The 243,793-nt window shown below is 40.0% G+C and overlaps 4 protein-coding genes across 12 annotated transcripts; 2 read left to right on the forward strand and 2 right to left on the reverse strand.

Annotated features, from left to right (window-relative positions):
- Window positions 1-4,217: 4,217 nt before the first annotated feature.
- PLAC9 (placenta associated 9) lies at window positions 4,218-19,484 on the forward strand. 2 transcript variants are annotated; one of them, XM_067299862.1, is made up of 4 exons: window positions 4,218-4,628; window positions 16,311-16,411; window positions 17,678-17,798; window positions 18,576-18,666. In XM_067299862.1, exons 1-4 carry the CDS (start codon window positions 4,571-4,573, stop codon window positions 18,611-18,613), a joined length of 318 nt encoding a protein of 105 aa, XP_067155963.1. In that variant the 5' UTR covers window positions 4,218-4,570; the 3' UTR covers window positions 18,614-18,666. The 2 variants fall into 2 exon arrangements, with proteins under 2 accessions (XP_067155963.1, XP_013815741.1); XM_013960287.2 differs by lacking the exon at window positions 18,576-18,666 and adding an exon at window positions 19,297-19,484 and having other exon boundaries at window positions 4,225-4,628.
- Window positions 19,485-20,745: 1,261 nt separating this feature from the next.
- Window positions 20,746-93,266, reverse strand: ANXA11 (annexin A11). Of its 7 annotated transcripts, XM_067299857.1 has the most exons (18): window positions 92,982-93,266; window positions 86,541-86,700; window positions 84,301-84,385; window positions 82,662-82,745; window positions 35,769-35,829; window positions 34,482-34,594; window positions 32,584-32,985; window positions 31,993-32,080; window positions 31,529-31,623; window positions 30,358-30,471; window positions 29,123-29,213; window positions 28,922-29,001; window positions 28,745-28,801; window positions 27,739-27,832; window positions 26,889-26,984; window positions 24,423-24,481; window positions 23,628-23,750; window positions 20,746-21,497 (listed from the first exon to the last, which is right to left on the reverse strand). In XM_067299857.1, exons 5-18 carry the CDS (start codon window positions 35,818-35,820, stop codon window positions 21,438-21,440), a joined length of 1,524 nt encoding a protein of 507 aa, XP_067155958.1. In that variant the 5' UTR covers window positions 35,821-35,829; window positions 82,662-82,745; window positions 84,301-84,385; window positions 86,541-86,700; window positions 92,982-93,266; the 3' UTR covers window positions 20,746-21,437. The 7 variants fall into 7 exon arrangements, with proteins under 7 accessions (XP_067155958.1, XP_067155959.1, XP_067155955.1 ...); XM_067299858.1 differs by lacking the exon at window positions 82,662-82,745; XM_067299854.1 differs by lacking the exons at window positions 82,662-82,745; window positions 84,301-84,385; window positions 86,541-86,700; window positions 92,982-93,266 and adding exons at window positions 54,365-54,479; window positions 55,728-55,837.
- Window positions 92,270-225,838, forward strand: ZCCHC24 (zinc finger CCHC-type containing 24). Of its 2 annotated transcripts, none has more exons than XM_067299861.1 (4): window positions 92,270-92,769; window positions 113,004-113,204; window positions 198,651-198,815; window positions 225,225-225,838. In XM_067299861.1, exons 1-4 carry the CDS (start codon window positions 92,530-92,532, stop codon window positions 225,324-225,326), a joined length of 708 nt encoding a protein of 235 aa, XP_067155962.1. In that variant the 5' UTR covers window positions 92,270-92,529; the 3' UTR covers window positions 225,327-225,838. The 2 variants fall into 2 exon arrangements, with proteins under 2 accessions (XP_067155962.1, XP_013815696.1); XM_013960242.2 differs by lacking the exon at window positions 225,225-225,838 and adding an exon at window positions 209,931-211,280.
- Window positions 225,839-234,266: 8,428 nt separating this feature from the next.
- PPIF (peptidylprolyl isomerase F) lies at window positions 234,267-242,470 on the reverse strand. The gene is made up of 6 exons (XM_067299512.1): window positions 242,291-242,470; window positions 241,178-241,208; window positions 240,205-240,293; window positions 237,561-237,657; window positions 236,729-236,804; window positions 234,267-235,861 (listed from the first exon to the last, which is right to left on the reverse strand). Exons 1-6 carry the CDS (start codon window positions 242,468-242,470, stop codon window positions 235,726-235,728), a joined length of 609 nt encoding a protein of 202 aa, XP_067155613.1. The 3' UTR covers window positions 234,267-235,725.
- Between the last annotated feature and the right edge of the window lie 1,323 nt (window positions 242,471-243,793).

Consider the following 243,793-nt stretch of genomic DNA (forward strand, 5'->3'; position numbering starts at 1 on the left):
AGGGCACAAGTTTCATCCCTGCTTTTTGGATACCGGCCTCTCTAGGCAACAAATTATTCTGCTTCCGCAGCTATTCAATTACTGCCTCAACCCAGCTGCCAGAAACCAAGTAAGTTAAGAAGTTAATCACCTCTCCTGAATGGATCACAAATGAAGCCTCATTTTAGGTAAGCAATTCAACAGTCTCCAGCTAGTGAGAACTTCTGGTCATAGGCATTTACCAGGCTTGTGACCAGAGCCTGAAGAACCTCTGCAGTCCCTAATGGACACAAAGCTCCTCTTGGGCAGACTGGCAGAATGCAGACCTCGCACTGATCTCATCACCCCCCCAGTGTCAAATTCAGGATAAAGCTCATTCTCTTTCATTTTCTTCTCTTCAGTGTAAGGTGCTTTCCTTCCCCTGCAAGGATGGGTTTTCTACCATATTTCTGTTTCCAGAAATAATCTCCCTTTAATTTTCTCTGTCTCACTGAAAGTCCTGAGGGACTACAGTGCAATGTTCTCCAGTCCTTGCCAAGTGTATGCTCAGCTATATCCTCTGTCCACTCATGCTGCAGGAGTTCAGACCCAGGAATAAGATGATCTTCCTTCCCATGGCACAAATGTCCTCTGCCGACACATGCCCTTTATTTTGTTCCTCCTCCCTACAAACTCAACACTATCACTGTGCACTTATTTACTGCTTTTGCCAAGCATTTGACTAGTCCAAGAAAGAGACACAAAAAGACTGTACAAAAACCCACTCCCAAAATAGACTTAATCCTTGTGTTTGCTCTCCCTTTCACCAGACTGCCTGCTGGCAAAAATTCACGTCCCTGTTCACTGGTATGCTTTCTTTGGCTGCTGGTGTCTTGGGAACATCTCAACAGCTGGATTTTGTGCAAACCTATATTCATATGATCTCATTATGTTCTCATACATAGTCATTTCCAAGATGAATGTGCTGAAGAATGCTTTCTCTGATGGCAATCAGTTACTGACTAAATTTTCCAGAAGATGACAAATAAGTTTGTATGTGTCATTCTCTTTCTGCTGCTCCCAAACCTTCTGGCATGCACTGAAAAATCTACTTTGCAGTTTAATGATTTTTGTCACATATACTGTATTTTTCATATTTCATGTTGCCAGTTAAGAGCTCTTTGACTGCAGCTTCATTCTGAGTGTTTATGAATAATGAAAGTCATCTTAGGCAGTCACCCAAGGCTGACAAAAGTCCTTTGGACAGGTAGTCCCACTGAAAACCACAATCTTACTTGGCACAAGTATTCTTTCTGGCTGCGTTTCCCTGCAAGAGAAAGAACTTCTCTCTCACTACAGGAACAACCCCTCGAGTATGATACTAGAGAAACCTCATTCCTTTGACTTGTTTACTTCTCCATGCCTGTCAGACCAGCACCTTACTATGGTCAAACAAAGAGTTCTTTGTAAAAATAAGAAGCAATTGCCTTGGAAGAACTGAACTGTCCCAGGAGCCTGAGAACAATTCAGGAGGAACCTCAAGAAAGGGCACTGTAAAAGGGGTGAGGGACCTCAACAGAGGTGGTCTGGAACAGTAATATCACTATTTTTATAGCATGTTGAGGGGAAAACTGAGTCAATGAACGTTCATTACTTTTTAATAGTATGGTGTAGAGTATGGCAGAAAGTATATAGAAAAGCATCCAGGAACTCTGAAGAGGCTCCATTTGCAATACAGAGAAGGCAACATGGGATTCCGTTTAAGAAAGGTACTTATTGCAAGGACAAAGTTAAAGGACAAACACATTCAGAAAACAGCAACCAAGTATTCACAAAGAGTCTCCTCCTGTCCCTGAGTCTCCTGTCTGCAAAGTGGTACAGGACTCTTGGTCCAGCAGGTAAACATCCCAAATGTAAAGAAATCACCAGTATAGCATTTGTGTCCCTTCTGTTTGCTTTACTTTTATTCCTCTGGTAGCCTTGGAACAAACACTGTCACAGACCATGTACAGATCATCTCCGATTTCGAAAAATCTCAGTCTACCACAGAAGTGACTCATATTCAAACACGAAGCAAAACAGAGATTGGATTCTCTGTTATTTATTCCAGTTCCTCTCTAAAGACCAATTCATAAGAAAATTAAAACTAATGTAATTTTTCAGCAGCAATGATTAGATTGACTCTCAAAACAAAATTTGTAAAAATTGCAATAGTCCTACCTGATGATTTAAGGCAAAACACCCAGAAATACATTACAGCTCTAATTGTCATCGAGTCAATTTTATTTTATTCATAAAAATGCTAGCTTACTAGCACCAAACCTGAGGTGAAAATACACAAATAGGCTGTTCTAGGCACTGTTTTGCCCAATGCCTCAAAGAAGTTATCAGCTAAAGTTCAATCACAGAATCTTTATTACTGATATTTTGCGTTGTAATTTAGCAAGTCAGAATTGGAAGTCACTGGGGATGACTACATTTTGAACTCTGTGGAAGGAAATACCTGCCTACCTTTCTTCTAAAGCCCAGAGGTAGACTTGACACCAACTGATCACCCCCTGTGAGGCCTGTGTTTCTTTGGATGCTGTCAGTTCTTGCTGGCACTTTCTGGGAAACTCCTCCAAGTCAGGATCACCACCCACATATACAAAGTTATTATTTTCCTTTAATTCAAAGTTTAACCTTAGAATTGGACCATTCAGACTTGAATGGGAGCAAGTACAAGGTATTTGATGCTTTACCAGCTATGCCACTATTTCCTCTGAGACTCTGAGCACTCCTTTTGATGCCACCTTACCACTACTATCTGGTTTTCTCTGGGTTTTCACTTCATAATCTGTACAGGGAGTAACCCAGTGTAAATGCATAGAGAAATACACAAAGTTTGAGAGTACATTTCCTAGGATTATGTATCATCTTCTACTATTAGCTATAGCCCAATTTTGTGACAGACCCCACCACTATCGGACCAGCTAGCTAGCTGCTGAAGAAGCTGCCAGGAAGCAAGACTTCCCTGCTTCCCATTAACATTTCAAACTGAAGCATTCCTGGAGTGTCTTTGTTACACCAGCTAAGCATTTTTGCCATAAAAAAAAAAAAAAAAAAATCCCTTCTGTTGAATTTCATCCCCCTAATGTTTTTAATCAACCCCGAATAACACATATTCTGAGTCTGCTCAAGTCTTTGCATCTATAAGACAGTGAACAAAGTTCAGAAAAACCTGTACATTCCCTGTCCGGGGAGTGCATAACCAAAGGAGATCAGAGAAACTCCAGTACGTTGTAACAACAGGCAAGTCTAGATATGGCATCACGCAATTTTGCCTGGAAGGAGCCTGGATTAATCAGACAGTGCCTGGTACTAGATGTCATGTTCCTACATATTTCAAAGGCAGCATTAGGAATCCAATAGATCTTTCGGAACATTTCTGCTAAGGTCAAAGATCCCTAGAAGTCATCCATAGACATCCAAGAAAAATATTAATTTTTCAGGCTCAGTCAGACAGCAGGATTTCCACAGGCTCCCTCCTGTATATGGAGTCCTTTGTTGTATATAAGTTTTGAAATTTATTCCTAACTCACTCTGTGATAATTTTCCTTTACTAAATCATAAGAATTTGCATGGAAATATGTCTTTTGCTCAACCACCACAAAACACTAGACAGCCATTAACTTTTTTTTTTCAGATGAGGTAAAGGATTATTAATTTTCCTTTAAAAGTAGAAGCTAGAGACCTGCAAACTGAGAGGGACCTGACCATGGCATTACAAGGAGTCTGTGGCAGACTCGGGATCGGAGCCCATCTCCACGCAACTCCTGTTGTCAAACACTGTCACTGATCCAGTCAGTACTCATGAACCCATGAGACAAAAATATAATATTTAACTAAGATCTTACTAAAAATCAAACACGTTGTCAGAATAACATTAGCGCTACTATTTTTTGCACACAAAGTTACCACAACTAACCTATTTCAAATACCTTCTGAACTGAAGAGAGCTCGGAAGGCCCCGCTACGTTACTTTCCAAAGACGAGGCATCACAGTTATCCCCTCCCACAACGTAGCCTCACCTAGTCCAGCAGAATTTTCACCTGCCAAAAAGCAAATTTGCTGTGGTTTTAAAAGTGAATAAATAATTTAAAAACCCCTGTAAGATCACGGCCCTAAAGCTACTGTGTTTTCCAGTGTTCTTGCTTTCCCCGCCCTAGATGAAATCCTACAGGGATTTCAGAAACACCCAGCACCCCCTTCCTCCTCTCTTGCTTCCTTTTCTTGCCCCACTTGCTGTATTCACAGGACTCAAAACTCTTCAGCACATTCCATTTGCACTCAGTATAAATAAATACAAGGGTAAAAACTTTGGGGAGCTTGGACTGCAGCCAGCTTGCCTGGGTAACTGGACTTTTTGTGGAGCTCGAAGGGTGTTTTTTAAAAGGAAGAAAGAAAAAGAGAACAGCTTAAGAATCTTGGCTCAGCCTGGGAATATTTCCTCCTAACTCTCTGGCTAAACCTCAGCACAAACGACTGGACTGCGGAGTCTATGTAAAGCCGAGGAGGCAGTCTGCAGTACTCTCCACCAGGACTACGGCAGAGCTTGGAGAGTTTGAAACCATGCTTTTCATTTGGACACTGGCTTTTACTTTAGTCCTGCAGGAGCAAGATCTTCTAGGTAAGTGATTCCAAGCCTGTAAAGTAGAAACCGTAGCATATGTGATCTTCTGGTGAAAGCCTTTGCATGGGATGGGAGGGGGAGGTAAAGAACAGCTTATTTGATAGATTTGATCTGAAGATGACACAGGTATGCTTTGAAATTCTGTGGGAATATTGTTTTTTAATAGGAAAAACTCCCTTTTTGTGCTATTGAAGTCCATCCCAGAGGCATACTGCTTGCTTAGAGATTTTTCACTACTCATGGAAGACACTATCACTGTGTTTGCAAAAATTTAGAACCACATTCATACACTGCATTCAGTGTCCTGCATTTCCACAGTACTGTTACTGGCAGATGCACACTAATGCACTCAGAACTGAGAACAATATTCAAGGTGAATAAAGAGAGGTTTTCCCATATTCAAACCCTTCTTTTGAAATTTGCTGTTAACAGCACTATATATTTTTCTTTTCTGCTTTTGGATTACTTATTCCTGAGATTTTCAGGAACATAACTCTTTATTCCAGTTCCTTGGCGGCAAGCAGTATAAACACACAATATCTGATAAGCTGGTACCTGAATTTTACTCCTATTAACAAAGGATCTAGTGCTAGACTAACCTCTGATTGTATTGTTGCTGATGGTGTGATTGAAATCTATTTTCAGTTTGACTAGTTCAAGGGTTTATAGTCCCCGTGTAATCACAAACCTGGTTTCACAGCCTGTTTGCATTATGCATTTTTTACTAGCTGAGGCTAAGCATTATTTTCCCTCTGCTCTTACTTCTGCACAACACGTAATGTTTGTATTTCATGGCAGAGTGGCAAATTTCCATTATAACCAAAACATTTCCTGAAAAACTACTAGTTCTTTCCGTTTCCCAGGTTCCAGTCACTCTTCCTCTCTCCATCTCTGTCTCACACAACTGACTTTATAACGCTTATCAGTGATGAACTGAAATAGCAATCCTAGCACCAGCACTGTAACTTGTTTTCACTCTACAAACTATCTGCCTGTGAATTTTGTGATGTACAAAAAAGGCTGGAAGAACGTTTTTGTTATTATTCCCCAGAAGTATGATTTTGTTTAAGTTGAAAGCATTAGTAAATTCAGGTGAAATCTAACCAAATAAAACACTATTTGAATAGCAACTTAGAGTAGGGACCAGTACCCAGTATTATGCCAGGTGGTAGCTACTCAGTTACAGAATCATATTCACTGTCCCACTGGAGTATTTGATAAAAGTTGGGAAGATTCAAAGGAGGTAAAGAAATGAGCCCCAACCTCCCAAACACTCCCTGCCTCAATGAGGGGGGCATTTCCTTGGAAGGTGGGAATCCATGGTCCTTATCCTTTCTTTAAGTCAGGCAGAGGGAGGATCTGAGCTTGCTTCTGCCTCAGCCAGCTATATATTGTGGCTGGTTGGCATAGGCATCCCCCCTTGCTCTTTGCTACTTTGAGGGGGGGAATCTAACTTTTGATTTTATTACAGATCCTCCCACCCCCACTCCCTCAGTGACTCATTCACTGTCTCTTCCTGTTTTTCTATTTGGCAACAGTTTCTCTTGAATAAAAATGTTTTGGGGTTGGCCAAAGCAGAATTTATGTCTTCAGTCAGCCATTAATATGAACAATCATATTCACAGAGTTCAACCTTCAGACAGCTCAGTAAGGGCGAGATGCTGGAATGGGAGCCCTTTGGGATGCAGTCACATCCTCCTGCCTAATGGCTGCACTTTTTTCTTGTTTGTTCTTGTTGTTGGGTTAGTTTGTTTGGCGCTGCTGCTGCAAAAATGTAGTGTGAAATGTAGTGTAAAATGTAGCGTAAAATGTAGCCTGGGGTACTGGAGCATTCAAAACCTGCCCCATTTAAACAGCTTTCCATTCTTACCAACTGCTCCAGGCCAATTTGTCCCAAGGGCGCTGGCCCCAACAGCAGAGTTTGCGTTGCATGTTTTTGCACGGCACGGAGGTGTGAGCAGGAGTCCTGGCAACCTCCGTCTGGGCCCCTCCGACACGCTCCCCTTAGATGAGCGAACCAAATGCTGAGTGGGGAGAGAGCAACAGCAGAGCTCAAATGGATGTTTTGCTGCTCAGGACTGCCTTTAAAAGAGTGTGATTTGTTTTTAAACAGCAGAAGTTTCATTTGGTTTCAATTATAAGGAAAAGTAAACCAAGTGTAAGTTAATGTTTTTGCTTCGTCCGGCTAACACATTACGCCTGTTCAAAATATTCTGGATCCTCTGATATTCACATGCAATGTTCAAAGCTGGGTAGCTCCGTACAGCTTTGGAGTGAAAGGGGCTCTTATAAAGGACATGGTCATCCGTCAGAGTTAGACGATTGTCTAGAAATTGGAGAGAAAAAAAGTCCCTTCAGAACAGCCTGTTTCTGCCTGAAGTTGACTGCAGGCATCTTGCATTCTCATAGGACAGTGTTTTGTCTCCAGGAGATTAAACTACTGCACTGTGGAATTAAATCTGCAGTAAAAATTATGAGAGAAGAATTTTCAATCAGATTTTGACCTATATTTCTCTCCTAATAAATCAATAGTGGCCTATGTCTACACCCTATGTCATAGGTATTTCCTGTCCTTATGGAAGCCTACAGGCACTGTTGTCTCTGGGGCAAGGATCTTTGCAAACACTTATCTGTGAGCTTTTATCTCCGATAAGGCTGAAAATCTGTCACAATAAAGTGCACCCTGATGTAGATGTGTTTCTTAAGAATGTGAGGCCTCTAAGGAGAGGTTCTGTGCAGAAGTGAGCCCTTCTACAGATTGTATGTATCTGCAAAACCCCATGTTCCATTATACTTAGTTAAAGGGAATTTAGTTATTAAGTTCTGTGGACTTTAAAACCTCCACATGCAAAGCAAAGGTTAATATCAAACTTTCAAAAAGTCAGGGGTCTAGAAATTATAAGACTCCTGCTGTTCATCTGCACCAGCTGTATTTATAAATCCAAATGATCTGTTCTGGTTGAAGCAGTTGGGAGACTTGGCCATGAATGCAGGGATCTAGTATATATCACTATTTTACTTCCTGAGCAGTTGCAGTACACGTGAACCGTCTGTCAGAGGAAAATATACCTTAAAGCAAGTTCTTAGAATTGTTTAAGTACTAGGACAATACTACAAGGATCTTCTTTCATTGTGTTGTCATATTTCTTCCTATTGTCATAACTTATACACAGAAACTACACAGACCACAGAGCTGACTAACCAGGCACAGACTCACCTCACAGAAAAAAAAACAAAACAAAACACAGTGATTGTCACTCCTGTCACCAAACACAGGCCAAAAGACATATCCTCATAAAATTGAAGAACTCTTTATCCCAGATACCAGTTGCCATCTTAGCATTTATGGTGACATCAGTCATTCAGGTAATCTCAACGCCTCCATTCTCAAATCAGCCTCATTCTACGTAACTTAACATTCTTGACATACACCACTACATGCCTCTCCTCCCTAAAATGGGTCATACCCATTGAAAATGGTGTGACCAATTGAAAGGTTTTAATGCCTGATTAGGGATTCAAGTTTTTGAAGCGGTCACACCACTTGAATATGATATCCATATTCAAGTATCTCCTGTACAGCTACTAGTTATAATCCACATTAACACTTTACCTTAGTTTCCAAAACAAATAGGTATTTATATGGAAATAAGTACATAACAAAGGAAAGCAGTCCAAAGCATCAGGGCATCTCTATTACAAGTTACAGAAAGAATTGGAGTAACCTATCCACAAAACTACCTAGTTCACTTCTCTTACCAGTCTGATTTCCTGCAGTCATCTTTCACTGCAGCAGCTAGCACAAGCGGATATTCCCTGGCAGCTTGTTCATAAGATCAGCATCTCAGAAACATATTCAAAACCAATACCTCCCTCTCAGGAACATTTGTTAGCCTCCTTCCTTTAAATGACAATATACAAAATTTAAGTGCTTCTTATGATCGTGAACATGATAACGGAGCAGAAGAGAAAAAGCAATTTTTCAAGTTGTAATATCACTTTGGGCAAACAGTCACAGCAGGGTCACCTGTTTTTGCTATGCCTGAAAAAAAGAAAGAGCCCACTGGCAGCACAAACTAGCTCTGGCCTTGTACACTCTGTATTGGTCTCCACTGCTGCGTGAGAGCTGAAGCTCCACTATGAAATGAGAATGACATGGATCATGATAGCAAAATCTTCATCCAAAGGAAATGGTTTTATACAGAAATACATGACAGCCATCTCCTAATCAGGTATAATTTCTGTCAACTCCCATTTCTGATTTTGCGTATTTCACCAGCAGAAGGGAGGCACATCAGGACCAGAACACTTCACAACATGGCATCTCACAAATAAGTTGATGGAACAGACAAGTTAGAAAGAAAAATGAGAACTGATATGCTGATACCCTGACCATCTTCACCAATACAGTATCTGTAACCACAATACCCTTGTATAGGGTATGTAGCATTACCTGTGATATCGTGCATCCATAATGCATGAGATATGCTCTTTGGGTCCTCCTCTTCCAGGGGAAAAAGGATGAAAATAAGTTCCGTCTTAACCGCCCTAGGATCTGAAATGGTAGCATATTCTATGTATCGATAAACAGAGTATAAACCAGGAGAGCAGGTTTGGAATGTGACTTTCTGATACGGTTATTCAGCTTCTAAAATCAATATTAAAGATAATTACTTTCATGGAAGAAACTTATTTTGGGATGTTTCCATTATTATCAGAGGCTCATGAATCATACCTCTGATAAAAGAAAATCCAAAGGATTCTCGTATGTTTGGAATCTTTCAAAGAGTTGCCATTCAGGTAGCAGCTGAAATTCATGGTCAATGTATAGGTTAAAGTTTAATCCCTAATCAGGCATTAAAACCTTTCAATTTACCTTGTTGAAATGATTCCTAAAAAACGTTCTAGCAGAGTTTTCTACATTCAATGAGTAAATTCCCTCCGCATTATGCAATACATACCTTCCATCTTCTACTTTGGATATTTCATATTTGCCCTGTAGTCCTGTCATAAAAGTTGGAGCACAATAAATGTGTGTACATATGTATTTCTACAAACAAACAATCCCTGAAGTTGCATTCAGTGTGAAGCATAGAAACCTTTAACAGTATGTAAGAAATTAGAGAATTATTTTTACATATTTATTACAGTTTCTGCAGTCTTTATTGTCTAGCAATCACTAAAGGCAAGATTCGCTTTCCTTTTAAGCAACTAGCTTAAATTCTAGAATGGGGTTCATAGGTGCCTAAATCACAGCTAAGCATTAGGTAACATTTTAAGGATCACAATCTCAGAAGTCTTCTATATCCAGTTAAAAATTTGCTCCAGAACATTTAAGAGCTTGAAGACAATCTGTGCATTAGATAGCATTTCCAATATAACACGCACCATCAAAACCAATTTATCATTGACATCCTAACTATATATAACCTAATACAGATTAAGTTATATATAATGTAAAATGAATTTTGGCACACTGGTGATAAGGAAACCAGTAAGTGGGCAGTCTGCCTGAGGTGACCCTGCTTGAGCAAGGGGGTTGGACTAGATGGTCTCTAAAGGTCCCTTCCAGTCTCAACCATTCAGTGATTCTGTGAAGTGGTACAAAAAGTCAATCCGGTATTTCCATATGGAAGGATGCCAATGCAAGTAAGAGTTGACATAACTGGAAACTAAGTTTGATGCCTTTAGGCACAGCCCCCCCAAATTAAATACAACTAATAGTTTCAGCATAACATGGACCTAGGTCTGAGAGCCCTAATACTGAGAGACATCTGCATTTGAACCTGTTCTGTCCTCAGGTACAAGTTAGTCAACCTCACAAATCACTTTTGTAAACTGTGTAATTTCTTGAGCTAACACTTTGAAGTTATATACACGCTCTAAAGTGAAGTCCAGCACTATATTTAGCTAAGGAATAATTTAAGCAAGGATCACCTTTAAAGATCCCTTGCTTTCTTCCGAAACCGGTTAGGTGATTCTTCAAAAGTACTCAAGTTCATGAATTTTTTCCCATTGGAACATAAATCCATTACTACCTCCTTCATTTTCTCATTAAAAGCAATCTTTCTACCTTATGCTATATGCTACAGGAATAGAAGGATACTTCTAAATCTATGGTAGTACGAACAAGAACACACACCATAGTACGTTTTCTTCAACTGTTATACATGTCCTTCTTTATTCCCCTTCATTTATCACGTTTTCAGATTTCTTTATTTGACATCTGGTTCCTGTTTCAGTCTCACTTGTCTCTCATTTGGCTTGTGGTCTGGTTTGTTTTTACCTCTCCCTCCCTACTGAGCGCAACATGAACTCTCAGTTAACTTTCAAAACCACACTGGTCAGGGAATGATGCAAAACGGATTTTATAGACTTCAAGACCAATAGGGAACACTACGATCGTTTAGCTCGACCTTCTCCATAACACAGTCCAAAGAACCCAACCCAGTAATTTCTGCATCAAGCCTGTAACCTCAGTATGACCTGCATCGCATCTTTAGGAAGGACACTTGTAAAGAGGACAAGGAATGCAGAGGCCGCATCAGTTACTAACTTGCTCCATTGACTAACTTAAAAATTTGCACCTTAGTCTAAATTGTCCTTTCCAGCTTTCAATCGTTTTATACTTTTCTCTCCCCCAGCACCCCATCAGGTATCTTTGTGACACACAGATATGTTGACATGAGTTTGCTTATACATAGCGCTAATGGCCTGGGATTGGATAGAGGGGAGCACAAGAGCTGTCATGTAACAACTTATTATTAGCAAAGTAAAAGTTAGCAATAGCTCTCTGAATTTTGATACTAACTTCAACCAGAGATTTTGAAGGACTCTGTGTGTATGTTTACATATGTTTGTATATAATGTATACATACCAACATAAACACATAGATACACATACATTTGTTTATATATTTTAATATAAATAAATGACAGCATCTGAATAGACAGGATCTTGATGGAACTAGAAAGGAACTTCTTAAAAAAGTATGAAGAAGCAACAAATGGAAGGTGAGAAAAATACACCAAATGTACACGAGAAAGGAGCTCAGCCGAGATAGGTTATTAAGGTTATAAAACTAAGGTCTTTGTTCTTAACCTGTTTGCTCAGGTTGTATTAATTCTCAATTCATTGCTCTTTCCATCCCCTATTATAAGATGAAGTTTTGTGCAGTCAGGCTGACCATGATACATAGATCTTTATTCTTCACCATACTGCCTCTTTCATACACTTCTATTAAATGGATTCTTGTTAGAAACTGCCTCAGAAATTCTGTTTTTCTGCTCCATCTACTGGTGTCTAGCTGTATCACAGCAGAGAGCAGTTAGAGCTACTCAGCTTTTACAGACACCAACAATATAGCTTAGAGGATTTTAATCACAGAAAAAAAAAGAGGCATAATGCACAGAACAAGTCTAAGTTTCTGAGTGATTGGTAGCATACATAAATGTTTTATCCTCTTATAAATGTATGGGTAATTTTGTCTTCTTGAACAAATGACTTCCTTATTCTTAACAGAGAATAACCACCTATATATTAAATAGCATGGACTTTAAGAATCTAACTTTCATGTGCAAGTAGTATCAGGTGGGGATTTACAAATGGGAATGTGATGTAAAGGTAATGTTTTCTCCACCATATTGAAACGTTACAGCCAATATATGCCTGAACTAATCCATTACATTTCAAAAGAGATACTTAAGACATTGAAGTATGTGTCCTAGAAAACAGCCTGAAATCCTAAATTCATTCTATAAACATACACACTTGCTTGAAGTTGCAAACACACACTATAATTTTAAACACATCTTATATGATATACAAAGAACAGTTCACCTTTAAAAGTTAGTTTTAAAATTGACTGTCAACATTTTGCTGCATTTATGCACAACACAATCACAGAGTCACAGAACGGTTGAGGTTGGAAGGGACCACTGGAGATCAAGATGCTTTGATACAGAGGCAAGGAAAATTCTAATTTATATGTTATTAAATGTTTCTTCAGCAACTAAGAACAAGTACATAGAAGTATTCTGAAAGGTCACTAGTATTTTGCTTATGTAGCTTGCAACCTTCCTTTCTTCGCTCCCTTTATACAGTGTCTGTTATTATCATGTGATACAGAGATGCTGCTGGAGAAGGTCAGGTGCAAAGTCAAATTGTGCCATTTTCTTTCAACAATTGCAATACAGAGAAGGGCAACACTCATAAGCAATGCGTGATTCTCTTCAAGCACATGGAAATTATTGCTTCAGTGAATTGTCTGACCATAGTGACCTAGATACATGTCATATTTACAAGGGACCGGATGTGTCCTGTGAACAGCCCAGCCCAGTGATAAAGGCTGTGGATTAACAGCTAAAGCCAGAAACCAAAATAATAATCAGGTTTAGGAAGCCAAAGCCTGAAGCCAACGCTCAGAAAACGGAGGAGAAGTAGGAACTACACTGCCCAAAGTACTGGCTGCCCAGCCAACAGCAGCAACAGCCCCCTGAAGTATCCTGTTCTGGTGTGTGTGTGTGGGGGGAGTGAAGCGGCAATCACAAGGGGCAAAAGCACTTCTGCTCAAGTGTGCAAGTTGCTAATCAGACATAGACATGCAAGTCCCGGTTGAGAAGGTTTCTTCTGGGCCAGCCCTCAGAGAATGCCATACTTTGAGGTCTGGGAACTATCTCCCTTTGACTTCAAAATCAACTTTCTGCTAACTCTCATCACTCACAAGCAACAGCTATCAGGTGTTTCCTGAGATGCTTAGGCTTGGACCATTTGTCAAATTTTGTAGTCACTGCACTGGTCCTAATGATCTGGGTAAGATCTTATAATCCTATCAGACTACCACGAGACACTTCCTCCTCTTTCAGTAAGTCCATTACCGCTTATAAAGCAGCAACATGCTCTCAAAATCCAGCAACGTGAGAAAGCGCTCTCTTTCTCTGTCAGAGGAGAAAGAACAACCCCTGCAAAGAACCAAGTGTTACTGAAGCCTGCGTTTCACAGCAACCTTTCTACCTAGATCTCTAGAGGTGCACATTTGCACAAAGCTGTACAGTCTTTTGCTAACCTCACAGTGAAATGCAACAACCTTACAATGTCTTTCTATACCTATCATAGAATACCCTGCTCTGAACAAATGGCTGGGTCATCCATGATGTCTAACCTCTCTCTCCATCTGTGTATACCTGCTTAGGGCAGCAGTCAGGCTCAGCAGGATGCTGAGGGTTGTGCAGAACAGAATCTTCTTTCACACAAAAGCAATGATTAAAGTGTTGTTTTGGGTAAGGGCCTATATCATTTCTGCTTCAAACAGTCACTTTGGCATAATATTTTGCAGCTCTGGTGAGGCTTTAAGGCTGTGAATCAGGACAAAGATGAAAGCAGCCCCCACATAGTGCTGACATGCTAGCAGGAATGTACCCTATGCCATCAGACAGTTTGGAAAGGTCAGAGGATCTCTGGGTCAGAGTCTGAGTCTGGCAGGACAAACAGTTACTTCTGCTTTTCTTATAACAGAGCTCTGTTTTCTTTAATGGACCAGCATGATATATGAAGCATGATCAGAGAAAGAACTGGCCAACACTAACTTGAACTAGCTAACATTAACTCGCTCGCATTTTCCATTTCTAGGGAACAGAAAAAACTAAACAAGCCTGGCATGTAACTTATAGCTGGCCAAAAGCTCCTTTACTAAATGCATATAACTGTGCTGGCCCTCACCCAAACTTCCCATTCAACTTTGTGATCCAGCCACCTACAGTTGGATTAATACAGTGAAAAATAATCCCTTGTGGGATTCTTAAATTCTTACATTTGCTCTTAGTTCATCTAAAGAGTTCTGTTGCCTCATTTTCACAGTTCATTTGTAGTTAGATCTCACCAACATGCATTCTGCTTGCCTGAGGTCCTCTCCCAGACATGACGGGCAGCACTTCAGCATCCTAGTCAATCAGATCATCAGGTTTAGAGCTGCAAATATTGGAAAGGAGGAAATTCTATTAGTCTCTGACAGGAAAATAGAGCTCACCTTATTATTATCCTATTACTAAGGAAGACAAGGTTTGTAGGGAAAGACTGGCCATTGCTTTGTAACCTCCATTTCTGACACAAAACTTCAATTGTTCCAGCCATGACTGAATAAACATCTTAACATGCAAAATTTTCAAGAAGTAACACGGTTCACTTGACCAGCAACTGAGGACAAAATATTAACGCTCCCAGAACACCAAAAGCAGCAACTAAGAAAAAAAAATAAGTGCAACTGCAGAGTAGCTAGCATTTAAGTACACATTCTGACAGACTTGTATAAATATTAAACAGGGAGATTAATTCACTGGGATTCAGTCCTAATAGCACCACCTCCTGGTAAATGCACCAAAAAAATTAAAATCTGCTACAAATAAACAACCAAAAATACTTTCTTCTTAAACTCCGCCAAACCAATTTTTAAGCAATGACACTCCTAGTACATCAGATCACATTTTAATCCTACCTTCTCCATCCCTCCCAATTTCAAGGATGCCATTCCAACTCTCAGTACACACATTCAAACTGCAATGGCTACAAGCCTTACTGGCCTATGCTTGCCATCATCTGATACCTACAGCTACAAAAATCTTGGCACAGACTTGCGGTGATATATTGCACCAGTTCACTGCTTGCACACAACAGAACTGAAGACAGTACTATTTGCCCTTCTTATGCTTCTAAATGTTCATTATAAAGCGTGCTAGCAGTTTCCTCTGTTTGTCTTCATTACAATCAAATGAGAATGAAATGAGTTATTGCTACTTTCTAATCATTATAGCATCCTCACGCCTCAATCAAGATCAAGACCTACCTTTATGAACATGGAGCAAGACATAGTGTCATTCCAGTGGGTTTTAAAATACTCTGCTACTGTTCTATACAAATATATTAAAATTCAAAAGTTACCAAATGCTGCAAAAAAGTTAGGAAAAGGAAACTGGTTCCATTAAAGCATGGACACTGACAGGTATCCACTGCCCTTTCAAGGAGTATGGCCAACAGAATCAAACATTCAAAGAAAGCAAGAGCTCATGAGTACTCCATGAGAGGTCTCCACAGATAAACTGACTGAGCGGGGTGACTTTGTAAACAGCACCATACACAAGTGACATGGTCAGCAAATGGCATCAACAGCACATGCTTTTATTGTTTCCCTTCCCATTGAAAAAAAACAGACTGTTATGGACAAGTTTCTGGCATGACAGAATCACCAGCTTGCATCCCTTTAGGGCATAAGTGGACAAACTTAGCTGCTCTTCACAGCAGTTACTTCTGTGGAAAGTCTAAGAGAAACTGATGCATCTTCATAATGCTTAGGTTTTACACTGGCAGAGACAGAGTTATGTTAAAATCTATAAACTCACCCTACAAGCCAGGAGAAAAACAGACTGTGTAAAAAACAAGCCCAAAAAACCCCAACCCAACGGCAAGCTTGTTCCAAACAACCTTGACACTGTGTACAATGCAATGAGAGAGTCACAGCGGTGGGGTAAGAATGCAATTATTGGGAGAGGTTCAATTCCTACCTGGGACTCCTACATCTGTGTTTTGTAAACAAGGTTGTTTAGCACGCCAAATACCACTTCCGTACTCAGAAAGGCAAGGACTGCTTTCAAAACAGCCTCCTGTTAATTAACGATGACTTTTTCCAGCTGCTGCAGACCCTGTCAGTGTGTTACCTGAAGGTTTGGAAAGAGCAGGCTGGTGTAATGAACAGGATACTATCCACGAACGCTTGGATATTATTGAAGAGGTAAGAGCTATTGCATTAACTCCCGGACCAAACTAGAACTCTGCCCCAACCTTTTGGCCAAAGAAAAGTAAGAAGAATCACATTTTTAGCCACTGTTCCTTTTTGATCCTATCAGAAAAAATTCAGGGACTATTTTTCATATATAATGTTTTGTAACTATCCATGAAACCATTATTAGTAAAAATGTATCATCTTGATGGATTCCAAACAATTGCTTAGCCAGTCATTGAGCTATTATTTATTAGCCTTTTCTAAAGTGTTTCTAACAGTATCTTTAATATAACAACCTCAGAACTGGTACCTGTAAAGTTAAACGAAGCCCACAGACTTGCTACATTCGTCAAAAATTCCAGCATTTCAATAAAAGGCCAGTAGAAAAGACACGAGTATTGTATCACATCCAAAAGGCTAACAAACCCATTACACATTTCCAGCAGCTAGGCTGAGCTGGAAAGAAGCGCATGAGTGAGTGCAGGGAAAGATAAGATATCTTCAACTGTTATAACAGATTCTTAGGGTACCTAGGAGCAGCGATACTTAATTACTACTGGAATGGTTCTACTCCTGGATACAGTGCAAAGCTTTCACAGCTGCTCATGGTTAAATGTGAATTCTGCAGGCGACTCAAAGAAAGAAGGAGTTTCCGCTCCTTGGGACGCTCAAGAGCTAAATGCACTCTGCGACTGGGATTCTAGGGAAGTTGTAATGTTTTAATATTTTTTCCCTGGAGTCTTAAGCACCCACAAGATTTGTGTTCAGAGCTAACTATTCCAAGTTGGGTAGCTGCCAAGCTGTGTTCTGTTGGTTCTCAAATGCTAATGTTATCTCTCTTGCTTCAGTCCTAACCATCTTCATTCCCTCCCCTGCCCACCCCAATCAGTTTGTCTTATCTTTTCTGGTAGATTGTTTCTCTTGAATGCGATGGTGGCTCAGAAATAGAAGAGAATTATTAAAAAAACAAAAAAAACCACACAACAAAAACACACCATACAAAGCTTCCTCTAAAAAGTCAACATTACAGGTGGTTCTTTATACAGAGGTGCTATAATTTGTGTGTGGCAAAATGAAATTTTAATTCTTCAGGGCCACTAGATGCCAGTATAACATAAGAAATATGCAAGTCTCTGCAAAGAGCAGTATAAATTAAATTAGCTATTAGTATTATGGGCCCTTAGATTTGCCTTTCTGCTAATATATTTGGTACAATTCCTTCTACTTGACCCTTTTACCACCCCTTTCTCCAGCTGTCTCTCTTGTTTTCATTAGAAGGTAATAAAAACAGTGGAGCATCTAGAATCAGAAGTAAAGTCACTACTCAACATCATCGGTGAGACAGCATGGAACATCCCCATGACTCCAGGAACCCCACTTATAGATGTTTTTGATGGTAAGTATCTAGTGGTCTGTAACTAAAAGTTGACAACAGTATTGCATACGTTACTACCAAATGCGATCTTTTACCCCTCAGATTTGAAGTAATCATTCAATTCAGTGCAGCTAAGGCCTCAGCTGAAATACTAGGTCCAGTTTTGATTACATTTCAACAACCACTGAAAACAGGGGGAAAAAAAAGGTCAAAGAACTAGATACATGACTTACAAAGAAAGGCTGATGAGTTGGGGATGTTTAGAGAATATTGAAGGAGACCACCAGGACGAGTAAGGCTATTGCAAAGATAAAAGCAGTATTTTCTTTCCCACTGCAAAAGTGAATAAAGCAAGAAATAATGCAACAAGGAAGATTCAAGCAAAACACAACATAAAACTTTCTTACAAGGACAGTGAACTTCCAGAATGACATAACTGTAGTCTCCCCAACACTGGAAATGTTAAACAAGTATCTGTGAGGGATGAGATACATACTTTATCATGCCTTAGAACAGCAGTATGGATGAACTAAGCAATCTCAAGATTTCTTCCAGTTTTATGATCCCCATGATTTTTTAGTCTCATGTGTGACTTAAAATAAAAGGGTAACAAAACCCCAAAATAATTACTGGAAACATTACAATTTTGGCAATTTAAATCCAGTTTTGACATGCAAGCCACTCATGCAGAACGTACTCCTAGATAAGTGTTTCTTGGAATATATTACCTGAGAAGGGAAGTGATTTGGGTGAGACCACCTGTTCTACACAGTTTCTATAATATTCTGTCCTCTTCAGCCTCTGACCACAAATCAACAGTGCATTCAGCAAGGTGAGAGATGTTCCCAATGGATAGTAAACCTCATGTTGAAAGATACGAACTTCACACAGACATCTGCTTATGAAGTTAGTTTTGTTTTTTTATGTATCTGTGTGTAGGTACATACACAGAAACACATAAACATACTATAATGCATTAATTTGAAATAAGGTGGGCTCGAAGTAGGCAGCAGTAGGATTTATGTTGGTTCATAGTTCCTCTTGCAGTTCAATGTACAGATCTGGTCACCATGACCGTTACAGAAACCGGAATCAAGATCTATGTCCTCATCCACCTTCTTATTCATTGTGTTGCCTAAGCTTCTGTGAGAAGTAGTTAATGGCTAAGAGTTAATGTACTCCTCTGCAATAATCACTATTTCAAAGGGGAAAAATATCCCAGTGAAGTGTTGCAGTTAATTTAAAATGGAAATCCTAAGTCAACCAACCACACACCACTACTGCATACGTGCAGCACAACTAGAGTAAATATTACTCAGATGGAGGTTGCAGTAACTGTTAAAGGGGTCAAGAATTGCTGAGTTCAAGGATCTTTCTTCTGTGATTTGATGAATCAGCAAAGTGAGAAAAATCCATTACTTTGAAGTAACAGGCTTCATGTTTTAAGTGATATGTTTACCAGAAAGATTGATCCTGATCTTATAACCAAAAATAACTGCACCAATTCTTCTCTATACAGATGCCAGCTGAGCACTGGGAAGATGGAAAAGATCTGAATCAAACAGTATGGTTGTCATATATAGTTACACTTTTGTTCATTTAATAAGCTTCTTTGTATTTCCACAATTTGAGCTGGGACGAACAATCCTGAGCAGTAGTTTGCCTTCTGAGTTCCTGTGCTTTTTAATAAAAAATTTTTTGCTTTTATATACCCTTTCAGAGCTTTATATTTTAAATCTTTCAGTAGCCATACTTAAGACTGTATGTCAAGTACTGTATTCTCAGCAAGAAAACAAGATCACATGGGGTCTTGCACTAAAGCACAGCTAACAAAACATCCCTTACTTCAAAAAGATATTCCTTCCCTGGCAAAGAACTGAATCCTTGCTATTGGCATGAACCAATGAAGACGCACTTTCAACTGTAGCTTCCTCTCCAGATAGGCTTAGATTGTCTGATAAAAAACAGAACATGGAGTGGTCTGGCTTTGGATGTAGTCACATTGCTGCCATTGACTGAAATGGCAGTGATATGTGTACATCTTAGCCAGAATCTGGACCAAGATTTGTAGTTTGGAAGCAGAATCACCTTATTCCGATAGCTTTGCACTCCTCAACTGACAATGCAACCCAGAATTAATTCCAACATCCACCCCTTCCCCACTTTAAGAGGGAAAAACAAACAAACAAATTAAAAAGAACAAACCCTGAGGAATTAAAGTAATATTCTACCCTTCAAGTATGCAGAATCTTCATTAAAAACTGGAACATACAAAAAGGGGATATTGGTATGGGGGCTCGAAAATTTCAGAAAGAAAAAGTGTATATTTGCTTTTTAAAGAAAAAGGTTTCAAGTCCCTTCCCATCTATTTGCCCATCTCAGATAAGCTCTCCTTCCCACTAAACAATGCAACTCTTTTAGTCATGTATTGTTTTAAACTTGCATTTTGAAGGTCTGAATTCTCCCATGACAAACAGCAACGCAATATATTCTGGAAAAAGGACCTGCCTGACCTTTAGAGAGTAGGTGGGGAGAAATGAAATAAGGGAAGGAGTTTGTGCATTCTTGATTAACAAGCAGTCTCTTCTCACTGACCTAGTTCCACGTCTCTCCCTCCTTGTACTTTTGGACACATTTCTACTTTGAGAATGACAAGCTGAACAGATGTCATTCATGCTAGCAGAGAATGAAAATTTAAGAGTTCCAAGAGCCAGAGAAGAGACATTACAACACACAAATCAAAAATACTGAGAAATAACTACAGATTATATAAATCGCGTACAAAAAATGGCCCACCAACAGCATGCAAATCCTGAACTTTGGCCAACACAATTCAATTTCTGAAAACTTCTCTGAATTCAAGCAGAGAACTTCTATGGAAAAACTAAATAAGACTAAGTAAGAAGACTGAGTCATCACTCACGTGTAGGCCAACACAAACAACAAAAACGGAGAGTCTGCAAAAGGGTTAGAAGATAGACAACTTTAATTTTGTAATCTTTTAGATACATATATTTAAGGCACAATCCAAAACCTTAAAACATTAACTAGAGAATCTTTACTATTGTCAGCGACAACTGCCTTATGACAGCCACCCTAGTTAGAATGAAATGTAGAATACATCTTCCTTAAAAATAGACAAACTTGACAAAATTTCTTGAAAACAGTCTTAACTAGACCCAAAACAAACTTGAGGCTGTTCTCTCCACCTATCAGGGAGTAGGTTACCATGAAACCACCACTGTGTACAATATATATATAACTGGCATTAAAATGGCACATAATGTTTATACAAAATAAAACCTTAAATCATACAACTATGATTTTTGCTCCAGAAAATGTATTATTTCAGCACAATATCATAAGCAGAAAGAATGACCTGTCATTCATTGATTAGCGAAAGTGCCTAACCCCCCCCCCCCCCCCCGAACAGATGGTACATAAGCTTAGGTTTTTTTCTTTGGCATTTATTACATAATATTTTTGAGTGGAAGGGAAGAGAAGTGGAAAACAAACTTTAGAAGTGTAATAGCTTTAGGAAAAATAGTTCTTTATATGTTTACTTTTTTGGGGGAAAAGGATACTTTAAAGCAAAAACATGAAAATAGCAGCTTTAAAAACAAACAAACAAAAAAACCCAAAAAACCCTCAATGCTCCATTTAGTCATTTCCACCACACAACTTGAGTAGGATTTTCCGGTAGTCTCCTGAAGTATCACCCTGGAAACAAATCCAGAAGAAAAAAAGTTGAGGACTTTTTAAATTTTCTTGAAGGATTAAAGGGAGAAAGATGAAATGTAAGCACCTTAAACATTGTGAAAAATAACATCCTAAAAATAACCAAAAGACAGAAAGCTAAGGGAAAAGAGAGCAGGCATTAACCTCCATTATTAAAAATTCCTGCTAATTAGAAATTACCCTAATACATATACACAGTAAGTCCAGAACTGGAACAGAAAATGCCTTAGAGAATATATTTCTTTAGCAAATGGAATATGGCATACAGGTTCAACTACTTTTCCAGGAATAGTTCAATAAAAATCCCTCACTGAGCTGTCTTCCTGCAACAGGTATAGAAATGTGATGGAAACAGGAATACAGAGTCCCAAAGCTCTCCTCCTCGTATTCAACATGGATATTTTTCCAGGAGCAGAGAGAGAAAATTTACTCTTTATTATGTCCAAAGATTAAAAAGAATGCTCTGGCATCGAGAGTTCTCTTTCCCCTTTCTCCCCCACTTCAATTACAGAACATCTTCATGCTGTGGGCAGTGAAAGCCAATATGGATGTACACACAAACACGCATTGAAAAAAAATAAATATTTCAGGAACAGCAGCAACTAATCACAAAAGGCCCTGTTAGCTGAGTTTTGCCTGGTGCTCTTATGACTAATGAATGTTCCATGGTAAATAACTATTTTTGGTTGATGAGACTTGCCAAGCCTTTTCACAGAACAGTTTCAACTGGCATGTTTATTCCACCCTTCACTTTCAGGTATGACTGAGAACTGTTTCGTTCAGATCAAAATTATTACAATAGGTACAGAGAGATGCTGCAAAGATCAGGATAAATTCTGTGTGTTAGGTGTAAAGCACAGACAACCTGCAAAACATAAAATGTTTCCCTTTATACATCTCCTGAAAGGAGAGAACTGTTGTACTTTTACAAAAAAAGAGACAAGAATTGAAGAACTTTCTTTCCAAGGATATTTCAGCTCTGCTTCTGTGGAAGAACGATGTGGGGTTTAGATGCACATAACCACACACATGCATGTTCCACATTTACCAAAACCATGTTTTGAATAACTTCAGCCCAGTAAATGGGAACTACCTGTTCCTACCTCTGAACTGTAAAATTATTTTATATTGGTTATCACTAATAATGACAATTAAAAAAAATGCAAACATTAAACTTTTCCATTGATGTCTCACTTCTGCTTTTTCATTACACGTTGGTGGTTACAAGGCACCTAACTGCTGCGCAAGAAGCACATCTTTACCCCAGAGACACAGGCTTGTAGAAAGCTTCTGCTAGTACATCCTCTGTGTCCCATAGGCAGAGCGACCATGTAGTTACCAGTAGAAGACCCACATCAAGACTTTTTGGCACACAGGATATCCTTCACTATCTTTCCAGGGTTTCTGCCAGTCACCACTGAGTTGCATCCCTTTGATCAGTGCCAAGAGCAGAAGGATTAAGTAGGGGTTGGACAGATTTGGCACCTTCATTACAAAGTGAATGAAAGCAACACCACAGCACCACTCACTCTCCTCCAGCTCTAACGCCTTGCTGGTCAGGCATCCTCTTGACTGTTGCTACAGCTCTTAATAGCTGTAAAGAGTGAAGCAACTTTACATCTTGTCTACAGGAAGGGGGATGCTAAATAATCTAAGATTTAGTCTCTTTCCAAAATTTCCTCCTTCCAAGGAAGAGGACACAGCTTTTTAAAAGCATATAAGAAGCATTAAACTCTTTCAACATACACGAGTTAGAGCAGCACCATTTATTCAAAATGAACTAAGGAGTTGGAGGACTAAGTGATTTCTACAAGGTCATATATGGAGACTGGGACAGAGACCAGACTAAGTTCAGGTCTCTGAAATCTCTCTGGACCAATTACCGTTCTCTTCCTGTCTGTTGGCTTCTTTCCCATCTCCAGCTCATCCAACCCCACACAAAAGCCAGTGCTGTCTGTTCCACAGCTCTTCCACCTCTACTCTCCTGACAAAGGAGCAAACCAAACACAGTCAGCTACGCTGAGTGCAATAATAGGTACTCAATGTAAGGATCCATGTTCTACTAGCAGAAGAGAAGCGATGGGAGGGAAAACAAGAACTCTGAAGTCTTACAGTGATATCTGCGTAGAGGGATTTCCCGTACATCCGCTTGTATTCTGTGCGTATGTCCAGCAGGTCAACTTCACTGCGTGACACCATGATTCGAATCAGAGTTCTGTCTTTTGTTCCTGCTCCCTGAAACAAACAAAATACAACAATATAATGCATTAATAATGCATGGAAATTCTGTATGATACAGCACTACTGTAAAACATACACCAATCTCCCCCCGCCAAAACAATGCCCCCACCACCCCCCCAAAAAAGCAAAAAGCACCGAAAAGACACACCCACAGAAGACCAATTTTTTACTAGCATAACCCCATTCAATTCAATGAGCTTGAACAGAATTTGGCCTCTCAAGCTTTAATGAATTAAATATTTACTGTCAGGACACTAACAGTTATTTCTCTGCACAAGCACAGTTTAAAAAGGGGTAAGACAACAGGCAAGGAGCAAGGAAAGTCTGGTGAGTTTAATGGCCTATTTACTTATTTTGGCTAGACGCCTCTACTTAAAAGATACCAATTTTAATGAGACTTTAAGCACTTTATGAAGTGAAGACTTTCTTTTTCTAACATATGGTTGTATGTATCACTTCAATATAAGCTAGATCTTTCCAGCCTGTCATAATAATGACTGCATCTTATTAGCCTTCTGCTCACTGGAAAATTTAAATATCTTCAGCTCATTAGTGATGATATTTTTTTTATTATTTCCAAGGTAGCTGTACAATTCATTCCAATGAGCTGTACATGCCTATTAAAAAAAACACACTAAGTTAATGCATGTTGTCACAAGCACCTACCTTCATAGCGTTCTGCAATCTTTCTGCAAAAAAAGCTGGTGTGTTCTTGAGACACTTAACTGCAAAAAGAAACAGCATTACAGAAATTAGACACTCCTACTCAATTAAAACTCATGGTCATTTTTTGAGCTTACCCTAGATAGACAAGTGCTTTAATTTTACATAAACAAACATTTGATATTACGCAGCTTCCACTCCTTCGATTAGCCACTGAAATGAGTTTTAATCCAAAGGGTAGTTGTAAAACAGTTAAAGAACCTACCACACTTGGTAGCTCATAGCAAACTTTTTAAATGCCAGAAACTCTCTAGCGTGAAGCAGCCATGATGACTCTTTTAAGTCTCATGATCAGATTATTTCTGAAATGGAGTGAGGGATTGAGGGAGAGGGGCAGAAGGCCTGAGGGAGAACACAGGCACTACTAGCTTTTTCTTAAATTAAGCAATTCTAGGCCACATATCTGCAAGGCATGACTTGAATTCAAGTTGTGTCCAACACAAGTAGAGCAGCTACCTATGATAGAAACCTCACCTTTATTTTATTAGCCAAAGTTCATCAGGACTTCTGAAAAATTCTTGACATGCTTATTTTTAATGACTGAATTCTAAATTTAGTTAGCACTGTTTATCAGACATCTGGAAGAGCAAAATCTAAATAAAATTACTGCTATATTAATCAGAATAATAAGAGAATCCTTCATTAATCATCAGAATTAAAATCTATATGTTGATCCTATGTTGGGTACAAGTAAACAGTCATGCAAACTAAGTCAAATTACACAGAAAACAAACCACACTTGTCTCTCATATTTTAAGGCACAAAAAGGTGTGAAAAGCAATCACATAAGATCAAGATAGAACAAAAGGAGAAAACCTAAATACGTATTTCACAGCAATGCACATTCTATATAGAAAAAGTATTTTTCTCACTAGGAAAATGTAGATGGGAAATAGCAGTTCAACACATACACAGTTGTCAATGATATGTATAAACCAATTCAAAACAAGCAACAACACACATGAAATGCCCATTTCTTGATCACTGTATTCATTTAAAGTAACACACTTGCACTTTAATATGTTTGGAAATGTTATTGTAAATTACCATTTGTACAGTCCAGAAGGCTTTAAAGAAAGCAAAATCAAATATTTTTAATTAGAAAAACCTTTTTCATAAAAATAAGGTGCACAGAACAAATCATACTGAAGTCATCAACTGATATATGTAATTAAAATTAAGAAGTTATTTGGTGAAAATTAATACCAATTCTTCCTAAAAAGGGCTATTGTTTTGTTTGCATGTTACAGTCCCAGTTCTGCACCTGTACCCACTTGGAATGTCACGTGTTGCAAAGCTCTGCTGAAGTCAAAGGCCACCGTGTAGGGGAAAGGGTTTGCCACATAGGATAGTTGTTAGCCTCAAGACTCTTGACAGTTTCTTTACCGAAGGGATCTTTTTCTAAAAACATGGGACACTTTCTGTTCTACAACTTTGGTTTTCTAACACCGATATTTGATTGATGTGACAAATTCTGAATCCCAGAAAAGGTAAGACAATATATCACACCAATGGAGCTGGACCAATTTGGAGCATTAAAAGACCTCTTTAGTGGCAGCCTGGCCAAGCAGGAAAAAGTAAGAAAAACAATTACACAGTTTACATAGACAAAAGATAGGAGTGAAAACTGAGGTTTTTAAAATTGATGCCCATTTTGCAAGATTTTGCTAAAAACTTCCATGAAAAAGAACCCGTGGCTTCGTCACAGACAGACCCAGAGAGAGAAAGACAAGCAAGCAGACATACAGACAGACTGACCAACTGATCTAGAGAGAGAGAGATCCACAATTTTATGTATAATAAACTATTTCAAATAAAACTGCTGCACAAGGACTCAGGGCCTCGTCTAAATCCCACAGAAACCAGTGACTACCTTTCAAGGGACAACAGTAGACCTGAGGCAAGTCTTTGCTCTTCAGAATTACTGGAGGCATTTATGAAGAAAGATCTAACAAAGCTGTAAGCCAGGGGAAATAACAGCCTCTCTGAAGCCGAATTTAAATTTTCTGTCTGCTAAAAATAAGAGGTTAATGCCTATATTTTGCTCGATTTCCAAAGCTGTCACATACATCCCATCCTCATCGACTCGGTGATCGGTACAAGTTCTCACTTTTGAAAACAATGCCAAGTACAGTTATTAATTCTCTCTCCCCGGTTTAACATTCAAAATTGAACATGTGAAATTTAAATTCAACCACTGCCTGAAGCAAAAGACTCATCTGTCATTCTGAGGTGATTTAAGTGCTTTGTTTTATTAACCATAGGCAAGTTCACATGAAAGCTCAATAGGAAAAGCACAAAACTGGAATTATCACCACGAACAACAGCCTCAGCTGGTGTCATGGATACAATCATCACAGCCAATCCTAGTACTGACACCAGGAACAGAATTGCTAAGATGGCACGTACCTACTGCCAGCATGCCCTTTTCCAGGTCTCCAGACATTTCACGACATATGCTTTTCTCAATGTCCCGGTTACACATCCTCTGGTATTCACTGAAAACTGTTAAGGGAAGAAAAAGTTTTCATGAGTTGGTCTCATAAAAGCAATGGCACGGGTGCATGCCAGATGCTTTATTTCATTCACACTTCTCAACTTTCTCTGATGCCATAGTATGCTCACACAAGTTTTAAAATCTCCAAGATTAATACTACTGTATCAACCACATTATTTCATTTAAATGTTATCATGCTCTTTCTACCTTGTCTAGTTCCTTGCTTATTTTTAAAGAGCTAGTCCAAGGCACTGCAGTAAGGGAAATAGTGAAATTCTCCTAGGAAAGTTTTGGTTGTCAATAAAATTGAGATAACAACATTCAGATTTTCCCCTACCTCCACCTTTCCCCTCCACATGTTCGTGGAGGTGGAGTTACTAAAGCATTTCCACCACTATGGACTGATGTAACATGCTATCACTAGCAATAAAAAGAGGGGATAAGTGGGGCATCATTGCAGGCGTGCTTGTATACATACAAGCATGCAAAATTACACCAATTCTAATTTCGCAATTCTTTTATCAGAGAAACATTTGAACAAATATGACCTCTACCAGCTCTGATCTTTAAGAAAAACGATCATAATGTACAGCTCCTGTGTAGCCCTTTCCATCAGCAGAGTTCACCCTGCTTTACATTGAGGTATTGTTACACCCATTTTACAGATGGCAGAACTCAGGCACAGAACTGTGTTACGCGTTTTTAATCATTACAAACAACTGAATAAAGCTGATGTTTACAGAGAGGTCTGGACACCATTACCTGCTCTGAGGTGGGCCCTGCTTCTTGCACACAGAATGGCATTGAATTTGGACTCATCGGTCCCTAGACGGTTCTCTCCAGCTGCATATAACTCCTAAACACAGAGAAGAATTCACACTTCGTTACTTATGCAGTCAGGCTGGAAAGCTGAGTTACAGATTCATTTTCTTACAGCCCCTCCTCCTTTTATACTTATCACTTGGCCTAAATACTGCTGGAAAACAGGAAGCAAGCAGTAAGTAGCAACTAGTTCTAACCTTCATACAACACACTAGGAGTCTTATTTGCAGTCATCTTAGCTTATTGATCAATTAAGTGCCAAACACAAGAGCTCCAGACTACTCCAGGGGGAAAAAAGTTTAGTTAAGAAGCCAAAAACTATTTTTTCTAACAGAGTTTGTGTCTAGTCTCTTTTCCACACTTCTATATATGTTCTGAGATGCTCATATCTTTCCTCTCATCTTTGGGCTAAGGCATACTACGCAGAAAGCTAATTGCATTACTATTCATATGACAGTCATGTCCTGAAATGATCCAGTGCTTTCTCCTTGCTGCACAGTGAATCAGACCCCACTGAAAAAGTAATGTACAAGTTACTAGATCCAAGTGCCCTACTTGCTGCCCAAATCTAGAGTTCCTTAGATTTCAGGCAAAGGGTGTGGAATAGATTAAGTTTTCCTCCGCACGCACATCAATCCAAATCTCACTTTAGAGTTGTGACTTAGTTGTTGTGCCCTAGTAAGTAGCACAGAGTCACCCAACAGAATCTGGAAAAGCAAGCGAGCTGATGGAATGAGAGTAAAAACTTATTCCCAAAATTTTCATCTCTGCGATGGAGCTGCATGGCTCTGTTAGGGCTTATGTCCCTTCCATCTACTGAAATATAAGCCCTACACCAGGAAAAGTCACACTCTGTCCAAAAGGAAGACTAAGTAGGAATTACACACTCAAATTTCAATGTATTGAATTGATTATACTTGAAAATTATGATGAACTTCCTACTGACCTGCACATCTCTTTGGACGAGAGACATGTCAACAGTTGTACTTTCATCTCTGTTTCCCTGAAAGAGTTTAGAGATACAAAGGTTGTGCTAGTGGGCTTCACAAAAAACGAGAACAAAAAACTCCATAAAACAAAAAAAATAAGAAACCCAAACTCAAAAAACCCTGCATGCAAGTACCTGAGAAAGTGAAATTAAAAGCCTCTGAAAGTGTCCAGATGTGTCACTTTTGATTGCTTCCTCCAGAGTCTTCTTAAATTCTGGAAGAGAGCCACAATCATGAACCATCATACTCTCCTGCTCATTTCCTAAATTCTTATCATTAGTCAGTGATTAAGAAAAAGAGGAAGAAAAGTCTGATGGGACAGTGACAAATCTAACCTGCTTTATAGACCCTGCTGAGTTCCTGAATATGCTCGTTACTGCGAGAAGCTAGGATTTCAATGAGACAATTCTCATCTGTGCCAACACCCTAAAACAAAGCATATGGAAAAACATACACTCCTCAGACACTCATCTTATTTTTACAACCTAGTATGACAGAAATGTAATAAAGCTGTAGAACCAAACACAATTTGAATAGCAACTTGTTGTAAGAGGAGTCAAAAAGAGTAGTTTAAATGTTACTTATAACAGAAGCTTCCAAGCATAGATGTGTATTAAAGATATTATTTTAATGAACTGTTTTTTCTAATCAATATAAAATTTCATTTTAAAATGTCATCCCCCATACCAGATTTTAGGATTTACAAGAAGCAATTGTTTCTACCTATTGAAGGATTTTTTGATTTTAATAGGCATCTTTCACTATCTATTAAGTAACAACAGTTGCAATCACAATGCAGCTAATAATACTTCATCCTCCTAGCTTTTTTAAAAGAGCAGCCAAAGAACATTTAAATATGTGTAGTGACTCAGTAATGGAAACGTTTAGATTAATTTAAGCATCTTCTCCAAAAAAAAAGTTTGATCTGTTTTTATTAAGAAAAAAATAAATTTTCATAAATTCATCTTATTGCTGTAAAGAGGAACAGTACCCAATACTTCCACAATACCTTAGAAAATGCTCAGCAAGAAAATACACTTTACAGGCCAGGAAAACTGAGAAAGAAGGTACATCCCACCCAAAGTATTTATGAACCTAGTTTTCAGAGGTACTTTTGAGCAGGGAGTGCAAAGGCACTGGAAACTAAGTGGAGCTCTTTGATAATCAGAGCCATCACAGCTCAAAGCAAAAACCCAGAAACGAAGGTGCCCACAGACTATCCAGCTTGGAAGAGAGCTGCCTCAGTGGCTTGCTCAAGACTATGCAATGAATGAATTGCACAGACTGTGTTAGAACTTAGATTCTGACTTTTTTTTTTTGTATTTATAAATATATTTTTGTTACAACACAAACCATAAACTAGTCCTTACCTTTAGATAAATAACCTATCAGAATAATATTTCTCAGTTTTACTATTATATATCTCCAAGAAATGGGGTACAGATCAGTCATATAGTGGGTTGAACATCTGCAAGGAGTGGAGGGAATTTAAGTTCAAAATTCTACATGACTACCAAAAATTGTTTCAAATATTGCCACCATCTTATAAATTTAAGTCTCATACACGAACCTTTATAGCTTCCTTGATTTCATAAGCATCAAACATGACAGGTGTCTTCATCATTGCTAAGATTGTCCTCTCAAAGTTACCTGATAGCTCAGACTTGAGATCCTTGATCAAATCCTAATGAGAAGTAAAAACAAGGGGAAAAAAAAAAGTGCATAAAGACTACAATTGACAAATATGATGACCAAAACTGTGGAGTTTAAGTAGAAGTCTTTATGTGTAAGCATCAATAATACTTCCACAAAGTAAAGCTATTTCATTTAACGATGCCAAATGATGAGCAAGTAAAGAGTTAACAGGACTGAAGAAATTTGCCAACTGATACAACGTGCAAGGCCGTGGGATAGAAACTGCATGGACTTCAGGGAGGGAGGAAGCGATACGAAGGTATTGCAGTCTTGCCTCGCTAGCACAGACTTTTCAAGCAGAAAAAGAAGAAACAGTCCCATGATTGTGCGACTCACAGAGGTCAGCAAAAGCAGCGTTTGCCCCGAGCCCCAGCTGTATAAAAAGAAACTTGGAAGCTAAGACAGTTTGAGCAGGGGACGGAACATGACCTGACCATCCTCTCCAGCTGGACCATGAGTATTCCCCCCCCCTGCCTTTTCCTGGGATGCTGGGTTAAGGTAACTCCTCGAGGTTGAGAGTCCTCTCACTAAGAGAGTGAACAAGCTAGCTTTCAAGTCAGGATAAGCAGTGTTTCCAATTAACAGCGCAGTAGCCAACAGTTTTGGGTTATCCTTTCTAAATTAGTAATCGCATTATTTTAATGGGTGTTACTAATCTGAGAGCTTGCATGAGGAAATAAACATATTTTTTATTACGTTACTGTCTCAGTTGTTACTATCAAACCTTCATAGCGTGACAGTAAAAGGAGCAAAAATTACCAAACATATTTAGATAATTAAGTTTGAATTAAATAGATTGCACAGACCAAAGGGTCAAAGCAACTTTAGCAGAGAAACAGCTTTATATATTTCATCTGAAAAACTGCATGGATGTCAAGAGTAGGTAAAATCATAACCCTAAACAGGCTATAACTTGTGAACCAACTTCCCCGCAGGTAACTTTTTTTTTTTTTTTTTTTTTTTAAATCAGACACCAACTCTTCCAACTTCTCTTAAAGGAGTGTAGGCCCTATTTCTTCTTCCCTCTGTGCTTGTAATACGCTTACCTTTCCATAAGCTGTTTTGAAGGACAAGATGATCTTCTGTCGTTGTTTGTTTGAACGACTTCCAAGACAATCTATAATCGCCTGCTCATCAGTTCCTGTATAGGTACACAGTCACAGAATGAGCATGTGCATGTCACGTGACGACTCAGCTTTCTATTACAATTTGATCCTACCTCTGCTAAACCCAGCTGAAGCAAACGTGTGCCTTTAATGCACCTACTGCATCTCCTTCTTGTGTATGACCACAGAACTGCAGATCTACTCTCAACCACAAACACAATGAGAATAGAAACAAAAACATATCAAACTTATAATGCTGTTTATGCCTAAATTCAATTCCAATAATTCTTTGGATAACCACGAGTGAACTATTCCAGTACATACGTAACAATGAAGAAAAACAGTGCTGAATTCAAGTTGCAATTCTACTTTTAACTTGAAATGTAAATCCACAGACTGCTCACCAAACCCCTTCATTGCCTTCCTCAAGACTTCCGCATCCTTCAGAGGGTCAAATCCCGGAGCATCAGTGATTGTGCCTCGGTTTCCATACTAAAGCATACAAAGTAGAGTAGCATATTAATATTAACCAGAAAAAGATTGTATTTTACTACTTAGGAAAGATAACCACTATTACCAATTTTCTTTTTTGTTAGAGAGGTAACAAAGAAAACTCAACAGAACTTTAAGAGTTTGTTCATTTCTATACTCAAATTATGAGAAAGTACAAAGTCAAACAACTTCACTGATATTAAGTCTGCTGTCTTATTATTTAAGGTCTAATGAAACTGTATGTACAAATGGAAATACTTAATTTTAGGGAAGGCAAATGAAATTCAAATTCACTTCAAAATCTTCTTCTTGGGTTAATGCAGCAAAACAGCATTTATTTTAATCCATGTGAGCCTATATTGCTGGAAAAGATCCATCTCTCTCCAGTCAAACTTCTTCTCATGCCCGTGTTTTCAATTTCAGGCTTGGGTTACTCTTATACACACAAAGACAATGTACAAAAACACACACAGTCACATTTTAAAAACACTGAATGCTCTTACTGCTCCAGGAGTGACTGTAGGTACTGCAGAGCCTGAGTAAGAGGGAACAGATGGATTCACGGCTGGGCCTGCTGGATAACTTGGCATTGGCTGCTGTCCAGGCGATGGCATGGGCTGCTGCCCTGGGTAAGTCGCTGGCAGTTGCCCTGGATAGCTCACAGGCTGCTGACCCGGAGGGGGCATGGGCTGGCCTGGCACAGGACCAGCCGGGTATCCTGGGTAAGCCGGCATTCCTGACGGTGGATTTCCTCCAGGTGGAGGGTACACTCCATAAGAGGGCTGCTGTCCTGATGGAGGTTGCCCAAAGCCACCTGGAGGGATTGGGGGATAACCCCCAGGTGTTGAAGGATATACGCCTTGTGGTACGTTTGTCCCTCCAAAGGTCCCGGCCATATTGGAAGCCTGCAATGACAGGCAATAAAGCAAGAGACAGCAAGGCATAAAAAGGGTTGAGTTTCAATAACATGCTTAACACAGCGCACACATAAAAAAAACCTCACCACACGCACCACAGATAGGTTGCTCTGCATCTGCAAAATCACTTTGCAATAAAGAGATTTTACCAGCAAGAAAGATCAAGAAGACTATATTCAGTTGACTCTTGCTTTACTGTAATCATAGGCTGTCATACATCAAGAAGCAGAATCCAGAGTCGCATACATAGCCACTGCATCCAGCACTACATTCCACTCACCCAGAAAACCACCAATAGCCACACACCTCTTGTTCTAAAAAAGATCACATCAATTAATCCTAGCAACACAAAACTATGCTTGTTCCTTCTCTGTCCATGGCTGCCTTATGCTAATCAGAGCATCATTCGAGTACAGGGATTTATTCTGAGCAACTCCTGGCTGTTTTATATGGGAGATGCATGCATTAATGGTTTACAAACAGCAGGACCCCTTGGACTATATTTGGAAAGGCATCTGCAGAAACCGCAAAGCAGATATTCCATTCCACACGCAATATCATCTTCCCACATTTTTACACTCTGACCCTCTTCTACAGAAGATCCAGAAGAATCAACACTTGATGACTGCAGTATTCTCACAAAATAATTGCTGTGGATATTTTTATGTGCACCCTAGGTAATTCATTGCTCATTTCAGTTGCTGGCTGCCAAATCACTGCACTTAATAAATCCTCAGAAAGGCATCTGTGATGCAAGTGTCTTTTTATAGACTGTATATTCCTTATATAATATAATAGATTTTTAAAGACTGAATTGTTAGAAATGTCACTCGCTTCTACTCCAAGCAAAAAAAAAAAAAAAAAAAAAAAAAAGCCAAACAATCAAACAAAATCACACTGGCAATGTCTTCAATCAGCATAAAAGGTTTTAACCTCCATCTGCTAAACATTAGTGGTTATAAAGGACAGCCTAGTCCTGTATTCTTTCTAGGTATGAGTCACTGTTACATCGACCTCAACAGCCTGGTTCCTTATTCAGACTGACCAAAAGCCAGGTAAGAAGCAAAACCTGGACTACGTTTGCTAACGTGAATATTTTAACAATGGATACTCAGTGTTAGTGGTTCATTCCCCTATTCCTCTGCACAGCAAAAACAAAGTTATGTTACTTTTATATCCATGGCTTTTGAAGCTAAGCTCTTAAAAAAAAAAAAAAAAAAAAAAAAATCAAATCAACATTTAACTAGTGGTTTGCTTTCCTAAAATAAGGAATAGCTGTGGTACCTATTTCCTTCAATAGATGACATTGAATTCTCAGCACTGGACATAAGGGCCTGGCTTTATACAGTCATTTCTTTTTTTCAAGTCTGCACGTTCCTATGCAGAATACAAACTACATCTGTAATAAACTACTATATTGCAGTGACAGAAACACATCCTTGCAGTTGAGTCAGAGTAAAATATATTAAATGAAATTGACTCACCATCCCGGCCATGTAGCTTGGATTGAATTGATTAGCATAGCCAGCCACATTTTCTAGACCAATCGGAGGTGGATTTGAAGGTGGATAAGCAGCACCACCCCAAGGATTGCTACCTGAAATCAAAAACAGTTGTACTGAAACAAGAAATTACATATTTTTAAATCTATTTCTTACTACTTACATTTATAATGCAAAGTCTGTTAAACATTGGCAGTTTGGAAGGAGAAAAATTAAAGAGGTGCATAGCTGCAGTCCAATTGTGATATAAAGAGAGGCCTCATTGGATATTCCTAATCATGGTAGCGATCATGGAATCTACAAATTTTTTTTTTTTTTTAAATAACTAAACGTATTTGAAGGAAATTCACACTCACAAGTTAATACTGTAAACACCATATTTTGTTTAGAGAAAAGTTTGTCTTAAACCACATAAAATTATCTGAGTGTTCCAACAGAAAGGATACTATTAGCTCGTTTCAGGCTGGTAGTTTAGTACAGAGCACAACACAGTACACTTACACATGCCCAAGTAACAAAATAACTTGGCTGGGCACAGCTGTACAGCCTTGTCAGCATAGCAGTCTACTTGAGCTAGAATACCCTGCTGAGAAATAGGATTTATTATCCCAGGCTGCTCTGGCTACATTGTTCCCATTTCTGAGTTAGCTTCCGTAACTCCACACTTTGCCAAATACATGCAACTCCAGTCCTTTTGTTCTGTGCTTTCATTATCAACAACTAAAAAGTTCACTCATATACCAAACGGTAGTTACATATTTCACTAATGTTATATTATCATAACCAACATCCTCTTTAACAGCCATGTCCTTTCCATATACAGCTGTCTGCTTAAGAACAGTGAATTAGGGATAATGTCATAAATAAAAGCCCTGATTTTTTGTGGGATATAGGTCTTAAATTGTGCAACTGATTTCTCCCCTTCAATATACTCATCTTCCTCACCAGCTGCTTTCATGACTCAGCACTACTGACAGGACACTTCCTTGACATTTATTGATCTTGGCCAAAATGATGACCATCTCCCAGTTTTAAGTGCTTAACTTGAGATGGATGGACCTTACACGGACACAGGGTGGAGCACCCATCTTACATAAATAAGGCTACCAAGAATCCCTGGCCAAGATAAAATGGGACTTAAAAGAGAGTACAGAAAGTTTCAATGAGTCAAGAAAACCCTCCAGAGTCCTGTTCTTACATTCATTCCACCTTTCCATTCCCCAAAAAACACCACTGTAATTTAACATTTACTTCATCCAAACAGCTTACCTGGGGCTGGTGGCGGATATCCACCCGCTGGAGGATAACCAGGGTAACTCATTGCAAAGATCTGAAAAAGACGTGTGATACAATTATTTTCTGTAATGCTTCACTAACTGTATCATATAAAATTAACAGGGAATATTTTTGCAGTAGCCTGTCAGCAAACTTTAGACATCTCTGCCCAACATAAACTGTGCGAGTGGTGGAGGCTTTTCCCTGGAAACCTCTTCCCATTTCCTTTTGCTGGATCGATAAACATGCCCAAATTATCTAAATAGCTGTAGAGTGATTCATCAGACTATCCCTTTCTTATTCATTTCGGTTACTAGTTACCAATCACTTTGTCTATCACATTGTTAAGGATGCATCACTTGAACACGCTTTATTGCTCTAGTAAGGTATTAACCAGTTTGCAACCTATACAGAACAGCCAGTCTTATTAATCAAGAGCAGAAAGTTAGCTGAAAAACAAGCCATGTCTTCAAATGAGTAATTTTATGAGAAGTGCTAGATGGCATTTAAATGCAAATGTCTGCACAACTGCAAGGTCAGACCAAGAAGCTGAAAGGATATATTTTATGCTTACAGCACTGCTATAAAATGCAAAGGGTCTACAGAAAGGTAAGAGCACTAGAACAAATTGGATCTCTCAAAGTTGATAGTGCATCTGTCAGCACGGAAGTGCAGAGTCATTTGTTTGTCAAAATAAGAGTGGAGTGTCAAATGGGAAGGACAGCTATATACCATTCTAAAATGATCTTCCAGACTGCAGAAAGGTTTATTTTAAACAGAATAAATATCAGAAAGAATGGTGAAAGTAACCCAAGGAGCTTGTTCCAAATTATGAAAGCATCCAATGAATCTTTACTTCAACTTTTTCAAGGTTATTTTTAGTGACAACCCCCAGTCTATTTTTAACACTACTGTGCAAACAGTATCCTTTTCTCTTCTGTCCCCTGAAGCACTGAATGCGTTGGACCACTCAGACCACTAACTGGGAGATGGTTTGTCTCTCACCACAGCTGCTTACACTGTCATCTATTAGGAAAGTTGAGAGACTCAGCAAAGCTTTATTGGGAGTAAGAAACAGAAAACCACTTTAGATACTTGGTTACAAGTTACATTCACAGTGATCTATACTCCAAACTATGTACCTTAATTTAATTCCAACAGCTGCCCACACTCCCATCTTCATCTGCCTCCCTTAAACCATCACTAACTGCAAGGAAAAATACCCCAAAACCAAAACCTTTTGCTTTTGAATTCTACTTCCTTCCACTATCGAGAAGCAAGAAGCCTCTCAACAAACTAACTGCAAAGGTATTGCTTTGTTTCTCAGGGTATTCACTGCCTTTTGCATGTGGCTTATTTTGCTGTGTTTTGGAATTTAGTGTGTTTGGGGGAGGGGTTGGCTGTTTTTGTATAATCATTTTAACTTCCTTTTCTGGCTCGCAAGGCTCTTTTGCATAACAGTGGAATGGGAAAACATTTTTTAAAAAAGGAAAATATGATTATGAAATACTCAACCCATTAAAAAAAAAGAAGTGAACTAAGAGAAGTGACAAATGAACAGAGAGTAAAAGTTATAACCATGTTTTACCTCTACTCCAGTGGAAAAACATCTTGCTAAATATGTGCACACACTTCTCAGCACTAGGAAAAAACTTCTTTACCATGAATCTAGAAGGGAACTCTTTAATGGACTAAAAAATGATTTTTACACATGCAAACTTAAGTACTGTCCTTTCATGCATGCCATTTCCCAAGCCTCCATCTCCCATACAACCAGAAGCGCGGGGTGGGGATCACCAGGGGGGCAACCATTACCCCACCTCCAGTGGGCTCTAGTGCTTCCCTTCGTTCGATGGGTGTGGTTGGTTAACAGTTCACCAGGCTCCCAAGAGCAGACCAAGCAGGATGCAAGGCTAGGGAACTTGCCGACATTTTTGTAGAATCAGGCTTTAAATCCATGAACTGTCAATCACAAACAGCCACATTTAAACCTCAAAAAAGCTCCAGGAAAGTCAAAGCCATCCACAAATGTCATAGCCTAGCTCCTCATATCTAATTGAGAGAACAGACTCCTGTATAGGTTAGCCAACATTACACTGTTCATAACTGGATATCTAAAGCAAAAAGGCTCACAGAAAATTCTTTATATTGTATCAGATACTCATAGAGTATTCTACATAAAATGGTAAACATTTTGCTCATTCTCTTCAGCCTTGGTTTCCAATGAGATCTTTTACTGTAGTGCTACCTAGGTGTCCTGGAACAATTTAAATATCAAAGCTGTTGCTGGGATTTATTTTACCACCAACACACAGAGCAAATGATGTTCTTACAGGGCCATGTTAAGACCTACCTACATTAACAAGATTAATCTTGTAGACATCCTAAAGACACCAAATTATCCCTAGGCTATTTTAATAACTCCTTGAACTAGTCACAGGCCAGATAAATAATAAGAACTGCCATCTCTAAAATTCTGCATCTCACACTGACCTTGACAGTACCCCTGTGGAAACATTAGATCCTACCACCAAGTCAACCTTGCAAAATAAAACTGAACAAGATCTGAATTTTGCGGCTAAGCGTTATTTCTACTTTGTATAAGTTTTTTTATTACAACAGAAACATGAAAATCAATATATGGAAATCAATCACACCAAATTAATTTTAAACTGATCACTGCCATGTTTGTAAGCTGCTGCAAAACATCATATTACATCCTTACTCATTTCATAACAATTTTCTCTGCATTCTTTCTCTACTTGCAAGGGCTTATAGGTTAGGGAACAGTTGTGTCAACATGCGCACATAAAACCTGGCTCTAAGTGTGATAACACTCATAAGGCTGAGGCACCACACTAGTTGCTACTCAGCTACAGAGCCCTAGCCCGGCCTGCAGGAGGCAGCCACCGCAGTGCAGGCAAGCTCCCTTCCCTTCTGCCACTCTTGCAAGGCTTGAAACAAAACAACACAGATCACTTCACAGGTGTTTGGATCTGGCAAGGAAAAATAAGGGCTTTACATTGTGGAATTTAAAGAATTTGCAGATATGCACATAATTCTACCATCAGGCTCCACGGGACAAATAGCACAAACTTAAGAGCACTCATCCACTACAGATTTAGGAGAATGAGATTTTTCCCTGCCGAGTCACTGGTCTGAGTCCAGTCCAGGGTCTAGTAGTAACTAATGTTTTGACAGTAGAAGTTAAACATCCTTTGCAAGTCAGCTATGGGTTACTTTTGCAGGGTAGCCATCACATTTGCTGGTATGTCTACTGCTACCGAACACCTGACCACAGCTGCAGAGAAAGGTAAATGCAGCTGGCAGAAATCTGAACCAAGGAAGACCAAACACTGTCATTACCTTCAGGACACCAGTAATGGCCTTCAAAGCACACAGCTCTGTCCCAATCCCTGGTAGGACATAGCAAGAGATGAAAGGGACAGGGGAAAACAACACACATGGTCCTCATCCACCGAATGCAACATGGAAATTACACAAGATTTAAATTCAAATCCCACACCGAGAACAAATCTAGTTCTGACCAGCTGGCAGGATTTGAGGGAAACTTCATGAGTCAAAGTTGTCAAGTTTCCTGCCCTTTATCCAGTATAAAATCCCACCTAATCTAAATTTTGATTAAGAAATGACACAACAATGTAATATATTTAATAGCAAAGGACACAGAGAAAGCATTTTTTTTCCAAATTTTCTACTGTTTTCCACCTTATAGCAGACCTTAAAAAACTCAATCCCCCCCACCCCAAACCAAAAAACAGTTTGCTTTGTTTCCCTTAATAATACTCCTGAATGGCTAATATATCCTAAGGAAAAAAAAATACAGATGTCAAAGCATTCCTAACAATATGAAATAATACCTCAGTACAGAAAGCAAAAGAGAATTATCACTTTTGTGCCAATGTTACTGTAATTATCCTTTTTGCAATGTTTAAGCAGGTTCTAGAGTGGACTCTTAAAAATTCAAAACAATAGCACTATCTGTAAAAGAACCACTCTTCTACTTAAAAGAGCGAAGAGTTTATTGTGAAAAGTAGTACCCTTTATTAGGCCAAGAAGCTTTGGTTATATAAGCCCTTCTCTAAGTGTCTAAACTCTATTTCATTTTAGTGCACAAAACCTACAGCATTAGGTCTGCAATACAAGACGTAATTATTGTGCAACGCACACAAGGGAGCTCAAACCCTACACAGAGACGTCATCAGGCAGGCGCAACTGATTTTTCTGGGAGTGCCTGATGCACATCCTATGTTAAGATTTGGTTCTTACTTATGTCCATTTGTAATGCTAGAAGCTAAATCTTGGGAAAAAAAATCCACATCCTTTCTGTTCAGCAAAATAATGGATTTCATTTGTAAATATTCACTGATGCAAAATACAAACATAAAGTGCACAAAGATATGGTAGCAGCTACCTGAGATCTTTTTCAATGCTCTAAAGAGGCAATGTTCCAGCCTAGAGATCTTTGAAAAGCCACTGCATTTCACAGCAACTTTACAGAACATGACAAAGCTGAACACTTTAATAAGGTAGACTCAAATTCAGGCCATATAACTCATCCAAATACCACTTGCAAAATATTCTTATCCCAAGGCAATAATAATTGCTGAAGGCAATGCCAGTTGTTACTGATATATGTTACACACAAGCACACACATATATATTCATATATGAACTGTTAAGACCCCAACTCATGAGGCCTAGAAGCAAAATGTTATTTAACATTTCTGATTAAAGCTGAAGGCAAAACCCAAGTTCTCCTCCTGTACTGGACAAAGCGCAGACAGCGTCTTTCTCTCCCCTTGGCAATTCTGCATGCTCCTAAGGGCCGATCCCGGGCATGCCCGACTGCGGCAGGGATTGTGCCAGGCCCCAGCCTGCTGCCCGGCTGGAGGATCGGATCAGCCAGCTGGCACAGGCAGCCCCGCACCGCCCCTCCGGGAAGGGGCAACAAATGGGGGGGCACTGACCACAGCCTGCCCAGCCCCTTCCCGCCGGCTGGCACACGCAGAGAACGCCCGCCTGCCACTGCTAAAGCCACCACAGCAAGGTCTGCTTAAGAGTACGATGCAGCTAAGAGTACATGGAAGGGGCAAGAGGCCACCTACAAATCCAGAAAGGAAGAGAAAACAGCGGGGCGGTTTAGATCCTCGCTGCATATTAACTTGCTTTGCATAATAAAGCCTGACATATTCCAGGGCTTTAACAGACTCAGATACTCTGTTGTCTTCTTCTCCCAGCACTTCACTCCTGAAAGTGAGGCGAACCAGACAGATAACCATAAGAAAATTTCTCTGGCTACTGTTATCTTTTGAAATACGTGAACAGGAGAAAACACAACAGATTCTGGTTCTGATACTTTGACGTCTTCTTTAGCAAAAGCTATCTACTTTTACCATCTAGTACCATGCAGTTTTGCTACTTACAAAGTGACATAACCCTTGCATATATAATGTGAAAAAAAATTTAGAGTGTAAACACAGTCGTGGTACTTCTGGCAAAGTTAAAAAAAGAACAATTATTGCTCAGACAGTCAAAACCAAACAAATAAAAACATGATTCAGTCAGATTCCTAGCATGCATGATGCTCCTGCTTAAATTAGTCCCAAAGTGTACATTTCTGATAGTCCAATTATTACAGCATCAGAATGATTTTTTTTTTTTTTTACTTCATGTGTAAACATAACAATGAACAGGACACTCTGAAAAATGACAAGATGCTTTTTCAATAAGCCAAAACTAGATTACATGCATTTATTACCAACATGTCCTCCTATTCAAGCTTTCACCTGAATCATTTAAAAATTAAGGCGAACAAGTTTGGGATATTTGGGGGGGAGGGGGGAGAGCAGGGAAGAGTGGGATGGGAGCTTTTTCTTAGGGGGTTTGTTTGTTTGCTTTTAATCCCATGTGGAACACTCATTTCTGATTCCAAAGAAATTAAAGGAACCTTTAGCAATTAAAACTGAGATTGCTAATGAAGTTAGCCATTATCCCTCAATTTGGAAAAAAAAAAAAATTACTATACGTAGAAATGTTCTACTCTCTTCTTTTGAATACTATAGTTATCCAAGTGTTTTCAAGTGGAATTTTTCCCACATCAGTTTGACTCCAAGGAAACTAGATCCACAAAAACACGAATTTCTCACCTTCAAAAACCTGTGATCACCACCTTTTCTGTACTTCAGCAAGTCTCTGTAGGCCATTTCCCTACCTTACCAAACACTTACCTCTAAGTTAACTTTCCCAACCATTCCCACAACCTTGTCTCCATTCCACCTTCTGTACCCACCTGCCCGACTTTTCTTCCTCTGCCATCCATGACATCTTACTAAAACTGAGTGATGAGTGACAGTCGCCTGCTGACGATAAAGTGATGAAGCAGGCTAGGGGAAATAGGATTCAGAAGTCCACCCTGTTACACAAACACTGGGTGTGGGAGGATACACAAACAGCAAGGTCTTTGTTTGCTCAGCCATTAAAGTAGCAATGCCTAAGAGGGAAAAAAAAGGCAGAAAGAGGGAGTGCCTTGAAAAAAACTACAGAAAACATGCTCAAGCTTCTCTCCCCTTTCTCAGTGTTAACCCTTGAGGTACACCTTAAAACTAAATAAACATCTGAGGTTTTACTACCACAGCGGACATCACTGTCTGACTTCATGCTGCACGATGAAACCCCTAAGGCACTTGAGCGCTTTCCTGCTTGTTTTGCAAAGGTAGGAGGTTTGTTTAGAAGAGATGAAATCTGTAATGTACTTTCAACAGGAATCTTGAAAATAAGATCCTGTAAGGCACAGCAGAAAAGGACTGCAGTTGAATGTATTTATACCAAAAATACAAATTATATAATGGTGGCAGAAGTAAAGAATAAAATTGTAAGGCCACCAGAAAACTTCTGTTTCAAGGTGCCATTAGAAATAAGCTCAGCAAGTACATTCATGTCAATTCTTGAAATTTATTTAATGGCTGCTTTTCAGTGTTTAGTCTCCAGAAATGCCAAGTTCCAATAATCTGAGGGCAAAAAGGATGAAAAGATAATGACCAATATTTATTCAAAATCATTTGTTTAATTATTCCACAGAGCACTGAGTAAAATTAAAACCCTGGCCTTTACTCTTATTCCAGGTTAATTACCAGGATCTAGCACTGAAGGCTGCCTAAAGCTACAAATTACAGAGCTCCTCTGTACAGAAAGCAGAACCTGCCCTGACACTGGTCGCCGATTACGAAATCGGCACAACCGAACGTATCACCTCACAGTGTACTGTGCGGATTCACCGCAGATAAGCTGGGGCATCCACCACACTGGACTTTCGTAAGATAAGGACAAGCCACACTCAGCACTACTAGCTAACTGCTATTTAACCCCAGCCTGAGCAGAATCTATTTTTGTCTTGCTTATGCACTGACTGCAGCATGGAATTTGTATACCAGGTGTAATATTCTTCATCTTGTCAGGCAAGAAGTCCTGTGGTACAGTTTTCCCTAAAGTTTTCTGTGTATATGATTCCCTGGCTAGCTTCCTCTGTAGGAAAAAAACTGTAGGAAAAAATAATCTAACAGAACGTGCTTCCATTCCAACGAGGCTTAACGTACTTCAGTTCACGTCAGTCAAACTCAGAAAACATCTCCCGCACAGAACATAGCTTTCAGAGTTTCTCTTTAGGAACCTTTTTTGGTCTTCATCCAAAATGCATATTTAAAAAGTACTAACACACCATTCATTCCCTACAAAAAGATGTTAAAAAGCTATGATCTGATGGCAAAGCAGAAAAAAACTCAAAAATGGAGGGAAGAAGGGTGTTTAAGCTAGGATTTGAACTGCCTATTGGTATTGTGGATAAGAAGCATTGCCATTGCTGATGGTATTACTAATTTGATAAGATTATTATATTACTACTTTCTTGGAAGACAATCTAGCACTTTTTTTTTACCTGCTTGGGCAGGCAGAGTGGGGGGGGGGAACAGAAAGGAGAAAGGTAGCACCGGCAAACCTTGGTCAAAAAAAGGCAGAGCAGAAAAGCAACACTATGTCCAAAAAAGAGCAGCTGAGTGGGTAGATTTTCAACAGATAGATCCATAAGCCACAACTGAGCTGTACAAATATTAATTAAGAAAATGTGTGACTGATAATGTTTAGTGACAGAAGCACAAACCATGACACTACAGCCTTACTAGCCTGTTTCAAGTATTTTATACTGTTAAGCATTACTTGAAGAGTCATTTGAACCACCTTGGATACACTTCTCTATACAACAGAGAAATGCACAAAAATACATGTCCAAAACAAGAGTCTCCAAGGTAGTGGAACAATTGCTTTGAGGGTATCTGCAGCCAGCAAAACAAACAAAAAAAATCTGTATTTCATAGAATCATAGAATAATTTAGGTTGGAAGTGACTTCTGGAGGTCATCTAGTCCTCAAGGAATTTCACAGATGACTCACTCTTCTGACTTACAACCTGTGCCTTTTATTGCTGCCTTTTATTGGCTGGGGGGGGGGGGAGGGGAATTGGTTTGGAGGAGACCTCAGGAGCCTACCAGCGTTAACAAAGGCTACTTTTGGTGTAACATCATGACAAAATTCTTTAAAGACCAGCAGAAATCCCACGATAGCTGGCATCTGTTATGCCATCCTCAGGATCCACATTCTTCACAGAGGGCCAGAACTCAAATGGGAAGCAAACCAAACTCATATTCTAGCTGCCTGTAGAACCAAGACTGCCAGAAATGGCAATGTAATGCCATTCACCAACACTGAATCACAGAAAAAGCAGACAGTAAAACAGAATGAAACATACTTATGTGCTTATTTTTACAGGCTTTTGTCTTTGCAGTCCAAATAACAGACAATGTGAGAGAGAGAAAAAGGTGGTATGTGCCTATCAATCAGCAGTAGCTTTTCATTACTGTGTAGATCCTGTTTATGTGGCTGAACATTTATTTTCCTGGCATACTGTTCCACACTCCCCTGGGAAGACCGCAAACCTCTTGAGTTTACTTATCAGTCTCCAGATATATACGCTCAAGACAATAAACCTTAAAGAACTTAAATGAGCTGCACAGGCTCTTGATGTTCATATGCAATGATAACACAGGAGTGAATTAGCTCGTTTTGGCCTCCTCCTCGGCCTCCACCAAGTGTTACCTTTTGTAGCATCCTCTTTCAAAGTTATTTGGAATATTTACAATACAGTCAGTCAAAATATATATGACAACATGGACATCAGACGCTTTCCTTACACCACAACAAGCAAGAAACATCAAAATAGGTTTATGAGATGTTTAATAATAGAATGAGGTAGTCATGATGTCATATAAAATAATTTGTAGCATAAACAATCATGCTACAAATATTATTTTCTCAGCTGACTAATGCCTCAAGGGTTTATACGATTCTATTTTAAGTTCTGCCGTATTAAGAACAAATTTTTACATCTTCAGTTTTTAAGTCAAAATAGGTAAATACTAATGGTATTTCACAAAGTAGCTTGTTTGCGGGAAATATTAGAGAATTAAAGCAAAAGTTTAATGTTCAATACTCTAAAGCAGTTATCAGGAAAAAAAAAACAAAAACTAAGCGTTCATTTCATGCCACCACTTTGTGTTTTTGCTGCTGTGCCGAGACTGAAGTTCACGGCAGGGAGTGGCCCCGCTACAGAAGCGTGGGGCTCTGGTATTCCTCAGTCCTGGGAGACAACAGAAACAAAAGGAAGATGGAAGTTTTCCACTATGTCCCCTGCCAATACTTCTTGCATTTACACTGTTCAGGCTGCAAGAGAAGCAAAATAATAATACCTAGCTCTTAAAGAGAGCTCTGTGAAGAAAGGCACGCTTAGGAGAGCTGCAAGAGACCACTGTTAAAAGCTGTACGCGTAAAGCCTCCACCACATAAGAACGCCTGTGCTCTGTACCAGGTTGATAGTCTTGGAAGTGCCCAGCTGAAAATTGGGTAAATGTGAGTTGGCAAATAAGTTGATCTTTTCTTAAAGGTGACTGGTTTTATGCTTTCTAGACATTGAACTTCCTACACACTTAACTGCCCAGGAATCTTAAGAAGGTTATTATTCATTGGTGAGAGTAAAGGAACGTGCTTTGTTCACTTCTTACTGTAAAGAGCTGATTTTCAGTAGATCACCGAATTGTTTACAGGAATTGACTTGTTCAGGAAAGATCCAATTCAGTGTATTAAACCAGAGAGCTGGGCATTTCACAATAACCGTAAACAAGCAGTTAAAAGAAAGCAGTTAGGAGTTAACAGAAACCAAGACAGTGGCCTCCAAATCATACTCATCTGTGTGGAATCAACCAACTTTAGAACTTAAAGCTTATTACTGAAAAAGAAATAAAATAAAATAAAAATTTTTCCTAATCCCTAATGTTTGTAAGATACATTCATTCTACTAGCTAATGAAAAAACAAGTATTTTCCAAACACTGTCAAATGCAGCCAAAAACCAGTTATTTGAGCTATAGATAGGCACAATGTTTACAGAACGAGTGCGAATTTTTCTAACTTTAAATTGTTCTCTTTAGTAACAATAAAAAGGGATTCACAATATCTACTTTACCCAACTTAAGCAACTAATTTAGAGGCAACTTGCTAGGTCAAAGTTAGAAATCTAACATTCCTATTCAATTGAGAGAGATGCCAGATGTCTTCAGGAATGTGAATTAGATGCCTAAATTAACCACAGCAAATATCATTCCTTGTACATATTGACTGACTGGATATTCTAAGGTTTAGCACAAACAGAGGCCTCGTGAAGATTTAAAACTCATATTTGGATTTTTAATACAGAATTAATTTGGTTAAAAGTGGTTAAGCCTGTTGGGATCTGCGATCCATCTCTCCTGACGACAGAACAAATACTTCAAGGAAGGAAGGAAGGACACGTTAAAGTCCAGTGCTTCTTCAGGACAAAAGCAGAGGTAAAGCTAGAACAGAGGGACCTATTGGTAACATTTTTCCAATACCCTCAAAAGAAAACCATGTTCTGCAGCGAAGGAACAAAATATGCTTCGCACACTTTAAGAGAACAATTTCCTGTATAAAATCTGTGTGGTTCTAGCAGTGCCACAACACCAAGTTTGTGAATGAAGAAGACGGTGCTCCTCACATCCTCACAAAACCATTCCTCTTATCACAGTGGGTTCTTCATAAGCCTATTCTGGGTTTGAATACTCTCTGCTCAAAGGTCCACCTCATCTGAGAGGATGAGCTCTTCTGCTGTTTACAAGGGCTCTTAAAATAGAGAGCCTCCTTAACCAAAAAAAGCTTTTAACCTTACCTATTATCAAATAAGCCAGTATCTTCTCTCTCAAACAGACAGTGTATGAGTTAAAAAAAAAAAAAAAAAAAAAAAAAGACTGGGAGAGACCTTTTTCCATTTCTCTGTGCATCTGTTCTTAGAAAAAGAGAGGATATTGCAGTTACTGCTACTGATCACACAGCACAGTGGCATTATCCATCTGAACAAGAGATAGTCTCAGGTGGTGGGATTTTATTTTGTGTTTTTTTTTTTTTTTAAATCACCAGATAATAAAACCTATTCAGTCTAAATTCATATGAAATAACGATTAGCACTGGTGCAGAATCAGCATCTGTAACAGCTGAGTAGTATGGATACAATCTCACACAAACACAGAAAAATCCCAGCTGCTTAGTTTAGTCAAGATCCATTGCCTGGTCATCACAAGCACTTAATGAAATTGCCTTTTAGAAAGGTAACAGTAAGTCCCCACTCCAACCATAAAGGATTCTGAGCCTGCACCACCCATGACCTAACTTCCTCTAAAATTTTTACATTAAATTCTGATAAAATCTGGAACAAATACAAAGCATAAACAGGAGAAGTACACTGCAAATATTTACTGCTGCCCTTTGGCTTATCTACACCTTGACGTACTGCATTCTTCCCAGCCTGGTTTACTGCTGGAAGGAAATTCAGCATTTACATAATATGCAAAGATACAGTAAAACTTGTGTTGGTCAGGCTGAGGACAAAACACTCACCCATGCTGCCAGAGATAAAAGTTACAATCACAATAGTGAGGTTCATCCTAATTAAAAAAAAAAAGAGAGAGAGAGAGACACCGAGAGACCTTCTTCCAGGAACTGTTCAAAATGAGAGGTGTGTGAAGGCATTCATACATTTTCTGGATGAACTATTGATTAAAACCTGTGTGTTTTAGTTCAAGGCAGCTCACATTTTTCTCCAGTTCTCTTTAGGCTAACTCCAGGTTATTCAAGTCTAGCACCAAATATCAGCATGATGTTTTAGACTGAGCAATCCACTGGCTGAGCTTCTGAAAGATTGCTGTTTCAGGGACTGGATGATATGGTAAAGACAGATTAAGAAGTTTCTGCCTTACTGGCTTGTTTCCGTCTACATGCCAGTGCACTCTCCTCCCAGTTGTGAGACTGTGCTGTAAGCAAGAATCATTCCTGGGCACCAGGTTAGTCCCACTCACTGTACAGCAGCATTGTCTGAGCTGAAGGAGAGGCACGCTGCGTCACAGGAATCGGAAGCGAGGACTGGAGCTCCCTCAGCCTCCGCTGCTGTCAAAGCTAGCATGAAACCAGAGCTGCAGAAACAGCTGTAAACCAGAGGATTTTCAGGCCACTAAGTTTGACAATGGACTGTGCCTCTTCCCATTCTAAATTTCAGAGTTTTAAAAGTACTCTTGATAGTACAGATAAACCTGCTTCCAAACAGCTGGCAACAGTAATTGAAAGGGAACCACTTACACTTCAGTGCATAAAAACTGAAACATTATGATAACAATTCAAGTTCAGTTCAAGATTCTCTCCAATACTACAGTCTTTACAATGTTTTTTCCTTTATATACTGTATTAAGTATATAATACATGAACACCTCCCTAAAATATCTCCATCCCAATATGGTTTCATTATCTTCCAGTAACTTCTGACATTTCACAGAATTTCCAGGCTGATAATTCAAAAATTCTGGAGACTACACAGTACAAGCTAAGGAAGTGATGTAGCATGTGAGTGAGTGGAATGACTGCTTTAGAAATTTTAAGCCTAGATTCACAAACGTATTTTCACTCCTGACCTCATACTGAGGTCAAACAAAGAGAAAGGTACATAAGTATCATTGTAGTCATGGACATAACCTCAGTAGGCCCTTTAAAATCTTGCTGAATCTCTGCAGGTCCTGTATTATATACAGCACTTTTTTTTAAGTGGTGGAGGGAAAGAGTCATAAAAGTAGATATAGAAACAGTTTCAGGAAGGGGAAAACCAACAAAACTACCAAGGGGACTAGGCCACAGGTGAAACTGGAAGCAAGTGCCCAGCACAAGCTATCTGCTACAAGAGTGGGAGGAGAGTGGTCCATATGACTCTTACAACAGCTCTAGAGACAGGAAGTTATAGAAATAGCTCTTGGGAAATTCACATGCTCAACTCTATAGCAACAATCTGCTAAGACTGTTTTTTGCGCCATGGTTTCTCTGAAGTTATCACATGTGCTCCAGCAGATAACTGATTCATCCAACAGGAAATACTACATGCTGGGGGTGAGAGGGTTAGGGAATGAACCCCATAATCTGCTGCTGCAGTCAGCCTTTTAGACAAGTGCAAAAAAACCTGCAAAACCCCAAATCAACCCAAAACCCACAGTAATCAGCTCTTTCATTAAAATACATTGTACCAGCATCTTTCCCTACTGTCAATTTCTTTTAACACCTTCACCTCAGTCTTTCTAAATCAATGCAGCTGTCTTCCTTTTTTTGGCAGAACTGCTTTCAGTTCTCCATTCAGTACCAGATTTGTTCCTTAACTGTTCATCTTTATCAGGAGAAGACTTCAAGGAACTTCCAATTAATCTGGTAGTGGGGAAAAAACTACCCCAAGATAAAACATTCACTATTGCCCAGCCTTTCTTCTCCAGAAACAAGATGGGAACAGGTAAGAACCCTTCTTTCTTATCAAAATTTTATACTATTTTTTAAATAGTTAAGATAAAATTATAGTTTAAGAGTTTAATAACAGTTTAAGAATATATAATGTAAGAAAATGTAAAGTACATTATAAGCAGTTTGCAGAAAGGGATGTTCAGTATCAAAAAGCACAGTATAATGGTTCTGATAAAACTGCCATCTTATGGTTCATTCTTGCCATACATGTCAAAACTGAAATTTCAAAACAAACTGAGGATACCTGCAAAATACTTAATTGCAACTGCAAGAGCAAAAAAGAACATTTTCCCGTCAAACCACCTCCATTGCCTAAGATTCACCACCAGCCTTCTAAAAGCCTCTGGAAGCACCACAAAAGCAGCCACGCAGGCTCTCACAGTTTACCCCTCCGGACGTCTCGGGCTCTCGCCTGCGCCGCGACTCGGCGACACCTCAGCGCCCCCCGCTCCCGCCCAGCTCCACGCACGCCCCAGGGCAGCCTCCACCCCACGCTCAACGACGCTGCTGCCGCCCCTGTCAGCGGCACGAACTTCCGCCGCCAGCCCCAGCCGCAGGCGCGGAGCAGCCGCCACCCAGCGGTCCCGGGGGGGCCGCCCGCGCCGCGCCGCGCCGCACGCACCGCACCACGCCACGCCACGCCGCCGGGTGCCGCTCAGCGCAGGCCCCGGCCCCGGCCAGCACAGCGGCGCTGCGCGGCCCGGCCGCCCCCGCCGCGCGAGCCCCGCGCCCGGGAGGACCGCTGCCCCCGCCCCACCGCGCCGCGCCGCCCTACCGCCGGTGCGCGGAGCTGCCGTCTCTCCGCACGGGACGAGCGCTGCGAGGCGGCGGCGGCGGCAGCAGGACGGGAAGGAGGAAGAGCCGCTGCGGCCGCGGCTCCTCCCGCCCCGCCGCCGGCTGCAGCGCCCGGGGGCGGGGAAACGGCCGCCCTGGAAGGCGCCACGGCGGGGCCGAGGCGCCCCGCCCGCCCGCCCGCCGCTGCGGCCCCCCGGCGGGGCGAGGCCGCGCCCCGGTGCTCCCGGCGCTGGGCGCGCCCGGGCGCACCGCACCGCGGGCAGCAAACAGCCGGGGGGGGGGGGGTTAAACTGGGTGGTGATAAAAGCCTTCAGCTGTGCACTGGAAACCCGCATTGCTCAGTCTTTCACTTAACGGCTGCTGCTCGAGCACTTCCTCACCGACCAAGGCAGGCAGCTAAGGCCACGGAGCGTTTTAACACGCCTTGCAAATTTTAAAAGGTTTTTATTTTAAAACACCAGCGTGGTATTTACTACATGAAACTCTCCTTGGAGCCTCAGCACAGGCTGAGGCTGGTGAGTTCCACAAAACAGGTCTGACAAAAGGGCAATTTCCAAAGAAAGTCTGTTTCACTAGAAAGCAAACCCCGGCTAAGGCCACCGGTGGCGCAGCCACCCGAGGCTTCCCTCTAGTCACGTCACCTCCTGCAGGGCTGTCTGTGTGATACCAAGGCTGCAAAATGGAGATCGAGGAAGCTACGCTCCAAGTCAGCTCTACGGCTTTAAGTGTTGAGTATAACATCTGATCTGGAACCAAAACCTGACTTCTTTAATCAGGAATTGTTAAGAAATTTCAGAAAACATAAGCAGCATGTCTGTCTCCAGCATTCTCAGAATACACTATAACATTAAGTTCACCTGTTTCTTCATTCTTTAAACACAACCAGTATCAATCCTCCTAAAAAATGGTAAAAGATACTTTAAGATGAATTACATCATTTGAAATTTCACTAGCTATTTCAGTAAACTATTTACCTGTACATTAGCTGAATATCTGAAACACCACGAAGTTTAAAAACATCTGAAAACCTTCCCGGATCCCTTTGCGCTACGAAAACCTTCACCTACCTCCCATCACAAGTACACGCCATGGTTTCCCAGCTGACCTAGGACAGTGACTTACTGACTTCTATATTGCACTGGAAGCTAGACTGTTGTGGTTTTTCTTATCCTAGGGAACACTAACAAAGTAATCCTACTAATTTTAGTCTACAAGAATTTTAGAGAATGGAGATTTTTCACATTAACCTTTTCTAGCACAAGCAGTTACTTCTAGATTAGTGCTTCAATAGACATCTTTTTTCTACATGCATTCTTTAAAGATGAGTGAGATGGCTCACATGGAAGCATTTAGAGAGACAAACCAAAATAATAAAGATGAAAAATAAAAAGGACTAGCATTTTCCAGTTACATTTCTTTTGCCAAGACACTCATCTAAATAACATTGCTCACTGAAACACAGTGTTATACAACTTGGCGGGGGGGGAAGGGGGAGAATGAACTCTTCTTTGCCTCTGGGACTTTTAGGAACAGTCTCAGAACCTCCTTTTCAACACTTAGTTCCCTTATATGTATGTGCTATAACAGGCTACTTCTTTTAGAGCAAAACTAATTTTGATGCATGTGGTCATAGTTCTTAAAGCACATGTTCTGGTTGTGTGGGTGGGAGCTACAGGCAAAGCATTTACATAGCAGAACTTCCCTCTTGGGCTATAAAGCTGATAAAAAAAGAAGGAAATTGGATCAGAAGGACTGCAGAATCCACTCTTACATGACATTTTGCCACAGATTCTTAAGTAGTAGGATTGTGACAGCCCCTTTCCTCCAGCCTATAAACTAGGATGCCAGCCACAGCAGTGCTGCATTGCAGCTCTGTGCTCTTGTCCCTGTTCATCCACCAACACTTTTCAGCAGAGGGGCTGGGTTTTTGTCCTCCATACAGCTTCAACATAGCATCATGTCCAGTCATTGAAATACAAAAGCTGGGATGGAACTAAAGAAAAAGAAGAACATTTTTTTCCTCATCAAAATTCGAACTGGCACCCTGACTGAGACCTGAGTGCTCACAGAGGTCAAGGCTGTGCCTGTGGGTGAAAGCTAAATTTAAATTAGTTCAAAAGCAGATGTACATGTATTAAAGCAATTTAAGAGTGGCTTATTGGCGTTTAGCCTAAATTCATTCCCAACTGAGCTTAAGCTTAACTGGTAAAGACACACATGATTATTACGCAAAACTAAACATCAGGGCAAGTTTTGAGGCACAGAGTTGTAGCGTGACATTCACTATGCAGACAGATGGGCAAATTAAGGTGACCACAGGGTAGCTCACATTCAAAGAAGGCCAGGAATCATCGTACTCTCCATATGCTAGCAGAGCTACTCTTGGGAGTTACTCTCCTAACTTGTGCTAGCCAAAAGGGGCCACATTAGCTTAAATAGGAGATTTTTGTTAATCAGCATCATTTTGACTGAAGCAGGTTAGAAGCCATTCAGAGGAGCAGCCACTCCAACAGATGAGGACACAGTGACCTCTACAAAGGGTCATTTTTTCATTCGGGATTTGGAAAAAATATATATTTCTGTAACTTCAGTACTGTTACTTTCTTATGTAGAAAAGCCTTTTGAATATCACACCCAGGCTGACAGCACTGAGGTATGTTGAAACGGGTGTATGAGGAAGCTTGTACCACTGCAAGCAGCCGTGTATTTATTCCAGGCCTGGTTGTGTTCACTTTGAAGTCAACTGCAATGTTCCTAACATTCAGGTTTGGCTCACTTCTATGAATCCCTCTATTTATCCACCTGTCAGTCACACACCTTTGACACTGCATTCATAAACAGAAAACTGGGGTAGCTATGGCAGCATATGGAATATTTTTCTGACAAGGAAACCATTGTATGGAAACCTCACTAGCTGCCATTTTCAGACAGTTAGGGAGTGAGGCATTTGCTTAAGATATTTCATTTCTGGAAATTTTTCCACAGGAATGATAGCCTGAGTCCAGGCTCCTTGGGAGCTCTAGCTGATGCAAATCCCTCTTCCTGTAAAAGCTATTATAGGCAGCAAATATTCTTCTCAGCAAAATAAAAGGATATAATGCAGTAGCTCTGGCAGCATATTATATCAGTAAAAAATAATCAAGTTGCATCATAACACCATTAAGGGATAATTTTCTGTAAAAAAGTTTATAATTGGATGAAACACATCAGAACTTTTTTTCTATATTTGAAACAATTTGTAAACTGTTACAGTGAGTTTCTTTCATTGTCAGTAAAATAAGGAGAATTATTATGAGAGCCACATGAAACATGGATTCAGGCCTGCGCCCAGTGAAGTCTCTCAGTTGACTTCAGTGGGTTTTGATACAAGGTAAAAATTTGCAGGATTATCTGTGAAAATACTTACAATTTTGTTAGAGCTCAGTAGAGTTTTGGAGACTGAATACCTTAAAACAGAAGAAGAGATTCTGCTGAAACTGGGGCAGGAAGAAATCAAAACCTTTACTTGCCAGTGCATGTGCCTCTAAAGGATTCACACTATTACATCAAAATCTCAGTTTACATTTAGTTTTTCTGGTTATGAAAACAGACAAATAAAAACCCTCAAAAAGTGATCCAAGTGTAAGTAATGTAGTCCAATCCGCTTAGGTATCTAGGCATCCCAAAATAATAGCTCTATCTTCCATAGGTATCTTAACGGAGTCTTAATTCCAAAACTGCCTCTAAGGCAACAAAGAACCACAATGGGGAAAATTTTGTTAACAATAGGAAAACATGAGTAAGGCTTCACTATTCACTCAACCACATACTCTCTGGCTGCCGGGGTTCTTACCTGCTCTGCTTCTCTCACATCTCCAGAGGGGAAAGGGATCCCTGATATTCTCTGAGAGAGGAGCACCCATGTCTCCATTCTTGAGCAAGAAAATAGACGACAGCAATGTCCTTGCCTTTTTGGGGAAGAGGGACAGAACTAGTGAGCCTTGGTCCCTGCTTTGTTCAAATTGACAAAAATAATTAAAACCACTGAGTTTCACACATTCCTGGGCAAAAATCCAAGACAGTGAGAATAATGAGAACAAATACATGAAGAAATGATAATGGTTTCATGTGGATCATATATTTTAGATGCACACATGAAGGAATTACATGGCATAAATATAAGTTTCTGAAATATTAAACAGGATGCCCACGTGTTGTGATACACATTGGTCATGCTTTTGATAGGTTCATCATAAAGAAGCGGAGCATGAAAATAATGTAACAGAGATCAACTGTTTTGGTATATTATTGTGTTACTTTTCCTATGGATAAATACAAGTATATAGTCATAATTCACTCAAGTGAACATTTGGGACATAAAATGGCTTAAAAAAAATACTACTATGTCATCCTCTTGTGTTTTATGCAAGGATGAAGATCTGGCTCTGGCAACCTGTTTCTGTAATTCCATAACCTACTATTTCTTTCCTTAAATTCCATTTAGTACCTTATAGGTGGTCTGTTCAAACAAGTGACAAATTGTAATCTGAAAAGTGTCAATTTTTGTTCACTCCAAATATATAAAAATATACAATTACATAAAGTATGGAAACCATTTTCAAAAGGAGGGCATGCAAATTACTAAGCCACAGAACAGGAAGTAACTTGCACATGAAATTATTGCTTCCCTTAGAGTTTATTAAAATAAAAAGAGATGTTAACAGGAACTCTGCGTAAGGCCCACTTCTGATCCCTTTCAGCAGCATTGTATCTGAAACTCTCACAGAGACATTCACCATATAGCTGTTGCCAAAAAGGGACAGGGCCACTCTCTCCATTCCAGCCTTTGCTTCCAGCTATGCTTTCCCTGATCCCTGTTAGATCAGCTTAGCTGTATTAAGAATCCTTGTCATGAGGGTAAATCTAAGAGTCTCTAGAGTTCTGACTGGAAGTCTCTTCAGTATCTTTGTAACACATTTCATCACAAAAGGACATTAAAACAACTAACTGGTGAAGTAAGTATTATGTCACAACTTAACTACAGCTGTAGAGCAGAATGCAACTGACAGCAATTTTCCCTGAGAGCTTACAAGACGAAGAAAAGAATGCTAGAACATGCAGTATATCAGGTTGATATAGATGTAATTTATATATATATTTTTATATATACACGTTTGCTTTTATAAAGACTTATTTTGGTTCTTTTAGCACCGTACCTTTTAAAACTGACTCTCAACAAGCTCAGTAAGAAACCTAAAACCAGTCTGGAAGTGGAAGCACTGCAGCACACAGTTCCTAAGCTAGCCACAGAAGCCATGCTGTGCAGCTGAAACAGAGAAGAAAATTCAAGTATATTTTCTCTAGTTAAAATTACAGGTAGGCTACTAACAAGTGGGTTGTAATACCTAGACTGGTATTTAGCAAGAATAGAACCCCCAAACCTCCTCTGCCCATGTACTTTGAACAGATGTTTACTCTTACTCATTGAAAATTGTGAATGTTAACAACAGTCATTCTGCATTAGCATTTCATACCAAATGTGTACAGACAATGATACCACAGTCAGGGTAAGACAGTAGCAAATCAGGCCTAGAATCCTTGGTATCAGGATATGTGAGAGTCTTTGTATCATCTCAAGCATGGTCGTATTGCTTTCTGACATTGTGCTGGTATTGATTCAATACCAGTTCAAAGACATTTTAACCCACAAAACCACAGAAGCATTTCCTGCAAGCACTGCATTTTCCTACTGCCTGTTACAGTCTTTAGTTCCAGCCTCATACCTTTCCACTGTGACTTCATGCTGTAACAGTATACAACCCAGGACTGAGTGATGGAAACTAATATGTTAATCTAATAGCTGTACAGTATCCACACCCCTGATTTCACAGGTGCTGTTTTCTTCCTTTTCTTCCTTTTTCCATTTCCATTTTTCAGTATTTTATTTCCATTACTACAAGATTCCATTGGTGAAAACACAAAGATAAACTACTTGAGAGTTTACTCGCTGAAAGCAAACAGAAACTACAACAAAAGAAATTTGTAAGTTTTAAAACTCTGTCTTTCAGGCAACCCAGGATCCTAGAGTACTAGCCAGCTCATGGTACAATTTATGTTATTAGGAGCACTAGCCTGGAACTTGAGAGATCCAGGTACCCTCACAGGCTCCCTGTGTGGTCTTGATCAGGACTGGATCCTCCAAATCCACAGGATGCATCCAGCCTACATTGATTTTGACTCCTTAGGAGCTAAAATCCATCATTTTCCAACTCTCCCTTATAAGAGAGAGGGTTCTTTCATAGGTATTCTTGGTTATAGTTCACTTCTTTACACGTTAATTGATAGAGACTTGGAAAGCCAGCCTCCCAAATGCTCTACACTCTGTTTTAGCCAGCAAAAGGAACACATAGACCTGAACAAAATAATAAGCACCTGCACTCATTTTCCTTCCTCAGTTTTGTTACTGCTCCTGAGCATTCTTTAGGTTTTAGACTAACTTTCTTGTACATCATTTCCAAATTACACAGTTCAAGTTTTTGTCTCTCTCTTATTTCTGCCACTATTTTCCTTCCTTCTTAACTGGTCCTTTGATTACACCAGATCCCTACCACACAATATAATGCACTTGTTTTCTTCTCTCCTGCTTGTTCCGCTGCAAGTCTTTTGTAACCCAAGTGTGTCTGGTTTGATGATGTTTGAGAGTTAATGTTACCTCTGATCTCTATGTTACACTCCTGAGAAAATTGTGTTGTTTAAAATCCATTTCTTGGAGACAAACTTGGCTGAACTAATTTCTGCAGTCCAGGCTGAAAGGCAGACAGCAATGTTTAATGACTCTTCCTTGTTCCTGCTATGGAATACAGGTGATACAGTTTAACAGCATATGGTTTGACTTGACATATGTGGAGGAATTCAACAATACAGCCTTTTCATAAACTCAACCAGTATTTGTGATGGACTGTACAGACTCCCTGCTACCAGAGGGGCATCCACCTTAGCTCTGTATGATTCTTAGTGCATGGAATTTTTGCTGAAAAAATTTTCTTGCACACATTTTGCATTTTCTGTTAAATAATCATGCCCAGAGCTTTGATCTCTGGGGATGTCAATCTGACACCTTCCACTCTCACTAAATTCATTCAAATTAGGATAAATGGGCTATATAAGTTACAGAGTGTTGAGTGTGCATATCTAAACTATCATCCTTCACACAAAGCAGAATGAAAAAAAAAAAAGGTCTTGAAATAAGCAGTTTCATCAAGGAGTAACTGACAGAAGTGCTTTAGTTTCTATTTCGTATCAATACAAACATCTCATTAAACCGTGAAAGTGTTACAGTTTTATAGCTTTGTGTTTTACTGCCCTAGGACATAACCTTTCTTGTTTTGCTGGGGTGACGCCTTGCAACGTACACTCGTAGAACTCAATAGTTTAGCCCTTTGCATTTTGGATTTTTCTACAATTTCGCTCAGACATGGCTGCCAGTTAACTTCCTCTGTGACTGCTTCTTATGCAATTTGTTTAGATCTGCTCAGGGTTGTGGCTTTTACAAAATTGAATTCTGAACTCCAGTTAATATCTAATTCCAAATGGCTCCAGGTAATAGAGTTTGGCAATGGAAAAGGAGCTCACAGATATCAACTGAGCTAGGCCTGGCCGGTACACCCTACCTACACCTGGAGAGTTTAAGTTCCCAGTATGGGAAAATACATACATATTTGCTAGTACTTTTGAAGGTAATTCAATTGGGTGATCTCTGAATGGGTTTCCACAGAACTACCTTGTTTGGAAATTGATAAGAACTTCATCATTAGTCAGTGATACATAGAATCTTTCCTAAAATTCCAAATAGTACTATATGGCAATTATGTAAAAGCTTTCATTTCAAAATAAATTCTAATCTCAGGGACATCCTGAGAGGTGTAAATGTGAAAAGCTTAACAGATTTTACAATAATTTGCAAGTAGTCAGGAGTTAAAAATATCTTACAGTTTTCGGGTTCTGATTTATCTTTCCTTAGTGCTTACAAATGGCAAACTGAATGGAGAAGAAACCGTTAGTACTAAAGGACTATCTACTTCTGCTGTTTATCCCTATGTGTCAAGTCTGTGGCAATTAAGGAATCATTTTGAACTCTTCACTTCGCAGCCCCACAAGATTTCTGGGCAGAGCTTAATAAAACATAAACACAGATACACACCTCTTTTTTTTTTTTGTCTTCAGGAAATGGAAAGTGCAGCAACTCAGAGGCAATCTGACCCAGCAATATCATAGAGAGCTCAAATCAGTTTAGCAGTTGAGCAGAGATTTCCTCCTCTTGGTAGGAAAAAAAGCAAAGTTCTCCGATAAAATGCACAGGAAGTTGGAGAGACTTACCCAACTATTATACTATATTTCAACATCACATTTCAAAACATTAGCTTTGTATTTTCAATTGAAGGATATTTTGTTGGCAGCAGATTTCCCAAGAAGATATAGACCAAATAAGAGGGAAGCTAGTTTTTCTAGCACTTCCTGTACTCCATTATAATTTGCACAAGGCAAGATGTTTGTACTAAGCTGACAGTGGTTAGCTCCAGTAATTATAACAGCTGCATTTCCCTATAAGCTATAGTAGACTCATGCCACCTACTACTGGTCTTTCGGTTATTTTCAATAGCAAGGTATTGCATTGCTGTTCCTATTACTTAAGCACTACAGTTTCTTTGTTGGGGATTTTTCATACTAGAAATTAAGATTAAAATATTAGAGAAAAAGACCTTCATTATAACTTGTATTTAGACTGATAAACCATCTTAACCATCTTTCTTAATGGTGGCAGAACCACCAGACTGATGAACTATTATTACAAGCACCTACTCCTGTGGCATCAAACACTTGACAATTCTTATGTTTACAGACATGATACTCATATTCTAAAGATTTAGAAGGATGTGCTGACCTTCTGTGAAAAGTCTTGAAAGCGACATTTTGTACTCTTAACTGACCCTTATTTCCTTACAGTTTGGGAAACAATTCAGAAAGCAAATTATCTCAACTCTTGTATCTCTTTACCTCCTATCCAACTCTTCTATACTCTGTCTACAGCAATGTTTCTATGATTATCTCCTCCTTATTTTCTAATCACTTTGCTCCCTCCCATAGGAAGGGAAGACTGGATTTGGAATTACCTCACTCACAAAGCTTTATTTAGCCTTGATTCTTGCTCTGACACCTCTCTGTCTGACACCTCCAACAGTTCCTCCTGTCAGTGCATTCATCCACAGTTTTCTTTCAGTCTTTTGAGTTTCACCTTTACTGTTTGCTATTCACTGGACCTGAACACACTTCTATGTCTTCTGCTCTTCTCACTTCACCTTTAAAACCTATGTTAGTACACCATCTTGAGCAATACTACTTCTATTTCCTCAACTACTGTATGACCTCTTTCTTATCCATGTGGTAATTTTGTGGGGAAAGGATATATAGCTTATCAGTATTTTAAGTATGCCACAACAATTATGGAGATATAGATATATGACTATTCAATGAACAGCAAGATCTGGGAAATTTTGGCTCACTGTAGGCCTAGAGGTGACTTTAGTCTGTCTGCACTTCAGATTTCCTTCCCCCTAAATGGAAATAAATATCACTTCTTTTTCTGCTGGGTGAGGATAAAAACATGAGGAGCCATAAGGACTACATGAAGATAGGTATCCTATACATGCAATTCTTCTTTGTAATTACTAGGGAAAATTGAAAGGCTTGAAAAATTTCCCAGAGTACCAAAATACAAAGTTCAAAACGTAATTTAAAATAATCATTCTGTAACTTGTCAGACCTTCTGATCATTGAATCTGATACTTGTGGGGGTCGTCTACATGCAGCAAGTTTTGGGGGGCTCCTTTACCTCCGTAACGATAGGGGTCAGCACCTTGTCAAACTGCGCCTCTGGCTGCAGCAGCCTCCAGCTGTAGCAAAGCACTTCTTGGGACATCACACTTGGAACATAAACTATGTCTCATATGCAGAAGTAGCATAATCTTCCCATGACTCAGCCCTGACTCACTCAGGAGCCTTTCCCACATTTAGGGAAAACCACCTAATTCAAAGCATCTTTCACCCAAGATTGCTCAAAATGTTCTGCCACCATTAAGAAAAGAAAGCACTGAAAGGCTGCCTTTCATAGGTCTGCCAGCCTCTGTGGTAAGCACCCTAACCACAGATTAGGGACCAGATCCTCAAAGAGCTTTCTTACAAAATATTTAACTAGAGTTGAATAAAATCAGTTTTACGTTCTCAGTATTGACAGTAACGGGGCAGTAGTTGTATAAAGATAAGAAGGTAAATTCAGATCTAAAGTTATAGAGAGTTTTTCTAACAAACATTGCCTAATTGGCTACATTTAATCAGTAAATACTGATTTCCTTGCTTTTAAATTGCAGAGAGCGAGAGTCGCCTGGTGGTGAGCGAGTAGCATAGCCATTGGGTATTGCACAATTCTGGTAGGCATGCTTTCCCCAGGATCCATAGGTAGTGTCCTTTCACTGGGGCTCTGCACATGGACCAGGGGAGAATCTACAGAACAAAGGCTCAGACGTGATGGCAGCTGACCCTTGCTGAAGAATTCATCTCTCTCTTTCCTTCTCTCTCAAATTCAGCCAGTCCTAGATGGTTAGAATTGGCCTCAAATGCCTTTTTTTTTTTTGGTTCTGTACTCCTCATCCTTACTTTAAGCCCTACAAGCCTCCTTTGATTAGGATTGTAAGGGAGGGAGCCCATTATATCCTGACACAGAACTAGACCTGCATTTTCTTATTTAGGAGCAATATCCCCCCCAAAAAACTGGTGACTTTTATGAAGCAGCTAATATCAGCAAAAGCTATTATCTGAGATGGCTCAGAGCATAAAGTACCAGGAGATTCATGATAGCAGTTAAGATCAGACCCCCAATCTATTAAGATGCATGACATGGTGAGTCAGAGCCCTCCATCTTCCGGAAAGAGGGAAAGGCATTTTGTCTTTTCTTTAAATAGTTGTGTTGCTACCCCTCCCCAAATATTTAACATTCAAACATATGAGCCACTGACATTCCAGCTTCCTTCAATTTTAATTTAATTCCACAGCAGGGAATGAAAAAAAAGGTGTTAAAGAGAAGGTAGTGTATTTGTCACTCAGATGTAAATAGACCAGAATTATGGAGATGTCAAAGTTTACAGTTCAGTTGCAGATTTTGTTTAGTTTTTTTAAAAATCTCAGTCGAACTTCTGAGATTTCACAAGATCCTAGTAGCACAGGAAGATATATGCATGTGGTATTTCTTCTTCTATCTTATATTTACACATGGATTTGCCAATAGAGGGAGTCCTTTTACTATCTACCAGAACTTTATAAAGTGAATTTTCACAGTTTTAAAATAATGACTATGCCCCTGCTGTGCAACTATCATTGCATTAATAGCAAAAATGAAAAAGGTTTGCAAAATAAAGCCACCTCAGGGTATTTAGCAACTCAAAACATGGGGTAATATCAGCTATCCAATCACTAGAAGTGCACTGGAGAATTCAAGTGGCCATTTATGTAATTACAGCAATTATATCTATGGGCACAGCTATGAAATATCTATGAGAATAATTACATTTAAACATATTTAAAAGAATTATGTCAAATAACTATAAGTTCCTCTCTTGGACAATCTATGTTTAACTAAAACCCATCTGAGTTTGTTCCTGATGCTGGATTTAGAGCTTGTCAAACAGCAGCTATTCAGTTAACCCCTTCTGTGGTTTGAGAAACCAACTTTTTCTACATGGTCATTTCATTAAAATTTTGTGTAACTTTTAATCACAACTGAACTAAATTTCATACAATAAGGCCTTCCTGACAGTTCACTTGTCCTTTCATCATAACATGAACCAAGCCTTCTTTTGAACTATGAAAACGTTAATTTAATATTTTGGAGCTACTGTTTGAATTCTGTTGCTGTTTCTGCTGCTGAACCTCTACATAAAGTTGCCAATTGCCCTCTGAACTGACTAGAAGATTTCAGCAGCTGATCTGATGATGCTATGAATCATGTTACATGTCCATGCTTGGACTCAGCATCTTAGTGCATTGAAGGCAGACAAAAAATAAGCAGAATAACATTTCTACTTACTACACCAAAATAAGCCCTTTACAAATACAATATATGTCAGGTGTAGCAAAGTTCTGTTGAAACATTAAGTAACCAACCACAAAATTAAGAACAATCATGTTTACTTACATGTGTGGTGACTCACTAGCAGTATCATAATAAAGAAGGACAACATATAAGGTACAGTCACATCTGTGTGACAGTAGCTCCTCCCTTCTTATGGAAATTGCCATTTTCATAGCAGTTACAGCTTAATTGCTCATGAAGCAACTCCTAAACTTTTTTCAGCTTGACATTTACAAAAGCAATATTAACTGCATCAATCCCTTTCCCTCCTTTCAGTGGGACCTGGGTTTATACTGAGATTCCAGGGACAATCTTAATCCCAACCACTTCTGTTTGGAAATCAGTTCACAACAGGCAAACTCATTCCAAGGAAACTCCAAAATGAAACAGAACTGAACCTAATCATTGATGAGAGCTAGAGAAGAGTCTTTTGTCTTCCTTTTCAAATGAGTAAGCCTCTTCATTTTCTAATCCCCGTTAAGATTGCAAACAGAGATCAGTTTTGTAAGTTTTGGAAGCCTGGACATCTTGGATAAACATTCCAACCTTTTAAATGTTTACAGACCAAATTGCAGAGCTAAACATTTATGTTCCACTAAATAACTTCAGCATTGTGTTTAACTGAAAGGCTCCTAAAGTAATATTGTTTCTACCAGTAGGTGAAGACACACTCTACAGCAACAAGCAAAATTTTAAAGGAAGAAATTAATACAAGTCTGCGAATATTTAGCAGATCTCTACGTAGTAGGCTTTATAGTTGGAATATACAAAACTTCCAAAGTTTAAGTGGTTTCTTAGAATATATTCCCAAGCCTTTTGAAAACAATTAAAAATAACTATTAGCTTATATGAAAACTAAAACTTAGCTTTTGGAATTTCAAGTGGTGTATTCCTCCTCTAATTCTAATTTAATCAGGGATAAAACCTTGTCCTTGTACCTTAAGGAATGTTGCCTGAGTTATCACTAGGAACAGGATTTGCACCCTCCTGTTATACCTATGCAGGACAAGAGTGAAATGTTGCTTGTTTTTAAGAATGCCTTATATTCATTCTGACAGAGGCAAAATGGCATTGGGTTGTTTGCCTCCAAAGGGGAACTAGTCTGGTCCAGAAGAGATCACTTCTGGAGCAAAATCTCTGTTCTCAATCACAATCTCTACTCAGTTCTAAGTGATGATCTAACTTTTACTTGCTCAAGTTAATCTGAACCATGTCTCTACCTCCTTGGTATTTACATTTTTTAGACTCTTTGCGGACAACAACAGTATCTCCCAGTGTGCAAAGCTAAAAGAGAAATGAGAATGTCATTCACTGCGAAATACCGCTTTGCTCACAAAATGAAAGCAACCTAGCATATGATACTGCTTCTAAGAAGAAGAAAAACAACACAAAGACAGTTCCATGGTAGCATTGGCTTGCAGGCTGTGTGATTACTTATTCTGCTTTTCATGTAAAAACTTTTTATGTTAAAGCAATACAATGCAGGCAAGGATATTTCTCAACTTCTGTGGTTAACTTGTATGTTTTCATTTCACTGTGAGGTTCAGATGGATGTTTTCCAAGAGGTCAGAAGAGTTTGCCCTGGACTTGCTCCTCTGGGGTTCATACCATTACACATTTCCTGTTTTGCACATGACAACACAGTGAGCTTTTTCAAAGACACAAGCTGTATGTATGAGCCTTCTGACCTGATTTACTACTGTACTATTGCAACAGAGTCAGACAGTATAAAACCAAAGGAAAGCACTCCTGACTGAAGCCTTCATCATCTTTCTAACAAGTCTTTAAGAACCTGGACTTGGGCCCACAGCTGAAATAAGCTGAATTCAAAGAGTGGCCACCTCCAGATTTAGCCTGGGTTTTCAAATCCCTAAATGTAAAGCAATCAGATAAAGCATTTTAGTTTTATCTTTTGTCCATTACTTAGTCAAAGCGATTTCCACTGTATCAGAGTAGTTTCACTGGCACCTGTTGAGTGTGGTAATATGAAATCACCAGGGACTCAATACAGACATATAATCTCTAATGAATCCAGAGGTATGCAGGAGGTAGTTCCTGAACCAGCTATTAAAATTGGCACCAGTATTCATTTTCCGCAAACTGTTTCACCTATGCTCAAAATGGCAGGCTGCTCCTCAGAGCCCAGATCTGGACATAACTGCCTCTGTCAGTCTCTCGCCTCCAGCTACTTCTCTGCCCTCACCCTAGAACTGACTAGTAGCTTGTTCACTCACCCCAGCTTAGCAGACAGGATCCTGACCTGGATTTCAGGAGATTTCATTTTTAGTCCAGTTTTCCTGTGTCATTCAACAATTACTGTCATCTATTCTTTATATATTTACAGGGTATATTCCTGCAAGCAGGTACACCCTCCTACTACAGATCAGCCCTGTTCAGGATCTAGCACCTTTAGCTCATAAATCTATGAACTATGAACACCTTCACTATATAAATAATAACAACAATCCAGTCATTTACACCAGTCTTAGAATTAGGATATTCTCATGAATGATGCGAGCAACATACTGGTTGCCAGAAGGCTGGAAATGCAAAATCCATGGTTTTCATAAAACAAAAATACACAACACATTTTATAGCACCAAGCTGTAGGACTTCTTACTATTGGTTGTATTCTTCCCCTAGTTATTTCCTAGGAAGGGATTTCAGCATGGTAGCAGTTTAAATTAACAGGAAAATTTGCCAGAGTTCATATCCTATTTATTAAGAGGAAGAAAAACCCAACAACCCTCTTTTTGCCCACAGGAAAAATTCTGATTTACCATTTTCTTATTTGAAATGATTCTAAATGATAGCCTATTTAGCATTAGTCAGATTTTATACAGAACTATTTAAAAAAGCAATATCACATCAGGGAGGAAATTACTTAATTTCCCTGGTTAGCTATGTCCTTTCATTTGTTTAGGAAGATCCTATAGGTCAATTTTCTGAAAGGTCTGGATTATTTGGAGCTTGAAAATGCCCAGTGATTTACCATCAGTCTATTTCTGCACTGTACTGTGGAAAAAAGTGTCTTCAAATGAACTGACTTCTGAAAACTCTTATCTTAATATGATGTTTTATAATAGGATCTTTTAAAAGAGAGGGCAACACAAAAGCATGAATATTACAAAGAGAAATGTAAAGGAAACAACCAGGGAGAAACACATACACTTTTTCTTATCTTTTCAAGTTGATTTAGAAATCTGTCTGAAAGGCCTGAAGTTAATCTATGAAACAAGTGCAAAGGAGAGGGCTAGATTTTCAGCTTGCTGAAACATCATTGAAATCACACCAGTTTACATCATCTGAAGACTTTGCATAGGGCTCACTTTTTCCAAGACTGCACATGCTGGAATTAGTTCAAACAGGGAGGCTTGGTCCCTTGTACACCTTTCTATTGCTCTCTGATCAGAGAACATCTTTGGAGCATCTTAGAGATGACAAAGAAATTGTCTGAAATTGTCAGTTTGTCACTTTGGGGGTCAGGACCTTGAAACATAGCTGTTCTCCAGACATGAAACCGAGTTACAAAGAAGGACTGGGATTTCATAAGCCCAAACTGATAGAGTCTGATAGTCCCCAGAATTGACATCCTTACCCTTGTGAACTTTTTCATGAGAAAATTTCTGCAGTACACATGACAGAACGCGAAGGGGCCAAGAAGACAGCCCTCATTCGTGGGGGCTGCAACCCTGGCGGGCTGGTGGGCAAGCCGGGAATCCCAGCTGCACGGGCACAGGCAACGGCACAGGCACAGAGGCTGCTCTCTCCTCCCTGTGCTTTGCTGCGTTATTATTGCCCCAGATGAAACTCTGCTCTGGAAGAGCCAGGCTTGCGTGCTCCTACAACAGGGAAAGGAGGATGTAGACAAAGCTGAGCAGGAGCAATGCACAGTTCTGCAGGATAATACTCTCCAAACTCTACATTTGGGAATTTAATGCAAATTTAGAAACCTTATCATTTCTTTCTGGCATCTGCAAGCAGCCTGGCAACAGATGGAGTATTTCATCAGTAGGCCACTAGTCTGTATCCACCTTCAAGATGGACCATCTCCCTTCCCATAATGAAAAACAGCTACGGGGAACAACCCGGTGTCTGCTTACATCCCTCAGTGAGCTCTGAGCAGACAGATCCATAAATAGGACTCCACATGGGTGCAGGGGCTGCTTGCATGAAATTCGGTACAGGACTGAAGCTGAATTCTCTGTGTTTCTGACAGCTGTTTGGTGGTGTGCAAGACCCTAGCTAGCGAGCTCAGATCAATCCTCAACAGACATATGCTCACCTCTTAAAATAGTACATTCTGGCAATAGATTGCAAAGAGACAACAGATATACGTGCTATGAAACCTAATTACCATCTCAGCCCACGTCACGGCCTGTCATTGCCTGTGATGCACAGCAGAAGAAGGTTTTACTCTTCAGGCTCAGACAGCTCAGTATAGTGACTTTCCATCGCTGCAGTACACTAAGGAAATACCTCAGAGTAGGGATTTTTTTCTCTATTTTTCTATAATGTCATATTTTCACAGGAGTGATATCACAGATGCTAGAAATGGAAAAAAAATCATTCCGATTCATCTCATTATAGTCTGTGCCAAAACAAGACTGATCCCTATTGTGCATTTGCTTGTGCTCTGGCCAAACCAATGATGTATCCTAAAAGGTAGTTCTGCTGCCTCCGTGCTTGCAGTCTAATAGAGTTCACCATCAGCACACTATAAAGGCTTCCTTTCTTGACTACAACCTGTTGGTCTCTATTATACCACTATCTAATTACTCCCTTCACTCACCAATGTTTGTATACCTCAAGTATTTGTAGACTTTTACCTTGAACTCTGCAATTCATTTATTGCTGAGCCAAAACAGAGAGAGTTTTTTTCAGGGGTTGAAACAAGTAATTCCCCATTCTTTCCTCTGCTAACGTGCTCTGCTAACTGGGCCCTTAATCTTTCCTCTGCATATATTTTCTGCATACCTCTAGTCTGTCCATGTTGTCCTAATACAGTAACTGGGTGCTGAAAATCAGTCTAGTGACCAGCTTTGATCACCACTATCCTCTACACACACAACCCAAGCTTGCATCACACATATTTCATTGCCAAAACACTGAATAAACTTATATCTAAGCTATGACATTAGCTTGGATAGTCATTAGCAAGATGACATTATTGCCATCCTCCTGCATTTTTTAGTTTCTAACTATCCTTCCATAACAGAATGATGGCATATAAGCACCAATGACGGAGGGCAAATCAATTTGTTCATTCCTTACTCAAGCATCTTATTTTAGTAGTTATTTCTCAGCCCATTCTAACATTTACAGTTTCCTCTGAATATGGTATTATCTGCATATTTTACTAACATTCTGCTTCCTTTCTGCTTTACAGGAGGTCAATGATATACTTATTTTCAATTCATGTTTGTAAAATCAGAAGCTTATCTATGTACAAAAGCTTAAAAAAACAGCATAAACATTTGTTCAATGTTATCTGCCACTGTACCTTGGATTTGCAATCTATCACTTCTAATCCTGAGTACAACTCTACAGTTATTATATTCTGGGCTTTTTAAAGTTGTTTGAGGCTTATCATTTGAAACCCAGCAGTTCTAGTAGTGGCAATCTAAGAAACAATTTACTTACCATCTGTGTCAGATTAGACTCTGACTTCTAACTGTAGGATCAGAAATAGGAGAATTCAGCAACTTCATTTTTAAAGACTTTTTTACAAGATCTATGGGGAAAAGCAAAAAGGCTGTGGCAGTGCAGTCATGTTACTAGATACAAGTTATTAATAGGAATGACTTACCATCTTTATTGATCTTGTGTATGAGGGGAAAGACACTATTTTTAAATTATTTTTAAATCTAAATTATTTATTTTTAATAGTTTAAATTAAATTTAAATTATTTATTTTTAATAGTTTTAGTAGTGGCTTAACCTGTCTAAATCACATAAGAATCAAGCTAAACTTCAACTGAGTTATGTGAGTAAGAGGACTTGCTTCAGAATATTCTGGAAAACAACAACTGATTTTTTTTAAAGAAAGTTTATATTCAAAACCTACTTGGATTTCTAGTCAGAAAAGGCCCAGTAAAGTAGAAAACATCTCCCCTCAAGATAACCCTTTTACAGCTCTCACTTGGAAACTGGATATGTTGAGGGCTAGGAACAGTGCAGTAGGGAATGCATACTTAGAACAAAAGAAGATAGCAGCCGCTACTATAAATGCAATGCATTTCTGCTCATTAGACACAGGTTGAAAGTTGCAAGGGAGCAGTAAGCACTTGTAACTTAAAGAAAAAAAACTAATACAGTATGTGCAATTTTAACCATTACTGAATGACAAACTGGGCGTAATGAAGCAAGGACAAGCTAAAGAAAAGTAACAGGAGATTTGGTGGCATTTTGAGCAGGATTTTAACTCCATTCCCACCAAAGTCAAATGAACTCTTACTGATCTTATTCTTAATAAATTACCATTTAAATTGACATTAGTACTGAATCCTATTACCCATTAGGTACAAAAGTCACTTTATATGTCTGATAATTTCACAAGTATTGAGGTTTTCATTGAATGGGCCATCTTACATCTGCACAATAAGACTGGGGCACAGCACTTTTGGCAGCAAAAAATCTCAACAGTCCGCAGTGTAATTCTAGTTAATTGATAATTAATTGCTTAATATGATGTGTAATGAAAGGTTGAAGGTAACGTGAAAGAGATGATTTTCATCTCTGCTACAGTTTGATAGCAGGGAGACTCCTTTGGATCCTACAGATTTACATAGGCTGGTGATTGAAAAGACTACATTGTGCGGATTTCTATGAGGCTTGTGTGCGAGGCAACAAAAGTTGTCCTTTCTGAGAGATGTACCCAGAAAAGAATATCTTCTACTGGACAGCTTAGACAAAGAACTGAAACTGCCAAAAGCTAAGGAAAGCTGCCAAAGGAGAGGGAAGAAAATTAAGCAACAAAAAAGTGTAAACATTTTATCAACAAAATTCTTAGGGTAGGGAAAGTCAAACTTATGGATACTTACAATCACAGTACATTAAATGCTCTGAGACAGGAAAGAACCAGAGATTTCAGCTAGGGAGCATGGTAAAAGATTTTTAACATTACCATCTTTCGAAATGTATGATTTTCAGAGAGGTCCCAGATAGACAATTAAAAAAAAAGTTACAATCCTATAGCTCCTTTTAATACTATGAATGATTAAAAATGTAACATACAAACTGGAGTTAAGATGCTCCACAGTGTAACCTGCAAGTAACCTTATGGATTACAGCCTGTAAACTGCAGGAAATAGAGTCTCTGACTTCACTAGGTGATGTGCACACATACAAGATTACAGACATTGTTATTTAGCATTTCTCTGTCAGTCACCAAAATTTGGGTTTTGTTTTGTTCAATTATTGATGGATTAGAACTAAATTTTGTTCAACTGTTGCATGAATAGAACAAGACTAAGGTATTAAAACTTCTCTACAGAATTAAAATTATGCAGCCACTCAGTTGTAAGACTATGACTTCACAACAAAAAAACAAATTTCTTTCTGCATAACCAAGATAGGCAGGAAAACTCAGAAAACCAATTCCAGTGTATTCCAGAATCACACTTCCAGAAAATCCAACGAATGACATTTTAAGTTCTGTCCTCAAATAAACTGACATTTCTCTTCAATCCATGCAAGCATTTCCACATGCAGTTTTAAATGATTTTGGGAAGGAATTTCAAAGAAATATCTTCAGTTTGTTTCTATTTTCATGTAATCAAGGCTGACTTTAACAAGAAGTTACACCTGACTGTGCAAACTGAGCTGGTGCATTACTGTCACAGAGAGATTAGATACTACTAAAATTAAGAACATGGAGCCACATGTCATGCTTTGCAGCATAGTTAGTTCTCTCATTACAATCTTCAGCATATGTTTCTTCAGTAGAGTGCAATTCAGTATAGTTACAAGAATTACGCATCTATGCATTTGTACATGCATATATATTCTGTATTTCAAATAACTGTGGCAATTATCATATATACCTGCTATTGGAGTTTTTATTTAGGTCCTTAGGTGCACATGACTTTAATGGTTTTATTGGTTGGAATGTGCATGTAAGAGAATTTTAAAAACGAAGTTCAATTATTTGCATGATTAGTAAAAATGATCCTGTGTAAGGATCTTTTGATTGCCATAAACTATATGGATGATTATAAAAAATGTACAGTAGCTGGCACTGAACTCTATGTGGCAGTAATGTACCAGCTCAGTTTGTACAGCCAAGGCTTAAAATAGGTAGGGAATTAAATGATGCAGGTGTAGATAGGGAGGTATTAAGACTGGGCCCCAAGAACTATCAGGAAAACAAACAAAGAAACATTGAAACAAAACTAAAGAATCTATGATTTACTGTAATTTAAGGAAAGCATCTCCCTATCTCCCTCCTGCATTGTGACTGGCACAAATTGCCCTTCATTTTTTCTGATAATGTATTCATGCTTGGCAGCAATGGTACAGTCTTAAAATCTACTTATATTTTGAGGTCATCCTGTCTGACTTTATAGGATCTTTTGGAACAGAGCTCTGCAATTTTCCATCCTAAGACATCTGATAGCTACACTAAAAATAGTCCTGTGGCAGTTCCTCTGTTTAAGATACACCTACTAGTATGTGTCATGCTGATCATAGTTTAGAATCCTCTTGGACCCTCAGACTACTGCTTGTGCTCTAAAGACTGTAACAGAACGAGTCTCAGTGTGTTCTTTAAACTATCATTAATGAATTATGCTCCTAATAATCCACATTAGAACTGTATCTGTTTCTGCACATCGAGTGTATGCAATTTACAGCATTCTCTGACCACATGGAAGGGGATGCAAATCAATATGAGGGGAGGGCATGAACAACAACTTAGCATTGTTTGCACAGCTGTGGTGTCATTTTTCCCCTTGCATTACATTTTCCAGTATTCCTGTCCCAACCAGTTAAATAGCCAACAAGATTAACAAATGACCTCCAATGATTTATTAAGTGCCAATACTTAGAAGAGCTAGACAAAATCCTGGTTCTGTGAATATCCATACAGATAATTTAGAGAAATTTGGAGAACTAGACTCCCACTAAGGCCTTCCACAGAAAATATCTTACTAGTAGGGCTACTAGGATGTATGATAGTAATTCATACCCTAGTACCTCAGGGCAGAGGTTAGTGACCCTATAGCACTTAGCAGCAATGAAGGCTGTTTGCAACAGGAATGTTTCCAGACAGGCTTTGTTTTACATTTTTCTTAAGATGCATCAAATAGTTGCATTCTGTGTGTAAGAAGAATCAAAGATTATATCAAAAAGAATCAAAATGCTTGAAAAAGATTAAATGCAGCTTGATAACACACCTTAATTTTCAGCACTGCAATATCAGCCACCATTTTCTAGTTTGTTAATTGTTTGAAAAGATTTTCCAGCTTTATCAGCTGATAAAATGAAGTTTCTGGAGTCAGTAATCTAATTTTTAAAAATCACTTCACCTTCTGTAGCCTGCAGATATCAAGACAAAATACCCAGATTTGCCACTTGATGTCCCCAGTCTTGCTTTTCTTTCCATGCATGGTTTTTAGCAATGTAATTGTTGCATAAATAAACTTCCCAGATGGGACCTACAGACAAAAATGCACTGAGGTTCCAACTTGGAAAAGTCTAGCCTATTTCCTTCTTTCAAACATACAATTGTAAGAACCTTCTTACTGGGGAAGCATGAAACCTAGTTACCTCAAATTATGAGCAAGAGCCAAGCTAATCATATTAATCATAAGTTAAATCAACATGAAATGTAATATGCACCAATTGTGAAGGGAGGAATGGAGTAGGTATGGTGAGGGGGAGGCATCTGGAAAAGTGAGAGCAGGTCATTAATAAACAGACTCGTGTTTGATAGCATCTTCCCCTAAGGTGTAGAATGTCACTCCTCCACCTTGCGAACCTTCCTTTATTGCTTTCCAACTGTTGGCTTCAACCAGAGGTGGGGAAAAGTCACCAGTGCATATGCTAATTTGATCAATTTTTTCTTTAAGTGTTTCCTTGATTCAGCATAAACATAACCAAGACAAAGTTAACAACATTTAAGTACATCATTCATCTTCCCATTTTTCCATGCATTTCTTGCAAGCGTGATATGTAACAGCTAATATTACCTGGCTTTAAACTGGCATTACTGAGAAGATCTATCAGATTTGAGACTAGGGATATGGAGAGACAGAAAAGAGAAGAATGCAGAAGTGGTTAAAACATTAAAATTAAGGTAGAAACTTTCTTTAACTTCAAATTTTACTTTATGATGTCTTTTGAAATGCCAGATGATAAAATCCCCTGTCTCTCTGTACCCACTGAATTACCTGTAAAAGAGTTCCTTCTGCAAATCCCAGAAAGCTTAGATATCTAGAAACAAGGAATGCAGCTGGACTGACAAAAAGGACTCTGTCCTGGAAAGCCTATGAAAAGGAATCTGAAACCAACATGATCCTTCCATGCACTTGAAGCAATCCAATTTCTTGGATAAATAAACAAGAATAGGTGTACCGATTTGTATTGGGGAAGTGATTTATCTCTATATATGGTATTGGTGAGGTGAAATGGAATATTGTGTACAGCTGAAATCCATATTTTAATGAGATCAGCTGAAGTTTGGGGAGTTGGGTAGCAGGAGAGAAACTCTGAAGAAATGAAAATAGAAGAGAGCTTTTGAATTAATTTTTACTTAGTATCAAAGACCTACAATTATTTAGTCTAGCAAAATGAACAGGCAATGTGATTACAGTATAAAAGAATCTCCATAGAGAAAGTACTGTGTACTAAAAAAAGCTTTATACTTGTGAAGAAACAAAAATACCCCATGAACAGGTAGTTAGTGGCTGAGGCTACTTTTAGTGAAGAGGGTGATTAACCACTGGAACCAACTACAAAGGAAAGGCGGATGCCTTATCTGCTGCAGAGTTTGGGGGTTTTTTTCTTCATCAAGAAGATCTTTTTAGCCAAAGATATTGCAAAGATTATACAACACTTAGCAAAATTCAGTAGCCTGTGTACTAGTGCTGGTCAGAATAAACATTTTCATAGTCTTTTCCGGCTTTAAATTCTGTGAAGAGTTATATCTTCCCTTCCTCACAGCATTTTGAAGTGAAGGTTTTGATCCACACTTCTATGCAAAATCCCATTATCCACAGAGGTATCTAGTATCATGAAGTATATTTTTAATAAGGTTTCTACTTCACAGCAGTAGAAGGGAAGAAATATGAGCACGCACAATGAAACAGTTAAACACAGTGCTAAAACGCAAGCCTGAAGGAACTGAACCATATGTCAGCCATATCTGCAGGGATGACTGGTCAACTAATTAGGTAAGCCTTTTTGTAGACAACTGACACATATAACAAGGATTTTTTTTATTCCTTCCCAAGAAAAATACTGAATACAGTGAGAGCAAATAAGCCCACACATCAATAAAATATACTAGAAAACACTCACCAGAAAACACAGCATCTAATCTTTGACCAATAGGTCTTCTACGCCAGCGCAAAGCTACATACTACTGCAGACATCGGGCAAAAATGTGTATTTGAGCTTGGAAATACTCAGGATCCCATCATGAAATCTCTTTATATGCTTAAAAGTTCCTCTCAAAGCAATTTAAGAGCCAAATGAGTGGCAAGAAAGAGATATGTGTGAAGCCAAACTCTTGAATGCATAAATTTGGCTACCGAAAGGCAAAATCTCTTTGTTTTCTGGGCACAATAACTAGCATTCCCTACTTCTTCTGATCATTGTATTTTTCCAGTTGGTCATTTCTAACCTTGATTCCTCTATTTGTTTCAGAAAGATCAGCCAGGGCAAACCCTGACACATTCCAGGTCAGATGCAAATCTATACTTTGTGCTTTTGATCCTTTGAAAACAGGACCAAGAACTGATCGCTTCAGGGCTTTTTGTTTGTTTGCTTGCTTTTTTGCAATGAGCACCTTTTACTTTTTTATACCCTTCACCATAGGCTGTGTTTTCTAAACACTGTGGAAGTACTTCAGCAAAAGTTGTCAAACCAGGTAATTCATATGACTGAAAACATTTAAGAGACCAATTCATTTTTTCCCCTCCTATTCCTCTGCATTACAAGCAACATAGCAATGAGGGGAAACATTACCCTGTTTTTGCATCACACTTTTCTCCAAATTGTGATACTGCTGGGAAATATCTGCTCTATGTACTGCAGATGAGAAGACTCCTCAATTACATTGGCTCCTTTTCAAAAGAATTATTTGCAGCATTTTTGTAACCACATCTTCCACTCGCATGAAAACTGACTTCTAGTGTCATCTCCAAATTCCTATCTTCTCTAGCTGCTGTTCCTTTTCAGCAGCTACTACACAATCCATATAGCATAGCAAGAGCTCATTAACAACAACCCTGAGCTGAATGAGACTGCCACAAAGCCACCCCAATTTACCCCAGTCCTGTCCAATCAGACTGTTATTAATGTACCCAGTAATGCATAACAGCATTTTGCATATGCTACAGAGCATAGCTCTCAGATGACTTTTAGTCACAAGATATGAAATTGATTCAAAACTTGGGCCCTCTTTGTGAAAAGTTTTATCCTTAGTCTTCCCAAACATTTAATCTTATTTGGACCCTCCTGTGTTCATCCTCAAGGTGAGGAGAAAAACTGAACTATAAAGGCACTTAATATCCTTATTCTCTGTCAAAAGCAGGCGTTGCAAGGGAGTTAAATAACTACAGTTCAAGGTGAAAAGGAGAATGGATCCCTCATACATCCCATCAACATCAAGCTACACAATATAATCATTTCCGATCTTAGCAACTGACTTATAGGACAACAATAATAGATATAATAGATGGATCGACATAGATATAAAGGATCCAGTGGACTATAAAGCTGGGCCCTGTTGTGCTGAGCATTGGTAAAGCACAGAACAAAAGATAGTCCCTGATACAAAGATCAAATGATCCAGCTAGAAAAGGGAGACAAAGGAAATGAAGAGCAACAGAAGTGAAGGGACTTTCCTAAGTCCTTTTCCTAAGTCTACTTCCCTAGAGTAGTTCTGTTGCTGAAAGAAGACTAAGAATACAGCTCTTCCCAACTCCCATCTATTGCCATAACCACAAGATGCATACCAGCACTTATTCTTCAAGATCCTGACTTTACTGTGTATTGATTCATTATTTAGAAGCAGAAAAACAGACAAACAGTTCAGAAGTGTAGTAAGAAATCAATAGATCACTGTTAATTTCCTTCCCAGTATCCGTTGTTCTTTATGAGATGCTTCAACACAGTATTTATGGGAGCTCTCTAAGCAACAATGCAGCCCTTCTTAATCCAAGCGGTAACATGCTTTTCAAAGTTTCATTTCCAGGAAGATACTTCAGCAGTTGAAATGCTTAAAAATTCTTAGTTTATTGAGCTCTTTTGGAAAAATGAAAAGATTGGCAGGTGCAACAGTGAAAACAAATTCCCCAAGCAAGGGGAGAAGTTAGGGCACCGAGTAGAGAATGGAAATATAGCCAAAACAAGAGTTCTGAAAACTCAAACTTCTAGAGGGTGTTCCTATAAGATCTCACGTTTCCTCACAGAAAGTAATACATTTAGAATTCTAACAGCCATCTGAGGTAGGTGAAGGCAGTCCTTTCCCATCAGATTAATTATCCAAGGTGCAAAGAAGATAAATAATATTACCAAATCCTGACCTTTGCTGCAAAGCTATCTAATAAAATCAGGTCAAACATTTTCTGGTGTTGATATGAAACTCATTTAAAATAGCAGACTTTACAAACACACAATGATTTAAACATCTTGCAGAGCAGCAGCAACATAGAAACGGCATCAATCATTCATCAAAGGTCCATTGTACATGGTGCTGACACCAAAAGTCAGTTCTCCACATCATATAGCTACTGATCTGTGATCACACTGGTTTTGGTTTTTGTTTATAAATGTAAGTAATTTGTATTTCTACAGCAAAATAAAAGGAAACAAGAAATTTCTGCCTTCCTAGAGAAAGGACACATCAGCAAATGCCAATAGGCAATTATGTAAGGATTGCACTACATTAGCAAATATTTTACAGTGCATGTTTAATGGATTTGTAGAAATAGATGCAGTATTTTTGGTCCAAATATTCAAATACAGGTATTCACTGTAGCCATTTGCTACTGTGGCTAAAGTTCAAATTGATATCTTAAGAAAACTGAGTGGTCAGAAAGTTTGTCAGAGTATATAGATATAGTCTATTCAAAGATTTATAGCATACACTACTTGAAAAAATCTAGTTAACTGCAATCTATAATAAATCATTCCTTTATAATAATCTTAAATATTTTAGGGGAAAACTAGTGGAAAGTTATTAAGGACAGCATAGTCCAACACTGCGGTAAAAAGAGTCAACTGCTCAAAGCAATATTTTTTTTTAAAGAAAATCTGCTCCTTCCTTCAACTATTTGAATATGCTATTAAGTTAATAGAACAGGCAGCAACAGAATTTATGTGCTTTTCAAAAGGCATTTTGACGAGTTCTCTTAAAAAGATTAATAAGGAAAATAAATAGCTGTGAGCACACACTTGTATGTAACCAGAGACATATATGTATATTCCTGTCATGGGAAAAATAACATAAAAAGAAGATGTATTCTTCCACAGATGAAGAAAAACAAATCTAATCTACATCTGTGAATTTTATTGATACACTTATTAAAGATTTGAAAACAGCACAACAGAGCCATGAAATAAAGCAGTCTTGGAGAAATAAATTTCCAAAGTAAAACCAGGTAAGTTATTTCAATCTAAATTTTTTGTTAAGTTTTGTCATAACTTTTTCAGATGTATTAATTTTTCAAAAATTATTTGCCAAGTCATTTCTTCAAATAATTTTTGTTCTGTAGATCATATGGAAGCAGTATATTACAAGGATTAGCCATTCATTACATACCACTGTTTTCATTGGCAGTGTAAATCACTGGGCATTTTTCTAAATACATAGATGAATAGGAGTTCATATGAATATGCAGAATATAACAAAAGATGTGTTTCAGTTCTGTTCTTTCCCAAGGCTTCTCAGCAGAAACTTCATGCAAATAATGGCTTATATCCAGCTGACAGAAAAATATGAAGTATTCTGAAAAGCCAGTCCAGGCAGACTGCTCCATGCTGCACAAATGCCTCACATGATCAGGTCTACATGAGTTAAAGTATGCTAAGCAGGCCAAAAGATTCCCACATTGATAAAGTTGCTGATCACAACATAGCAGACAATAGTTAAATGAATCAGAGCAAATATGAAAATTAAACAAACTCAGCATTTTAGTGAAACAGCATATGAGCAATGACTTACTACATTTTATGTTTAGTTTTGGTCTGTACCATTTAAAAGAATGCATAATGGGCCTAACATCTTCTGAACTCATGAGCCAGATTATTGATTCATATCTAGCCTGTAACTGGTGGTAACTATATATTAGGTTCTCAGAGTTATGTGTTATTTTTTTGAGAAAAAAATTTTGAGACAAAGTCCCTAAAACCATTTCCCACACTTGGATGCCTGGCCTTCTCAGAAGTATAATTAAGGTGCACCAAAAGTAACGAGGATGAGCGAGATGAGATACAGACGAGAACAGCCTAGTTAGCATGGATCCCTTTAGGACCAAAGAGAGACACTGCTGTACTTTCTTTAGACACACAGAAGTATTCCAGCTGTGGAGGCAATAAATCTGATACCTTTAGTAATTTATAAATTCATATTTTTCAAACTCCTGGTTTTAGACAAAAACTGGCAGTTTTGCTCTGCCATAAAATTATAACAAGCTTTTCTACTACATAGCAGTTTTAGCTTGGGATTTCAAAGTTGCCATTGTTCTCAAAAAATCACTTGCAAATACAAATCTGGAAATACTTACACCAAATCTGTCATAGTAAATAAATTAAAGCAACTTTCATCTAAAGAGAAGTGGAAGACTAAGGGGGATCAAGAGAAAAAAATACGTTCTGTGCTGTCTTGTATTGAAATACACTATAAATACTTAAAACATTATAACACAAAAAAACAAAGCTTAGGGTTATTAAAGAAGTACTTTATCAAGCTTGTAAAACATAATTTCTTAACCAAAATGTTAATAGGAATCAAGTGTAGAGTTAAAAACAAATAACTGTTTCATATACTAGTAAGCACTGAAAGGCTTGAACTCTCCTACAGGTATATTTGAGAAAGTAAATCTCTAGTAGTTTTAACAACCAAAGCTATGCACTGTGGTTTGCAGAGCAGACACTGGATTCGTTCCAGGGGATGGAAGCACTCCAGGTAAAGTCAGGATGCTAGGAGCAATTACGGCAAACCCAGAGCCTTCCTCTTGTTAGAAGAAAGGGTAGCTTATTAGTCCTGGAAATCTGTTACAAACAGCCAGTGGAAAAAAGGGAGCTGGAGATATTCCAGGTAAGATGCAGCAAAACGGTTTGCAAACAAAGCACTCGCCATAAGCTAGGATTTTTTTTTTTATCTAAACAAAATCTCACAGAAAAAACAATATTCACTTCAAATCTAGCCTATACTTACCTTGCAGCAAGAGGAGAAGTTGGACAGTAACAGTAGAGCTTTAAATGAAAAAATGTTTAAAGTGTAAAGCTTGTAATGAATTATTAGCTTACACTTGGAACTTTAGGGCCTGGGCAGACACTTAAAAACTACAAACATACACATAGCCAAACAAACCCAAATTACTGCAGAGATCCAAAGCCGCTGTCGAAAGTTTTGGTTTTCATTACCTTCACTCAGTGATCAGTTTAGCTTGAAAGGGCATCAACTTTAGATTAAATTGTTTAATTAACTGACTGTAACAAACATAGCTGGTCCTAAGAAGAATAGGAAATGCATTATTTTTGTTTTCCATAAGTATTCCACAGACAAACACTGAGTGGGCTTAAGGTTTTAAACATATCACAACCAAAATGACAAGGTGCCAAAAGGCAGCCAGGTTCTTTAAAGTCACTGCTCTGCAGTGTTGCTGTTTCTCACTCTCAACAGGAGTGCAACTTTACAATGCTGTCTAAATAGTGTGAAAAGAAAGGAATAACTTAAATCAAGGCTTTTACAGTTCTCCAGTAGTGTGTGTCACTCAAACCACAGCCACTCTTAATCCCAGTTCCAATAAACAGTGAAACTATTCCCCTAAAGTCCATGTTGCAAAGCAGGGTAAAGGAAATGGTTCAAGAGACTGTCTTTCTCGGAGGCCCTGGGGAATGCCAGCATCTTTAGCAGCCAAGTTGGCTCATTAGAAAAAGGCAGAAACTAGCTCAAAGGTAAACACTACCATGGAATAAAGGAGAATTATTCTTAATGTGTCCAGATTTTAGTCAGCCCTCTAAAGAGGAGGAAATTCAATGGGACAAATAAATTTCAGAAGTGGACTAGCTGTCTAGGATTTATTTATTTTTTTTTACAGAAAATTGTTCTTTTTTCAGAGCAAAAGACGAGATATGTCTTTGCATCCCAAATGCAGAACATTTTTTTCAACCAGGAGAATGTATTTCCAGAGTACCCATTGTTAAAGCACATTCATCAAATTATTGCTATGTGGTTTAGTGATTGGAGTAAGAAATTCTAGGTCACAGCTTTGGCTAGCTCTGCCTGCCATGGGTTCACTTTTATCCACGGTCAAGTTTTTTAGTTGCTCTGAATGTATATACCCCCAGAGTTGGTTTAATTACATCTTTCAAATAGGTGTGAACTCACCCTTATTTAATATCAGTAAAATACTTAGTATTTCTAGAGCAACTTTCAGCTGAGGGTCATTAAAGAAAAACATGATTTCTATAACCTGAAGAGATGATGATGATTCAGGCACATTTTCTTCTTCTCTTGCTGGTTGAAACTTGGCCCACACCACAAATAAAATCCTGACATGATGGCTGTTTGGTACCTCCTATCAAATAACACATAGTCTTGATTCCATTCCAAGCAAATAAGTAATTATCAAAACTAAATCAGGTCACTATTCATGAATCCTTCTGGATGCCACACAAAAAGGATAAATAGGCTACATAATGGAAGAGACATAAAACAGAAGTATGAGTGATGACAAACTATACAGGGTATCGCAACATGAAAATGTTTTGTGATTGTTGAAATGCCAATATGACAAGCATTCATACAACATTCTGTGCCCTGCAGAAACACAGGAGTTTTATCATTTTGGAACTCTTACTAATGCTCAGTTGAGAGCTTTCTTTCACACCTCCATAGAGGAGAAACAGAACATAAAAAAGATACATAACTGGAAAAACACACACACACACACACACACACACACATACAAAAGAGGGAGAACAGCTATAATCCATCCTAGATGGATGGAGGAAGAAAAGGCGGGAATTTGCCTTCAGTCCCAGGACCAGCACAGAAAAAGTAGTAGTACACTTCATTTTCTCTCAAGAGCAAGGAGAAAAACCAGAGTAACAATCAACTTCATGTTCTGCACTCAGCTGGGAACACCTAGAGCACATCTATATCACCATTTTAGCCCAGACCAGGAATAGTCTCCTTTCATAAATCTTGTGACTGTTCTCCCTTGCCCTGTTTTTGTTCACATCTCAGAACACGCACATGCTCTAAACACAGTTCTGTGCTAAAATGTGCTCTCACTGCTAAGGGGCAGTCAGTTTAGGTGGCAAGACGAGATCCTGTCATAAGGAGAAAAACACTGGACTGTGCAGAGTGCGGGTGCCAGGTCCCTTGTTTTTCCTTTACAAATTCACTGCTATCAGGCCATGGGACTTGCTAATGTAGATATAACCCTATAGACTGTCCACCACTTGGGTTGGACCCCAAAAAGACTTTCAAAACAAAGCACCCAAATTGTTATAGGCCAAGAGAGGGAACGAGAGTTTACTGATAAGGAAGAATTCAGTAAGGGAAAGTGGGTGATTAAAGAAGCAGGTCGAAAAAAGTGAGGCCTTTTCCCCCAATCTCTGGGAATTGCTACAAGCCAAGAAAATAAAGTTCAAGAAACCCAAGCAGGATATATGACTCTTTCAATTTCTACTGAATTATAAATTGAATGGTTTTCAAGCTTTCAATGGAATATGCAGGTACCACGGAGCCATAATAGTCAGATTAAAAATGCATTATGGATTCCAAGGAGACTAAGCTATATCTCTGGGTGACTCAGTGGAATTTATTAGTCCTTGCAGACTGGCTGCTATTATTATCAAAAGCAATTATTCATTTTAAAAGTGTGACTGTCAATTTAAAAATGTCCCAATGTAACCTAAGCCCCCTGCTAGCCTACAGACTTCAAGCTATCCAGAAAACAGATCTTTAGGGGTTACATCATGAATTATTTATTTCTTGGCTTTCTAGAGCCATTCTTTATGAAAGAATTACAATCAGGTAACTATGATGCTGGAAAGAACAAGAGAATCTTTGAAGTGCAGAAACACTATGAGATATAGGTTTTTTAAAATAGAGTGCTGAACCAAACCTGAACCCAGTTCAAGCTGTCCAACTAGAAGTGAAAATGAATCATTATTTTGGAAGTATTTCTGCAAACTGCACCTCCAGCTGACACTGCAGTCACAGCTAACCACAAATCAAAACCAAACCACTGCATTTTACTGAGGATACTAATTGTCATTGTCAGTTCTTGTCAAAAGATTCCTGAGTATTATAATTACAGCAATATTTGCAGCAAAGTCTTATTTACAGATCATCCCCTCTGCAAAAAATTTTAAAAGAAGTTAAACTGAAGATATTACTTCTAATATGTTGTTATATTCTTTAAGAAATATACGTAAGTTTAAGCCAAATGAAACTTCTCAGTAGCATTCAGTTTGCCAAGAGACAGGTAATTTTTTTTTGCTTATACACAAAAAACACAATATAGATAAGAGGATTCATGCAGCTAGAGAAGGCTTATCTCACCTTAAGACATCCGGCAAGAGAGGAAAATAGATGCAGGATACTGACATCTTCATTCAAGTCACTGATGACCTAGAAAGAATCTGACTGAAAAACATGACCCCTTCTTGTGCTGTGCCTCAGTGTGGAAGTTACCATTTGTTTTCTGCACTTTGCTATATTTTGATATAAATATATTCAAAGTACACATGTTCACACTGGATGCAAAATGAATGGCATGTTACACCAGCAATTAGCCAGAACATTGGAACTTTTTCCACAGAAGCTGCGATTGTTCAAAACCCCTCTGGCTCTCACCCACAAAGGACAACCCCCACACCTCTACTTTCTCACTAGAAAAACAGAAGTTGCATCTGTTTCTTTGGAAGTAATCTGTGCTGGACAGTGTTCTAATTCTGAAAAGAGTGGATAATAACATATTTTTAACAATGTTTTTAAGTATTTTTTAGTTAATTCTCCTTTCCTCTGAATCCAAGAAAAGAGAAATGAATAGAGACAATTTAAAAGCAGTTGAGTGCTCACTCTCCACCATATCTTTGATTCAAAATACATTAGTGACTAAATAGAAACAAACTACAAATACAGAGAAAAGCTTCAATAATTACTTTATACTCTTGTGTATACCCGAACTAGTAGTAAACAAACTTCAAATTCCACAGCATTTTTTTTGGCATGTAACAAAGTTTTTCCCTTTTTGGAGAACCATTCATTCATTCAATTCTTTGCTGAGGGATAGGAAAAATATTTTTGGTGCACAAAATACATAACTTTGCCATTGCTGGAATTTGGCAATGGTAGGGACATGCAGTATCTTTGACATCATCAGTATGGCATTAGTACTGGTGAGCTAGAGCCACTTTCCTGAAAGATGTTTGATCTAGAGGCATAAAAGGTAACCCGTGTAGAGGAAAGCCACTATAAAAAGATGTAAAATGTAATTTTCTACACCTATCCTTTATGTTTTTACAGTGTAAAAAAATGTAAGACCTTTTGCTATGTTCTGAAAAGTTAATATTAGAATTATACTGGGATATCCATTCAGTATCCCAACGTCCTTATTTACTGGGATATCCATCAGTATCCCAATGTCCTTATTTACTGTAGCAATTCAGTTTTGACAAGCTTTTAAGCAATATCTCTGAAAGCATAAATGGGAATGAGTGTTTTTTCCTCAGAGGCTTACACTGTCAGAGATACTGTGGCAGAAATGGTGAGGTGGACATATGTTGGCTGGAGAATGTATTTCTTCAGCTACACAGTCATGTACATGCTCTGTAGCTGACCCCGGCTTACATTTTTGTCTAAGACAAATGGGGGAAAAGATACAGTGCAATTAATATTAAAAGCAACTTTTCTACTAGTTTGTCGAGAAATACATTGTCTGTTCATCGGCTCTTCACATTTCCTAGCAAATATGACATTCCATAAGGCAGAAACACATGAAAGTTAATTTTGGAGTAATTACACTTTTGCAGACTCTCTCAGCTTTCATTTTTGCTTTTCCTTCAACAAGTTATTAGTGTTAATGATATGCTTGGCTAATCCCATCCTCACAGGACCAGGTGGTGCATTGCACAGCTATGTTTAAGCTAGAGACGCTAGCAGGCTTGCTTAGACCTTTATACCAGATGAAGTTACTTACCTAACTAAATGGGAAAGGGTCAGGTCACTACTTGTGGACTGGTACCAGTCTTAGCAGGTGCATTGCAAGGGTTTTGCAGTAATGTCTAGGTCAACAGAGAGAGTAAAAACAAAGGTGCAGGTTAATAGGGATGAAAAAATCTCCAGAAGAATATTGTTCAAAACATTCAAGTTTTACACAAAAAGAGCAAGGTATATTTTTCCTTAAAGACTGAGTACCTATACCATTCTGGTTCCTTTACTTACTGTAATCCCCACTATGACTCCACCTTTCTTATTAAGGGTTGTATTGAAGAAATAACAAAAACATGTCTTGCTAGAAGTTCATCTTTTGCCTTTAGTTGAATTAAGCAGGACTGATGTGAATGTGAATTTCTTCATGTACAAGAAACTGTAGACTGAGAACTCTGTTTTTACACAAGCTTTGGAATAGCACTTTTTTCCTTGTGAATCTTTTCTTTTTTCCTGGTGAGTGATTGCTCTGTAGTGCTTTTATTAACAATACATGTACATGAGAAAAAGAATGACATTCAGCAATTGTATTACTTTAACCAAAAAAACAGCCTGGCTTAAAAATTAAGATGACAGAGTTTAACAAATTTAAGTAGCAGTTTTATTGTTCCATTAGCATAGCTAACTTATGTAGTATCACATAAGTAATACTTATGTATCTATTACTCATGTAGTACTACCATGATTTTTATCCATAACTGATAAATGTACATATATTAAAGGTTTTATACTGGAGTAACTTAGTCCATTTTTATGCATGCACCAGCATAACCGTTCTCATAATATCACACACCAGAACTGTCATAGTAAATCTGATCCAACAACTGTAAACCAGATATCTGTTATAAAAGCTGATGACTTTTATATCCTTGATGAGATGGTACTAGGTGGCAGCTTCTGCCTGTCCAGAGCTGTAAACGGAACAGTATTTACTGGTCACCACATTGGCTGCATCAGGCAGCTGAAAACCAGATGATACATAAGACAAGGCCCAGATGATCCCTGAGATTTTCACAAGCATATGAGGTGTGCTGACTGAGGCAAAAAGTGAGACCTCATGTGAGACAAAGGTCCAAATTTAGGGACATGAAAACAATATCTTCAGGCATCTGGGTTTATTCCTGTCATGTAAATAATTGCCTAAAACCTCTTTGAGAGTTTCCAGTTCCTATATAAACAATATGTCAACTAGAGGTAACCAGGAAACAAACTTTTCTGAAACACAGTTTACACTAAATAAGAGAAATGCCCACTCTGGAATCAGCATAGCCTTGTAACTCCAAATGAATAAGAAACATATATTCCAGTGAACAAATGAAATGCCAATTCTGTCATCCAAACTAATGGAAAGCTGGGATAATGCAGACAAAGTGAAACCATAGATAATCCTGGGCATGTAAAGAAGGCATTAAGAAGAAAGTCAGTGAGAGTGCAATTTTGAAGCAGGAGGGCTCTGTGACAACTGTGGAGCAAGCATGTTCACATACCATGGATAAAGTGCTACTTCCAGACCTGAGCTGACTTAAGAGCAACCAGTACTTCCACAAAAAGCAGCTTTCAATCCCATCCTCATCCACTCTTTTCACAGGTCCCACTAGTCTCCAGTAGCTCTCCTCATCTCTTATTATCCACTGTTGACCTGTGCCATCCACTAATTAACCTTTTCCACTAATTAACCTTTCTTTTATCTTAATCTCTGTCAGTCTCTTCTCCCTTCCACCATTGTTCTACTTCATTTTCTTGAAGCCTCACTCTACATAAGCATGCAAACACAGCGAGCTTGTACCTATTGGCAAAAAAATCTGGTTGCCCTCCCATGAGGGCATAGAGAAGTGGCAAACAACGAGGCTCCGTATCTGGCTCCTGGAGCTTGCTGTAGAATGGATTTAATGGCACCCCAGTTAAACAGAGAAAAGTGGATGAGCAGAGATGCCATATACAGTAAAGGCACACCCCCAAAAGTACAAAAACAACCCTCCACACATTTCAAAATCAAATAAAGAGTCATCCCTTCCCTCCTCAGGCAGCTATTTGAGCATTTTTATTGCATGCTTTAACACCGATATATCTAAGGGGCTCCAAAGGCAGCACAGACCTTCTTCATTTGGTAGCCATTTACAAAGCACTGAGGACATTTAAGAAATGCCCTTAGTGAATGAGCTCATACAGCATAAGGCAGGTTAGAGGAACTGCCAAGTGGCAGTAACTCACAGGGCTCTCCCCACTCACCTGCTGTTTCTGTGGCTAGTGATGCCACCATGAGCAGCAGTTCCAAGGCAGACACTTCCAGAGGGGTAAGGCTGCATCTGCTCCTGATCCTCCTCTCCCTAAGCTCTGCTGCTCTGCTTCTTTGCTCTGTCCTCTTCCTTCTCCACCCTCTCTCAGATTCCTGGGTCAAACAAGAGAAAGGATAGGGAAAGGAAGGGCTAAGATGCCTCAGTTACTGTTTTGGCCACGGACGCTGAACTGTTAAATCAGTACTAGAGACAAGAATACACTACCTTTTAAAAAGGAATAAATAAAACACTTTAAAAGCCAGTGCCACAGCTAAAAAGTCTACATGAAGGTTTACAAAATGATGCAAATCCAAAGCAGTCTGTCTCATAGAACTACTTGTATCCATTGTGGTTTTCATTCAATTATTAAGGAATGCACTGACATCTTAACATCAAGCAAATGGGGAGGCCCCAGCACCTAAAACCATAAACTGACCTCTCAGACTGTCAGATACCAGGTGCAAAACCCCTGTGCTCCAAGAGGTTCTATTATGCCAATTCCCTACTTTGCAGTTTGAGACTTAGTCTTATGGACACTGTGCTCTGCCCACTACCCACAGCAAATCGTTAGTGCATACAGGATATATTTACTAAAATTCTACATATGAATGAGTTAGAAATGAAGACAAAACCAATTGCTGTAAAGCATATCACCCACTGTCTCAGCTGCTTCTGCTGGAGTGGATATCTGCTGCTGTCTAATAATCATTAGTATAGTACACTGAGTTTGACTGTATGACAGTTACATTGACCAGTAAGTACCTAAAGGGAAAGAGTATTCTGCTACAGTGCAGGATGTTTCATCTCTTCACACGCAGACAGCTCATGGTGGTAGTGGTGATCACTGTGGCATGGAAAGGAGAACTGAGACCACAATGTGAACAGTGTACAAGAAAAGTCACCTGTGAGTCCCTGAGATTAGAAACCAGGTTGTTTTGCTGTCCATGTGGTACTTTAGAAATATACACTGCATCGTGTAGTTAAATAGAGTAATGCATGTTTAAAAATGGTTTCAGAGCGAAAGTCAAGACACCAGCTAGAGGGGATAGAAACAACATTTCTAGAAGGTTTCACAGACAGTACAGTGGAACAGATGGGCCTATACTGATAATGTATTTGAATGTATCAGGTTACTTTTGAGAATTTCTAAAGCCAGAACTAGAGAAGGATATTTCAGGTTTATACTCCTTAGGCATTGTTGGTCCAATAAAGAATGGCAGAATTCAAGCAAGCTCACAGGATGTCACTGTCATGCTGTCTCTCCCAGCATGTGAGACTAAACTAGGGAGTTTTCCTTTACACTTGGTCCCTTTAGTAAATCTCTCTCTGTGACAAATTAGCAATCCACCTAACTCCTCTTCTCAAAGGAGAAAAGAGAGTTCTGTGGCAGCTGACCTTCATTCCTCAATCTATTCACCCATTTCTAGAACTTTTCATGTCAAAGGTATAGGAGGAAGAGTAGTTATAAGTCATTTCTGCTTAGAAGAAGAAAACAGGAATTTTGACTCTTGTACTTGAACACTAGGTTGCAAATGAGCCCTTAGATACCTGCAAAAATACACAATGTGATATACATACATGTGTGTGTTTCCTAGCCTCACTTCCACAAACTTTGGTTTATGTTGTGTTTCATTTATGCCAGTAGAGCTGTTGTATCTACACAGTAAGTCTATAACTATAATGTCCAGAACTCAGAAATGCTACATATAGATGTAGTTTTACAATTTACAGCTCTCATGGAAATGCCTTCTCATAATTTGAATAGTGTTTACATGCCATTTCCATAGCATAGCTAAATTATTTCATAATAAGATAAGAACCTCTGCTGCAGTATATGAAAACCACTTGCTTGGAATATTCTGGCTGCATTGCAGCAGAACGGCCCACTACATTATGTTTATCCAGACTACCTAAACCTGAGAATCCAGCAGTGGGTTCAAGTTACTTGGTTTCTCTAGTCTCTTTGGTAGTTTTGTGTATTCCTGCTATCTCATTTTGGAACTCCATCTAATGTAGAGGTAGACCAAGAAGACAGCAATTCAGACCAAGAACTCTTTGAAAGTATGAGAATCCTGACAACATAATATTTTCTATTACAGCACATTCATTTTTAAAGTATGGAGTACCAAAAAAAATCAAACATGGAGGACAGTGCAGTTCAAAGGTTGACACCATCTAAAGGTCTGAACACTGAAAGCAAGAACATGACTACATTAGATTATCAAAAGGACAAGTCCTGGCAGGAACTGAAAATGATGCTATATTGTTCCTCGCTCTTGCAAAAATTCCCTGGGAAGAGAGCAGCCACAAGAGGTCCCGCTCACTAAAGTGACAGGCTGTGTGAGCAGTTGGAAAGTCATTTTGAATAAATCAGATGGTTACCTGCTATTTAGGGAATAGGACTGAAATGAAGACCTTCAGTCCTATCTCTGTTTTTGCCATTGACTTGTTTCAAAACTTCTATTTTTCAAGTCATTTAAGCCATTCAGATAATTTAAAATTTCATGTTACAATTGCAGTTGTTTTTTGACTTCATTGTCCCTACTCATGAGTAAGACCAGGAAGATAAATAATTAACTGTTTCAGCACTGTAGGGCTGATGAATAATCCATATAGCTGATGTTGCTTTTACTCCACCCAGACATCGTCAATAGGAACTGTGCACATACACTGAAGACATTATGTTAGACTGTCTCATTGGATGGCTTTGTCTCAAAGATTTCAGAGGACAACAGACTCAACTGACCTGATAACTTTTTTCTCTACTACAATTTATCTGCTAAACTGACCATTTGAAGCAATCACCTCCTCACTAATCTATGACTTCTAGAGGAGAAGAAAAAGGGGCCATATGATGAAAAAAATCCCTATCTTGAACATAATCGGACAGATGAAAACATGCCAGCAGCATTTTGCTAAGCTAAGAGCAGTATTAAAGTCAGAAAGAGAGGAAAACTGCCTTGAAACTATTTTCCAGAAGAAAATGCAGCAAAAGACCAGGATGACAATAGGATCTCCAAAAGAGGGAGTGCTCTTTGGTTAAGTTATTCATACCTGAGGCATATACAGTCTTTCCCTTTCTTGCTATGCTAAGTAAAGAATCTATTCAACTTACTCATTTCTTTCTATGGTTACTAGGGCTACCAGATAGTGGCCAGCATGGCTGCTATCAAGGGGAAATCACAATGGAAGAAACTTCAATGTTCGAATCCATCTGGTGGAATGAATGGGATCCCTAATACCTCAGAGGGTTGGTGCACCTCTCACTATAGCTGCTGTAATAAATATTCTCCAATTTTCCCTTCCCTTGAGCCATTGCAATCTGTACAGTGTTGTGGAACTAAAGCAATCAAACCTACCAACCAACTAGCACCAGAGCAATATTCAGTTTGGAAAAAAAGTATCAAAACATACCAAAACCACTTCTTCTGAAACACTGTATCACTTCAGTCACTCTATACTTGACATATATTACTGCAAAAGCCATATTATCTTATCTGCATGTTCAGAACTCCCATTCACTTCACAGTATCTTTCCAAGCAGAATGAACAGTAGAGCTGTTAATAAACAAAAACCTGACCTTTTTCAAAAATTATCAAGTAAAAGAGGGAAGTGATAAAAATGGCAATTGTCTTTAAGGAAGGAATTAGCATGTCCACAAAAACAGAGTCCACAACAACAAAACAAGCAGTTTCAGCTTAGCTCCTCCTCCTGGACTTTCTACCATATCCTGACCTTACCATCACCATCTGCCAGAAAGACAAGCTCCTGAGATGCGGTCTGTATTTTTTGATCTTTTCCATTTACTGCCAGACTCCAGAAAAATCCTCATCCATAATGTACTAAGAAGTCACTATGCCTAGTTCCCATTTTTGTCTGTTTAATACCTCATATAACTGTATCAGTTTGGGGTGCAATTTGATTTATTTTTTCTGTTAGCATGATCTGTGCTGAGAACAGCTACAGCAGCACTGTCCACTGGTGTAGTTTGTTCCTTCTCATGTTGATATGCATATATTTAGCTGTGCTCAAAGTGCTTTTAAACCAAGAGAGCTTATAAATGAGCAAAATGCATTCACACTGCAAGGATTTTTCTCATTTTAAAGATATTAGCACTATTACAGGAGTTCAATTTGCTCTCAGTTGTTCCAAACTCTTCCTTGCTCTAAAGTTCTGGAAGTTGACAGTCTTCATTTTCACTTGAATTCTTGTAAGCAGATTACTACTACTGCAGTCAACTACCTTCTCTCTAAAGTGAAATGAATCTTTTGTGTTTGAAGCTGACAACATAATAGTGTTTTCTACTGTGCATACACCGACCTGCATTTTCTATTGCTTGTAATGGTGCCTTTTCAGAACAGTGATTTTTCTTCAGTCTTAGCAGTGTATGTATGGCTCATAATGGTAAACCTAGATACCAACTTTGATGTTTCAAAGGTCAGATGTTTTTTAGTTTTCTATGTAAGGAAGGCATTTTTTAAAAGATCTTACTGGAAAGACATATGAATTTTTAGCCTCCTGTAACTCACAAAACAGCAACTGAAGTTTTGCTCAGGTTTTTAATAGTTACCTCCTATGAGTTCCTTTGGCTTTAAAAAGAAAACTCCTAGTTTCATTGTTATAGTGTTTGTACCAAATGGCTACCCTACCACAGTCTTAGCACAGGGAAGGCAGCAGGGGAGAGTTTATGAACTGTAATTACCAGCTTTCCCACTCAGGCTCTTTCCTAAAAGAAGAATCATTCATCATCCTCTTTTGTGCTACCGACTCCTTAAAAGGCCTACTCGGCTATCACTCCAGTGTATCCCACTGCAGCAAGGCTCCCCAAGAGCCTGAGCCCAGGCTACCTAGATGGATTTCAAAGGGAACATCGCACGGCTTGCCTGCCTTATTTGGGAAACCCGAACTCTGCAAGGCTTGGCACAACCTCTGTAACCAAACAAGCTTTCATAAACCTGGAGCTCTGACAGAGATATAATGAGAAGAGACCTCATATTATGAATTCCTCGTGCTGACAAGTAAAGGGAGGGAGGATGAGACACCAAGTAAAACTTGTACAGTTAAAAACAACCTGAAACAGACTGGCAAGAAGCCCTCGAAAAGGCTTAGCGCGTGTTTTGTATGAAATCTTCTTCAGGAAAAAGGAAAAGGAAGCCCTAGGAGCGAGCAAGCGAGCCAGCCAGCATAAAACACACACACACACGCAGAGTGGCCGGGGGACACCCCCGTCCCCCGCCAGCGGCCCGAGGACAGACTCACACTCACCCCGCCGGCGACAGTGCGCTGTACGCACACAGCCAGTGGCCCGCCCACGCACATACACGAACGCACACGAAGTACACGAACACACACACACACACACGCACACAGAGCCAATGGCCTGTCCGCATCCCCGGGACGGGGCTCGGAGCCGCGGAGGCGCCTCCCCATTGGCTGGAAGGCTCATGCATATTCAAATACAGCCCAGGGGCGCGCGGCGGCCGCCCCGCTGCCCGCCCCTCGGCCCCCACGCGGGCGGGCGGGCGGCCTATGGCGGCGCGGAGCTGCTGCCGGAGAGGCCGCGGGCCCCGCCCCGCCGGTGCCTGCGGGAGTGAGAATAAAGACAGATAGCGGGGCAGGCACCGGCCGGGAGGGGAGGAAAAGCGCAAAAAGTTTCCTGCGAAGTTCGCGGGCGGCGGCGGCAGCGATGCCTGTGCTGCGCGGTGCGCTGGGGCTGGGCGGGCTCCGCTCGCCTTAGGGAGGGGAGGCGAGAGCCGAGTGGGGGCTGCGCGGGCGGCGGGGAGTCCCGAGCCCGGCAGCGAGCCCGTCCTCTCCGCGGCAGGGCCCGGCGGCGAGGAGAAAACACCCCAGGCAGAGACGGAAAAGCGCAGCTGGCCGGAGCGGAGGGAGGGGGAGCAGGCACCGCGGAGACACCCACTGCCGGCAGAGTTTGGGGGGAAAGATGAGCTTGCTGTCAGCCATAGACACCAGCGCTGCTTCTGTCTACCAGCCCGCCCAGCTCCTCAACTGGGTCTATCTGTCGCTGCAAGACACGCACCAGGCCAGCGCCTTCGATGCCTTCCGACCCGAGCCCTCTTCGTCCCAGCACCCCGACCTCAACTACAGCAAGAGCACCCCGGAGCTGGGCTCCTCGCTCAGCTCCAGCTATCTCAACAGCTTCTTCCAGCTCCAGCGGAGCGAGGTGAGTGCGCGGCGCCGCGGCCCCCGCGGGGCGCCCGGCCCGCGGCCCCGCACCGCCGCCCGCTCGCCCCAACCGAGCCCCAACCGCCATGATGCTTTAGGAGCTTCCCCGGGCCCCCCGCAGCTGCGGCGCTCCGCCGAGCACGGGCGGGACGGGGCCCCTCCGCGCCCCGCGGCGCTCTCGCCCTCCCCGCCGGTGCGTGGCGAGCTTACGCTGAGCCGAGAGATTTCCCGTCTGTGGAAAAAGTCCCCGCTGAGCGCAGGGCCCTGCGCCGATCCTGTGCCTCTTCCTCCTCGGAGCCTTCCGCCTCGCGGGGAAACGCGGATCCGCTGCCCCGCGGCCGGGAGCGCGGCCTCCGCGCGGCCGTTAGGGCCGTTGGTGGCGGCAGCGCCGTTCCGTTAGGGGCGCCGCGCGCCGCCGCCAGGGCCGGGGCGAGGCGCCGCCGCGGGACCGGCATTGGCGAAGCCGCCCTCGTCCCCCCTCCTCCTCCTCCTCCTCCTCCTGCGAGCGAGGGGCGCCTCTGTTGACAATCTGGTAAATGGTTTACACTGATTTTACTAGCGCGGCCGTCCCGGGACGCGGGCGGGGGGCGGCAGCGGGACCGTGAGGCGGGAGACCCGGGCAGCGCTACCTTCGTAATAAAAAAAAAAAAAAACAAAGCGAAACAAAACCACCGCAGACAGGCGTGTTAGATGTTAAGCGATATTAAAAAAAAAAAAAAAAAAAAAAAGCTAGATATAAAAGATAATAATAGTAGAAAAGACATTTTAGTATTTTTCAAGCGGAAGGGCTAAAAGGCACTATGCTGCTTAACGAGAAGAGATCAAAGGCTGGCGTTGTTTAAAAAGGAGAGGTAACAGAAGGAACACGACAAAAATATTGACTGAAAATTTTTGCACACGTTTCATAACGCAAGAACGAGACTAAATGAAACCAAAAGGAAGGAAACTCCGAACTATAGAGTATGCAAAGCCAATTCACTGTGGAACTCCCTGTCACAGGAAGTTGTTGAGGTCGAGCACTTCTGCCTTGGGGGGACTCTACGGGCGCAGAAATCCTGCGGGGCGGCACACCTCTCGCTTCCCACTCCGGCCGCTCAGGAAAAGATCCCACAACATCATTTCTCCCTACTGTGGAGCTCTAGCTTCTTGTCCTATGCATTTGATGGGGGCTACGTTTGGAGAGGGGCTACCGGGTTAGATGCACTATGCATCTGACCTGCGGTGGCAGTTCCCGCAGAATGACATTTCAGATTCCTCCCAGTGCCATTTAACTTGAAACATGCGTTTTAAAGGTATTCACAGTCAAAATACATATTTTTCTTCTATCAGCAATGCTACAGAATTGTTAATTAAAAACAAATTGGTTTACCTAACATTTATGGTACTAGAACTGTTAATAATGAAGAGCCACCAGTTTTAAATATATATGCATTCTTTTTTCTTGATAGGAAATTTTCTTTCATAAGACTTTTGCAAAACAAGTTTAGTCTCAGAACATCCACTGTTTTTGAAAGTGTATAATTCAAAATCCATTCAGTCTGATCTACCCAGCCTTATCAAACATAACAAGCACATAGATTTTGCTAAAAGGCCAACAGGCAGTGAAATTCAAACCTCCAGCTACCTACCTGTTGATTCCAAATTGTGATTTTGCCACTCTGGACTTGGCTTGTAAGCTTTGTGGTTTCCAGATAGCCATAAGAATCCAGGATTTTGGCCTACATGGACTCTTTCCAGATTGAGACTAGATTGCTCTGTTCAGGTCTGAGTTTGGTAAAGTTGGAATACATTCCACTCAGCGTGGGTCCTTTTTCTTCTTGGGAGAAAAGAAAAAACAAGTAAATAGAGGATGTATCCAGGAGGCCTTTGACATAGTCTCTGAGAAACAATTTTTTTTCCCCTTAAAGTTTCTTTTGAGTTCACTTGCTGCTTCTACAATACCACTTGCAAGCAGGGGCTAATCTTTTGTCACACACTCTCTCCCTTTCCACTTGGCTCACATTTCTTTCTAATTTTTCCTTGTGCTCCCAAACTATTTTCTCCTTCTTTCTTCTGGAAAATTATTTCCCTTGGTATGCTAGGCCTTCACCAGACTGCTGCTTTAACTAAATATTCAACCTCTGAGTCGTCAGCCCATTCTCAGCCACCCCGCTCAAGGTGCTTGTTTCTGATGGGATCAGTTACCTTAGCTGCATTTCTGTGTAGATTCCTATCATCTTATGAGGTATATGGGTGCAACTTTATACTGCTCTTACTAACTTTGTTACAATTTCCTGAAGGATATTTGTCACAACAAACAGGAATGCCAGTGCTATAGAAAGTCCAAAGCATTCACTGTTCAAGAGGAACTAGAGAGTCATTTGATTCTGTACAGATATTTTAATATTTCTTAAAGATCAAGCTTGTTAGCAATTTGTTCAAGTTCATTTTCCAGTCTGTGACAACAGTAGCAGTGAGTATGTGGCCGGTCAGAGGCACCTTTCTACATTTCCAAACTTTCTATGTATTACATATTAACTAAGAGTTTGCACTTATGAAGGGTAATCTGAAAAGAAGAAAGGGGGCTCTGCCATCTCATATGACGTGAGAATGCATTTGCCCCACTGATTATACTCTGAGGAAAGTAGGGAGCCATTTAGTTCCCCTGGCTTACTCTGCCTGCCCAAACAGAAAATTTCATTCAAGGGTTTAGAAGGTGTTAGAGATACTGCTGCTCAGAAAAAGTTCTGTCAATATATTAGATGCTCTGTTCTTTCCAGAAACTAGGAACTAGACTGCTTTTTGGCAGGAGTCACCCAAGAGAGTTTCCTGCAATGTCATGCTCTTAATTCTTGAAATTCTAACATCTGTTTATTTGCAGATGCCATGCAGTATACACTAAATATTTGGACTGTGCAAAATAATTTTGGGGAGCAATAGTGCTGCATGCTGCTTTTGCATCCAGTGGGTTTGTGCTATCTTTGGAACACACATAGCTTTCCACAGTTAAACTGTTGACTGTTTTCTACACAGTGCTTGCTTTGGTTGGCATTTTTTCCTCCCAGTTTTGTCCTGGGTTGGCTTAGCTTAGAGCTGAGCTGTGACAATGATTGACACATAGCTGTACACAATATTTGGAAAGTGACCTAATGAGAGGCCAAAATAGCAACAGATTGAGAAATGATAGGATCATAGGGTGTAAAATAATCATGCATCCTGAATGTTGCTTTGCAATTGAAAATTTCTGGAGGAGATTGCTTGGAACAGGAGACAGCACTTGTGAAAAGTTGCTATTATTCAGGGTTTGCTAGTCTGCATGGTAGTGCCTGTGTATGTGACTTGCATGCTGACCAAAGGAACTGGGCAGAAAAAAAATACCAGCACCCACAAATAGTCTTGCACTTAACCAAGATTTTTGTCCTCCAGACTTTTTCCACTACAATGGACGCCTTCTAAATAAACATGATGAACACAGCTGTTTGGTGCATAAAAGCCCATTGTACCAGGAAAAAAAAAAAAGCAATCATAAAGGTTTAAAGAGTACAGCAACAATGAATGTTTTGTTCCATATGCAAGACCCATTTTGCAGAATGGACCTGTTTTAAATAAAACTTTACTGCTGCATTTATTATCCTAGATATGAAACGAAAGCATGTTAGAACATTAAGATGCATTAAATTGGCTATTGAACTGAACTCCACCCTCATTATAACACCATCCTTCAGAGCCAAGTATTTGAGGTTTTGTTGTGGGGCTGGTTACATGGGATTTAATGTATTTGAGACACAGCCAGGTAACTGTGGGCTTTGTGTCATTGAGTAGTATAATTGAGAAACCTAGAATAAACCTAGAATAGCATAGTAGATTCATACAGTATTTTTCTATACTCATAATAGGCTTCCTACCAGAACAATGCTGACTTTGGTCAAGAAGAGACAGCCACCAATAAATAGAAATTACCATATAATATGTATCAAAATTGTTGCTTTGAATGTAGAGTCCTAATGCCCACACAGGGCAATATTTACAAATGAGAAGGAGCCCGTGCTTAATGAATTCTTTGCCAGTGTGCAATAGTCTGCATGTCATTCCGAGAGGGGAATTCCTTCCAGAAATCTCTACAGTAGCCACTTTCTGGATCTAAAACAGGTCTTATTTGAGCACAGATAACTACATGTGCTACTGATTAGAAAATAACAACCATTTTTGAAGATTATCTACTGTATTTGACTCAGGGACTTCTAGATCCATTCCATATAGGCAAGTGAGGAACTAACTGGGAAAGTGAGAACATGAGCTAGTTGAGTTTGCCACAGAAAGGCGCAAATTCAGAGAGGAAAATTTGGGGAGTTAAAAGATTTAAAGAGTATACTGTCACAAATAATGCTCAAACTCTAGTGGAGCAAAAGCACATCTCCTGCACTGGGGTCACTACTGCCTATCAGGCAGCTTCCCAGAGAAGAAGAGTTAGTATGACAGTGACACTCACATATTAACAAATCAAAAAACAAAACAAAACAAAAACTGAATTCTTGCAAGAACAGCAAAAAAGTATGGAGGACTTATACAGAAATAGCACTTATATAGAAAATACATCAAACTTGTTTTCCCTCTGTCCTTCATAGAATTTTAGGAATATACACTAGCTGGATACTTTATGAAGAATAATCTGCTTTTAGCCTAGATTAACTAATTTGGAAGGTGATGGCAAGATAAAAAAAAATTAAATTTCACCATTCTCTTAGTACCTGAAGTATATAGGGTTTGCAATTGGCCCACCAAATTAACTGTTATATCTCTGAGAACAGCCACAAATAAAAGGTTCATAAGAGAGAACAAAACACTCTGTAACAGGCTGCTCATGACCAGTCTGGTTCTAGGGCAAATACAACAGAGATGAGCATTAGCAGAAATTGCCGTATGCTCTAAAATATTTCTGATTCCCCTCATTTTCTGGTCTATATTCATTATTAGTTATTCTAACACAGAACATGCTTGTGATCCACACAGTGTTTAATATGCTAAGTGCTTTAGTAAGGACTTCTTTCTTCTCCATTGCAGACAAAACAATCACAGTTATTATCTCCTCCTATTTAAGAGTAGTTATTGACAGCCAGATTAGTGCAGCATACAGGTTGCCTCTAGTACATGAAGACATGTTAAAATAATTTAAAAAATATTTTAGTTTCTATAGTTACTTATTCTTCAAAAAAATGCAAGATTAGCCTTTAGCGCAGCCATACTGTGGCTAGGACTATGAAGCATCAGATATGCTTCACAGGGTTGCTCCTGCAATAAGATTCACTTACTGGACAAAAGCAACAGCAAGGTAGTCTGGCTCCTGGCTTCACTTGTCATTCACTGCTCTTTTCCAAAGAGTCTTTGGATCTTAATTAAGAACATATAAGCATTTGTCAAGGTGAAACAATTAGCTCATATATATAAATGGGGAAGTTAAAGTTATTAGAACACTTAAAAGGACAAGTTTGCAAACAGGATCTAGCAACTTATTTGGACCTTCTCTTTCATCATTCAGGCTTTCTAAAAAATTTAGGGTAGTGTGCAAGTAATTTTGGTAAACATATTATGCTAGGAATTTCACATATATAGAAAGAAGAACATAGTCTGTATGTTGTGAAATAATTAAGCATTTCATCAAGACAACTAGCTATAAATTACTCTTTTAATACATCCTTTAATAATAGCAATTATTTGATTAATTTCCTCCTCATCATTTTTCTCATTGTTCATAGAAGTACTAACATTTTAGAGCCCTGACCCTACTACAATTTTATTGGAAAGGCAGTAGTTCAACAGTTTGTTTGAGAAACTTCTGTACTCTGGACTCATTTAAGAACAAGTTTGGATGATCGGACTTGTTCATTACACGTATTTTGTGGCTGTTTAAAGTGACAGTAAACACATTTCAAATTGCTTTTCAAGGAGTTAAATATCAGTTCAGGTATATTCTCCCTTCTGCCTCCTCCCCAGGTGTGAATGTTTTCCTGGGGTTCTACAAATAATATTTAAAAGAAAGAAGAACAACATATGCTTCCTCCTTTTTTCTTGTCACAGGAATGTGGAAACTGACTACCCAGGTGAAAGAAAGAAACTAGCACAATGCTGCTAAACACATAAAGCAATCAAGCCAAAAAAGTAATTTTGTTTTTTTAATCATTGTCAGTTCTAAGAAACCTACCTGCTACTACTAACAGTAATAGCTGTAGGTAAAAAAAGATTCAAGAGAGAAGCATGTTTAATGTTGAGAGGTTCCCTGTAAGTCTTCGCTGTTAGTATGCCTAGAAAAGCTGACTCTAGCCTTCAAAACTTGATCCTATCTGCACTAACCACAATGTACTTTGGTACTCGCATTATTTGTATACATTTCTTGTGGTAGACCTCATAAGGGATTCCAACAGACTGAATCTGTTAATCTGGAGACAATGTACTTTTGGGGGTCTTAGGAGTACCAACGCAACTGTTCTCCTACCTAGCAAGCTCTAGAGCCATTTTGAAGATAGTACCTCAGCATGGGAAGTATGGCTTCCACAGCCTAGTCAGTATTCTGGACTCAGAAGGTCCCAGATCCTATTACAGTTGTTTGAGCTAACAACTATTCTATTTTCCAATTCCATGTGCTTTAAGATGCAAAATTTAGATGAATATTAATAGGGGTTTTAAGTCTAGAACCGTTCTTTTTTAGCCCTATTCTTATTTCTGCAGCTGTGTCCTCCTGTTTTGCTGCTTCTGTCTCTGGAAAAACACCCTCTTTTGCTGGAAAAAGAAAAGCATCCATGAAAGTGCCATATGAACTGGAGACTGAGAATAAGATCTACATTTTATCTAAGAACTGGGAAACTCAAGTGATCAAACAACAAGTTGCACTACTCCGTTTGTATTCCCAAAGCACTGCTTTAGAGTTTTTTTTACTCTCCAGGATTAAAACCTTTTAAAAAGTGCACTGTACCACATACAGTAGATATCCTCATTCCTCACACTGAGGCTGGATTAACTAAGAGGAATTCGATCACAGAAGACAATATGCGAGAGCCAAGTTTTGGTTCTCCTACTCAAGGAAATACTCTAACTAAAAACAATTGAATTGCTTTTATTCAGGATTACTTACCTGAGTAAGAACAGCAGAAATCTCCCAAAGCTAAACTCTTACTGATGATGTATTGAAATTTCTCCAATTGCCAGGGCCTTTCTTCTGTTACTTCCTTCCCCTCCCCACACCTGAAACAAATACTGCTGCAGATCTGTAGCACACCTGCTTTATGTCTAACTTCAACTAGTTCAAACATTATTTACAGTTGGGCTTTTACAGCATAACACCAAAAGAATTTTCCACATAGTCTTCCATAGCCACTTAGAATCACATCAAAGGCTCAACCATGTTTGAAAAAGTTGGGAGAAAGCTAAAATATTGTTAAACCTATTTCAGGTTTTCTGGAAGAAAGAAATGGGCCTACTGCTTTACCACTGGTGTCTTTTTAATGGTTAAAAAAGGCTAGCAATAGAAAATAGGCCAGTTATATCTTATTGGACCTAATTGGTCCAAAATTACTGCCAACTCCTACAAATCACTTGAGATCTTGTATTTATGCAAACTCCTAATTGAGAAGAGCACTGGCATTCACTTTCTTTCTCACAAATACACCAGAGTTTTGAAAAGCTTGCCAGGCAATACTTAGAAAATTGTAATCAGAGGCAAAACCATGTTGAACTCTTACTACAATTCTATTTTATACATACAGTTTTCAGTTATGGTTATCTTATACACTTACAGTGTCTTCCATTCCAAGACACCCAAACAAAGGAATGATGTAACCATGTGTTGGGCAATGGTTTTTCATCCCCTCCTCCTTTGCTCTGTAGACACAGACTCAGTTGTTCAGAGCAGAGAAGGAACGTCCTTCTCCAATGAACTGCACAAACCATCAGACAGGCAAGTCTGACTTCAGTCAAGATATTCATTCATGGAATATATGAAATGAATAGGTGTATTAAACTATGGTCTTATCCAAAAGCCAAGAAAACTTCTCCCACATTTTTTTTTTTTAATTTGATTTGGGTTATTTTGGGAGTTGTATGGGCTAGATATCAGACTTTTAGCAATGGTCCTGTTCCTTACGTAACAGAAGTTTAAAAGAAAAGATCTCACCATTGACAGTCACTAGATGAGAAATAATACAAAGAAAAGTTTTCTAGTTTGGAGTTTAAGTGGGCAATAAAATGTGTCTGACACCTGATTTAAGTGATATTTAGATCTAAGACCAGAGGATATTTTCATGCTACTTTAAGAAGCATAAAAAACAACTGTGAAGCACAGTTGCAAAAAGATCCAGGTACAGATATTACAAAGCCAGTAATACAATGCTAATAAGATGTATTTGCTTAGAAGCAAATGCAAATATGTTCTGTTATCAAAATTAAATTTATACATTTAGACATTGCCTAAAAAGCGTTACTAGATATTACCTTAAAGCTTCTGAATAGTTTTGTGAAATGTAACAGTTAATATTTGTACCTCTCCTCAGTTTCCTCTTCCTAGGAAAATTGCCAGCAACCTGATGCCCATTTTGCCCCTCTCTGGAATCACCCTTTTAGAAAGCCACAATGAAATGATTAAATTAAATGGAAAGAATATAAGTCTTTGCTTCATTGCAGTTTCCCTTAGTTACTTTCTGAACAGATCAAAGAAACAGAATAAGTTTTGCAAAACTATTCAAATCTTACAGTAATTCTAGCATAATTCAAATAGACAGTATTTCATAAGTAAGTGTCACAACTTAGATCAGTTCTTTTCTGCTGGAGGTCAATTTTTATTCTCAGAAACATTACAATCAGTGATCTACTATTAGTAGAATGTAAAATTATGGAAAGATTCACCTGGGGAAAGTAGAAAAAAATATAGGTTTATGAGTTGGGTTTGGGGTGGGTTTTTTTGCTATGTCCCTTATTATCAAGGCTGAGAAAGAGGTATTTTCTACACTTGAAGAAAATATTCAGCTTTCCCAGGCCAGCACAGTTATTTTGAGATTTGGTGGCTTATAAATTATCAAATTTTACCATCACAAGCCTAGCCTGTTACTTTTTTGGCATGGACTTTGCTCTAAGCAAATACTAACACATCTAATGCTTTGAACAAGTGGAGTTTTAAAAAGTGCTGTACACCCATTTTGCTTACTAGTTTACTACCCACTGTAAACTGCTGTTGGTAGGAGAACTGTTGCATGGTCTTCTAAAACCTGTATCTTAGGAAACATGTCTTTTTTTGTTGTTTCTAGAGATTTAGTTTGAAGATAAGCAAATACCCTCGTGACCCACAGAAATTCTTTCAGGTTGGTGGCTCTCACTGCCATATCCAAAGTGGAAATATGTTGCTGCTGTATTAAATGACCACCCACACCTGCTCTCTGTACATAGCAAGATTCAGTGTCTCTTTTGAATGAACACAAGACCAATACTCTGGAACGAGCTCAGGAGTCTGGAAATCTGTATTTGCCTCTTATCCAGCTAACATCCAACCAGCAAAGGGATCACTTTGCTCTCAGAGGTCTCTTTTGCCAACTTAGGATTCCTGGGTTTCTAAACTCATTTGAGATTGTAGAAGGAAAGTACAAAATGTTTGGAAGGAGGCACCTATATTTCTTCACACTAAGCCGGCCTGCTAGGCAACTGTATATATGTATTCATTAGGGCTGTGGGTACTTATGGAATCCTAATGGAAAGCATTTCCTAATGGAAAGCAAAGGAAATATTCTATAGTCATTGCATCTTGAAGAAGGGGAAATTAGTAAGAGCTTTTAAGAGAGCGGAGTTTGAACTTCAGAGGTCCTTGAAATAGGGGTGTTCTTATATCCACCTCTCTCCAATATACATTGCAGTTTAAATTAATAGAATAATAGGTTAATTCCTCTAACAGACCCAAGCTGAAAAAAATTCTTTAGTCTACTTGGAAAGCAGATTACTCCTTACTAAATTGTTATCTTCTAATTTATCTGAAGTAGATTGTGAAGTATTAGGCTTACTTGCTTAGATCACACTTTGGAGCTATTCTATTTGATTAAGAGGGTGGCTATAGATGCAGATAAACCTATCTAAAACTCTTACGGAGTCACAAGATAAAACTCCAGCCTATTAATACATGGAAACATTTTATTTTCTTCACTATATTCAATTTAATAGAAGTTTTTGTCTTCACATGAGTGCAGGAACTGAGGCCCTAAGCACATTGTGAGGGGCCCATTCTGGGCAGATGATATATTGTTTCTGCCTCTGACAGTGACCTTAGCTCTGTCTCCTTTAAACTTTGGCAGCCATTGTAGAGGTTTCTGTGCCAAGAAGGTATTACTGAATGTAAATGATATAAACAAAACTGTCTCAGACATAAAATTCTGTTTAACCCAAAATGAACATTTCTTAGCAAAACCTTTTATCATAAGAGAGCTGCACAGGAGGTAAATGCTTTTTTAAGTGTGTCTTAAACAGGCACATATCTATTTCCGGGTGTTATTTTTCTTATGTTTGGAGTGTCAAAAGACCTACCAAATGAAAGGAAACCTGACTCTTGTTTTTCAAACTGTAGGTCAGATTGAGACAAGATTTCCTGCAGGAAACAGAGACGTTAACAGAATGTGGCTGTGGGTATTAAAGTGCAGGGGTCAAAATATGTCCATTCATTTCTCCCCTCACCTTATGTTATATAAACTTCATAACCTGCTATCTATCTCCTATCTATTCAAGCACCTTGACTTGACACCCACAAAACATGATGTTTGTTTTTCAACAACATTAGGAGGGACTTGGATTAAGCTGTCTAGTAGAGGTCTTCCCCACCCCCCAACCTGAGCTCTTTCTTAAGAAGGTCAGGGAGGTTAGTGGTCTGCAGCTCTGGGGAGATTCAGCTGCAGGCAGTCCAGGGACAGAGAAATGAAAGCTCCTGTGGGGATGTGTTAAAGTAATTTGCAATGTGAATGGTCTCCCTTGTCCCTAATATAGTGCTCATGTGTTAGAGCTTCTCTTTAGCATAAGTGGGCAGTTGTTTAGCATTCAGCAGATGAAAAGGATCCCTGCAGAGCTTGGTATAAGATTTAGAAAGTTCCTCCAACACTGCACACCTTTGACCAGATGAAATCTCTATCCCCTCCTTTCCCACCTTCTTTCTTCATCCACCACTAAAGGCTTTTTTTGTGAAATCCTTGTACATTGTGTAAAATAAGTGCTCCCACTGAAACACTGAAGTTTGCTTTGAAAACTTTTGATCAAAATTTTAAAGATCAGCAGATTTGAAGTGAGGTCAGGTGGTAGCAAGCATTGTTCCTGCACCTTTCCATGAATTGTATGTACATAAATCATACAGAGAACTGCTGCACCCACTCACTGCTCCACAGCGCCTCAGTGATGATAAGCAAATTACAATCTGAAAAGCCACAGCCAGTCAAGTTGATAGATCTAGAATTGGTAGATTAGATAGATCTATTCAACAGAATAGAAGGTTCATTGCCCTGCTACTGACTTGCTTCACAGCTACAGACAAGTCACTCCACATTCATAAAGTCTCCTTAAGATGCCTTTTCTTTGAATGGAGAGTTGCAGTGTCTTTTATCTGAAAATACTTAGGAGTAGGCATTCAGGTAAGCACATATTTATCTAAAACCCCATTGAGAAGAATGAATCAAGGTATACTTGGCTAATCTAACTAGCCAAGAATGTATGAATGAATCTATATTTACCTGCATTTTTAAGTGAGGCACTTAAGTAATTCATGGTTTTTTGAAGTCAGCCTAACGAACAAGTTTTTTTGACAATCAGCTTAAACATTGACTTCAGAAGAAAACAGAAATCCATGTCTTTTTTTTTTTTCTCCAGGCAAGAGTTTCCCTCACTGATTGATGAGCTTTGCCTGTGCTTGTGCAATGGTAAAATTTCACCAAGTAATCTTTTAAACTAATTGTTTTCTGTAAAAGTATCTATAATTTATCAGAAGAGTTAAAACAGATATACACCATACAGGAGCAGATTTTGAGGTTTTTCAGTTTGGCTTTGGTCACTGAAGTTCTCTATTTCTAGCTCATTCAAACTAATACAACTGATTTACGTCAGCATTTTCATTTAATCCCTCTATTTTCAGAAGACTTTTGAGTTGGCCATAAACATTGATTCTGCATTGGAAGTTTTCTTGGGAAAAAGAAAAGAATTGTTTTGTCCATTTATAAAGAAATGGAATACAAAAAGGTCACAGATTTGAAATGCTGTGCTCCAAACGTGGTTATCTTCAGGTACAACTATTCTGTTTCATACATGTAGCATGGCCCCACAGATAAACCCCATGTTAGAAACAAGTGCCAGGGGACTATCAAGAAAGAGGATGCAGGTCCTGGGGGTAAATTTTGTATAATAGCATGTACAAGACACTGAATCACTGTTTTGATAGTTTCTGATTCCCTCTGCCGTGCCCCTTCACTGCCTTGACATGAAAATAGTAGTGGAAACTGGGTGAGGGCAATGACTTGTCTATCTTGCCATTTCATTCATGATGTGGCACAGCCATGCACTCAGTTCTTATCTGCATGAGAATCCAAGCCGATAAACAACTTCAACATCTTTTGATATTTCAGTACAGGGCTAATAATTAGCATGGGTAGTGTGGTTACCATCATATGCACATCACAGACTTGAGAATGTTTATAACTTACAGAATATGAAAAACTTACTTCTTCACACTGCTGACAGGGGAACCCAACTCCTTTATCTAGCAAACTTCAAATAGCCAGGATGCCTGCTAACGTAAACCTAACTCTGGAAGTTAAGACTGTGCATTATTTTTGTTTGCTTTATTTTGTTGGCAACATACTAAAGCAAAAGTAACTCATCAAAAATTCTTTGCTCATTGCTTTCCAATTACAACCTGCTTCATGTAGTGGAAGAACTGATGGCTGGACTATATTATAGCAATATTGAAGTGCTACAGGACCTCACTTCAGTATATGCAATTAAATCAAACATGGAGAGAACCACCAGCACAAGTCATACTAACTTACAGCTTGAGCAGATTCTTTTCCAAAGCTTTGGGGATGCTTGTAAACAGCTGTAAATGGGGAAGGTTTTTCTAGTAGTGGATGTTCTTTCCTTTTCTTTTTTAAATGTTAGTCCACTGGATTTCAAGTGGAAGAGTCACAATAATGATACCACATCCAATGGGAATTATCCTGCTAACCTGGAGTAGTCACCTTTGCTGACTTTAATGTTAAATCTTTAACTAACAGGAACAATTAAGAAACAGACATCTGTGACAAGGGATACTATGCACAGAATCCAACACTATGAGAGAATTTTATGGCCACTTCTGTCCAGTTTTAGTTATTAAATTTGGGGTTAAAGAGCAGTTGACTTCAGATAAGGCAAAAAGTTGTATTTTCTTCATGCTCATTGGCCCAGTATGGACATAGTTAAGTCTACCCAGGTTTGGAGGATCTTCATTACTCACTTTTATCTCCTCAAGAATGAAATTAAGAGTCAGGTACCTCTCACCCCTCTTCCTCCAGCACTGCACACTCAGGCTCTGACACCAGGTAAAAAAAGAGGTGTTTCTGCCTGTGCTACTGAGACGGTAGTGATACTTCTTGGCTGCCAAATGAAGGTACCAGGGTTTTCGGTGAGGTTAACATTCCCAGCCTGAAGACAGGACTTTATCCTGGCAGCAGTGCAGTGGAGCTTCCATAGTCTGGTGTCCAGTTTTCAGTTCCCTTTGCACAGCCAAACCATTGCTTCATAGCAACTTTATCTCTACTGCTGCAATATAACTTACTCGGAGTCCCCTTTCCCCTAGTTCATTCATTTTCAAAGGTCATCTTCTGTCCCTGCTACCTTGGCTGTCAGGACAGCTCTGATGATCATTTAGCAATGTCAATTACAAAAGAGATTTTCATCACACTGGGTTTACTTACAATATGAAAAATAGGCAAAGTTGTTTAGTAGTCCAAGTGCAGTTGCCCGTAAACAACTGTCCATATGACAAAAGCCACCATCCCACTGACACTAATTGATCCTCTTGTTAACAGTCTCATCTGAGTCCAGCATTGATTAAGCATAAAGGCTAAACTGAAACATCTCTAGAAGTGACTCTCTAGGCCAGATTTGAGAGCTATTAGAAAAAAGGGGTAGAAAGCAAACTCATTCTTTAGAGAGGATTTACAAAAAAGAAATCCCTATTGCCAGTAGTCTAGGACCTTTTCACATTTGGCTGGGGGAAGAGGGGAACATTACTGTTAATAGATATCTTTTAACTCAATACTACTACAAAAAAACTTGGTACTGGGATCTGATCAAAGAAAATAAGTACTTTTTTTTAGCTTAGCTGCATTTGTTGTTCATCATTCCATGAGTTGTGTAAACAAACAGCATGGTTGCCAACCTCCTGTTTCATTTCATTTTATTCAACTAAGGACATTCATTGAAAGCCAGAAGTTTCCAAATTTAAGCCACTTCTGTGGATATTTTGAAGTTATTTTAGAAAAATACTTATTAGTATCATTGTTGACAACAATAATGTATTTGGAATAAGAGATCTAAACAATTTACATTCTGTCTTTGGCACTGGGTCACCTATTATAAAAATCAGAACAGCTAAATGTTCTCTTACATTTGCTAGACCCATTAAGTGCTGTATCCTTGTAAATGAATCAGAGTAGGTTGGGAAGTCTAAGATTAACATTATACATAAGCAAAGAATGGAATCCTTTTAAGATATATGATCAGTCTTCTAAGAAGTCTATGAATAGTTCTTCTCATTAAGGGTTGTTCTTGAATTTTATCCTCCTGAAGTATACTTCATGATGAGTACTTCAGCATGAGATGACTTCTGCAGACAGATACTATAGAGGTAGTAACTGCGAAAGCATCCTCTTTGTTCTTTTGACTCAATCCTGAGGCAAGAAATGTAGTTAACTCAGTCCATGCAGTCTTTAACCTCTTTCAGCAAGGCTTCAGAAAAGCAGAAACTGGAAAAAGACTTGGTCTCTGAGAACTATCCTGCATGATATCAACTGAATCTGCTGTTTTCTTTCTTCTTGATACATAGTATTACAATGTTGAATTGTACAAGACAGACTGGAAATCCTGGAAAGTTCTTTTTCACCTCAGTTTTAACTGGTGAGATACTGTTTGTGGGTACCAATATGTAGTTTCTTTTTTGGAGGGGGGGGGAGGGGAGTGGGGAATGTCTTCAAAGTTTACTTCTAAGATAACGATAAACCAAAGAACCCCAGGAATACCAAACAAATGCACTGCTCCCACACAGCCTATCAGCAACCACTTCAAACAGCACAGATCATTCCAGCTTCAAGTAACTAGTGGAACCCCGACCATTACTTTAAGGGTGTAGCGGACACTAACTGAACTTAATTCAGAGACAGAATTAACTAGGCAATCCTCTGTTTCCAGTCCCATGCCTAAAAGATTTGCTTCTCAACTCCTATAAATCTTAATAACAACGTGCCATTCCCACATAAGCAGGATGTTATCACTGCTATTAATAGCAGTTTTAAACCAGAGTCCTGGAAAACAGGTAATGCTGCCCATCACCTTTGGGCAGATTTAAATGTTGACATAATAGAGATGCTATTATGCTATCTGTGCTTTCTTCTCTCTATTAAAAATACCTTTAGTGCTAAAGCAATAGCAATGCCAGTTCCCACTGGTTTTGGAAAGGAAGACTTATCACCCATTTATTAAAGTATTTGGTTGCATCATCATATTTCTAATAGTAGCCTGGTCTTTATTTTTAAAATTATCCTATCACTTAAAAAAAAAAAAAAAAAAAAAAAAAAAAAGCTGAAGAGATCAATTCAGTTTCAGTGTTTCCTTATCCTCCACTTGGCATGTCAATCCCAAAAGCTGTCTCTGAAAGGCATGGACCAGCCAGGGAATCAAGGGCATTTGCCAGATCATTCACATAACTAGGAATTTCTTAGCTATGAATTAGACACTGGAACTCAAGTCACTCACATATGTTACCTGACTGGTAATCAGAGTAATGAAGCTATACAAGACAATAGCTGCCTCTTTCACAAAAGACCATACTGTAACCTTACTGATTACATACCCTTAAACTGGAAACACTTAGCAAACAAATAACAAGGGAAGCCTTGCTTCCCAACACTACCAACAGGTACATTTTAAAGACCTACTGAGTAGAGAGGTTACCTTTTAAAAATACATAACAGATTTTCAGTTTGGTTACCATGCAACTATATGCATTTCACAGAGAGAAAAGAAACACAAACTTACATATTAACTAAAACTTCCCACCAAGCCAGTTTCTAAGTTTTACTACTAGCTCCCCCATCCTACTAGTAAAGCAAGATAAGGAAATCCTGAAATCATTGCAGCTGGCCCTATGAGCCTTGTAATTAGGACCTATAGTGTGGTCTTACTGCTCCTTGAGAGGAATAACCCTTTCACTGCCAACTTCTTTCGATCCTGGCATACCAAAGGGAGGTATTTTTTGTGGTGGTTGAAGAGTGTTACGTTCTTTCTAAAGGAATAGGTTGGTTTGCACACTGTGAACGTGGAGTCTTTCCTTTGGGTGAAATTCCTCAGAGGAGCAGTCTCCCTGACATCTCACAGATGTTTACCAATAAGCTGCAGTGAATGAAGTGAAGAATGAGTCAGAATGCAGTTCCCTTTTCTTGTTTTCCTTTCTACTGTCATCTTTATAAGACCATCCACATTCTCCCTGTCACTGTGATCACTGCTTAGACATCTCCTTTGAGTGTGAAGCTGATTCAGAGTTTTTGTTCAAAACCCTCCTTAAAACTCCCCTTTACAGCTGTGCAAAAATTCAACAAAGGTTAAGTTGCTGGTCTGCTCAAACAAGTGCCCCAGTCAAACAATACTGTTTTATGTGTCTTGGCAATATTCATTCATTCCTTGTCTTCTGCAAGGCATGGGGAGATGAAAAGTGACTAAACCACCACTTGCTTTCACCATATTCATTGCCTCTTCCTGGGCTTTTGCCAGTTGATTCCAGGGGCCAGGAAGAATTTTACTACCACCACTTCTATTACATAACTTGGCTTTTTGGAACGGCTTTTTTCCTCACCTCTCTCTAAAGAATTGGAGATTTCCACTGCTAGAGACAGGATGTAACACAGTTTGCACTGGTGCTCTTAATAGTATCTTTCAAGTGCCAGATTAATGTGTTTTTCACATTGACTCAGAGTTAAACTGATTTAAGATCATTTTTCAGGTCAGATTGGCAGGAACTGCTGAAGCAGTTTGCCTGACTCTATGCAGGGAGGAATGGGCTACATCTTGGAATTGTCTGGGACTTTTCCTTAATAAGTTCATTGTTCTTTGAAGCATCTGTGTTAATAGACATGTAACATCCATGTTCTCTTCTACTTTCTCCTTCTGGGATGTTATACTTGTGATTTTTCCTCTTTTAATGTTGGACTTTAAGCTGATTATAGGAAAGTGTTTCATGGTGGCATATACTTGCTGTTTTGGTGTGTCCAACTTTGGCACACTTACCTGCCCTGCCAGTTGAACCAGGGGACCACTTTCAGACCCATGTCTTATGCTTAGGCTGTATAGCCTTTGCTGGCAGCCAAGACTATGATTTTGTGTTAGTACAGCATATAATCTGCTGGGATCCTGCTTGTGATAAGACTTTTGGTTGCCATGCTTCAAACAAACAAAAGTTTGTGAAGAAGTTTTGCTGAGAGAGTGGCCAAACTGTGGTCTTTACAGCCCTTAAATTTCCCTGTTGACCTGGAACATGCCAAGAAGGGTCGCTGTAGGAGTGAATTATGTAATATCCAGTCATGGTGCCTAATTGCTCCCTTATAAGAAGGTAATAGCTCAGTCTAAAGGATATTAAGAGGAAAATGGTCACCACTGCAAACCATAAGTCCAATGCAAAGCCCACAGCAGACAACAGACAGATATTTGTTTTGTTTTGTTTTCCTCTGACTGGTCAATGGGTTGGGCATGTGGACAGAAATGGCTTGCAGGCTATGGTGGGGAGTTGCATATTCTACATCCCCAGGGAATGTTGCAGATTTCTGCAAATGGTTAAGAATTTGGATTTCACATGTTCTGTTAAAATGGGGTAATAATAGGGAATTTGCAATGTTACTGAAGGGTTTAATGCATGTGAAGTACTTTAAGAATCTCCTCACAAAAGATGCTCTTAAAAAGCAAAATTTTGTATTATTGCAAGTATATATAAGAGAGAGTGGCTCATAGGGAGAGAAGAACTTCTTGAAGACCCTTAATTAATACTATTTTGGCATCTATAGCACTTCCCCTTCCTTTTAACAATCTGGTGCCAAGAATTTCTCATTCCAATAGCAACCAATAAATCCTAGAAAATAAATTCCTGTGACTGTTGGAGGTATCTTCAGTGACTTGATGGCTAAAGCAGATAAAACCTTTTAGTCAGTTTTTGCAATAGCTTTTACTTTTAAGATGTAGGGAGTTAACACCTGAAACAAAGAGATTGGTTCTCCTCTCAGCAGCTATAACATCCTGAACCAGCACAGATCTGTATCTGCACTATGCTGGAGTATAATGATGGGAATTTCAGTGGCAGAATGCATGTGAAGTTCCGACTGAGGTCACACTCACTCTGCTCAGCATCTTGTAAATGGAGAACATGATCTATTCTGTTTCCCAAAGGGGATGGAGAGACTTGTAATGACTTTTTTGGGTCAGACAGCAGGTCAGCAGGAAAGTCAGACTAGGGTTTGGGACTCCTGGCTACCACTCTGTGGCCCTTAGAATTGATCCTAGTGTCGTGTACCAGCCTCAGCTTTGTAAGGGGGATCAGTGGAGCTCAACATGTTGTGTTTAACTGTAGTGTGGGTGAGTGAGGAGTATTATCTGTATGGCAGTGGCCTGCCACTTAGACTAAATTTTTATTTAAAGTTTATACCATCCACATCAGGATAGGATTCAGCAACAGTTAGGAATCATCCAGGCAGTTGTGCCTAGGGCTGTCATATGATACTTTCTGTATGTGACTGTTACCCAAAAACACATTCACTGTACAGACATCCTGCATATTTGAGATCTCTGAGGTAAACATAATTCCATTTCAAATTTATTTCACAAACTCTCTAAATCAATTTCTATACCTATCTTCAGTATATCTGTATAACTTATATAAAGATCCCAATGAAATATTTGGATTTAATAGCATTGAAAAACAAGTTCTCCATATAGGCACAGATTAGACCTCTTCTAACCTCACTTTCCTGTAAATGAGCAGTAACTCTCTGATGTCGGTGGACTTACATGAGTATAGCATTATTGTCAGAGGTGAATCAAACCTAACATAGAAACAGTTCCTGGTGAAATGTGTCCCATCATTTGAGGGTGGAAAGAACTGTCTATGGCTGGATTCATTTCTACAGCAATTCATTACCATGTTAAAAGAAGGAAAGAAAGATGCTATTTACTTTTTAAAATCCTGCTGCACTGTTTCTGTTCAGCCTAAAGACATTAAAGAGAATGACTACTTGTTATCTCCATTAAGATGATTAGCTATGTAGGTGATTATGGGTTTCCTGCTGTTCTAAAACTTCAGAATGGCAAATTAGGCGCTACTGATTTTGATTTGCAGTTTGAGGGAGTGAAGATCCTATAGCGGTGAGGTAAAACTACGTATTTACCATTTATCAGGAAACGTTTAAATCACAGCAGGTTTCCCCCTAGAAAATCCAAGACAGATGTAGATCTGAATGTTTCTTGTTACTGTTTGAACTCTATGTTGACTGTCTCACTAACCAGATTGGAAATTAAAAATTACTTTACATTTTTCTTGGTGTTCTTTTCCTTTCCCTGACTTCAGTATTGTTCTTTAAAATAGCTTTGGACACAAAAATGTTCCTTTTTGTGGCTTGGTCTTTCAGCTTTTTGCCTGCACGTTCTAACCACACCATGACTGTGGTATGAGCAAACAGAAGAAAGCAATTGTTGCTTAGTGGAGGGCTGGGCTAAATGAACTGTAGTAAGCTCAGTAGTTACCCCAGCAATGGGATGACCAGCTCCATCACACTGCCTTCAAGAAGCCTCTATATTAATGACCTGTATATTGCTCTCCCAAAATATGCAGCTGTGATCTTAATGAAAAGATTCCTAAGTTGTTCCTGCTATTTTTATCTGTTCTCTACTCAGATCAGTCTCAGAACAATCTTTATACAGTACTATGTTTCATTTAACCTTTTTTCTTTTCTTTTGCAGGCTCTGAGCAGCAGTCTGTATAAGAGTGCATCTCCTTATGGCTCTCTTAATAACATAGTGGATGGGTTAAGCTCCCTCACTGAGCATTTTTCTGACCTATCCCTTTCTTCAGAAGCCAGAAAACCCAGCAAGAGGCCACCTCCTAATTACCTGTGCCATCTCTGCTTTAACAAGGGACACTACATCAAAGACTGCCCACAGGTAAGGAATATATAGTATTCTGGAAAAATCTTCATGAAGATCTTGATTTAGTAACATAAAATTTGGCTCAAATATTTCTTTAGAGTAGCACTGAAGAAATATCTTGACAAAGTGCCAAGCTAGCCATGCATTCTTGTAATCTGTTCTTTATCACAATGCTGACATAAAAAATCTGCTATTTCATTCACCTATTAAGCATTACAGAAAATATTCATCCAGGCACATGAATAAGTAAATTTTGGAAACTAAAAATGGCTACTATGTAATTTTCCATCACAGAGATTGTGTAGAATACATTTTCAAGCAGCACACTGTATAGTCAGTTTTGGCAATGGCCCTTGATAAAAAATATAACAAGTTACATATGCTAAGGGAGAATAAATTGCTACACTGGACGAGAGCTTTGAATTAGTGTTGCAATAAGACAAGCTGCAAGCATATCTGAAGCAAAATGTCCCTTGTCTCATAGAAGAGGTTTGCTATATTTGTCAAGATGCGATCATCTTGGACTCCTAGAACTTTTTTTGTAGCGGCAAAGCTGGCAATATTTGTTTCCTTAGAAAAGAGGTATAAAACAGTGTGCACTAACACCACTTACCAATTTGCAATTTTTTTTCTGAAGTTCCAAGGCACAATGTGCAAGGTTTCTCCATCCTCTCAAGTTTCAGCAGGATGCAGTTGTGCTGCTGGCTTAAACTTTTGCAGCTCCAACTGTATTCTGTATAGAGTCCCAGGGAAAAGAAAGTGCCACTAGTATTCTAGAAATACAAATGTGCACACTACTTCAGTATCATTTTAACCTCCTACCCTCTTAATGTGTGATTTTCAGCAAAAAAAATCTGCATAGAATTAACTAGAGTTTGTGACAGTTGAGGATGTCAGACATATAAAAACCAAAACACAGGCAGCAGAGAATTTGCCAGCTGAGCAAGATCAGCATGAAATCAAGTCTAACGTCAGATGAGTTTTAACTGAGTGCACTCCTACTGCTGTTAAGCATCGACTAAGCTTTTTTCTTCATGGAGTTTAGCTGTATATCTTTTATTATTTTTAATGGAAGCTGTGGAACATAAGTATATTTTGCAGACTTGAGTGTGGCACTTGAAAATATTTTTACTTTTCATTATATTGAATAAATCAGTTTTCCGTTTGGAAAAAAATACAAAGTTCTCCTTACTAGAAGAATAAAAATTCACTGGTTTGCATACTTCGGTTTTTGATGCACTTTGTTTAGCATGTTAGAGCAAAACATAAAGATAGGACTATGTAATAGCATACATTACTTAACAAGGGGATTAGAACTACAACCACTAAATATGCTTCACAGTGAAATACAGTGCTGAAATGTGTAAGATGACAGTGCAATGCTGTGTAAAAATCAAATGAATGCAACAGGTCCCCAAATGATCAATACATACTGAGATGTAGCTTGCACAGATGGTCCCAAGGGAATGCATCAACAGTGCTGAAGCAGATATGCTTTATTTCGCAGGTACTTTTACAGTTTAAGGCACTGGACATTAAAGAACAATTAATGAAAATTAGAAAATCTAAAAATCTAAAAAAAAACCCTACAGTTCACAAAGGAAGATTAATTTACTTCCACATCGCACATCCTATGTAATTTTTACACACAAGTTATGATTTCACCAGTAAAGTCTTCAGTTTCCTTGAGAACCAGGAAATAAAAATAGTATACCTACAGAGCATACTTTATGGCTGGCTTATAAGCTCGTTAACTAATCTGCAAAGAAATACAGGACTGGAAGGCATCTGCTTGTTCACTGCACCCAGTCCTCTACAGTTACAGGCGGCTATATCAGACAGTCCCTTTCATGAACTGATGAAGTTCTAGTTGAAAAGCATTTCAGTATTTTGCCTTTGCTGCTGTTATGGAAAGCTCTTTCCAGAACTTAAGTCCCCTGATAATTAGAAATATTCCAATTTCCAGGATAAATGTAACTCATGGCTACTTTATATCCATTTGTTCTCATGCCAACATTGTCCTTCACTGGAATAGCTCATCTCCCTCCATGGTGTTTATCTCAGGATGTATTTATAGAGTGCAATCATATCCTCTCTCAGCGTTCATTCTGTAGGACTAATTGAGTCAGGTTTTCTTAGTCTCCTCGTGAAAGGTAGACTCTCAGTTTTCCTGTTCATTCTCATGTGCTTTTCATCTTCTTGAACATGCATGACAACAAGTATATAGGGCATCCCAGATTAGATCTCACTTGTGCTTTTTACTGTATGCATGCATACCTGTTCCTGTGGGTCAAAGTTTATTTTCATATCATATATAAGGAGGAGGTGGTTTGAAATTAGTTACGCTTTAGTGATGATTTCTAACACAAGCAAGTGGTAGTCAAAGTGTTTTATTGTCCTGTTAGATCTAGCCAGCATTTAAGTGTTTTCTTGAATAAAGGCACACTTAAGCTTTCACAGAAACATAAGCACTTCCCTTATTTACTCTAAATTTGGGATCAGATATGCAGGGGATGATTCTGTGTGCATGAATTACCTTCATAGCTTGGAAAGCACGTGCAGCAGAAGAGAGTTCCAACTGCCGGGTCAGGTGTTTGTTACAAAGACCTGTATCATTACCGGTCCTTCTGGCCATAACTGATTTCTTAATTTGAATATTATATACGCTATATAAAAGTTTAGGTTTTGATATTTAATTCTTCTAGTGCTGTCAAAAATGAAAGTTCTTTTACAAAAAGAACATTGAAAAAAGAGATGTAGCTTAGTATTTTTGAAGTATTTAAATTTGGATAGAGAAAATAAATAATCTAATCTGATTTGGACAAAATGTGTATCAGTAAATAATACAGTATTTTTTTTTCATTTTATGTAATTGCCTAATAAGAAACAGATTTTGAAATAGTGCAATTTATGCAATTTTATGCAATTTTTCCTACATAACAAAGAAATTGCATAATAACTGTGAGACTTTTTATTCTCCCTTATTCTGCTTGTTATAAACACTATAAAGGCATACGTTCTTTTCCTGTTGCTGTAGAAGTTGATGGCATACCATACTGATGAAATGATATGAATCTATTTAGATTTATACCTTAAGTGAGCATCATATTTTAGAAAGTCAAATTAAAAATAAAAAATACGAGCTTTAGTATTGCAATACTTCAAGTATCTGCAGTTTGTTTGATGTTCTATCCAAAATGGTCTGTTTGGAAACTGAAAGGGGATTTTGCAAGCTTCTATTTTTTAGAGTGTAGGAATTAATTAGTCTTTAAATAGTTTGTGTGCTCTGTAGTGGTAGTCAGTGTGGTTTCTGTTTTAGAAACTACCACAAATGATAGCAATGTTATGACTAGAGCTCATCACTTCAGACTTGCATACATTTGCAGAAACTGTACCCCAGGTTTCTTCATGTTGTAATTATTATGCATATAAAAACACAGCACCTTTTGCCTTTAGTATCATCTTTATAGCATATCTGCATTTTCTCTGAACTAATTTTTGAGTTTCAGTAGTTTAGGTGTTACCATCTTTCTCTTCTCATGTCTCTAGTGTTATTTCACATGCAAAACTCTCATTGACTTGAATGAACTGAAGAATGATTAGAGGATTAAGATCAAAATCAGTGCTCTTAAACTTAATACTCTCTCTTAAATTGTCATTGACAATGCCATCACATATATGATTTTTTTCTTTTTAAATAACAAGTAATAAGAGTATTTTTATTATCTCATTGTTTACAGATGGTTAGGTGCATGACATATAAACATACACACATAAAGATTTGTCAAAACTTTGTGTGCTTTGTGTACTTCAAGGTGCTGTGCCAGTCTACATCTTACATTTGCATTATAACTACAGGTTTCCCTCCCTGGGCCAAGACAAATAATGATGAACTCTGGGCAAGTAGTAGTTATGATATATGATTCTTTATGACATTTATTTATCTAGCAGATGTAGGAATTCATACATGACCTTTCTAAAAAAAGTTATACTCTCTCTTTTAACCCATTGTTATCACTGCACCCTGTATTTTTAAAACCTACAAAGTATGAACGTTGGGTTCTTTTGTATTACATATGGCCTATACAAAATGAATGTTGCTGTTTTACCATATAAAAATGTTATTGACATTGCAACTCTTCCATGATGTTGCCACCCAAAATGCAGACCTGGAATCCATATTATATGACACTATCATATAGATACAATATGCACAAAGTGCCTGATATTTGGGTGTGTTGTGTTAGGTAAGTATATATTAGGTAAGTATATGTGTTGTGTTAGGTAAAGTGTATGTGGACATTTGTGGATAAAACACCTAGTTCTAGTTTTGAGAAGCTGGTAAGCGATTGAACCATTTGCATGGTTCTAAATCCCCACTGGAAAAGAAATATGTGGACACAGATCCTAGACAGTGTTTATTACATATGTCCTTCCTCTTGTTGTTTTAGGCAGTAATGGATTCAAGGCAAAGGCAGCAACAAAGTTCGTACTGGTAGAGTGCAAGCTCAGAGCTCCAGCAAAGCATCTCTGTATTCAAAATTTCTAGTCAAACTGCTGTGCCTGGTATTTCTGCCAAGCACCAGCTCCATCTACTTGTCTCTCTGTCCTAATCTTATCCAAGGGCTTGTGAGTCCTTTTGTAACACTATGTGCAGGGCTAGTCACTCCCAAAAGCCATGGCTCCAGCTATGTTGTTCTGCATGCTGGACAAGGAGACCATTCCGATCCCTGCATCAGTGCCAAGATCTCAGAAAAAATCTTGCTGACAATTCGTGTAAATTTCTACACAGGCAAGGAACTCTCACATCAGGAGACACTGTGAAACAAAATATCACAGTTATGCTGTCAGAGCCCTGATGCACTACAACTATTTAGTGCAGCCCCTGGGAGATATAAAACTGTTACTTAATATATTTCCCAATTTTACATTATACTCTTAGAGGAACACACATATGCATGCTCATAGAAATATATACATACTACCACAGATACAAATGTAATAGGAAATTATATTACCCTCACTTTGCATAGTATTTTTAGACCTGTGAATGAAATAATATGAGCATGATCCATATTACTTAGGCCAACAATGGGAGTCTACATTGCTGGCAGTGATCTTTGAATCAGATCCTGTAAAAGTAGCTTGAGAACACATATTCAAGTCAATGAGAGTAGCAGGTAATTGCTGTAGCTGCTTGTGTTTGGATAGATTTGCTTTTGTGGCTTTATACAGGATGTGGAAGAAATCAGTGTCAAGCAGAGTTTAGTCCTTTGTTCTTAGTTCACAGCTTGGTCTGCCTGATCACACTGCCCTGGAGCTGTCCCTCCCTGTGGTCAGATATAGCGACTCTTCGGCAACAGAGCTGGTTCAACAGGCAGCTAGCTGGCTAGCAGATTGCAGTGGCTCTCATGCCTGAAGCAGTAATTTGATTTTTCTTGTGCCTTATGACTGCGAAGAGCACAAGGGATCTCAAATGTCCTCAAAATTCAAGGGATCTGCAGCTGTGCTTTCTCCAGATACCAAAGGCTGGCTAAGATGGCAATGATGAGAATCTGTCACCTTTACAAAGATAATGGAAAGATTTTAACTTGCTGGTTTGTGGTTCAGAGATATTAATTTAAAAAAAAAACAAAACAAACACAAACCTCTTGAAATGTATTTTTCTTTTTAAGTGAAAGATGATATTTCAGAGAGCTCTGAAATTACAGGAGATCACACACTTTGCAAAATCTTAAATGGACTCTGAAAATAGTAATTTCTGACAGTTGCTACATATAACAGTAGTCTTTTGAAAGATTGGTGATGGCTTCCAAATAAACACAACTTTTTTCCAGTGAACTGAGCGAAGTATCAGTATTCTTATTCAGTGATAGGATGAGGGGTCAGCTATACACTCTCTTAGAATTCTGAAACTCTATATGGTGCAATTTTGCAGGTTTCACCATAGCTTTTGATAGGAGTGTACTTGTGGGCATTCGATGTGGTGCTGTACAGGTCTGGATTGTTTATACTTCAGTTCCATTAGCTCAGAGGGTTAGAAAATAATAGAATCCAGACAGTGCAATGCCTGCTATGAATAGAATGGTATTTGAGTCACCAAAATTAGTATTACACATATAATGGTAATATGGGCTATATAACAAAAGATAACAGCAGCTAAATTCATCTCTGGTACAGTACCACTGATTCGAATAAGACCATTAATGACAAGGACCCGTATGCCCCTATTACAAGGCAGAAAAAACTATTAATCTGCACTACATGCACTTGTTTTCAAACTATATGAGGTATTACAGAAAACAAATACATGTATCTCTAGCCCCTCAGTTCTGTATCTTTAAAATATGGTTTGAAACATTAACCCCTTTAATAGAGCACACATTTCTTTACCTACATATATCTCTATAAGAAGTTATAATGCTCAGGTGTTGATTTTGTAAACACCTATACACATATAAAACTGCCACATTATGACATACTGAAGCAATTTGAGGCTCTCAATGTTCCTGTTTATACACAACGTATTACTATCATTTATTCATATTTTTCCACTCTGAACCGACATAATATTATTGTAGATGATTTGGACTTGGCTAAGATTTTTTTAAGAAGTGTTTACCACAGGCAGTCACTTTGAAACTTTATGTTTTCAAATATACCTCAAAATTTATTGCAGATTACTTTTGCTTTTTCTCATATGCTTGAGCTTAATCCTGCCAAGTTTCTCAGAGTTTGTGAGGTTAACTGGATGCATTTTCTCAGATCATCTCCGGTACAGTACCACTGATTTGAATAAGGCTGTTACTGACAGGGACCCGTATGCCTCTATTTCAAGGCAGAAAAACCTGTTAATCTGCACTATATGCAATTGTTGTACAAGACTTGCAGTAGTCTTGTAACAAAAGTATGATGGGCTGTAATTTTGTAACATTCATTTTACCTCTGGTAATTCAAGCTGTTTAAGTCTGAAACATCAAAAAACACCCACTGCTCTCTGTTTTGGAAATTCTGAATAACCTGTGCATGTCATTCCTTTAAACCATTTATCAAAACAACAAGTAACTTGGACAGTTGTATGCGAGCAGAGGGGATCCAAGCAGCCCTGCTTTGAGAGCATGCTCCCAAAGTACCAGTTTTAGTACTGTGGCTATAATATGTAGCATTTACATCCAGTTGTCTGATAATCTCTGGGTGTTTGGAAAGAAGATATTGAACCCTAACATACCAGAATAAAAGAAATTAGAAAATGAAAAAGGAAACAGAAATATCTAGTGAACTGTTGCTGTCCCTTTCCTGTCTAGGACACTTACATTACATATGGTTTCCCAAAAGTTCAGAAGACCAGCCAAAACCAAACTCTTCCTTATGTACCATCACTAAGCCATTATAGCTGTGGTACGGTCCTTATTACTGATACAGGTTCAAACTATTTTGCTGTGGGAAATGGGATGTATATCTGCATGTTAATAATACAACTAATTATCTTAGACATATGTAATTTATATTTTAAAACTGTGCACAGCAGACCAGATCCAAATCCTATGTAGGCCACTGGGAGACTTTTATCAGCTTCCTTGAAGTAGACTGAACATAGCTATTGCACTGGTCTAAATCTGAGCACTATTTATGAACAGTTTGGTGTTTGCTGTTTGCAGTAAAACTCCTGATAAACCATAATTAAGTGCTTAGCTTGGAAACCAATGCTGCAAGCATTCCCCTCAAGAGGGAAAGTGATGTCTGCTTTCCAGCTCTCCCACAAGCTGATTTATAGATAAGGTGGAGAAAGAGCTACCAGGTCAAAACCACTTTAGTTTATAAATTCCTCATTTGCCCTGATAACAAAGTAGTAATAGCAAGATGAAGTGAATCATGTTTTCTCACTTCAGCAGAGTATTTTGGTTTAGCATGAAATATAGGTTGTGGAATCTCCATCCATGCTTGGAAGTTTTCAAGATCTGACTGGACAAAGCCCTAAGAGACCTGGTCTGAATTCAGTGTTGACTGCTTTGAGCAGGAGGTTGGGCTAGATGACCTCCCAAGCTTTTAAATAAAATATTCCTGCAGAATACAATAATGCTAAAACATAGAAGTTGAAGAAAACATAGGCATTTATTACAACACATGTGAAAAAAACCCTAGACCTTGGAAATAACATTGGTCAAAATGTTCATGCACAAATACTTCCCATAAAAATATGTTTTCATTTAATCTGTATTTAGAAAGTCAATCAAATCACTTTTTTCAGAAGGAATTTTCCCTAGGAAAAATGTGTTTTAACAAAATGTTTCACCAAAAAGCAGAAACAAGAATTGTAAGTGGACATCTACAGCAGAAGAAACATTCTTTGTTTAGCAATGTTTCATAAGTTTCATTTGCTCAAACGAGCATTTCTATTTTGGCATTTCCATTTGAAATTCTGAAATTATTCACATCTACTAAATATATCAATATTTCAACTTTCGTTCCTTGCTTTAAGAGAATCCCATTTCCCAATTTCTCATAAATGAAAATTCCATTTTCTGATAATCCTCATGCATAATTAAAGAAGGCCAACAAGGTCTGAGCAGAAGCTGGGATGATGTCAGGTAAATGGGATGTCCTCTGGTTGTTGTGGAGAAAGTGATTGTCAGGGGAGTGAACTGACTTGTCTCTCCCTCCCTTTTCCTTTTAATGTACTGTACAGAGGAGGAAGCTGGCACATAGAGCAGTGAAGAGTGAGAGCAAAGCACCAAGGGCAGAGCAACAATTTCTATTGGCAATAGCTAGCAGCTGGAGTTAACTTTTCCTTACTTTTCTGATTGTCCCTGGACAGTCTGTAGATTGCGAGGACACAAATCCACTCCAGGAGTGCCCTTCTCCTGTTGTGAAGATGTACCAATCAGTCCTGCCTTTCCCTCCTGTTACTTCACCTCCCTCAAGAAATTAAGATAGGAAAGGTAGATTAAGCCTCTTCCATTTCCCTTTTGATGTCTAACCACAGGCATTGGTACGATACTACTGTATCTGGCTTATGTCAGTAAAGGCAAAAGGAGCCTATATATTTAAGTATGGCCCATTTTATAGCTATAAAACAGGTCTACTACCAGGTGTGAACAGAGTTGCTCAGGTACCTAATGCCCATCTATGCCTTGTAGGATTTTACATATCTTTCAAGAGAGAGGACTGGCTGAACGAGTTTGGTCAGAAGCGGGAGAGAAGAGAACATTGCATAGATCAGGAGCACAAGTCTTCACTCTGTACTCATGCATGAATGTCAGCTTCATATATGTCAAGATCAGGAGGCATCATGCAATCTGATGAAATTATCTGGGTGATGCTTTTTGGAATAGCAGTGGAATACCTACATAGTGTTTTATATGAGCTGAGTTCACTGACAATCCGCAATCCCATGCTTACAGAGGGAGACTTGGGGATTAAAATTGTTTTAGAAGTCATTGAACATATTGGAGAATAAAACATTTAGTCTTGGCAGCGATGCTAAGATTCAAGGACTTGTTTAGTATTCAGTTTGTAATCCTAAAGAGGCCCTCCCTATACACTTAAAGTAGTTCCCACTTAAAGTAGCTCCCCAATCACTACTGCTTCCCAGAAGGAGCATGTTTTGATACAGCTGCCATTTGCTGCTCACACAGTAAAAGTCACATGTTTTAGCCTTAAATTAATGGTATTCTAGAGCAGATGGCATAAAAACTGACTGCAGGTTCCTTGATGCAGCAGCACCACTCAGTGCATACCTGGGAAAGGACAGTGTCTATTAAGTTTTCTGAAACAGCAAACTTGAAAACTTTGAAGACCTGTTGGCTTCAAAGCTAACTGAAGTTACAGGTCATGCTAATTTTCTTGCAAATTAAAGTGAGAGCAACAACTGTATTTATTTTGATTTTGATTTTTGACATAAGTGCCATTCCTAATGCTTTCAATATCAAAAAAAGCTGATTCCTGAAAATTAATACCATTAAGCAATCACTTGTGCAATATTTTTTTTCTGTTTATATTCTGGAAGTGTTAGCTCTGACTCCACACAGAAATTCAATATATTTAGGTTGTAAAGATGTATAATGTGAGTCACAGAAATGTAATAACTTCCTCAGTTGTCAAACTGAAAGAGCTGACAATAGATAACTTCAGTCCAGAGACACAAGTGCTGTCATTAATAGAATACTCTAATTTAAAGGGACAATTTCAAAATTTTAGAAGCTTGTCTTTTATTCCTTAAAGAATTGGCTTTTTCTTGCAAATTTTCTCCACAAGGCAGAAAAGCTAAAATGTTCATATGGTAATTAGAGGAAAAAAAAGAAAAAAACTTTCATGTCAGGCCGTAGTAAGTGCCAAATTATTAGCTCAGGTGATAAAACCCTGAGATAGGCACTTAACTTGAAACATTTGGGGGGTTTTAGCAGTAACAGCAGACATTTTGGAGGTGACGCAATCATCTTGCTTACTAGTTTATCCTCAGATTTGAGACTGATTTTTCACAAGATACTCCATACTCTTCATTTCTAACTCATTCTCTGCCTGCACATAAATGTGCGTAGGAGTACAGCAGAACCTTTTGAGAACTTCTATGCTCCTGAATCCAATAAACAACTCCTTTCTCATTCTGCAAAGAAAGAGCACGGTTTGACTAGATTTAGACTTAGTCTCAAGCTATAATTTTGGACATGAGTTCAGAGTAAACCTGAAAATTTCCCAGGTTCAAGGCTTTCATATACAAACTACTGGTTTCAAGTCTGTTTCTAATTTTAACCCATGTTGCAGGTGTACAACTATAGAAAAAACTCTGCTACAGTCCAGACAAAATCAGTACTTCCGCCTGAGCAAGTGTAACTACACCATCTGGCAGCAAAGAACACCCAGTCCAAGTGTAGACTCAGCTACCCACCCTCCCAAACATTGCAGTACAGGTGTTTCATCACTACACTTTACATAGGTGGAAAGCTGACCCTTGGAAGAATTCATGAGAGGAGAGATGATTTTTGAAATGGTTTTATGTAACAGTTGTGTTATTCTTACTCCTAAATGCCTTATTACACAGTCGAGAAAAATGACAGAAAGGAAAGCAAAAATGTAGGGGAGAGAAAGGCTCCTTTCAAAGAACTTGTGCACCAGAAGTCTTCTCCAGGAGATTCATCAACAGAGGAAAAAGAAGACATTGGTTTAAATAGTTTAAAAAAAAATAAAAGCTTTTAAAAATAGTCACTGCAGGCCTGCACTTTGTATTCTCAAATTGAAATACAAGCCCACGACTTCCTTAAGAAAGAATTCTTTAAGTTTTGGTTAAGATTAGAGCTAAATGGCAAAAGGCTTAAAACTGGGGTGTTGTCTTCATTATTTTTACCAAGAATCATGCTCTCACCAAAATTCCTCCTATAATTTCAGGTGTGTCTGGGCCTGATTCTCTGTGACCCATTACATGAGGACAAAACACTACCGTTCTGATTGCACTGGATTTTATGCTCCACTTGCCACTTCAAAGTGTTTACACAAAGCTTGGGAAAATGGAGGATCAGGCCCAGTGTTTTTCAGGTTCCCTTGAAAATGGTTATTCATCATGTAACATTGCTACTTCGTTCCTGTCCTCTGGTGGTTATATGCCCGCAACAGGTGAAATGCATATAACTACTTTGATTTTAGAATGTGCCAGTAACTTTTGCAGTGGTGTCTGAAAGTTTGTATCAATTTCCTGCTAATATGAGAATGCTGTGCAGTTGTATCCTATGTGATGTAATGTAGACAATTCTCCTACCTAAATATAGCAGTTATACCTGCACACTAAATGTGTATGCTGAAGATTTGAGGAGAGGACAAAGGCCTGTTTTAATGTTGTATGAAGGTTTCCTCAAGAGAATTGCAGGGGAGTGCATAAGCCTGAGCTTTTCTCCTGCATGTGTAAAACTTTTGCCCTCTTAGCTTTTTGCTATTTTATAATTTTGTTTGATTCATTACCCTGCACCCATGTGATCTTCTAAAACATGAATGAAAGCTTCTTGTTTCTTCCTCTGTGTGATCCAGTCGCAAATACTACTTCAGTCTCCTCATCTCCATTTATTGCCTTTGCTATGGTGCCTTTAGGAAACAGGGCTCTCTAACTAGGCAGTGTGGCACTGGTGGCATGAGAGCCAGAGGTCAGTGTGTGTTGGAGGGAGCGAGGATGAATAGGAAAGGTTGTAAAGATGAATGTTGCATACTTGCAACCATTAGGCTTAGCAAAAAGATAAGATCTAACAATCATGCAAAGGGGTTGGGTTGTTAGCATAGCACCACATATAGGACTGACAGACAAGTACTGCTTATATTAATAATTCTATTATTCAGTAATGAAAGCTATGGTAATTAACAACAATATGACTGTTACAACACCACTAATACTATCGCTCCTGCTGCTGCCTGTTAAACTTTTACAAAATTCCTCCTATTGCCGATATCAATAAGAGCAGTCTCCTGAGAAGCAGGTCTTAAAAGTAATTTTATGGTTGGTTTGTGATAAGTTATTTTCTTTCATACTATACTGAATCTATTTAAACAGGAGACAGAAGACTCCTACTGTAAACCTGAAAAGTGGTGGTGTTAATGTTGAAACTGTTGGAAAGGGTTTTTTTGATAATGTTGACATATGTAAGTAAATAATACAATGGCCTCCTCAGTAGCTGCTTGAGGCGCAACATGCAACATTGGTGTAAGTTGGTACAGCTAATAAAGGCTGTATTGCTTATGCTGAGCTAAATGTGACTCATATTTTGTGTTTGTTTGCAAACTTGGAGGGGAGAATGGGGCATTTTTTTAGAAGTAACATAATTTTAACTCTCATCTGCTTTCTCCTGAGCTCCCATTCCTGATTCAGCACGCATGAGTCTGCTAATGAAATCCAGATGTCAGACGAAAAAACAATAAGCTCTCCCACCCATCTGGTGGATCAGGTTTCTTGGAGATTGGAAAAAAAAGAGTCAGGAGAGATTCCTAGAATGGCTGAAACTTTAGATTTCAGTATGTTTTCAGAGAGCAGAGGGTGGCAGGGGGATGGGATAGAGGTAATGTTGATAGCAAGTCAAGAATCCTAGTGGAAAAGTGAGAAGAAATTGAGTGGTTATGTTATCAGTTGGTCTGAGCTTTAAACAGACCTAGTATATCCCAAATTCAGTACTGTTTATGAATTTCCTTTTGGAAAAGAATGCTGGGATGCAATGCAGGTTATAGAAGATGCCAGCACCCTGGAAAATTACACAGAGCATCACAAATGGCAATTCTGAGTCAGAAGTAAAAGAGCAATGTGAAGTGAATTAGGAAATTGGCAGCTTAGTTTTTTTGTCCTTGGCTTTCCTGTTTCAGGGTCCCAATCCACCCAGAAACTCAATAAACCTGGGAGGAGAGTTCTGACATCAGCCCTTAGTTTACTTTGGAGGATTATTTGCAGTCCTCCCAAAACTAGCTCTGGGCTTTCTCTCTCTCTTTCTCAACCCTCAAACCTAACCCTAACCCTAGGTTAAACTGTACACAAGGCACCCAAGCCAGTTCCAAGACTAAGAATTCCTAATGGGAGAATTACTTTTGCAGCCCTCAGTTTCTTTGGCAGCCCCTTTCCAGCCCAGATCCAACAGTAGCTCTAGGCTTTCTTTTTCCTCTCAACCCTTACTCTAACCATAAACCTGTGCTAAGTTTTAGACTAAAGCGGTCCAGTCCTTCCCCAGACTAAGAATTCCTCAAGGGAATTTTATTTTGCAGCCCTCATTTTCCTTTGGCAGCTCCTTTCCAGTCACCAGCAGCCATAGTTCAGGGCTGTCTTTTTTTCTCAACACTAACCCTAACCCTTGACTGAGCCATAGTCCAGGAACCCCACTACATACAGAGACTCAATAAGCCTGAAGGGTAAATTCTACCATTAGTCTGTTGTTACCTTGGAAGATCCTTCATAGCCCCCTGCAACTGTAGCTTTGAGTTTTCTTTCTACTGTTTTTCATTTCTGGAATGTATCATAATTTTGAAATTTAGCACATCTTAGGCCTGAGAAGAAGAGCCAGAAATTTCTGTACCAAAAGTCTTGAGCTGAGTAGCAGATTGGAAAAGGAGAAAATTGCTTCATTTTTTAGGGGAAATACTTAACAAAAATCAATTTTACTTGAGCATTTTATGCAACTACCACAAAATAATATTCCATTTCAGACAAGTGAATAATTGAAATAAAAGTGGTATTTTCTCTACTTCCAATAACATTAGGATGCATCAGGGTATGCTTTGACTCTGAGAGGTGTGTTTCCATAGGTACAGGCTGTGAGGCATAGCAGGCTTTCCTCATTTTATCTCTGTTTGATTTTTGACATAAAAGCCACAAGTTGCTTTTATGCTACTTTTGCATCCCATATACTGAAGAGTCAGCGGAGGTGATTTCTACCATGGAATTATTTATAATCCATAGATTCCCCCAAGGGCTTATTTGGCAACACAGAGCAGCAAAGATCCATGTGCATCTCTTTCCACAGTCACACTCCTCTAGATTGTCAAGATAGGGAAAAAAGTTTACTATGGGTTGCTCTGCCAACTCTATTGCTACAGCAGACTTCTCTTACACTCAGGTACTTCCCAGATCTGTGGATGGTGGATTTATGGCCCCCACAGTGAAGGAAAGCTTTCTCTCAGTCACTCTCCTCTACTCTGTTCGGTTCTGCACCTGTTTCATATAATTTAGAATCTGAGCATTCTCAAGACATACATTTGTGGTTTGCACTCTCCTTCTCTTCCCAGGGTTGGTCTTGTAAAGCAGTGTTTCTGTTTAGCAACTGTTTTCCTTAAATGTCAGAGAAATCAGGTCAGATACAGGTACTTTGCACTTGAAATGGGAGGAAGTTTCTAGTGAGGTTTAATCCCTGCCAGGAGCCTGTGACATTGTCTCGACTCAGCTCATAACCCAGGAAAGCTCTGTTTTGCCTACTTACAAACCATGCTCTTCTGGTAGAAAGTTCCATTGTGCCAGAAAGCAGAGTGGTTAGCTGCTCACCTTCTCTCAGCAGTTTTGGATCTTCCAGAAGATGCTCAATAACAGTGCTTGCAGACTTAGGCAAATTCTGCCTGTCCTCTGAGCCAGCTAGCCCAAGCCAGTTCTAATCCAAAAGTCCTGCAGCAATGTTTGTTGAGGAGTTGTGCTGCAGGGTTCTGTAGATTTGAGGTTTTGAAATGTGGTAGCATCTCATCTGTGAATGTTGTACTGTTTTCCTTGGAGGATGGCAGCAAAGGCAGTTAATGCCCATGGTTATACCTATTATGTTGGAGCTGAGTCTTCTGACCATCAGGAGGTGATAGAATTACTTGTGGATGCTGCTAAGTGGTAGTTTAGAATCAGCAAAGAATCCAGGAGCTCTCTGCTGTTAGACTGAACGGAGCTACTGAACATACATGCCTCCTACGAAAGGCACTGCACAGTAGCTACAGGCACACCAAAATATTTGTTCACTACCATGTATTCTGCCCAGGTCATCCAGGTGTTCATCATTCATGAGCTGGTTTTAGCTGAATGCTGGTTCTCATTAGTGATTATCTGTGATGAGGGATGGTTAGAACTATGTGCAGCCTGCGCAGTTCGCATTAGAGCCTGTGCTGTTTTACCTGTTCGTCTGGTGGTTGTACCCAGAGATAGGATCAGAGTGCAGAGAATCTAGACTGGGGTTTAGGGGCAGAGCTGTAATCATTCAGTGCTCTTGGGGAGGGTAGATGGAGTGTTTCTTTTCATGAAGGATACAAACATCTCAGCGCAATCCGTTGGACCTTGCCCATCTTCCTCAGGAGCTAGAGTAATATCTCATGGAAGCATCTCTCTCCATAAACATTTCTTATCATGTCTTTTCTCTCTACCCCATAGTGTTCTTTCTGACAAGCCCCTAATACATTTGGTGACTGATAAGAGCCAAAAGCAGAAGCTGGTAGAGATAAGACCAGGGAAGTGTGAAAAGTGAGAAGACAGCTGTTGCCTGAAGCCTGCCAGCTGTTGAAAAATAACTAGAGTGGGCAGTGTATAGCATCACCCTAAGGTTACTTCACTAAGAACCTAATTTAACTCCCATTTGTGTCTGTGGGAAAGACCTACTTGTTTCAGTAGGAGCTGGAAACAAGCATAAGCAAGTTTGGATGGTCAGCCTTCAGAGATGGGCTGTTGTCTTGCTCCAGGAGAATTACTGGAACACACAGAGGTTCTGACCCTGCTGACCCCACGCTCTGCATCCTGTCATACCTTCTCTCTATCTCACTTCCATTCTTGAGATTCTTGCCCAATCAATTCCCCTTCTTATCCAGCTGCTACAGTTAAAGCCCTCATTCCTTTTCTGGAATATCTAAGCTCAGGAGTTTCACCCATTCTGCCTCCTTTCCAAGTTCCCTTTCATTGATGTAGAAGAATTAAAGCTGAAGAATGGATATTTGGCACACTGAAACTGTCATAGCAGGGAATGGAAAGCACAGAGCTTCAAAAGTGCAGCTCTCATATTCCTTGTATTTGGTTTCCTGAGACACAAGCCTTCTCTATTTTTTTCAAACTCAACCTTTTTTCCTTATATTTTTCTATTTTTAATGTTCAGTGTCTGTCATTTCATTCATTACTGTCAAGCCACTGTCTCTATAGAACTTATTGCATAGCTGCTTAGCACATCTTGCATGATAAGACATAGTGGTTTCATCTGTGGACATTTATAGCACACTTTGGATGGTTATGTTATAATAAGGAACAAGGCCAAAGTGCAGTGAGCCCCAAGAGTTAAAACATATAGGCCTTGAAAAGGAACTTGAAGTTCTTGAAAAAACTCATAGTAGCTTTTAATAGGACTCCATAAGTCAGACTGTCAACCAGCAGTGGGATATCCAGCAGTAAATGTTCACTGTCTTCTTGTAAAATTGATGTATTCCATACTGCTTCCTAGCAGCCCATGATTGCTGATTCCTTCTCCCTTGAGACAGTTCTATCTGGGATGAATAAGTGAATTTGGACACAGTAAAAAGTACCCTATTGTACATCTCCAGAAGACAAAGCTTCTTGGCGCTGATTTTTCTTTTAACCCCTCCTTGACTTTTCTGTTGGAGTGAATTACATGGACTAACCAGATAAACATCACACAGAGTACAGAACTGGTACTCCACTACACATAGTTGAGCCTTGTTTGTTAATATAGTTTGGTCTCATACAGGTAGAACTAGACAGCTATCTTACAGAACACAGTATATGAAATCATATTTTTTTTCATTTCATCTATGATCAGTTTGGGGAGGGGTTGTTTGTTACTTGAATTTGAACAGTCTGACCTAGTTTTGCAGCTAGATTACCAGTATTCTAACATTCAGGTTTGTTGCTTAATTATGACTGGTTACCAATGTCACGTGATATTGTTCCTTACAATGAAAATAGATATTTGTTTTCCATGAATATTGAGCCAGGAAATGTGTTTGCTCAAATTTTTGTGGAAAATGAAGAAGGCTGAAGTCAATTCACTTTAAAAAGAATCAGTAGTTCTTTAAACAATATGATTTATTGTTCATCCACAGTCCTGTCCAACATCTAGTCTTGTGTACTTCTGCTGTTATAAATAAATCAGAAGATGGAGTCTTCATCACATCCATATAAAAAAATATTTTAAAGTTGAAAAATCCCTGGTGTTTGCAAATACTTCCTCCCTATCTAGTTTAAATAGCACTTTTATTCTCCTCATTACTCTTCAAAATGCATATACATACATGAAACCTTCCACATGACTGTGGAATGTTAAATTATAGAATCACAGAGTCACTGAGGTTGGAAGGGACCTCTGGAGATTGTCTAGTCCAAGCCCCCTGCTCAAAGCAGGGTCACTTTCAGCAGGTTGCTCAGGACCGTGTCCAGTCGGGTTTTGAATACTCCAAGGATGGAGACTCCACAACCTCTCTGGGCAACCTGTGCCAGTGTTTGACAACCCTCACAGTAAAAAAGTTTTTCCTCGTGTTTAAATGGAATTTCTTGTATTTTGATTTGTGCCCATTGCCTCTTGCCCTGTTACTGAGCGCCACTGAGAAGAGTCTAGCTCTGTCTTCTTTTCTCCTTCCCATGTTACATACTAGCTACTATTTTGACTACATAAAGCAGAATTTGGGGTGACTTTTGAATTAAGTATTAGTCATAATTAACAGTTTTATGGAGTGTGGAAAGCCATGATGGCTATGTGGCACCTTTTTGCTACCTGTGATCCACAGTCTGACAGGGCTGATCTTATTCTTATCATGTTAGAAATCACCTGGACCTAACTCAGTGACTGGACTTAAAACAGTTATACCTTACACAACATAGTGCATTGACACATAGAGAATTTTACATAGCAGCATGCTGTTTCCAGTTCTGCAAGTAGCTACTTCAAAGATACCATAATACAAACATACACAAATTATGTCCTGAGAAATAGAAAATAAGGTGTATAATCATGACACAAATTAACAGATGGAAGATAGCTTTTTCTCCCAAATATGGGATACTCTCTGGGGAAGGAGTCCACAGGTCAACTCAATAAATTGGTAGAATTGAACCCACCTAAAACAGTTGATGTAGAAGCTTCTCTTGAGGCAAACAGTAGATTTTAGCTGTTGGGAGGAGGGGTGGCGGGGGGGTGGGGGCTCTTAATTCTTTGGGTTAAAACATGAAGATATAATGTAGGGAAGTAATGACCCAAGGAAAAGCCTAATCACCTCAAATTCGACTTTCTCTGTCCCAGCTGAATGGGAGAAAGGGAAACTAAAATCAGAACTCCATTTTAACTTTTAAGTCTTAATATCTGCACTTCCTTTAGCGTTTTAGTCATCTTCCTGACAGAAAATGTGCTTTGCACTGCAGTTTTTACATTGCAGGCAGACAGTTTGCAATTAGTTCTCCATTTTAAACAGAATCACAGGATTAGGGTTTGCAAAATCTTTACTCCCTCTTCTTTATCCCTGTTTGTTTGTACCTTATAACCTCTCCTGAATTTTCAGCAGTGTTTTCTGTTAGACCTTAAAGTTGAAGGCAAGCAAGCCTAACAGGGTCAGTGCTCATGAATATGTGAGTGTAGTTCTGTTTAAGTCTGTGGGGATGCATTTGTTTGTAATACTGCATGATCTGACCCACAATAACTGTTGGCATGATAAACAGGAAAAGCCAGGTAATACTATTAGCTGAGAATTGTAGCTAGTGTGGCATTCTGACTTTACTGAGCTGTGGTGTTTATGTGATGGAAAGAACTCCAAATTGTGCTATGGATATGTTAATCTTGAGGCAGTAGTGGCAAGGCAATTCCCTAAAGCATTTATTGTACCTTGTAATTTTCCACACATTTCCACATAAAACAAACATTTCAGATTCTAAACTATGCCCTTGCATTAGAAAGCGATCTGCTCCTTTCTGAGTTAAGGCTGAAAATACAAGTTTTGACAACCTGCATCTCAGCTGACACTAAGAGCCTCGAGTCAGATGTACCTACGGTGTTACAGAACAGGGCTGTGACGGATGCTCTATCTTTTCCCAGCAGTTCCCTGCCCGCTTAGGTCCTTGGAAGTAGTAAGCTCACTGCTTGGGCTCTCCACAGCTGACCAAATTGCTAAGAGAACTGAACTAGAGTGTATTTTTTACAAATGGCCAATCTTGATTAAAAACAAAACAAAACAAAACCACTGTGTTGTAGTATGCAAGATCATCAGCAATGAAGAAAATCTTTAGTTAATTTTTTTCAGTGCCACACTGGAAACTCATATTTAGACTATTAACAGCAATAGCCCAAGGTCATTTTCAGACTCACTCTTTGTCATGAGAATGATGCCCCATCCTGTACTTACGGTAACAATTTATGTCCCTCTAATTCTACATTTGGCCATGCTAAAACACAGTCATATGCAGTTTATCAGAAGATTCAGTTCACTCTGTATAAGTTACCTGACCTCTTCATTATTTAGCACACCCCAAACACTCTGCCCTTTGTAGACTTTGTTAGTATCTATTTTATCTTTGTTCCTTTTTTTGACTATAGCTCAATGTAATATTGCCACACTGAAACGAAAGAAAGGAGTTGCTTCAACATCCACATGTTTTAGAAATGGTGAATTCATGTTTTCACATTCAACTCAACCCCAAACTGCTCTTGACAGTGTGAAAAGCACCACGTTACAACCAGTTCAGTTATGGGGATGATTCAGGGAAGGGTGAATTTGGGAGGCTAAATGACTCATACTGACAAATATTAGGTACTAAAACTTGTCTGTTACTAGTCATCATTATGAGTAAGAGTCAAAGCTGTTCTCGTATTTTTCAAAATATAAAGCCTTTATATTTTCTGAATCTTTAGCTCTGCCCTGTAGAAAAACATAGTATTGAAATTGCATCTGTAAACCTCTTTGCATTAGTGTAGTTAAACTTCTGCTTACAGGCCCTTGTCACTTAACAATATTACATAATTAATAAGCAGTTAATATAATATCTTAAATGTTTAACTATGAGGACTAATAAATAAAAATCCTAGGCAATCTCTGCAGAAAAGGTTTTAGATGAAAGAAACATTTTAAAGTTGTATTTAACAAAAAAAATACAATTTTTAAGACTTGATGATAATAGCAAAGACTAAAAAGTTTATTTCATTTAGAGTCGAAATAAATATTATTTTCTGAACAGATCTTTTATTCAAGTAATTTTGAAGAAAAATTATTTCACTGGCTTTTATGATCAATCAATGTTTGAACTTTGTGATGGTAGTCATTTTGATATTCTGGTATAGAAGCTTTTCTGAAATTCTTTTTTCTCCTTCCTCATTTGCTTCTTACACTTTCTGTCAAACTTTGTGGACTTATGTTAAGGCCAAGATCTCATTTTAAGTCCTACAAATCAATCCTGAACACCCTTATACAGTCATAAATATTTATTATAACTCAAACTAATGGCTTCTAAATGCCAACAAAAGTTGTTGTCACTTTTATAATTTATCTGTTTTTTCCATTATTATTAACTCACCTATAATTTTCCTTTCAGTTTTGTATGTTTAAGACCTGTGGGTTAAGGCCAGTCGAGAGATAGAGAGATATGGGAACTAGGGACAAGGAAGGATTAAGAAGCAGATATACTAATCATCTGTATTTTTGTCATGTATCCTTTTGGTGACAAAGTTGTATCATATTGGTGATTCCTCCTATGAGGCCTTTATGAGAAAATTTTTGTCTTTCTCTTATCTTCACTTTTAGCTAATGTTTTTTCACTCTGGAGAAGGCTACTACAGAGAGAAAGATAAACATATAGAAGATACACCAGTGTTCTGCCAAAGTTTGCAGAAAAGCAAATAGCTTAAGTCATTGTAGGGCTGGAACAAAACTATTACAGGCTGACAGGTGCAGGTGCATTTGAACAGCGGTCTGAATAAATGCTGCTTTTTTGTGCCTTTCTGTTGCTGGAATTTTCTGATTTCTCATTCAAGGCAACCTCACAACCTTGCTTCAGTCCACAAGGAATTTTGGTTTTTTTACATATATTTTACTATGAGTTAGATTCTCACAATCTTTCCTCTTTAGAAGACTCTCTCCACCACCCTAATCATCAGCAGTGAGGGAATGCTTCAACAGAAGAGTTCAGCATGCATCTGTGAATTATTTTTCTCTACAGAGTGTCACTGAAGGTAAAAGTCTCAAGACGGAAGTCCACTCATGGAAAACTCCTGTCCAGAGACGCTAGTCAGTGGCAAAGTATGTTTTCCCCATCCACCTGTTCCAGATAATCATTCACCTCTTGAATCTCTTATTACAAGATCACAATCTTTCTATCTGTTTCAACAAAAGGACAGACATTAATGTCCTTCTGCCCAGCAGGCTAGGTGGGTTCATTCTTTCTTTCTGGAAAGTAAGTGGTAACATTTGACTGAGCACACGATAATCCATTTTTCTGTACTGCATCTTAGTTATACAAAATGACCTTAGCAACTTCACACAGAGGATGCTGGCTGAAGAAGAATGAACAAAGAGGGCATTTGTTGCAATGAAGCAGTATTTTCATTTTCTTTAAAATTCTTTTCTCATCATAAGCTGGACCTCCTACATTTTACTCTACTGCAAGAGCATTTGTCAGATACTTCATGCAAATGCATTGATGCAATAGACATCTACCTCTTGTATAATTCCTACCCAAGTTCCTCCTGTCCTCAAGGAGATATCATGAAAGTAGTATTTTTTCCTTAGCTCTTTTCCTGAGAGCAGATTGATCAGGGAGTGCTCAATTTGTGGAGCACAGATTGCAGTACAACCTCATGTAAACATGAGTGATTGACAGATGTTTTGCTTCCTGGAAGGAGGAACCATGGTAGTACTCCACAGTGAACAAGAAGATGGAGGAGAGGGAAAGCCAGCAGCAAGAAAAATCAAAAACAAGTAGCTTCCCTGCGTGGAGGAAAAAACCCTGTATATCTCTATCAAAACTCTGTCGCAAATACCTCAATAGTTTGCTAATGATTATGTGGAAGTAGGTTCTGTTGTACTCCTCTGCTAGTGAAACTTTTAAAAGCTGTACTGACAATTTTCCCTTTTGGTGCTAAGTATCTTTACCAGCCACCTTTATAAAACAGTCTCCTTGTTGTATTTCTCCTAGTGAACTATCCTCTCTGTACAATCTGCCTGATGTCTTGTTTTGATTTGCTGTGAATGGAACCAGAGCTCTAAGTCTTTTGGATTTATCAGTGTATCAGTGGAGTTTAAAAATAGCCACTGGTCCTCTTATATCATTGCAGTGATCCCTACATGCCTGTTCTCAGTCCTTGTACTCATAAATTCTCCCAGAGCTCTGATACATGCAACAAGGAACTACAGCTCTGGAGGTAGGAATTGAGTATCACCAATTGCACTAGTGATGTTTTTCTCCTTTCAGTCTTTGGTACTAGGCACAGCATCGCAGTACAGAGCATTTGGCAGACTTGGAGCTCAAGTCCAACTGTAATTTCTGTTTAATCAATATTGTGCTTATATTGCCATAAGAAAACAAAATAAAAGTGAAGATCATATCGTGGTTACCTGCCTTGAGTTACATATTACATGTTTAGTTACTTGGAAACAGAAAAAAAAAATATTCTTCCCTTAAAGTACATAACTGCCCTAGGAAAATATAATTGTTTCCTTAGCACAAATCTCCATAAATCTTGCACGATTTTGACTGGAAGGATTAGGATCTGTCATAGTTTAAGTAAACAAAAACTTTAGCAGCTGTGTGATATCAGATTTTCAGCTCCAACTGCGCTGTCTTACAACCCAGATCTGTTTATATTTCTATTGACAGGCTGAAGTGGTTAAAAACTAAATTAAGAAAACAGACGACACCCAAAGAAAGACCATGTGTGTATGTGTATGCACATATATGTGTGTGGCTGGCTGTGAGGGGCTAGGGAGCGATAAGGGAAGAGTTGGAGAGAAAGCACATTCACTAAACTTTCTTAAGAAGGAAATCAAAAGTTAAGAACAAGAGAGAGGTTTCCTGCCAGCTGTGCTGAGTTATGGAGAGGGTTGTAGTCTTCCTTGTAGTTTGCCAGCCTAACAGGAACTTCCCTTTGCTGTCACTCATCAGCCAAAAATGAACTCCATGAAGATTTTGCCCCTCTTACCAGCAAATACTAACACACAACATTCAAAATCTTGGTGGACATGAAAAGTCTTTATAAAGTTATTGTTTGGTTTTGAAACAAGGTCACTAGCATCCAAGTACTTTCTCAGATAGCATGTGGTATATATGCAGATCCTACCAGTCCATTTATTTGTGGAGAGGCGTCCATAACATAAAGGTGGTTGTAATGGCTGTGGCACCATTATTCACAACATCAGTAGAAGGGCCAAGAAAGGAAACAAAGCTGCCCCCCAGCACTTTTAAAGATGCTCTCTGCACAAAATGGATGTGATATGCCCACTGATATAGTCTCAAAGTAGCTCTAGCTCAGCAAAGATGTTGCTTTCAGATTTGTTGCATTTCCTTGTATTGTTGCAAGAATGATGCAAAAAAGCCTTGCCTTTAAAAAACTTCATCATTTACAGTGTTAAAAAGATGGCTTTGGGGGCCTTTACTCTGGAACCTTAAAGCTATATATTATAACAGCTATTTACAAAATACAACCTACTGTATGTGTTTTTGTACATATCCAAACAAACCAGTTTTGTAAGATACCTGACTTAATTTTATTGTGATATAGACAATCTCAGCCAAGTCGATCCAGCTAAGTACTTTCACTTGATTCCTACATGTGCCTGTCCCTCCTGGTTATTACACAGCAAGTTGAAATGTAAGGTGGATGCTGTCCCATATTTCTAAGAGGTCTATCTGAAACTCCCCATCTTTTATTGAAATGCAGTAATATTAGACCTAGTGACAGTCCTGCCCATTAGGGGACTGATTAAATTCTCTGGGATGGTAGTAACTGTTCAAACAGTAATTTCTTTTCTGATCAGGTAGTTTCAGCTGATGGTGCATTTCTGGAAAAAAAAACAGCACAGTTCTCAGATAATAGCATGATGGGTCTATGGAAAATATCCTTCAATCAGGACCTTGCTAGTTCAGAAAATATGTGCCTAAAGCAATTGGGGCTGGTTAAACTGTGAGAAGACAGATTCTGGAAGAAAATTGTTTGATATTTTGCCATCAAAGTTAGATCTTATTTGGAGGAGAGTTGTCGTTTTGGGGAACTTGTTGAAATAAAGAACTTGATACACTGAGGAACGCATTGGTCAACAACAACAATTTATATCACAATTTTTTTTTGTCAAGTTGCAGCCAATCTCCTATTTAATCTAGAGGTTGAGCAAGAGCAGACTGTTAGTATTTTATATTATGATCACTTGTCTTTTATTCATTCTGCTAGGCACTGCTCTTCTACATAGTAACAAAGATTCCTCATCCCACAGGGATGGGAAAGGTGAACAGTGGAAGAGATAACTATGTTGTACAAAAGAAATAAGGCAAATAAAAATTAGAAACCTTCCTAAAATACTTCAGGTTTTCAGTAACAGGCTCTGGTCTTTCTCATGCATCCCACACACAAGATCCTTAAATGATGCTTTGCCTGACTGCATCACTGTGGAGTAGTGCATCACAGAATCTTCAAGCCAAATTGTGGGCTACTTTTAAACATTTTTGGCCCAGGAGCTGCTCTTCGAAAATGCCTTACATATTAGAGCCTAGACAGTTGGATTCTACTCAGTAAATTATGAAAATATTATAAGCCTAAAGAAAGATAATCCCATTTGCTGTTCAGCGAGGATTGCTCCATCTGCTATTGTCTTTTGCAGTGCCACATATTGGCCACAGAAATACAACAGAGATATTGTGTGGAGACCTCCCCAGTTTAGCTGCAGTGTGCAGTATGCTAAGGAATTTTGGTCACAAAGAACATCCTTTTTTACAAGAAGGCGGTAATGTGCCCTTAGAATCCATTCGCATCACGTAAAACAGAGCTGTATTTGTTCTGCCTAATGGACTTTGCATGGGGCATCTTTCTAGCACAGTCAGAAATATATTCCTTGGCTCTACCAGTTTGCCCTGAGGCACTGCAGTACCCCACACATTCTCCCCAGGGAATCCGTGCTTTACAAAATCATAGCCAGGTCCTCCTTGATAAATATGTGTGTCCCTGGAACTTCAGTCTAGCATGTTGCTACTGGCTACATGTCCTAACTATAAAATATATTCTGGAAACAGCATGGGAGTTTTGTATTATCTCTAATATAAAGAGTGACTGGATGATGTAGTTCATTGAAGGCAATCATCTTTGCTTATTGTATTGAGGAAGGGGGGGTCATTTAATGGGAATCACATTACTACTTCAATTAGATTATAGCAGCTAAAAATAGTGAGCTCTAAAATGAGCAAAATAACATGACTTTAATTGACACTGAAATCATGGAGAAATTCCTGCAGAACTTGACTTCCATGGAGGCTTGCTGAGTCAGCAAGCTGTTCCAGCTTTCGTCCCTTTCTTTGGCAGTTCCAGGGCAAAACTTTGCAGGGATGAATTCTTGAAAATGTAATACATCTTCTCCTGCAGGTCACCATTAGTTTTAGCAGTTGCAGAACCCAGGAGTTAGGCTTTTGTCTTCTAGTAAGCACCAATATTGTACATAGTGACTTTAAAATCAGTTCTGCTTACTGCCTACCATAGACACAACAACAGAACATGCAAGCTTATGTGGTTGGAGTGAGTTAGGCCACATGTGAACTCACAGAGCTGACAGACTGAATCCCAGCCACTTTCCTACACAACAGGATTTTCAGATATTTTTGTTTGCATTTAGACTTGTAATGTGTAGCACATTCATTTGGATGTGAGAGAATGGTCTTGTGGTTAAAGCCCTGGACTGGGATTCAAAAAATCTAGATTAAATACTGACTAGTTGTATTCTCCTGGCTTAGTGATAGTGTTTTTCTTTATTCACATTTTATGCATGAGGAACTGTGACAAAATCTCTCCTCTTATCTATTAGAGTCTAAGCTTTTGTGGCCGAGGTGTTTTTCTGTTATTTTGTACAGCTACAACTGCAAGAGACTCTGGACCTCTGCTTGCTAAATTATACTTTATACTATTATACTATATTACTAAATTATAACCAATTTTCAGGCAAGGGTTGAAAATCACTTCATTGCTTCTGGCCTGCACAGGTCTGGGGCTAAGTGCAACAAGTAAGTACAGCTGACATACCACAGATGTACAGAATACTAAATATTTATAAAAGAGATGGGAAACCAAAGAAAAATTCAGATGTGGTTCAAAACTTCCAAGTGAAACCTGGTATAGCCTCTTGGGCCTGCCAAGCAGGGCTGGAAAGCAGACAAGAACAGTCTTTTATGAGATTTTCCTCCTTCTGGTCAGGCCAGAAGTTTTGCAAGAGCAGCCTTTCTCATGATATTTTGGCACTTTTGCTTCTGGTCTTGCCTGAAGTTTGGAGGCAAGGCCATTTGAAAATACTGCTGGAAAAATCAAGATCCCCAAATTAATCTGATCTTCAACTACAGCCTGAAAGATTCATGTTCTTTCTCATACTTTAACTCGTACTTTCTCATACTTCCAACTGTGAATTGTATGTCTTAATGTTTATTAACTCATCTCCTTCTTTTGCTGCTGTAAAGGTGCAGCCTCACATAGAGATTAATCCTTCTCCATCAAAATCAAAGGAATAAAAATGAAAGCATAAAATGAAATCTCAATCTGAAAAGAGATGGATTTTAGTTAAGGAGAAAAATATGCTGCCCATAAAGCCAAAACTGAAGCTACCTTAACATCACAGTCTACTTTATTCCAGAACTTCCTCACTTTATGCTAGAACACTATGGTTGACTTGAGTGTGGACTTAATGTATCCACTGGTCAGTAACAAGATTGCAAGAGATGATACTGTGAATTCCACAGATCCACAAAATGCAAGTAATTCTGCATGGCTTGCCCATCCTTAGTCGAGGTCATCCATCTAGAAGAAATTCATTGGGGCAGGGACTCCCTCTGTCTATGTGTTTCTATCAGGTCCAGCATGATAGGCTTCTTACAAATAGCATTTCTGGTGCTGCCATAATACAAATAGTGATTAATGCTAATTCCAGACCTTTCCCCTTTGGAGCTTTTGCCCTCCAGATAGTATAGAGAATCACAGAACACACACATGTTAGTAGGAAAGGATCTCCGACCATCCTGCCAGGAAGCTTTGCTTCTACACAGATGAACATGAAGGATCTTACTGCATTTTCCCTGTGACAAAGGAGAAGATCCTGACTATGGCTGGCAAGCAGAAAAGACCAACAGATCCTCCCACTTTTCCTCTCACAGTTTTTCTTATGACACTGTTCCCATGAACTTCTTATTTAACCTGCTCATGGCTATTTGCAGCATTATTCTAGATATAGTGACATTTGTGCCAGCATGCCAGCCTGATTTCTCTCGTCCTGCCTATCTGCAAACACTTGTTCAGTGCAATCCTCTGCTAGTAACAAAAGCTGAAATTTGGGGTTTTATAGTAAGAGGCCTTGTGTTTTTTTCTGGAGTGGGGATTAGAAGGGAATAGGAGATGAATGGACTGAGCCTTTCAGTCTTTCTTCAGGGTAGCACAGAGTGTTGTCCTCACTTAATCATTCTCACCCAAGAACACATGTATGCATATTAGGACTATCACATATGTTCTTGGATTGCATTCTGGTGACAGGTGATAAACAGACTCTGGACCACTGAAGTTTCATTTAGTCTTCAATTTATTTCTTGCTTTAACTACAGCTGTTTCTCAGATGATAAAAATAGCCTCCTGTGCTGGTGCTATCTCTGCCTGTTTTGATTAAAACAAGATGCAAGACTAGATCCTGTTCTGATCCATGTGATCCAGAATGAGGGAAGGATGAAAGTAAGTTTTCTTTCTTACAAAATTATGGGGGGGTGGGGTGAAGGGGAAAAATGCACAAACAAGAAACAGACACTTACTTCCCAAACCTGCAAGCCTTCTTACAGCCTTATCTAGAGTTTGCAAATTGAAATGAGCAGAACAGTACACTGCAGTTGTCTCAGTACCATAATTTGTTAAATACCTGTTAACAGAAGAAAGGTGTGTGCCATGACAAAACCATTAGCCCAAAAGAAAGGCAGCATTTGAATGAAAAATTTCCATACATTAAGAGCCAGATCCATAATGGGTAGAACTAGAAAGGAACAGGATGAAAAGAAGTGGCATAGTTTGGTACCGGTAAACTTTCTGTTCTGTAACAACACTTTTAAGCCTCAGCCGAGGGCGATGAACCCAGTCTGAAGAATGCACATGTAGTTTACCATCAGAGCAGATAGCAAGCATTCTGCATAGTGCCAAGTTAGTTCCAGTACTGTCATATTGCAACTCTACAGTGGTCGTCCTTATAAAATTTGTTTACTCTTTTAGAAATCATTGCAGAAATGTGATACCTTAAAAAAAGATGTCAAAATTTGGTTCTATGACTAAAATTTCAGGTGACTCTGTTTCAGTGACAACATTGTATGTACTTTGTCTCAAATATCTCTAGCTAGTATAGGTGTTAGTCTCTTGTGCAGGTTATTGGAGTAATGCATGACAACCCTTACAATCAGAATTTAGGAAAGAACATGAGGCCAGCTAGGGAGGGGTCAGCTAATCTTGCAGTTACATCCCTCAAACTTAACTAGTAACCTGATCAACAGCTTGTGCTGTTTTCATGCATCATTAGATGCTGACTGTGGAAGTAGTACAACAGATTGCTGTTTTCTGTCACGGGAGTTAGAATAGCCATCACAAATTAGAAACAGTTGATTTAACTAAATCAGATAAAATACTACTATTTGCAGAAGTCTCTGTCTGAACCAGATCCCAGCTAACCTTTTACTGAGCTCTGAAAAAAAGTATGGATATTTGTCTTTGTCTCATGTTGTTACATGTTTATGGACCTTTGCTAAGCTGAACTGCAGTGGGACAGGAAACAGACATGCGGAGTAGTACAGGAAAAGTTATTATCAAGTTACTCCATACAACCAGAGTGCAGGTGATACTAAAAAGGAGTCTTTCATCTAGATATATCTAATTTACTTTTGCAGGCCTAGAAAGTTTTCGGTAGGAATCTAAACCTGGGAATGTTTATGTGAGCCTAGCCTTTGAACCTCCATGAATTCTGCCCATTATCAAACAGGATTAGAAAAGAGAAATAATGTAACCCAGATTAAAATGGAGGATGCCAGGTTAATTATTAACCCTGGATGGACTGGACCAGAAATTCCTTAAATCCTTACTCTAGAAAAGCAAATGACTTGGATTGTGTGGAAGAGAGTTATACAGAATGCCCAAAGCCTCTTGACAGGACACATGAGGAAAAAAAAAGACTGTTGCCTCTATATCCTACACATCTTTGTAACTGGAGATCTTTGATCATGAAGCACCTGCTGTCCTTTAGTACTGAACGTGTAATACTGAAAAGAAAGCAGCACTTTATTAAATTATTTACTCAAGGTCTTTGTGAAAGCGTTTCATAGTTCAGCTGCCTGGATTGCTTTCTGCCTTAATTTGGCACAGCTTTATATCACAGCAAAAGGTGCTAAATCATCAAGTGTGTTCATGCACATCTGTGATGTCATAGCATATGCAGTATCGATATCTTTATTATGGGATGTGGTTTGTATCTGTCCTAGTGGGTCATTCATATCATCTTCCTAATCAGTGACACACTTTTTTTCTTTACATGTGCAATGGAAGGTTTTGCTTTACTTTGAGAGCCCAAACGGTTTTGGTAAAGACAGTTTTTAAAAGCTAGCAGTTACGTGCATCTAACCGGACAAGTGAGCTGATCAAAACGAGGAGATAACAGAGTATATTTATAGGGAGATACATTTATGGATAGGTATGGGAAAGGCCAGCTTCCTAGGCAGTGAAGACAGAGACATTGCATGCTCACTACAGCTTTGGAAGGAAGTTTTCCTGTTACCACTTTTCCTTCTATTCTGAGTGAAAGCTACTTGCAGATAAATTCCTGTTTCTTCTGACAGCTCTAATTCTCTATTAGGCTTCATTTTAATACTTTGTTGTTGTTGTTCCAAAGTCTTCAGGACAAGTACTTTCCTGGACTAACTCCACCAAATGCAGGGAAGCTACATTAGAGTGGATTTGGCCCTACAGTTATCTTGCTTATTTTTTTCAGTGCTGTCGTTGTGCTTGTTGCAGTACGTGACAGGAATATAAAACAGCAAGCTTACATTAGAAACAAGTCACTAGAGAAACCGAGAAGCTGTCAAATGTCTTTTTGTGGGGTGTAAATGACAGCAGAGTTCATTTCCTTTCTTTTCAATATCTTCTGGCAGAGGACAGTGCTGTCGTGTGAACATCAAGTTACACAAAAGATTTTTCAAAAGTAAGTAAAATTCTAGTTAGTGTTGCTTATTTCATTTTTCCCATTGTTTATACACAAACCTGAAATTCCCATTACAGAATTAAAACATAACGTTCAAACAACCCCCCAAAAGTCTCTTTTCAGGGGACATAATCTATTTTCATAGTATTCATGGTCCACATAAATGTTTCAAGGGTAGAACAGCTTCCTGGGTTTATTACTAATCTACTGTGCAGTAAACTCCTAGAAATTCAGTCACAAAATGTCTGTTAGATCATCTAGGTTAGCACATTCTTCTGCTAACACAGGATTTTCCCTCTCTTGCTCCTCCATTTTAAATGACTCAGTGATGAAGCTTCCGTGATTAATATTTAAGTCAATTCCACAGTCTAATTAATGTTTTTCTTTTTTATTATTATTTCTTTTCAGGGTTGAAAGAGAACTGCTTTTGTAACCGTAAGGCACAGCAGCAGGCAGGAAGAGATGGAAACATTTCTTTCATAACCTCTTTCTGATTATAGAGTTCTTTGGTCCTGGAAGATTTACATTCAAGTGAAAAACAAAAAGTGAAACAAAACAAACAACAATGTATAATCACTGATCACTAATACAGTGTGGTATATCTTATCAGGCAAGCTAGTAACAAATCAGCATAACCTCGCAGGGACACATATAAGTATATCTGTCTACCAAATTATTTAAAAAATGCAGTAGAGGAGAAGAAATGTTTCCATAGTTTTGTTTTTGGCTGCATTGTGAGTGTGAAAGGGAATGTTATCCCGTTAGTGCAGAAGACTGGAAACGGAAGAGATCAGAACACGAGGAGAGCGAAAGCTCTCTACTCTAGTCTGGTGCTCCACGCCATTAAGCTATTTGCTTAAGCTGGTGCTTGACTAAGTGGTGGCTTGAAGTTAGACATTTGCTTAATTGAAAGCTGGTGGAGAACTGTTTAGGCACCTAAAACTAAATTTAGTGTAGGTATCTAGAAGTGCTGTTGGTAGCATTAAAGCAATGGTTACTTCTACATTGTCATAGGCCTAAATCTCAGCCAACCTGCCCATAAATGTCACTCCTAAGTGAGTCTGCCCCTCACTGATGCTTGGAAAATGAAGCATAACTGTTCATATATCTTGTCAAACTAAGCACTTGATAAAGATTGCCATCTTATTTTTGGCACCTCTTTGTCTCTCTTCAAGTGACTAAAAAGTGAGAACATCAGAAAGGCAAAAATAATGCGCACACACACACACACAGAGAATTTCATGCCATCTAAGCAAAGTAGATATTTCTACAGTTCTACTTGCAGGTGAAAGTCTGAGCAAGATGGCAAGAAAGGACACTGTTGGGGGCTTAGAGGAAGCAGCAATCAAAACTCAAGATGGAAGGGCCCACTGTGCTAGCTTTGCTATTGCCCTGACAGATACTGCTGAATTTCAGGCAGTATATTGTAAAGTACTCTACACAGTCTGACTTCAAATAATTGAAAGGGGGCCTTTCTACAATTTCTTACACTGATAGCTATACCTTATTGCTAGTCATTTTCTTCTTAGACTTTACCACTGAAGTCCCACCTATAATAATAATTATACTACTAATAATGTTTTCTTTGGAGTAGCCTAACACTCTTCACTTACAACTGCCCACGATAATTCTTCACTCCCTTGGAACTTGTATTTGATACATCTATAGAAGTATCATTCTACTACTGAAAACTTCAGAGTTCTCTTATTTATATAATAAACAGCATAGGGACTAGGATTTTGTCACCAAATCTTGTTGCAATTCCGTGAAGTTGAGTACTTGATATGTTAAGGCTCCTTTAGAAAACCTGATGAGTGAGGTATTTTTCCCCATATAGATCATTTTCCTAAGTTTTATTACTTCATAAAAATCATTATGTTGCTTATAACTTAATCGCTTCTAGCACAGAAAGAAAAGAAATTCTGAGCAACAACAGGTCTTGTAATAAATTGCCTCGTCAAACTGGGATTTCCATTGTCTGAAATCCTGATCACCAGCATTTTAGAAACAGAGTGCAGCATGCTATTGCCACCTTATCCGTGAAGCATTCTACTTTGATGACACTGGAAAGCTACTGCTCATTTGAAATGTCAGCTACCAAATTCCCAAATCATCCTGCAATGATTTATATTCCTAGCTGCAAAAACACCTTCTCCCAGAACACTTGCTTGCCAAATCATTTTTTATCATTTGCTAGATTCTTAGCTTCTTGAAAGAAGAAAACACACCTAATATTTTACTGACACTTGTGTAATTTTCCCACCCTGCTGGGGAAGCCTAAATACAAGCAGATTGGAGTAGAACAGTAACAAAGAAGTCGTGCTGGAAGAACTTGCTCTGAAAACACAGCTGAACATGCCGAGCTCCGAACGCACTGGCGACATAGACAATAATAAAAAAGTAACGATGGAAGCTCTTGCTGTGAAACCTCTTGTCCCCATGCATCTCTTTGAGAATATATTCAGCACAGAAATATTTACGCAAAGGCCAGTGGTAGGCTGCACAGCTCAGAGATACAGCCAGAATATGCAATTCTGCATAAAGCCTTTTGTGTTTACAAGGGGCCAGTCTTTTGCTCAGGGAGCCATGTCTTATTGTTTACCCACTGGGGTGCTGCCTGCTGCTCCTTATTAGAGCCCCTGTCTCTAAAGGCACTTCTTGGTACAGTCAGTGCAAACATTTTTTAACTATTACTTACAAAATGGCAGTGGCTTCCCCAAGGCCATATCTTTGTTTCTTTGTACAATGCTGTGATTGTGTAAATTGCCTTGCGTAAGCACATCAGCCCACTCTGGAATTCATTTTTTTCTTCCTTACGGCCTTTCATTGTTGTTCTTTTATGGTGGGATTTGTTCTTTTGCCATCTTGTCACAAATCCATTCCTGTGGCTATGTCACTTTTAAGGAACAGCATGGTTAAGTCTAGCCTTTCAATTTGCCAGAGGTCAAGGGAGTGGCTACTTCTATTGAGACAACTGCTGCCAGAGAACTGGAGGGGCTGTTTTGCATGGTCACACAAGACTGTAGAGCTCCCCAAAACATGAAGCCCAAAGCACCTACTTGTAATTCTTATATCTTAGTCATTTCCTGCCTGTATCTAACAGCTCAACACGTTCTCTTCCAGATTTAGCGATGTGACTTGTGACAATATAAAGCTGGGGAGTAAGGGAGAGCTTCCTATCATAGCATGGTCCGGCAAATCAACTTCTTAAATCATTAATACACGCGATGCAGCCTCAGCATCATAAATGGTGTCTCTAGAAAGCTAGCAACACAACAGCAACCACGAGAGCAACAGAACTTGTAATTTATGACTGGTGCAATATTCAGTTTAAGGGGTTAGTTGTCCATCATTAATCAGCACCAGCTGTTTCTTCAGTACAGTGTAGCTATTTCTTCTTTCACTTTGTATGCAGAACCACAAGTTAAAAGTGGAGCCTGCAAGGAACTTACAGTTCCAATTTTTGTTGACTAGACAGTGGCCTGGTTCTCTGGAGCTTCTTCTTTTTTTCACTCCTGTCTCTACCTTAGCTGTATATTCCACTTTAGGGGCAGTATTAGTAGCGTAAGAGATCTGTCTCTGAATTCCTAGATCCAAGCCCTTTTTCCTCAGTCAATGATACTGATCTGGCATTATCATGCTGCCCCATTTTCTTTTGCCACAAGCAAAAAGGGGGTTGGCTGACTGATGGGGGGTTCCTGGCTCAGCACAGATGAGACCCTGCCAGGAGGTTTCTGTACTAGGGAGGCTGCTACTACTGAGATAGAGGCTCAGTAGTTGTTAAAGGCCATGTCTGCGGATACCCAGAACCCATCACAGCCAGCACTGAAAGCACTGCACAGCCTGTCAGATATGCCTGTAGTAGCCCCAAATGAGTCTCAGGAATACAGTAGTATACAACATGTGTTGGGCAGGGACTAGATCTCAGGCTTTCTTGGAAGAAAGGGGAAATTGCACTTAATTACCATGGGCCACCTTATAGTTTATATCGTTCACAAATTCCCAGGCTGGCTGAGGCAGAAAGAAATACAGAATCACTTTTAGGTTTCAATATTCACTCCAGATAGAAGCATTAACTGCATCTATGTTTTTAGCCAAAGACCCACTCCAAGAGAACATGTAAATCAGGATAGATATTGCTGATTTGCCTGCAAGGATGTAATCCAGATCCCTGTCTCAAAAATGTATTGGTGCATCATTAAAAAACAAGACTAATGGAGGTAACTTCTTAGAACTCATATAAAGGTAGCCACGTACTCTGCTGAATGACTTGTAAGGAATAATCTAAAGCATATCTGAAGGCAATGGAAAGTCCATTGACTTTCAGCAAGCTTTGAAATAAGCCTGTAAGGATCAGACCTACTGAATAGATGTAATTTTTATATAAATGAAGTTCATAATCCAATCAGACTTTATTTTTCAAGAATTATTTTTAAGACTATTTTCAAGAAAAAAAAAATTATGTGAAAATAATATAAGCTACCCATATAAAATAAATATATTCTATTAATTGTTTTTAAGCTTGTAAATCTATTATTTTAGCTGCTTTATAAAAGAATCAATAGCCTCAAGGCTTGAATGCTATAAATTTTCAGATAAGATATCACAGACAAACCACAGAGCCTACTAAAACATGGGAGAAATGAGCTTCCTATAAATGAAGTGCATTATCTTCAATTGTTAATGATTTAGAAAGAGTTTACCTCTTAGTGTTGTTATGTAACAACTGGACTAGCTGGATGATGCTAGATGAGTATAGGGTTATGCTGATCTTGTTAAGAGGAAGCTTAAGGAGCTTGATGTGGGTTGGAAATATTTTCCTTCTCTTTAAATAATGTGACCTTGATATCATCCCTGAGTCTGATACTGTTCTTGGAATTCAAATCAAAGCAATTAACATAAAACACAAATGCTGCCAGTAAAGCAGAAGCTGCCTTTAATAACTGTTACTCTTCAGACCTTGCTCCCTATTTTTCCTCCTAAATGTATACAAAATTGTTTGCATTCATTTCTGATGAGCTGAAAGAACAACAACCAACATTCCTAAAAATGCTTATAGAAAGCTGCTAGTCTTGGTGATCCTGAGTGAAAATTCTTTTGCCAATGTAATGGAGAAGTATACCAGCTCTTTCTCTTCACATGCGTCTCCCTCATTGCTTGTGTATAAACATTACAGCTAAATGTTTTCAGTTCAGAACTGGATCTGAAGTCTCAGCTGAGGACACGTTTTACAGACCAGCACATTATTGCTGAACCTTGGCCTATGCTCCTGAAGCTATGTTTGGCATTGCTGTTCGGAAGACTTGAGTTCAGTCCTCAGCTAAATGTTGTTTACTGCGATTAGTGTTATTCATGTTCATATTGTTTGTGTGTCCCAACATACCCACTCACTGAATTTCAGAGGAAACTTAAAGGAGAACTATCATGTTAGTTGCTAGCTAAAGTTGACAAATGCCTTCCTTTTATCATCGGCTATTGTGGTGCCCTTACTAGCACTGGGGCACATGCCCTTCATCATGGCTGGACTTTTCTACTGACAATAACAAGAAGGGAATATTGGTTAAAACATTTAGATTAATTTTCATTTCTCTACGTTTGTTTGAAGCTTGGCCTAGCAAACAAGAGCCAGGTTTCTATTTCCTGTGTTAGGAAAGGTAGATACTGGAAGATAATAAAAGTGGGAAATGGCCTAATTGGAAATAGCCTGCTTGGTAACAATGCATGCACCATAGTCTTAAATAGCTTGGAAAATTTCTGCCTGTAATTTGACCCCAGCTACAGCAAAAATTATTACTTGTGCTATTCATCTCAGTGTAACCAAGTGATAGTGCAGAACAAGTTCAGCTGCAGAACTAAAAGACATAGAGGAAGAGGGGGATGGTCCCTGCTTTTTCTTTTTTCTTTGAGAAAATCCTGAAAAACACCTGGTAGCATGAAGAAATCTCAAGAAAGATGGACAAGCTTTTTGTCTGCAGAGATCAAGTATATATCAAGAGAGACAGACAGAAAAGATCACAAGAAAGGTGCAAGTTCACTAGAGTATGCAGCAAAAGGGATAATTAGACCCTGAGTCACTTATTAATCCTAACTTTCAATGTATGAAAAAATTGTGTTTCTGAAAGTCAAGATTTAGAAACTGGTATCACACATGGCATGAAAAAAACCCAAGCGCATAAAGACTTCAAATATTTGTGACTCTTTTCTGTTTCCTTTCATTTCCATTTTTAATAAAGCTGTCCTTTGAACAGGCACTTCTGTCCTTTTTGAACTGAATGTTAAGAACTCCAAAGTTAGGAAAAGATAAGCACCATACAGACCAATATAGCAAAAACTGCTATGGAGGGCTGTTGAACTAGACCAAGAACAATTTCAGCAGCCAGACTTGTGTGCTGCTGAGCCTGTTTAGAATTGGCGTCTTGAATCTCTTTACATAAACCCCATGTAGCTTATATTTTCAACAGGTATTTAGGTGCTTAGCTCATTAAAATAAATATTAAGTAACAGTTGATATATATCCCCTTCCCAAAATATATGACCTGGAAATTAGTATTCTACTACAAAGTCCAAATGCATCCTAAGAACTGACTCAAAAGCCATCGATCCAATCACCTATCACATAGAAGACAGCTGCAAAGAATTTCTGCTTTTTGATTGATGCAGAATTGCTTGAGTTTGGAAAGATGGTGAAGGACAAGAAGTCATGGTGTGAATGTTTGTAAACACAGACTGCAGTTTCCATAAGGAGCTGCTTATCTTAGGAGAAAAAGCCAAGACACCATCCCTCCGAGTCTCCTTACGCACTAAGTTCTTTGAGATATTACCTGAAAGAGACAGGAGTTCAGCACACTTGTGGAAAAAGGCACCGAAGATCACATTGTTTAGGTTGCAGTCCTGAAAATTACTGGTACAGGGTGGATTTCTAGGTTTCAAAAACTGATATATTGCAAACTTGCCTGTTAGGAGGTAGAGGGATGGAGTTTTTTGTCCTTTGTATCCTAGTTATTTCCCATCTGAAAAGAGTTTAAAGGAAAGTGTATGTAGATGTCTGCAAACAACTCAGAACTATGTGCAGCTTTTCAAGCTCTGCTAGACACAGCCTGCCCAATTGCTAGAGAGCAGCTAAAAGGCAGGTTATCAGTAGGGAGTGAGAAAACATAGAACAGGTACACATGTTCAACTATTTTCAAAACGCTGAAAATTTTTAAAGCATCAATAGGAATGAGTTGTCAGTCACCAGGCATGCATCACTCCTGAGTAAAAAGGAATGTCAGTTCTTTGAGGTGGTTGGGAGTGTAAACATCTTGAATGTATGGATATATGTGAAGAAAAAGAGACTACATAAAGCTGACAGTTTTCTTTATGTCCTCAGCATAAGTGCAGGCAAAGGAGCTGCAGCTTCTGTTCATACATGGATGAAGAGTTCTCATTGTCCCCCTCTCCTTTCACAAATTTCATTCAGTAAACCTTCATGCCAACTTTTCTCCAGCATCTTCATCAGCAAAACCAGCAGACCAAAGATGAGCTCAGAGCTGGACTAAAGAAGACTCCACTTGTCCAGAGAACTTTTCCCAAACACAAATCTTTGCCTGGCCAGAGGGCAGAGAAGGCTATGAGAAAAATATATGCAGCACACAGGAGGCCAGGAAGGCCTGGCACATAGTAGTGTGGCCCTTCCAGGGCCATTCCTCAACCACAAAGTTTTTGCCCCAGGATGTTCTTCCCTATGCACACACTTCACTGTTATTTGAAATGATATCACAGAAGCTTCTGTTCTTTGAAAATTACATCTAATATCAGCCTAGCGGCAAAATGCATCAAATGGGGTTGGGAGGGAGAAAGAGGGATGCAAATCAGAGGATGTGAACTTCCACAGAGCTCAACAGGAGAACTTCTGTCGTTATTGTTGGCCTGGGTATTGTGGCTTTAAATTACAAATTACTTTAAATTGTAAAAACATTGATAGCAAGCCCTCAAGAAGAATCCCAGAATGGCAGTAAAGAAAGAGCATCCTGTCCCTTTTTATGCCACAGGAACGTGGGAGGGGATAAAATCCCTGCTTGGCAAGTGCTGCATGTCAGAGTTGATGAGTTGCAAGGATGTGCATGTACATAGAGGCCTGAACAAAGAACTTCTAGTACATAGTAAAATTACTGCAGTAATTACCTTAGATGTTGAGCAGTGCAACATTTGTTCTTACATTTTAGACTTGTTCTTCAGCATTTTTATGAAGGATCCTATTACCCTGGAACTGGCAGGTGGCTTTGTAGGGATCCTTGGAGCTGCCATCAGAGAGGAAGATTAAGCCCACAAAGTACTTCCTTGTCAGACCCCTCCCCACTCTGGAGAGAGGACAGATTTCTCTTCTGTTTTCTTCCCAAGTCTGGAGTCTGTGCCCGGGAGTCCCACCTGCTCCTGCAGCTCACATCCCCTGAAACCAGACCCCATCCTGCAGCTGCATTAATCATTAAGAGCAGGCTTGCAGCAGGGTGTCAAACAGTTGGCAGCACATGGTAAAGTTACTCCCTTCTCTCTTGCACGCCTCCATCTTCCCCTAAAGTAAACAACAGCAGTCCCCACTGTGAACTCCGTTGCGAAATTGCACAGCACTGAACTTTATCTCAGCACTGAAGAGGCCTTGCAGAGGCCACACAACTAAGAGCATATCTAGTCTGTATTATTCTGCTGCCTTTCAAGCTGCTGCCAGTGAGAGAATTCTTTCCATAGCTCATGTGTCCACACTAGAAAAGGAAGCATGCTTTCAAACATGCAGATAAACACAATGTTAAAGGCAGCTTAATATCTCACTTATGTAGGGCCAAGTCAGGTCTCCAAATGCATTTAAATAAATTGCTAATACACATTTACATGCATTTGGCTCCTCCCATGTCAGATAGTATGACTTAAAACATCTTTTCTTTTCTTCTAGCATAGATCAGCATTAAAAAAGCAAAAAAGCTGTGCAAAAAAGCAGGCCAATCAAGTTGCAAAGCTCAGTCCCCAAGCAGAGTAGTAACTTTCCTGTGACTAGGTAACATGATCAATTTTTTTGGTTCAGACATAATTCTAACAATATATTGTGGACACTGATACGTTCTTTCAAGCTGGAATTTCCAAAATTGGCAAAAGCCACTACATCACAAATGAGGAAGCCACTCCCTTGGTGAAGAGATGATGGTATACAACATTAAATCAGAAGAAGAAACAATGCAGAAAACCAACATATTCGTTCAAGCTATCCATACACAGAACTGGTGGTCCAGGGATCTGAACAGTAATGCTCTGCAGATGCCTCACAATCCAAGTCATGTTTAAAGGAATTCTTGAAGTCTCACCCACACAAGAGACCTGGTTCAAAGCCAGCTTCAGGAAACAGCACTCTGCAATGTTTCTTTCATATGATGAAAACTTTTTTTTGGTTCTCTTTTTCATTATAACGATTCTAGCAGCCAGATAAAGAATCAAGACCAAGCTCTGCATGCTGAGAGCAAGTTTATCCCTCTCCCTTAAAGATTGCTCCCCTACAAATAGTTTGGAGAAACTCTTTTCTCTCTTTTGACATAACTTGAAAGAAGGATACTGTCTTGAAATTTTTTTAAAACCATCTGCAAGCATCTGTTCCCCCCCCCTTTACGTTTTTTATAGTAGGTCTCACCAAACAGCAATAACAGCTCTGATCTTGATTTAAATTTTTTAATTCAGGGAGTGTCAATATAATAGGCTAAATCACTGTTTTGGCTGGGACTAAGCTTTCAAGTCAGATTTGGGCTTTATAACTTGGGCTTTTCCTTACCTGTCTGTCTAGAGATACAGATACATGTCTGTGTATTCCTAGGCTCTAAGAACTAAGACTAACGTGTGTGTGTCAAGGGGCAGAACCTGACAGGAAGAAAAAGAGGGCTGTAACTGGGTTTAGAGCTGAAAATGTTTTAAAAAAAAGGAGAAAAAGAATCAGCTTCAGGAAAGTGGGCAGTTCTAATGGAGTTAACCAGCATTCAAAGCACAGACTCTAAATCTCACTGTAGCTTACAAAGTCTCAGATTTCAGAGCTTTAGAAGATTAGAAGGCTAAGTAGTGGTAAGATGTACTGTTCACAGAGAGTTCTTTGGGCCCTGGGGAGAGGAATCTCAATTTAGTTCTGTTTCAGTAGTAGATATTTAGCCTTTTTCCATTGCTTTGGAAGTGAAAATACATAAATTCATTACTAAGTTAAATTGAACAGGGCTTTTGTTGCCAGTGGAGGAGTAGAAGGGGAAGATGGCAAATAACCTGCCATAGAGGTACATAGATGCATAAAATGTTTGAGTGAAATTTGATTCACCATTTTAGTGGTTAACTCCATCCATTTTAGCGGATTTTGTAGGCCTTTTTCCAAAATGCCAGCTGTTATAATGTGTATAACCCTCCTGTAACTGTAATCAAGCCAATTACTGCTCATTAACTATATGAAGTTACTGAACATGCCAGTGTTCGACCACCGGGCATCTTTGCTCTGTCCCTTATTTCTTATTCTACTGGGCATTTCACTAGAGATGGAGAGGCATTAGATGCCTCAGGCCTTCTTACTTCCCTGAAACCCCACTTCCCAAGAACATTTGTTCCTGCTGCTGTGCTTTCCTTCCAGCTTCAGAGAGAACTGTTTCATCTCATCAAACATCAGCTGGAGAGAGAAGAAAAAGGGAAAAAAAGATTTCCTCTCCTTCTTCCTTTCTTCCCAGAGCATAGAAAAAACATTAACTGGAATGAATAATTTTCCAGGTCTCCCTTGTGCAAAGATACCTAACAAAGTCATCCTTAGCAGCTGTGTAGCCCTGACATATGTCAGTGGGATGTATGGCATCTTTGGCTAACAGACATTTTCACAGGAGTATTTTTAATGCCTCCATTATGTATCTGCTTCAGTTAGATATATTCCAACTGAATGTAGATATACTGGATATATTCCAACAGAAGGACACTCTCCTCCTGCAGTCAAACTGAAAAACCGGTTAGCCACAGGACTATGTAATGTCAATGCATGACTTTCCCCAGCTTCTAATGTATCATAAAAAAAAAATCAGCTCTTTTTGGAACATAATCTGGTGCCAAAGATTACAGCAAATTCTAGCAAGTGGATAGAAATTTTCCCCCCTAATTTTGTTTTCCTCAGGGAGCTGTGGTTTCCATGTAAATACTTCTATGAACAGGCCGTTTGAGACATGCCTGGAAGAATATATATTCTGCCTAACACATATCTACCATATCTTAGCAGCTAAGAATAATAATTCTGCGGTCTCACTGCACTTCACCACTATCACCTCAGCCTGACTGAGTTAGAATAAAGAACAAAGTAGTGTAGGTATGTTGAGAGAAAGCAATGGCTGATAACTTCACTGTTATTTCTTGGATTTTGTCCTGTCTTCTAGGCTAGATTTTTAGCTTCAGGAAATACTGTTTGAAACCCATGGAACATGGCAAATAAGGACAGGGATAACATAAGCCAATATTCATTCATGCTCATTGCATTTCATCTGCAGCAAGCAGCACGAATCTGTGACACTGGAGTACAGCACAATCCAGAGAATTTGCTCTGAAATTTAGATAACCATTTCAAAACATAAGAAGGACTTTTTTTCTGCTCTAATTTTGTGTAGGGTCTGATATACATTTGCTTGCTATAGAAGGTCCCCTTTGACATCCGTGCACATTCCATGAGCTAACAGCAATATATGCAGGCCTTTGGAGGATAAAAGGAAAAATGTAAATGTAAGTTAATCTTGGAAATAATTTGGATTGAAAGCTCCAGATCACAGAGTCTTTGAATCTGTCTGAACAAGGGGTTCAATTTCTGAGCCCAGCCCAGGTCTGGATTTGCAGTTATAAAACGGACAGAATCCCAGCTGTGGATCTGAATGCTCATGAGCTTTGGAGCATTCAGTATTTCTGGATTCATTTTTTTTTATCCTAAGCTCACTCCTAATTATTTATACAAGACATCTCTGAATCTTTTGGGTTGGGTTTTTCCTCACATGCACTCCGTTCTAATCTCAGAATGCTATTAAATATTTGCAATGCAAAGCCCTATGTAGAGGGTCTGAAGCAGAGCACCCTGAGCTTTCTTCCACAACTTCCAAATGCAGGCTCAAGAAAAAAGCCAGCCCTGGGATTTACAATTACAGGATGTTTGTCTTTAAGGTGTGCACCTCCAGTAAGCAGGTTCTGAATTCATCTTGCACATAATCATTGACGTTTTTCCCTCTGAGCAAAATAGTAATTCTTTATCCCAGTGGAACAAAGAGGGAGGCAAACAGCAGAAGCGTATGCGAGTATGTATGAAAAAGCTTGCAATCTGGTCAGTTAGTAACAACAGGACTGCAGAAGAGAAACTGAATTTTAGCATTAACTACCCAACAGGACAGGGGCATAAAAGGGATTAGATACCAAATCAGAAATTTTTGCCCAAAGACCTTTTGGCATGTAATTGGGGAAGTTCACTTTGCTAGTGGAAATTCAAGCCCTGTGTAGCTAAAATGGCCTTCTCTCTCTCTCCTGTTGGTCTTTGCTTCTTGGAAACATGGATTTCTGAGCAGGAAGTTGTACTGGCTAACTGCACAGGGCAAGGTTTCTAAAGGAAAATTCTCCTACAGCTATTTTGAAGTTTGCTAATTACCTGCTTTGTGGCCCTTTCTTTTTTCCCCAGCAGAACAAAACTGAAAAATGAATCCTGAGCCAAACGTACTAGCTCATAGTTTTTAGACAACTGAACACTCCTCATTCCCCAAAAGAGCCTCCAGCAGATGCTGGACATCAGAATGATGCTACACGGAATAAACTTTCTGTACTGAGCTAAGATTGCCAAAGGAACCTCAAGGAATTGGACACTCATGTGGCACTGTTCCCACAACAGTTGCCTTGCTTTCAGCTTGCAGGGTGAAACCCTTCAACCCCTAAGGGTTTATAGGCAACCCCACATTTGTGTCTTATTCTTTGAGTTCAAGCAACACATCTCCATTTCTTTTCACTGCCCTATACTTATTAGTAAGCAAAATGGTGTTTTTGCAGTCTCTGTTGATTTTATATCTGAATTTTGTAGTTCCAAAGAGTATTACAACAACCTACTGAGATTTAGAGAAGTAGGGTAGATTGGGATGCACATTGGATGCACCACAGCAATTGGTCCTTTACCTGTAATCTAAGTCTTTTCTCTAGATACATATCAGTAAAGCCACAGCTAAACAGCCATAAACTTCTACTTTCAAACAGTGCATGTATCCTGCTGTGTAACAGCCCTTTTGATACTGGAGATATTTCCTGTCATGTCTTCTCCACTGCCAAGCATTGATTGTTGACATAAGTGTTTCATTTAATAAATATTACCAGTGTGTGTGAGCATCAGGGGATGATTCAGCAATGTCAGGGGCCATGTGGCAGCAGTCCTAACAGGAAGACAAAAGTGATTGCTTCATATCAAATAAAGGCCCCAAATCTAGAAGACTTTGAGAAACATCATTTTTGCACCAAGTTGTCTTGTCTTAGGGGTTGCATTAATAATGATGACATGTGCATAAGAACCAATTTGTCAGGTCAGGCTACAGTCCCAGGCATTTGTATGTCTGTCTTTTAAAAAGGAAACATATAATGCCTGAAAGCAAGAATTGAACCAGCAGCCAGGAGACCTGGGTTCTCTTCTCAGCCCTGATGCTGGTCTGCTGGTTGACATAAGGCAGAGCATCTTTATCTATCCATGCTTCAGCTTCTCCTGTGTAAAATAGGGATCATGACATTAATTTTCTCTGTGAAGCAGTCTCCAGACCTGTGCAGGTGTATTAATCTTAATACTCAGATTAAGCAAGTACTGTTTCCATCTGCTATCCAATCAACTATCACCTTTAAAGCCTTTCCTTACTTTGGCACCTGATCACTTTTAATTCATCTGTTAGGCCCTGATAGCATTTTATCCAACACACAGAGTTTCTCTGAGGAGTAAAGAAATACTGGAAAGCCTCAAGTTTTAAAGGTGAAGGTGAAAAAGCTGCACAGTTGCCCACTGATGAAGATCAAATGATGAGACCATTACTCGTATGGGAAGAGCACACGCTCAAAACATAATCACATTTGCTTCCTTGTGGTTATTCATGAATAAAAAAGGATTTTGTGGAAAAAAAAAAAATCAGTGTTCGCAAACTTCCCTAAAGAAATCCAAATGTTAAAAAAAATTGTTTGTAAACAACAAGCTAATTTGTGGTAAGACTCTTTCAAATTCATGAAAGGTAAGTTTGCCACATTACTACTGGATAAATTCCATGGAATCTTAATTGGAGGCTGGCTGGAAAATTAAATGGTATTTTCAATATCAAACATCTGTGTAAATCTGTAGCCAAAATTCTATTTGTTCATAAATCCTTTCTGTTCCATGTCTTTTTTCTAATAGACTCAGGTTATAGTTACTGTTAGCTTTCATAAAAGGTGCCAGGGATCCCTTTTCATTACCTGAAGCAGCAGGACTGTCAGATCCCACTACACACCCCTAGTTGTAGGGCATTCAAATCTGCCGGGGCTGGGAAGGCAGAGTGAACAAAGAATGCAGCCAAGTTAGACCTGCAGGATTACTGTGTGTTCTTGCTGGATGGAAATTCTGTTTTTAAATTGACTTTGAAATAAATATTTAGCTATAGGACTTTGAGAATCCTGGTTTGTTTGGGTTTGTGTGCTACACCAGCGCGTCACAGGATTTGGTAATTCACATCCCTTGGGGTGGCTTCCTACTTAGAGCATTACACAAAGAATGCATTTTCAGGCTAGATTTCCAGTAAATAACCCTGCAGTTCCAGGAGATGAACTAAAATAGAAGCATGCCTGCAGCTCAATGCCACTTTAGTTAAGTTCAGATCTCTCTCTCTCATTATTCTGACTACATCCTCTTCTGTTCCTCCCCCAACACTAGCATCTTTGTCAGTGTCCTCTTCCTGCAAGTGTCAAAGTGGAGCTCTTGGTTTTTACGAAGTTCTCCACACAGCTAGCTATACTGTTATGGCATCCTGCGCTCTATGTTGCTTGATATATTCTTCCAACTTTTTCCATAGTCATCATCTTCCACAATAAGTTTAATAACTGCTATGTAAGTTCTGCCAACCTGTCGATCCCAAGCACTTTTTCTCAGACTATTTAAACATAGCCAGGAACAGCCTCAAAAGATCAGATCTTAGTAAAGGACAATGGATGTTCAGGTATTTTATTTATTATTATTTTATGAAGCATTCAAAAAATCCTCTAGTGGATGTAAAATCGTAAAATAACATGACAAAGATACATTTCATGAGTTGTAGTTGCCAAATGTCCTGAAGAATAATGATTTAATAAATCACTACTATGCCTAACTCATTGTTCTCACTCTTTATAAACCCCTGATTCTGGTTTTGAATACTGCTCTGTTCTTGGTCTCAGTGAATTGCAAAGATTAACTAGGCATTGTATAGTGTGCATTTCACCTTTTCAGTGTTTTACTTTCTAGTTTAGCTTAATATCTTCCTCTGTTAAAGACAGCTAAGAGAACTTCCAGTTTACCTGCTCTGCATTTTGTCATTTACTCATTTACTGTGTCTCAACAGCCCCAATATTTATTTGCCCTTCATATCAGTCTTCCAAATCTCTAATCTTTATTGCCACCTGTCTCAAGATTGCTTCAATCTCCCCTTTATTTTTCTTGAGATACAGTGGAAATCAAGTTGTGAAAATGGGGGCAGGGGGATAAAAAGCAGGGTAACAAGTCTGGAGAAAAAGAGGCTGATGTATATATTCTATAGCAGGCATTAACATAGATGCAGTTTAGAATGGCTAGAGGAAAACAGAGACAGCAAACAATTCTTGATTTTGTACTTTTTTGGTCTGCAAAATACAACTCATAGGATTGTAGGATAAGTCGGATTGAAAGGGACCTCAGGAAGTTTCTAGTCCAAACTCCTGTTCAAAGCAGGGTCAGCTATGAGATCAGAACAGATTGCTCCAGACTTTATCCAGTCTGGTCTTGAAAACCTCTAAAGATGGAGATTGCACAACCTTTCTGTTCCACCACTTGACTGTCCTCAAGGTGAAAAAGGGTTTCCTTATATGCATTCTGAACCTCTCCAGTTTCCGTTTATGCCCACTGTGTCTCTTCCTCCCACCATGCACCACTGTGAAGTGCTTGGCTCTGTCTTCTTGAAAACCTCCTTCTTGGTATGGGAAGGAGGCTGTTACTTCCCCCGAAGCTGTCCCTTTCTCAAGCTGAACGAGCCCTGCTCCCGCAACCTCTCCTTGCAGGGCAGGTGCTCCAGCCCCCGCCCCGCCCCTCCCACCACCACCAACTTAGTGGCCTCCACTGAACTCACTCCTTTTCTTCAATGTCTTTCTTGTTTTGGGGGCCCAAAACTGGATGCAGTACCCAGGTGTGCTCTGAAGAGTGCTCAGTAAAGTTGGATAAACCCTTCCCTCGAGTTATTGGCCATGCTCCCGTTCACACAGCCAAGGATGCTATGGGCCATCTTTGCTGCCAGGGCACACTCCTTGCCCACATCCCACTCGCTGCCCGCCAGGACCCCTGGGCCTTTTCTGCAGAGCTGCTCCCTGGCTGATCAGTGCCCAGCCTGTTCTGGTGTCAGGGGCTCTTCCTTCCCAGGGACAGGACTTTGCGTTTGTCCTTGTTGAATTACATACAGTTCTCATCAGCCTGTCCAGGTCTCTCTGAATGGCAGCCCTGCCCTCAAATGCATCAACTGCTCCCCCAACTTTGGTGTCATCTGCAAACTTGATGAGCAAGCATTCCATCACCTCATCCAGGTTACTGGTAAAAAGGTTAGACAGGGCAGGTCCCAGGACAGGTTCCTGTTGTACCTCACTAGTTACTGGCATCCAGGCAGAGTATGATTCATTAACCCCTACCCTCTGGGCCTGCTCATCCCAACAGATTTTTTTCCAACTAAATTGTCCAGATCATAACATTGTAATTTGGATAGAAGAATATCATGGGAGACATTGTCAACAGCCTGCTAAAGTCAAGACAAATGACACCCACTGCTCTCCCCTGATCCACGCATCCAGTTATTTTTATTATAGAAGGCAATCAGATTGGTCAGGCATGATTTACCCATGGTAAACCCATGCTGACTGTTCCCGATCACCTTTGTAAGCCCAGAAACAGCTTCCAAGAGAATTTGGTCCGCTTTTCCAGGGACCAAATTGAGGCTGACCAGCCTGTATTTTCCTAAATTATCCTTTTGGCCTCATCACACAGCCCAATCAAGAAATAAGAGGGTCTCTACAGACCTGTACTGCTGCTACAACTAGAATAACCAAGTCACCTTTTGGCCCTCTCAGAAGGAATTTGACAGAAATGTACTGACAAATTTGAGGACAATCTGTGTTGAACAACCCAAATAATCATAAAGCTGAAAGTACAGTAGTTATATTTATTTAGCTTGTAGACTAAATGGGCTCTTCAGAGGTGGCCTTATAATTTTGCATGCAGATATCTTGCTCAGTTCAGCCATTCCTAAAATGCATTGTTCTCTTCCTTTTTGTCATCTCTCTTCAGGACTAGGTGCTAACTGGGGGGCTGACATATCGTGCTGAGTTAGTAATAGATTGTAAAGGAGAAATGTAAGAAAAAAAATGAAAGCTGAAAAAATACAATTTTTTGGTCTTGTTTTCATAGTGTTTTCTGTAGTTCCTCACTTACCACTTCTCATTTTCTTATCTCCTTTCCTAATTTTCCTTTCTTCACAGAATGTTTCTCCTCCTCTCATCTCTTCCTTTGGACTACATTAGCAGGAGGTTTCCCTGAACAGGAGAAAAGTCTCTTTTTCACTTTTGTATAACTTTAATGCTACTCAATCTTCCAGGAAAGTACTTTCGCTTACCCCATATTTCACTCTGCAAAGACATCTTGGCCAGAATTTAGCACATTTTCCAGTCACAAATGTCTCTATCGGATTCATGCCTGGTTCTTGGAGATGTGGTAGAAGGGATTTTTTTTGTTGTACTTTAACTGATTTAAACGCTCCCAAGCCAATGTAAAACAAGTTTCCTTTTTCTCTTTGCCTCATGCTGAAAGATCTGGTCTTTCTGATTGCATGGGTTTGGGTACGTACATGAGTGAAATCTGATGTTTACTTCTAAATAAACATTTTTAGATGCTGTGTTAAAGGAAAATGACTAAATTTTTAATTCACCCCATTTCAAATATCAAGACAAACAGCTACAGCCCTAGACTCACTGTACAGTAAGTGATGAAGCATACATTTTCAAGGTCCTGAATTTATAGTCAGATCCTTGTATGAATCTTTGAAGCCTTCCCCTAAAATTCAGGGGAATTCACGGAAAACAGACTGTTTTTCATTTCTGAAAGGAAGAGTGCAATTTTATTGTAGAAGCTCTGAATAATCTTTAACAAAAATATGTACACTTTCAGAAATCAGAACACTGCAGATCTATTGCCAAGAAAAAAAAAGGTCTATGAAGACAAGCACAAGATAATATTAGGGTGGTATTTAAAACAGTTTTCTCTGATCAGAACTGCTTGCTGGACTGGTGCAAGCTGGTACTGGTGGATTATTCTCAGGCAGGAATATCAGCAAGCCGCAAGAAAGTAGCTCAGTTTACATCTGTGCAGCTAGCAAGCACATTTGCAAATCTACAGTATTAGAATTTTTAGATCCTTGGATTTTAAATACAATGGGAAAAAGCAGTCACTTAGTCATACAGAAGACATGCAAAATATTATCCCTTCAATGACAGCCTGACCATATTACTTCCTTGATCTTTTCTTTGTGTTTCGTTCTTCCACTTTCCTTTTCTTTAGCATTGCCATATAGTGAAAAAGGTGTGGGGGGATGAGGGAGAGAAGGAAAGGAAGAGTGGGTTTCCTTGCCTAGTCCAACTCAGGCAGTGAGTTCTTCTAGTCAGTCTTGAATATAAGGTTTCATCCCTAGTCAGGATCCAGGGAACAATGACCTAGTGCTCCACAGTAAAGAAGAAAATGTCACTTTGAAACAGGCCTTCTGTGCTTGCTGTTATCTTTTCACACCTTAAGAGCTAAGGTAAAGTAGAAAAGTAAATTGGCTAGTTTGTGCACAGGCACCGTTTACGGACAGCAATGCTCCCAAGGAGATGTAGCAGCCACAGCAGAGGGCAAAATTGTCATGAAATCCCAGTCCCAATGACAAGGTCTTATAGGAATCAGCCATTTTCATGTTTGCTTACCTGAGCATCCATTTGACTTTAATGGACACCCTAACAGTTTTTTTTTTTCCATATATTTTTATATATTAAAGAAAGGATTATCCATTCCTAGCACAGTTTTTCTCAAAAACAATTATGGACTCTGTGGCATCTTGCAAACTTGGCAGCTGTGCTGTCGTGTTATATTGGAATATAGATGCATATTTGTCTTGAGAGCTCCCAAATCCCCACATTCTCCATAGGAAAGAATGGGACAGGAAATTTCAGGGTTACTGGGCTCTTTGGCGCAGCTGTCTCTTTTGCTTTCACATGTATTTCTACAGCAAGATGAGAGCCATCTTAAGTAATGGAAACAGAGTCTCATTCAGCAGTGATTCTTTTCTCTTTTGTCTGATCTAAAATAGGCTGAGTGTTAGGAAAAGTAACAAGCACTGAACTTTTCCCCACATACACACACACACACACACACACACAGAGGAATGGAACAGGGTTGAGATAAGACTATTTTTCTTTTCTCTTTAAGAAAAAGTGATTTAAGTTCATACTCCTTCAAATTAATTTTACTGTCAGATACATAAGGCCACAATCCAGCAAAATTTAACTGACTTCAGTAAAATTTTTCATGTGCTTTTGAAGTTAAATATGTATTCAAGGACTGTGTTAGGGTGATTAGACTTGTAGCAGAATACACATGCAAACACCTAGATCTCAATTGTCATGCCTACAGCTTAAGGTATCGAGTACCAAAGACACAACCTATTTTAAATTCTCAAAAGCTTTGCCAAATTGTTTTCCTTAATTAGTTTCAAGCATTCTTCCTGTTCAGTAACAGAACTTATTCCATTTCTCTTATTATTTGTAATCTCACACTCTGTATTCTGTTTGACCTACATTGCTACAACAAGAAGAACCTAAAATAATTAAGTTAGTTTGCCTTACAACATTCCCATTAAGCCAAAAGTAACTAGCAACCCATGGGAAAGTGAGGAATAGGAAGACAGTAACATGTCCCAAATGACACAGGGAAATTAAACACTCTTTCCTTTAAGTCTTATTCTGGCTCTGGAAAGGTCAGTTTCCTTAATGTGAGTTCTCCTTCAGCCATATTTTGTACTCTATATCCAAAAAATATGTAAAGGCCTACTAGAAGATTATGTCTACTCAGTATTTTGCATTAACAGTTTTTGCTTTTGTTTCATGATCTATCCTGAGAAAGAATTGTGACTTGCTAGAAAAGATGAAGAGGAATACATTCAAAAGGAAAGAAAGAGGTAATTAAGATACCAGAGCTGCATCAAGATGACAGGCATGGCTTTTCCAGAGGGTCTAAAAAGGTTTGAAACCCTCTGTCCACACTAGTACTGCCCAAACAGCTTCAGCTCAGCTTTGCATGATGAAGAGAACCAAATTTCCCAAAGCAACCATTGATTCTCTCCTTGTCTGAATGACCTGTTTTATACATATTTAAGATGGCCTGGGGGAAGATGCTCAGTGACTTCCAGAAAATCAGGCTTTTTTGAGGTGCTGAAAACAAGTTGCCTAGAATGTAAGGCACTCTAGTGAGGAGTCACTTCTGAAGGCCTGAGCCTTTTCACAAGTTTATTCCAATGTGACAGGACAGGGAAGAATTATAAATTCACAGTGATATTCACATGGTGCTGCAAGGAAAACACAATAACAATAAATGCAAAATATTAATAATAATCATAAGCTCTGGGTCAATTATCAGGATCTCACTAGAAGAAATGTTAGTACTTCTAATATCTTAGGGCCTTACATGCAATTCTCCTCAAACCAGGCACTGATTACAAATGAGAAAATGTTACTGCCCCTCTATTTACATTAATCCATATGGGAGTTGCATCTTATTCCCACTGAATTTTACAGTAGCAGTTCTGCTGCCTTTAGTGAAGCCTGCTTTGACACCGCATGGGTCATTCAGTTCTCTGTTAACTGATTTGCCTGAGATTTATCATCCGCATGATTTGCCTGTACCATAATCTGTTCACACATTCAGACAAGAAAATGCACAACTCAAAAAGCATATAATATAAAACCGTTGTCAAAAATCAATAGAGCTTTTTTTAGGCCTGAACCTCAAAAAGCATTAGAACAGTTTCAGTAGAAATAGGCAATTTCTATATTTTGGATGGGAACAAGATATTATCTTAATGTAGAATATTTTAGAGAAATGTAGCCTGGTTACAATTGCTCACATTTTAACTGATGACATTTTGACCGCAGCATGCAATCCCTAGACATGCACTGTACTGAGTGTAAACATTGCAAGCCAAAAGGAGAAGAGAGAATGCTCGTTGGAGTCTGCTACATGTTATAGAAACAAGCACTGTAGAAATCTGCTGATAATCCCCCTTTCAGTTTGTGTGCACAGCTAAATCTACTTCACTTCCTATGATATTGAACATTATGCAGTCCTTTGAGGTCCGCCACTAGCCATAAATCCCAGACAGGAAACAGTTTTCAAGCCTAGGAGGAAAGACAGCATTTCATTTTCTAAAGACAGCCCAGAGTAACCGGGTCAAGCAAAGTTTGGAATTGAAGCTCTTGAAATCCAGGATACAACTGTGTATGTTTTTCTGTTTGTTTTGTTACCGGTAAACCGGATGCAACAAATAAAACCATTTTCCTTTCTTATTTTCTCTCTGTAACTGTCTCTTTGGGAGCCAACCTTTCTGTAAGCCAGTTCTTGAGGTCATAGCTCCCAAACTTTAAGACATCTGCTAGGTCAGATGTACTTGAAGAGAATCAGCTGCTTGCAGCAAGCACATTTTTAGCACACTGGAGCCACAGACAAATGTTTAAGGTATCTGTCTCTTTTGCTATGTCTGTAACAGATACATGTATCCCACTTAAAATTTCTTGACTTGATCAGAGCTTTGTCTCTAATGATAACGCCAAACATTAGATTAAAGGTTCAAACCTAAAAATATTTAAATTGCAAGCTATAGTAATTGTAGGGGAAGTGATACAAAATATTACTGTCACATTTGGCATTGGTACTGAATTTGGCTCATACTGTAATTTTTCTAATTTTTTGAAAAGTCATAGAAGCTCAGATTAAAAAAAGAGTGTTCGATACCTGGAAAGGGGATAGTTGATCTGTACTTTGTGAAAACAGAACCCCTTTATGATGTTTGAAACCGAACATCCAAATCCCAGGATTCTCCAAAGCACTAGTCACTTTTGAAGCACTTGGTGACATTTCTTACATCTATTATTTTAAACTTTTCAGTTATTTCAGTAGCATACATAAGAAAAAGACAAATAAATGCCAGGATTCATGCTCATCTCTCCAATAACAAAATTGCCTACAAAGATGAATAGGAAAAACATATTTGGTAGGGAATTTTCTTCTTTTCAAGCCACCAAAGGCTTGAAACAGTGAGAATCTCTCCTTCAAGACACCTTTTACATACCATAAATGAAACGTTATTCTAAAATAGCAGCAAAAGAGCAGTCATTTTTTTACAGTGAGGAAAAAATCTGTCTGGAAAAAAATACACCAGGCTTGGTTCAAAACTTGCACACTGGAGTGCCAGGTTGGCAGCTGTTGAAAGTGCAATGGAATTGAAAGGTTTCCATATTGCCTCTAAGCTTTAACACAGTGTGTTAGATGTTCATACTAACTTGGCAAAGATCAGCAGCCCAAGTGTACTAATTTCTTTTGAGCTTTTGAAATTCTTATTCAGGTGTCTGAAAACACAGAAGGTACAAGGGGCTTGGTACCACACTCCTCCCAGACTACCTAAAAGCCAGTCCTAATTGCAGTACCTGTATTTAGGGGATTGCAGTGAATACCCTTCCATGCAACTCATCCCTTGTATTGCATTTAAGAGGAAAATGCTAGGAGCTGGGTTTGCAGCTGACATAAATCAGTCAAGACGCATTTATCCATTTATATCTGCTTAGATTAGCTAAGGATCAGTCCTCAAACATCTTCACTAAATCTAGCTTTATGAAAATAAATAGAAAAGTGATCATGTATTAAATGTCTTTTTATGCTTTCTTTGTTCATTTTATCCCCTGTCCTTCCATACATTGTATGCTTTCCATGCATACTAAGAACTAATTCCAGTTATGCACCTAATTTACTTCAAGTCTTCTAACACAGAAAACATTAAGGAGGCAAGGTACACTCAGAAATTGATGCAGTCCCTCTACAGCATTGTAAGTCTGTCTCTATGATTATTGCAGTAAACAAAGTCTTAAAAGAAAAACAAGAATAAAGAAATAGTTAAATTTGATGCATCAGTTTAAGCATGAGTTATGTTTTCTAGTTCAAAAGATTTTCCTATATTTTGTTCTGTTTACATCACATTAACAAGATCAAAAATTGATGCCCACCCTCCAACTCACACACTCTCTTGAATGAGGTCTAAGTATTAAAGTTCTCACTTGATGCTCCTAGGGAAGAGCCTCCTATTTGTCTGCAGAGGAGGTACAATCTCTGCGACAGCGAGGCAGTTGAACTTCCCCATCTCCGCATGCGGGTCTGAGGGGAGCCACGGCAGGTTGCTCAGCCTTCCTTTCGGTTCTGTCCCTGGCCTTCTGAGACCAGTACAAAGGAAGAGAACTGGGGCAGTGGCTTTTGTCTGGAGAAGCTTGTCTTTCAGGAACAGGACTGAATAGCACGTCTTGATAAGTCACCAACGCAATCAGTATGTTTAAACTAAGACACCTCAACAGAGAAAACAGAGCCTTTTATAAAAACATTCTTGCTAATCTACTTGATACCATTTGAACGTCCATAGTGTGCAAGTCTGGAAACAAAAATCTTGTCTATGCCAGCTGTAAGTCATTTTGATTCTGTCTGCATCTTTCAAGTTAGAAAAAGGCAAAATGTGGGAAAACATAAGAATTTCAGCTTGGCATTTGACAATTGCATTGTTCATTATCTCCACCTGAAATAAGAAATATGTATTTTTTAGTTACCTGTCATTTTTGAACATATCTGAATTATGACCTAACGCTGCCATGTAGCTGGTGCCTTGAGAACACCATTATTCTTTCTTATGTTTGTCAGCTATGTTCTATCCTAAGAGTACTCTTAGATTACGCTTCTGAGAAACAAGGTCACAACTGAGTTTGGAATACCACCTCCGTCTCAGGAGATCCCTGAACTGCAAATTGCTGGAGGCTGGGACAATATTCTGGGTGAACACCATTTATGCTTAGCTTGTTCTTGTACTCTCCTCTGACACCCACTGCTGGCCCTGCTAGAGTCTGGACTTGATCTTTTTCTGACCCAGTACAGCAATTCTGACATTTTCATGCATGTACAAAATGAAGCAATTTAACAAAGAAAATAAATGCCATCAGTTACAACAAAAGTAAGAAAGATTCAACTCCACTGAAGATGATACAGTTACTTCACATATACTTAATGTAAAATTAAGGTACTAGGCGTGCTGTATTGTAAAACAGAAAACCTCGAAACAGAGCGACCTAACCGGTTCCTGATAATAGACACCATTCAAGATATCTTTCAAATGCTAAATAATAAAAAACTTAAAAATTCTTTACAGCCTGTGGGCAGAGAGATAGGTTTACAGCTCATTTACTGCATACAATTTGAGAATGAGGAAAACAGTTAAATAGAGGATCACAGCTAAACCTTAAGAGTTTAGCTTTTGTTATTAACAAATAGCGGAAAAAATCAAGGTTAAGACTGTACTTCACTGCATCGGTGTGTGACAAGGGCTGTGTTGTTTTAGTATTCAGCATGGTCTCACATGCTTTTAGATGGGAAAGTATCAAAATTCTTTGACAAAATAAGACTGGTAAGTTTTTAGTATGTCATCAAACAGATAGGTATGTAAACTTTTTCATTGTGGACCTCTCAACTCATTTGTGAATGGATTTACCAAGTGTGCACACTGAGGTTTCTGTCAGCACAGACCTTTACTTTTCTTACACGCACAATGACTGGGCATGTGACAGGTCAAAGCACAAACATGCCCCACCGTATTTTTCTCAAGTATTACTCACATTGAAAATCCTGTTTACAACATCTACTGAGAAGTCATTTTCTTAAACACTTTTTGATTTCAGTGCTGTCAGGATTTCAGCTCAACTGTGTTATTAACACATATGCAGTAAGAAAGAGTAATTCTCTCTCCTGGAGGAATTATTAAAAGAAATGTGGTAGGTTTCTGTTATAAAGATTCTTGATTCTCTCTAACATTAAAATCTATGAAATGTACACTGGAAAAAAAACAGAACTCCTCTCTGAATAATGTATGTTTATTAGCCCCATATCTTTGGATTGCAGCTGAAGACTATCAAATTACAAAGGAAAGAAAAGTAAGGTCCACTTCAGTATATCCAGGAAAGAGGAAGCAGAGGAAGGAAATACAATTGTACCCTTTTATCATATTTTAGGCCTGGAATGTCAGGTTTCAGTGTCTTTGCTTTTTGTGGGAGGTTCTTTGGAAGAGACTGAATAAGCAGAGGATGGTAGTATCAGAGAGTCTGAAATCTGGCCAGCAGTTTGCCTGAGGTTCTGATTAGAGAGGGGCTCGAAACAAGAGTTGGAGTGGGTTTTTAAACTTACTAGTGAATCTAGAAACAAGCTTTTAGATTGTTTCAAAACTTTGCGTGTGTTTGGTTTTTTTTGAGGACTATTTTTGCTAAAGTTTCTATAAGTTAAACTCATTATGAGGGCTACTATAGTGGAAAGTTTTTTTTGTAAAACACCTGTTTCAATACACTTAACCATCTCAGGAGATGTGGAATTATATCAGATACCGAAGGTTGTCCTTCATTAAAACAAAAGGAAGGGCGCAACCTAGTACTTTTAATGCATGAACAAGACAGGTATCTCATCCACAAGCCTTTGAAGGCAACAGGAACTTTTTCATTGATTTGCACAGTCTCTGCCCAACCCCAAGTACCCGCACACACACATAGGTGCAATGTGGGAACTTGCCCTGACGCAGAATGTTGGCAGCCAAACTTGACTGGAACACAGGCCTCCAAACACCTGATCTCCCCATCTCATGAAAAGACCTGCTCCCAAACTTCACCTCCCTGGAAGTTGAGAATTAATCACCAGGTGCACTCTTTTCATTATTTTACATTCTCTTGCTCTTCTGTGCTTTCTGGTTTTGCTGGTGAAAAGTGCCTACTGCTCTTCCATTCTTGCTCCCCCTTCCCTAATTTAGTGGTTCAGATGTTTGGAAAAGTTTTGTAGAATTCTGCAAACTTCTTATGGCCCTGCCAAAGCAAACTTGAACTCGCAGCCTTCTGAGGCTTTCCCATCACTGCTGACACTCTCTTGGTGATGTGCCTGCTGTGAAGTTTTTGCTGGGGTTTTCTGACCGTTTTTGTACATCTACTGTGTTACAGCTAGATGAGCCAAGGATGCCAAGGGAAAACATCAACATTGCTTCATTACAGAACTGTTTAAATACAAAAAGACATACAGAAAGGGAGAGGGAGAAAAAAAGACATAAAGAAAGAGAAACAGAGACTACATGTATGCGTGTGCATTTGAGAGAGCAGGGGAACTGTAAAGAAAGGTAATCTTTTTGAAAAGAAGCACTGTCTCTTTAAAAATAGAATGAAAAAAAATATCCTCAATGTTTTCTTTAGTCTTTTTCATTCTTTGGCAGAGTCCCAAAGATTTCACTGTCCTTGTCTCCAGCATCTGGAAACCATCAGGGTAAACAATAGAGTGCTAGGAACTGGAACCCCTGCCTCAGCTCCCATGGGACCTCGCTCTGGAGAACATGAGAACACAAACCATTGGACACCATGTGGTCAATTACTTCAAACTAACAAATCTGTGTGCCTTCCTATTTTCTGTTTTCCTTGGCACCACACGACCCTTTCACAATGGAACCCAGCTGTTGAAAAAGCCAGACGTTTTCTTTTTTAACCTGTTGCTTACTTTTGTGCTTTCTTTCCACAGCAATCTTAGGATTGGCATGCACCCTAGGTAAAAGTGGCCCAATTATTAAAATCCTGGCTGGCTGTAATGTTTGCCTGTATTAGTCAGCAGAGAGGCTTGGGTTATTAACTTGGCGGGATCATACTGCAACAAGGACTCCACAGGTGGTCCTGGGTTTTCTGGGTTTCCTGACATTGCGTGCCAGCACTTAAAGGCAGATAAAACAGGACAGTTTTTTATATCCTCCTGGTTTTGTGTAATCAACAATTGCATGTGCAATTATGATATACTTTTTAAAGTTAATTTAGTTTTCACACAGGTGCTACACTGGCAAGTGCAAAGAACTAAAATCATCTCCTAGCTGAAGACTTCAGTGAAGGTCTGTGAAGGTTTAAATCCTGTGAAATAAGCTTTGGCCTGGGTTAAGTATGCCAGTTCCAGGACTGAAATTGGTCGTCATGGGGGAGTGGTCAGGTCCTTGTTCTTTCCAGACCTTGATTTCAACATCACAATTTTTTGAGCTGTGCGAAGCAGCATTGCTGAGCCCACACCAGCCAAGACTTATCTATTTCATTACAATGTATCGCTTTATTCTATTTCTTTAACTTTCATTAATTTCCTCCAAAGAGCAGGGACGCTGAATCTGAATGGATTTTTTTGTGTGAGAGATTGAAGGCTTAACCTTTAAATCATCTTAAAAGTTGCTGAACATATCTAGCACACACTGAAGATGTGAGGAATTTTTTCCAAACAGAAGAAAAGCATCTAATGCATTTCATGTATAAATAATCATACATTCAACCTAGACCCACAATTGATTAATAGGAGAAAAATAGCTATGTAACAAAAAAGTAATGTTGCAGCTAGAAGACAGGAATGAAATAGGGAAGTGCTGTGGAATTACTGTCCATAATGATGTAGCATGTCTCTCTGTCTTTCTGTTGGGGTTGGACCTCTGAGATTTACAGCCCTTCTTTGAGCTAACAGAGCTGGATCTTTTAGCTCAGGCCACAGAGGTTTTAAAACCAGAGTTCTCAGGTTTGATCCCTGCAGCTAGCAGTGCACCCAGAAATGTGGCGAAACCTGAGTTTTGGCACTTGACTTTGTCAGCTTTGACTTGGAACATATTCCTGTTTACCTGCTAAGCACAGGCTGTCAATTATACCTGTTTGTAAACCTTAGGGAGCTGGTGCTACTATGATCAGGAGACTTGTTCAAAGCAACTAAATTCACATTAATAGCTGTTTTAATCAAGTCTATATCCAAATGTGAAAGACCTATCACACTGAATTGAACCAACCTATCTCTATAGGTTGATTGGCTAGCTTGATCTTGCTTTCAGAGTGCAGGAGGGTGTCTCTAAGGGTTAGTTATGCAGGTCATGACATCCTAATTCTCCAAAGCACTAAGCACAAGGTTTTCATTTTCAAGGTGCTATGTTGACCTATACTAGCTTATTTCACTGAGATTACAAAAATTTGTAGAATTTGTAGACCTGGCCAGTTTATTTCCATTTTCAGTGTAGTGGAGATTTTTTTCTTTCGTCTTTCTCTTTGGATTTATACAGAAAACTTTTTCATGAACTCCAGACACTGTAACTGCACATTAAAATGCCATCCAACTAGTACAAACAAAATTTTAAAAGTGATATTATAATATACACATATCTGCTGTGAACTGCAGCCATCAACCATAATCACAAAAGTTGACAAATTCAGGCTTAAAAGACAAACAAAGAGACCACTTGAGCAACTGAACAAGCAGAATGCTTTAAAATGTCACCTGCAAGCTTGTTAAAGGCATGCTGTTGAGTGTGTCTGAGATAGATATCTGAAATTGCTTGTATCTTATTTTTCCAATTTTAGTTAAGTGCAATGTGTATTTTGCATATAATTTTACACTTATATTTTCTTTTTAGAGATGAGGATGAATCATCAAGTGGGTTTGCTTGAGGAAGTCCTGCAGGATCTAGGCATTGAGCCATTTTGTGGCCACTAGTTTAAAAAAAAAAAAACAAAAAAAAAACAGATACAGCCTGTAGTTCGGCAGTAATACTAGGGAAGGTTTTTCCCTTTTTCTGCCAGAAGTTGTTGATCCCAAATGTCTACAGAATTGATTAGGCTGATACTGAAAGGGCGGAAGCAGGTGGGAGCAGAGGGAGGGTTAAGACAACGCAGTAGCAACTTAAACAGCACAGTGCATACTTAATCTTTTACTATTCATGAAAGAGTTGGTTAATTGTATGGCTTAAGTTCAAACCAATCTACTGCTTCCCTGTATGAACATCTTGGACAGCTTCTTGTCTGACTGATGGATATTCATAAAAACATAGATAAAAATACAATTTTCTGAAGGAATGCTTTGCCTGTGGGAAGAGATATGTCTTACAAGAGTTAAGGGAGTCTGCTTAGCTAACTGGAGCAGTCCCAGCACAGCCTGGATGCAAGCCAGGACACAATGAAACCACTATAATGGCACTGATGGATGAACTTTTTCTGGCAATGAAGAGAGAACACATCCATTCTCTTCATCCTGCACCTCTTTAGTGTTTGGCACTACTGGCCATGAAATACAGCTGTTGCACCAAGAAGAGGTGGCAGACAACTTAGAGTGATGTGTTAAAATGGCTTCAGTTTTTTTGCATTGGAATAGCACCTCCAATAGTTGTCCCCCTTCCCTGGCTCATTTTTGAGGTGTTCCACAAGCATGACTTCTCCTTCTGGTCTCTTACAATATCTGCATGCAATTACTAGGTAAGGTGGTTGCATTTAAATGCCAGCAATAAGTTTGTGACACACACAGCTCTAGCTAGTTTTCCCTGCCTACAACCATATCACTGCCACTTAGTGAGTCCATGTTCAGTGGGGTGCATTGAATTCATGGATGAAAAACAGCTGCTTGAAGCTGAACTAGAGCAAAAACTGATGCTGGCAACCAGGGAAGAGAGTTTTTGGAAATGTTTTAAGATTAGTGCGATCTCAAGATTAGTCACTTTTAGTCACTCTTAGGAATGTTATGGTGTTTTCCCTGAGACTAACTTGTAATCATCAAGCAATGTTTTTCTTCCCTTCAGCTACTGCAGTTTAATCCCTCTTTGCAGCAAGTGATCTAGCCTTACTTATTCACATCTTTGTCACCTCTCTGCTGGAGTGCAATGTTGTATACCTGAATATGATACCTACACCTTTTAGGAAGCTACAGGTATTTAAGAATAGCAAAACATGTTTCCTTAGCAATTCAAAAGTGTCAGCTTGTGCTCTGTTGTTTTCCACAGAACAGAAGTTCAGGAAGGATCACATGCCAAGCTCCTAAAGACACTTTCACTGAGTGGATGGGAGATCCTAAACATCTTTGAGTATTTAGTCTATAAAATCCTTATCTTCAAGTTGCTCCATGAACCGGGCCGTATTACTTAAAGGTACCTAGTTTCCTGATGAAGGTCACCAGGAATTTCACTAGCATTTGTCCCTCCTAGGGACCAGAACTTTTTTAATGAGGAAGTCTTAACTTAAGGAATAAGTATGCTCAGGAGCAAAGGATTGCCAGAAACCTCACTGAGTGCAAGGTTTGCACATTTTGAGCTTGTCTGCCTGTAAAGACATAACAAAGTAAGGATATTTACAGTATATTTAAAAATGAAAAAGCCTGTCAAAACCAAGATTTCTGCTACATTAAAAAAGAGTGGTAGAGATTGCTGAATAATGGTATGTTATAAAGTACTGTGTGAAAGTGAATAGGTCCTAAAACTGAGGATCCAGGGACAACAAACTTTATAAGATAGATGAAGTGCATATTTTCTTGCTGGTTTTGAACCACGGTGACTTGCAGTGCCCTTCAGCTCCTGCTGTGTCTTTACATGTATTTTTAATATATTTAATATGGGTTAATGTTAATTTGTGATTGCCAATCCCTGTTTTTTCTCAAAAGGTTTTTTCCCAAAACCTCTTTTTCCATAGGTCAATAAACACAGTTCTTTTTCAACCAAGTCTCGGAAAATGATTGCAACTCTGATGTTGTAAGACAGGCAAAAAGGCAAGTTTTCAAATTCTCAACAAGTTGTTATTATTATAAACAAAACTATCATCTACATTCATTTTAGGGTTGAAATTCAGAAGAACCCAAAGCCAATGTGTGCAGTATTTTCCTTTCTACTACAGTTTCTACACTCAGCTGGGATTGCCTGCTCAGTGTTAAATAGAACTGATAAATCATTAATTGAAAAAAGTTTACTGATGCAATTTTGCACTTAGAAATAATTTACAAGTCATATGCAATCAGATTTCTATGACTTAATTCAGTAATTGCTACAGTTTGTGTGTCTACAATAGATTTAAATATATACGTCTGTAAGGTGCATTTCCTGCAACTACTTACAGCACAACCCTACATATCACCACTTATGACGGATCACATAGACTATACAGTTATACTTCTGCTTCGTGGGGCTGAGTTATTACTAACCACTGTGCCCCACAGAGAGAAGTCTGTTTATCATAATGCAACTAAAACGAGCTAGCAGTCAGGGTGGAGTAAAGCAGGACAGTGCAGAGCGGGGAGAGGTGCAACTGGAAAGAAAGCTTCATTTGTAGATGATGCATACCACTTTCTGCAGAGAGGAATGTCTTGAGAGAAGATTTGACACATTTTTTACATTTATTTTGAAAATTTTAAACACTAAGAGCACTGATCCTAAGCAGAGAATGAAAGGAGAAAAGAATATGGAAAAGAATGAAAGTTATAGCAGGAAAGAAAAAACATAAGAGTAGAGAACCCTGATAAGAACTACTAATATGTCTAAGTGTGGTTAATCTGGTGGTCATTTCACCTCATTTACTCTCCTATTTTCTGGAAGTGAACTGATTTTAGACAGCTGATCAAGAAGGACACACATGTAAGCCAGGCTGAAAGTAATGATTATATTGCTCACATTGTTTCCACTAAGGGGAGATGGGCACCAGAGTCAAGTTTCCTTTTGGAACTGGTCAGCATCTTGGACAGCTCTGTTCCTCCTTCAGATACACACGTGGGCTTTTGTACTTTCATTTAATTGACTCAAATTTTCCACCATCTACAATTTGAAGTGCACATTTTGTGTTTATCCATTCATATTTGATCTACAGTACAAGGTTTCAGAATACTCCCTTCAAAATCAGATATTGCACACTGCAATTTCTGCTAAGAAAGAACCAGAGGAAAAAAAGGGGTTGGGGGAATAACACATTATACATAATATGCAAGAAAACAGTGTCTGGATTACTGCTTCTGTAGTCAGGTAACAAAATGTGCTGTGATTTAGGGCCTTAGTGTAGACAGTACCACCTGAATAGCTTTTGTATAACTCTGGTTTAACTAGCAATTTGGGCCCAGTTTGTATTTTGACACGTTTACATGACTAAGCACTTGGCTTATGGAAAACAACTGTGCAAACAGGGCAAATGCTGCAAAGTAGAGTTCATCTTCATGCTGACCAGAATGGTAACAGGCCCTTTCCTCCTATTATATATTTTACCATGCTACTACATGATTAGTCCAGGAATTGCAAGGAAGCCTTTGAAAGTCCGTGGGCCTTGGGTGCTTGATTACGTTTGTAAATTCTGTCTTGACTTCAATACAAGATTCTGTTCAGCTCTCTCCAAATAAGGGAATGAGCATATCCTTTGGTTGGGGGGATATTAATCCATCTGAATGGCCTGAAGATAGCTACTATATTCACATGACTGAAAAACTCTGCTCCAAGGGTTTTCTTTTTATAATAAAGTTTTGTGAACAGTTGGTCTCTACTTCCTGGACAGATGAAACTTCTCCACCCTCTGTTTGTATGCCCTTCTACTGTAAGGTCCAACTCTTTCCTTTTGTCTTTCCTATTTGCTAGTGCAAATACTAAAATTACCTATTCTGAGCTGATAGAACCACCAAACCATCTTCATCCCCCCTCCAGTCCTGATTCGAGCCAGGAATTAACAGCTGTTACGGTGCACGGCACAGGCACTGAAGTCTGAAATCCAGGCAGTCTTCATTGCTGCTGTTCTAGGGAGAAGTTTTGAGCTGTATTTTGAAAAGCCCTTCTGCCAGGCAGGAGCTTCATGTGCAATTTTACTTTTGTTCTTTGTTAATCCGCAATGCCAGTTAGCAGAAGAGACATTACTTTTTTCTCATGGTTAATCACTTGTGGTATATTCCACTTTAAGCTAACTGTTTAGAAAGAGATGAATGCAAATCCTAAATTGGACCCACATGCTTCAACAGGCTATTGCTAACTTGCAGTCAAAAGCGATTTCTTCTGCAAGCTTACAAAGCTGACTTTGCTGTAACAAGGCTGCCTTAAGTTTTAGTCACAGTTTGCCTTATACTGTGTATCTGTGACTAACAAGGTCCCCAAACTGTTTCCAGTCAATACAAACAGGGATACTATTTCCCAAAGAAGCACCCTATGCAAAAAGCTGCACCATTAGGTACATGCAGCCCACTCAGGCCTTCAGCTGGGACAGACCACCCAGCTTTTACGACAGTGCTTGAGTCTGTCATGGCCTGCTCCGCCACCTGACCAGACTCTACGCCTGTGTTAGGAGCAGCACGCCTGCCTGTGGTGTACACACACAATATGGCTGGAGGTTAACAGCGTCGCTGCCCACAGCAGGGGCGTCTCTCTCTGCTCCCTCCTATGCGAGGGGTGTATATCTACTAATGTGACAGGACTTGCAGTCTAGACAGACTGCAAGCTATCCCAGTGACAAATGCCTGTGGATATCAAACCATGTCAGAGCTCCTAATCTTGGGTCCTGTGTGCTGCACCTTGCACGCTCAGCACAACGATGTCCAGCCTTGCTGAGCCTTGGGGCTCAGCAGCCTCCCTGCAGAAGCAGAACAGCGCTGCCCACAGACAGTGGCTGCGCAGCCCACTGAGGCCAGAATTTTAAACTCTTAACTGATTCCTTTAAATACCTGCCCTTGATTAAGGAGGTCCAGTTAAATGCAGATCCACCTACACACAGTGCTGGCTGCAAAGAGTTGCAGCTTTTCTACAACTGTGCATGAAATGTATTTGCTGTGGGGTTCGAAGTGATCAGTTCTTTGCAGGCACCGTGAAACAATGCAGTTCAGTTTGAAACTGGAAATCAAACAAAAGCAGAGCAGATTGTTGCAGCTGTTCTCCTGCCCTGGAATTTGTCATGCATCTCTCTTCTTTTTTTGGATCACTTATTTATTTCACAGTGCCTTCAAAAATGTATTGTCATCAGAACCTTCTCGTCAAGTACCGCTTCAAGATGGTTATTCACCACTACCCGTTTCCCAAGTAAAACCTTGCTTTTCTAAAGCACTTCTCACAGTCATTGACTGCAAGTTACATGCTCATTTTTTCAGTCCAACCTATGAGGTAATCAGCTGATCTTGATTTCCTATATATGAAGCGATGAAACATCTGTTTCATAAGAGAAGTGAAAGATAGTCATTATGTGGCTATAGTCTTCAGGTAAAGCTTTTTATTCCTTTTCTTTTTTTAAACACCTCTGGTTTGACAAATTTAGTCATAATAGAACTCTCTCAACTGGCACTAACCTCAGGGTGTAATAGATATAAAGTATTTGGGGGACGATGCTGACTTAGAGACTCAACTATTTATTGAAAGGTTTGGTTAAGGTCTTTTGTATTTCCCATTACTATTTGCAGGAAACATTTATATGTTTTAAGCTACATAAATTTAATATATAAGATCAGTTTGTTTAATAACAAGGATAAAGGAAAAACAGCGTAAAGACATGCATAGTAGGAAATGCGTTCCATCCAATCCCAGTTCACACTCATACTCTAATATGCTGTATAGGCTATGATCTAATGATCATAAACTTTTAAAGAGAGCAGCTAGGCTGTTTTGCTATGTTTAGTGGCCCTGGGATGTTTTTAAATATCTATAATAAGGAAAAACTGATGGATATATCATCAGTGGTGGCAAATGACGTAAGTTCTGATGGCTGTTCTTAAAGTTTTTTGGAAGTTTCAATGCATTCAAGTTTGTTATACCCACATGATATAGAACCATGAATTATTTCCCATTTCACAATTCAGAAGCTGAAGCACAGAAAAAGCAGCTAAGTTGTTACTAAACTGAAGCACAGATAAAGTAAGGAACTAAAGCTACAGGCAAAGGCTTTGCAGCTGCCATTTTCACTTTAAACCACTGGATCCCCCCACCCTCTTTTTTGATCAGAGTAATATTTTAATATTTAATATTTTAAGAACGGAACACACTGACAAATCAGTGAAAGAGAAGGACATACTGCTAGTTGTTGGAGAAGCTGCTGAGAGAGCACAGATCTGCACTTCTGATTGATGCACACATCTCTATGCAGTATAATTTGATATAAACACTCCACTTCCTTACTATGCTTCATATTAACAGTGATTATGTGATTCCGCATATTTTTTCTTACATCTCTTCTTCATAATACACTTACGTTTCTATTTTAATCCACTCAAGCCAGTCTTTCTATTGACTTCACTACAGATCGCATCTATAGTCCTTCAATTCCCTGTCCATGAACTCCAAAGAGCTCTCCTTAGTCATTCTTTATACATTTCTAAACAGAAGAAGAATTGTCTACTCTATTGTTGTATATCCAGTAGGGGATACAGGACAGGCACAGTGGGAAGGAATTTTCTATGACTTGTCTGACTTTGAGGACATGACTTCAGTTCATGCTGTTTAAACCCAAGTCCTGAGTGATGGTTTAGGAATAAGGCACATTATGTGTGTTTATATTGTGAATGCTTTAGAGAAATGAAGACACTTTGAATTCCCTTGCTAGTGCATATGCAAATAACAAGATGAAGGAGGAGGTCTCTCCAGTTTATATTCTGTTTTCATGTGCAGAATGATGACCTTAAAAAGAAGTGGCTAATGGGCAGTCTCTAAAATGATTATTGCACCGTGTTTCCCTGAAGGCATCTTGGTCACCCAAAGGTGAAAAAGGTCTGTGTGTGCTGCCCACAGGCCAGTCTGACAGCTGTAGCATGTTATCATGCAACCAAGGCTCTCCATGTAACCATCTGAAGAGATTAACAGCAGCACAATTGACACACATTTCTTCCTTTTATTTTCAAGAAGGAACTGGAATTGCTTAGAATACAATTTCTCCTTCTGAGATGGCTTGACTATGTGAACCTTTAATAAGGGAGTGATCTGAGGCATATTCTCACTATCTATGAATCTTCTCTGTCAATTTTCATTTGTTCTCAAAACTTAATATAGAAACTATTTAACTAAAACTTAACTGATGATCCCTCTAACAGTAATATTATATCATACTGAACTGTAACATTCACCATTTTAAGGAAAATTTACTACATTTGCTGAGTTAATTGTATATATGTCAAGTTAAATAAAAGTAACTCGTACTCTTCTTCCATTTCAGGGTAGGAATGCATGAAAGTTAAATGCTTAATGAATACGTTCTTATCTCTCTATATCCTTTTTTTATTACTGCCATTAAAAGTCTCTTAGATTTAAAATAATTATGCATTATGATAAAACTTCTTCAGCTTCTCAAAACTGATTCAAATCCCATTGTGATTAACACAGCCTGGCATTTGGTAGCTATTAGAAATTTTCATGAAGGTCTCTTCCTAAAGACCCTAGATACTGAGCATACCCCAGTATTTTTAGACAAAAGATTCCTTACTGTGAAGAGCATTTCCATAACAGTAGATATACTCTGTATAGTTTGCTGAGTGCTTTGGAATGGAATTGGGTGCAAAATAGCCAAGTGTATGTTATTAATGGCCTGCAAAATTCACTTAACTTTTCACTAAAACAGCCACCTGTGCAGTGAGGTATGATAATGCTTTGACACAGCATTGTTAGAGGACAAGTTAGAATAGAAAGATAAGAATGTCTGAAATTATTAAGCCTTCCCAGCTCTCCACTGTAGGAGTCTTCATAACACTAATACCCCAGGATTAACCATCCCTGCACACAGCTCTGTGCAGTTTGATTTCTAAGTGGGCATAATGCTCACACTCAGCTTGTAGATAATCTGATATTTAGAAATCCAGTGGATATGTTTTTAATGAGCTGGAATACTCTAGGTTACCCAGAACTATCCTTAGCTACCTACTTTAATTCAACAAGTGCAAGAGCAGCCAATACTGTTTGTTAGGAGTCTGCTGACTTACTGAGGAAACTGTCAAAAGGGCTACATCTCTCTCATAGGTTATTAGTCACATATTTGTCTGCAGTGACATTTCTGCTGTCCCTCAGCACTCTGCAGTGTTTACTAGGATGTTCAAGGAAGAGCAAACTTTCTCCGCCTTATCTTGCTACCTCTCACTGGTGCCTTTGATAGGCCTCACAGCTGTCCCTAGCTACCACAAGGGCCTCATGTTGCTAGACGCTGGACAGGAGATACAAGTCTTTGATATTAGAATTAGTAGCTGTATCCGTATACAAAGTAAGCCTGAAGATAAATGCACTTCTTGCAGGTTTCATTTTGCAAAGCAAAAACATATCCAGGTGAATGGCAGAGCTCTATGAGTATTGAAGATGGGACTCCCTTGGAAGAAAGGCCATTTGTTGCTAGTCAGCTGACCTAAAAAGTAAAACCTGAATTGGCCCTGTGATCCCAGCTGAAGACATGGTCAATGCAAGGCAGCCCTCTGTCCGATTCAGTCTAACCTCAAGACAAATGGCAGCTCCAATGGAGTTCAAAGTCTGACAGAAGAACTTTTTCTTTCCCCTTGAGGGATTTTTCCTGAGACCCTTTCCTTGTCTCCTGGCTAACTGAATGCTCTCATTGTTCCCATCAGCTTGACAAATACCAGGGTTACAGAATAATGATGACATTTCTGCTGTGGTATTAGGGTTGAGAAAGGGGATTATTCTGACCAGAGCTGGCTGGGAGACAGTGCAGAAAGGGAGACTGCGTGATGAGATTATTTGTGCTATGACAAGGAGGCCCTTGAAGGCCTTGGAGAAAACCAAACACAAGACCTGTGTGTGGGGAGACGTGCACACGCACACTCACACATGCAGGCAGTGCCTGAGGCCAAGTTTCTCACTTCATGGCACACCTGTCAGTTTGACAGCTTCCTTCTGAGCTGTTTTTATTATGTCCAAGCATATAAAGAAACAGCTGCACTTGTGATCAAGGACCCAAGGAGCCCACAGTGCTGGCTCAGCTAGAGAGACCGGAAACAGGCTGGCTTCTTCTTTTGTTTTTAAAATCAAGGGTTTGTGTTGAGTCTGTGAAGGATAATGAGCCTCTCACTAGACACACACTGAACTGCACATCCCACTGAAACATACAGAGCAGATAAAATTAACTGGTCCTTGGAAAGACTGAAAAACCAAGGGACTAGAAAACATTAGCTGCTGTGCCAACCACCACACAAGAGTCTGAAGTCAGTGGCTTAACGAAACAGCACAGCCTTTATGATACTTCTCAGTTTGGGAAAAAACATCCCTGAGACTCAGAGACCTTATAGTAAGACAGGTGGGATGCACTTATTTGTATTCATCTTGTATTTTATCATTCCATATTGATTTTTTTTAATCAATAATGCTGCTGAAATACTCCCATGTAACAGAGAAGAGTATCTTAATTTGAAAAACAAAATCAAGGACTCTTGATAAGGCCTTCTCAATGGTTTGGAATTCTTTTTCCCCTTTCAAGATCAAGGCAAATTTACTCCTATTCTCACCCTGAAGCCAGAGCAGGCATGAATCCTTATCCTATCCTTAGAGTGGCATCTTTCTATGGAAAGAGTATCAGAGAGAAATAAGAAAGGGGGAAAAGTAGCAAAAAGGATAAAGGACTGTGTGCCTCTCTTCTACCTGCATCTTCATCCCACCTCTTCAGTGGTCTGCTCCTGTAGCAAACACTATGGCAAATATTTCATACCAGATGCCCCTTGCACAATACCCCTTCAAAAGTGAATAGGTTATTGGACTTTAGCAAACAATAAAAAGACAGACAGCATCCAGTACAGATGTTCTGCAGTGTCCTGTTCACTGCTTCTGTGTCAGGAAGAGTGCCTTTGACTTTAGAAAAGTTGAGGATGGCCTTGGTCACAAGCTTTTCCCATGAAAGCACTCTGCATAGTGCAAAGCCTTGTCAAGTCTTCCATGCCCTACAGTTCCTTGGTGGATCTTCTGCTCTCATAATGTTTCTATTATAATATGTATTCATCCTTTCTATTGTTTAATAATGAGCTTTTCACTTTGCTTGCCCATGGCTATTAGAACTATCAGAAATATGTAAATCTGCTAGGACAAAAGTGGAATCAGAAATTCTGAACAGGGTGAAGCAGCACCTTAGGAAAAAAATGCCCCTAGAAAATGTGCAGTAGCTGAACACTGCAGCTTTCCCTCACATGTGCTTTTTGGTGCAACATGTTCTTCATTAGCAAAACTGATACCTAATGGGTTTTTTTGTTTGTTTGTTTGAATAAATGGCATTTTCTTGCTAGAAGCTAGGTTGAGATTTGGTTCTCAATCTTGCAGCCTATGAGACAGTTTCATGAAAGCTGTAGCTGTCAAATTCTGGAGTGCACAGGAACTCCGGTCTGCAGCTGCTCCTTTCAGGGTTGGGATGTTCTTAGAACATGGTATCACTTCAAGTTGATACAAAACACTACAATGAAAGCATTTGCTTTGATCAGTTACCTTTCCTTTTACCTTCTGCTAATCTGTTAGCTAAAGGCACTGCTGAATCACAGCAGTGGTTCCAATGGGAGGGGGAAGATAGATCAGGAATAATGTAGAACCACACCAAATCCATAATCACTTCCAAACACATCACTCAGACCATGGTTAGGAAACAACCAACCACAGCAATATCAGTGCCAATTAGATTATTTCCCCACACTAAGGCAGTCTGAATCAGTTAAGCAAACTACAAAGTCTGAAGGAGCAGCTATTAGTCTGGGAGCTATGCACAAGCCAAATGTCTAGTTTTGAACCTGGATTGTGCAATGAGTACTGGGGCAAAGATCCCAGTTCTCATTCTTATCAACACCAGCTCTTTTAAATAGGGTGGTGAGAAGAGCACATTGTAGTCAGGGACTTTTTTTTTTTCTTCCCCCTTTGTTGACTAAAATGACTAACCTGTTCTTTTTGCTCAAGAGCTGAGCAGACTCACTCTGAAATGCAGGCAGAGCCAAAGAGATTAGCTCTCACATTTGTCTTCATACTCTGGTGGCCTGAGGATGTCAGATGGGTGTATCCTGGACACCATTGGTCTAAATAATAACAATAACTACTTTGTTCTTGTCTTACAACAGAGAGTGAAATCTTCTATGCATGCGTAGTGAAATAATGCACGCTATTTCTTAGCAGCTTTGCCTCTGATGTGTCTATGTTACTTGTGCAGCAAGAGAGCAGCCATGCAGAGATCCCACAATTCTGGGGTTAGTTCTGGGGAGAAAGCACAATTGCTCTGTAAGGCCCATTCATCCCTTGGCCCATCCGCTGATGGTGCTTAGGTTCAGTGGATGTCAGAGAACATGGAACTACTAAAGGGCCTCAGGCTACTCCCTATTTGCTCAGCTGTCAGCAACAGATGTGGGGGTGCCGCCAGTACCATGAATTCAGAGCAATCTAGAGTGACAGGCTCCTACAGTGACAGCTAATTCTCTATACACAGACAGGAAAGTGGTGACTTCCAGGAAGTGAGATTTTAGGTTTCCATGATAAGGAAGTGCTGTGTGTGTCTTTGACAAAAAAAAGTTTAAATATAGGAAAAGTTGTCTCAGGCTACTGTCAAAATCATTGGGAAGGTTGCAAAAGATTGAATAGTTTTGCTTTTTAAAGGAAGAATAGACAAATAACCAATGAATAAAAGTACTTGTATAGAAATCCCATCCACTTGCAATAAAGGAAATGGGGATTACAACTCACTAATTTAGAAAGTTACTATTTTGTTTCACCATTCTGACTGTACTCTAGTGAAGACAGAGTTTCCTTTCAATATTTTTAAAAGCAATGATTATTTTAATCTTGAAGTCCCTGTTCCTCAGCTGTACACAAGTCTAAAACATAGGTGTATGTTCCAAAAGATTTAATTTCTTACAGTACAGCGGGGCAGCCCGATGTCAGACAGGAGTTTCGTATTTAAGCAAATGATAAGAGATTTTATTTCTCTCAAAAGTCACAGATATAAACCAAAACATGCAACATCCACAACCTGATTCAACATCCACAACCTGATTCAACATATGACCTTTCTGTTTCACAAGAAATTCCAGGTGGCTGTCCTTCTCCTGGTTTGTTTTATGGTATCTATTCTCTGACTGCATAGGTTAGAGGAATAAAACAACTAGTAGTAAACAGTCAGTTCAACTCTAACTTTCGGAAAGCATCTAAATCACTGAGAAAGCTATTTACAAATTTCATTTCATATCTTTTCTATGCATCAGTCATCTCCTAGATGCCACTTCTCACCTTTCACTCTAGCCAGAACTGATGTGAGAAGTTCTCTTCACTTAACACTTTGACTATGTTGTGCTCTCACACTTCAGATACCCTATTAGCATTCTCACTTCATTCCCACTGATTGCAATCAGCCCTGCCTCATCTTCAAGGATCTGCAAATTTCTACATTTGACCAAATTAGATATTATGTAGTGAACAGATTTGTCCTTTGTATAAGATTTACTAAAAATGTTCAGAGTTCTTATAACACTACAAACATCAACTGACATAGTCAACTGTGATAGTCACAGAATCATTACTGAAATTCAGCAGCTGCCAATGGTACCTGGTAGCCTGACACAAATGATCCTTTAGATTATTCAAGCTAGCTTTGTACATGGTTTAAAAAAAAAAAGTGATGGAGCATGGTGGAAAAATGCAAATGCAATTGCAAGAACAGGATGGAATGGAATGGAAGGCAAGGATGGAAAAGATTAGAGATGCATGTTCATACTATATTATCACAAACTTCACACCAAAAGATGACCTCCTTTTGGTCATGCCAAACTGTGTATAAAATGAAGTTGCAGATAACATATATAGAGGTGTATACACATAAGTTTTCACTGCAGACAAAGTTTTGCTGTTGCCTTATGTTTAGTATTGTGAGCCTTTTCTCATGCACTTCAGCTATTAAGATGATAAAAACCTGCTCTTTTATAACAGAGAGACTCAGCCTACAGCAGAAGAAAACTCCTCTAGCAATGAGTTCTTCCAGGTGCCTGCATATGCACAGGAGTCCAAAGCAAATGAGCAAGCAATGCCAGTGAGGAGCTCTCAAGTGGTGTCACACACATTAACTAGGTCAGGCAGCTGGGATCCAGGGACTCCAGGTGGACAGAGCATACACATGGCCACTGTGGGCAGAAAGGGTAGGTTTCTGAGACTTTCCTCTAGGCATCACGCTCGTGTGTATCAGAATATCACCAGAGGAAAGGATACTGAGACCAGGACAAAAAAAGTCTCTATTGCATTATTAAACATAAAGAACTTTTACGCAGTTTAGATATCAGCAGCTGAAGTAATGTTTCATGTTTGGGCTATGCATAGCATGTATTTTTCCAGGCTCCAAAAGAATGCTGTAATTTAAAGCAGGCTGACTGACTCAATTGATGTTTTTGCATGTCATCTTGGAGACAGCATCAGGAGGGAGGTTGAGGTGGGGAAAGCCAGGGTGGTTGCTCATCTGGTCTTTATTTCCTTTCCCTGTTTCTTAATAGTTCAAGCACTGGGCCTGTTCCAGCTAGGAGCAATGGCACTCTTGCTGTGGTATTTCATTTTGGAGGAGGACAAGCCACAGCGTGCTAAGCATGCTAGTGTCCTGTGAGCCTCCATTACTTTTCTTTGGGGTGTGGAGGTTAGATGGGGTGCTGGGAGTCTTTGTATGGCTTTGTGTTGCAGTAGGAAGAGTTCAAAGGGCCCACGCTTTATCCTTAGCATGAAGAATTCCCTAGCTAGAAATCTTTATAACAACTGCATACCCACTTACCTTACCTTCTGCCATGTGGTTTTTGTTTACTTTTTAAAAAGAGGTATCAGTGGAGATGTCACAAGCAGTTAAATAGAAAATGACATTTCTGTCTACTTTAACCAACCAGACTTTAGGGAAAACAGAAAATGTACAAAAGAAAACATCTGTTGAGCAGAGCCCTTAAAAAAATTGGCTCAAGAGGTGAGGTCAGGTTCACTGGTAATAGGCCTTTAGCAGTACTTGTTCAAAAAACCCTATCTGAGAATTGTATAACTCAGATTTTCATATACTGCTCACTTTTGTAGTAACAAACATTAATTATATTCTCACAATGTGAAGTATGCTAGTACTGTCCATACTCCAGATTAAAAAAAAATAAGGCACAGACAGATCAAGTAACTTGTCCACAAACTCACAGAAAGAGGCTGTAGTCAGGCCAGAAATTAAAGCCAGACCTCCAGAGGCCCAGTCCAGTGCCTTAACCACACCACCACATTCTTTTTCTCATGACTTTCCCTGTTCGATTTTTCTTAGTTTAGTTATACCAATTCTTGTGCTTCAGTGTGCAGGTTATGCCAGCTTCCAGTCACCTAGAAATTCACCATCACAAATTCCTCCATGAAGCAGGTCTTGAATAAAAATTGGGTGGGTAGTTAAAACAGATGTTGTCCCTTTAAAAGCAGTAGGAAGGAAGAAGGCTGAGTTCTTCCAGTAACATCCTTTCCTCTGAAACTTGTCCTTATTGTCTTAGCTTTCTATGATTTACCTGGAAGAGATAAAACCTTTACAGGAGTTTTGCATTTCTGATTCAGGCTAAAAAAGATCCATCTTTATTGTAATTCATATACATATGAAGGAAACAAGGAAAGTCTAGAGTGTGTCAGTCCAGAGGGTGCAACAAGTAGGGTAAAGTCAAATCAAAGCAAAATAAGCAGTTTTCTGAATGGTAAAACTGCTAATGTCTCATTTCCTATTTGCATTGTGTCTTGTGGTTGAATTAAAATATACTCTGCCCCCAAATGGTACTCTATACCTTCCTTCACATGCCCTTTCCCTAGCTCTGCCCAGGCTGCAGGCTCACCAGAAGCAGAGCACTCCTCCTTTGGCCACTACGCACAGGCAGACTGGCCAGCTGGCCACAGCCTCCTGGCTCCTCTGAGAAGCCAGCAGAACATGCTGCCTTTCTCCTGTGAGAGCACAGGACAGAGACTGTTCAAGGAAACTACTGTGTAGGAACTTGTTATCTTTCTTAAGAATTTCTTTCTTAATTAAGAATATTTCAGTATCTGTCATATTTAGTTGACCTCACTGGGGGTTACAAAATTGTTGTGGTAGAAGTAAAACAGGTGATACTTGCAGGATCATGCAGTTTCATTAGGAAACTGCACTAAGAAATAAATTCTTGTTATTGTTAGATATATGATGTCATGATATGACATAGTAGGTGTATCATGATGATGTCAAAACTTCTAGTTGAAATAAAATCATTTATTGCAATTAACTCATTGATGTCAACTGAGTCCTACTAATCACTTTGCCTCAAAAGAAAAAAAGCCCAAGTATAAGACAATGGTTTCTCTTGATGTCCCTGGAGATCAGCAAACTTGGTTTCTAATGAACCAGCAAGAGTTGCAGATTCCCAAGGTGAGGCTTCTCCCTAAGTTCACTGCGGTATTTGAAGTCCCTCCCAAAGTACTTTTAGCAAATGCAGCCCGTCAGATGCCAATGCACGTACATGGGATATATATGACGGGAATGAGAGCCTCAACACTACCATATTTACAAAGGGATAAAGATGCCAAAAGATGCTGATAGCCCTAGAGCAGGATTTTACAAAGCCAGTAGAGCAGCAGAGGAAACTACCTCCCATCAGCACCTACAGTCCTTTCACTCTTAATACAGGCCCTTCCTCTGTTCCTCCCTGAAAATTCACACCAAAGTTAAATCCTGCTGCACCCAGTACAAGATTAAGCTACAGTAGTTCATGAAGAGTAAGTGCTAACTATGTTTTCTAGTGAATTAAATGAGTCACATCTTCATCAGTTAAGGTTTCAATACAGCTTTCACACAGAGTTCAAATAATAGAGGCAACACTATTCTTGCGTGAACAGGGTGACATGACAAAAGCCTGATTTTCAGTCAAAGTATAAGACAAAAAGCAACACAAGCTCCAAGATAACAACATAATTTGGAAACTTCCCTGACCCACATCCTTTTAGGAATTTGCTCCAAACACATAGTGACACATCCATCTAGCCTGTATTGAGTCTTCTCATGCAGTTTCTTCACTTTGACACTTAATAAGAAAAGAAGTACTATCACAGGGTCTAATGGAGATCCACAGCTGCATACCAACATCATATTCCAGTCCAAATCTTCTCTTCAGTCCGAGACTTGGTAAAAGCGTGTACTGGAACAGCACTGAAGCAGAAGGCAACTTTCCTCACTTTAAACAGAGCTTTAAAAGCACCTACCACTCACACAGGTTTGGAATATAATGACCTCCAGTGACAGATGTCTTCCTTCCTATGTGTTTTGCTTCTGGAAGGGACCCATGACCTGTGAGGAGGCAAGGGGTTTACCAGAGCTAGTGCACTGCTTGTTAAAGGACAAAAGATAGTCATCTTTAGACCTGCCAACTCATCATTAGCACAGTGCCCCAGCTGCATCATATTAGCCCTAGGAGAAATCTGAAACCTGCCTGAAGCCATCTAAGTGTAGACCAATTTAACAGGTCCTACAGGAACAAAAATATGAGTCCTGACTTCAGCTTGGAAGAGGTAGAGTCTGATTATAGCAAGGGTGTAACCTTCACTACTCCAAAACTCTGACTACTGAACAAAATACCAACATTTTTAATATAGAGTGCTAGGAGAAGAGAAGGGGGAGGGGAGAAAGAGAAGGAGGGTATTGCTATTGTAAGTTTTCAAGCAACGAATGAAAGGGACAAAAGAGTCCACACATCAGGAAACTATTAAAATGAATACATTCCTAGTTTCTTCATAATTAATTCAGCATGGCCAATTTTGTATCAGGGAAGGGGAAAAAAAGATTTCAACCACTTCCTTTTATCTCAAGCTGTTTGGAAGAATATGATCTTGTAACACTGAAAAGAAGTGCCTCACTGCATCCCAGCAGGCGAGTGTAATTTTAACTCTTCCACATGCCTAATTTGATATGCAAATCTATTTTCTCTATGACATACAATACTTAAATCATACAGCAGAGACCCAGGTTCATTTAGGCGCTACCCATCCCCACTGTCTACATGCCCCCCCCCCTTTTTTTTTTTTTTTTTTTAACTTTGTGCTGCATTAAGTAACACACTGAGAACAGTTTTCACTACCTTATTCCCTAAGAGATTTTTTTTTCAGGAGTTTTGCTTCGTTGTGTAAGTTAACATTTGGTTCACATTTTGATAGTTATCTTCATATGCATAAGGGCCAGAGACCTATTCTTGCCCTGTTCTTGAAAATTTAGGTTCTGGATTAGGCTGAGTCATGCAATACTTTCAAAAGAAAGTTCATTAAGCAGCTATGTATATGCTCAAATAATTCCATTGTTTTCAAGTTCCTACGGGAACAAATGTATTAAAACTGTGCTTGGCTCAAGTGTAAATGATTAGTTTGGGAGCTTTTTCACAGTAATTGAACAAGCAAGCAGCAGCATGCACAGGTTAAAAAAAAAAAATCCTTGAAGTACAGATAACCAAGATAATTGCAGCCACAAGAAATGCAGAGATGTAGGGAATGGCATAATGACATCTCCATCCTGCAAATGCTGAGCTGAGGCACAGTCTGATTATTTGACCTGACCAAGATCAGACAGGAAATCCGTCAGAGCTACATACTCAATTTAAATGTTGGAAGGCCAAGACTAGACCCTTCATCATGTTACCATTTTTTCCAAGTCCTTTTCTATTACACTGCTTGCTTTTGTCACTGCTTGTGCAAATACTTCCAAGTTTTTTTTTGTTAATAAGACAGGAGCCCGTGAAAACAGCATACTATCATGTAGTCAGTACAGTTGTTTTCTTAGACTGTATGGTACTGAGATTTTCTATGCTTTCTATCCCTATACTGGCTATGGAGTGAAGAATAGGATGAGTGAAGGAAATCCATACTATCAACTCCTCAGAGTATTCAGTGTTTGCTAATTGATGCATCAGATAGTAACTAATATTTGGCAGTTCTGCAAGTATTGTGCTTCAAACTGGCTTAGCACAGAAAGAGTATGATATATCTTCAGCCCAAGGATGGTTCTAATGATCATCTCAACTAAGCATTTTGTAACAGAAGAAAAGCCTTTGTTCCAAAAGCATGGCTAGGATTCTGAAAAATCTGCAAAACCGGATTTTGATTTAAATGTTAGAATGTTTGCCAAGCCAGCTCTTTGGATTTCTAGACTTTGATCAGCATGTCCATGACAACCATGCCTATTGCTTTAATCAGCATCAGAAAACATGTGTGTGTTATTAGTAACAAGTACTGCCAAATCTTCCTCTTGGTTTACCGTTGTGGAAACAAGATCAAAATCACAGTTAACATACAACATGTTGACAACACTGATTTTTCAAAGCAGCTCACACACTCACATATTAAAATGACAAAAATAAAATCGGTCTTCTGCCCTTTCAAAAGTTCATTGTAAAAAGTGTAAAAAGTTCATTTATACAGGTTAATTGAATGGCTTTTAAATGTTCTCCCAAAGAGTAAGGTTTGGGGAAAGAAAATATGTTTGTAACACAGCAGAAACAGGATATTTGTTCAAGTGAAATAAAAAGATGAATATTATTTTGGATTGTGCGCCACACAAACTTGCATCTTTTTTTTCCTTCTAATGCTCTATTCCTGGAAAATTGCATTCCATTCTGAACACCACCCTGCTAGAAAGACGCTGACTAAATGGAGCCACATCCTAGAAGAGTAAGAGAAATGAACAGGAATTATTGTCATAACAGGAAAGATCAAAAGGGCTAAAAGCTAAATATGACCCTCTAAATTGTCAGAGACAGACAGCCTGGAGAGGAGAAGCTGTGAGGGATGCAAGAGTAGACTAAAACGTTTTTAAAACTGCCAGGACAAAGAAAGTAGAGGACTATGTCTATGCTAAGTACAGGTACAAGCATGAAGAAGAAATTAAGAAAGGAAAATGTGTGTATGAGCAAACTTCTGTATACACTAGGCTGTGAAAATGTTTTCCAGGCAAGGTGACAAAATACACTAGCAAGAGCACAGTATACAGTGACTCCTGGAGTCGCAAGCAGACACATTAAAAAGACAGACTAACTGGTCTCTCCCCCTTTTTAATTTTATGATTCTCTGGAAGGCCCAGCATCAGCTTCAGCACCTCATCAGCCATTTTCCCCAGCCCGACACATTGGCAGCGAGCAGGAAGGCTACCCATACGCATACTGTCCTACAGAAGAGGTGGGGACAAATCCTACTGATTTAATCAGATGACTGACTGTAATAGTTTCATCATTTTTTGGACCTCACTACACAGCCACCTCGTACCATGATCAGATTTTCAGCCTGTAAGTGCTACAAGTGTGAGAGAAAGTTTCAAATTAGTTGTAGTAACTGACATGCAACTCTACCACCAGTTTTAACCACAGTGGAGAACAAGCCTATTTTTATGAATGTAGTTGTGTAAATTCCTCACACTTACAGTGATGATAAAAGCCATACAGTAGATTCCCCAGCCAGAGGTTGAAATAGCCCTAGGCCTTACGACAGATAAGACCCCTAAAAAATCCCAATCAAATAAAATAGCTGCTGGCCTCTTCTGTTAAGTCACACTGAAAGACATCTTCATTTTTTGTTTATTTTCAGCCTTGTCTTGCTCAAATACAGCTTTGTCATAGCATCATTAACCTGGCAGTATCTAGAAACCCCACAGTATCTGCTGCTTGGTAAATCAAATAACAGATATTTTTATTTTAATAATAATGTTGGAATGAAAAGTCTTCTTTCCAATAGTTATCCCCCTTTTCCTTTAATTGTCCCATATCGAGTAAGTGTTCTCCTCATAACACTACACACAAATTATGCCAGAGGCAAGAAGGATGAAGCAAAGCATAAATTTGTTTTCTGTATCCCTTAGACACTCTTTCTATATTGCACGCAGTAATTAAAGATGCAATTCCAATTCATTTAAATACTTCAAAAGTGACCACAGCGTCACACATCAGCAACATTATACACCAGCAACGTGGACTATGCACAGAAAGCAAAAATAGACCAGGTATATTTAGTTTGCTAAACATAACCTCTCTATCTGTCTAGGTAATCTGTTGATACTCAAATTTAAAGTAACACAAAAATCAGAAAGGACAAAGAAAAATGTTGGCAAATCTACAGATTCCCTTTTATGGGCCATTTTTTACTGAGGATTCTCTTATGTGCGCAAGTGTCTCGATGCTTCTACACAGACTTCAGAGCTGGGAAAGGTCACAGAGGACTTAAGTGAATTGCCCAGTGCTCTCTAACTTGCAGCAGAGTCAGGAACAGAGCCCCAGAACACTCAGTACTTCAAATCAGTCATAATACATCCTTTTTCCTTTTCCAATTGAACATTTGGGGTATTTTTGTCTTTTTGTCTTTCTCAGAACTATGTATGTAGAGGAGTACAAAATAAAAGTGCTATAAGTCTTTTAACCCCGTCTAATAGTTGTGCTGACTTACAGTTGAGAGTGTCAGAGGGCTCACATTTCAAAATACAGCTCTGGCCCTCCAGCGAATCACTTGGGAGCCAGTCAGTGGATCAAGCTAGTGTTTTCTATTATTGCTTTTCTGCTCTCTTTGATAAAAATATCCTTACACACAGACCCTTAAAGAGGTCCCCTGCACTGTACCATCTTTCGCCTATGTTCTGTACCTTTCAGCTATGTAACCCAAACTCAGGAGGAAGACGAAGGGAAGAAGAGCATTTAGTAAATTGTTCCTCTGCATTTCACTTTGAAGGAACCCTCTGCAAGTTGTTGTTTATAATGAATCTAGTCTTAAGCAGGGCATGTGGGTGTTTTGTTTTGTTTGTGCTGACTGTGCAAACCGACACTTTGAGCGAATTGTCTTGGGAAAGCAAAGAGTCCTGTATTATGTCCGTCACTGCCAAGTGATTTGGCAGATTCTTCTATGAGATGCACAATCCGATAGGTTCTGTTAGAGCGCAGCTGGCCACTTACCAGCAGAAAAGCTCAACTTAAACAATTTTAAAATCTTATTATGGCCAATTTGTGGTTTTGGCTGAGGAAAGAAGAGGGATACAAAAAATAGAGGCAGCTGGGTGTCAGTGAAGGATGGAATATTGATGTCATTTTCATCGCTGTGCCACACAAAAAAAATACTGGCTTTACACCCACGTTGGATCTCGTTAAAGCAAACACATGCACTGCTTTTAGGCACATGCATTAGGTACACCTGCAAAGATGATTTCATTTGTCTTAGCATTTCTCTGAATGTTCAGGATAATATATTGCTTCCACACAGCCAGTGAGCTCTTCCATGAATCAGAGGGCAGGGTCATTTCATCTGGCTAACTGCTGCTGGCCACAGGGCCCAGCAGGAGCTTTTGCAGAATCACTCTGCTTCTGCGATCCAGGGCCAGCCTGAGTCCCCTTCAGCTGCAGCACTAATGAGACCAGCCCAAGATCAGCTCTAATTTGTGCCTTGTTCCTTTTTTTGGTTTGTTTAGTTAAAAACAAAAAACAAAAAACAAACAACAAAAAAAACAAAAACAACCAAAAACCAAAAACCAACCCCCCCCCAAACCCAAAACAAAAAAACAACCAACAAACAAAAACAACAACAACAACAAAAACCAAAACAAAAAAAAAAAACAAGGACTCCCGTGGCAGAAGAGGGTCATTCCCCAACTGGGGATCACAAAGTGGGAAGGGGCACGGGGCTGCCACAGCATCTCTGACCCCCCCCCCGGCCTCTGCAAAGGGTCTCTCTTAGGGAAAGATGACTTTCCTTTCCGCAGAATCCCCCAAAGCAGCACAAACAGGCTATTTTGTAGGCTTAGGTCTAGGCAGAGATGTACTTGAAGGACCAGAAACTAGCCATTACTTAAAGAAAAATCTATTTGGATTTGATCATCCCCAAATGCCTACCTGTACTGACTGCATTAAATAATCTTTGAAATGTCTGTGTGAACATACATATAGCTGTTGGAGAGGAAAATAGTCACGTGGCAGGAGAAATGCTAGAAGCTTTTTTTTTTTTTTTTTTTTTTAATAGAGCAAGCCTGTCTAATCAGTTTTTAAAGCACAGCACAAAATTGTCAACTATCCACACAGAAGTGAGCTAAAAATGCAAAAAACTTGTCCATGTTATAGTCTGCAACCCTGTTTGAATATAATTTCAAACATGGTAAGAAACTGATAGCATTTCACAAAACTTCTACAGCCAAGTGCAGAAACTGTGCCAAACACTACCTGGGACTAAAAGGAACAGGACAGCATATGGTAACATGGTAACAACAAAATATTTTGCCATTATGAATAGTGGCATAACTTTGCCAGATTAACTCAGAATATGAATAAGTGCCTATTTGCAAGAAGGGTAAGAGGAGATAATGTTTACTGAGGGAGTTGTAGGACCAAAACACCAACAAAGGTTTACTATTAACCACTTCAAATTGAGTTGGTATGTGGGGAAAGGGAAAATCACTTAAACAAGGTAAATCCCACCATTTGTGAAATAAGAGGCTTTAGGCTAGTATCAAAAGTCAAAGAATGTGTCTTCTCGCTCTCTTCTGGCACTTAGTTAAGAAAAATCTTTGGTGAAAACAGTTTTCACCCTCTGGCTGGATGAGTACCAAGACTCTGCTGTCACTGAGTGACCAGGCACTCATGCACCCTGCCAGGCAGCGCTGGCTTCTTAGACATGAAGGAGCAGTCTGTTTCTTGGAAATGTTTATGTAATTCAGCTGCACTGGTGAAGCCACAGACACTAAATAAATGAGCTCAGGACCTTTCAGACCATTAGTGTATCTCACTCAGGTTTTGCCTTCCACCATACTTTGTCAAACTTTCAGCTTTGTTGGACCTTGAGGGTGAAGGGAGTTGGAGAATTGCCTTCACTGCTGTCAGTACTAATGATGTTTCTCACTAGAGAAAACGAGCTTTTTTGTTTGAGAATCCAAATTCCCTGTGGGTCACAGCTTGGAAAACTGGAGATATGGGAAGGAAAATATCTGTTAGGGCAAAGTATAAACATCCATAAAGCATAATAGTGAAACACCTACAGAGAATGCTATAGCTTTGCCAGCAAACTAATTAAAGTCACTGACTGAGGAGGGAGCTGTGACAGCTGAAAAGTTAAAATAAAAATAAATCAAAAGTTTAGTCTAGCGATTATAACAGGAAATTACCATTGGAGTCAGGTCTCCTACATTCTTTTGCTGGTTCTGCTTCCGATTTACTGAGCAAGTCAAAGAGGCCAAATTTTCAAAGTAGCATCTAATTTGGAAAGCCTCCATTTGTGGTGCCCAGCTATACACACAGAGGACTCCACAGTCTAAAGTCTTCAGTGCCCTCCAGTGCATTTGTGAGGGCAGAGCATTTCAGCTTGATGCCTCTGAAGTCAGCTACCTAAACTTGAGAAACCTATAGTCCTCAGCCCCATTCAAAGTAGTCATCCGAATGTTTCCCGTCTGTAAATTGTGGCTAGTGGAACATATTGCAGTGGGAGTCTGATGTTTAAATACTGTGTATGGCTGGCATAACATATTGCAGTGGGAGTGTGATGTTCAAACACTGTTTATAAACATTTGCAAAACTTCAGACACACTGTGCTTCCAAAGTCTATGCTATTGCTTTTGGAAACAATGCACCCAGTGACCTTCACTTTTTCTAAAAAGACTGCTTCTTAGTCAGGGTAGCTAACTAAGGGAAACTCCATTTCCAGGTCTGACTATAGGAAGAGTTTAAGTTAGAGTGCCACTGAAATTGAGAGTTGGAAATAATTCTTTTCTACTGGTCAGATAACGTAGCCCCAGTTGAATCTGCAAGTAAAACAATCTGTGAAGCCTCAGGGCGAAGAGGGACAGATCTCAATCATGAGAACTCTCTGTGCAGAGTTCCTACTCAATTCCATGAGAACTTCTAAGTGAAGAGAGCATATGACTCCGTCTTACAGTGACTTGAGTTGTGATACAAATTCCTCAGAGACAGAGCCAAATTAAGTGTCCAAAATAAAGATGTCTCCGTAAATTAACATTTTCCTGCCCTATGTTCAATTACAATCTCTCATCCTGATCAAGGGACACCATGGTGCCTGCCAGCCCTCAGTCTTAGAACTCCAAATGTTTCTCATTACACCAGGGTTTTTTTCTGGTGCAACACTTCTGTAAATATATGTGTCCTAGCATCAGCTTCATGGTCTGTGAGGCATGAGCCAGAACACTTACAGCGACCTGTCAGATTTTGAGAGCCAGTAAACAAATTATAGATGTTTGTTTATTAGTAATGCAGGTTACTACTGGTGCCTGATTTCTTAAAGAAAAATATCACTACACTGAAGAGTAAGTATGAAAAAACAAGTAGGGAATTCTGTTCCCTGATACTACAGGAAAAAAAAAAAAAAGAGGGCAAAACAGGTTTGGGGTCCCTACTCTTCTTTCATTCACCAGTATGCAGGATGGATCATGCTCAGCGATCTGTTGTCACTTGCTCCCACGTGCGACCATTGAAGGAATACAGCATACATCATCTCCGTGAGCCGTGGGAGCTGGAGTCCCAAAGTTCCTGCCAAGCTCAGGTCTTCTGCCAAGCACCTGCTTTTTCAACCCATATTTTCACATAGAAAACGATTTGGACCTCCACGCCGAGAAATTGTACAAGCTCCGGAAACAAAACAAGCCCTTTCCCAGAATGATAGGCCATTTAACTTTTGTAAACTTAATCTGGGAACCTTAAAAAAAACGCCCTGGAGGCATAACATATGAATGGACAACAAAGAACCCTTTGATAGGTGATGGTACCATTCTGCCACTATCCAAGAGAAAAGCTTCTCCCTCTAGGCAACAACAAACAAAATGTAGTGACTGTATGGGCAGTATTTCGACACCTTGAAATGCTTGAGTCTCTGGGAAAATGGCTACATCTTTACAGCTATCTTCAAAACAACTGTGTGTAATACTCTCATCTTCACCTAACGTATTAGCATATTATGTGCATTACTGTGCTTTTAAGTACATCACACAATTTCAGTGAGAATATTTAGAGTTCTGCAATATTCACTAAAGAAAGCCAGTTTACCCATTGAACATTTAGACATCATAACAGTCCATTATGTTTGGAAATCCCTTTCCATTTCCCTCAAAACGTAGAGATCAGTGAAACATTGTTTTTAAAGAGAAAAAAACTTAATGGAATTAATAAAATGAATGATTACACTAATCAAAAACATGTCTTCCTTCCCTACTTAACCCCAGTTTGCACTTTCAGATATAATACATATCCGCATACTAATGAATTACCAATATCTCCTAATAAAAAATTACTTTTCTACTCCTGCCTCCCAACCCTTTCAGTCATTTATTGCTACTTCCCTTTCTTTTTTGTTTTAGGCTCGTCCAAAAGGAGAAGGTCTGACTCCATACCAGGGCAAGAAACGTTGTTTTGGTGAATACAAGTGTCCCAAATGCAAGAGAAAATGGATGAGTGGAAACTCCTGGGCTAACATGGGACAAGAATGTATCAAGTGCCACATTAATGTTTATCCTCACAAACAGGTAGGAGAACTGCAGACCTGCTGATGTACAGGCTTGGAACTAGGCACACGCTTGTTGAGTTTGTAAAGCACGGGTGACTCAAACACGACTTAACGTAAAAGAACAGGACAAGCCAGACAGCTGCAAGTTCTTGTTCCTACTGAATATCATAAACAGCTTTTGTACCACTACCTATGGATTTTCCACAAGTATAAGTAAACGTTATGGTGGTGCATATAACGTGCCACAAGAACTGTTCCCCAAACAAGCTGTTATTCTCAGTCCTGGTAATGGGGACTGGTGCCAGCAGAGCTGCAAAATCTGAGTGTCCTGTCTTTCAATAAAGATAGCTCCAGAACAAAATCTACCTATAAAACCAGACTGTGAGATCTTAATCTTGGATAAAGTCATCAGAAGATAGAGTAAAACAAAGTGCAACAGTAACAGTGAGCCTCCTAGTACCTCTGATCCTCTTCATATTTATACCAATTTAATGTTTTTATTCCACTGGTGTCAGTGCAGTTATTTCCAATGTTTACTTCGCTTTTTGTCCTTTGTTGGGCAGGGTTGGATTTAGTAGAGGGGTTATGTCTGTTTATAAAGATTAGTGATAAAAGAAGAATGCTAAGATTAACTCCTGCCAACAAAATCTCTTAGTAACAGCAAAGCAAGACAGCCTAGTCAGAGAAGTTTCTCTATTTCAGTAATAGCAAGTGATGCCCAAGCAAAGTGAGCTTCAAGGGAAAGCCTTTTATTAAGCTGGAAGGATCAACTCTAAGTAGCAGCTTTGCTAGGAAACCTGTATCTGCAAAGAGGCAGAGTTTAGCCATCTTATCAGCCATAGCATAGCCTTCCCTCCTGCTCCCTATAGATTGGAGTTGTGCATCTCCCTTGTGGCAACCTCCTGACTCACAGCTGCATTTCCAGCTGCCCAGCCTTCCACCTCCTGACGTGAAACCTGACTTCCAGGTTCCTGTTTTACCCCGTCAGAATTGGTTGCAATCAGTCAACCGGTTCAGTGGTTGTTAATGCGAGACGGACAGACCAGCTGCCTGAGCTCATACCTCTCCTTTCCCTGACAAATCAGGCTACAAGTTGACTTTGTCAAAGCTGAATTTTCATGCAGAAAGTCAGTTTTGACAACACCATGAAAAATAAGTTTGGCCAATAAGTTGTGCAGAATTGCTACCTTGCATAAGCAGAAAGAAACCATTCCTGGCTCCCTTCTAGGAAATGATTTGAGAACAGTAGCTAATACTGGAGCAACACCTAGGATTAATCCTATCAATTCCAGTACAATCAGATATGAGACATCTGTGAGTGCAGCTGTCTGAAGAAGCCACACAATAATATTTCACTTCAAGATGGCTGATATGGAACAAATGCAAGAAACATCATGGAAAGATTTGAGTGGGATTTTGCAATATTGTAGAAAGTTGTTGGGGATGGAAAAAGTGAGAATTATTTTAAAAGAATTCAAGAGGTGTGATTTTCCTCAGATGTAATTCATCCTAGCTGAACCTCAGCAATAAATAGAGCTCTACGTGCATCAAGTTACCTGCTGTCCACTCATAGAAAATATTCAAATCGCAGACGAATCATTCAGATACACTTGCAATAAGTGGAAAAGAAATTCCACCAGGAGCCTTAGGTGTCTCATTAGCTACCTAAGTGCTTGTAAAATTTCTATAAAAAGCTTTTTCTGTGGGCTTGTAAGGAACACTTCATACCATTTCATATGATTGCAGGGAAAGGAGGGTGGGGAGAAAAAAAAAAAAAATCTTGTCCAAAGAAGAATACGGTGACTATGATGAAGAAAAAGGGAAAAATATTGAAAAAATCATTTCAACAAGCAGGAAAAGGAGATAGAAATAGGTTTATTAAGGTTTATCCCATCCAGTAATAGCTAATTGGCTGTATTTCATCCTCTTATACACATATGCATAGTCCTCTAATTCTAACTACAAGATCTGGCTCAAAGTTTCAACAGCAACACTGCATTGCAATATGCAGCCAAAATACTGATTTAGAACTGCTAGTACCTTGGACCAATATGAATTTCAGTTAATGTAATGTCTGAAGCCCCCCACACTGCAACCCCAAAGTACCTATTTTTTTCCCCCCTCCATTAGCCTTACATTTGTGGCAGAAGCCTCGCTTTAAACTCAGCATACTTCACCATGAGATGATTTTCCCTTTTTTTCTTGTATCATAGGAATTATTCTAGTTTACAATGAACTTATGGCTGAGCCAGTCAATATCATTGTTTCTGTTGACCAGCTGAGATGGTGTGATCCGTCCCACTTTCTCTGGGCTGATACCACTCTGATTACAAACCTGAAAATAAGAAGCTGCACTATAATTCCCCCTGACAGAACTGTGACTGGAAACTATATTGCAAGTGAGAAAAGGAAGGGCCTCTTTTCTGTGGAAAACTGCATATGGAAGGAAAGCTAAGCAATTTTCTTTCACTAACTTGCATGAGACATAACTTCAAAGTTTCCAAGGTCTCTGGTTCCTTGCCTCTGTTTAGACAGCTTGCTTAGACAACTGCACCAAAATTCAGGGTGAGCAATGCAGTCATTTATCACATGGAAGGAAGCACAGTCTTGAGGGTCAGAGAAATTACAAGATCACTGATTTATAATGCAAGTTTATAAATATTTACCTTGTTCTTCTAAATTCTTTCCATCATTTATGTTAGCGTTCAAAGGGTCACAAGAAATCTCTCAAGAGATATCCCATCCACACTACACAAGAAACATTATAGACTTGGGATTATGTATATTTTATAGTAAAGAAGGTTAGCAAGTAGTCCCTTGGGCAAAGCCATCCTTTGAGGCAGGGCTAAGAGAAGTCCGCATCTGCAAAGCACTAAGGTTATCAAAGAATGGTTGCAGCCTACACTGCTTATGTAAGCTGTGTTTGCCGTGAAGTCACATATTTAATGTTTTCGAGGAAATAATCACGGCACGTGCAGTGCAGGTTTCCACAGCCCCCTCAACTGCATTTCCAAGTTGTTCCCTAAAGAAACCAAACCTCAGGATGTAGAAAAGCTTTGCTCTTCTAGTCTATTCATGCGTTCATGCCCCCATCAGTAGATATTGCAACTGTGTGAGATCTCGAGACTAGACAGAGTGTGTTTCAACTAGGCTTCTAGATGTAAACAACTTGCAACCAGTCACTAGTGCTCTTTCCCAGATTTTGAACTTACAAACTCGAGCTGGAAGATTTCATATCCTCTTGTCTCTGCCTCACCTCTGTCTGCTTCTCTTTCTTGGTTTTATGGTCATCATTCTATTTTCTTTCCATTCTTCCAGAGGTGCCCCATGCTTTTTCTGATTAAACACATCAGCTATAGCCAGACAGTAAAGAACACAGCATCTGGTCATAGCCAGCAGCAGAGGAGAGCTAACGTAGGCTGCATGAGGTCAGCACCGCTTTTTGGCTGAGCCTCTTTGCTGACCCATACATGTTTTTTGTCCAAGTGCCCAGTGCCACACCAGACTCTCTCTAAACATTTATCAGCATTTATCTGTGTGGTGTTATTCCGCACTGTTTCGGAAAATATTGTGTATCCAGTCACTAGTACTCTTATGCTAGTAACTCTGTATTTTATAAGTGCTCAGTGAAAGATTTCTTTTTAATTAAAGAGTCCAGTATTTCCACATTGAGAATTAAAGCAAATGTGCATATTGTGCACACAAGGTTATTCTGTTTTTAGTTTTTATTATAATAAACTATTAACAGTACTACATCCCCTTAGCATTTTCTGCATATATTTCCCATTTATTTCTTAGATTTTGGATTACTCTGTTGGCACCTACCATAGGAGAGCTCTCATCCATGAGCTGAGTCTCTATGCATTTCTAAAAGTTTTTAGCAATCAGTTTTTTTTCTCTCAGTGCATTAGTGGATATCCTCAGTTAATTCTATGCTATGACAAGACTCCTACTGACTTTATTATATGGGATCAGAAACAACAAAGTATTTTCACTCTCATCTGAATCTTCTGGCACATGACTGCAACAATAGATGGGACTGCAGATTATATTAACTGATATAATATATTATATTGACTGTTCCTTCTACAGAAATACTTTTGTAGCAAACTAGTTTGTGTACCTATTATTTTTACTTGGAAAAAAAAATATATATATATACACACACACACACACAGAGAAAGGAGGCTGGAGAGAAGAGAGATCTGAAGGGGAGGACTTTTGCATAGTCTTTGAATATTTTTTCCAATTTAACTCATCTAAGAAAAGACGTTGCCTCTCCCTAGAAGTCATGCTTCTCTTGCTCCATATTTACACTCAGTGCACCTATACAGATAAAACTCCATTCAAGTCAAAGAAATCAATATTGCTGCTTTGTAGTATCTATTCTTTCACTGCAAAGTCACCACACTATGTAAGTGATGTGTATAACCCAAATAATTCATATTTAAGTTAAAAAAAAAAAAAAGTTGTTTTAATTAACAAAATCCAGATGACCTGGCCAGACAGGAGTTCTACCTCCATTCTGGTTCAGACAGAATTTACCTCTAGTGAAATAAATGATTTGTTCCCCAGAGCTAGCTACGTGGTCAATACTTCCTCTCTGCGATATGGTGGAATTCAGTGTCCTCTCTTTTGGTTACTCTTTCCCCTACCATTTGGTAAACATATTGTTGTGACCTAACAGATTAAAAAAAAAAAAAAAAAAAAAAAAAAAGGCACCTTGAACACTCTTAAAAATATGAGGGGTCATATTATCAAAAGATGCAAATCATTGTTGTTTCCTTGACCTTTACTAGCCTTTTGTCAAATTACAAGAGCCTCCAAAGCTGCAAACAATACAGACACCATCTTGGGACAGTCAGGTTCACATTTTCCTGGTGAGGACATATTGTAAGAGTCTCCATTCTCAAAAGTGTATGCAACATTAAAGAATTGGCACATTATATGCAGTCATCTGTCTACACACGGGAAGACTCATTCCAGATCAGATCAACATCCCTATTCTGAGCTTGAACCTGAGTGGTACAGGACACTTAAGGAGTGGGACGGATATAAGGCAAAAAAAATAGCAATGCTTTTGTAGGATGCTTTCACTTCCTCCACCAATGTCAAGTGAATACCCCGGTGTACCCACAGTTTCTCACTAGAAAGATCAGCCTCTGTAGAGCCTATTCAATAGCTAAAGTATAACCACACGGGCCATCAGGCTTTGTTATGTAAACATGAATATCAAGGGTTAAGATGCTTTCGTCCATATTAGAATAACAACAACAAAAATTAAGTCCTTATATTCAGGATTGTTTGATATTCATTGCAATGAATTCAGAGCCTATTCTCAGTTCCCAAGGTTGCCCATTTCTCCAGTCCTCATCTCCATCCCTCCATTTCATCTTCCCCACTTTACTCAGTGTACGTACTCTTCACAGTCCGGTAGGGCTTATCCACTTTATGTCAAAAGGGATGGCCAGAGCCCAAGTACTTTCATTTAACTGGCTCAGGCAATAATATCACAGTATTGAAGATTATGATCTCTCCTCTGGATAGCTCTAGGGTAGCAATTCAAGCACATATGCTGGATTTTTGAATGACTTGTACAACGATGCTAAAATCTTCATTTCCTATGCATACCTTTTGCTAGTTGGTCCCTAGATATCAGAGTAGCCACAATTCCACCATAGCCTGTTCTTGATTGCTTGAGACTCATTTCACTCGAGGAAACGTTCCAGTGCCGGCTCCCCATGAGGGATGTCTCTGTGCAGTCCTGCACTCTTATTCCACATACCCTATCTGTGAGAATGAGTTTTTAATCTCTCTGGGACGGGAGAAGTCTCAGCAATTTTACAGCTGTTTATGTACTTCTGAGTGCTCTATAAACAAGGCTCTAAATCTCTGCATTTAAGAGAGAGAGGGTTGAATGTATATTACAAAGAGTAACATAGGACCCTAACTAGCAGGGCTGCTGCCATTTGCCAGACTAGTTCCTTTGAGTAGGGAATCAGGTGGCACTTGCTGTGGCACACACACAGCCTTGCCGTGAACCTGGTCTTTGTTCCAAGGAAGCGCCACGTGCATTTTCATTTTCACGACCACATTGGGCCACTGTGTTCCTCCTTTTGCATCTCCACTATGTTCCTGAAGTAGTAAATCTCTCCACTGGAATACTTACATGAATTCACAGGATAGCTAGGACATGGGGCAAAAGTTAGAGGCCTGTTGAGCTCAAGCCTTGTTAAAGAAAAGAAGGACAAAGAACTACCCTGAGAAAGTTGCTCTATGGCTATTCCAGAAGTAGTTTTCTGGGTAGTTACTTTAGTTATTCTGAAGATAAATAGAAATCTCAGATGAGACTTAATCCTACCTCTTATTCTTCCCAGCAATTTGGGTTTTGTAGTTGTGTATGCTCCTTTTTATACTGCTCCAGCAAGGGAGACAGTCCTTATAGCTATTCACTGGCATTCTTGTCATTGTAACAGCCCAGATACTAAGCTTTGAATTTTAATTTTCTTCCCTGCCCACTCCAGCAGCAGCATCTGTGCCTGTGGTTGCTTCCTGGCTGGCCTCTTATCAAGGCTGCTTCTTTGACCTTGCGGCCAACTCCAGTGCTGTTTGTGATGACAGCTGTTGCACTGGTGCAGAACCAGCCATCTGGTGGCTGACTTATGCTCTTGGACCCTGTTTTCTTCCAGCTGTCAGGAATTTACTCCATTGGACTGAAAATAATTTAGTATGTAAATACATTCTTCATGATATCCAAGCTATTACTTCCATGGGCAATGCAGTGGTTCCGTCATAATTCCCGTAGCCGGGCTGAATGCCCCAGAAGTCCCTCCCTCTCTCAGCTGGGCTGAATGCCGCAGGAGCTCTGATTACCCTCAAGTCCAGTACACTCTGTTCACACCTACAAATAGGATCTTTTGACTCTTTGATGCTCCAGAGCAGCTGGAGGGTGAACCCCAACCTGCCCATACTTGTGTGCTCCAGCAGTGGGAATATAGATCACCCCAGACTGTAGCGGCCTCTATAGTTGTGGAGCCTAGTCCCATTCACACGTCTGATCTGCCATTTAAGTTTAATTATCTTATTTGCTCCATTAAGACTTGAGGCAATGGGTCTGGAAAGCTACTTATGTTACATATTTTCTTGCATTTGAACCTTGATGCGGCCCCTCATCTCTCTGTAGTGTGATCAAATTGTTCCACTTTAAAATCATAGAAATTTTAAAGTTCTAAATACAAACATGAGCAGCCACATTATTCCATTCTGCTTCTTAGTGAAAGCAGTTTTCCCCAAGGATGTCCTAACGAAGTTTTCTCTAACACCAACTCCTAGCAGCAATTGATTTGCCTTCACAAAAGTAGCTTCTAAGCCTCCACCAAACCCTGTGAATCTTCAGTTTTGCCCAGTTTCTGAAAGCTTAATTCACATAGAGATGAGCTGAACATCATCTAATGTTTAACTACCTGACACTTCCCCACATCCTGCATAATCTCTAGTACCTCTAATATGAGTCCAAAACTTGCAGAAATATCTCCAAATTGAAACACATTCTGTTTTTTCAACACACCAACACTTTGTAAGGGTGGAGGGTTTTTGTTGTTGTTAACTTATTCATGGAATGCAGAGTTCAATCAATAAATGTAGACTAGGACAGCAATAGTTCACAAATGAAAGTTAACTTGCAGGATAGGAAGTGCTATTTAAACACACATTTATTTCAGCTTTATACCCCTCAGGCAGGGGCTTTAGTCACTACCACCACATGCTTTCCTCGTGGAGCTGCACAAGATTATTTCCACTTGCTGACTACCAAGAGAAAACTAAAGAAAAAGATAGACACAAACAAGGAATTTAAAAAATGCCCATCCCCCAAGTTTCTACTGAAAATATGACTCCTAAATGCTGGATGTTTGCCCTCCCTGCCCCTTCCCCCCCCCTTTTTTTTTAATAAAATGACAATGAAAATTGAGAGATTATATTTTAACTCTCCATTTAATAGAAACATATCTTTCCCAGAAAAAATAGCAGGACTTTTTGTTGTTTTATGAGTTGTTTCACCTGTTTCTAAGAAAAAGCATTGTTTCTTCAGCTGAACACCCTGTGCCCTTATCCACACACTTTCCAAACGGGTGGCTGAATTTTCATGCTTGGCTTCTCAATAGCAGCACAGAACTAGGAGCAAGAGGTCAAAAAGCAATCTTTTGCAGTCTCCTGGGCTATTCAGATCCTTTGCATTAATGAGACAATCCTGAAAACTAGGACAGAGTGCAACCACCCCACCCTGCCACATCCCTCTTGCGTCCGTTGTCTTCTCCGCCCTCTCTGCTTTCCACCACACCAAAGCTGGTGAGAAATGCTCAAGGACAGCCTTTCCACCTGTGCCAAGAAAGGCCAACTGCGATGGGCACACAGCTCTTTGGGTCTCTAACATCCTGCCCTTTTTGGGTAGTGTAAGAAAGGTTGCGAGGGCATAAGGTTATTAGCTTATAATACTCCATAGGGTTTTGTCATGAATAGTAACAACAAAAAGCAGTAGGAACAGAACAGTTACTTTTCAGGGTTCCCCCCCCTTAAAAGAAACCCATAAAGCAAGCACAAATTGGAGATAAGCTGCAACTTTGTTTTATGTAAAAGTTGGATCGACGCATGCTTTTTGGGACACAAGCTATGTAAGCACACTGAGTTTTGAAGCCTCCGTCTTAGAGCCTCACCAGAACTGTAGCCCAGCCTCTACTCCGCTGCTTCCAGATGGCCCCTAGCAACCTGGTTTCCTGTGTTCGTAACCCCTCTCTCCCCAGCCTCTATGTCGTAACACGCTGGTAACAATAACATTTCTGAAATCGAAATGCTTCGCAGGCCAGAAAGCTGAGCTCAATCAACGCAGGGGGAAAGCAAACCACGGAGAGCTATTGTTTCTGAAAACAGTCCAAAAAACTCTTGGCACTTCAAGGCATTCCCAATGTCCTTTGCACTATTTCCAGGAAAAATGATTCCCAAGGCCTTGTGTATTTAAAAAAAAAAAAAAAAAAAAAATCTGGCTTATATCAATAAACATGATAACTGCTGTATTTTTTTCTCTTTAATCAGAGCACAGCTAGCATGTAGAAGCAATCAGAGCTGAGACAAATAGCCTGTTTTAAGTGTAGCATTTCAAAGCTCTCCCCTCTCATTGGGGAGCAGAAATTAACTCTTGGGGCTCCTGAAACTGAGCATCATCTTTGACTGCATTTATGTAGTGCAAATTCTTGAAGAAAATTTGGGGGCAGACAGAGGTGGAATAGGCTGTAGAAAAGGTAAACCTTACTCCTCTTGTCTCTATTGCGGCAGAAGCACAGGGGCACCGGCAGCTGGGTTGTAGGCCTCGAGTCGGGGCTGTCTCATTCTGATCCCAAATTCTAACGTACTGACTTCCAGCAGCTCGGTGGGGGCTTTTTCTTTACAGGAGTTGGAGGAGATTAGGGGTCTTCAACCTCTGAGTCCAAGCATCCCCTACATGATACAGGAAATCCAATTTGCAATTAAATTGTAAATGAAGCTAAGCTCAAAGTACAGCATGTGGCCCAGGACAGCCAAAACTTTGGGCTATGTGTCATAGGTAACAATCTTGCATCAGTAACAAACCATTGGCAATCACTGCTGAATTACTTCCACTTATTTTTTTTACTAGCTGTGTAATAGTAGATAAAAATGTTGCACTTAGAATCCAATATAACCAAGCACAGCAAGAAGCTGCAGACATCCTTTATTTAGGATAATAGGAAAATAATATATTTTGTCTCATTTTAGCCAGAGAGCTGTGAAACCCTTCCCTTCTCTGGATTCTGGATTGATCTTGCAATGTTACATAGTGGGGGAGGAAAAAAAAAGAGGGGGGGGCTTCAAATGTCTCTGTTGTTCCTATCTACAGGGTCTCAGGTGGATGGCTTTGGAATGAAGAACTTCTTTATAAATATCTAGAAAATTTGGAGGATCATATGTACTTTAAAGGTTTTACAGCTAAATTCAAGCTTGTATGGTTTAGGAAAGGAATGGAAAGATAAACAGCCAAAATTTTGTGATTTATATTTATCCATCCCCTGCTCTTCGAATCATATTTTGAAAAGGTGAGCAAGAGCTCACCCCTAAAAGCCTCTCATCCTTAATAGTGAGAAGCTTATGGCTTGTTTCCAGGTTTCGCCGCATTTGCTGTCTCTATGCACAGTCCCACAGAACATTCACTGTCTTCTTAATGACAAGACATTGTGCAATAAAATTGTCTGTCAGATACACTCCAAGAAAACTGAGTAATTGTGGTGTTTTTCCCAAACTATTTTAGCTGTGCACTTTATGCTGTTCTACCCCACATCTCTATCACTTTTCTGCCTTTCCAAACACATAACCTTACTTCAATATGCAACACAGGCATTTTAGTTTCAAAATGAATGTGAAAGCATTTCTTGTCATGGAAAATTAAAGAAAAAAGATCTACTAAAGCCAAAGCCATTTTGCTCCCTTCTTCAGCTGAATATACCTCCAACCCTGCAATTCCACAAATGTTATTAAAAATATGCAGTCACTTTATTAGTCAAGTTCAGGGTGGAGGGCTATGCTTTTTTGTCAATAGCTCTGCAGCTGCTCTGCTTCAAAAATTCCACTCTTGAAAACATGGCGTTGAGTACTGAGAAAACCTCACTTATTTATGTAATATCTGTGCATTGGCAAGACAGCTTGGCTGTAGTAGTACTGAATCCCGACATTGTTAACCCCTCCTGGCATTGCTAGGCAATGGGATTCCCAAGCTTTAGGTGCTAATGCCTTTGGGACATCTCAGTTACAGGAGCCAAGAGAATAAATGCTTCTATGTTACCACATCCATAAATATAGTTACCAATTAAGTCTTTCAGTAATTTGCCTACAACAAAGTCTACAAGACCTCTGTGAAAAAGAATGACATTTGAGGTTGTGAGGCCGCACCCTACCACTGGCCTGGATAGCTGAAAAAAATATTTGGTCTGTTCAGGAAAGAAATACAGTGTCATTAGAATAACTGGGAGAAAGCACAGTTACGCATGAAAGTAGGCTTAACATGCATAGTAAAGATTAACAGTCAGTGAGAAAACCCTGGATCAAATCTTATTTCCTTCCTTCACTGCAGAGACCCCTGGAAAAGCCGGATGGCCTGGATGTTTCAGATCAGAGCAAAGAACATCCCCAGCATCTGTGTGAGAAGTGCAAAGTTTTGGGCTACTACTGCCGTCGTGTGCAATAAACCTCCAAAGTGGCCTCTTCCTGTCCCCATCATCCTTCAGGACCCTCTGGCAGCATACAACGAACAGCAACACACACACACACACAAAATCAAGACGAAAGCTAAAATAATTGCCAATATTGCCTATCTTTAACCTAATAATATGCCTTACCATTAGTAGAATGTAACATTTCTCCTGTGCATGCACACACATGCAACAGGTATTTACAGGACTATGGTGTATTTGTATACATACATATATATATATAACCTGTGTGTGTGTGTATATATATATATATATACACACACACACACACATATGTAAGCAGTGTTAGTGATGATGTTCACAACAGAGCCACTGTTGCAGGTTCTGTTGATTGTTTACACAGTTCCTATATCATGGCCAGGTGAAATGAAGTACTATTCTTTAGGAAAGATACAATATTCACAAGGAGTATATATTATAAATGGCTTTTGCAGAGGTTAAATAACTGTGGGGACACTAACTGCAAGCACTCACTCACATCATGAACGCTATTCGTATTATATGACAAGACAAAGGAAGATTAAACAAGCCACAGCGTAAAAGATGGAACATTATTGTTTTCCCAGCTTTAGAAAGTCTGAGAGTTCTGTGCTGCTGCTTTCTTGGACTTTTTCTATTTGTTAATGTAACTGGGGCAGGGCTTAGGCAAAATCATTTTTGCAGGATGTGGCAAAAAAAAGTGAATAATTGTTTGAGGGTGTGGTTTGTGTGGAAAGGGAATGCCATAACGGGACACAGAGCATCAAGACGGGTTCCAAGAGGCTTTTGGAGGAGACAAAATTGGCTTGCTTGTGTTACTAACAGATCCTTCTCTTGTCGTATAATTCAGCTAAAATGGTCCCTTCATGTGCATGGGCTATTCGTTAGGCCACAAGGACACTAAATTTACTGTGAAAAATGGGGGATAAGGATGCTTAAAATTGTCCCCAAAATCCTTAATTGAAAGATTAGCCAGACTTACTATTTATAATAGTTTTAAAGCCACTTTCTGGAAATATTTTTATGTCCTGTTTTCTACTGTAGAAATTTGTTATTAATGTAAAACTCTTTAGCCACTCTTTAGGGGTGTTATGAGGCATGAAGAACATCAATCTACATAACTTCCCTCTTTTCTGTCTTCCTGAAACACCTATATACCTTAGGAGAAATGTAGGCGTTATATTTAGTTGTCCCATTTCAGGTAGAACTTTGTGCAGGGGCATCCTGTTGCATCTTATCAGGGATCGGGGAATATCATGAACTGAAAGTACCTCGAGACAGTATCCTGTTTGTACGTCTCTTTAAGAGTACATTGGCAAAAGGACACACAAGCAATTCATTTGCATTATTCACTTAAATATTTTTAAAAAATTAACAGGGATAATTTTTTAAAAACAACAATTTCTTATTTTTACGAAGTTTCCTTTAGAGAGATTGATTTGTATGAATTATATTTAGTGGAATTATTTTAAATCCTAAATAACTTGATGTAAATTAAATCTGTTTTAAAGATTAATTCCATAATGCTAATCCAGAGGGTTTTTTATGCCAAGTTTTACTGGGATATTACCAGTTTGTATAGTCAAATTCTTGTACAGTAAATTGAAAACTTACAGTGAGCATTCTCATATGAAATGTGATCCTCTTTACAAATTTGCTCCAGGGTGAAACTTTTGCCATTTCCCTGCTTTGCTATAAACAGGGCAAAATTGTTTCTGTTTATTCTGGTGGCAGCGAACACTGCATACATATCTCAAACTTCATTATTTATGGGTTGCCCAAGTGATACAGCCTACAGGTTAGAGCAATGGATAAACATTGGGACTTGTTGCTTCTGTCCAAGATTTTTCCATTAGCTCACTGATTTTGCGCGAGTCACAAAATCCGTTTGGGCCTCAGTTTCCCCAACTGCAAAATGGGGATAATAATACTTTAGCATACCTACCTCACAGGGGTGTTGTGAGGCTTACTTAATATCTATAGGTGTTTTGACATCATTGGATGAAAAGTGCTATATAATGCTAAAATATTAACTAAATTAATCACTTTGAAACTAATTTTGCCCAGTTGGCAATTTCATCAACTAAAATGAAACTAAAATAATATGAAAATTTAACACTAATAACAGGTTCAGTTGTCTCAGTCAAAATATGCAATTTTGGCATTTTCAAATGGGAATGCATTCTTTTGCACAGACTCAAAAATCATCTTAGAGACAAATTTTCTAAACAAAAATACTTAATTTGCCCGTACAAGTAAGAGTAAGAAAATACACAGTCAAATCTAGGAGTGGATTTTCAAAACTTGAGCTCCAGTGTTAATCTGGGTCTTTTGTTTTCAAGCATGAGAAATATTGAATGAATGCGAAAGAGCCACATACTAAACCAGATCTATTTTTTGTTCCTCTTGAGCACTTAGTAGCACATGAACAAAAACTGCCTTGACACATCATATCCAGCCAAAGGACAAGTAAAGAAATCCTATTAGATAAAAACCAAGAGAAAATTTTGTTTTCCCCTTGAAACTAAGATGTTGCTACCAACCATTCTTTGTTTTGAAATAGTGTCAGACTTATGAGAACCACTAAATGAAAAAAAAAAAAATCAGTAAAATAGCTTATCCCCTGATATAACTACATCAGTATACAACATACCACAAGATTTTATACAACAAAGACCAACTAGAAGACAACATTATATTCAATTGCTGCTATTCTCATGACAGTACCATCTTAAAAATCATTTATCCAGATTCAACACTGCATGGTGATGCCTTTAGCTTATGGATTTTAAGACTGTAATTTAAAATAAGGTTCCTAAAACTACATCCAATTGACTTTAACACAATTAACATGCATAGGTATAGAATAATAATTTTTAGAGGCATACTTGTGAAAGTTCAATATTTATATCATGATATTTTCCTAGGCAGTAGACATATGAAGTATTTAAGTGATGTTCAGCATTAAGCCTACGTGGAATAATGAGGGAGAAAACAGACTTTCCCAGATGCTTATGCTGGGGAAAAGCAGATATAGAACAAAATGCGCGGGAAAGCAAGAAGCGACACTGCCATTGCTTGCACTGCCTAACTCAGAGGCCACAAAACCCTGTCCGGGCTACGCCGAGACGCGGCGCACGTCCCGGCAGCTCGGCGCGGAGGTGCGCGGGAAGGAGCGGGGCAGCACGGCGGGAACGCGTCCCCTCGGCCCGCTGTTTTCCGTCCTCCCCGCGCGGGGCTGGAAAGCTCGTCTCGGCCAAGGTGGTGCCTGGGGAAAGGCCGCGGCGCCAAGCACGGGTGCGGGCCACCTCCGGTCCCTCCCTGCATGAGGCTCGCTCGTAGGAACGCAGCGCGGAGGCAGCCCCGGGTGCCTGCTTCCCACTTGTCTTTAGAGCTTGGGGAGCGCTGGAGAGACGCGTCGTATAAATAACATACGGTAGTTTGTGATCGTTAGCTTTTAATTGAGGGCACAGAACTGAAATTTCTGATTTTTGATTTCACAAACTTGGGTTTTGACTAGAAAAAAATGTAAATTTCTCTTCTCTCTTTTTATATTTTTAAGGTAATTCACCTATGAACTATTTTTTTCCGAAACAAACAAAAAAAAAATCACTTCAGAGTTCAGATTTTGAATGGAAAGAGGATGAGCTGATTTTCCTCTCAGATTTTATGAATACCTTCTGATCTTCTCTGTATCCGGCTCCACATTTAGATCATCAACTAGTATTCCTGTTTTTAACAGTCTTACCAGAAGCAAAGCAAGTAGTAGTAAAAAGAGTTTTAAATCAACACAAGTCTCCCTAAATTTGGTATTCTCAGAGGGGTACTTGAGGGAAATTTGGCTCTATGCATGTACTTGACAAACTTAGTTTTAAATCCCATCAGATGCTTCTTGTTGTCTGTGTACTGATCCTTCCAGCACACACCACTGTTTTCCCATTGGAGATTTTTAACTTTCATTTATTTTTTGGAAAAAAATCCCAATTTGTTTCTTCCATCAGTCAGAACATTTTACACAGAATTTGTCTTCAGCACTGGCACTGTTCTGGAGAAAAGTATCAGTGATCTGAAATAAGTAGTGACAGTCTTAAGCTGTTTTAACCTGATGCAACTCCAATGAAGTTGTTACAACTACTTCATTTAATAGTGATGAAGAAAAAAACCTGTAGATTAAAGCATGGCCCTGTTTTAGCCAGTTTCTAGTGCTGCTACCACAGACATAAAATGATGCCACACAAGCAAAGTTTGAGACCTTTTTGTCTCAAGGTTGCTTTTTAATTTCAGAGAAATACACAAGGGTATATATTATTTCTAAAAATAAGTGTATTTTAAAGTTCCCCATTATATGGGACTTAGTTTGTAAACTAAAAATGTGAAGTTATGTATGTCTGAGAGAAGCCTTTTATAGAGAAGTATTCTCTATATTTTACCTTTTTGTATAACACAAAATTTAGATTAAACATGGGTTGCGTACTTGTGAAGTTCTAGCCATTATTCCAAAAATAAAACTACTTGACACATTAAAAGCTAACAGCTTTTGGAAATGTTAGCATTCATAGATTATTTCTCTATGTCCTGCAGTCATGTAGGGTATCTTTTTCTTTTTTCTAGTATGCATCCAAAGAGTGAGCCACTGAATAGCATGCAATAAATCATCAACATGTGTTTTTAAAATTAAGTGAATTGACATACATTTTCCACTTGCCTTTGCCAACATGTTTCAAAATGTGGTGGAACTATCCCCATACAAAATCATTCTTTAAGATATCACTCCACTCCTGATTGGGCTTCAATACATATCTGTTTCCTATCTGCAAAACCACTGCTGTCCATTAATGTTGCTATATCGCTGAAGTGCTCAGAGGGCTGATTGAGATCTTAGATATAGGGATGATGGTTTGTGTTTCTAGGATGTATTTCAAAGGGACAATCGTGTGCAGTTACTAGATATAGATGATTGATATAAATGTTTACCCCCGTATGAAGTATTTTACAGTTTTACTTGCAGATGTGTATTTATCTTGAGTTATACTTGACATAGAGTTCCTTTCAATTTTTTTTTAATACTATGTGTGTATTTTGGAAACCTTTTTAGATGTTAAAATTTTTGAATGGTTACAAATATTTCTTGTAATACTGAATTGTTATCTTGTCTGGAAACTCTTTGCAGTAACTTTTTTGTATATATTTGAGGGCCTTTTTAAAAAAAAGTATTGTTTGGTTTTTGGGGAAAAGTTTTTACAACTTGGAAGCTTTCAGAAGGGCCTTCCTCTCAACTAGGATACTAACAGAAGTAAGAGTTTTCTTAAGTATTTTGCAAAACTAAGGATGTATCCTCAAGAAAATATTTATGGAAGTAATTTACTTTTTTTTTTTTTTTTTTTTACAATGCTTTTGTCTGTATAAAGTATGCAACAGAACTACATTAAGAAGGAAATATTGTCTACATAAAATATTATATGAAAGTTGGTACATAATTCTGACAAAAAAAAAACCCTTGCAATTCTTTAAGCCATATGTTTTTTTTGTTATCCTTGGATGAAAATATCAGTATTAAGTAACCAATATATTATTCAAGTGCTTAGACTTATATGAAAATGTTTATACAGTTTATTTATGTGTATTTGGGGAAGGATTGCTAGAAAAAGCTATCACTAGACATATAGCAAGTGAGGAGCAAATAACAGTATACTGTCACTTTATGACCTCGTGAGAGAGAGAGAAGTTGCAGAAAGCAGAGCAGAGACTCAGCTTTCAGAACTTCTCAAGCACAAGTGTTCAGTTAAATGGTGGGTTTTGTCCTTTTTCATGACGAGAAGGGAAGAGGTGGTTGGGATGCTGTTTGACAACTTGACTTTCACAACCGTTTTCAGACTGTGAGCTCAGCTACGCAGTACCAGCTACAACAATAATGTCAATCAAAGGACATAACAGAGAAGGATTGAAGTAGCTTATTGTAGGGATTTATGTTTATTTTAATTAGAACTCATAGCAATATAGAATATGCATGTGCACGTATTTGAAGCATTTTTACACTTTACATTTCATGTAGTTTGATTATATTATGAAGGATTGGGTTTTTAGTTTGATATTTTACCATGCTAAAGTGGGAGGTCTGCCCAACCCTGTACTGGATTCTTGTTTCCTTTAAAAGGTTATTTAGTACAGCAGTCACTGCATTGTGTACTAGTGCTAAAACTAACACTGTATCTTATGAATTTCTTCAGCTTTAAAAAAATTAACCTAATTATTACTACATTTGTTTAGCTGTACCCACTGACCTTGGCAGTTTCAGTTGGTGACCTGTATAATTTCATTTTCTGTAACTGTTAATAAACTTGTACAGCTAAAACAAACAAACAAAACCTATGGACAAAGGCCTCAGAGGTGCCAGTTCTGCTGCAGCAATCGAGGTGACAACTCGCTCATCTGGTGACTACATTGCTAAAGAGACTGTAAAACCTCTGTTGTGGATTGTCCATAAAATGGCATTCCGACATGTGCCTTATTTGCTGGATAGTATACAGCTTTTCTCTAGTATTATAGCATTTTAATGCTGTATTAAAATACTGCAAAAAACAGCATGAGAGTTGTATGCTTTTCTTGAGTTCCTTCCTTCGGAGGTTTGCTGTGGGCTGCGCTGGGTTCAGCGGCGCGGCGCGGCAGCGACTCGCAGGCCAGCCCCGGCCCGGCGTTCGCGGGGCCAACCTGCCCCGGCGCAGCCGCGGCCCCCACCACCGCAGCACCGACCTTCAGCGGCACCAAGCTGGGCCGTAGGCAGGGCTTTCACCCAAGGGCTTCTCTGCTGGGGACCAGCGGAGGCTGGGGGAGCCAACTTTTTAAGTGTTGTATCATCCAGCTTTGCTTTTTTTTTTTCCCCCCCCTTAATTTCTAGCCCTAATAGTTGTGGAGGAAAGCTCAACTGCCACAAAGCAGCTACCATGGAGAATACCATTTATGATTTTTCAAAGTCATTAAGTTAAATCATCTGCGATTTTCAGGATCAGGTCTAATTCATCCTTTATCAACACTAGCAGTTGGCAAGAACTATACCTACTGTATGTTTGTTGCTTGTTAGCAATACTGCTCTTACATCCCCAGTCAAAGTTCAATTGCGAATGATTTTTCTATTAAGACTGCCAATATCACTGTGTTTGGAAGTTCTTAAAATATAAGGAGGTCGTGGAATTAACTTTGGACTTTAAATATACTGTCTTTAACAGATCTCCTCCTCTTTAAAAAACAAGAAAACTATTTATTTAATGGACATACCAGCACACAGTTCTAGGCCTGTGATTTTCCCTACAAATGTGATGCCTATTTGCCATTTGGAGCTCTGTGTCATAGTGCCACAATTATACTGTATAGTGAGACTGATTTCTAGGAAGATATGAGTGCTGTTTTCCTTCAGTCTGCATGAGAGAGAGAGAGAGAGAGAGAGAGAGAGAGAGAGAGAAACGTGTGTGTGTGTGTGTCTGTGCCTGCACACGTGCGCAGGGTGGGGGGAGATTTTGGCCAAGGAATCATGAAATTCTGAAGTGTTGGGAAAAAAAAAAAGTGACTATTTCATCAAATGATGAAGAACATCCTCCCAGCTGAGGCCCATAAAGTGAGAAGCACATATTCAGAGCTAGTCGGTAAACTGTCATTAAAAAAAAAAGTTACTCTTCAATATAAAACTTGCCAATAGCACTGTTCCCATGGCAAAGAGTGCCACAAAGCCAAGTTCAGATCTGAAATACATCTTTCCACCAGAAGAACTGGGAGCTACCCAAATGCCAACACTTTCCAGATTTAGCATTCCACTGAGACCAGAAAAAAACACGAAGTTGAGCAGACAAACTGCAAAGTCCTATTTCCCCTATTACCACATTTCCTATGATGCCCTTCACAGAAATAACGTTTTTATTTAAAATGAAAAATAAAATAACACAAACAATATGGCATCAACAAAAATGATCAAACTGCATTTCTATCATTCTTCATTCCCAGTGCTTTGCCTTCCTACTTGATGTGAATGAAGCCAGAAGACAATGCAACACCCCACTCAGAAGAGCCAAATAATTCCTGCTTCAGGAAAAATATTAGGGATTTCACACTATTATCCAGACTTGGAAATAAAAAGTTGTTTCAGTTATTCCTCATAGAAAGACAATTTAAACAATACACCAACATCACCATTTTTAAAAGCAGTCACATCATATCGAAAGACCCATCTCAGACAATTCAGCGTACGAGCTAAACCTAATGCCTGGACTAGGAAGGACAGTCAAACACTCGACATGGTCATTTTTGGACAGTCTTGTTCAGGGCCCCCAAACGCTGGCCAGTCACTGCCGTATAACATATCTGGGTCGCCAAAAAGGCTCTTCCTTTGCCTGTGTCCCTCTCAGCAACGATGTGCACAAGAGCCCCTGGAGAGAGGAACCCGAAGCCCTGAGTGCTGCACGCTGACCACCTGCTCTTTCCTCCGGGGACTAAAAAATAACTGAGCTGGAGAAATACATCACCCTAACCTCTCAGAAACACGTACCTCATGAACAGTTTGTGATCCTCACAAAAAGAATACCACATTCAGCATTGCTTTTCTCTAGCGTTCACCTCCTGAGTGAAGGACAGCAGCTCCGTCATAAACTCCTGTCTCGGTAACACCAGCTCTTGGGCCCGCACCTCCTCACAGAGCATTTTTGTCTTGTTGAAGGCAACGCAATTGCTCTCCTCACCATCCACGGCTCAAATAAATACATTTTAGACCAAAAAAACCTCCGCACATTTCTTGATACAGCCTCCCAAAAATGCAAAGCCTCTTTCAATTGATATTTAAAAAAGCCCTCTCATAATTCTTTCATAAATTTTAGAAGACATTTTTTAGTAATTGAACATACTGGGAAAACCTACCTCAGTCAGTATTTATTGGGTCTTTTTCTGAAGAGCCAAAACTGAAGTTGAGGCAATCACAGTCATGAGAAGTTGGAGCTTCCCCAGTCCATAGTCCAGGTCAGGTCAAGACACCTAGTGCTTCCCTGTAAGCAAACACAACACGATCAGCAATCCTGCCTAAAAACACTATCCAGCCATATAACTCAGGGCTGGCTGATGAGAGAAACAGAGGCAGCAGTGACCCTGGGCATTCTCTGGAGACTTTGTTTCTACTCCATGAGCTTAGCTAAATAAAAACCCAGTAATAGTTAACCTTAAAAAAAAGAGAGAGAGAGAGAGAGAGAGAGAGAGAGAAGGTGCACACTAAAAATTGAGCTTGCATACCCAGCTAACCCAACCAAAACCTATGCCTACAGGGAAAGCAAACTAGAGCCAAAAATTTTATGGGTGTTTTAAATGGAGTAGGGCGCAAGCCAAAATTTTTATTTTACATTTTACTCTAGCCTTTTTTACTCCAGCTGAGAACAGCAACCAGAATGCCAAAATACTGTAAGAAAGCTTTCTCTTATATAGTTTCTGAACACATCTAAGCAGCAGGTATCAGAAATCTAACTCCAGCCAGCTTTTTATAAGGTTTCCATACAGTTTTGCAATGTAATAAGCCAGTACAATTCAATGGGCTTTAGAAGAGCCAGACGTACTTATGCCTTGATGATTTCAGCCAGAAAAAGGTAGAGAAGAACTCAAAATATAACCAAATCTTGGAGAAATAATAGAAATTAAGACTTCAGACCTCACTGTTTACAAATGAAACTGTGATAAATAAATTAATACCACTAGATTAGTGGGGGAAAAAACAACCCTACTTTTACTGAGTTGCTTCAGGTAGAAATTCAGAGAAGTGGCAGCAGCTGCCCCCTGCCCAGCTGCACTTATATTGGCTGCGGGCTGCAGCTGTGCTGGCCTGGCTCGGCTCTGCTCCGCTCCCGGAGCACTCGCTCCCCCCTGGGGGCACCCACCTCCCTGGCGCCCCGGGGCTGCCACAACACTGCTGCGAGGACCAACACGCAGATTTCTCTAAAAACACTGTGAACACAATGACTGCAAAGACATCTGGGCCAGCAATGTGACTCCTCATGAACCCTCATGAGGGGGTGACTATTCAAATCGCCTCTGAGAGAGACAAATAGCTCTCATTTTAATTTTCACAGTAATTGCAACCTCAATATAGTTAAGTCTTGGGCAGCTGTAGAAACTTCATCAGGGAAATATGCAGAAGTAAGCTTTGCTGTACAGGAAACTCAAATAATGCACTTTTTTAATGAACCAGTTCAAACTGCATTCCAGCGTACCCTGCTTAAGTTTCTGAATATGAAAAAAAAACAGCTGAATTATTTTTATACGTACATTGATTGCACATATCAAATAACATCTTGCCCACCTATTTGGTCTAAGGTGTGGATATAGCCTCAGATTTCTTTGGGAGTTTGTCTACTCCGTGTTTGCATTGTTTTAATTAAATTGAGGTAAAATGGCTTGGTTAAGTAAAGACAACCAGTACTGACTCACATCGACATCTTTCAGGGTTTGAAGAAACTGAACCAATTTCATTAAACTCGTCTTTCCATAGAGGGGTGAATAGCAATGTGATGTTTCTCACTGATTCGGAGTAGTAAAAGCAAAACCAAACATGAATAGTTGCTGACAGAGTCCTTGACACACAGTGACAGGCTGATTAATTGGCAGCTGAAGTTTTGCTGATAAATTCAAAATAGTGCACAAATGGAAAGACACCCCGAATCATGCATATTCAGTAATAGGTTTTAAATTAGCTAGTGCCAGTCAGGAAAGAGAGCATGGTGTTACTGTGGATATTTCAGCTCAATGATCATAAGAGTTAATAAAAAGAAGCAAAGAGCAAGTTAGGAATTAGGGACAGCAAACCAAAGAGAAAACATCATTACATCACCCTTATCCCTCCATTCTGCACATGTTTTGGGTCCCCAATGTCTAAAAGGATAAAGCAGAACTTGAAAAAGTCAGGAATGACGAAAGGCAAGGAGCACTTTCTCCATGAAGAGCGGCGCTTTACACGGGGCTGCCTTGTCCCGGGACAGAGACCACCGCGGAGGGAAGCGGTGCTGGCCTGCAACGTGATGAACGACGGGGGGAAGGGGGAAATCGTTTGTTGTTTCTACCGTGCTTCACTACCTGAGGGAGGGAACCTCGGATAAAATCGTCTGAGATAGCATAATTCAACATAAATTTCATGCAGCACACTACGAAATTCATAGTCGTGGGATGTTCTAGCTTTCAAAAAAAAAAAAGAATGAAAACAACTAGACAAAATATTTTTAAAAATCCTGTAGGGGCTATTAATCACCCTGGCTCAGGAAGCCCCAGAGACAGAAGCAGCCAGACGCAAGGGGCTGCACCAGCAGGAGTGTAATTGCCCATTTTGTAGTATCTTTTCCCTAAGTACCTATTTCTAGCTATTGTAGGAAAAAAGTTAGTGGAGCTGGGGAATCTTTGGGCTGGTCTGATAGGACAGTGTTTGTGTTACAGTACAAGCGGTAAGATACGAATGCGAACACACTTTTAGTCCTGCGCGTTGGGAAACGGAGCTAGAAAACGCTCGAACGGCACCGGTGGGGCACCAGGCACCCGGGCGCTGGAGAGGTGCCCGGCTGGGGGCATGGGCAGGAAACTAGCTGAGATGCCCCCATAAGCTGTCGTCTACCACCGCATGCGGCACCACTGCAGCTAGTCTGGTATCTTTTTTTTTAATTCATTGCAGATACTTTTGTTTGAAAAGCTGTCCCTAATTAGCTGTGTTTAAAATTATTTTAAGTGCATCCACAGGCTGCATTCCTGCTCGCGGGGCCGCACCGCCTGCTCGCGCTCGCTGCGTGGCAGCGCAGGGCTTAGCCCCCTCTTCGCCTCGCCTGCGGTTTTCTGGGGGCACAAAGGCATTTACTGAGTCAAGTAAAATTTCTAAGAGGTGTCTGCCCACCTCGCAGCATCCTAACGGTGCGGTAAAGGGCGCTCATAAGGACGAGGCAGCAGGATTTACAAACCGGGAGTGGAAGTACCGGGTGCTGGGCCCCGTCCGCAGGGTGAAAAGCCCCGGTGGACCGCGAGCGCAAGGCGTTTTTAGAAAAAGAGCGGGTTTTCAGCTCAGCTTCATGGCTGCGGCACCGGGGCAGCTGCTGCGTGCCGAGCCACGCGCAAAGCGACTCTCTTGTTGCTGTAAAAACATATAGTAATGCGGGGGAAAGAGTGAGATACGCAAGTAAGTGCAGAGAGCATTGGAGGCTGGATTGAGAAACGCTTTAAAACTTATCTTTTCTGCCATAAATATCTCTGCCCATCTCTCTCCTAAAGGAAATGTCAGTCTGAAGCAGGCAGAAACACTCAGGCGCAAGGAGTTACATCTGGAGGCTTTTGTGAAACGAATGTAGCCAAGAGAAGAAAGTGAATTTTTTCTCCCCCGATTTCCTTCCTACGTCCAGCCCCGTTTGCCTCCTCGCAAGAATTTGGCACGGCGGGAGAAGCAGCAGAGGCTCAAATATGGCTTTACCGTCCCAGGAAAGACGAAGCTCAGTCTAAGGTGCGTGTGATCTGCTACCTCAGGGACCGGACGTGTGAAACGGAGCTCAGACATTTCTCTCAAAAAAATGAGAATTTAATACACCTCACAAACTTGATCTTTTCTTCAACACCTTGCCAGAAATCCGGGCAGATTTCAAGCAGCTTTCTAAACCTGAAAAGCAGGGGAAATGCGTCACCTGAGGTTTTTTGTAAAGGCGACAAGACAGCTGGCAGCGTTTAGCTCCGCAGTAACGGGCACACGAGCACCACTTCCCCCACGGCCAGGTATTCTCGCCTTCTCAGGAGTTACGAGCTGTTTTTCCCTCACGCCAGGCGGAGCTCGGGCTCCCGGGCGCTGCCGACCCCTCTCGGGGCTGCTTAAGGAACGAGGATAAATAATCTGCTGCCAGTTCGCTTCGGCGCTGCTCCCCCTTCCCCGGGCCGAAAACCGAAGCGCAGCGTGGATTTGCGCGCCTGCCTCGCGCCCTCCTGACTTTGCGGAGGCGGCGCCGGGCGCCCTGCTCTGCCCAAACGCCTCCTCGAAACCTGCCTCTGTCTCATTCGCCAGAAGTACAACGATTTTCAAGCTGAACTAGAGTTTTAAAGACAGATCCGAGCTTTTCCGAACATCTCAGGCTTTTTTTGGTTCTGCTTTTCGAACGCCAGCGAGAGGCCGGTGGCCCGGCGCCGCGGCCGCCCCGCGCGGGGACAACCCCTCTCGCCTCCATGGCCGGACGGCAGCCAGCGGCGCGGGGCCCCGCTTCGAGGGCGGCACCGCTGGTTTCCGATGCTGGCTGCCGACGCGAAGCCTCTTCCCGGCTGGCGCAGTCGGCTGTTCCGGAAGACGTGCCCCACCGGCAGCCGCCGGGCACCAGCTTGGCAGCGGCCGCCGGCTCCCGAGGACGGGGGCGAAACGGGGCCTCGCGCGGGGCCGGCTGCCCGTGCAACACCAGCGCCCGCCGGTCGGCATCTCCGGACACCTCCGGCCGCGGTGGAAACTGATAATTCTCCTGGACAGGATGGATTTCCTGCTGAATTTAATAACAACAGTCGGAGACAACCGTCTGGATGCTTGCTGCTTCGAGATAACCAGCCAGTAAAATAACTTCAGTGATTTTCACTGCAGAAAACTCATACACGACAGCCAGATATTTACTCTCTTACTTCTAGTCGTGGTTGTGTGTATTTATAAAACCCCCATCAGCAAAGCGCTTCAAATTTGGGAGTAAAACTCAAGACAGCCCGCTATCAGCGAGCATGCTTTTTATGACGTTTTCGAAAGCTTCACTGAATTTCAGGGCTCTGGGCTGAGGCTCTTGGAGGAAGTTTGGCAGCCGGCTCTCTCCGAATTCGGATGGAGCTGGGACGCTAACTCCCCTCATGACCTCCAAAACCCCCAGTTTTTGCCTGCAGTGTCACAACAAAAGCAGAGGGACAGAGGCTTCCAAGAAAAGGGTGTGGGGAGAGAGAGAAAATAACCCCTCCAAAAACAGAATAAGAGAAAAGAAATGATAGGGAGTGGTGGGAAGCCAAGATTCAGATCAGGAAAGAGAGGGGTTTATACAGTTTAAGTCCAAAAGGGAACATTAAGGCATATAGTCTGCCTGCCTGTACTCTATGCGCCATTAAATTTCGGCCAGTTACTCTTATACTTAACCTAAATATCTCTTCTGGCCCATTTCCGGAGAGAGGCGTTTCATCTTGCTCAGGAGACACATCCGTTGGTAGCTCGTCCCAAAGCTAATCCTCCTCGGTGGTGGAAAGCTGGTCCTCATTTCCCACTCTAATTTGCACGCCCCAGTTTCCAGGTATTGGGGCTTTTTATGCTTTCGTCTGGTATATTAAGTACCTGCTGTTTTTTCCCACATTCCACTTGCATACTGTAATTCAGCCACTCTCATGCTTTATTTTTCCCCCTCTTTCCAAGTAAGCCAAAAAGTCTCTTTTGCTAAGGGATTTTCCTCTAGTCCAGATCATTTCTGTGGCTCTTTTTCGCAGCTTGCCTAGTTTTTCAATATCCTTGAAGAAACGGTCCCTGGCAGCGTGCAGAGCATACCATTGCTCAACTCTCCTCTTTAAAGATCGTGTTTTCCCCCTTTTCCCGCTTCCTCCACCCAGCCTGAGCCTGGGCCCTTTTTGCCACAGCCCCGCAGTGGAAGTGCATGCTGGTTTCTCATCCCTGCAGCCCTCGATTCCCGCAGACACGCAGGTTTTAGGTGCAGGACCCGCTTGGTCAACACGCTCTGCACCCACGTACTCAGAGGAACAGCTTTGCAGCCGCCTGTGTAAAGATGCACTTTGCTCACATGAACCATCAAATCTCTCCGTTGCTGTGTCCAAGTTTCCTGGTATCATCGTTATTTGCTAGTCCGCTAAGCATCAAGCCATCTATAAATTTTATCAGCAATGATTTTGTATTGACATTGATGTAAATGTTCAAAAGAGTTGATCAGGAATCCACTTAATAGCCCCAGTCCCAGCCCACACCCCCTGCTTGACCCTACTTTGGGAGGACCATCAGGTGTCAAGCTCCAGTTCAGCCCTCGGGTGCTTTATTGAGATTACACTACTTTTTTTTTTTTTTTTTTAATCAGAAAGCCGCGGGGTCCCAGTCAAATGCTGTAGAGAGGCTGAAGTGGATTACATCGTGCCATTAATTTTATCACTCAAATTAATCATATTTATTTTTTTTGTTGTTTCCCCAGGGACTGAAGCAGTCTCTGGACTGCATCATCATCATCATCCCTCTTACTAGGCCCTCACCCATGGGCATGGGAAACACGGCTTTTACAGCTTGTTTTTTCTGACACGAGTTTCCTCCCCCCGAACTTCCCTGTGCTGAACCGCTGGGAGGGTTTGGGAAGGCAAAAGCGCTCTCCAAGGCGGGACGGCGCGGACCCCCAGCAACGCACCGACGCGCTTCCGCCCCAGCGCGGCGCTCGGCCGGGCGCAGAGACGCCCTCGCCGGGCACCAGCCCCGCCGCCAGCCCCCGCGTCCGCCGACGCTCCCCGCTCCGGCAACAGCGCTGAAGCCGGGGGAGCGGCGCCCTGCCCAGCACGGCCCCAGCAAGCAGCAGCAGCCAGAACCCAGCCCCCTCCCCCAAAAACCAGCTCAGCAACTTTCTTATCACAGCGACCGAGAAACAGGACTCAAACACGCTGGGAGCGCTTCCCGCTGCACATCAACCACCAGCGCTTTATTTATAACTTGCAAAAGTAGTCGCGTTCCAGGTCTGTCAAAGGTGGAGAGGGGCTGCTTTGGGTTTTTTAAGCTTTGAATTTTGTTACCAAAAAGGCCCTGTATTAAACATGAATGCTGATTATTAAAAAGCTAAGCCAATAAAAATGATCCAGAGGACAACATTCCTTAATGAATACCATAAAATATACGGACATGAAAAGGACTTTTTGGAACAAAGTGATAGGAAATTAGTTCCTTTTATTGCCAGTTATTTTACAAACAGAAAAAAACACGTCAATGGATTTAATAATAATAAAAATAATATATTTTCAGGCGCACCATTGACCTACGCTTTGCTTGGAAAGCATTTCAAAAGGGATTGAATTTTAATCCCCAGCCATCACTATCCACGCTGGGAGTTTTGCCTTTAACTTCAGTGGGCCAGGAGTCGACCCAGGGACCCGATAGCTGCGACAGCCCCAGGTGCAAGGGTTTTTCATTCACAGGGGAGCTAAGGGAGGATCTGTGAGAAGTTGTCTGCTGCTGTGGTGGGTTTTAGCTTGTTTTAAACAATAGCGAATAGTTTAAGCAAGCTGCAAAGTTTGGACACAACCGTTCAGACTCATGCGGAGGTTTGGTCCAAGCCCCCTTCTACTTTTAACAAACCCATGACTGTAATAAGGGACAAAGAACTTGAAAACGAACAGAGCTAAGATAGAATATTTTACAGTTTGTCCTGAAAGGTGGAAAGTTGATATCTGACTAATGCATATTAGAGGCTGTTGGAGAATTTCCAGAAGTCAAGGACCTGGTTTAATTTTTGTTTTTATTCTTTCTGCTCTGCGGTCTGCCCCTTTCTTTGAGTTTCCCATTGCTTTGGGTCAGCTAGTGCAATATAGGCGGGAAGCACCGCCAGCCTGATGCTCTCCTGTGCTCATTTAAGCTGATTGCCAGCTGCTGGTGATGAAGCCGCCGCAACACTGATAACCTAACACTGAGGTACCCTAGTTATATAGCTATAGAAAAAGCCAAGAATAACTGGGTATAAATTAAGCCTTTGCCCAGGAAGAAAAAGCCTCGATATAATAAATTACTCTGGATTGGAATAGGGTAAAAATTTCACTGGTTATTGAACATCTACATCAGTTTGAGGGTTGTAACTTATGGGCACAAGTCTTTTTGGCTGATGTTTCTTTTTCCCCTTTGGAACCATTATCATTTCCCAAAATATCCCATTTATGCGACTTAACAGCAGGGAACTGGCCTGAGTCAACTGGCGCAAGGACGGAGTCGCTCGCAGCACACAGACCCGTGAAGGACTGGTTGTTCGGGTGAACGAATGTTGGATGCAGGCACGAGCAGCAGTTTATCACCCAGACGCACGTTTCTGCCAGATTTGGGAGACGGACAGACTGAAGGATGCGTGTTGATGCCGCGACTCGAGAGACAAGCGCACCGCAGCGATAAAGCGGGGGGAAGCCAGGACGCCAAGTCACGTCAGTGGCACACGAACGCTTTGGGGTCTTGTCAAGCCCCGGCCCTCGCTCAGCGGCGAGCGCGGGGGCGACACTGTTTTAGCCCCCCGACCCCTCGGCGCGGGGCTCAGCGCACCTGCACGCCCTGCGGGGGCCCTGCGCCCCCGGGACAGCACGCTCCTCTTCCCGCTTTTGGGGCAGAACCACCACGTGCAGAGGGGAAACTGCCCTACGGCTGCGGGCGAAGGAAAGCGGCCCCGGCGTTGCCCGCCCTGCCTTCCCTTCCCGGGCTCGGAGCGGGCGGCAGGTCTCCGCAGCCGGGTGTCTGCGCGGCCAGGGACGGGGCCGTAACCCTCGGCCCGGGCAGGGGCTTTGGCTGCGGCGGCGCCCACGGCTCGGCCCCCGTGTGGCACCAGGCGCGGGCTTTATAGCGGCGCTTGAGGCGAGCTGGGCCGAAAACTTGCCCTTACTATTGTGAAGGGAAGGGAAAAAAAGAAAGAAAGAAAGAAAAAAGAAGTTTTTCCTTTTCTTTCAGCCTGCAGGGACGGCGCTGATGCGGCGGGGCAGAGCGAGGAGCAGTTCTCCTCCCGGCTGTCACGCAGCTCCTGCTGCGCGTTTCGCACCTGGCCGTCACATCACCCCCCGTCGCCCCACGCGGCACCGTGGCGGCCGCCGCTTGCGGCACGAGCGAGCCCCCAGGCCCAGGGTGCGCGGGTTGAAATCCCAAACCTCCGCGAACGTCCTGCTGCGCCCGCGCGGGGAGCGGGGCCCTGCACCGCTGGGCACACGCAGACACGGAGCCAGAGCAAAAAACCCCACGCGCCAGCGGCTGCAGCCCGAGCGAGGGGACGGGCTTGAAAAACACACGAGCAGGAGCTTTTATAGGAGCTTGGCAACACCATCGAGCCGCGTGAGGGAGCGCAGGGCCGGGACTAGCGCTGGCATCCCGCTGCTCCCAGCCTACAGGATCGTGCAGCTTTCCTCCAAGGACACTTTGCACTTTATTTGGCCTTGGCAACCATGAAGTTAATAGCAACGCTGCTTCCAAAAAAATAAAATCCTTACCAAACACTGACTTCTGGCAGGAAGAAGGGAGAGGGAAAAAAAAAAAAAAAGAAAGAAAAAAACCCTAAGACGCTGCATCATTTGGAGCATGCACTGCTTAGTGCTAACGCAAAATTTATGACTCCAGCGAAGCCTAAGCTGGAGCAGCTGCCGCCTCCCCCGCGCTGCCCGGCCTCCCCGAGGAGCCCCGGAGCCCGGCCAGCAGGAAACCGCAAGGCGCTCGCGCCTGCTACAAGCCATTTCCACCCCGCACGTAACCGCAGCAGCTGCGGTGTCCCTCTGTCTGTCTGTCTGTCTGTCTGTCTGTCTGTCTGTCTGTCTGTCTGCCTGCCTGCCTGCCTGCCTGCCCGCCCGCCTTTTAAGTAGGAGGCGAGCGAAAACGAGAAGGGCGCAGAGTCCGTCCCCCCCCCGCCGTCCCTACCGGCACATTTTTAACTTCTCTCTGACCCCGCCTTAAAGACACAGTCCTTTTTTTTTTAACATGTTTTTTTGTCCCGGGTGGTAAGAAGACGTAGGAATTCAAACTGGTGTTTCTCAAGGGCAGTTAAAAATAACGCCCCGCCGGGGGGGGGGGGGGGGGAAGGACCCGAACGGCGGCCCCCGGCCCTGGCCCACGCGGCGGGACGTTTCCCTGCCAGACCTCCACCTTTGGGACACCGAGGTGAAAAAAAAAAAAAGACATTTTCTAGCACTGGGGTGACTAAGCAGGAGAAAAAAAGTGCCGTGCCCTTGCCCAGAGCTGGGCTTCAAAACAAGTAGCACTGGGCCACCGCGCTTAGCCAACTTCCTGCTAGCAGCAACCGCACCGTGGGAGTTCGGTCTTGGTTGCCGTCATCCCCTCCCATTTCCCTCTCAAGCCAGCGTTTTTGGCTGGGCCGGGCGCTGCCGCCGCACACCGGGGGCGGCCGCACTTCCCTGCCCGGATCTCCCTCGCTCGCTCGCCCGCCCACGGGACGCCGGGGTCCCCGAAACAGCCCTGCCGCCGTGGGGACCTGCCTCTGTGGGAACTAACCCGGACACCATGCGGCTCTCCAAGAAATGGTGAGTCTCCTAGGCCGGGAAGCGGCACAAGACGGACTACCAAAAAGATAGGAAACCCAAATCTTTACGGGGCAGCGGAGCGACGCGGTCACCAATGGTCAGCGCGCAGGAGCCAGGGCCATGGGGAGACGAGAGGGACGGGCGGCCCCGAGGCGCTGCCCCACGGCCTGGTGCCCGCTCGCGGCCCCGGGGCTCGGGGCGCCCGCAGTGAAGCGGCCACGCTGCCCAACACATCCACGTCGAAACGCCCGCTGCTTGGTTTGAGAGAGGTCACTGCTCACCCGCAAGCTACAGCCTGGGTTACAACCCTCAAAGCACCCGCACCACGGGCACGGGTAACGTCCCGCACGGCGCCCAACCCAAGCAATGTCAGAGGCAGCGTCACCCGACCCGGCGAAGACTCGCCTCGTTGGCGGGACACCACGTTACAGCAGTGAGTAACCGCCTTTAAGTGCGGTTACCTCCTCGCACGTGCGGCTCTTCTCAGGTCCACCGAGACCTGAAAGCTTTGCTGAATTCCTGCTAGATGATGAGGCATGCTGCTGAGTAAGAGCTTTTCTCCATTCCTCACGAGCTTCGTCAACCCCAATGATGATATAACTTTAATTTTTTTTTCACTTAGCCAGCTAATAAACAGTGAGCAGTTTTGAGTCAGAGTTAACTTTTGTACAAATGCACTGAACTCAAGTCAAAAACCACAGCAACATTTTCTCTCAAACTATGGCCCAGCACATCTCCTCCACCATTGGAGGGACACACAGCAGGTACCAATAACCTTCTGCAACGAAGCCTCGCCAGCCTCCCTCTGTTTAGGGCACAACACCTAAAATCAGACAAGCTTGTTCCCACCGAAACCCCCAGGACAGAGCAGTGGCTACTCTCCAGCGTAAGGAGGTCAGCTCCTCTGCCACACACAGTCTCCTCAAAGCCCCTTCATCTTCTGCTCCTCACAGCTCACAGTGAGGATCTTCCCACATCCCAGATCTCAGCAAAACCACTTAACTTGTGCCCTCACCAGCCCCTGCTGCACACATGGTTGGCTCTGACAAGAGAAGAAATTTGCCTTGTTGCTACCATTTGCCTCCCTGCAGCAATGAGTCACCACTCCTGCGGGTGCAGCCTCCCCACCCTCCGCTCCCCAGGCGCCCCTCACCACCACCTCAGATGGACATGCTGTGGAAGAGCCACCAGGTGCAAGAGAAGCAGGAGCAGAAGCTCCTCCTCCAGCTGGTTCACAAAGTGTCTTTCTGTAAACCAGATCTGAGAGTCAGACTCGGAATAAAAACCTGCAGTTCAAGATTTAAAAGGTTTTCACATGAAGGTTGATGTCCTCTTAGCCCGACTACTTCTAAATTGGGTGGAAAGCGTCTGCCCAGCTACAAATTCTCAGCTAGCAGCAGGACATCCAAATTGTCCTTGAAAAGTCATAAAAAACAATATATGCTCATTTAAATCAATCACTTTGTAGAGGTTCTGGTTGCTGCTATATTGCTACCAGCAGAGTCTACAGCATTACAAAAGAGAACAATAGTTTGTACCTTGAATGTTGTTTCTTCAAAGTATTCAAACTTTATAAACAAACAGATGTAGCCTCAGTCTGGCATTGATGAAAGCAATTTATGTGAGCAGAAAGTCTGGAACAAATAGTTAAAGCATGAGACTAAGCAAAAATATTTGTGAATTTGTTGAAACAACTTTGAAATATCAACTTGTTTTTTCAGTGTGTATTTATTTACACTTTACCTAAAGGTACCCTCTGAGCATGTTATTTCTTAGCTGTGTTGCATTTGGACCTACATCTATGGTAACCGCCACTTTGTTTACCATACATGCTCTTTTCTCAGTGTGTCCATATCTCACACCAGAAGAAGGCTGGATGGGCCACACAGTGTGATAACCTCTCTTTTAATGTGCAGGTTTTATTCTAACCATCAAGAGGGAAACTTGCAGTAGCACAGTCACCACCCTTCAGCTCATCTCCTAATCACAGCTCCATGATGAATATCTTTTTCTTCTGTGAGTTATTAGAGCTGTGCAGGATTTCTAATCAATAGTCCAAAAATGTTTCCATTAAAACAGAAATTAGTTATATTAGTGGTATCAATATATTGCATTACAACATCTTTCATCACAATTTAATAAGTCAGAGAGCATGGCAATGTGTTGTCGTGGCTGTAGTCAGGAAAGCCTTTCTGCTTTACTAGTTTGTCTCCTCTTTCTGCATCCTGTAAGCGCTGAGTACAGCCTCTCAAGGCATCACATGATTTATACCTAGCAAGATACGTGAATTAAAAGCAGTAACTTTTGGTATTTCAGGACTAATGAAATGAGAGGCACGCAGTGTAACTGAAAGGAAACTGAGACAATTTCTTAACAGCACTACTGTAATTCTACTTGCTCCTCATCTGAATTTGGTGTGAGCTGCACTTTGTGATATCGAGCTCTTTCACTGGGCTTGTTAACCAAAATGTATTACTAAACCTGTCAGAGCTGGCTTCAAAGCAGCTGCCAAAAAAGTAATAGGCAATCATTTACTGCCATCTAGTGGGGAACAAGACAAATGAGCGTTACCATTTGCCTAAAAATTAAGGTTTTAGGACCGTAAGGCATTCATGGGAGTTCATGAGAAGAATATGGAGATACAGGAATTCAGCTGTGCCACAAAGGAAGTAGATTAAAACTTGTGATATTTAAAATAAAAATATAGCAAGCAATTTATAAATGCCTACTAAGAAAGTAGTCAATCCACTGTTCAGATCTTAAGTAGAATTTGTGACCAAAGATATATTAACCAAGAACCAAACTACACTGGACAATTAAAATCTAATGTGCTGGAAAAGATTGGGCCTACACTGATCATTTGGTGTGAAGATATATTCTTTATAGCACAAAGGCAAAGACTTGATCTCATTACTCTGCTACACTGAAAATGGGGAATCTCCAGGACTTCAGGGCACATCAGCTGAGCCAAAGCCTTGCAGTTCTCTAAATTCCTGTGCGATACAAAGCAGTAAAAGTAACAAATCACTGGGGGCGGGGGGAATACACTGTACCTCAACTTGCATTGCAGCAATTTTCCACATTTTATATATTTATGTGAACATCTACTCTAGGACAATTCAGCTGTGCTCTAATATGAACTATGTGCTGAATTATTTTAAGAACAGTGCTTTTTACCAGCACAAGGAAAGCACACCTGCCTCTCCTATTGGGATTTAACATCTAAATGTAATTCAAAAAAATTCATCTTGTGCCATTTCCTATCTCACAGCTGAAGTGGATTAATATTTCACACTGCAATGGCTTTGTGTCCCCACAAAGTAGACTCTGTATAAAGAAGTTCGATGTATTCAAACAATAAGTTTAGAAGTTAAAGACCTCCCCATATGTAACAGAGTTGTGAGGTAGAGTTTATCCTTGCAAAAATGTTGCTGTGTGATGAGGTACAAAATCCCAGAGTTAGAAGGTCACCAACGAGTGGTGGATTGCTCAACTCTTCCTGCTCCAACCCATGATTTTGAAGTTGACACAAGGATCCAGCAAGGCTGCAGAAGGAGACCCCTCTTCTACTAGTGGCTATTTGTGAGACAAGAGAATGAAAAGGAGAGGAACTTAGGATGCTGTGGAAACGTAGATCCAGGGGGAGAATTACTGCTGAAGGCCGACTTCTGTGCACGTGCGCATGAACTCCATCCACTCCCACCTCTGGGCTGCACATGGGAGTTGGCTCATCCGACAGCCGCAGTGCCGCCGAGGCGAGGGCGGCCACCCCAGACGTGGAGGCTGCGCAAGCCCTGCCGTACCCTGCGGGCACGCCACGCCACAGGACAGGAGTGCTCCTGCGGTGCTGCAGCGCACAGGCCTTCTCCTGGCACACAGCTCTGGCGGCTTGCTCTTTCCGAACTCCTCAGTAAAGCTACGGGCGGGAGGGGGAAGGGGGAAACAGAACCCCAGAAAAATCCAGTTCAGAGAAAATACTTCACAGGATATGGGGGGAGATTGACCCGTTTAGTTTTTTGAAATATTGAAAGAGTCATGTTTCACTGCTTTAAGTACCTGGGCAGCAAAGGCTTTCCTCTGGCAAAGTATGCAGAGAACTAGTATGGGGAAATTGAAGCCAGCCCAATTAAAATTTAGAACTGAGGTACAGCAAGTGCCTGACCTCAGTGTTACTAGTCACAGTGATTCTGATTCTGCATTTCTATTTTCTAATCAACACCAGAAGCATTGGTAGAAAATAATGACTTTGACACTTCAGAAATTAGGGCATAAATTTGTCAGCAAAAGCCATAACTATGTATAACACACCATCATGCCATACATGATACATATATATAAAAGGCTTTACAAGAAGTTCTGAGAAAACTATTTTGTGGTGAAGCATGTTGTATTGGACTCTCCAATTTACAAATAGCTCTGATGGGAAGATGCCTAATTCTTGATATCATCTTCAACCACACAGCAAAAATCCATTTTTCAATGAAAAGCTAGAACTCTCACTTACTACAAAAGGAATTCAGAAAGAAAAACAACCCCCCACACACTCAATTTACACAAATTATGGAATAGATCAGACAAGGAAAGGGTCTCAAAACCTAAACCACTATCCATATACCAAATAACAGTCTAGATTTACTACTGACAGGCAAGGCATGGTACCATCATGCTGCTTCCTGACAGCTCTATCTGGGGCAGGACAACACAGCTTCTGAATAGCACTACGTCAGACCCACTGTGAAGCGGACAGAACAAAATAACCTGGGTAAACACAGTGTGTTTCAGCTCCTCACACCTCTGCTTTCAAACAAGTGGGAAAAGTCTTATTTAAGAAAGGAACAAGCTTTTTGTGACAGAACCATTTTTAATTACTTTCCATATACAAATTAAGGGAACACACACAAAAATCAGTTACATCAATATTGAAGTAAGGCAAAATAGCACAAATTAACATTTCAAAATTACTACAAAGAAAGATGAAACAACTATAGTGGAAAGAATAAAAATCTTTAATTCCATTTTCTGTAAAATTACACTTGGAATAGTACTTTGCACACAGAAGTATGCAGATCTCAGTGGAAAAAATTCCAGTGCAAAATAATTTTAAACTCATGTATTAGCAGAATGCAATGGAAGTAAACTCACATTTGGAAACAGCCTTCACATTTTATTTTTCTCTTCAGTAACAGGAAGATAATCACATGAAAGCATTCAAGTTTTTTTTCCCTACACAGCATTAATACTTTACAGCTTTAGTGATACTAAAAGTGATATTGTGAAGTTTTAATGTCTATTATTGCTCAAGGACTCCACATAAGATGTAGTAGTTTATATAAATGAAATGTGTTTATCTGATTCTTTCTTTCTTGTGGATCAACCACCATGATTCTGCTGCACCAATGAGGCCCTGCGATTCCATGGCGACCAATTTTAGCTTCTGTTATGAGGCATGAGAAAAAAAGTCATAATCCAAGTAATTCCCATGCTGTGTCGACTTCACAGGACCAAAAAAAAAAGTCTATTTTACATTCAAGCAAACTCAAGCAAACTCATTATACCCTGAATTTATTCTGAAGGTGCCAAAACAGCCTACTATTGAGAACTGTACTGTATTCTTCACAGAATCAGACCTTAGAGCAGAACAGTACCTCAGGTTAGTTCACAGTTCCATTAAAAAAAGTCCCATGATTAGTTTTGGCTAGTTTGTGGTCTTATCAACAGGTAGAGCTGTGGTAGTATGATAACTCAACTTAAAGCAATTTACTTAACCCAAAAGTCAAATTGCTCCATTGAAGCAGATATGGAAAAACTTCAGTTTTAAAGGAACCAGTGGTCTGAGACTATGTAAATTAACTGGCATAAAAACCCCAACAACTACACACATTAGTTCTACTGGTTTAAATGTGGACTCAAATTGAGACCTAGCGAGGAAATGTATATCAGTCTTGTTGCAGATAGCCTTGAGAACACTAGGCAATATAGTTTTCCAATATGAGGAGACATACAGCACAATAGGCATTTATTAGCACCAAAGGAAACATGCAAGTTCTCAATTTATCTTGACCAGTTACACTTAGTTGCCAACTCCACCACTGATTCTAACAGCTCAATCATCCAAATACTAAGAATGATACTGACACTGCAGTTGCATATGCTTCTGAGTAACTGCACTTCTTTCAAAATGCAATTAGGCTCTTTATCAAGCCTGTGCAACAATCACTACCAAGGTAGCTCAGTTAAAATGTATTTTGGTTATTGTTTTTAAATTAGTACTATTCAATAGAAGTATAAAAGCAGGACCAAGTTAAATAGCTCCATAGTTAAATGTTAATGTTAAAAAAAATTCCAAGTTAAATGGCCCCATAGGTGCTGCTCATGGGATCAGAAATGCTTTTTTATGATTCATTTTTCACAGTATCTAAGTTGTCCTGAATGGTAGGCAATAGGTTATGACAGCTGGCCGCAGTCAGTAATGACAATCTTTTTGGAGGTCTTTCCACTTTTGGAACCAAAGCTCTCAATTTTTTTCACGACATCCATTCCTTCCTTTACGTGCCCAAAAACAACATGTTTTCCATCTAGCCTGTAACAGAAATAACAAAGGCAGATTTACTTAAAATAACAATAGAAAGCCTAAATCAAACTAAGCTCAGTGAAAGGATATTAGAAGATCTTTCATAGTGCTCACCCACTGATCAGCTCTGATTAAGGAAAAGGAACAACTGCTTTACAAGCGACATGAAAAAACTTTAGCTCTGGACCGTAGTAGCCTTATGAGGGACAGCGGACTTGTTTTGCTTGAGATGCATTGCTTAAAGCTTTCCAGTTTGCTCCAGACGACAGAAGGAACAAAGAATATTCTTTGCGCAGCTACGACGTGGCAATAAGCTAGGTCAGTTAGACCTCTATGAATGCCACACTAATGCTACAGGTGGGCTTCTAAAACCTTGCAAACATGATGCCAGCATAGCATACTTTAAGTTTCCATCTCAAATGCTGCATTTTTTTAGAATTAATCTTAGGAAACAGATTTTAGGTCATGGGCTTAACGGTAACTCTTTGTTTTTGTTTTTTTTCAGTTTCTGTACCAGACCATTAGATTGACTGGGTTCCATTTTATACTTAGAACATGGAAAATCTGACATCAGTGGACACAACATTGAAACAAGTGGAGGTAAACTAAGGCAGAAGCACACTACTACATCCACAAAAGGGGGAGGGAAAGTTGAGACAACATTGTATAGGGCCTTTCCTGCACCTAGAGTAATATTAACTGCATGTAAAGCAACTTGTTACCCTCCCAGTCCTTCTCTCAAGTTGCACAAAACAATACAATCTCCTTTGTAAATCGAGTAATTTGGTAAATCAAAAACACAAACCAAAAAAATCTCCAAACCCTCTGGATCCAGGCATCAATTCATTAGGCTAATATGCCAAGCTAATAACCTACCAGTCCGTTTTTGCAGTGCAAATGAAGAACTGAGATCCATTTGTATTGGGTCCTGCGTTGGCCATTGAAAGAACACCTAGAAGAACAGCAGCAGCAGCTTATTAGACTGGTCTAATTGCAGTGGAGAAGACAGTTTTTCTCTGTATGTTCAGTCTCACAATGATAATAATGCTGGACAGGCAGGAGAAGATGTGATGGTCCCATTGTTTCCAACTGATTTCTAATGCTAACCTCCTTTTGCCTTTTACTATTCCCGACACCGTAGCCTCTCTGCTACTTTCTCATAGCAAGAGCATTGACAATGTAGTTACTTGTACCAAGTCTTGAATTTGATTAATAGTAGGTAACCTTCACTGGGGCTCAATAGTAGCAGTAGTTTCTTGTGATGAAAGAGTAACAATCCAGATCAGGCTATAGATTCAATTGGATGTTATTATGGATGAGTTTCCCTTAAAGCTTCCAGATTTAACTTGAGCTTAAAAGGACCTGCCTGTGTTAAGTAGTAGATAAGGAATCCTAGCCTGTGACTTATGGAAAATGACAATAAATGCAGTAGTTTCACCTCTGTAAAATTTTTTAAGTAAAAAAAATATATATATATATATATATATACACACTTTATTTTGCATAGTCAAACAAAAAGCAGCAGTGTCACCTACTGCAAGCTGACTTATGCCACTAGTCACACTAGTGATGCTAAACCTCAGTAATATCTTTGTAATTACAAAGTGCCCCCCATATCCAAAACACGTATTCTTTTAAATATGTCTTTAGGACAATGCATCATCATATGTTATAGTCATCAGTAGGTAGAAAGAACATGACTATTTACCAGGTCCTACGTGCTTAAGTATGAAATTTTCATCTTGAAATCTGCTGCCATAAATGGATTTTCCACCTGTCCCATTATGGTTTGTAAAGTCACCACCCTGAAACAGAAATGGCTATTAACTTTACCAGCACACAGGAATTATTTTACACCAGAACTTATGCTATTGAAAACAATCACCTGCTCTAAGTTAAAAGTAATAAAACAAGCAAATTTCCATAAGTTTCAGATTAAAAATCAGTATGGTCGCAGGAGAATTTAAAAATCATGTAGCAGATGAAGGCATAATCAAGCTAAAAATAAATTTCCGCTGCAGATATTGTTGATATTCTTCAATTCACAGCCACAATTCCTACAATAACTTTTTTGTGCTATCTTGTTACCACGTGATGCAACAAAAATATCAGTATTTTTAAGAAATACCTATGTCCTCCGAGCAAAACCATCCAAATTTAAAACGACATGCAAGTCCCCCTCCTCCCCCACCCCCCTCTTCCCATGGGCATAAACCCCAGCCAGGATGTCCATTATTACTATTTTATCTGCTCTTTCTTGTTTTTGTTATTTAAGCATTGAGAACTGACAAAGTAGCACTGAATAGTCACTGAGGCTGCCCTTATGGTAAGTGGGCAGACATAGGCACCTCTGAGTATGGCAGGATGAATTCTCTTTCCAGGGTTGGATAGCCCTGCACAAACCAATAGAGGTGAACTGACAGAGATAACTGAAGGTAATTAAAGATCTCTGGGAATGATAATCCAGAATTTTCGCATTTGTTGTTTTAATTTAAGGATTTAACTGAAGAGGACATTCTTGACAAAGAAAAGTTACAAAATCAGGACCTCATACAGTATATTCTTCTTCAGCAAAACAAAAACTGTTGAGGTAGATTCTCATCTACCTCATTACCTGTGCTGGTCTGAGCTGGTTTGTTTTAACACCCTGCAGCTACAGGCAGCTTGCTGGGATAGATGTGACCAGCCAGGGTTCGGTAGAGGCACAAAACCAGAACAGTCACAGCCAGCTCTGAAGGCGACCACCAGACACTGCTTCCAGCACTCTGCTGTCTCCTCTGCCAGAAGCTATACTACCCACACTGGCAAACAAGAACTCATCCCTAGAGTTTCATGGGATGTTCACCTTCCCATTCTCACCTTGAGCAATCTACTACACGTGATGTTACAGCAATTCCTGCGCAACCCCAGAGGCATGCTTTGTACGCTGTGTGTCACATGGAGGCATCTGAACTGTCAGGTCCTGTATACAGCAGCTCCAATTAGGGCATACCAATTGCCTGAATCACATTAACACTCCATCTCAACAAGTAGAATGGCCTCTCCTGTTTACTTGTGCTTTAAAATATTCGAAACCTATGACAGTATTTCCACTTATGTAATGACTTCAGAGTAGTTAATAAACACCAATTCATCATCTCACCATATCAGAGTCAGCCACCTAGTATCCTCGTTTTAGGTCCGTTTGTGGGAGCAAAACAGGGAGGCGATGAGGACTTGCTTACACAGAACTTCGTAAGTATGAACTGAACTGGCAGAACTGAGACTAGGATTTGTATATTTTTATATATTTATGATCCCAGCAAGACTTCCACACTTTGCCTCTTTCTCACCACAATAAAAACCCAGTTTGCATTTCAAATGCAAGAAAGTAAGTCCTTTACAGCACACTTCTCCCCCTTCTCTTATTATAAATAGGTCATAGCATGATAACAGACCTCTTGTTCAGAGTGCTCTATTTTTAACTTAAAACAAATATGGGGGACCACCGAGGCCATCAGTTAATAAAGAAAACATGTTTACTATGGCCTTCGTCTCCAGTTCTTTTCGAAGCCATCCTACAATGCAACACTGTTGAAAACCAGCTTCTTTTAAGGGAAGGCAGGATTACCAGGAATCACACAGTCCAGTGCACTACAGTGGCAGAAATCCTACCCATCTGCCAAGAGCGGGGCAGGTTTAAAGCAAAACAAAACAAAAAACCCACACACCTTTCAAAAAGGTTTTTTTCCCCAGAAAAAAAATGCTGTTATGCATGGCCTTTATTTAGGAATTTAGAAAGATTCATCTTTTCAACCAGAATTGCCTTTTCAGACAAAATCCTCTTTAGGGGTGCCATCCCAAAAATGTATCCCAACCTACCCTTTGCTCCCCCTCCCTCTTCTCCTCTCCCCCATTAGGGAGATGTTCAGAAAAAAACCCACATTTTTTAACACCTATCTGCTCTGAACAGATTATGCTACTAAGAATACAGAATGGAAACATTGTTTTCTTAGCTCACTTACAGTGCAAGGTTGATTGTAATTCTACACACACACTTCTCCTAAGTGCCACTTTGCCAAATATGCCCCATACTAAAGTATATTGCTATATAAAAACTGAGAGCCTTAAGCCAGTTTTTTTTTTTTTTTAAATCACTCCATATAGAATTTGCATTTCCTTGTACAAATGACATGCTAAGCAACAGCCACAGCAAAAAGATCAGAAATGCAAGCCACGTTGTCACTTCTTTATTCTGTAGTTAGCAAAGGTTAGAGCAGGTGGTACTATCAGTCTAACTGACTAGTTCTAGAAATATATACCTCTATATAAAACACACACAAATTTCATGGCAAGAGTAAGAAATCCATTACCTGGCACATAAATGAAGGAATCACTCTGTGAAACGTGGATCCTTTATACCCAAAACCTTTTTCACCAGTACAAAGAGCTCGAAAGTTTTCTGTGAAAACAAAGTGTAAAACAGTACGTTGCCGCACATTACATACGATGTACTCAAACTCAGTTAATTAGGTCCTGAGTTTACAATCTTTAAAAAGTTTATTATACCTTTAAAGTATTACTGATTTTTTTCAATTGTTTTCATCTTTAAAAAAAAGTTTGGTATAAAGCTGTGGAAACAAAGCTTCCTTTTAGCCTCAGAACCAGGTACAAATGCAGTCCTTTTCGCTCTCACTTTCATTTTGCTATTATTTCTTAACTTAAAAAGAAACACCACAAAACTCTCTTGAAGTCTAAGATTTTGTTTCCTCCCTTTTAAGCCTTTAGTCTCTATATCAACTGTGAAAATGATGCTTTCCTCTTAGGATATTCATCTGCTAGGAACTGAAACAAAAGTGCAAATCTCTCAGGACTACTAAAAGCGGTGAGGAAGGAAGCACACAAAGGGAAGAAACAAACAAAGCCAAAAACCCCAACTTCATAACATAGGTGTACTGGTCAGCTGGTGACAAGAACAAAACAGTGTATGTTATTAGCAAACTCTAAGAGACACCATGCCTCTGTTTTACCCTTTTCTATTTGTTTTGGGGTTTGATTTTAATGAAAACTAATGGGTGTCCAACCATATTTATCCATCACTGATAGCCCAACATATGGACTGTTCTGTCTTTGCACACAAATTATATAGTAAAACTATCTGAAAAAACTACAGGAAATCATAACCTCACTAGCATGGTTTTTGACAAAGTTTAGGTCACACATTTCTATGTAACAAGTGAGGAAGGAACATGGAAATATTTTCCAAAAGTAACAGAATATTTTTCCTGCAAATCACAATCTAAACCTTTAATATTAAATTATGAAATCCTCAAGATGCCGCCTTACCTGCTGTCTTTGGAACCACATCAGCTTTCAGCTGTGAAAGAAAAGAAAAAAAAAAAGTAAGTTAGCTTTTTCATACACACATGGAAAAAATGCTACACGGGAGGCCAGTGCAACCAAACCCTCTTTCTGAAGTAAGTTATCTGAAATCACAAGCCACCCAAAATTCTACAAAACACTATCTGATTTTCCAAGTATTTGGCTAATAATTAACAATAACCTTTTTAATGCAACTTTTGGCTAATTAACGAAGACTAACTGCAGCAATCTCCAATAACTGCATTGAACAACATAGTAATTTGACAATGACTTTAAGTGGAATTTGAAGACTCCATCTTCGGGTACCTGATTGCTTTGGGTACAACTGCAACTATAGTCTCCCTAGCACAGAGCCACCTGTTGAAACCTGCCTATAAAGCCAAGGAAACAGAAGAGCAGAGGCTGTGGCCAGGCGCAGACCCTGAGACAGCCTGGCTGCGGCGAGAGGTGACGGCCTTGGCCCGAGCGCTCCCCAGCCGCCCGAAACCCGCTGCGCAATCGGACCCCAGCCTAGCCAAAGAGCCAAGGTGACACTGCGACACTGTCATACTTCCAGGGAATAAGGCGCACCAGAAGCCTTAAAATGCTGCCAGCAGAAATATAATAATAGTAAGCACTATCTTTATGACACCCTCCAGCTGCTTACTAGATCCTCCCGACGAACGAGGAACTCGGGCAGCAGTACTTTTTACCTGCGACTCCCCCAGGCGCGGCCCGCCCGCCCAGACGCGGGTGCGGAAGGCCGCGGTGCGCGCCCGCATCAGCGAGCGGCTCGGCAGGAGGCGAATCGCTCCCCGGCCTTACACACCGCCCGTGCGCCCAGGGCCACGCGGCCGGCCGCAGCACGCACGGTGCGCCACCGCGCACGCCTCCCCTCAGAGCCCAGCACGCCCGCTCTCCTGCTCAGGCCCCCCCGCCCCGCGGACGGTTATGCCCAACGGCCGCGCCCCGCCCCGCGCCAACCGCCGCCGCGCGCCCCCCCCCCCCCGGCCCGGCCCGGCCCGGCCCGCGGCACCGGCCCGCCGCCCCCCGCCCGCCCTGGGCACCGGCCGCCGCCGCCGCCCGCCGCGCCCGCACCTCCAGGACGACGCGGCCCAGCGGCTGGCCGTCGGCGCCCACGTCCAGGTACACCAGCGGGTTGCGCGGGCCGGCGCCGCCAGAGCCGCAGCTGCAGCCGCGGGCCGCGGCCGCCAGCGCCGGCAGCGGCAGGTCCCCGGGCGGGCGCAGCAGGCGGCGGGCGGCGCTGAGCGCCAACATGCCGCGGCCGGCAGCGACACGGGCACGCACGGACCGACCACGCGCCGCCGCCGCCGCTGCCGCCTTTTATGGCCGCCGCCGCCGGGGCCAGCGCGCCCCTAGCGGCAGCGCAGCGCAGCGCAGCGCCACGGCAGCGGCAGCGGCGGCAGCGCCCGGCCGTTGGCCGCCCGCAGCCTCCGGGGCGCCGCGGGGGCCCTTGAATCGTTTCGTAACCTTGCTCTCGTTCGTCAGGAAGCCCTCAGAGACCACTGAAACGAGAAGAGGCAGTCCAGGTTAAATGTTTTATAAAGGAAAATTTTGTTTCGCTTTTGCCTGAATAACCAAAAAAAAAAAAAAACCCTGAGTTTTCCCAACTTAGTAATTTAGATCAAAATATTCAGTAATTAGCATATATTTTAGTTATATTTCAGATGTGATTTTGAACCCCCCCCCCCAGCTAGCGTCCTCATTCTGCATATAAAAACTTGTAAAGATTTTCCGCGTTTCTTAGTTTCACACGTTGCCTGTGGGCTAGGTGCTGGTCTGTGAAGTCAAAGAAAGCTCTTCCAGAGCATACCGGTAGCAGGACAACTCTTTCTGTAAGCCAGTAAACATTTTCTCTGTCTTTAAAACCTAATCCTTTAAAAATATTTTGCAATCTGCATACATTTCAATTCATCCAAATAATTATAGTGCAGTTCCACATTACTAGCTGAACCACAGCCTACCATTAGTGTATCAACACGTCTTTAACCAGTAGTCTTACCATTAATGTAAGCCCACTGGTATCAAAGACCAAGTTTTTCACTGAAAATAAATAGAAAAAGTTCTGCTTTCCTCCACAACAAACCAATGCTACACTTATGGTCTTCTGCCACATTATATCCAAAGTGAAAGGAACCCAGAACGCCTGATTCTTTTCATTTATGATCAAATCTTGCCCTTAATGGCACACAACAGGACCGCTGAGTCTGCAGAATGAACTCTGCACGTATGTGACATTGTCTGCTTATCCTGCCCTTTCAGTTTCCAAGATGCAAATACTATTTCTGTGAAGACTGACATTTCTAAAAAGGATGTATAGTTTTATACAGGTTATTTTAAGGCAGTAAATCACCAAAATGAGCATTTATCTGTAGTACTGCAGGCTATCCTGTTAAAAATCATAGCTCTTGAATGTAGGAAAATAGCTCCTACAGCGATTCTTAACTTCAAAGAAAAGAAAACCAAGGGTGATTCTAATAATTATACACCTGTGATTTCATGTTCCTTGTATTATAAATTAAAATACTCTAACGAAGGTTAGAGTAATACAACACTTTCAGTAATACAGTATGACAGAGT

Source organism: Apteryx mantelli, chromosome 7 (genome assembly GCF_036417845.1).
Source record: "Apteryx mantelli isolate bAptMan1 chromosome 7, bAptMan1.hap1, whole genome shotgun sequence".
Lineage (NCBI taxonomy): Eukaryota > Metazoa > Chordata > Aves > Apterygiformes > Apterygidae > Apteryx > Apteryx mantelli.

Bases quoted from the DNA above. Each gene is read 5' to 3' on its own strand.
- PLAC9 (XM_067299862.1), top strand. From the start codon at position 4,571: ATGCTTTTCATTTGGACACTGGCTTTTACTTTAGTCCTGCAGGAGCAA. The intron at 16,412-17,677 runs GTAAGAGCTATT...TGTTTTCATTAG, and splicing joins GCTTGGATATTATTGAAGAG to AAGGTAATAAAAACAGTGGA. The intron at 17,799-18,575 runs GTAAGTATCTAG...TGTCCTCTTCAG, and splicing joins ACTTATAGATGTTTTTGATG to CCTCTGACCACAAATCAACA.
- ANXA11 (XM_067299854.1), bottom strand. From the start codon at position 55,828: ATGGCTTCTGTGGCTAGCTTAGGAACTGTGTGCTGCAGTGCTTCCACT. The intron at 26,985-27,738 runs GTAATGGTGTCC...TTCCCTTAACAG, and splicing joins CAGGGCCCACCTCAGAGCAG to TTTTCAGTGAATACCAGAGG. The intron at 23,751-24,422 runs GTAGGTGCTTGT...TGTTTGTTTCAG, and splicing joins GATTGCAGAACGCTATGAAG to GGAGCAGGAACAAAAGACAG.
- ZCCHC24 (XM_013960242.2), top strand. From the start codon at position 92,530: ATGAGCTTGCTGTCAGCCATAGACACCAGCGCTGCTTCTGTCTACCAG. The intron at 92,770-113,003 runs GTGAGTGCGCGG...TTTCTTTTGCAG, and splicing joins TCCAGCTCCAGCGGAGCGAG to GCTCTGAGCAGCAGTCTGTA. The intron at 113,205-198,650 runs GTAAGGAATATA...TTTTTGTTTTAG, and splicing joins ACATCAAAGACTGCCCACAG to GCTCGTCCAAAAGGAGAAGG.
- PPIF (XM_067299512.1), bottom strand. From the start codon at position 242,470: ATGTTGGCGCTCAGCGCCGCCCGCCGCCTGCTGCGCCCGCCCGGGGAC. The intron at 237,658-240,204 runs GTAATGGATTTC...TTTCTGTTTCAG, and splicing joins TTCCTTCATTTATGTGCCAG to GGTGGTGACTTTACAAACCA. The intron at 236,805-237,560 runs GTAAATAGTCAT...CTGTTCTTCTAG, and splicing joins ACTTAAGCACGTAGGACCTG to GTGTTCTTTCAATGGCCAAC.